Source organism: Glycine max, chromosome 1 (genome assembly GCF_000004515.6).
Source record: "Glycine max cultivar Williams 82 chromosome 1, Glycine_max_v4.0, whole genome shotgun sequence".
NCBI classification, from domain to species: Eukaryota; Viridiplantae; Streptophyta; class Magnoliopsida; order Fabales; family Fabaceae; genus Glycine; species Glycine max.
In genome coordinates this window covers 56,719,901-56,922,486 of record NC_016088.4, presented here as the reverse complement: position 1 = coordinate 56,922,486, position 202,586 = coordinate 56,719,901, and the positions used below count along the sequence as shown (strand labels likewise).

Below are 202,586 nucleotides of genomic sequence, written 5' to 3'. Positions count from 1 at the left end.
AAAAAAGTTGTGAAATAAAGTAGATTATCCTTATCGCTATATACTAATAGAAGAAATACATAAAGCCTTGATTTGATTAAGAAAAAAGAAGAATTAACGAAGAGCAGAACGTCAATATGCACGGAGGGAAACAGCTGTTAAGAAACATGTTCAACACTGACTATAAATTAATGTGAGAATAGTTAATTTTAATTGATAACAAAATTGCATCATAAACATAAACGACATTATTTACCTTTTGACCGAATCTGATTGGGCAATGAAGCACTCGCCGGTGGTCACACGGAGGATCTTGTGGGGCCCAGTGCTGGAAATGGCGGTGTTGGTCTTGGACAGGAGTCTCACAAGGATTTGACGGACAAGGTTTAATTTCTTCTTCATGTTGGTCTTTTTCCTCATCCCTAAAATCAGCTCCTAAGATAACCAGGAAACTAAATTTGAAGCTTCTAACAAATTTTTGTTATATTTTCATCAATTTTTTCTTAATTCATTTTTCATTACTTATAATAAATTGTTATTATAGAGATTACTATTAAATTTGGATATAGGTGAAGAAAATATTATTGAGATTTTAGATTTACATATACAACATTACTACTAGTTCATTTTTTAAAGAAAAAGACTAAAATACAATGAATATTAAACGAAATTAGAAATAGTAATACTGCTGTCTCACTTCACCTCACCCTCTTATCCATTGTCTCTTTCAAATTCAATCACTCACACCCAACTTTTTCTTACTGCGCGTGGAGGCCATTGGCATTGTGATCATCACCATTGTTTTCTTTCAACTTTCATATATTTGCGGATATCATCAAACAGTGAGGTGGAGCTGTGAGGACGATTCAACTTGCTTGGTACCTATATGGGTAATACGTGAAATAGTTTATTTACTGTACGTTTAATGTTTAATGATTTTTCTGCCAAATCCAGCCAAAATTTACCTCATCATGATCAGGTTGATTTAAGTTGAATCATGAGTTAAAGTATTATTCGATCTCAAATTTCAAAACCTGTTTAGAAAAATTTAAAGAATAACATGGCTTATGAGTTACCGGTATCTTAATTTTTTTAAAATAATAATTGTTATGAGTTTGTAACTCGAACTAAATGTGATCATATTTCATCAAGTTATATTTGAATGGAAAGAAGATTCAAACGTACAATTAAATTAGTGAGTTAAGTTTTTAAGTTTATATCAATTGAATGTGATCATATATCATCATTTACATAAAGGTATAAAATTGATAGGATGATTAAGGAAGAAAAAAATAAAAAGTAAGTTCCGGATTCCATCTCTCTTGTTAACCTAAAATTAATAAACTAATAATTAATATATCATCCTTACATTTTTTAAACCACAATAATTAGTTTTTTTAAACCACAATATATAGTTTTACAAAATTAATTTTTTTTTACCAAACTAATATTCAATTCGAGGCTTAATAATACTTACAACTTCTCACGTCTCTTCAAAATGTATACGCGGGAATTGAACATTCCTATATCTATTATATACATGTTGATGTTTTATTTTTGTGACTGTGATGAAGGTTTGCAAGGCTAGAATCTTCTTTATAGTTTGGGGTTGATATGTAGTCAACAAGACTTGAAGACATTGACTTTCATATATCTGATCCATTTTTTGTTTTTAGATTGTACTAAAGAATGGAAGAAGTAGTTACTGAAGAAAGAATAGCTGCGTGGTACAGTGCACAACAAAAAGAAGCCAAAATACACATCCCAAAGGTTTTAGTAAATAGTTACTTAGTTAGCACATGCAATAATGTGTGATATTAATGATGCACTTCTAGCAGCAGTATTAATTAGAACTAAGAAATATTGCTGAAAATGACCATGTTGTTGAAGATACTGATACTCCTCAGTGTCATTTTGTTGAATGGGATCGTGCAAAAGGATAGGAGAAAGAGGGGAATAGAAATTGCCCAATCATTATTGACGCTTCTCGAGTTCAGCTAGAACCAAATTAAGAGATCAAATTGAGGCATTTAACCAATAAATAAATAAAACTTCGCAAAAGGGCTTTTTTGTCTTTTGAATATATATTTAGCTTAATTAATTGCACGTTTTATCATTATCACCTAACTATCATCATTTCACAAAATCACTTAAATTTTTAATTTTTCAACATTTTATCACTTAAAGTTTTTTTTTTTGTTGTAAATTTTACCGCTTAAATTTTTAATTTTTTTATCATCTTATCATTATTTGGGTAACCAAACAACTCTGTTGTTTTGCAAAAATGATTTTTTTTTATTGACAGTAAAATATACAAATATTGCAATTTGAATTGTAAAATTGGTGAAAAAAATTTGGAATGACAAAATTCTCAAAATAATGAAAGTTAGATGATAAAATATATAATTAGTCCGATGTGTTTTTAATAAATCATAATGACCTTATATGCATTTAACTTAATTTCTTTAAATCAAACTGTAAACGGAATAAAAAAAGTTAATATAACAACGAAATTGTATTGTTAAATTTGGATGTATTGATCTTAATTTGATATATGGAGGTCAAAAGTGAAATTATAGTGATGTTCTAAGAGAGTAAAATAATTTCAACCCAAATTTTAAAATACTTTGTTGCTTCAAATAAGAGAAAACAAAAGGACAATGTATCGAAGGAAGGTAAAATAAAAGGTAGAAACAAAAGTAAAAAATTTCTCATCAAATTTACTCTTTTCTTTTTACCTTATTGTACCTTTGTATTTGCCAGAATCACAATGAAGTGACGAAAAAATAAAAAGAAAAAAGGAGAGTTACCACCCATATGTATTTGGAAAAATATTGATTTTTAAAAAAAGCCCTTGAAACCAAACTTTAGGGGATCAAGATTCGATAACGCTTATAAGAAAGTTACTAGTATTTTTGCAAATTCTGTCATAAATACAGTTATTTATAAATAAATATGCGAAGTTTGAATGACTTCAAAAATATTAAGTATACCCCTAAAAAGAAAATGACATTTTATATAATATATTATGAAGAAAATAACATTTTATCTTTTTAAATAAATATTTTATTTTTATTTTATATTTTTTTGGAGATAATTATATTATTTTCTTTTCAATAAAAAATATTTAAATATTATTATTTTTCTTTTGTCATTCGTTATTGATATTTTAAAACGTATAAATGATTACATTTACAAAATTTTATTAGTCTTCTACTTATACTGATTTGATTATAAATATTTTCTTTTTCCAGTCAATTCTTTCTACATATTTTTCTCTTCTCATATCTTTATTTTTATAGTATTGTTTACAAGGTTCTGACATATTTAACTTTGAGTGCATAGATCAAAATACCTTAATTTTGATGCGTTGGCCCCCTCTAACATCTATGTCGGGTCGATCCCTGAGGATGGTCTCTTACTCTTATGTATCTGCAAGTATAATGTTCATCCATACAATACATAATTTCTGCCATGTTTTTCTTTTATTTCTATGATTTCTATCTCTTTTCCTCTCATGTATTCTCATTGTATTGCACTTTTAATCTACCCCTCTACAAGTGTTAATCTATATGAATTTGAAAAGTAATTCTGAAATGTAACAGTTATCTCTAAAAGACGGTGTTCAATTCCGATTTAAGATTGGTTGAATTTAAGTTTAGGAGGAGTGTATTTTGTTATTGTTACAATGTAAGCAATTGGAAAATAAATAGTTTACTTTAGAGCAGTAAGTTTGATTAGGCTCCTAAAAGCCACCAACTTTGGACAGTATGGGCCTATCGATTAGTTTAAGTGATATGGGCTTCTCATATTTAACTTCCAATAATAATAAAAAAAGGAAAGATAAAAAACCGCTTCTTCACCCAAGTAAGAAAAGTGAAATAAAAATGCATTGAAACACTACGATAAGTGGTTATTGATTTTTTATTTATGGACAAACGATAATTATTATAATTTATTAATTTTTGTTAGTAAGAGAATTCCACACATAACTTGTCCCCAATTTTGTTCCAAATTTATCACCAAATCAACCTAACTTTATAACCACTGTGATTATATGATATATAAGATGAATGAGTGTTCACAGTAAAATCTTGAGATGTAATTCGTGACACTAGATCTAATTAAACAATGAAAAACACTAACAGATGACAAAAATAAGTCCTTCTATTTGATGATATGAAATAGAACACGTGTAACGTAACTTGACATGGGTTGTACGTAGTTTTTGGAACCAATTAAAGTCTTAACAAACATACCATAGTATAGTTTACAATTTAATTAATAGCACGTGATTGAATGGCATATAGTATGAATGACAGTGAATTCAAAGAGTGGTGTAGTAATATGAATATCCATGACTGGTTAATTGATTTTGCAAAAGGATAACAGCTGGATGTGGATATATATGGAGCCATGCAATGCCATGCTTTGAAAGTCCAACGACGACAAAGCAAACTTTTCATAAGATAGCGTAGCAGAGCCACCGTCCCAAACCGTACCTACGCGTATACACCGTCAGCAACCCCAATTGACCATTTTTAGAACAAATAAATAAATCAAAACTGCATGGTCCTATAGTTGCATCCAACCGGTATTTGTAGTGTTAAATATATTCTTAAAATAAATGGTAAATCTAGTCTCAGAAATTCATATGTTCGACTTTCCATACTCTAACCATTAACAGTAGAGTCTATGTAAGATATATACCAAGTGTGATGTGACACGTGCATGACTGAAAAATTAATATAACGAATGCATAAAAAGATAAAAGAAGAAAAATCAAATAACAAGACTCGTAATGTAAACTTTCAATGAGTTTCTATGCCTAAATTATTAATTTGCAATCTGTACGTGTACAGGTATTTTTCCCCCCTTCTATATAATCTTTTTCTTTTCTTTTCTCGTTGTCATTTTTATCTTATTCAAAACCTGATCAGAATTATCCATAAACGCGTGTTTTCCTATTTAAAATGAGGTACTGTTCTCTTCAACAAAGCCAGTCCCTATCCTTGTCTTATTTTTTTATCCTTTGCTTTATCTTTTAAATAATTTTGGACCCACGTTTTCTCGCTGATGTTTTCTTATATTCAAAATTTCTTCACCATCGACCATATTTCTTTTTTCTTTTCTTTGGGTACAATGTTTTAATTTTGTGCTTTAATGTTATTTAGTGAAAAAAGATTAATCTAACAGAAATATAAAACTTATGCCCAAGTCTTAAAAACGAGTTTTAACAGCTGTTATTGTTGGGAGGTAATGATTATCTGCTAATACTAATTCAGCGATTGACTATAACTTGGCAGTGAAAAAGTTTATATATTAATTCTAGAAGAAGAAATTAAAGTATAACCATAACCACCATGCATGTGGGTTTGGTGGTAGGTAAATATAGCAACCTGGCACCGGCATTTTACTTTTAGTGCAAATGTACATCATAATAAACAAAAATATTTTTTTTTTACTTGCTTGGTTTTGTATTCCTTTTATATATAAATATATAAACTTATTATTCATAATTTCAAATTTAAAAAGGAGATTATTAATTTCAGATAAGAGAAAAATGTGATGAAGTCACTTAATTTATTATATATAATATATTTTACAGTGAAAATGTGCATGCATGCTGGAATGTAAGCTGTTAATTTAAGCTTAAAACAAACGTACCTTAGATCAGACGAATAATATATATATTCTTAACTAGTGGATTTCTTTTATGAGTTGTTAACTATTGGATTATATAGAAGCTGAAGGGGATAATATGCCTGGATATCATAGGTCATTCAAACTCAACACAAGCAAAAAGGGCTATTAAAAACTAATTGAGTTTTATTGGGACCAGGCCGGGATAGCATCCGCAAAATTTCACTTAATAAGGTTAACATAATAAAAATTGCTTCCACCTTCATTTTGTAAGTCGAATTTTAATCTACTAGCTACCACCACTTACTTTTCTGTTTAGCTTCATTCACTTTATTTTTCTTCTTTTGTGCCACGTAGCCCATAACTTCATTTACACTCACCAACACTTTGATCAGCCTTTGACAACAAGCTTGGACTATACGATGTCCTTCTTTAAAAAAGAAAAGAAAAAACCTGCAAAGATGAAAAAAAATTAACGTCAATCACCATTTAAAAAAATAACAATAAGAAATTAAATACTACAATGGGAAACTAGAGAAGAATTTATTAATTAATGGCAACATTTAAATAAATCCTAGTCGTTGGCGTGACATCACAGAGATTCAATAATGCAAAAAAAAAAAAGGGTACAGTAGTAAACGTAGCGTGCCCCATTGCTCTCTCACTGACAGCATGTTCCCCACTTACGTGTAGCTACGACGAACCTTACCTCTTCTCCCTTTGATTTCTCGACCTTAGTCTTACACATACTATATAGTATCATCACATCACTCCCTCACTCTCACCAAACTCTCTTCATTCATTCTTTATGGATCAAGAAACAACAAGAAGAAACACCATGCAAGAATGTCATGTGATAGCCCCAACAACAACAACGGCAACATCATCGTATCGTGGAGTTCGTCAGCGAAAATGGGGCAAATGGGTGTCCGAAATCCGTGAGCCTGGAAAGAAGAGCAGAATATGGTTAGGGAGCTATGAGTCACCAGAGATGGCTGCAGCAGCATATGACGTGGCAGCGTTACACCTTCGGGGACGAGCTGCAAGACTCAATTTCCCCGAATTAGTTGAGACGCTGCCACGTCCAACGAGTTCGAAACCCGAAGATGTCCAAGTGGCAGCACAACAAGCGGCGGTGATGTTCAGAATATCACCAACAATGTCACCTATTAACAATCATCAAGGATGTGTCAATGACAATAACATTATTAAGGGTAGTGTGGTTCCTGTGAGAGTGGGACTCTCACCCACACAAATTCAGGCCATCAATGAGTCCCCATTGGACTCACCAAAGATGTGGATGGTGCAAATGGCAGAGGCACTCAGGTTTGGTTTCGATGATCACTCTATGATGATGCTGCCTTCTGATGATGATGATTATGCTTTGGAGTTGAGTGGATGGGAAGAAATACAGCATGAATCTTTATGGGACTCTCCAGAATATATGTAATTAATTACGTAACTATTAATTAATAATCAATGTACCCTTGATTTAGGGCATTATATATTACATATGATTAAAGAATCATGTGGTTTTAGTGAGACTGATTCAATGAAGCAAAAGGATTAATAAATTATATATTTGTAAATTGCGTACAGTATTTCATGACCCATTTGTTTCTCCAATTGATTTGTGTATGTTTCTTAATCATCCAGTTGTTTATTCATTAATGGTGATCCTTCTTCGTTTACTAGCAATACTCCTTTGTTAGCAGATTAAATTAACTCCTATCCGGCTATTCAGGATACGAAATTAATGCAGTGCATTATAAGACTGTTAGGTAAGAATTTTGTTGTCTTGTAAATATTAATGTATTTTCCAGAATGTTATTTTCATCTGACACATGTAGACCTTTGCATGGATGAAAATCTTAATTTGAGAGGCAAGGGAGAATACTATTTTTAAAATTGTTTAGCTGTAGCTTATTCCATGTGTGAAGAATTTGATGCATGAAATGTTCTTTATTATAGAATCTGTACTTTTTTTATATATATAGTCATTTTCATATTTTATTATCAATAAAATAATTTTTCATCAAATATTTTTTTTAAATTGTTCATGTGTATTTACAAATACGAATATAATAGACGCGCGTGATGTTTCAGCTCGTTTGGTAAAGTTTAATCCTTAAAAACAATTCCTTATTTTTTAAGAAGCTTTCTAAGTAAATTGGTTTTTCTAAAATAAGGTGAACTAAATATGTACTTAGTGCTTAATCTATTTAATTTCTTGAGCGCGTGATTAATTGAACATTGTTTGTTAGTAGTTTATAAAAATCTATTTTATGAAGAAAAAAACGGTAGAGAGAGCGAGAGGCAATTTTTTTTTTTAAAAATATTTTTATTTTTAAACAGATCACATGGAAAACAAATTTATGTACACTATGACTTCTAAGGTTAAAAAAAAATGAAAACCTAAAGGCATGACTTCTATGCTTAATGTACTATACTATGCCTCTTTTCTTTTTAAAAGCATCCAAAGGACTGTGTTTCAAATCGAATTTTGTTTATATGTTGATTGTCACACCGAGGCAATAGAAAAAAGTTGGCTTTTTACCTTCAACTTTTTCCCCCTCTATCTAAATTCCTGATTCCATTGACGTCGTCGTCTTTTTATTTATTTCTGCGTAACAAATTAAAGGAGGCTGTTTGTTCTAAAATGGAGATAAAGAGGAGAAGTATGATTATAATAATATGGCGATCATTTTCGTAAGCCGGCCGAATCTATAAGGCCCTAATAGGCATGACTTTCGTGTTAGGAATTTACCATTGACATTTGACTGCCACAACTCACGTTTCTAACCAACACCACCAAAGAAGGTGCTTTTCATTGGAATAATTAATAAGATTAACCACCTCCGTGTGAGTAGAGTGTGCCACCTACACGCATGACACAACACGTTTATTTATTACTTACAGATTATTACTATTGATAAGAGATTTTTTTATTTAAATTTGTGCATGTTTTGGGTAAAGAATAAGTTTTCGTGTCAGAAAGAACCGATTTCAGATAACTCGTTTTGTCCATCATTTATTAAAATTAGAATGGTCGCCAACTAGCTTAGTATACTGCGTGTTTAATTCCCCTTTCCCATGCTTCAAACAAAAAAAACAAAAAAAAACAAAAACAACGCAAAAATAGATTTGTAGGGAACGGAAGAGAATATAAAATACATACATGGTTTTTTTAGGAATCGTAGAAAATAATGTTAGAAACAAGTAATTATTATATGAATTTACTTTAGTATTAGGATGTAATGAAATGTGACGAAACTAAGATTTTTTTTATTTTACTGCATGACGAAACTAAGATAAAATGAAGTTTTAGTATTATTTTCAGCTGTACCAAAAAAAATATTTGTTATTTGTTTTGGATCCAACCCAAACAACCAAAGGATCCAACAAGACCCAACCAATCGTAGCCCAATAAGACCTAACAGGAGCTCAATAGTCAATATGCATGATAACTAAAAAGCTAGGCACAAGAAAATAAAAAACAATCAGCATGCAAGCTATCCCTTGAAAAGTAGGGATACAACTAAAGCTTATCATCCACAAACAGATGGTCTGGTCAGAGAGAGGTCCGCTGTTTGGAGGCATATCTTCACTGTTTTTCAAATACCAAACCTAAGCAGGGGTCGGAGTACTTAGCTTGGGCGGAATAATGGTTCAATACCAATTGCAGTTTTTTTTTTTTTATAGACAAATATTAGATTTTGTTGGTGGAAGAGATTCAAATCCACAACTTTTCTCTCCCTTAGTTCAATACCAATTATAATGCTTCTACTAAAATGTCAGCATATGGTCAAGATCCTCCTTTGCTATCGAAGGATACTACAATCCACTCAAGACCAAATGTAATAAGGAATGCAAGAGAGATTCGAGTGCTTTTGAAATGGCAGCAACTACCAGAATGTGAAAATAGTTGGGAATCAACAATTAGAGAAGCCTTTCCTCACTTCACCGCGAGGACAAAGAGAATCTTATAAAGGGAATTGATAGACAATGCTCTCCTATAAAGGTGGGCAATATTAAGAATAATACAGAGAATCACATATCCGGGCAATGAGCAAGTAGAGTTCGAGACAAGTTGTATTGGAGAGACAAGGAGAAGGGAATAAAAGGAGAGAAAAGGAAATAGTGGAGAATTCAAGTCTCTTGAGAACTTGAAAATTTCTCAGTTCAATAAAAATCGGTTTCTTCTTTATTTCTGATACAATTATGCCAAAATGACTAAAAAGCCTGTCATATATGGAACATCTTGCAGTTGAAAATATAGAATGCAAGAATATGATGAAGATTAAATAAATGTGCAAGATTCAGCCAAGGTCTCTTCAATACTGTTTATTATTCATACGATCCCTCCCGGTAACATATTCAGCTAAGCAAAACCAAAGTAAAACGAAAATGATGAATTCAGCTAAGCATAATAATGAACTGTGGTCCAATTAAATCAAATGCTGATAAGAATGTTTCAATTTTCAAGAGATATAGCCAATATTCGGCTGTTTTTTTTTCAGAAGCAATGCAAAATGAACAAAATAGCATTGCAGACCAATGTAGCCTACATTATTAGCCAAAGATACAGCACTTCCTGCATGACAGAACTAAATGACCGAAAATTAAATCTCCAGAAATTTGAAAGCACGCTGCAAAATTGAATGTATGAAAGTGCATAATCACTGTGCAGTGGATTCTTTCAGATATGCAATAAGATCAGCACGTTCCTGAGGCTTCTTAAGACCAGGAAATACCATCTTTGTCCCTGGAATATACTGCACAACAGCCCAACACAAAAGAAGGCGTGTCAGTGAGATAATGTGGCGGTGGAAAAAGATTTCTCAATGTCACAATGCAAGATTAGCTTACTACCGAACAATTCAACCCAGTAGAAAACATTAAATCCCAATGAAAAAAATATGTAGTGTGCACGTGATTACTATTTACGATTCATTCAGAAACAGGGACCGATCCAAAATACAAATGAGGGAAAAGCCAAAAATTAAATAAACTTTTAACATACATTATCAAGTTCTCAATGCATTGTACAGATACTTTTAAATTTAGATATAAATATCAAATTTAAAAGTATAAATTAAAAGATATATTAAAGAAAAAATATCACGTTGTCAAATAATTAATAAAGATCATAGTATGACAAAACATACCCTCATTACAAGAATAAACATTTTATTTTGTTATATAAGAATCAAAGATACAAGACATTTGACATTAAGAATTAAATTACTGAATGTGTGAAACAACTACTAAAATGATGTGTCAAAATTCTTGGCACAATTATAAAAAGTTTGGGTTAACAATTTAGAATTAACTAAATTTAAGTAATAATTTTTTTATAAAAAAAAAAAGACAAATGCTAAATATAAACAAAGTCATGTGACAATTTTGAGAAAGAAGTCCTCATTCTCAAATTAATAAGGATTAATATGTATTTTAAAAGAGATATTTTTGAGAGGGAGCCAGGCTCCACTCTTTCCCACTTCTCTATCCATCCAGTTCAGAGAGAACATTGGTGAAGCATATCTCACATTTGGATGATCAGTAATTAATAGCCATTCATACAGAAATACTAGTTTTTTGTACCTTTTTGGGGTTAAGCAAGTAATCGTATAGTGTCTTTTCTTCCCAAGTCACAGCCATGTTCTTGTTAGCTGAAGAGTAGGAATATCCGGGAGTTGTGCCAGATTGCCTTCCAAACAAACCATTCAGATTGGGTCCTGAGATTGTCAAAAGGGCAAATATTAGAATACATAAACATTATTTAAGAGGGTGATAGAAGCAACAGAAAAATAATTATATAACTGGTACAATAGATTGTCATCAATTGAGTGCCTACCAAATCGGGACAAGGAAGCAGCAATGTATACATTAGTGACCAAGTACGATTTGTTTCTTGAACACACTTCACACGAAACAGAATCTCAATACAATGAAAACTTTGGATTGTGCTAATACAACCAAAGGCATGTCTCAATGTCTTGTAATCTAGGAAGCACATACACTTCCAATGAATGTTGTGTCAATGTGTTGGACACATTTCCAACACCGACACTCCTCGGACACACAGCAAACACTGTGTGAGACACATTTTTGGGGTGTCCAATTTTTTATTTTATTTGTTGGGGCTTGGACATGCCGCGAACACTTCTCTGGACACACAACGGACACCTTTATTTTTTTTAATCAATTTTTTTAAAAATAAACCTAAAAGATTAGATTATAAAATTTTCTTTTTAAAATTAACCTATTTTGATAACCTTTTTCACATTACGTTCTACCTTCTTCTCTTCTATTCACGTTTGCAATTTGCTCCTTTTGCACGACACTATCCATTCACATTCTCAAGTACGCCAGTGCCACTGGTTATTTTCCATTCGTCATTGCCTCGTTGGCATCTGGTCGTCTTGCTTGGTTGACTTTGCATTCATGGTTTTTCTGTTCGTCACTTCATCTTGTTTTTCTTTTCTAGTTCACTGACTTTTCTCTCCTTTCGTGTGTTTCAAGTACACCCTTTGTTCGCCTTGATATAAATCTTAATTATCAATTTACATTTTTGTCACGTTGATTATATATATACACACACACACAAATATGCCATGTCCTATGTTTTAGATTTTAGCTATGTCCCAACGACGAAGTCCATGCTTCATAGGTTGTAATAGCCATTAAATTCTTAAATTGGTAAGATTTTCTCATTCTAAACCAACTTTGGATTGTGCTTCAAGGAAGGATAATTCTCTTTGTCCAATCATTATCACACAAAAGAACAAGACAAAAACAACAGGAAGATTCAGCTTCAATTCCTAAGCTTCATACATAGGTATCTCCCACAGATTTCTACAACAAGGGGGTATTATAGACGCAATCTATGTTCAAATCCACTAAATTCTTCTATCCACAAGCATTCAATCTTAAGCTTTAACTAGACCCGAATAATTACTTTTCAATTGAGGATTCAATGGAATTATCAAACGCTCTTAGTAGAATTTTAATATCATCGAACTGAAAGTGCTACGCACCAACGAGCAATCGGTTTCAAGCGCATATTGCTTTTGCACGGTTTCAGCTAACGTGTCCACAATTAGACCAAAAATTATGACACGAAGGCAGTTGACAAAATCAAACCGAATATTAACACAAACAACTAAATAGTATTTAGGCAGATCATTCATAAGAAATAAAGAATCTGTGCACGAACAAGGCACAATAACAATTACAAATTCCAGCACAAACAACATAGCGTATAAAAGTTTAACTAATCAATCAACAACCTGATTTCCAGATCTAGGCCTTATTACGCTTACATTCAGCAAAAAAAAAAAAAAAAAATAGAGATGCAAGCAATATTCATTCAAAAATTGAAAAATCAATAGTCTATTTAAAAAGTGCATTAATAAGGAGGAATGGCGAAGGCGAGAACTGACCTTGCTTGTGACCGGCACCTTTTTCGACGGTGTGGCACTGAGCGCACTTGGTCCTGAAGATTTTGTCACCGGATTTGACATCGCCGGGAGGTGCCTGATCGAACGACGCCATTCGCAGACAAAGGCGAAAAGGATTGGGGAAAACAAGAGGTGAAAGAGTTGTGCGGAAAACTTGCAATGAAGAATAGACTATTCAGAACACATGCATATATATATGAATGCGAGACGGCAGGGTGGGAAATTGGATCGCGTTGGCCACGGGCCTCCAAACCAAAGCCAGCCCTAACTTTTTTCGTTGACGTGGACCGTTTGTGGCGCACCAATTTTGAAGAAAAAGTAGCGTAATAGCGTTAACTTGAGGCCGAAGTCAAGTTTGCCATGTAATTTGCATGAAAGTTATCACGCGAGAATATGTCTCTGCCCAATATTGAAAAGCCAACACATGTATTGATTAATCTCGTCATTGAATTAAGGCCAAGTTTGTTAAAAAAAATAATACTTATTTTAATAAAATAAATAATTTTTTATTTTTAAATGTGTCTGTCTAAGTTGTTTTTGTTTTAAAAAATATTTATTTTGAGCAAATAAGTATTTTTTTAAAATTATTTATTTTTAAATTACTTATTCTAAGTTTAAATAAGCTGCCCTAAACCTGCTCCAATAGAACTGGACTTTTGTTCAAAGAATACTACATATTAACTTTGCCTTGATTCCAATTTATTCAAGTGGATGTACCGGATGTATTTTTTCTTAAATTGAATTTGATATATTTTTTTATATTACTTTTATTCCTTCTATAAAATATGTGAGTGGTAAAATTGTCGTAATCTTTGTTACATTGGCATTTTCTTTCAGATTATACCTGATATTTCTTCTTCTTTTATATTATTTTTATTCCTTTTCTTTTTATTAATGTTCTTATCGTAACATCTCTTTTAAATACTCAATAACAAATTATGAATAGATATTTCTTAAAGTAATAATAGTTTTTCTTTTAATATTTAACTCTTATTTTATTGTTACTAATACTTAAGTGAGACATTATATCAAACACTTAATCATTAAAAAATAAATGAAAGGCAAAAATTTCATTGAGTTATGAGCAACCTTCATCATGGACATCGGACAATTTCAATGTCCAAATATTTGTATCCGCATGAACAAAAGGATTAGAAGATGAATGTGGTGCTAAAATTTGTCTTATTTTTTAACTTCATCTGAGACAACCAAAAGAAATTTGTTCAACAATTAACCATAAAGTCGAGGGCTTTTGAAAAACTCCATTATATCTTATTTGCAGAAAGACAGGCACGACATGCCCATATATATATATATTATGAAGACATTAAATTTAATATACTGTAATAGTATCTTATTGTACATTCATATATGTATTTGTTTAAGGTTATTGTTATTAATAACCAATATTCATAAAAATGCAAGGAAATAGTGTCCATTTTTAAAAAAAGATTAGAAACAAAAAATAAAAATGTGTACAGTTAAAGGATAATTTAGTAAAAAAATAATAAAATTAGAAACCCAAATTTGGTATCATCTTTATTATTTTAGATAAAGTGAGAACTAAAATCACATCGCATTAACATTTCTTCCTAGATGCATAATTTTTTTTCTTAAGACATTCGTTAATAAACTTATAGTGAAGATGTTTTTATTAGGAAACAAAAAATTGTGATGCTCACCATTTTTTTCATGGCTTGCCTTTTCGGGAGTATTCCCTGCTTTAAACACCAGATGCCTAAACTTTACAACCAAGGATAACATTGATGGAGGCACTAACTTGGCTAGCTATGAGCGCAAATCTATGTCCAATCCCATCTTTCTCTCTGCTCATTACATTTGATAATAGTCTGAAATATTGTCGCTTCACCTACCCTCCTCCTCCATCAAAACATAGAGCCATACAAAATAATATTAAAACTAAAGGAATGCCAAAGTAAGAAATCCATCACCATCATCATCTCGCAGTGGTGGTCATTCTTGGTCTATCGAACACCAGATTCAAGGTTTTGAAAAGGCTGGCTTGCGTGGGCCAGGTATCTGCAAAATAATATTATCAAGAATCATACGAACCAAATACTAAGGGGTGCAATAATCAAATTAAATCTAAAACATCTATTTAAAGGTCAAGCACACCGTACAATGAGGACGGTTGTAAAGATATCAGCAAGAGAAATACCTCAATTTCATGAGGGCCTATTTGGTTACGAGAAATGAAGTTGACAATCAGAGTTGCAAATTCATCAGGTACATCTTCCTAAAAATATTAGGGTATAAATTGTTATATTACAAATTAGAGAAGAAAACCAGAAACAACATAATGAATGCAGAACGAGACATGACTAGTACAAACCTGAATAGCATGCCCTGTATGCCTTACAACTGCCATTTGAAACTTCCCTTGCATTTGACCAATTGTGTGACCTGTTACAGGAATAGTTAGAAAAAAATATCAGAACTACAATTGAACAATTCCATTTTCTCACAACCTTGAGAGTATGTTTGAATAGGATAATTTAACTAGGTAATGTATTTTTATAGGGAATTAATTTTTTTTATTGAAAGTAACCGTTTGAATATTTTAATAAAAGGAATTCAAAATTTTAGAATTTTAAAAGGAATTTTAGTTAGTTGAAAGAATAAAATTTCAAATTCTATCTTCTAGAGAGTGAATTTGAAAATTCAGTAACCTGACTCTTGAACACTTCCCTCTCTTTGGTTCGTCATTCTCCGCAGTAGTAGCAACCATTTGAAATCAGCCGCGGAAGCCACGACGGTGAGCCGGTCAGCCCCCCTTAGTGGCAATTATCTTCCTCTGTCTAATTTTGAAACAAACAATGAAACATTGAGTAACAATTCTATTGTGTGGAATGTTCTTCTTCTGATGAAAATGAAGTGTTTCTATTTCTCAAACGGAGAAGATGAGGATTTCGTTGGGGGAGGAGCGGCAGCGAGTTCGCACGGCGGCTCTACCTCACGCGTGTCATGGGCTTGTTCGCTGAGCCTAATGGACACGCGCAGCAACAGTCGCTCCCACTTCGACTCCGAGTCAACGGAGTTCTCCGACACGGTGGACTTCCACCACTTCTTGGCGCAGCGTTGTGCCAATGATCTCCATCTCTTCTCCTTTTCCGACCTGAAATCCGCCACACACGCCTTCAGTTGAGCCCTCCCTGTCAGCGAGGGAGGCTTCGGCTCCGTCTACCGCAGCTTCCTCGACCAAAATGACGTCGCGATCAAGTAGCTGAAATCTAGCTAGGGCTGTTATTTGATGGTAATTTTGTGATTGTTAAAGGGAAAGATTGTATCTAAACACAAAATTTTAAAAATAAAAAAATTTAAATTGAAGCATTTAAAATTCTCAAAATTTAAAATCCTTTAGAATTTTAAATTGTCTCATCCAAATATACTCTCAGAGAGAAACAATAGGAGAAACAAAATAACACAATATGCAGTGCTATATATGCTCAAATTATTCCTTTAAAAAGTTCATATCAGTGTCCCAATCATAAATTACCACCCTCATTTTAAAATTATATAAATCCTTCTTGTTCTCCTAAAATACATAAACTTACAATCTACATTTTGGTGCTGAGGGTGACCTAAATTTTAATTTAAACGAAGAACATAGATCAAATTTTCTTATTGCCATAAATTTTATTATGAATTCAAAATTATGTTCATAAATGCTTCCATTACATATTGTAACAAACGAACAGAGAAAAAGAAGAATCAGAGTGTGGGACATATTTTATGATGATACTAGTGCATGACAATCAACATACTGAGAAATACTGAATCCATGTTCCTTCATTGATCTATAGCAAGGAGAAAAAATAATCTTGAAAGATATTTAGACAGCTACCATTTACAAGATTATGTATTTGAGTTATAGAAATTAATTAAAAAACAACAACAAAAGTCTTATCCCACTAAGTGAAGTCAGCTACTTGATCACACAACACCGTTTCCAAATCTTTAGAGGTATTATTCACCATTAGATCTCTCTTAACGACTTCCTCGTTCCTCCAATGTCCTTCTTCGACTCTCTCCCCCTTTTCACAGGACTAACAACCATGCAATCTCCTCTCCTCACCTGTGCTTCCAACGGCCTATGTACATGTCCAATCAACTTTACCGATTTTCTGTTACCCTTTCATCAATTAGTGTCATACCAATATCTCGTCTTACACTGTATCTTATCCTTTCTTGTGTGACCACTCACCACACATCCAACTGGGCATTCTTGTTCCTGCTAATAACAACAGCTTTGGAACGGGACATGACAAAAATTTATCTGAGAGGCCTTCATACCTGTAAGAAAAATTATAAACTGTTTAATGGGATGATAAAGATACCATAAAAGTTATTTTCAATTCGATGACAAATTTAGCCTAGTTCTCTGTTTAGAATCAAGTAATCATGTTTTGCATTACAAGGAAGTATATCAACATACAATTATTAAACCAAAAAAACAAACTGTGGAAAGAAAGAGCCCATAGTCATTGTTTTATGTGATTGTTTCTGTATAAAGACCCATGGACAAAATCCATTTACATGCAGTGTGAGGCAATTATCCAAAAACAATCACAAGTGAAGCCCCAAACAGTCTACCTCTTACTTAGAACACATAGAAAGCCATTGGTTTCAAAGCAGCGAGCTTGAGAAAATAAGATAAAACATACCAGCCTTTCCAATATTGTTCAGTCTTTTCCAGCTCAGTTCGGTAAAGATAGCTGCAACATCAAGCATAAAACTAAAACTAAAAGTCTACGCAACCGGCTTGTTTAGAATGGATAAAGGAACAACTTTATAGTTTGAATTATTCTACCGATATTCTGAAAGGCTAAGAGTGGTACTAACCATTTCTTTGAATCATCATACTTTAACGTGGCAGGGATTGATACACGAGCAGAATCAATATTTCTTAAAGAGCCACCCCTGACACTCCATTCAATCTGCACGGAAGCATTTTCAACTCGAGTCAAAATTCACCAGAATAAATGAAACAACAATGAAGCATCACTTAAACCTATAGCATACTATCAAAAACTACATTACGTAGGTACATATGTTAAGACAGCCATATGACACGCAATAAATGCCTCCTCAACAAATTCTCAATTGATGTTTTTGCACTTATGGTATGCAATTGGCCGGTGCGTGGCAGAGACAGATCATATAAAATAAAATAAAATAAAGCAAAACCACTTGGCATGTACTAACGCAATAATGTTGGTAAATTTAAGCTATGGTTATAACAGCCAAAGGTACTCATTATCAGTTTCTACGTACTTTTTTTTTTCTAGTTCAAGACCTTCCACAAATGAACACTTTTGGTGTGCTTGGTTCTTGCCTCCAGGCACATGGCTCCTACACCATGGACAACCATGCACCTTGTGCACTAACTAGTACTATCTTGCCATGAAGCTGTTACATTATTATTTCTAGTTAAAAAATTGACAATTTACAGCAATCTGGCCTCTTTTATCATTAAAAATAATTATTATATTAAAATTTTGTTAAGATCTTTCAATAAAAAAATTTAAAGTTTCAAACATCAATTTCTGGGACACTTCTAAAACAGGACCCAATATTCAAGAAGTGTATAATAAATTAGGATTACGGTGACATGCAAAACTAAATATTTAAAGAATGTTTTAATAAATGACAACAAATGCAAAGAAAATAAATAAGATCGAAACCAAAAATAGCTGTCTAGACCAGGTTACACAAGACTTGAAATGCAGATGAAAGAAGGTATAGAGGCTAGAGCCAGAGCTTACAGCTTTTTCAATGCTTGAAAAATGTTGCATCCTGCTTGATAGGATTTTCTGCATATGAATTAGTGAAGTCATTGCTGTTCCCTGAAATTCTTCACACAATTAACATTTCTTTGCCAATGATGAATAAGTAACCATGGAAAGCAAAATGGAAATTAACTATAGAAACCAACCTCTACAACATCCACAACAAGCAACCCAGCCAAGGTGGACAATGATCTCCTTGCAGCAACATGCACAGCAATTGATCCTCCCATGCTTTGATGATGAAGCAAATTTTGATTAAAGATAGTTAATAATAGAAACAGAAAGTCAAATATAATTCATATAAGTGAAAATCTAGACAAGTTAGGTACACCAAATCCATAGGAATAAAAGTGAAAAATAGAGGACAACTGGTGCAAACACAGACAAAATAGAAAAAGAAACACGAATATCTGCAAGAGTAAATGCAGATGTGAAATCAAAGCAGTCATACCTTACAGCTATACAGAACATCCTTGCATTGAACTGAAGCTCACCAATCACATACAACGAAATCAAACATTTGCACAGTCATGCCTTACAGTTTTACAGCAAATGCAGCATGCTTATGAGTTATGAAGCACGATGCATGATGATTGAAGGATGATAACGGCAGTCAGATGCAGTGAAGCTGTGGTAAGGTTTTATGGTTGTTATTTTTTCCTTTTGTCATTTTATTTTACCTATTATTTTTTTTATCTGAACATTAGGGAGCTAAGTGGGTATACAAGAGATGTGAATGTACACATGAAATGCATAACATGTGTTGAGGTAAAAGATTCCTTAATTAACCATCAAAATGAACTAAATTAGGAGTAGTTTTATCAATTTATCATTTTGATTTATTTAATAATATGTCTAGGAGATTCTTTTATCATGTCACTCCTTCTTGTGAAGACAAACCTCCACAACAACGTCGTGGTTTCAACCCTGCACTCGATCTCCATCATTCTCACCCCTTCCCTTCCTTCTCAGATCTTCTTCAACCAAACACTTGGAATGTTCATCCTCGATCCCTCTTGTTTGCTTTCTTTTCCAATGGATTTCAGGTTTTGATAAAATCAAAGGAAAAAAAGTAAGGATCTGAATATTTGATTTGTTTGGTATCTAAATTGTGGTGTAACTAATTTGTTTGAGAATATGATTTTTTTTTACTCTCTAGATTTTGGCGGTCTATAACCGTCAAAAAAATATATAAATTTTAATTATAAGTTAAATTATGGTATTTTTTAACACAACCAAATTATGATAATTAAAAAAATTTCATAAATTGATTTTCCAAAATTACATTATTTATCATATATTAACAACTAACGACTTATGTAAAGAGAGATTATTATTATTTTTTAAATTGTGGGGAAAAAAAAATAATTTTCAATTTGAAAGACCAAAGATAAGATTGGTGTAAATTTAAGAGACTAAAAATATATCTAAACTTAAAGAAAACATTGTATATAAGATTAATAGAATAAAAATTCACAAAAATAATTCAGTTTTGCAAAAAGGAAAAATAAAAGGACTCAAACCCATAGAATTGTTGCATTTTCTGGACCCCATTAACAACAGAAAAAGCCCAATAGGCAAGATAGATTGATAGCACAGTAGATTATAGATGGGTAGTAGTACTAAACCCAAGGGTGCGACTGGGGTGCGTAGGTCGTAACCCTAAAATCAGAACCAGTGGCACTGACACAAAAAATATCTGTTCCTCTCGATCGAACTCACTCAGTCATTTCCCTCTCTGCGCGCGCGCTTCTCATTCACAGTCACAGTTCATGGCGGAGGAAGAAGTTGTGGCACCCGCTGCTAGCCCCGTTCCCTCTGATAACAAACGCAAGCTCGAAGATCTGCAACCCGAAAACACCGAATCTAATGCCAACTCCATCTCCATCTCCGACGCCGAGAACGCCGATGCCGCGGTTTCCGCCGAGACCGAGAACAAGCGCCTCCGCCTCGACGACCACCAGGATGGCCTCGGTACTGTTATTGTCCATCTCAACTATTCGTGTTTTTGCAATGCTCGCAATAATAATAATAATAATTTATTTTCTTCACTATTCTCGAGGATGATATAGGATTTAGGCGGGAAAGAGAAAGAAAGAGTAGAAATGGTTTGATATTACAATGACACTATGATAAATGCTAACAACACACCCTTGTTTAATGAATCTCACTCATTTTTTTCTTATAATATAAGTGCGTGTATTAGAAAGAGTATGTTGCTAGCATTCCTCATGGTACTTTATTGTAAAGAACTTTAGGTGTTAATCATGCTTTGGTTTTGGTGTCAACAGCTAATAATACAAATGGGCATCAAGATGAGCAGGTTGCTGAGCCAGGAAAAGAGACTGAGGAAAGATCCACTCTGGAGAATGTCACTCCCGAGCATGATAAAACTATATCCGTAGATCATTCAGAGGCAACTGCTAATGAACAAACTTCAGCTGAGAATAACGAGCCAGCTGATGCCAAAGAACCTCACGTAGAGGACTCTGGACAAGAAAATGCAGAGGAGCTTTCTAAAGAAACTCAACAACAATCTAAGGACTCAACTGAGCAAGATGCTTCTTCTGGAGACAAGCAACCTAATTCAGTTGACACTGCTTTGCACAATGTGGAAGTTCCCTATAATAAGGTGTTGATTATGATTCTGAATTTCTGTTGATCTAATAAGTGGGTTATTGTGTGAAGAATTCCTAGATATTTGAATAGCATATTTGTTCTTACCTATTTGTATATTACTCCAAAATATTATTTGTATGAATTTCTTGTACTTGCTTTCAGCAAGATACATCTTCTGGGCAAAAGCAACCTACATCTGGGGATGAAATAACTACACGGAAAATTGAGGTTCCTAACAACAAGGTATTTCAATTCTCTTAGATGCATGTTATTGGGCTCAAGTATGTTATATGTATATGTCAATACTAGATTTTATGGGTTCCACTGAACATTTATCTTTGTCAAACACAATGCATTTGAGAAATTTCCTTTGTCATGGTTTGTAGTTTTACTTCATCTTTTGTATAATGTTAGTATCAGTTATGTGTTGGGCATATGCTTGTATGGCTCTAACATGTTTTTAGAATTGGACTCAGTTTGAAAATGTTAGTCAAAATGTATATCAGTGTTTGAGCACTAAATGTATTATGTGTATTTCTTCTGTAATTAAACTTCATACTGTTAAGAGGCCTCACATTAGCTATAGGAATATAGCCAAAATACTCTTTTACAAAACCTGGGAATCCTCTTCCTCTTGAGCTATTTTTTGGGTCGAGTTAGGTTCAATTCATTTCTAATATGGTATCAAGCCTCAAGTTTATCCAGTCTTGATGTTGGGCCACTGTAGATGTCTATTTCTGTAAACTTCACACTTCAAATTTCCTGTTTTGGGCATGAGGGTGTGTGTGTTAAGGTGTTTCAAGGCTAAAAGTTTAAAATCCTGTTTAGCTGGTCCTCTATTGAACTTGTTTTGGTTCTGGGGTTTCTCTGCATACCATTCCCAGTTCTTTATCATATTATTGACTGGTCACAGTTTTGTTACATCTTCTCCAGAAGCTGTCTTATTTTCTAATCAATGTATAATGGAATTTCTATCTTGGATTGGGAGCAGTCCTTTAATGGATTTATTCTACTTATGCACAGGTTGGTGTACTTATTGGCAAGGCTGGAGATACTATACGATACCTGCAGTACAATTCAGGTGCAAAGATTCAGATCACGAGGGATGCTGATGCTGATCCTCTCTGTGCAACAAGGTCTGTGGAATTGATAGGAAGTTTGGAAAGTATTGATAAGGCAGAAAAACTAATGAATGCTGTGATTGCAGAGGTTTGATATCACATCCAATCTTTTTCTCATTCTTGCTGTTCCCTTTTTTCTTGCTTTTATTCTTACAATGTTGTTGTTTCATTTTGAGATTCTACAGGCTGATGCTGGGGGTTCTCCTTCACTTGTAGCTCGAGGCCTCTCCCCTGCTCAAGCTACCGTGGGATCTGAACAAATTCAGATACAAGTTCCAAATGAAAAGGTGATAAACTAATAATGTATTCTAGTTTCTTTTAAAGGTTATTTTTCATGTTTTATGTTTATGTATAAAACATTGAGTAACATTGGTTTCTTTTATGCAGGTTGGATTAATCATAGGGAGAGGTGGGGAAACAATTAAAAGCCTGCAGACCAAATCCGGGGCACGCATCCAGGTAGTTGTTATCGTTTACCTTGAACCTTTTTATTTTTATACTAAACATGTGTGGTTTAGGCAGGATCTAAATTGGAAAAGGATTAAGCTGCTAATATTGGTCTTTATATTGAAGCTTAAAAATTTAATAATAATGACAATATTTGATTCTCTGTGATGCTAAAATTAGAATATAATAATGAAGGGATTCCTGGTTTCCTTTGCATCCGGAAATCATTCTTATTTTTGAAATTTAAGTTTGTTCTGCTGAAGTGTTGCTCACACTTGTTTCTTGTGCATTGAGTTTCTTTTGAGCTTAGAGGCTTAAACTTATTTTATTGCTTGATGTCTGTTGTAATTGCTTTGTGTGTTTAGCTTGACACTGACTTTTGAATCCTGATTATGTATGTATTTAATTTTTGATATTTTTCTTTATTTTTTAGAATTTATGTACATGTATAATGAATTATATCAACCATCTTGCTAGCCTAGCAGTTTTGGGTGTGGCTGCTTTGTTTTACTATATGGAATTGATAACTCCCCTTTAATAATTTAATAATCTCTTCTATTTAATCTTAATTAAAACATTACAGAAGCGTTTGGCACTTGAGAGAGAGAGTTGATTGATGAGATTCTTGTATATTTTCTCCTTTCATTCTCCTCTTTTGAATTTAGCTTGTGTATTTTGACGATGTTCTTTTTTCATGTTTTAGTTGATACCTCAACATCTTCCAGAAGGGGATGATTCCAAAGAAAGGACTGTCCAAGTTACTGGTGATAAGAGGCAAATTGAAATTGCACAAGAATTGATAAAGGAGGTCATGAATCAGGTTTGTTTGACTATCCATGCTTATGCTGAGAAATTTCACAATTTTAAAGTTCAGATATCATTGGTGCTTATCTGTTTAGTATAGTTCTTATATTAATGCTCACAATTCTGCATTCTTTTGATATGTGTGTTGTGATTTTATGTCAAGATATTTGCATGCGTTGAATTTGGCTGAACAAATTGTAGTATTTTTTTTTCATGACCTGTGGTAGTCTGATTATCTTGTATTTCTGCATCCAGAACCATATTTTGTGCCAACTTCCAGTTCTTTTTTTGAATGGAAATCTAAGGTTTATGTCTTGTTTGCTGTGGAGTTATTGGGTAATACCACGACACATTGCTTGTAAAGTTTTGTTGTTCTGGATTAGCACTTATGGTGTTGATATGATACTAAGTACTATGTGGAAGGATGCCATGCTTTGCTCTTACTTGAAAGTATGCACCACCAGTTTGCCTAGATTTCATATTGGTGACTGATGTTGAATTTTTTTCTGTATAATTATGAGGTCTATCTACCACATCATTTGAAACTATCATGCAAAATAAACAAATTACTAAAAAATGATTAATTATATAATTATCCATGTAAAATCGGGATCTAGACATTTTCCATGTAGGGTGCATGTATATAATAGGGATCTAGACAAAACTTCATATTTTTTTATGTTTGTTCTATTTGGGTTCAGTGGTACTCCACAATTGTTTGTGAAAGCAATTGAAATCATGATTGTGTTCAAGGAAGTGTCCCATGTATTCAATGCCTGTATGATCCATTTTGGAAGTATTGTATCAATTGCTGCCATAGAAGTGAGATTGATCACCTGAAACAGTGTTCGTGAGTTTGGAAATTGATCAATAATCCATGCCAAGGTCAATTAAATCTTCTAGGAAGATCGTATATGTGAACCAAGATGTCAGTTGCAATGTTTTATTTTTCTTGAAGGTGCCAATTTCGAATTGGTTGGCTTTAAAAATGCAGATTTGGCTATTGCCTTTTCCCTGGGGTCAGCATTGCTTTCTTGATGTAGCATAGACAACATATTCACTTTCATCCACTGAAGAGAGGTGGCTGGCATTAAAACCTCAGATTGCAGGATGTTTAATGGTTGGTAAGATTGCTTCAAGACTTAAAAATCATGATTCAGTAAGACTAATGTTGTGCTGGCCTTGGTGCTCAAATAGAGCTGCTGTGTGATTTGCATGAGAGATTTTGGAAGGAAAGAGTCATACCTGGTGAAGTAATGGAGTCTGATGATTTTAACTGTGTTGGGGTTGTATTCTTTTGTTTCTTTATCTAGTTCTATACTAAGAAATATTTAATAAGCAATTCATGTCATCTGGTGATTATTGAGGTCGAGGAAATTGCAATTAAAGTAGTCGTATGATCAGGGGTCAGTGTCAGTATATGGTGTTCATTTGCATGCTCTCTAACATATTTAACCTAATGATACTCATGGTTTAAAGTGCTAGCATGTTAGATGAATGCTACATTGATGTTGTAAGTATTGAAAGGCAAGGAAACCTTGTTTGTTGATTCAAAAATGAATTTTGAATGTTGAAAACTTAGTGTGCTTTTGTGGATCTTCATAACAGAGTGGAAGGATATTGTGTTTGATCTTAGCATGCATTTTCATTACCTTTTGGCTGTACTTGTCTTTACTTTTATGACGGATTAGTGATTATAGGTAACATTGACTTATTCAATATCTAGTGACTGGTGGTCCCTTCTATATCGACTTGGTATTTCTTGTTTTCAGTTTTCACCTTATTCTGTTTTAAACATTTTTTAATAGAACACATTGATATGTTGTTAAGAGGCAGAATTTAAACCTCAATGTGTCATCTCTTGTAAGATTGGCTAGCTCTGGTTAGTTGTTGAATTGATAGGTTGAAATTTAGCTCATAGAGCATTATGAGTTTTGCTTTGTCATTGTCAGGCTCCTTCCTTTTCCCTCACTTGTTTGCTGATGTGAGATCTTTTTTCCCTGTGATAACATCAAGCATTTGGTGTGATTTTATTTTGTTAGTGTCTACTTGATTAACTACTGTGGTCGAGCTCCTGATGATGCGACAGGCTATGGATATTGCATTATTTTGACAGCCTACTGCATGCTATTCTGTTAGTTCCCAAGCAATTTTTTTATTTTTTTTACTTTTAGCTTTGAATATGACTAATCATGGCTATTAAATGTTTTCTCAAAATGGGTATGAAAAGTTACTTTGGCTTAGCTCTATGTATACTGATATTATTCTGTTTTAAGAAAATTTCCCTATTTACTTACTTTACCTTGTGTTTTGCTTGTATAGCCTGTCAGGCCATCATCTGGTGGCTTTGGTCAGCAGGCCTATCGCCCACCCCGTGGATCTGGTGGCCCACCCCAATGGGGTCAGCGGGGCTCTCATTTTGGCCAGCCAACAGCATATGATTACCAGCATCGTGGGCCGTATCCTTCTCACAATCAACCATATGCTCCTCCACCATATGGAAACTATCCTCAACATATGGCTCCAAGAAGCAGCTTTGGTTCTGGTTGGGAGCAAAGGCCTCACCACAGCTTTCAAGGGCCACCGCCACATAATGGTGGTTATGAGTATTATGGAGGACAAGGGGGTCATTTATCCGAAGCTCCACCATCCACACAGCTTCCCAGTTCAGCCCCCCCACATGGTGCGGGTCCTTCCCCTGTACCTTCTATGGTACCAACCCCAGCTCAGGTGAATTACAACTATGGACAGCCACAAGGCCAGGATTATGGTCATCAGACAGCTTATTCTCAGGCAGGACTTCCCCAACAAGGTTATGGACAGGGATATGATGAGTCAAAGTATGAAAATCGTGCTCCTACTCAACATTCTTATGGGGGACATGTAAATTCTCAATCAACCTATCCTCAGGCTGTTGCTCAACCTAATTACCCTGCACCGCAGCAGTATGGCAAGCCACCATTATATGGCATGCCATCACAGGGACAGCCTCCACAATCTTATGGTCCCCCTAGAGCTACTCAACCAGGGGATATGCCTTATCAAGGTTCAACTCCTGCCCAGTCATATGGCACGAATATGCCAACACAACAACCATACCCATATGCAGTATCTGGGCCATCACAAACAGCATATCCAAGTTATGGGTCTGCACCAGCTGCAGATGGCTACAGTCACCCACCGCCTGCATCTGGCCCACCTTATACCCAGCCTGGTGCACAACCCACTTATGGTCAGCCTGCTGCCCAGCCTGCAGCCAGTTATGCGCAGGTTGGTCCCACTGGTTATGGATCATATCCATCTTCACAGCCAAGTTACCCTGAGCAGCCGGCTCCCAACAACGCAGTTTATGGCTACCAAGCACCCCAAGATCCTGGTTATAGCACTGGTGCTGCACCAGCATATAGTACAGCCCAACCAAGTGGGCAGCCAGGTTATGTTCAACCCACTCCCACTCAAACTGGTTATGAACAGTCTAACACGCAACCAGCTGGTTATGCAGCTGTACCAGCAAGTGCTTCGGCTGTGTATGGCAAAACATTGTCCCCCCAGCCGGCTGCTTATCAATACGACTCCACCCAAGTTTATGGTGCTCCTCGATAATGTTTTTGTATGTTAACCACATCCTAGTATTAGCATACTCTAATTTGATGGCTCCTTCGGTGTAACCTGCTATTGATTTTCTTGTATTCTGTACTGCTTTAAATTATGAACATCAAAATATAATTTTTCTTAGCTCGAGTGCTCTGATGTTACGATTTCTTGAAAATCAAAGTTCACTTGGCCTGTTGTTTCCTCGAAGGATTCAAAAGAAAAATTAATTGAGATTATGATGCCTTACTTTCCCATTTGAGCCTTGCTGATACATGTTCCTTTACTTGTGATTTGACTAAACGTGAGTTTGAGTCCCTTGTACTAACGTGGTTTTGTATTTCATATATTAGTGTGCTAAAGTGTTTATTAAAGTTAATCATAAATTGCGGTTAAAAGTGGTTGCAGAATTCATTAACTTGCATGGGCCGCGTTAAATATCCATGTTAGTAAAGTGCAAGTTTAGTAATGCATTTGTAGAATAAATTTTGAATCAACATATTTTTATAGAATTGATTCAACATTAATGTGAGTTTGAACTAATGTGATTTTTTGTTTGAAAAATAGATATTATAAAATTAATTATGGTGTATAATATTCGAAAATTAGTAATCAAAATTGATTTTGGACGTGTAATTACCAAAATAAGTTTAATATCCATGTAAAAACATCTTTTGTATTGCCATTCATTACAAAATAGTTAAATTTATAATATTTTTACAAAAAAAATTAAGTAAAATATTTTTTTGTTTGTTTGTATGAGTTGTTGTATGTGCAGTATACGGGTAAGTGATATACTAGTTAACCGGACATAATAAAACTCATGTATAGAGATGCAAAAATTATGAGTTATATTATTGAAGGGATACATGGAACAAAAATTATGATTCCTCTTAGTATTAATAAAAAAAATAATAGAAATAGCTTGAATGAAACTTATGTCTTAAACTTGAAATCATGTTCATAACACAATACCAAATTATGTTTGACCAATCTTAAACTCAAGTTGAGATAATCCAAAAGTGGATTCGTACATACTCAGAAGTTTTTGAGAAATTGGTATTGGATATCAAAAACGGATCCATTGAATGGAGTCCTGTCCGACCCAAACACAAATGAATTCATTGGCTCTCTTAATCTATATGTTATGGGGAAATTCATGTGGGAAATATACATAATCAAACAAACGCAAGTCCACAGTAAGCAACTGATTTCTTTTATTAGACAAAAAAAAGGTAAGCATCTCAATTACTTATATCAATCGTTTTGACTTGATAAATTGCGAATATCTCACGCAGTGATAATTAATGACAAGCATTTAACCCTTAGTTGAAGGGTCAGAGTAATTAATTTTGAAGAAATGAAGCTGCAACGAAGATAACCCAGCAGTACCAGGGTTTCTAAGCTGATCAAGCTGTTTGTTGCCGCGGCCAAGTAAGTACTCAATGTAGAGAAAATTTTTGCGATCTACATCCTTCGCGTCACTGAATTCTCAAACTCACACGGATGAAAAGATAAACCGAACAATACTTTGAGGAACAATACCAATTTTTTGGAAGTATCATAGAATGACATGACTCAATAATTTTTATTCACATCTTTCAGAATTCCATATAATTTTTTTTAATCATTTTGGTTTCAATTTTTTTTTTTATTTTAGTCATAATAAGAAAATAACAAATAATGTGAAAGAAAGTAAAATAAAGAAAGACTAAAAACAAAATCTCCAATAATTGAAATACTAAAATAATATTTTATTCAAGTTTTAAAATGTATGTTTACATGAGACATCAAATTCCTTAATAACACAGAGTGTATGGATTAATTCATATGATATTATTTTATTTTAATCCATACCTCAATTCTCAAGTTTTAATTTTAAACATTTTAAATAATTTTTTTTATCTACGATAATTCTATTTAACTCCAATAAAATTGTTCATAAGATATTAATATCATGGTCTATAAAAAAATTAACAGTAAAAGTCAAATTTAAAAAACTTATGATAATAATATTTGTTTCCAATATTTTTTTTTTATAAATATTAAATGTTATTAGTTAATAATTAATTATATAATACTATTATTTTATCATTAAATATATTGAATTTTTATAAAATAAAAACTATAAATGAAAAGTGGCCACCTGCTCCAAAACAAACCAACTTGACTGGGTTCAGATATTGCAACTGGAATGCTCAGATTACTCCGAAGATAACGTCAAACCTTCAAGCCATAAATTTCTTTGCATCTTTTTTATTTCATTTTATTTTCCGGCATTGGTTCTTTTGTCTTTGGTTCTGTTCTCCGAGAATATGTTGTTTGCATTTGAACCGTGTGATACTTGTTTGTAACAGAAACAGCACAAGGCAATAGTAGCATGGATATTCACTCCGTTTTCCGCTCTATGCAAATTTCACTGTCATACAATCACGGTAACCCTCTTCTACGCATCCCTCGTGCAATTGTTACCCAATGTAGTAAAAAATCCAACTTTCTTAAGTTCCCCAATCGCTGGGTTCGAAACAAGGGTGTTAAAGAAGTGGGTTCAGAATTTGATAGCAAAAGCAAAACAATGCTTTTTAAGATTCCTGATATTGGGGAAAATGAAGAACTCTCCAGTAATTTGTGCAGCCAATTTATCTGTGAATGTTGCAAAGAAGGAGACTTGGACAGAGCTATGTCTCTTCTATCTCAAATGGAAGCTAAGGGGTTTCACCTCAGTTCCACAGCTTATGCTTGTCTTATTGAAGCCCTTGGAAATGTTGGAAGGACTTCAGAGGCTGATATGTTGTTCAAGGAAATGATTTGTGATGGCTATAAACCCAAACTGAATTTTTACACCAGTTTGCTTAGAGGGTTTTTGAAGAAAGGTCTGTTAGGACTTGCAAATGGGGTCTTGAAGGAAATGGATTACTCAGGCATATGGAGGAGTAAAGAGACATATCAGATCTTTCTGGATTACTATGTTGGTGCTGGAAGGTTGGAAGATACTTGGTCAACAATCAATGTGATGAAGCAAAAGGGGTTTCCACTTAACTCATTTGTGTATAGCAAGGTTGTTGGGATTTATAGGGACAATGGGATGTGGAAGAAAGCAATAGAGGTTTTGGAAGAGATTAGGGAGAGGGGGATTTCTTTAGACATTCATATTTGTAACAGTATTATTGATACCTTTGGCAAATATGGCGAATTAGACGAGGCGTTGAAATTGTTTAAGAAAATGCAAGAAGAAGGTGTGAGGCCAAACATAGTGACATGGAATTCACTCATTAAGTGGCACTGCAAAGAAGGTGATTTCATGAAATCCTTTCATTTGTTTACTGATATGCAAGAGCAAGGATTATATCCAGACCCTAAGATCTTTGTCACCATCATTAGCTGCATGGGGGAGCAGGGAAAGTGGGGCATAATAAAGAAATATTTTGAAAGCATGAAAATCAGGGGAAACAAAGAATATGGGGCTGTTTATGCTGTTTTGGTTGATATATATGGACAATATGGGAAATTTCAGAATGCCAGGGAGTGTGTACAAGCACTAAAGTCCGAAGGTGTGCTAGTTTCACCGAGCATTTTTTGTGTGTTAGCAAATGCTTATGCTCAGCAGGTATGTTAATTTTTCTTGTTCGTTTGTCCAACCTTCCCTTTAGATATAACTATTTATATAAGAAAATAAACTTCTAAAAGTTGATGTTCTGGTATCATATTTGTATAATAACCAACAATGTTAATGTTATAATGAAATAAATTTTGAAGAGTCACATTTTTGGACCATTTAGGAAGAGTAATTTTGCAATTTTTGGAATGCAGAGAATGATATATCATTAAATTTTTCTTTCTATTTTTTTCCCACTCTTTCTCTTGGCTACAGATTTAGTAATCTCTAACTGGTAAAAATAATATGATTGTTACATTTGTAGCTCAACAAAAAAAGAAAGAAAAAGAAAAAAAGCAAGATGCTTAATTGCTTTGCTTCTTTAAGATTGCAAGTATTCAGTAAGGCTGATTTGTTTTCTTGTCAGGGCTTGTGTGAGCAGGTCATTATGGTGCTGCAGATTATGGAAGCAGAGGGAATTGAACCAAACATTGTCATGCTCAATATGTTAATCAATGCATTTGGTAATGCTGGAAGATATATGGAAGCAATGTCTGTTTATCATCATATAAAAGAAAGTGTAAGCCTTACTAGTTGGCAGTGGAAATATCATCATTATGTTCTATTAATGCAATATTTTTTAAGTCCCTGATGCTATTGCTATAACTTTATGAAGGGTGTTAGCCCTGATGTGGTCACCTACACTACACTTATGAAGGCATTTATAAGGGCCAAAAAGTTCGATGAGGTAGTGTGAATTCTTCAATTATTTTATTGTCTTTTTTCTTCTGCAAAACAAAGTTGTTTTTATTGTTTTCTGATAATATGCAATTTTCTTTTTAGTAAAAGGAAGAAACTCAGGCTGTAAAATCTAGTTGCCTATTTCATGCTGATAAATTGATAATATTATGGTCAGGTTCCCATTATTTACAAGGAAATGGAGAATGATAGATGCACTCCTGATAGAAAAGCTAGACAGATGTTACAAGTTGCTTTAATGGTGCTTGAACGAATGAACTCATTACAAATATATTAACGGGGACTGTGGTAGCTGATCACTGGTTATCGATCATCTAAAAATTGATCAACTATTGATAAACCCATGGTGAGCTTTATACTGTTTATATTATTGGATTTGATGATATATACTGGTTTGCTGGAGAGCAGTTTGAAGAAAGGAAATTGAGGTTTTCTACAATGTCCTCCCTTTCCAATGAAAATAAGGATCCTTGTGTCTGCAGTTTTGGAAGGGCAGCAGTTCATGTTGATGTCATCTCTAGAAGCTTAAGGAGGTGAATCTCCATCATGGGTGTGGCAGTCTCCTTAAAGGGTGAAAGCTGCTTAAATGAAACAAGGATTGAGAAGGATGTTTTGGGGGTTTGTAAATAGGTGCTTATTTTATCCATTTATGATTCTAAGATGGTTTTTCAGCTCATTGATCATGATGAATTGATAATAAAGAGTAGAATGTTATTGGCTGCAAAAGATGCAATGATGTGCCAACTTTCGATTGAATATGGGATACTCAGACAAATTGGTTTGACAATTTCAAGAGCAAGGAAAGTCAAGTTAGCTCAGGATACCCCCAGAGATATTGATCGTCGTATTCATCAAGGAATCCGTTTTTGCTTTGCTATCCAAGGAATCTGTTGGCCCTATAAATGTGTGTAAGTAAAAATTAGGAACGTTAAAAAAATTCAGGAATTTGCCCTTTTTTTATCAGGGTGTTTCTCAGCAGAAAGCTAAGGACTAGAGTGAGTCAGGGATCGAACTGTTGATTACGTGTTTAAGAAATAAAATTATCTATCAATCATATTATATTTTGTTGGTAAGAATCTGTCTTTTAATTGTATATAGTTAGGATTAGGATCCCTAATATACCAGGATAGAAAATAGGAATCAGAATAATTCTGTAATTCTTAGTTGTAAATGGGAAATCTTTCCATAAAGAATTTTGTACTATTTTATCGAGATGAATTAAATCCAATGACATTCTTTCATGTTTTCAGGTAAAAAAAACCAAAGAGATGTAGAAACAGCTGTTAGTTGCTTTGAATTTAACGTGCACTTGATGATATGATATGTGTAACCAACTTTAATGTGCATTTAGATTCACAATCAAAATTTTGAACTTAAAACCAAATATGAAAATATTTATCTAAAATCACGTTATTAATATTTTAACATGATTTTAAATTGTGCAACCTTAATCAAAATATGTATCTTTTTTAAGGATCCAAATTTGTATTCTAAAGATTCCAGTCATTGACTAAACTAAAAAACATAAATGTTATTATGAAATATTTTTCATTAATTACTTGTTAATTGGATTATCGAACTAGTTTATTTAATATAAATTAAAGAAATTAACTTCTAACAAAAAATAAAATTTAAATATGATTAAAGAAGTACTGTAAGTGACACTGATAGGAATCCACCAAAAAGATTAGTATTAAGCCTGAGTCAACAGTCACCGATAAAACAACGACGTCTGCAAAACAAGGCATGATGGTACTTGGGGGTGCGAGCAACTTCTCTGCATTGATGTTATGCTCCAGAAAGCTTGTGCGTTATGTGTTTTTCAAACGTTGTTTTTTGCGGAATCTTTGTAGTTCAAGTGCAGAACCAGAAACCATAGCCACAAACATTGATGCTCAGATACGTGCTCTTTCCACACAAGGCAACATTGAAGAAGCTCTTTCACTTCTTTACACCCACTCTTCTCTGTCCCTTCAAACCTATGCCTCTCTTTTCCATGCATGTGCTCAGAAAAAGTGCCTCCAACATGGCATGACTCTGCACCATTACGTGCTTCACAAAGACCCCACAATACAAAATGACGTCTTTCTCACCAATCACATCATAAATATGTACTGCAAGTGCGGCCACTTAGCCTATGCCCGCTACGTATTTGATCAAATGTCACATAGGAATATTGTTTCTTGGACTGCTCTCATTTCGGGGCATGCCCAGTCTGGCCTAGTCAGAGAGTGTTTCTCCCTCTTCTCTGGCTTGCTGGCTCACTTTCGTCCCAACGAATTTGCTTTTGCAAGTTTGCTTAGCGCGTGTGAGGAGCATGACATTAAGTGTGGCATGCAGGTACATGCAGTTGCTTTGAAAATTTCTTTGGATGCCAATGTATATGTTGCAAATTCTCTTATTACAATGTATAGCAAGCGCTCTGGTTTTGGTGGAGGTTATGCTCAGACACCGGATGATGCATGGACCATGTTCAAGTCAATGGAGTTCCGTAATCTTGTATCTTGGAATTCAATGATAGCAGGTTTTCAACTTCGTGGACTTGGGGACAAAGCCATTTGCCTCTTTGCACATATGTACTGCAATGGAATTGGGTTTGATCGTGCCACACTACTTAGTGTCTTTTCTTCACTAAATGAATGTGGTGCTTTTGATGTCATTAACACATATCTCAGGAAATGTTTTCAATTGCACTGTCTCACTATTAAAAGTGGTCTTATTTCTGAAATTGAAGTGGTAACTGCATTGATAAAATCCTATGCAAATCTTGGAGGACACATTTCCGACTGTTATAGAATATTCCATGATACAAGTAGCCAACTGGATATTGTGTCATGGACTGCTCTTATTTCTGTATTTGCAGAACGGGATCCTGAGCAGGCTTTCCTCCTTTTTTGCCAACTTCACCGTCAAAGTTATTTGCCAGACTGGTATACATTCTCTATTGCTTTAAAAGCTTGCGCCTACTTTGTTACTGAGCAACATGCCATGGCTATTCACTCACAAGTAATTAAAAAAGGGTTTCAGGAAGATACTGTTCTTTGTAATGCCTTGATGCATGCTTATGCGAGGTGTGGCTCCTTAGCTTTGTCGGAACAAGTATTCAATGAAATGGGCTGCCATGATTTGGTTTCTTGGAATTCAATGCTCAAGTCTTATGCCATACATGGTCAAGCTAAAGATGCACTGGAGCTCTTCCAGCAAATGAATGTCTGTCCTGATTCTGCAACCTTTGTCGCGCTTCTCTCAGCTTGCAGTCATGTTGGACTTGTTGACGAAGGAGTGAAATTGTTTAACTCTATGTCTGATGATCATGGTGTTGTTCCTCAACTAGATCACTATTCCTGCATGGTTGACCTTTATGGACGAGCTGGGAAGATATTTGAGGCTGAGGAGTTGATACGTAAAATGCCAATGAAACCCGATTCTGTGATTTGGAGTTCATTACTTGGATCTTGCCGGAAGCATGGCGAGACTCGCTTGGCCAAATTAGCAGCTGATAAATTTAAAGAGTTAGAACCAAACAATTCATTGGGATATGTACAAATGTCAAACATATATTCCTCTGGCGGTAGTTTTACAAAAGCTGGCCTGATTAGGAATGAAATGAGTGACTTTAAAGTGAGAAAAGAGCCTGGGTTAAGCTGGGTTGAGATTGGGAAGCAGGTTCATGAATTTGGCTCTGGTGGTCAATATCATCCAAACAGAGGGGCAATATTAAGCCGGCTTGAGATAGTGATTGGACAATTGAAAGAGATGGGTTATGTGCCAGAGCTTAGCTTAGCCTTGTATGACACGGAAGTGGAGCACAAAGAAGACCAATTGTTTCATCACAGTGAGAAGATGGCATTGGTATTTGCCATAATGAACGAAGGTAGTTTGCCTTGTGGTGGGAATGTCATTAAAATAATGAAGAATATTCGTATTTGTGTGGATTGCCACAACTTCATGAAATTAGCATCATATCTATTTCAGAAGGAGATTGTTGTGAGAGATTCAAACCGTTTTCACCGCTTCAAATATGCAACATGCTCTTGTAATGACTATTGGTAGCGTACCACCTGCTTTCTCCCAATGGCTGGTATGACTATTGGTAGCACACTACCTTCATTCCTCAACTAGGTCAAACTATACCTGCTCGAGGATTCTTTTGGTCTAACTGCTTTAGTTGAGGAAGCACACAAATTCTTGTGAGCAGTGCAATGCAGTTGTATGGATATGTTGAACTTGGAGATAAGGTAGGAAAGCATCTAACAACGTTTCCTCATTCATTATATTGATAAGGGCAGAATAATTACAGAGTGATTATCCTGAGTTTTAAACTGAATAATCTCATAAATATCTTGATAGATTGATGTTTTGTTATGTATTTCTTATAACATCATAGATCTCAACAATTCATCCACATGGCATGTATATTTGCTTCTTCCTATTGTTCAAATGTAAATACTGTAATAGATTAAAAAAATGTAAATTTTGTAAAATGTCGGACTGTATTGATTGTTGGGGCATAACCGTCTATTTAACCGTATTGATTATTATTGAATGATTGCGTGTTGAATCTTATGTAAAATCTAATGGCAATAGTATAACAAGTACTGCAATGAAAAATGCCACAGAAACCTATATAAGTTATTTACGTAATTCTTACATGAACGCAAAAATGTCTTAACCTACTAGCTTTTGTTCTATAAGAATTCTTTTCAATGTTATGCCTGTACTATTAAAAGCTTTGGAGGTTTCTTGAATCTCAATTAGGACAAGGTACAGCGGTAACCTTCAATAACTTACCCACTGAGAGGCATAGCAATGATCCCCGCATTAACAAATTAGGTAATGTCATGGCATAAGTTTTTTCACTTGTCTTTCAAGAGTATAAAGGGTAAAGGTGACACTAAAATAAAAGGTAATGTGAACTAGGCATCAAACGCACTAAATTTTTCATGTACAACTACAACTAGCTATGTGATATTCCTCTAGCTTTCTCTAAAAGAGAATTAAAAAGGTAAAACTGAGAAAACGCGACCATCAGTATTATAGTATAACTACATTAACTAGGAGTGTGTAATTTAGAGTGAACCACAGGCCTCAGTCAAGTTTGCAACCCTTCAGATCATACACGGTCATTGTGCAGGGGGAGAATGGCAGCCGCATCACTGCTTAGAATCAGACTGCATTGTCTGAATTGGTGGAGCTGCAACTACAGCTAGCTTCAAGTCTGTGGCTTCACAATCCCCAGATCTTTCACGTATCTCACGGTACTCTTGACAGATGGCACAAGGATGACAGCAAAAATGGGTAACAAAATCCCCACAGGGTGCTTCCTACACAAGGCAAGAACATCATTATAGCATAGAATCATCACAACATTTGTTTTATGAGACATCCAAAATTTTAGATTGGGCAATTCACATAAAATACCCAAATTTGTCTACCATAGGCAAATTAAGAAGTATAGATTATTATGACACAAGGAACTGTTATGCAACTGGGAAAATACTTCAGGTGAATGCTCGTTTAGCGGTGTTTCACAGTACTAGAAGCGTTTCAAGAGAAACCTGCCTTCCTCAAAATCAAGAAACTTTCCTTTCACTATCTTTGAGTACTGTGAAATATGAATAAACAACTCAAAAGTATATTTAATTTATCTTTTAAATAGATGATTCCTTAATCAGAAAAGCACAGGCAAATGGACTTGAGGCATAACATCCTTCAAACTGCATTATAGATCTACCAGAAGGCAGAAATCTTATTAGTGAAAACAAAATCTCTTTTCTTTCATTTTTATCTCGTTTAAAATAAATGCATTTTAAATTCACTGGTCTCTAATTATGTTTTGGGGTTGCTACTTCTGTTTCAACTTTCAACGAACAGAAGAAAACTGGGGATTTCTTGTTCTTTCCCCATTAACACATCAAAAAAGTTTTTTTATCCATTAGAAAAACCAAGTGCCAGGAGTTGTATTTCAAATACACAGACTGATTAACCTGCAGTTAAGAACTATTTAATATTTCATTTAAATTTCATTAACTAGTCTCTTGAAAATCAACAATGCAATAGCTAAATACAAAGCTTGAATTCCAGGCACTGTGGCTGTACAGAATAGTCAAAAGTTTGGAACACTACAACAAAAATGAAAAATAGAAGGAAATTAATGTTATAAGAGTTAATGCAAAGCATAGTTGTAATAGCATTACCGGCAAATTATACTTTGACCTTAAAGCCTTGCGGTAGCCACAAGCATAACATGAAACAAGGCATCCCGGTAATCCCCAAAACAAGCCATCAGTTAATAAGCAGCAGGCTGTATTAACCACACTCCATAATATAAAATGGGTAACACATGATCCTAGGAAAGTTCCAGAACCCAGAAATTCTGCATTCTTCCCAAAGAGAAAGCAAGGACAAAGACAACCAATACAACCTGCATAGATGATAAAAGTTTGCAGCCAATCATTTTAGATGATACATAGCATACTATCATAAAAGAAAAAACAAGAGTTTTTGTAGCAAATTTAAATTTAAATGTTTGAAGTTTTGAACCAACATGCTCTTTACTAGAAAAAGTTCTTTACTAATTGTGGAGCTAAATGTTGGTGCATTTTGCTTACTCCATGCCCTTATTATTGTGTGTATATCAAATAACTGGCGTGAAATAGAACACAATACATTAAAAGATTTTTCTAGTCAGCAACCACAAATTCAATGAGTTGAGAGTTCACATAATTAATATTGTTAACATGGGCGAGACAACAAACACAATGTAAAGGCTAACATAATGCCTAAATAAAATAAAGAGCTTTTCCATCGTAATCTTCATTATTTCCCCTGCTGCTTTTTTTTTATTTCTCAGTTTGTTGCTATGATTTCCGTGATATAATCCCTCAACCTCATTAGCACCAACAGAAGCAAAGCAGCAAATAGTCTTAAACTTCTATCTTTTGCAATCCACAAACAAAAAAAAGATCATGAGTTGCCAATTAATTGTAACTGATCTCCTTATTGTTTTATCATAAAATATAGAGAATTTTCCACATTCAGAACCCTCATAACAAAAGTTGGACAAAGGGATGGCCTTGTGCACAAGCTTCTCACCAAGTGGGGTCATGGGAGGGTAGACGTACATAGCCTTACCCTCCCGAAAGCAGAATTTTTAGGATTTGAGCCAATGACTCATAGGTCATAAGGCAACAAACTTTACCATTGGGCCAAGGCTCACCCTCAAAAGTTGAACAAAGGATTTTAACAAAAATGAATATGACAAAAGTTAAAACCCAAAAAAAGAATTTTGAAACTCACTATGTTACAGTAAAGGCACAGCCATGATCCTTTTCTTTTGTTATAGAAAAAAGGGGCAGGATGTTGCTATGATGCTCCTGCTATTGTTTTGCCAGTGGCTGATTGCACAGCTCCAGCTTAAAACCTCGGGGTCACACAGCAACAATGGCAATTCCATTTTGATTTTGTCATATCATTAACAGGACACTCTAATATTTTAAAATAGAAGATACTTAACGTGATTAGGATCAAAGAAACAAGGACACAACACAACCAAATAAACATAGTAAAGAGGCACCTTTGTATTAAAATGAGGTCACAGAGTAAGGAAGTAGCATACAACTCTGCATATCATCGCAACAAGCACAGATGCCAGAAGACCACTGAGCCTGCATTTGGTTTGATCCATTGGTACTAAGCAGAGAGACATCCACTGCCTCTGAATCTGACTGCCCCAAAGGTATGTAAGCAGGTGGCACATAACCGTGTTGGTTCTTCATATTACTTATACAAAAAAAAAAAAAAAAAAAAACAATTAATCAAAATTCTTCCTCAAAGCATTTTATCAAACATAAATAGGACAAGACAACAACTTGAAACAGATAATAAATCCCAGCTTGTTCCCATTGAATCTTTGACGTAATGCTCCAAAATTTGATTAAACGTGAAATTTAACATCAACCCAGCCGAAATTCAAATTTTAATGATCTTTGCTAAACGGTCAACAGAAGGCGCCCTATTGTTTATCATGGCATACTTATAGCATAGTTTTCATCGTGTGAACAGTGATAATGAGAGAAAGGATTCAAAGCTGAGTTTCATCGTGATTTCGAAGAACGTGAGAAATCAAAAGCATAAAATTGTGCGAAATCAGATTTGACCCAAACATTGATTCTTAAAGAGAGAAAGGGAGAATCATAGACGAATATCGAAATAAGGTTTACCTTTCAAGGTTGAGAAACAGAAGAGTGCCTTCTCGGGATGGGATGAGTGTTAAGACAGAGACAGATTTCTCTACTCCCGCGTGTTACTCACTTCAGCCTTTGCGTTTCTATTTTCTCGGCCTTCAATTTTCTTTTTCCTTTTCTTGTTCAAAAAAACCTTATATTACAATATTAATTTTCGTATGATTCTTAATCTACAATTTTGTTCCTCTAGCTTTTATTTTTATCCCTCTTATAATTCTTAATATGTAATTATGATCTAATTTTTAATTTTTCGTACATTCATTTCTTTTATTTTTTTATATTTTAATTCATTGAATTATTTTTTATGATATATTAGATGAATATATTAAATTTACGGTTCAATTGAATTAAAATAAGAAAAATAAATATAAAATTAAAGATGATCCAAAATTACTAAATTTTTAAATTATGAAGATTAAAATTATGAAAATAAAAATAAAGGGATTAAAATAATCATGAATTAAGATTTACAAGAGAATTAAAATTATGATTTAGAAAGAAAAAAAAACTATAATGAAAATAATGTAGCAAGGGAATGGTAAATGGAAGGAGACATAAAAGTATATTACCCTGGAAAAAAAATATTACAGCAACTTTCACTTCTCCCGATAAAGTATTGTTTTTGTACAATGATTAAAAATTATTAAAATTTTCTTAACATTTTTTTCAAAAAAACTGTGGATCATGTTAAGCGTATAACATGTATGCTCGAAAAAAATGAGCCTATTAGGCCTCATTTTATAAATTATTAGAATTATAATATTTATAAAATATTTTTAATTCATTTTTTGTTATTAAATTAGGTCTAATGCCCTAACATAAGGTCATGTTAGGCCAATAAATTTGTAGCCTTAAATAAATTTGAAATGACTAGATGAGTTTGACCCGAGTGTCCCATTTTGCTAGTATTAGGTTTTATTCGTGTAAATTTTCAATGTGTAATGCTTACGTATTAAGAGATGTAGGATAAATTTCTTGAAGAAAAAAATTAAAAAAGTAAAATAGATTCAACTTTGTCATATATTAAAATCAATTTATACACCTTAACTTTTAAAGATGTTAAATGATTTTTATTTATTTATAAAAAATAATTGTATAAGCCATGAGTTTAATTTATCAATGAAAATCACTACTTTTTTATTTATTTATAAAAAAACAATTGTATAAGTCATTTTTATTTATTTATATACCTTAACACTTATTTGCTACCATAGTCACGTCTCAGTGTGTGTATTTACATGTTTTTGTTTCATCCTGTAAAAGCTAAATCCATGATGATTTCTTCCAGTCTCCTTCACTCACGCTCCTCTTTCAAATTCAATCCTTGGCTTAAACTGAATCATCCTTCTCATGCTGCAATTGGACTTAGACTCAGACTCAAACCCTACCCAACCAATTTCACCTGCAAGGCAGTTTTCTCCGACGATGCCCCCTTTGCCGCCGCAATCGGTGCTTGCATGTTCACTTCTTTGCTTTTACCAGTCTCTACTTCCTCCGAAGACGACGATGCCGACTCCGCCGTCACCACAACCGACGCAAGGCTCGCCGTCATGGGGATTCTCAGTTTCATCCCTTATTTCAATTGGCTCGTATGCTATTCTAAGTCCTAACTCTTGAATTTTAATTGCTTTGTTAGCCACACTAGCTACCAGCCATCATTCTCTTCCAATTTTGCAGACTTGGGTTTTCGCCTGGCTCGATACCGGCAAACGCCGTTATGCTGTCTACGCACTTGTTTATTTGGCTCCTTATCTCAGGTACTTACTTACCTTCACAAAGTTTAGATGATGTGGTAATTCTTTAACTGTTTTTCTTTGTTTGCCTGACATAACCTTCTATTCTTTCATCCTGTTTGTATAAACTTCTTTATAAGCACATATAGAAAATGTAAAAGAAAAAGGGTTAATGAATTTAACTTCTCTCCTAAGTTAAAATCAACTCAAAGAAGTCCAATTCATTTTCACCTCTTATAAGTGTTATGGAGAAGTTTACTCAAATAGGATCTTTGTGTTATTCATTTGACACATGGTGGAAGAATATTTTGTTACTCCTATGCAAAGCTTGACATGTACTTGACAATGATATGATATTTTATTTCATCAGGTCAAATCTATCTCTGTCGCCAGAAGAAAGTTGGCTGCCTATTGCTAGCATTCTGTTCTGCATTGTTCACATTCAGGTTCAAGCTGATCACGTTTTTCTTATACTTACATTTCCCATGCCATGCCCGTTTACAAGCCGTTGAGATTGCTACTATTTTTTAACCTTGATTAAGCTAAAATTATTGCACAACAGGCAAAAGTTAAGTGCATGTTTAGATTAAAATTTGCAAACTTAATGTTGAATGAACTTCATTTTGCAAAAGCAACCTTTATCTTCCTTCCATTTTAAACTGAGTTTTTTAAGGCAAAACTCAGTTCACAATCAGATCCAACCAAAAATCGAACCAGACTTTTTCAATTTTACTTTTTGAATGTACTTTTTGGACCTCCCAACTGAAAGCCAAACATGTCCTAAAACTTTCCAAGAGCTTAATGACTAGACTTGAAAATATATAGTGGCCTGGCTTAGACCAATGATTTTTAATATTTGTTTTAGCTGTTATTGTTTTCGTATTGATAGAATAATTCACATTGCAGCTGGAAGCAAGCATTAGAAATGGAGATATTCAGGGGTTTCAACTATTCAGGAATGTCGCAGATCAGCTATCATCAAATAATAGGAAGAAAGATCATTTAAATCTGCATCAAGAAATGTCTGAGGAGGTGTTCTTTCCTCTGTTAACATATATTAGTAGCATATTGAAAATAAGTTGTGGATTTTTCTCTAATGTGGTTTCCAATTGTTCTGAATCGTGATTAAGGGAATCAAGAAAGAAAAGAAGAACCTGCCACATGCCCAGGAACAATCAAGGGATATTGGAGGTTGGGAAGATTCACAGAGGCCTTTACAACCCCGGCAGCACTTGAATGAAGACTTAGATGATGACAAAGAAAGAAACAAGCACTAAACATGGAAAACTCACTCAAGTTTCATGCCCGATGCTGGTACCACTCAGCTGCATGATGATTAGTTTTGAATCGTTTTAATGGAACTATTGCGTTGTCTTAATGTTGCTCAGTTCCTATGTTACCATCTTGGATTCTTTTCATGGCTGGTGTTTATCTCATACTTGTTTACTAGATGATATTGAAGGTGCCATAGTATAAAAACAGAGATATGCATACACCTACTCTACGGTCTCTACCTCTACCTTTCTTCCACCTCATTTTTTTTCCTCTGTATCTTTTACTTCTCTTTTCCTTTCATTATATATCTGGTCATATCTTTTACTTCTGTCTTTTCCTATTTTTAGATAGGTGTATACACCAAGTGAGTGTATGAACAATTGAATATAGTTTTCTAGTATAAAAGGATAACACCAGGGCTGATAAATGGTTCCTTTATAATGTGATGAATACGGAATACTATGTCAGAAGATTACTTGATACATTATATGCTTTGGAAAAGCCATGTGCCTTTCTACTGCTGCAACTATACTCAACTGCTTTTAATTTGCGGTGTGCATTGGTTTGGATCAGTTGATTTAATTTTGTTTTTATGTTGAGATCCACATCCAAACTATATTAATAAATCCCAATCATTATTATTCCAGCGAGTTAAATTTCAATGGCCCATTATCTCGAGTGTACAGTTTATAGAGGTGTTGAGAAAATGAAAGGATGTGTATTATTCGATGGAAGTACAGGCTCCATATATAGATGGACTTGTTACAACTGAATGGGAAATGATAAGCTAAAAGATAAACTAAAGTTTAAACATAAACTAGCTACTGTTCCGTGCTTATCCAATGCAGTTAGTATTCAGTTCGCAATTCTTGCACAATGTTTCTTATCAAATGTTTTTGTTGTATTCATTTTAATCATTTCAAAGTGATAAAAAAAAAATATCACATAAAATTGTTACATAATTAATTAGGATGATCGTGAATCATCAATTATAAGCATTACAAGTTTATAGTTATTCTTTAAAATATTACAAGTAGAAAATACCTAACAGGAAACAGAATATATTTGTACTTTCCAAAAAGTAATAATGTTGTGTTCCAAGTTTTCTAACTAGCACGTGGCTAGAACTTAGAATTGATTAATTAAATTTTTAACATTAAAATCAAATTATATTAACTGACGTTTTTCAGTTTTAAGTGACAGTCAACATAATACTATTTTAACTTATTAAAAAGGCATAATAATCTTTTAATACTATTTGAAATTTTTCTCTCTCATTTAGTCATTTATGACATTAGTTAATATCAGGCTGAAATATCCCGTTAGCCTAGGTAAACGAATGGAAAACTAAAATGATAGAGGTCCACTAGCATTAAGAAAAGTCACAAGTAATAAACAACAAACTCATGCGAAGAAAATAGCATTATATTCCCTTTTCCAAAGTAATAAACAACAAACTCATGCGAAGAAAATAGCATTATATTCCCTTTTCCAAAGTAAATGTCTTGTTATCTTATAGGATAAATAATCATTTTTGTCCCTAAATATATAATTCATTTACAAATGCGTTTCTAAGAGATAAAAATACAAAAATTAACTCCCGAAAGTATAAAAAGTACAACAAATATATTCGACCGTTAATTATGTCTATTACCGTTAATAAAATAGCCTACGTAGCACAAAACAACAAATTTGTCACAAATGATTGCGAACATGACCATCTTTAATTGTTAATATAGGGACATATTTTTCATATAATATTTTCTTGACTTTTTATCTTCACACTCTCTAAAAATATGAATGGATAAATAACCACTTTTATCCTGAGTGTGTAATTCGTTGACAAATGCGAAAGATGAAAATACAAAATTTAGTTCCTGAAAATATAAAATAGTTAAGATTCGAAGAAGTGAAATATGAGATATATTTATCTTATATATAGTACATTGTAACTAATTATTATAATTTAGAAAAATCTGTAAAAATTGGTACATTGTTACAATGTTTATTTTGGGTAATTTTTATTGTGATAGACAAATTGTGGTTGATAATCAATATTATCATTATTATTTTGTTTATTTTAAATTATATTCGCCAATATATTTTTTTAAGTGATTATTATAATGTTTTGTTTGTAACAATAAAAAATGGTGAAAATTTATCCTAAAATTATATTTTACCCTTAAATGAAACTAAATTTCGAGTCTAACAAATTAGTCCAATAGAAATATACTAATATTTAGGTCCAATAAAAAAATTACTGGCATTTTCGTCCAATGGAATAAAATTGTTGACATTTTTCTCCAATAAAAAAATAAACATTTTTGTTCAACAAAAAATGACTCACATTTGCATCCAATAAATGTATTTTACTAACATTTTCATCCAATCTAGTGAGCTTGGTCATGTTGCAATCATTTCAATGATAAATTTGTCTCTTTATATCACGTAAACTATTTTATTAACGGTGAAAGACAAAACTTAATAAACATATATATTTGTCACAATTTTTACACTTTTGGAGGCTAAATTTTGTATTTTTCATCTTTTAAAGACACATTTGTCAGCAAATTACACATTTAAGGACAAAAGTGATTATTTATTCTATTTTATATTGACAAAGAAAAAATAATAAATAAATAAATAAAATGATAATTTTATAAAACTAACCTTTTTAGGTAAATGAAAGAGAATAATATTAATATTAGATTCAAAATTAAAATAAACTCTATTATGAATTATGAATATTGGTAAAAAAATAATTAATGTTATATTAAAAAGTTAAATGTAACAATTATTTTAATATAATTTTTTCCCTCAAATAGGATACTTATTTTGAAAAGAAAATAGTAATAAGTTAAGTACATTTATAGAAATTAAGAAAATAAAAATATTTTGATGAAACTATTTCTTAGTTTTCTTAATCCTTATAACAAGTTAAAGGGACCATCATTTATTACTTTTCAATGGTATTGAAATATAGAAACTATCTAAATATTTGTCATGTAATCCCGTTTTCTTCTCAAGAAAGTATCAGCTTGCGTGCAAACAATCCATGAACGATTTAGGAAGTGAATGCTAACTGCCAAAACAAAGATGGATATGACTATCTATTGTCTTTAAGACATTGATTAAAAAATTAAAAAATATATATATTTATTATAAAAATTATAGAAGAAATAAAAAAAATCACAAGGTAATTTTACGTTTCCAATAAAAGTATTTCGTCGTTTAATTCTTTAATGGTCCATATCACTTTGGGTTAAGGGTAATTAATAGAGCTAGCTAGGGTGATACTTAAAGTCGCAAGAAAACAAAAAGGGCAAGGAAGGAAGATAGGGAGCAGGGGCACAAGAAGATGAGCATGCATATAGTAGTATAAGCAGTAGTAGTAGCATAAGCATAATAATAATAATAAGTCTGACATAAAAGTTGTTGTATGAAAAGAGAAATACATGATGCATCATAAGGTAGTTCATGAGTAGCTAGCTGCTATGTACTAGAGGGGAGCATGCATGCATCACCAACCAACCAAGCAACCCTGCAGATGGAGTGAAGCTGAGGACTAAATAAGTATACACAGGGAAAGCTAAGCAACCACACCTGACACCACTTCCACTTGGTCACTAGTCACTACTACTGACTAGTGTTTATTTATTTAATTTTGTATAATATATATGATGTCCTAATTGAAAGAAAGAAAGGGGTTGTTAAGGAAGGGTGTGAGGCTTCTCGAAATCCTCGAGACTGGTGGGGCGAAACCAGGCCTTCTCCTCCAGGGCATCAGAAGTGGAAGTGGAAGTGGAAGTGGGAGCAGATGCAGCTTCGTCTCCTGCTCCTCCGGGGGGCCCAAATACCCCAGTCTGTGGGTGTGGGGCCCAGTATTTGCCGGATTGTGTTGCCTGGATCACATCGTCTGGGACCGCCCCAGAGTGGATCTGATCATCAGGGTTCTTGTCATACACTGACCCGCCGCTGCTACTGTAGGCAGCTGCTATTGCTCCCCTCCTGCATTCCAACAAATATTTTCATCCTTTCTAATCCAAAGCATTTTTGAAACAACCTAATTATATCTTAAACTAACTTTTTTGCGTAACATTTATTTTCACACAAAAAATATAATTAGATCAAGTCATAAGTCATGATGAAAGATAATTAATTAATATGCTATTTAAATAATATTCGAGTTTAATTTTCACAAAAATAATTTTTTATTAAATTATATTTATCATCTCATCGAATTTTAAATTAATCAAAAGTCTCCTCCCCTGGTTTAAAAAACAATACATCAAAGTGTTAAGTGACACGGGCTATACCCTCTCGACAGAGAGATCTATTCATAATCCACGAGGCACTACTGGCGTACATATGATGGTTAGGTGTCAAAACAAAAAGGTTGACCATCACGTGATGGTTATATATGAGCTTATCGGGATTTGGACCACCAACCGATCCAACTACTAATCGCAATTAAAGTATTCGGTACGCATTTTCCACGCCTTCTTCTGGTTCTGGGCCCATTGTTGATGGATGCAAACAAAACTTTAAAAACTTTTATTATATTATTTACTATAACATCACCATAATTTATTAAAATTTTAAAAAATATACTCTTAATATTCAAAAGATACTCGATGAATATATTGGTATTATTGATAAGGAAAAATAAATCTCAAATTTTACAAACTGGTATATAAAGAAAAAAAAAACGACACCAAATTCTTAAAAACACACTTTTCCAATTAATTTGACATTGCAATTTGCTATCGCTCGTAGGTTTGAAAATAGAAAATCATATTAAAATACTTCATAACCATCACACTATCATATAAGCCGATTATTCAACTCCAATATTAGAACTTGGCCAGGTTGACAATCACTGAAGAAAGACAATAATAACAGTAATAATAATAGTTTTTAGCAGCCAGTCCCATGGAAAAAATATACATAAATGTATTGAAAGCACGGAACTCGAGTCTGTTCTGAATGCTGAAAAGAACAGCTAACTGGGTCTGGCACTGTTAATGTTATTTGTTCAATATATTTGATATTTGGTATACGGGAACTCGGGAAGTGTCACTTCGCATTACCAAATACTCCTATTTGCACTATGGACGGACATTATGCAGCTAGTCTAGCTAATAATTCAATAATTGAATAGGTACACACAATGTGTTTATAAACGAAGTTCTAAAAGAAAGAAAAAGAAAAATCTCAATGTACTTTTATTTGGATTCGTAATAGTATAGTTGCATATCAGAATAAGTATCACCTTTAACTAACAAATATTAGCCATTCAATTGATATTATCAATTAAAAAACAGACTATATAGAAATTGCGCGTTTGTGTCAACATAAAGAAGGGTGACAGTGTGGAAATATCACCATTTGGGACACTGATACAGCAGAAATTAAAATAGTCGGATAAACTCATTTTCATATCATAACTTGACAGAAAAGGCCACAAATAACAAAGAAAGTCAAAGTCACATGAAATGTAAAGTCATACAAGTGATAACGAATACAGAAACTTTAAATCGTATAGAACCGGATCCGGATCTTCTACATTTTTAAAAGAAACTGCAAACCGTGCAGTTATAAATCTTACCATTAAAATTTAAATATTAATTTATTGTGTACGAAAATAAATTGAATACAGAGAATAAAAATCCGTATAGAGCCATAGATTTTTAATCTTAAGAGAATACTTAAAAATATTAATACGTAGTACGGATAGAAATGCCCACTACTTAAAAAGAAGTTCCTGGCCACTGTGGGCAGACAGAAACAAACCCAGCCAGACTCCTTTCTAATTAATTAATTAATAAAAAAAAAACTTGAGGACCCACCTACCAAAGGTTAGCCTGATCTTATCGTTTATATATTTTCCACGTCGATAGAAATTTTTTCATGCTTAAATTAGACCAAAATATCTATCTACAATAATTATTATCCATCTTGGTGACTATATGGGTAAAATAAACCACCAAATGCAAGTCATAGTTCTTTTAAAAATCAAAGTAATTAATTTATTATTTATTAACCACAATTGAAGATACGCATCATTCATCCTAAAGGATAGAGAAAGGCACAATTTATATTTCACAGATTGTAAGATTAAAAAGGGAAAAAAAGCATTAAAATTTATAACAGTAACAATAAAAAAAATGTTTGATAAACAACTAAAAAAATTATCGGTATAATAAGTAGATTTATAATATGATGGAAAGAAATAGATAAAAATGTTTAAAATAAATAAATGTACTTGTATCGTTGCTCGTAATAATAATAAAAGTTGGCATAATAATGTTGAAAAGTGAAAAGAAGCATGTTGATATAGTTTCCCAGGGTACAAACACTCACGGAAGGAGAAAGGTAAAGGGATGAGGATGATGAGTTGGAAAACAATTATCCTCATTCGCTTTTCTTTAGTTTGTCTTTCACCTCCAACCACGGACTTGATATTTTTCCCTTGTCAAATCATACGTTTCGTACACAACCAGAAAGATAAAGATAACAGCGACCAAGGAAGAAGATGCTTTTTTACTTTTAATTCATTTTAAATTATGCTCAATGTCCCGGAAGGGGAAACTTGAAAATAAAAATAAATAAATAAATAAATTAATACAGAGTGGCTTAATACAGGTATGGAGGCGCCAACTGAATCAACAAAGGGGATGGAAGATCATATCTTATTATTGCTACAGGACAATCCAAGATGGAAGGAGATACGGACATTCCACTACAATACAATATAAAAATGGCAGCACACAAACCCAGAAGGCTAGGCTACAATACTTTATGATGTCACCCAAAAAAGGTTAGAGGAATCAAATAAGGAACGGGAAAGATTATAACAGACCAAAGAGGAAAAAGTGGAAGGAGGTAAAGCATTTCTAGAGATTGGTATAAAAAATAACAGTTTTCAAACTGATCGATTCTTGTTTGCACAGTTCAATTCAGCAACCGCGTGTATAAGTTTTCCAGCAAAAGGGGAGAATTATGTATGTGGAGAACAAAATAGTCGCTTCATCGAGAGATTTCTAGAAAAATAAAATTATTCACTGTTTGGAATAAAGGCATCGGAATATTAGAAAACGACATAGTGATCTCCGAAAGATCATGAAATACTCCTCGCAATGAAGGGTGAAGCAATGGCTAATCGGTAATCACAAATTAGATAGCATCCACAGCTTAGAACACAAAAAAAGAAGAAAAAAAAAGAACTCATAAATGAAAGTCACAGTTTGATTAATTAGCAAGAGGACTTTGATGAATTAATTTCTAACTAAACCAACTAATACACAATAAGAATCATCATCTTAGTAGATAATACTAATTGGACAACAAATTTACAGAATAAGCTCCGGAAGCGAGAAACAATCATAACAGCAATTAAAAACGAAATAAAAAGAGGGAAAGCTAAGCGAAGAAGAAAAAGAGTGAATACCTGGAAGTGAGAGGAGCTGAGGGGGGGTTGGAAGTCCAGATCTGGTTGGCGACTCGCTTCCCCAAGGCGGTGATCCCTCGGCTACTCGAATTGGCGGCCATACAATGAGAGAGAGAGCGAAATAGTGTGTGCAGTAGTAGTAGTAGTTGTTTGGTTTGTGATGTGTTAGATGAAAATGGATATATTTATACACAAAAATAATGAGAAGAAGGGTGGAGGTAGACACCAGACAGATGGTGCAAATGACCCTTCGCTTTTCGTACCTAACACGTACGCACAACAACACTCCTTCTTAACTCCCCGTTCATTTCCTCACGCACGCCGTTACTCTCTCTCTCTCTCTTTTCTTTTTTTAAGACATGCACGCCCTTATCCCCAGTTTTAACTTTTAAGATACAGATTCTTCAAGGAATATTTCTATATCTTTCTATAACACTTTTCTATTAGTAATTTCTATTTCTTATCCATAATAAATATTAAATGTATTTTATATTTTTAACATATTAGTTTTTTTTACTTTTATGTAATATTTTTTAGGGAATGTTTGATAAAGAAAAAAAACTTAGTTTCTAAAAAATCTGAAGTTAGAAACGTGTGTTTTCCATACTTGATTCATTATTTAAAAAATAAGAATATTTCTATGTTCTTACCTAGATTTTAACAAAATTAGTGAATATTCTATATCAATATTATGAGTAAGAACATAGATCATGGTTTTTGAGTAATTATGATTCTCTATAAATCATGATCTTTGAGTATGCAAAAATCATGGTTTTTGAGTAAGAACATAAATCATGGTTTTTGAAGGAAGAACATATCAATATTTCTATGTTTTTACCTAGATTTTAACATAATTCTTGATGACATAAATCATGGTTTTTGAGTATGTAAAAATTTTCCTTTAAACAAACGCACGGTAATTGGAATATTTGTAAAGCAAATTACTAAAATATATAACATTGTTCTTTTATAAATATCTAAATTTGATAATTTTCCTATAGTACTAATATTATATAATTAAGAATAATCTTAAAATGAAAATTAAAGTAATCTTTATAATAAATAATAATTTTACCATTTAGTTGAATTAGTCATTCAATTTTTTTATCACTAGCAAAGTAGTCCGCGTAAAGACTAACATGGCCAATGGAGCAAATTTTTAGATATTATTTTGCCTCTAAAAATCTACAGGCACAAAATTGTTAGCACGTATATCTTTCAGGGACAGAAATGGGATTTACTCATTTATTTTTTGTAAATGTTAAATAAGTCTATCTGACAAATACTTGTAAAATTTTATGAAGAAGATGGATACATATTTTTAGCCCATTGATATTATGTAACTTTTAATATGAAAAGATTTGGAATAAATTGTAATTTGGCTCCGTCTTTTCCTTTTTATTCGGGATTTTGATTTTTCTATTTTTTTTTACAATTTATGTTGTCTGCCCTAGAAATTTGTAATATTTAATTTTATATGTTTTATTTTGTTTGTTTTGGTACAATTAAACCCTAAATCTAATATTAAAAAATAATTTAAACTATTAAAATGTAAAAAAAATATGTAAAATTAAGAATTAAACTAAAATTATACTTTTTAAAAAATAAAATAACAAAATCGTCAATAAAAAATTAGAGACAAAAATGTAATCTAGCTGTAGATTTATTCCTCTATTTGCTTACTTTATTTACTCATTTAACTTGTTAGCTTTCGCTATTTTGTTATCATATTTTTTTTCGAAGATAAAAATTTAAATTTTTATCTTTTAAAAGTAAATTTATCAATGTTATGGGTATTTAGCGATGAAAATGCTATTTACCCCCAGAAAAAAAGTATTACCCGTGTCCGGTTACTCGAGTGTTGCTACAGAGGAATAACGCGTCTCAGACACGGATCGTGGAAAGGAATAATGGAATATTCTGGTTTCAAATTTCTGGTCACTGGTGTTTTGTCTTTAGGTCTTACTAAACAGGTCATTAGTTACCAAAAAGGTTTTACTCTTCATTTTAATGTTATAAAATTAAAATTATCCAATAAATTTATAATATAATTATATAATTAAAAATAATTATAGAAAATTTTAAATGTAGAGGTGTGAGAGATAAATTCCCGATGTTTGGAAAGCGGGATTGAGAAAAACAAAGTCATTTCGCGAACTTGTAGGCCGCGGATTGGTGGTGACTGGCTCTATTCATACAAAGTGCATGACAAATGTCAAACGCTAGAATTAGAACGCAGTAGTTGCCTTCATTAGTTGAAATTTAATTCAGAATTTATTCCACAATACTTTAAATTATTTTATTATTTTTTTATTTAATTACTCATTTAATCCTTACCTTTCTAATTAATAAAATTAAAATATAAACTTTAAAGATTAAAAATTTCAGAAAGAAAATAAAAAAATTACTTAGAGACTAAAAAAAATAAGAACATAAGTAATTAAACTTTAATTTTTACATTCAATAGTATTTATAAACAGATCTAAAAAACTGAAAACCAAATAAATGAAAATTTGACCGAATGAAAATTGAAAATTTTTATTAGATTGAATCCTATTTGAATTTAATTTTAGAAATCAATTCAAAGTATATAATTTTATTCATAAATATATAATATCAATTATTTATATTACTTATCATGTGATTTATCTTTATTTCTCTTTATCCGTAATTCAAAATCATATTACTTATCATGTGTACATATATATATTTTTTCTCTTTCACCCTCACCATGTGTTGAATAGCATCTTAAGTATCTAAGTATATTTTTCTTTAATTCTATAAAGATACCATCAAACATTAAATGCATACATTTTTAATAAAAAAGTAAATATTGATTTATCATAGAGACTAATTTTTTTCCCAGACCCAACCTTCCTTGATTCTTTTGGTTTCAATACAATTAAAGTTAAACCTTTTTTTGCTATGTAAAAGTATGAGCTATTTTGATCTAGACATCAAGCTGGCAATAAAAAGAATGCTTGCACCAAATGATAAACAAACACACCGTCAGATGCAACTTTTAGCGTTGAGAGTAGGCCAAATTAAAGAAGCCAGTTTTGTACCCAATATCTTTAGACTGATAAATGCCAAAATGCAAAAAAATTCTTTCAAGTCCCATTCTTGAAGACTCCGTCTCCTCCTTTCTGTTGTTATTTGTGAGTTGGATGTAAACAATTTATGCAAGTCCAAAGGAAAGAAGACCATTCATTCCCGACTAATGACTCATTATAAGATCCATAAATCATTTGATAATGTCATTAATTCAAATAATTTGAGAGGAATTAACGGTCATATCATTTCTCAATTAACTATTAGACTCGTTTGGAATTCAAAGAGGATACGTGGTTAGCAGAAACTCAACGAAGAATTTTTGTTTTCCACTTTTATTCATTCAAACTAATCTTATATATAGAATAATTTATCTTAAACTTGGGACTTTTACGTTATTAGTATGACATTCTATTTAATTAAACTAATAAATTAATTATATTAAAAAATAATTAACATCATTATATATAATACTATAATTTATAATTTATATTCAATACACATATAAGTTTATATAATAAATTTTGTAACAATTAATTTTGATATAATAATATATTTTTTTACATATATAAATTTTTATTAATTCTATGATTTTTATTTAAAATTTATATATATAAAAAATAAATTATTATATTAAAATTAATTTTTATAAAATTTATTGTGTAAACTTATACGTATATTGAATATGGATTATAAATTCTAGTGTTATATATAATAATATTAATTATTTTTCTAATATAGTTCATCAATTAGTTTAATTAATTAAAATATTGTGTTAATAATCTAAAAGTGAAATAAGTAAAAAAAAAATAAGGTCAAATTTCAAACCATCGTAAGGCCCGCAGATTTTGGACACGGGCCTCAAGCCTAGAAGGGGATCTAATGATCTTTATACAGCCTCTTATTTAATATATAGTTTATCATATTACAAAGACTATTATTTTCTCCTAGACCCATCCTTCCTTGATTCTTTTGGTTTCAATACAATTAAAGTTATATATTTTTCCTATGCAAAAGTATAGGCCATTTTTATTCAGATATCAAGCTGGCAATGAATAGAATTCTTGCACCCAATGATAAACAAACACCGTGAGAGATGCAACAAAAAAATATACTGGTTAGCAGAAAGTCTACTTTTCATAAAAAATAATGATATACAAACATTCTCTTATTTTATATATAGTTTACATGGTCGACCACATGCGAGTTGTTTCTTCTTGTACCCCCATAATCTCAGCCTACACCTCTTGTACATTTAAGATTTTTTTATTAGTAGGAATTGAAGATAAGTATAAGAAAATTTGTTATAACTCACATATTTTACTCAACCAATTAAACTAAATCTTTGATTCTTATTTAAGCAACATTAGGTTAATAAATTCCTTTTTATAAAATACTTGTGGTCTAAAAAAAATCAAATACTAATAGAATAAATAACTTGTAAATGAATTATTACACACAAATTATGAAAAATGTGACAATAAACAAAAAAGTATCATATTTATAAAAAATTATTTCAAAACATTTAATAACTTGATGGTTATAAACATGTTATAATCACCTTAATTACTATAATTAAATATAATATTTTTTTTGTAAATTAAATACAAAAAATGATGAAACTTGAGAGGAAAAACAATAAATAAAGTTTGAAAATAGATAACTGATCAATTAAATGTTAATAAAATAATTATGTATTAAGGGTTTTTTTGTCTTAATCTTTCGATTTATTAAGAGAAATAGACCTTGATTAATTCGTAGTTCAACCAGGAAGTAAGTAGAACTTAACCAAGAATTGTTTATACCGATGATTGAATTTTGGTAATACCTAAATGATTCAATCTTAACTTAAACGCATTAATCACTTATGTCCAATCATTTGGTTATATTGTTATAATTAAGAAAGTCTTACTCAATTGATTGAATAGCATGTTTGAGTTGTTTTAAACCATATAAAAAAACCTAAATTCAATTAAAAAAACAATTACGTGTATTGATGGTACATTTATAATTTTATTATATTTTTTATGTAATATTTCTATTATATTAAATACTAACAGAATAATAAAATGAATAACTTAACATGTAAATGAATTATACGCATAAATTGTAAAAAATTGTGATGATAAACAACAAAAAAGTTATCACAATTATAAAGAAAATTAATAAAATGATGATTGATAATTGTTGTGTATAGGTATATTTTAAGATTAAATCATATAAGAATTGTTAATTTTTCTCTCTTATTTCTTTTGTTTTATGTGAATAATTGAAATTTTAACATTATTTAAGTTTTTGTGCAAAAAGTGTTCAAGTTCGTGAATTTATAGTGCTTGATGAATAATTATCACAGAAAAATAAAATAAAGCTTGAGAAAACAAATTGAAGATGCTTGCTTAGTGTGCCTTAGGCATTCAGCGTGACGTAGTTGCTCAATGGGTAGAACAAGCTTAGCGCAAGAAAGTATGGAGAAGTCTCATCTGTGAAGATGCACTAAGTGCATGTCACACACTGAGCATGTGAGTATCATCATTCTCGTTAAGCGTGACAATCGCGCTTAGCACGGAGGTTGCGTGAAATCCAAGCTGAATTACACCTATGAAAAGAGGAATAGGAGAAGAAGAAAAGAAACAAAAAATATTCAAGAGAATAAAATTTCTTATAGAAGGTAAAGATTAGAAGCAGGAGAATTAATCATTAGGAACCATTCATTCCCTTCATTCTCTTTCTTGTCTATTCCTTTCATTATCCATTACCCTCTTACAATTGTAAAATTTCTCATGACAATGAGAGGCTAAAATTCCTTTTGTTGTGAGCTTAATTAGCAGCCAACTATTTTTAATGTAATTACTCTTCCTATCTATTTAATATTATTTTAATTTCATTGTTTCTTTTCTCTGTTTAATTTCATTGTTTATGATTTGATTACCCGTATTCATGATAAGTTTTAGGGGTGGCATTGGAAAATGGTATTCTCTAAAAAAAATTGGAAAAGAGCATTTAAATAATTCATCTTTAGGGATAAAATAATTTTATTTAGCCTTTTATACATCTCTATTCTTAATGCAATTTAATTTAATTGTTTTACTTCTTAGAAGGATTTGGGAGAGAAAATAAATAAATTAAACCTTTTCGCATGAGAAATCATGGTAAGGATAAATGAGTAGATGTATATGATAATTAGAGCAATTTAAATAAAAAAATCTTTAGTATTACATCAAAAGTAGTTTTAGTAGGCTAAACCCCAACATTCTCTTGTTCTGAATTAATTTTTGCTTATAATATTAACTTCTCTCATTTTGTCAATTTTAATTAATTAATTTAATTTTATTGTTGTTTTTTTCTCTTATTTTAATTTAATTTTATGTCAATTTATTTTACTTTTCTTTTCACAACCTTTAAACCAATTTATTTATTGCCTGAAAATTTGTATATTCATCTAGTTAAATACAAACAAAGTCCATATGAAATCACACTCGAATTTCCGTTTTACTTTACTACTTATACAAATTGATGCACTTGTTAATCAATCAATAATTATTATTTATATAAAATGAAAATTCATTTTTGATTTAATGATTTAATCGATTAATTTAATTAGAATATATTTTATTTATAACATCCTTAATTACTATATAGTCACTATAACAAAATATAATAATGTATTTTTATAAATTAAAAAAATAGATGAAAATCAATGAAATATATATAGACAGGAAAATAAAGAATATAGTGGTGTAACATGACATTAATTAATTCCTACTTGACAAAATCTTCTATTATAAGATATAATGATAATGATAATTAATAGTAATTGATAATTCATTTGAAACTTAATTTTATAACTGAATATGTGGAAATAAATATTGATTACAGCTATGATATTTACACAGTAGTGGATTTGATATCCATTGATTATTTTGCTTTTTGCATACATATCCGGTGGATTGATGTAAGTGAGTCATTAGACCTACCACAGCATTTGTTAAGCCATCAACGCTAGGACAAGGCACGCACGCAACATCAAACGTTGATGAGTTGAGCCTTGAGCGCATATATAAAGCACGGAGCCTCGACAAAAATTCTTCATCAAACAAGCCTCCCGAATCTCGATCCTCTCGTTAATTAGTTAATTGTCTCACACATATATATAGATGACAATGGTCGTTTATCCCACTTCATTTCATCTTGCAACAATCATTTGTCTCATGCTTCTCCCTTTACATATCTCAGCCACTGAGGGATTCAGCGTTAACCTGATTCGAAAAAACTCTTCCCATGCCCATGTCCTCCCTCTACGTCGTCTAATGGAGTTATCAGCTATGGAAAAAACTCTTACTCCACAATCCCCAATATATGCTTACCTTGGTCACTATCTCATGGAGCTCTCTATTGGAACTCCACCATTCAAAATCTATGGCATTGCGGACACGGGCAGTGATCTCACATGGACCTCATGTGTGCCATGCAACAACTGCTACAAGCAACGTAACCCCATGTTCGATCCTCAAAAGTCCACCACGTATAGGAACATATCATGCGACTCAAAGCTATGCCATAAACTTGACACAGGCGTGTGTTCTCCTCAGAAGCGTTGCAATTACACCTATGCCTACGCATCTGCTGCTATAACACGAGGCGTTTTGGCGCAGGAAACAATCACACTCAGCTCAACCAAAGGGAAAAGTGTTCCTCTTAAGGGCATTGTGTTTGGTTGTGGACACAACAACACGGGTGGTTTCAATGATCATGAGATGGGTATCATAGGCCTAGGAGGAGGGCCAGTGTCACTCATTTCTCAAATGGGTTCTTCCTTTGGAGGGAAGAGGTTTTCACAATGCTTGGTCCCATTCCACACTGATGTTAGTGTTTCTAGCAAAATGAGTTTTGGTAAAGGGAGTAAAGTGTCAGGGAAAGGAGTGGTTTCTACACCTTTGGTTGCTAAGCAAGACAAGACCCCTTATTTTGTTACCTTACTTGGCATTAGTGTGGAAAATACGTATTTGCATTTTAACGGTTCTTCACAAAATGTTGAAAAAGGTAACATGTTCCTTGATTCAGGGACACCCCCAACTATTTTACCGACCCAATTGTATGATCAAGTGGTGGCTCAAGTGAGGAGCGAGGTTGCGATGAAACCCGTTACGGATGACCCGGATTTGGGTCCCCAGCTTTGTTATCGAACAAAGAATAATCTTCGTGGGCCTGTGCTCACGGCCCATTTTGAAGGTGCAGATGTAAAATTGTCGCCAACTCAAACCTTCATTTCTCCAAAAGATGGTGTTTTCTGCTTGGGGTTCACTAATACTAGTAGTGATGGGGGGGTTTATGGTAACTTTGCGCAATCAAATTACTTGATTGGGTTTGATCTAGATAGACAAGTGGTGTCTTTCAAGCCAAAAGATTGCACCAAACACAAATAGGGCCATGCCTAAGACCTTGTATCCGTATGAAAAGCATTTATGTTATGTTGTGTCATTTATCAGCATATTCATTGATGGATCAATTATGGCTTTTGCTTAAAGTGAAGATTTTCAAATGTTTCAATTTACTCTTAAGTTATGCATTTCATCTGGCTTGCTGTACCTTAACAAATAAATAACAGCTATAAAAAACGACACTTGTCTTTTTTTCTTTAGGAAATAAAATAATCAGGCACAAGGGCAAAACGGATATACACTCAAGATCGGGAATTTGTGTATGATTTCTTTATTTTATCAATGTTTTTCCAGTATATTTTCAACATTTAGCCCTTCTAATAGCGTTATCGTGGGCAAAGGAGATGCAATATAAGAAGGTGATTTTCGAAGCTGATTGTCAGAGGGTGGTAGCGGCTATCAACTCGAAGAAGATAGAGTTGAATGAATTTGGTAGCATAATAAGCAAGTGTAGATCTATGCTACGTACTGAATAAGACTTTAAGTTCTGTTTTATTATAAGACAAGCTAATCTTGTGATTTACCATTTGGCTAGGGCGTTTAGAGATTTTGCTAGTACTCATGTTTTCCACGATTATCCTAATTGTATGGCTGAGTCCTATTTCAATGATTTTATAAGATAAGCTTGTTCTTTTTAAAAAAAAAAACATTTCTTTTCTCATAAATGCAAATTTAAATGGCACAAAATTCACTCATGCGTTGCTATCTACTATCTGAATAAGAATTGGAGTTTCCCTCGAAGAGATTTAGATGAAACTCATTAGAGTTGCTGCATACAGTATTTATTTTTATAATATCATTTTTTTTACTACTTTAAGCAACTTAAATAATTTTTTCTCCAATCCAATAATTTTACAAATTACATAAATAGACCCCACAATCTAATCCTAAAAATTATTTCATATACAAGTGAGACCCGAAAATTGTAATTTGGTAGAGCAATCCATTATTTTCAGTTTCTCTCTAATGATGTATGAAACTATGAATTATTATATGAATGGCTACATTTGAAATAAAGAGAGAGTAATTGTGATACCTTTACTTCGATATACGTATTTATATAATAAAATATATAAAAATATGAAATTACGTAAAATAAGATTTTATTTTCTAAGTATAAAAGAGTTCACGTGGGTAAAAAGTTTACATTCACTTCACTGTTACCAAATAAAATTTATCAGAAATGTTTTCGGCTCAAAACAAGGTTGTTCAAGTTTAAAAAAGAACTCAAGTTAAGCAGCATAATAAAATAAAGTAAAATAACATGTTTGAAATATCATGCAATTAAAATAGAAATTCATGTCCCAATATCACATTCTATCAAAATATTGTATCCTGGTGTCCTTCAACACAAGGTTTCTTAAAATAATCCACCTAGTCATCTACTCTCACGAACAAAAGGTTCGAGATCATCACAGGATCTAAACACACATGGAGTGAGTTATCACATTTCTAACTAATAGAGAGAAACGAGACAACATAGATATACATATCATATAAATGAAATACATCTTTAACACATCTCATGTCATTTCACCACTTATCGCATAACATCACATCTTAACACTACACATCTCACACATTTTCACATCATTCACGTACTAAAGGATCAAAACACAATATCACTCAACCAATCAATATCAACACAAATGTTATGCAACAAATATACTAAGACTCAATCATATATGCAATGTGGTACCATGTCAGTGAAAACCTCGTTGGGCACCTAGAAGTACATGACAAGACAGACCACACACTAGTAAGTTAGGTCACTCTCATTAGGTAAAATCATAGGGAGACTAGTCATGATCACGTTATTTTGCGAGAATACTCCAACCATGTGGGATCGACACAGGCTTAAAGGAGCACTTAAACTGGGTGTATTTATCCCAAAGGCTTAGACTCTGAAGAGTCTGTTAGGGTTTCTCCCTCCTGATTCAGGTCCAACTCAGAAAATATTTTAGCGCGCAAACTCTATCTATAAACTGTACAAAACACACAACTCCTTAATTGTTCTCAAAATAATTTTAACTCGTTGCGACTCAAAGTGATTAAACTTATCGGGTTTCCACAGTGGATCTCATCACAATACTCATTGCACATTAACTCGTTACCCTTAAAGGATTTTACAGTCAGGTGATTGTACGGTTCATAGCTCACAACTCAATGCACACAACATCTCAATACATGTGTAATCTCACAATTTATCACATACTCAACTTTTCACTTAGACACAGTTCATCACACTTCTATAATCCCAAGACAACACGTTATCATGCCTCATGCATCATATACATGTCATACAATAATAATACTAATATGTTATGTTCATATGATTAAACCCCTAAAACAATTTCACATAATCATATCAAAATCACATGAATCAACATCATAGTTCAAAAACACAAAAACACTAAAAGCACTCAATTTTATCAACCAATTCACATCAGGGCATCAATTGACTCGTCAAACATAAGAATCTCATAATTATAATCGTAAAGGCAGATTTACAATACAATAAACATCTCAAAGTAAATCCTAATTTGATCTTCAAAGGATCCCTACATATATTGATTCTAACCTCAATTAAGATTCCTCAAGTTTTTCCTCTGGTTGCTTTGCTAGGGTTTTCAAGCATTAGAGAGAAGGAGAAGGGATTGAAACCTCCATTTCACTGTCTCCGTGCGAGGAACATTTCTCTCACCACAGACATTATTTTGCAAATCCCAACGGTGGGGATGTGCGAAGGTGAGCTCCGAACTCGGTGTTCCAATATTGAAACAATCCAACGGTTAAGAGTTCAAGATCATAATTTTAATGAGATGGGTTTGAGTGTATGAGGAAAGAAAGAGAACTATGTGCGGGGGATATTTCTCTCACTGCAGACATTACTTCGCAAATTCCAACGTTGTGGATATGAAAAAATGAGTTCTGAACATGGTGTTAAAATTTCATGACAATCCAACAGTTAATAAGTTTGAGATCATAATTTTACTGAGACATGCTTAAGTGTATGCGAAAAAAATAAATAGAGGGTTTTGAAAAAGTGAAAGTAAAAATGAATTTGAGAACAGGGAGAGAGTAGGAACATGTTGTATAATGTAAAAATTGACTTAGTATGTCTCTATTTATAGTTAAGATACTCTCAGTCTATTATTTACTCTTTTTTTTTTATTTTATAAAAAGAAATTTTATTTTACTTTCTATCAAATGAATAAATAAAACATTCTTTTTATTTTTTAAGAACATATATTTATTTTATTTACCTTAAAACCATTATTTTAATTAATAAAATTATTTCTCTTTATTTATTTAATTACAAAAATTTCATTGTTTTTTTAAAACTCTATTTATTTTTAAATAAGATCCTCTTTAATTTATTTTACAAAAAATGATATGTTAAGAGGATGCTTGTTTTAAGTTATGAAATTTTATTTTTAAGAATATTCTTCATTAGAATATATTTCTAAAAATTAATTATTTTTTACAACTTGTATTAAACATCAGAATGTGATATTTTTAGGTTCACATTTTTTAAAATCTTGCTCAATATCTTAAAACAAATGCCCCCTAATTATTGTTACATGAGTTTCACTGCGTTATCCTCTGGCTTGTGTATCGAAGTTTTCTTCAAAAACTTATAATCATGGTGATTAAATAAATCCACAAAACTTTTTCATGTGCAGATGCCTTGAAGAATTGTTGGCATGCAATACTTTCATCACTTGTGCTTGTAGCTTGGAGGTTTGGCAGAGTTGTGGTTTATGGAATAAGATTGATCCTTTCTTACTTAACAAAGATTCTGTCCAGGATTTGGTGTTGAAGCTTTATGATTCATTAAATGAGGATCAATTTAAATTATGTCATGATTTTATGGAGCTTTATGATTAATTGTGGAATTCGGGGGAGGAGCAAGCGGTTGGTGTGTTAAACCGTGCCCAACTTGTTCTAGCAGATTGGTGGGCTGCTGACGAGGTCAAGAATGATATAGACACTCATGCAACGTGGATGCTGCGTTCTTTAACGATGAAGGTGTAACAGCTTCAACTGTTAGAGAGGGCGAAGCTACTGCTCCTTCAATCATTGAGTTGGCTAATAAACCAGAATCTGTTCAATGACCGATTCCAACTTGATTGTTGATCAGATTATTAGCAATGAGGAAGATATTTCTGTGTGTGGTTTTATTCTTACTCAAAATTAGAGATATCTTGAGATTGTATCCTTCCTTTTCAATTCATTTTGTTAGGCGATAAGTTAATATTGTGCCTTAAATTTTAGATAAATACCATGTTTAATAAAATATAAAATATTACTATATCGGTATAAAAAAAATACCATATTTAATAAAACAATATATAAATATTTAATCATGTTTATTAAATATTTAACATGAAAGATGTGTAAAGTAGGACTCATTAAGAACCACAAGGTGAAAAATAATATTTTGAGATGGAAATGATCTTAGAAGCCTATGCAGATTTTTTATTTTTTTAAAGTTTCAAAAACAACGAAGGAAATATACCATTTTCTAACAAAAAAAATAATTAAAAAGAGGCAAGATTTCCTAAAAAACATAAACAGAATAGTTTTTTTTCATGCATAATAAAATGCTGTTTTGACTAAAATGAACGATTAGCTAAATTAGACTGTGTTTAGGCTACAACTGACTTTTACACAATGTTTGAGGCTTTGGTCTCAAGGAAAACAAAATCTCTTACGCAAAATCAACCTAAATGTCTTCTACTATTCTTTAAAAATAAAAAATATATATCAAACTCCACAAAATGAAGTAAACTAACTAGTTTTATTTAGTAAGGAGTTAATAAAACCAAACTATTTTAATTGGTATGAATTTTTTGTCACTCCAAATTCGAATCAAGCAACCCATGGAGACGCCTAGAACCTGTTTGGAAACGGGTTGAGAGCAATTGACATGCGTAAAGTTGAAGCAAATAATTCTTGTTTCTGCGTTATTTTAAGGTTTTTGATGCAAATTTGTATGGAAATGTGGATCTTGAACTCATATTCAAATATGTTATTGGAAGGAATTCACGTGCATGCAAATTTCAGCTAAGTTTGTTGAACCTTTTATCTCATTCGATTACGTCCAATGTCTTGTAGCTTTTAGTCACTCACGGACTTCGGTGGCTCGTAGAATGCATATCGTGTCGTAAAACGTCAAAAAAACATCTTGTCTCATGCATTTATTTGGTGTGTTGAACTTACCACTTTTCAAAAAGAGTCCAAATTTTCTAATCCTAAATCATAACAATAATTTTTTTTATATAAAAAAAAGCTAATCCTAATTGTAGTAAAAAAATTCAAAAAACACACGTTATGGAATAAAAAAAATCTATTTTTATAACATATTAAAAAGTGTACATGTTGATGAACTCTTGAAGTATAAAAATTCTTGAATAGTGTGAAGACTCTACGGTATTTACACTAAGAAAAAAATAAGAATAAAGAATATTGGAATCAATTGTTAAGGCTTTATTTATAGCACGTTAAAGATACCAAATTTAATTTCTGATCAAATCAAAATCATTATTGATAGTATCCTTTTTTAAACTATATTAATTTTTGTTACCTTTTATTACTAACCATTTAGCAATTAAAATTGAAATAATAATTGACCAAGTCAAACTTGTATCTAGTCGCCTTTTCAACCCAAATTTTAAATACATATTTGTTTCTCTTCTTTTATCAAATCTTTCATATTATTTATATTTTCACTGCTAGCAAAACTATTATAATATTCCACCTTTTTGAAATCATTTAATCATTTGATCATATTAAATTCTCTAATTTAATTAATCATCAAATATTAAAATAATTTCTTTAACAGAGATTAGAACACTCGTTTGTGTGTGACTCCGTAGGTTCAATACTAACTCGGTAATATATCAATCAAATTAATATACCAATCAAGATAGGCGTCTAGTAACACTCCTTAATGTCCGAATAGCATGCAGTAACATTTTATTTTCAAGAACCATTAGAAGAGTAGTGTAATAATTTTTTCCATCTTTACAACCCTGGGTTAACTCTAAGTATGATATTATTGTCAAACCCTTTTGAGTTAACTCATAATGACTTAAGAAACTCATTTCTTCTTTCATTTAATTTTCCTGGTCCGGATATAATTTTATTCATAGATTTCAAACTCATTATCAAGAGTTCATCAATTCTTTCTTGATTAATCATTAATTCTACAGGTATTTAATTATATCCAATATCCATTCAACAAGTGTTCTAAAACATTAGGTGTCCGGAATCAAAATACAACAAATAACCTCTTAATTACTATGACAATCTCATGTCAAAGAAAACTATTATACCTCTTGAGAATTTTCTATTTACAGTTTATGATAAATTTTAACCATTAGAAAATTTCAATTGAGTCAGTTCAATGATCATATCAACATGTGACTCATCTATATATGCAAATTAATAAATGAGATCTATTAATATTTATCCAGTAAATACTATCACATATATATTAATCTATTCGGATTATTAATATTTTATTTACAATAATCTTATGATCAAGAACGGTTTAGATTAAAATTAGAACAAATTTGTTTCTCATTATCATAATCTCTATTATAATAACAAGTCTTTAATTTTAATCAAGAACATTATCAAATGACTATTTGGTCAAATAGTAAAATATGACAATGAAAATAAAATAATATTTTATTATTAAAATTAGAATTCATTACATGATGAATTAGATCGAGGGCATACAAATTTATTCCCAACACTAATAATACATTTTTTTTTTACACAAATCCTAATAATACATAAAAACCATAGTTTCTTACTTCTTTTGTATCATTTGAATCTTTAAGGATTTAAATAAAGAAAAGAGGTGTAAACGGAGTGGGAATCATAAACCGTTCTTTTTTTATAATGAAAATCAAAGTAGATATGATATCTTCAGTTATATGACTAATAAAATGCAACCTTTTACAACAATAAAACCAAAATTCATGTCTACCAAGTTTGATTTATTGGAATGAATTGCATTCATATAGTTATCAGTTTGGCTAGTAGTCGCGTTCTTAGTCATAAACTCGGAATGGAAGGTATCACTTACACGAAATATAAAAATAAAAAAAAGAAAACAGAAAAAAGGAGAAGAGTAGTCGTGCCGGCGACACATTTTAGCTGTACATTTTTTGTTGGTTGTTGTTTTTGGTTTGGTTTGGTTGGTAACTTGGTGTATCTTAGTTTGACTTTATAATCCTCATGCCTATCCTTGTTTTTTATTTTCTATTACTTAGTAATTAATACTAGTCTCTTAGCAGTCTGTGTGGCATTTTCTCAGCTTTTTCAACTGAATATATATAAGTTATTGCAAGTTGAAAATCTTTGAATGCAAATGCGCATGCAGAATCAAAGAAGGTATATATCAACATGGCTGATTACAAACTTATTTAACAGTGCCACTTCCTTTTGGCCAACTACATGGTGCCATTCATGATGTCCCCGTTGTGTTGTAGCTTTCTCCAGGTTCTCTGGGTAGTGTTGGGTCTTGAACCCTTTGCTTATCCTTAAAAAAAAAAAGAAAAAAAGAGAAAATTAAGTAGTAGGGACCAGGGAGCAAAATAGTACTTTCTAGATCTCTTGTCACAGAAATCACTCACATGCTGCTACTGTCTACTTCTTGTGACTAACCGATACCAACTTCCCCACTCACATGTTGCGCTTATATATATATATATATATATATATATATATATGAAATAAACTCCTCTATTTTTTACCTGACTTTATCCCTTGCTAAACTTCATGGCCAACATTCTCTGCTTCCATCTGTACTTTTTTGTACTGTATACGTTCTTATGTCAAACACCAATGGGAGCTGACAACTCCGGGTTTACTATTCAACTAATCCGTCACAACTCCCCCAATTATTCTCCCTTCTACAAATCAGATGAACTTCATATGCATAGACTTGGCTCAAATGGTGTCTTCACTAGAGTGACGTCCAACAATGGCGACTATCTCATGAAACTCACATTGGGAACACCACCGGTTGACGTGTATGGTTTGGTTGACACAGGCAGTGATCTTGTGTGGGCACAATGCACACCTTGCCAGGGCTGTTACAGGCAGAAAAGTCCAATGTTTGAGCCTCTAAGGTCCAATACATACACTCCTATTCCATGTGATTCAGAGGAGTGTAATTCACTCTTTGGTCATTCTTGCTCTCCTCAAAAACTGTGCGCTTATAGTTATGCTTATGCTGATTCTTCAGTAACAAAAGGGGTGCTTGCAAGGGAAACTGTCACATTTAGTTCCACTGATGGAGAACCTGTTGTTGTTGGAGACATTGTATTTGGGTGTGGGCACAGCAACTCAGGAACTTTCAATGAAAACGACATGGGAATCATTGGACTAGGTGGGGGCCCTCTCTCACTTGTTTCACAATTTGGTAACCTTTATGGGAGCAAAAGGTTCTCTCAGTGCCTAGTTCCTTTTCATGCAGACCCTCACACTTTAGGTACCATTAGTTTTGGTGATGCCAGTGATGTTTCAGGTGAAGGAGTAGCCGCAACTCCTTTGGTCTCTGAAGAAGGTCAGACTCCTTATCTTGTCACATTGGAAGGCATAAGTGTTGGAGACACATTTGTGTCCTTTAATTCTTCTGAAATGCTTTCCAAGGGGAATATAATGATTGATTCAGGTACACCAGCAACATATTTACCACAAGAATTTTATGACCGACTAGTGAAGGAATTGAAGGTGCAGAGTAACATGTTGCCCATAGATGATGACCCTGATTTGGGCACACAACTTTGTTACAGAAGCGAGACAAATTTGGAAGGGCCAATCTTGATTGCTCATTTTGAGGGGGCAGATGTGCAATTGATGCCTATTCAAACCTTCATCCCACCAAAAGATGGGGTATTTTGCTTTGCAATGGCTGGCACTACTGATGGAGAATATATATTTGGCAATTTTGCTCAATCAAATGTTTTGATTGGATTTGATTTAGATAGAAAGACTGTTTCCTTTAAGGCAACTGATTGCAGTAATCAGTAGAGATCATTTTAATGTAAATTTGAGGTTGAGATCAAGAGAAAGATTAGAGATGTAACATCTTCATACAGTGTTCTAAATAAAGTATGATTCACTAAGCCTTTCCGTATGATGAAATGGAAGTTTTCTTTGGCTCATTAATTTATGTCCTGTGGAGGAGGCGCAATGCAAGTCGAATCTCTTTTGTTGATGCGGTGGAGAAAGCGTGGAATACTGGCCATAGTTATAGTTATTCTTTGGCTATTAAAGATTTTGGCTTGCATCTCGGGTGGAGGGAGAAATTAGCTTATTACAGGATTTCTCTTAATCATGGTGAGATAGCTCTAAATTGTGATGGGTCTGTTATTCGAGATGAAAATGGAATTTTTATAACAAGTTTTGCAGCTCTAAATTGTGGTTGTTCGATGTTGGCGGCGGAGTATGGGGAATTTCCCATGGTTTGAAGTTGGCTTGGATTGGCAAACAGCGATAAGGTTACTGTCTGTTGGTTGCAGTAATTTACTTCCTTATTTTATTATGGTAAAAGAGATAGTAATTCATCAAAATCACGATTAGGTGCGTTGGTTTATGTCATGCGAGAGTCCGATGAAGTTGTTGATGCCTTAGCTAAGTATGGGCAAGATCATCTTTTTTCAAGATAGTATATATGTTCGTTAGTACCTAATTGTATTGCTCATGCCATTGATGGCCGATTTAGCTTGTATTAGCTTTCCTAAAGGCTTTTAACCATTTATTAAATGTTTGATTCACAAAAAAAAAAAAAAAAAGCTAATGGAATGGTTGAGTTGAGGGAGGGGTTTACATGTTTGGCTTTCATCCAAAATGCAAGATCAAACAAAATTCAATCTGCACACAGTTACCCTTACTGTGAATTGGAATGGTATGGGACATCATAGAGGGCCTACAAGAAGGGAAGAACCTTGGGTTCCTAGCATATGCCTGGGTTGGTAGGCATCGTATCCCTAGTCGTCTGTTTTGATATATATGAATTGATCAAGATTAAAAATTAATTAGTGATGAAATGATCATTAAAAGGATCGTGTGTATTTTTCGTTAAAATTTTAATTATTCAAATATGATATAATGATAATTTTTAGTTTACTAACATACATCCACCTATATTCTAGAAAATGTATTTTAACAAGTTATGACATCCATCTTCTTAAAATATACTCTAGGTGTAACTTTGTTAAAATACTCCTAAAAAGCAAGTATGTATACATGGTGTGTTGGCGTAGAGATAGATATCATATAGAAAAATTGCATACTATGGCTTTTGCAGTTGGGAACCTTTTCTCTAACATCTGCAAGTTCAAGTGTCTACTAGCGAAAAAATAGAAGTTCAAGAAAGCTCAATTCATGGAGTAAAAAATGCCGCATGGAATTAGCTCTTCACAGAAAGGCCAAATCATGTACAAATCATAATCAGTAGACAGAGCTAAAAGTTCCCTTCCCACATTCTCCAACTGAGATTTGGAGTATTTCTTTGCCAGCTTGGCTTTGTCGGCAACAGAGACGTCGTGGAACCTAGGACAACCAAACAGTGGAATCAAGAAATGTCATCAAGATTGAAAACTGATAATATCATCATATAAAATGCTTAAGTGCTATATATAAAACATACCAGATGCCAATTCTTGCTCAAATGTTGCACTGCTACCTGGATCTCTCCCACATTGTGCAGAGGGGGGAAGTGAGGAAAGCATAAAATTCTCTTTTTGAAATCATCTTTATCTCTACCCCGAACATATGAACCCCAAGAAGCATTACCCTCTCTTCTAGTATCTTTCAAGAAGAATCGAGTGGGCCCTTTACAAACAGATTTGTATGGTTCCCTGGCATCAAAATCAAATTCATTCGTTTGACTAATACCATTCCAAGCAGAGTATGTCCTTTCAGAGCGCTCCAGTTCTTGAGGAAAAACAATGTTAGGCAGGACTTGAACAACATAACCAAGTGACACTGAAAATGTTAGATGCCGTGCGTGGTCGTAACATATTGAACGCTGCAAAAAGCTTTTGGGATCGGCTTTCATGGCATTTGTAAAAAGTTTCAGGCTGTCCAAAGAGCTCAGGCCAGGATAAAAGGGATTAACAGCTTCAACATGATGAATTGATACAAATGGTGCTATTGGGTGAGAGGATAGAAGACCATGAGCGTCACCTCTTATATCCCACTGAAAGATTAAATGAAAAATTAATCCTAATCATTTACATATTCTGAATGAGAAAAACAGTAATAGCTGGACGATAATCAATCATAATAATCATCTCACAAAATATTCCTTCTCTTAGAATGGAAAGAAAATAAAAATTGAAAAGAATAAAAGATGTGGTCAAAATAAAATGGATCAACAAAATACCTGATGAAAACCATGCTCCCATGTCAGTGGAATGCCAAGTTCAGTGATGCAGGCATGCAGTCGATCATCACTACCATAAAGCTTGGGATATCGCTCAATGCATTCGTCAAGTATCTCAGAGAGAGCCTTTGCAAGTGAATGACTTATTGCAATCCCACCACCGCCAAAGGCCATTGAATGACTAAAATAGGTATTTGCCGAATGGCTCTCTGAGGGGCTACCTATGTAAATCATTTCAGAAGAATTATACTTGCTGAGAACATCAACTAGATTATTCACATTGAAGATGGTATCATCATCACAGAGGACAAACCAGCGCACATCAGAGAGGCCAAGGCAAAAGCTCTCTCTGACAATGCGAGAAATCCGGAGGCCAGAAGGGTGACCAATGGGATTAGTGTAGCGGAAATATGAGATGTCTTCAGAAATCATGATAGGGGGCAATAAATCATCTCCAGGTTCTTCAAGCACTTGTTCCTCTAACCACACATGGCCACGCATGTCATTAGGACGCCACCACAATTTGACATACTCCTTCCTCCGTTTCCAAAGCTGAGATGATCCTGCTATGCCAAAAACAATATGTTTAAGTGACAAGCCTTCCTGTTCAACAGTCCTGCTACCATTATGAAGATGAGCATTCACGGTCTCATATTGGAGAGCTGGTGGAGGTGTTACTTTTGCAAGACGATGAGAGATGCACTTCTTCCAATTGAAAAAGTGGGGGCTACTTTCCCAATCCTTTAAGTGATGAAAGCAACAGGTAGTTGCATCAGAGAAGACAAGGGAAAGCCAAGCAGTGGTAGATATGAGAAGTGCTGCTATGGCTACAGCGAAGGTTCCAATGCGGCATTGGCGCCACTGACGGCTTCTGGATTGACTGATAGGCAAAGGACATAAACGGGAATTCTTGCCATAGTCATGATAGGATGACATAATGGTCTTCAATGCTCGAGTCATCATCACCATCATTCCAATGTGCATGTCTGCCTCTCACCAACAGGAGAGACACAGTGAAATGGCAAAAGGATAAAATTATATAGAGGTGTTTCCTCAGCAGCAATAGTTACACACACCCGAACGAAACTTGTTACACCCTACAATAAGACAAAATAAACATGAAAATGTTACAATTAAGTGCATCATTAGGATTCATTTGTTTGAGTGGAAAATTATAGGTTTTTCCAGAAAAAAAATTACACCCCCACCCAAAAACAGATAAAAGGTTGTCTTTTAGATAAGTATTTTATTGCTTGTTTCCTTTGAAGTATTTTCCTCGTAATAAATAAAACCAAAAAAAAAATGGGACAAGAGAAAGGGAGTAATCATTTCAAAATAACATTGGTTGCAAATACATCAATCAAATAGAGAATGTTCATAAAGAATGCTCATAGTAACACATAACCTAGAATCACAAATCTTTTATTGCTGCTAGAAATCATTCAAATTTCCAACATTTGATGCAGTCATTTCATCCCTTATACTAGATCACAGAGCATTCTCATTTCTAATTTTTGTTGTTGTCATCTACTCTCTTTAATGGATATATGATATGATAACACCTGTAACAAAATTATCAATTATAGAGCATGCAACAATGTCTACTATGTTTACTTGAATGTCAAATAGAAAATTGGTTAAGCATCACAAAATGGGAATCTTCTTTGACTGAGGATGAGTGGCAGTTGTCAAACAAGTAATGTGACAAGTTTACACAATATGGCACTTATAAGTTTAAGTTGACCTTACCATAAATTAGATCCAAATTAATGAGTAATGACCAAAACAGTTAGGTCCCATTGATGAGTCTGCATATGGGCAGGAGAATAAACCCTTTTTTTTTTTTTATCTCAATTCACCACCCACTCTTCCCCCCCAAAATATCTAGCCGTATATATAAATCAAATGTATTTCCAATAACACAAGAATCCACATCTGCATAACCAGCAAGCCTGTAACTTCAAATAACAACTCTAGGCCATTAAGAAAGTGTTTTCAACTGTAATTAGATGAATCCTAAAGTTCAATTGTTATAAACATGTCGATTAAGAAAAATGATTACAGAATATTACACTACTTCAAAACAAACTAAAAATATGAAAAGCAAGTCTTAAAACAGGCTTTGTAAGCATATTTGTAAGAAGAACAAACATAATAACATCACCACCTAGTTATGTAGTTGCTAATAATTTCCACATTTAGAAAAACTTCAGTTCGAAATTGAACATCCAAAAGCCACACAATAATTGTACATGGCCTAGTAAGTAGTAACCCACCTTACGCATAGCTTTGCAATCAAAAGGGACAGGGGAAAAGTTGAAGAGTACAAGGAGATAATCAAGTTTGGGCTATATATTACACCCTTAGTTTTCATGATTATGGTATTAATACATCTATTTATTTTATACTATCCGTAAACACTTTCTAGCTTAATAACTATGAAATGCCAGCAATCAATTCCTAAGCAGAAAAACTACAGGCCTTTTTCACTTTTAAATAACCTAGCATCACAAATCTTTTATTGCTGCTAGAAATCGTTCAAATTTCCAACATTTGATGCAGTCATTTCATCCCTTATACTAGATCACAGAGCATTCTCATTTCTAATTTTTGTTGTTGTCATCTACTCTCTTTAATACATATATGATATGATAACACCCGTAACAAAATTATCAATTATAGAGCATGCAACAATTCCTAAGCACTTTCTAGCTTAATAACTATGAAATGCCAGCAATCAATTCCTAAGCAGAAAAACTACAGGCCTTTTTCACTTTTAACTACAAAATTCCTATTTTCAAAGGTTTGCACTGAATGAGGTGCTAGTAAGTGAACACAGCAAATGGAAATGAAAATAGATGTAAACAAGTCCTTAAAGCACAGAATGAGGTGGAGCAAGATACAAAATTATACTTGAAGACATATAGGGGTGGCTATATTAATTCCTAAATCAGGAACCCAAGGATCATCACATCAGAAACCCCAGGGCAATATGGGTTTTTAACATTAGGGAATTTCTTCGAACACGCAAGGAGCAACAAAGCAAAGGGGTGGTGAAACAGCCAAATAGCGTGTAACTTAACAAAACTCATTTCAAGAAATTGCAGAGAGAGAGAGAGAGAGAGAGGGAATTACCTGAGTGAGAAACTGTGGAGTGTGGGGGTTCCTGTTCCTAAAATGCTGAAAGTGCAGTGTTGGTGTTGTTGGGTATTTAGAAAGAAACAGTTAGTTAAGTAACCATTTGCATGCCCCATCTCTTCATCGTAGTATTGTTTTGGAACACAGAGATCAGATGCAAGCACCAAATCATGCCAAAATCAATAATTGCACTGTTCTGCTCCCATGTTTTTGAATTTCAAGGAAATGTCTGGCGTAATCATCACCAATACGTTAACTTGTGTATTTTATTGCATTGTATTAATTGGTAGTGATAATCTCTACACGCGATTCGTCTTAGACATTAAAATATTATTTATGATACATTTCAGTTCGGCAGTTTTTCTTTTGGGATTTCGTTAATGTAATATATTTTTAAATTTTAATTTTAATTATAATTCTTAAATTATTATATTGGTTCAACATATATATATAATTATTATTTTTTTGCAGGGAAAGGGATGACTACAGGAGATGAGCCACATTCGACCAAATGCAGGATCGTATCTTGCAACTCTTTCCAGTTATTGGGTCAACATATTGATCTTCACTAAAAAAAATTGTATGATATTTATATATCACTAAAAAATCTGAGTTCAATTCAACTATTTTACATGTTATTATTGTATTTTGAATAAATAGTATATGTATTGGTAGTGTAAATATTTTTTAAATTCTACTCCTTCTGTTCCCCATTATATGATATTTAAGGTTATAATTAATTTTATTGAATTTTAAAGAAAATACCACGTAACTTTTTAATATATCATTTATTATTTTAATTAATGATTAATTTATTCTTTTGATACACTATTCTCACTAAATATTGATTAGAGGTAATCTTGAAAATAAATGTAACACTAATTTTGTAAAATGACGTATTTTGGAACATTTTTTTTCCTAAAACATTGCATAGTATTTTTTTACAAAGAGAATGACAAATTGTTAAGTATTGTAAATTTTCTTGACTTTTATAAAAAAATGCTACTAACAATATATATTAATTAAACTGTTTTGTTTTTATATTGTTTTTCAAAAGTAGACAGTTTTTAATTTTGCATGAAGAATTTAATGATTCCAAACTATAAGACAGTATTCAAAATAAAATCATTAGAAAAAAAACTTAAATAAATGAAAATTATAATATTATTACAATACTCCCTGATGCCGAAGGAAATAATAGCGTTTCACAAATTTGCATGTTGTAAGATTTTTAAAATCATTGAAGAAACTGTAAAGGGACAAAATAACCCCTCCTCCCTTACCTACACATATTCCCTTTCCCCTCCTTCCTCACATTTGACTTTCAGTTGCAATAGAATTGTAATTATGTTTTGTGGTTGACATAGACAAGAATGGAATCACATTTTTGTTGCAGTATAAAGATGGTAAAAAAATCAAATCAGAAATATGTTTTCATTTTAATATAATAAAAACATATTTTTATTATAGCGAAGGAGGTATGAAAAAAAAAAACAAAATGGAAATATATTTTCATTGTTCAAAGTATACAACAAATACATATTTTTATTTCATTTTTTTCCACCCTTATACTGCAACAAAAATTTATTTCCGTTGTATATTTTATACAATAAAATGTATTTCCAATGAAAGGATATTTTGTAAAAACAAAATTTAAAGCGCATGGGGTGAGAATATCAAAATTTAGGGTGTAAATAGTAATTTCCAACAACTACATCCCATTTTTTTGTGAGTTAGACTCCCTTCAAATTATCTCTTACATTAATTTTTTTTATTAAAATATCCTTAATTATTTTATAAATCTATAAATAATAAATGTTGTAAATTATTAAAAGCATAAATATTTACTTTGGTCCTTAACAGTGTAAGTCCCTAAAATATGAAAAAGTAAAATTTAATTGCTAAATATGAAAAAAAAATGATAAATTTGTTGTAACCATAAGTCCCCACGTATTGCAGTTATCCCCACCCACCCTAAAAAAAAAGTAGTAGTTTGAAATTTATTTTGAATCTCATATAGAAAGCTTCATTCAACTTTGACATGAGCATCCAAGGAGTTTTTCTGAGACACAAGCTCCAATATTGGACAACTTTGGAGGACAGAAAATAAACAAAATTAACATGTCGTGGAATTAATAAAATGTTACTGAAGACCATAAACAAGCAAAGCTCCAACTGCCCCTACACCAGCCAGGAGTCCAATAATAACTCCAATTGGAGGCAAGCCCCCACCAATAGCTTTTCCAGTGTTAACATCATAACGAGCAAACCTCTTCTTTGGTGCTTGACATTGAGGACACCCGTATGTGTCCGGCTGCACATGATAAAACAAATTGGCAATCAAAAAAACCAATCAACACGTTGATAAATGATAATTCAACTTCAACAAATACTATCTCAAGAAGATAAACTTTCCGGGAACATGACTTGCAATTTAAACATAGATCATTTTATAAATTTTTGGTTCAAGTTTTTGAAGCACAGACCTTATGGTTATCATCAAATCACTCAGTATAATGGCAAGTTGCCAAGCACAAAAGAATATAGTAATCAACACAGAAGGTCTATCAAGCAGATGATGCCTGAATATTGCAGAGAGCAACACTAAAGAAATGAGAATAAGCAAAATTATAGGAAAATTGATGAATGCCGATACCGTTACTACTTACTACTACAACAACAACAATAAAGTTTTGGTGAGGTTGACTACATAGACTACATGACACTGCTGGATTTGGTTAAAAACTGAATCATGAGGAATATTATTCACTATGAAATCCCTTTTAATAACCACCATGAAAATTGCTGATGCCAATATCATAACAAATTAACATAGAAGGCGTTCCATCTTTTCAAAAACCATGGGCACCTGAAGGAAAGAATCGAGGAAGAGCTTAGAAGTAAGTTTTTATATGCTGGACGTACCTGCTCATCAAAAGGTTTCTGTAAGGTGTATATGTATCCACAATCAAGGCAGATGTGAGTAGCTCTCGCCTGCATGGAAGTGCCCTTAATCAACAATTGATTGTAAAATGGACATAATATCATCTTTAACCTAGACAACAAATAATTAGGAGGAAGAACAAGCATGTCAATCCAAAATGAATCTTGCCTTTTGAGTCTCGGTCAGTTTTCTTCCAAATCGAGGAGGAGCAGGTCGCTTTGTGAGCTTTTTAACGTCTACTTCAGCACCCCTTAATAACAAAAGATGAAGATATGTAAGTTGTTAAGTCATTGCAGCTGTTAGGTAAATACTAGAAGGAATGACTGAATGACATTATGATCACATGAACATTAGAGAGACTTGACTCTATGCGTTTTATATCATTGAAACAAAAAGATGAACATATTAAGTGCCACAATAGTTTTCATGGAGTTGCAGAATGAACTTATAAATTATTTCTTCAGTTTTTTTTTTTTATCTCATTTTCCCTATGCTAAAAATAAAAGTCGTACCCCAATCAATTGATTGGGGTGTTGGCTACTGAAGCCATACCCAAATAATAATAAGAATAACCTACGTCAGCAACAAATTTACTAGAGAATTGATGCAATTAAGAAGATAGAATGGAACAAAGATGGATTAGAGAACCTGCTGACAACAAAGTAGACAGAGTCCGGCTTTGCTTGGATGGCGGTTTTAGTAAATCCAAGCTTATCCGCAGGCCACAATTCATCCCCAAAGAAACTGCTAGTGTAAAGGACTTGGTCCCCTGCCTTTAACCCTGCTCTTGCTGCATTCCCACCACCATCAACAGCCTATAGAAGACAACAAGCATTGCATAAACAATCCTCATTCACAAATAGGAAATCATTCAATTGAATAGACGGGTGCTAGATACTCACAGTGATGACAACACCACCACCAGACTTTTGGCCTAAGGTGAGGCCAAGTGGCTTGTCAACCTCCACCTCAATTGTCTTTGAAGCCCCAGCAGTTCGTGCTGTGATCTCAAGTCTCCTTCCAGCAATGGAGGAACCATTGTTGTTCTCAACTAGGAAGGATTCTGAAACACCCCTTTTGGCTTCATGAAGTGAGAGCCCTTGTAAAGATGTTTTCTGCAGATACAAGAGCAAAATGAATTCTATTTCTTAATCAATAGCAATGGATAAATTATTACGTGGTCCCAAATAATCATGTGTCCATGGTGCTTACTTAAAAATCTTCACGCAACATATATTCGAGATTTTCAATTTATAAGAAAAAGTTAATAACGTTCAATTACGTGATCTCAAATTATGTAACAATTTCTTGTAATAAGCAAAGTATAGTAAGTAGTAGAACCTGGCATTGAGGTGAAGTGAGTGCCTTGGAATGAGAGAGTTGAGAGTTTTTTAAGGAGGGGCTCCTTATGGGGGTGAAGGTGGCAGAGAATGAAGAGGAGGAACCAGCAACCACCGCTGACATGTTTCCGGTGAGACGTGTGGATAGGAATTCACCACCGAACAAACGAACACACGTTCCTTCTGAATAATGAGAGGAAAAAGCTTCTCCTTTTCTTTTTTATTTTTTTTATGGTGTTCAAAGAAAATTATTTTATTTTGAAAATATAGATAATATTTGACTGGTGGTGGAGATGAAGACACCAAACAACCCTCACTGTATGGCCTCAAGCCATTCAACTTCAAGGACTGTAAACAAACAGCTGATGCAATGCAACTCCACAATTAAACATCAAAAGTGTGCATTGAATGCCTCTTGTCTTTGCTCTTACTTCATATGGATTAATATAATCTTGTCCTACACATACACTTCTAATCTTTTAAAAAATTAAAATAAAAATTATCACATAATGAAATTAAAATTAAATAGGCCCTTTTTAGTAAATAGCTGAAAAACAGACCCTTTTTGGCAAATACTAGTTAAAATGCAAGAACTTTTGTTTGAAGTAAAACCCTAGATCTGTTGGTTGTTCCTTGCGTGGTACCTACAGAAGTTATTATAGTAGAGGGTAGAAAGAAGAGAAAGGAAGCGGGAAAAAGCGTAGCACACCAAATTGATGCTCTTAGGTTCGGAACCGAAGCGGTTAAGAGTGACTTTGTGGCTTTGCTTGCTTCCCACACTCTCCAATCTGCCCGTGAATCTGTATTCACTTTCTCTCAGCTTCCTGCGTTAGGTTTTTTCACTTTGTTTTTTTTTTTTTTGTATTTTGTAATTTTCAAGTGTGAATCTTGCTGGGCACAGCATCAACATTTGTAGCTATTTTCCCTTTTCATTAGAACCCCTTTTATTGAAAACAGACAAACAAGCAAACAAACTAGTTTTTGTGATTTTGAAGAAATTATTAAAATTTGATCTTCATGAAGCTGATTTTTTTTTTATTCGAAATGTTTTGGAGTCAAATTCAGGTCTGTTTTCTGCTCTACCCTGCAACAATTTTGCATTTCTTTGTTATTTTTAGGCAAGCAGGAGAAATGAAGTGATGAAGAGGCAATGTATATGGTAAATTAAATTTGTATGGAACTGCTTTTCTGCTGAAGATAGACCTTGACAAGCAAATACTATCTCGGTATTATACTCCCCTGTGTATTTGGAATAATCTAGATTCTTCTAACTGTTTTGATTTTTGAAACTATCTTAGACTCTTGGTCATAGTGGCATTGGTGCATGGTATCTCCTTGAATGATGCAATGGGCTTGTATTTAGTAGTATTTCTGAACCTAGTTACACTTGTGTGATAAAAATTTGAGGCACATGCAATTGATATATGCATAAACAATAAGTATAAGTATATAGGACAATTTCACAGAGGGATATGTGCTAAAATGTGCAATTTCACATAAGTATAAGTATATAAACAATATGAAAACAGCTATGAACATGCAAGAAGAGTAGTTACGGTCCCCATCTTTGGTTAATTCATGTGGTTTGGTAGGCCGAACTTACTCTTGGTAGAGATCTTCTGGTGTTGTAGCGTTCATTTAAATTCTTCTAACTTCTTTAGTAATTGGAAGAAAAAAATCCAATTGTTATCAAAGTATGGACAAGAATTCACCAAAAATAATCAAATAAATACATCATTAAAAACTGTTATTTCTAGGAGAATAATGTTTATTTGCTTCTTAATTATTGTAATTTGATTTAACTTGTTTTAGCTTTGAAGAGGGACATTGAGCTGTAAAAAGTCATCTGGTGTGTATGGTATTTAAATATAATTCATATTTAATATTTTTCAAAGATAAGAGCTAAGGTAAAGTGATCCCCAAATTACAATAGAAGAGAAGAAGCATCTCCCAAACCCGAAAATGGACGACAGAGTCAAATCTGAAAAGAGAAGCAGAGATCGACACTTGGAACGTGACGACAAATACCATCGCGATTCTGATGATCACCGCCGTCATCGATCAGACAGGAATCACAAGCGTGACCACAAATCAAGGGATAGGGATAGGACTTATGACAGAGAAGGAAGCAGGGATAGGGATTACGAAAGAGAGGGTAGCAAAGATAGGTTGAAGGTGAACCGTGATGAGGGGAGGGAAGATTTGGTGGAGCCACGACTCTCCTCACATTCTCATAAGCGGAAAGAGAGGGAGCACAGTGAGGACAGGGACTATGAGGATAAGAAAATTAGGGTTTCTGAGGAGAGGAAGGAAGGGAGGAGGGAACGGAGGAAATTTGGGGATAAAGTCAAGAAGGAGGAAGAAGAAGAAGATGGTAATGATAATATTAGAGGCATTCATGAGGCCAAGGTCAAGGAGGAAGTCGCTGATGGTGCCCATGGCTCAGCTTCTTCCAATGACACTGCGTTTATCCAAAATGTGAGTTTCTTTCTTTTAACATTCTGTTTTAAAATTTTGACGATACCCAGCATTTGTTTTCTATTTTTTTGGTTATAATTGAATTGTAATATGTTTACTTCCGTAGTGTTCCTCATACACGAGTGCTGGTTTAGAATATCATGTCAAATTTTAGGGTTGTTTACTTTCAGTTACTACGTACTGAAAGTAAAGTAGAATGTGATTGCTAATTAACTTGAGTAACTATGAGACAATCCTTCTAGTTCATCCATTAATGTGTAATTTGATTGATTCTCTTAACCTTATTGATAAGTCAGTTTGCAAGAGAGATGGTTTGTTATCTTATGCATCCATTATTGCAATTTTTGTTTCTGTTCAACTTGATTACATGTTCACCTATCTCAGTTCTTTGTTTCCGAATTCCTTCTCTTCTATTATTCCTCTTGGAACACTTGAAGAGGGACACCACTCACTGGTATTTTATCCTTGTTCTTCCAGGGTGCCTTGGGATCACCTGCTGTGGCGCCCATGAGTGTGCCTGAGACATCTTTGGCTCCTCCTTCTTGCTTTCCTATCAAGGTATCTTCGAATTCTACCACAAATGAAAATAAGGGCGTTAGTATTATCAGGTCTCATGAGGTTACTGGAAAATCTAGTACAGATGGGTCATCTTCAGCTGCTGGAAAAACTGGGAGCCTCTCTATTGATGCCCTAGCTAAGGCTAAGAAAGCTTTACAAATGCAGAAAGAGTTGTCAGAAAAGCTAAAGAAAATTCCTCAGGTAATTTGGGCATTTTATTGTAACTGTACATGTTACTCTGAATGCATTAATCACTGCGCCTTTGGTTTTGGTTGTGCAGTTGAATAAGAGTTCTAGCCAAAATTCACAAGGAAGCTCGAACTTGGGTTCAATGAATGAATCTGCAGTACCCTCTTCTGCTGCTGGAGTGGCATTAAAAAGTTCCACCTCAGCTTCTTTGGGCCATGTTGCAAATATGTCAATGTTCCCCTCAACTGCTTTTGCTGCTTCTGCTAATACTCCAGTAATTGGCACTAGTGCTGTTGGTATTCCAAATGCAACTCTGCCCAACTTGGAAGCTGTCAGGCGTGCTCAGGAGCTTGCTGCCAGGATGGGATTTCGTCAAGATCCACAATTTGCTCCTCTGATAAATATGTTTCCTGGTCAGATGGTAACAGATGTTGCTCTCCTGCAGAAACCCACAAAGGCCCCTGTTCTTCGTCTTGATGCTCAGGGACGGGAAATAGATGAGCAGGGAAATGTTATTAATGTGACTAAGCCCATCAACCTTAGCACATTAAAGGTGTGATGCTTTCTTATTTGTCTCTTTTTATGAATTACTTTTTTTTCTGTTTGGGATTCCTTTCTTAAGGCTAGAATCTGTGTCTGAACATTCCAGGTCAACATTAACAAACAAAAGAAAGAAGCATTTGAAATACTACAGCCTGTATTGGATGTCGATCCTGAATCTAATCCTCATTTTGATGCAAGCATGGGTATCAACAAAACAAAGCTCCTGCGGCCCAAGAGGATGAATTTCCAATTTGTGGAGGAAGGAAAATGGTCAAAAGATGCTGAAACAATAAAATTGAAGGTATTTTTATCCATCCATCCCCTTCTCCCACTTTCTGGTGACTTTCCCTTTTACTTAATTCTTTTCAATTGCCTTCTATGTGCTTTGTTATTATTATTTGACAGAGTAAATTTGGAGAAGCTCAAGCAAAAGAGCACAAGGCCAAACAAGCACAGTTGGCAAAGGCAAAGGCTGCTCCTGATATAAATCCTAACTTAATAGAAATAACAGAGAGAGTTGTAATTAAAGAAAAGCCCAAGGACCAAATTCCAGAGATTGAGTGGTGGTAATTTTATTACTACCTGGACTACTTCCCTTTTATAAGTTGTGTATGCAGAAGTGCATGGATTGTTTTAAGGGTGTTATTTGAATGTCACAAATTTTGCAATTCAGAATTTCAGATTTAGCAAGTATACTGTACATGCATGTTTCGGTATTTATGACTTTCCGTTCTTCCTTTCTGTTGTTTGTAATGATAAGTATAATCACATTAGAAGAAGATTCAAGTGACAAACAACCTGGAATAAACCAGCTTGGCTGTTTTTAAAAAAGACCGCTAGAATACTAGTTGAATAGAAAGTGTGAAAACCCCATTATAGTTGGTAAATTGTAGTGACAATGATTGAACAATTTGACATGATTATCTAGTTTGAATCTGGTATTGCCTATCTTGGGGGAACTTCTATTTTGTTTTTTAAATACTTGAAAAGTAGAAGCAGAAAATATTATCAAAATAATTGTCTTATACCATGGTTTGTATGTAAACATATTTATTCACTTAGATATTTGAATTTAACAGGGATGTGCCTCTTCTGCATTCTGGAAATTATGGTGATGTTGATAATGGAATCATAGGCGAAGATAAACTGAAAATAGAAAAAATCAATTTTTATGTGGAGCATCCTCGTCCAATTGAGCCACCTGCTGAGCCTGCTCCCCCACCTCCTCAACCACTCAAGCTAACTAAGCAAGAGCAGAAGAAACTCCGGACGCAAAGACGTATAGCTAAGGAGAAAGAGCGACAGGAGATGATAAGACAGGGTGTCATAGAACCACCAAAACCAAAGGTCAAGATTAGCAATTTAATGAAAGTACTTGGCTCTGAAGCAACTCAAGATCCTACTCGGCTCGAAAAAGAAATACGTACCGCAGCTGCAGAGCGTGAGCAGGCTCACATAGATAGGAACATTGCACGCAAGCTTACTCCTGCCGAGCTGCGGGAGAAGAAGGAGAGGAAGCTGTTTGATGACCCAAATACACTGGAGACACTTGTCTCTCTTTACAGGATAAATGACCTCTCACATCCGAAGGCCCGATTCAGAGTTGATGTTAATGCTCAAGAGAACCGTTTGACTGGATGTGCTGTGATTTGTGATGGTATTAGTGTTGTTGTTGTTGAAGGTGGAAGCAAGTCAATTAAGAGGTATGGGAAACTTATGCTTAGACGTATTAATTGGAGTGAAGTTTCAAAAGAGAAAGAAGAAAATGAAGATTCAGATGATGACAAGCCTGCCAATAAGTGTGTTCTGGTGTGGCAAGGAAGTGTTGCCAAACCCAGCTTCTATAGGTTCAGTGTCCATGATTGCATCACCGAAGCAGCTGCCCGAAAAGTTTTTGTGGATGCTGGTGTTCCTCATTATTGGGACCAAGCCGTGAACTACAAAGAAGATGAAGCTGTTTAACTTGTCTTCTTGTGTTTTTTGTTCTTCTTTATTGGCCTGCATTGACCAAAGTCTTGTGGTGAGTGAGCAGATTTACAATTTGCATCAAGCAGCGTTTTAAACAAAATAATAAACAAGATAGCTGTTAAGTGTTCCCATGTTTCCTATGATCAATGATATCTACAATCATTATGAATTTGATAGAACAGGTAATGGTGTAAATTAAACTGTCAAATCGATTTGCATAGCATCCAATCAAAGATGCTAATGATTGTATGCGATATACATTTGGTTAAAGTTTAGGGTTGAACATAAAGGTAGTTATCGCCCTTTGTGTTAGAGTATGCAATATTTTCAACGAAAAAGGTAGTTATCACCCTTTGTGTTAGAGTATGCAATATTTTCAACGAAAAAGGTAGTTATCACCCTTACAAAATTAAGTATAAAATATACTCCATTCGGATTCAAATAAAAAAATAATCTTGTATGTTAGATTTAAATATAAATAAATCTATTTAATTTTGTAATTTAATGTTATCATTACTAAGACATTCTTCATTTAATTTTAATTATATTTTTAATTATTCTTTTTTATTCATGATAATAAATTCCATTGAAAGATATTTTAGAAATAATCATAGTTTTTACTTAAAATTAGTAAAATTAAATGATGTGCACTAATTTTTTTAATTAGTGTGAAAATAATTATTTTTACTTATATGAGTTCAAAGGAAGTAGTTTACCCATTATATTAGTCATATTGAAACATATAAAATATAAGTGAAAAATTAAAAATATATAATTTCGTCTTAAATTTTTGTCCAATAAAAAAAATCATACCCACTTCCAAACTTATTCCCATTGAGCAAGTTTTTGTCCTACTAAAATGGTAAAAGGATTTTCTTTATTTTTGAAATTTATTTCTGAAGATTAGGTAAAAGAAAACAGTCAAAAATATTTTTATTTTTAATTTAAATCTGAATTCTTAATATTAGATATTATAAAAAAGGTCAAAAATATTTTTCTTTTTAATTTAAATCTGATTTCTTAATATTAGATATTGGATAAATAAAAAATAAAAAAAGATTCCTTTCCTTTTATCTTGAATTTGTTTTCTTCTTCATGATTAGATAAACTTTTTATCACTGTTTCGTCATGAATTTAATCTTCCCTTAGTTTAATTTTAATTGAAAATAATAAATTGAACATAACAAAGAGATTTTGTTTGAGTAATAATATAATATAAATACCCTGTTAATGGGCGGTGAAGATGAGTTTTTGGTTGGAGGGTGAGCTGCAGTACTAAACAAAACTCTTGTGGAGTTGAAATTGAGGGGCTTACATGTCAAAACTCCTTTTTCCTCTGTTCATCTTACCTCGCTTCAAATCCTGCATTTGGAAGCTGTTATTTTCTCAGAGTATAGACTTCTTGGGGAGCTTCTTTTTGGCTACCCAAATCTTGAGGATTTGACAATCACGCTGCCACATTTTTTAAGCAATAAGATTGAACCAGAGTTTAAACAACTGCCCAAGTTGGTCAGAGCCGTTATAGATAAACATGACTTTCCATTGGAATTTGTCAACAGTGTTCAGTTCCTGCGCATAAATTGGGTACTGAGTACTTCACTTCCTTTGTTTTTTGTTGTTTTTTTTTTATCATTTTTAAGAAAATTGATGATTTATGATATTTTGTTGTTGCAGATGGATGATGGTGGAGAAGGCATTGAAAGCTGGATTCCTGAATTTCACAATTTATCCCATATTGAATTACACTATGTGGATTTTACTGATGAGAACAGGCTGCAGGTGTCCCAAACTTCAAAATCTTGTCATTGATCACGTTTCCTGACTTTAAAGTGCCAAATATGTTTCCTTTTTAATATTTACTAATTATATTTCATGTGCGTTGTTAACAGCAATATTCAGCCCATTTCTCATTAGCCGAATCCACCTTTTAGGATGGAAGGAGAAGAGATTGGCAAAATCCACTATGTGTTCCTAAATGCATCTCATCGAACCTTAAGCATGTCGTATTAATGGGAATGGTGGCACTGAGAGAGAGTTGGAATTTGCAAAATATATCATGCAGAATGCAAGACTGTTTACAGGACATGGCAATCAGCTTTTGCACCACGGCAGAAGATTAGCAAAAGCTTCACATGATAAAACAGTTATCATTGTGCACAAGGCTTTCTTCAACTTGTCAACTTTCGTTAAATTGATAAAAAGATTTGAGTGGCTGGTTGCAAGTAGTTCTGGTTCTGTGATGTTTCCAATTAATAGGTTGATGTTCTGATTGTCATGTAAAGCTTGAAGCCTTAAAACAGTTATCTATTCAATTCTTAAGATCCCCAATGTTTGTGAAGAGATATTTTGGTTTCAAATTTTGTGGTTCTGTTAGATTTCTTTTTTCATGTAGACCTTGGATAACAGAACAAAAGAGTAATAGAATGCAATTTTTAATTCATAGTAATGAGGGCAATGCCAGGATGACCTTTTTGAATTCATACTAATGAAGTTGTCATAGTCAAAACACTACAGTAACAAGAGAAGAGAAATGTCAGCCAGAAGGGAAGAAACAAATGGGGAATATATATACAAACAACCACACCACAAACATACTTATAAGCAATTAACCACATCATAAAATTTTCACTTTAGCATGAGAAGGTATTATTCTAGATACACAAGTTGCAGTGACAATTTGCTTTATTGCATACAGTACACTTCTAAAGCACTTCTAAATCCAATTTTAATACTTGTGGTAAGAAACACAGTATAATTAATTAGAACCCACCCTAAGCATTCTCCACATTAAGTGATGCTAATGCAGGAATATTCACCTGGAAATGTTTGCATGAATGCCCTTTAACAGGAGTCTTGATCCGTGCAAAGCTGTTTTGCACAGATAAAACACAAGACCATCAACTTTTTATTCAAAAACAACATTAAGAAAAGAGAAGGACAATCATAAAAACAAAATGCTACTGATAAAATAAAATAAAAAATTCAAAAAATGATAGTTAATGGCTTAATGCTAAAAATCAATGTTAAAATTTTAAATTACGAGAATTGTCTGAAACTGTAGTTAACAACTTATATGTCCAATTAGATTGTCCCTCGCAGAAGGCATATGTGAAAGTACACAAACAAACTAACAATTATCAAACAAGGGGAATCATATCAGGAAGGACCAACCATCAAGCATCCACCAGTGAATCATTGGTTTTTATAATTTATTAACATGTTAAAAGTCCATTTTATCCTAAGGAAAAAAAAAATTACTTCTGCATTCATCTTCTATTCTCCGCCGCCCCACCAACGGCCGTCTCGACGCACACAGCTAGATTAGTAGATTCACGGCGACATAAGTTGTGGCATCCAGGAGACGCTGGATCTACGCCCGTCGTCGTCGAGAATCTCCATTGTAGCCTAGCCTCCAAGACAAGCTCTACCACCTGGGAGAAGCTCCACGACGAGAAGGAACAACCCACAAGATGACAGAGTCGTCGCAGATCTAGCACACAGAGAGGGAAAGGATCCACAATGATAATGGTTGCACAATAAAAGATTGGAATTTTTTTTCAAAATTGATAATTGATATGCTATGATTTTTTTACTACTCAAGATTGATTTTTTTTTCATTGATAATTGATTGTTGTGATTAAAATCGGTGGTGGTTGTGGTATTTTTGTGCGATTAAAATCTGTTGAGATGGTTTCATATTTTGTTCAGTTGAGGTATTGAAGTTTGGGTGTAGTGTTTTTGTATGAGCGGATTTTTTTTCCTTAGAACACTTGCCAGTTTCCATGGGGTGTGATGCGGTCCCAGTTGTTTGTGCATGTGTTAAACACTTAAATCTGATTTTCCTTTATCATAGCCAAAAGGGTGAGTTTAGAGCATAACGACCGGTGAAGAGTGATAACCAATTTGAAGTGCATTTGAAGGACGATTTGCATCCAAAGGGTTAAAAAACGGTCTACTCACAATATAATTAATAACCAATTTTTTTATATATCAAATTAATATCTGATTGTCCCTCCCAAATCTCAACCATCCAATCAATTATTTGTATATCCAACGATTACTAATGAAAGTAAAATTGATATTTCCTTTTCCAAAATCACGGATCCACGGGTGAACCACCTATCTCGCAACAAGTACAACATATAAATTACGCCCCCCCCCCCTTTGAGTTTCTCCTTTGTTTTATCTTGATAATTTTCGGTTTGCATCTTCCATTCTAACTGAGAGTGTCAAAACTATATTTAAAAAAATGGTGGCACAACTGAAACAGCAAGAAGAGCGATATACGTGGTTCGTCACTTGTGTCTGTGTGACTACGTCCACGGGAAAAGTGTTGTTTTTTCCACTGATGGTATGTTACAATAATGTACATGGAAGTCTCATAAATTTCACCTCTCCTACAGTAATTGCTTTACTTGACACAGTTTATGGCCCCTCTTTGTTTTGTGATTATATTGGATACAACAAACCATTCCAGATGCCAGCAAAACGTAATTAACTGTATTGTAGATGTATGTAGTAAAGTGCCATCCATCGCCGTCAAGTGCTTGCAGTGGCAACAAATACTGCTTCCTTATCGTATACGATTCACATTTGAAAATGGCTCGGCTCTGGCTTTCGGTGCAGCCTTAGATGCTGCTTCCGGAGCTCCAAACACATTCCAAAACCTCAGTGTTTCATCTGCCGCTGCTGATGCTACTGTGCAACCATCCGGACTCTGAAAGGAAGTTTGGCATTGCACTAATCAGAAAAAAGCCTCAAAATAGACAATCTAATCAGGTTTCTGCTCAACAAAATCCAAAAATAAATTACCTGGGCCATGAAAAGAACTCTGGAGGTATGACCAGTGAGCTCAGCCATCTTCACCATTGAGGGGTATTTCCAAAGTGTTAACTGATTCTGGGTAAAACCATGAGAGCTGAGTAACTCCCTCTCGTTCTTGTTCCACAGCAGGGAACATACCTGAGACCCAGTGTCAATTGAGTTCAAGCATGCACCTGTGTGGGTATTCCAAAACTTGATGCAACGGTCACCACTCCCTCCACCGGAAGCCAACAAATTCCCTTGGAAGGGGCACCAAGCGAGGGCTTTTACAGCAGATGTGTGATCTTCAAGTCTGTGAAGCCACTGCGTTGCCGAATTAGAAGATGCTGTAGCTCTATCCCAGATGTAAAGTAGATTATCATTCCCTCCACTGGCTAATTGTGAACCTGAAGCTGACCATTTCAGCCCGCAAACCTCTTGCTCATGCCCGCTGTAGGTTTCAACAACATGCGATCTAATTCTTACATCGTTGTTGACAATTCTACCGTCCATCCCTCCAGTTGTGAGTATGTGGTTGTTCCATGCCAAAGATCCAACTCGTTGCCTGTGCCCACCTCTCAAAGTTCTCAACTGCAAAAACAACCGTGAATAACATTATCAGTAAAGGATAAATGAATACCAAGTAATTTATTAGAGTTTTTTTAAAAGATAAAGATATACCTGTCTATTTGAAGTTGTATCCCATAGTTGCACTTCAGAGTTGTTCAAACCAACTGCAATATGCCGTCCATCAGGAGCCCAGCTAAGGGATGTCACAGGGCCATCTTCATCATCAACTGTAACAAGTTCTGAAGTAGAACCATTTGTTGCATCCCACAAGTACACTGTGCTTCCAAGTGCTATTGCAAGAACATTCGCGCTTCCCCAGTCCAGCAAATTGAGATAATAGTCATCCACAAGATCCGGAGCATCCAAAGTCTTCTCAGAAGTCTGATGATGACCACAAGAAATACAAATTAGCAAACAATTTTAAAATAATGGTTTACCACACAAACCCACTTAAATTGAAAAAATCCCACTTCGACGTACTAGAGAAAATCATATCCTAGCTCACAAACTGAGGAATAAAACTAATTGATTAACAGATCTTAGTAGTGCACCTGAGGAATAAATCGTTTGGGCTTGGCTGGTTTATTATCGTGGGTATGAGTGGACATCTCGTGAGGGATTAAGTCAACTGGTGCAGGTGGCTTGTTCTTGAAAGCAAGAATTCGGGTACGGTTCATGTTTAAGGATTCTGCAAGCTGCTTCCTGTAAGCTTCTCTAGAGGGGGAACACACATCTGGGTTTTCCTTACCTTTATTCCCCTCGGTAAGCATATAGTGAGCATAATCAAAGTCCATTGCCGATCGATTTGGTATGAATCTATCCAGCTGTACAGTGATTAAAAAAAACAAATAAACACAGACGAATCAAAAACTTGCTTTCCACAAACAAATTCAAAAAGGGAAATGAAGATTCATCATGTGTAGTTTCGAATCCCATCATTCAGATCCCACTTCCGTATAATTGGAATCTTGAGTTATTTAACTATCGAACAATTTACACCAAATGGATTGTCATTAAAAACACAATTTAAATTTTAAACCCTAATAAAAAAACGTTTGCAGAAACATTGTGAAAGTTGCACACAAATTAAAATCAGGAAGAAAAAATTTTCTTACATTTTCTTTGGAACTCTTTCTTTGAATAAATTGCTCTTGAAGAGGGTAGCGTGATCGTGTTTTGAGGGTTCCGGAAGAACTCAAAGATCCTGCATCCATAGTTAGGGGAAGAAAGAAAAAACCAAAAATAGAGAAGAACAGGAAACGATATGGAAAATGGCACAAACGAAAAGAAGAAGAAAAATATAAAGCACAAAGCAAAACCCTGCAAAAACAGATTATTAGACAAAATGAAACCAATCGAATCAAAGTGATTAGTTACAAAAATCAATCGAGACTATTAGAGAGCCTTTGATGAATGTTCGAATGCCGTGAAAATGGAGGGAGAGAAAGAGATTTGTATGGTGAAAGGAAAAATGTTGGATTGTATATATAGTAGAGATGGTGACGGAGGAAATGAGAATTAGGGTTTAGCAAAGTTCTCGAGATTGAATTGTAAGGGCGGCAACGGCTATTTTGATTCGTTTTTGGAAATAGCCGTTATAACTCGTATTGACCAAATTGCCCTTTTTCTCGCATGAGTCGCATCGCCATTGCCAACACCCAACAGGCTCTTTTACGGACCTCAGCACTCAGTAATCAGTAGTAGGTTAGAATTAATAAATCATAATAATATTTGAAATTGTCAATACTGTCAATTTTTTTCACACTTTTTTTTTGAAGATTTTTCACACTTTTTTAGTCATAGAGTTTTCAAAATAAAATATAATTGGTATATCATTCGTGTTTATACGGTAAAAATAAATTAATGATGTAAAATATATTAAATTTTAATTTTAAATTTAATGAAGAATTATTATAAAAAATTTGATGAAATATAAGATAAAAATATATCTGTAATGAAAAATAATTTATCTAAAAATAACTATAAATTTTTTAATAAATTGTAAGAATATTAATACATTCGGATGGACATTTCACATGTTTTAACATAAAAAAATTGTAACCTGATATTTAAATCTTTATTATAAATGGAATTTAAGTGATTTTTATTTATGTTATCGACAAAGTTTAATAGTATCCATTGTCTAATACATCAAGTATATAGGTTAAGAACATAAAGCACCGTTTTATTGAAAAATATTAAATATTTATTTGTAAGTAATTAAAAATATTCAAGTTTATGTATTATGATAAGTGGGTTAGATCGAGCCACATTGACTATCATATGAGTGATTTATTGGTTTGTTAGATAAAAAAAATAGAATTAATTGATACATCTTTTAATAATTAATGGTGTTGATCTCTTTCAATAATTATTTCTTCATATATAGTGACCAGAAATCAAACACATGTTACATACTTAATGCTAGCAACCCAAACATAACATCATTCACATTAAGTCTCCACCAATCAACATTCTTCTTTTGTAATTACCTATGATATTCCCACTTGCCAAAATAGCACAAGTCCCTATAGTGAAAGAAGAAGTGGAAGTTATCATAACCATGCATCTTCACGTGGATAATAGCCTAGGCAATCAATAAATGTAGACTGCACCCAAAATTCAATGATCTTTATCCAACCAACAACCAAATTAAATTATCAAACATAGAATGAGCCTTGCGTGCCAATAAGATAGGGAGACGCACACCATCAATCACTAAACACGAAACTGCAACTTGTGGGTCTGGTTATATCACAAAATTTGCTTTCACATGGGTTTGAATGTTTCAATTGCCATTAAGTGAAGGTCCCAACCTCAACAGCCATGAGACTTGTCAACCAAAATCAAGCAAAAAACATGATATCTTGTATCAACTTTTGTCTTTCTAAATTTTTTCTCTTTAAAAAAACAGAAATTACGTTCTTTCCAAATATTCCATGTGATTGACGCCCAAATGACCATTCTCACCTGACCAGTTCTATATGAGGTGTGGCTACCCCAATGTTTCAGAAAATGCAACTCAGGGGATGAAGGTAGCAATGTTGATTCATCAAGCCAAAGAGAGCAAAGAGACCAAAATTCCTCAGTACAGGGACATAAAAAGAATATGTGCTCAATGGTTTCAATGTCTAGATTACAGAAAGGGCAAGATAGTGAAGATGATTGGATTCCTCTCTTCTCTAAGTATTTCTTGCAAGCCACTCTATCATTACCAACCTCCAAATGAAGTATTTCACTTTAGGTGGGATGTGCATGCTCCAAAATTTAGGGAAGATGTCTTGTGCATGATTGTCCTCAACAGGTTCATATATAGCCCAATATGTTGAATTTGCCGTATATGTGCCATTGGGTTTAGGGGATCAAATCCATGAATCATGAGATAAAATTAGGGTAGCAATAACAAGCTTTCTATCAAGATCTGCACAAACTTTCTCCTCCCATGCAAGGTGGGGTCTTCTCCATGTTCGTAGACCAAATTGTTTTCTTTAATCATTTTTACATTAATTTATATGAATTTTGTATAAAAAAATCAAGTCAAATAGGGTTGATAATCCAAACTTACATTCCACTAATCTAACTTGGGCAATTACCTAACACACCTATTTTTTGCTTAGTGCACCCCCAAAAATTGTAAAGTCTCCATCTTACCCTTTTCATCTCGGTCAGTCTTTTCTTCTATCCATCTTACTCTTCATCACGACACCATCATCAAACATAACATGTCCTATGAGAGCATCAACATTGGACTTAGTAGAAGCGCAAAAGGAAGTAATTATGTCTCAACACACACGGTGAGAACACGTGACCCATGTTTGTTTTCGGCAATGTCCTCGGCTTCGCTAAGAATTGTGGAGGTTTACTGTTGACTTAAGTCCAAGAAGCTTGCAGAGGTAGTGGTTGTTAACAGTTTGGCAAGTGTACTAAATATCCAAGTAGTAAAGACTCAAAAGTTCGAGTGTCGATTTTCACATGAACTTTATTTTGTAATTGTGTTGGATAATTTCTAATTTATAAGAGAAAATATGAGATAAGGTAAAAGAAAGATGAGTTTAAAAAAACAAGAACTAAAATATTATATATTAACAAGAGACAGAAGATATAAAAAGGAATTCAATGAGATGAAAATGTTAGGACCTAGCATATCTTATTTGCCTAAAATGTATTATTTTTTATTTTTTTTATCAATCAAGTGAATTTATCATACCCACATCTATTAGATTACTTGCCCCTGATGTCTCATAATCACAAACCTATTTTATCTATCTATCTCTAAAATGTCTTTGCAAAAGTTCAATAGATAAAATGCATGAAGTTCTAATTCTAGATGTCTGCTTTGATGCATGGACATAATGTAATTACTCCATGTCTAGCAATAGTTTTATTAAGATATCCCTTCCTTTTAGTTATATTAGAAATTATCCTCTGTCGAGCGACTAATTCCTAAAACTGATGCATGCAAAATCTTCCTTGCATTCCTATTAAATATTATTCTCTGTTGAACACCTAACCCCTAAAACAATGTAAGGATGAATGATGCATGAAATTAAAAGTAAGAAAGGATAATAGAAAATAAAACACATGTTGCATTAATAAATATGAAGTATACAATATATCTCTTGACTTTTTAGGCTTGTCAGACCATAACTAAGGGTTTAGCCCTCTCATAACCATAAGGGGTCTTACACTTGAAAAATGATTTAAAAATTGATGAAAGAGAAGGGATGGATAAAGGGAATATAAAGTGATGAAAAAGAAGAAAGAATTCCCTAAGTGAGAGTTGTAAGACTTTAGGTGTGTATTAGAGTGCTCTGAGAGATATCTTTTCTCCTTGGCTTGACTCTCTTTTTATAGTTGTTGGACTTGACCTGGGCCTGCGTGCTCGCTCTTAGCACGTTCTGCTTGCTTAGTGCGAGTGTCTGTGTTCGCGCGCTTAACGCGCCTCTTCCTTATCTAGACTGAACCTTTTTTTAAAATATATGCTATTTTCTGCATCTTTTTGACTTTTAATCCCTCATTTTCATATATGGAAGTCATGAATAGAAAAAACATCAGTTGTTATTATTTAAGCATGAATAACTACTACATAATCATTTTTAAAGATATTTTCACTCTATTTTCATCATAAAAAATAACTCATATTTAATCGTTATCATTGGTCAAAATTAGAAACGATATTGAATGTTTATTATTAATTGCTCAATCCATAATTGTAGTACATTTGTTCATATTACATATTACATCTGTTTGTTGCATAGCTTTTTAAGTACTATTGTTTAAAAAAATATTCTACTAATTTAAATTCACTTGAAAGCAAGCTGCCACATTTAACTAAGTTAATTAATAAAAGTCACGCGTTACGTGTGCACATACATTCAACACAAGAGTGCACGAGCACGACCCACATATGCATGTGGCTTAACCTATTGAAAAGCAAATGCTTCTAGAAGATTCAGATTTTTAATTAAGCAAAGTCAAAATTGAAAACCCTAAAAATGAAATTTCCCAAATCTGAATGGAATCCTGTGCCCTAACCCACATCACACTTATCGTCGTCCGTTCACCGTCTTTCTTCGCCGGCGGCTGAGGCACCGCATCCATCTATTAATCTCGAGAGAGCGAAAGAAAAAGAGAGAAAAACTGGGGAAGCGAAAGAGACCGAAAGCGAAAGGTAGAGTGAGGGAGATGGAGAGTTCGGGGTTAGGTCCAGTGGATTGCGACGTTGGATCGATTGTTTGGGTTCGAAGAAGGAACGGTTCGTGGTGGCCGGGTCAAATACTTGGCCCCGATCACCTTTCTGCTTCTCATCTTACTTCTCCTCGTTCAGGAACTCCCGTTAAGCTTCTCGGAAGGGAAGATGCCAGCGTGTAATTTCTTTTTTTTCTTCTTTCCTTTTATTACATTCACTATTCTTATTCAATAATTCATATCACGCTTTCTTGATTGATTATAGTGCTGCTTAGTTTTAGTTTAGCCACTGGCAATTAAGTTAAAGTTTATGTGGTTGTGATTGTGCGTGTGAGTATATACTTGTTGAATGGTTTCAACTCTATGTGAGTCAGAAAGTTATGGAGACTTGTTCTTATGACATCCAGTGTGCTGATGCATGTCATTAGTATTTTTTTGATTTTCCTCCTGTGGGTTGGTATTATTTTTAACAGAGATTGGTACAATTTGGAGAAATCCAAGCGCGTGAAGGCATTCCGATGTGGTGAATTTGATGGATGTATTGAAAGGGCGGAGTCCGCCCAGGGTATGCCATTAAAGAAAAGAGAGAAATATGCACGCAGAGAAGATGCCATTCTTCATGCTCTTGATCTCGAGAGGCAAATGTTAAAGACGCAAGAAAAAATAGGTGTTGCTTCTGACTAGATCAATTTTGGATCATATAATATACTGTTAAGAAAGGCGTAGTCATGTATCCAGACATTAAGGAATGACAATGAAAAAACAAAATCATATGCAACATCTTGGTAAAGAGGTTTGGGCCCAATATTGCCTTTTGAGATGCCCGTTCTCATTTTCTGATGATCCAAATGTTTATTAGAAACTAATAGTTGATGGTAGTGCTCTGACTCTAACAAGTGATGGGTCTTTGCATAGGAAGTACAATTCAGGTTAATGGTCAACTTATTATTTAGATGGAAGAAAAAGTAGATGTCAGATAGAGCAAAAAATGTTTAATGTGGGTAATTTTTTGTTTTCAGGATTGGGGCAAGTTGGTGTAGCACACCAAGTAAAGAGGAGGAAATTTGTTTATCTGCCAGAAGAGTCTAGTGATTCTATGGATTACAAGGAGATTCCTGTCAATGTTGCCATGTCAGCTTCCCAATTTGGAGGGGAGTATGCTTATTGCAGCTCTTTGGCTGAAGAGAGTGAATCTGCTTTTATGGATGTTGTTGAATCTGATTCTCTTGAAACTGGTTCTGCTAATGCTGATTCTGATTCCTCTGAAATGGAACTTGACAAGGATGATGAGATGACTACTCTTTCAGGTTTAGTTTCTATCATGCATATCTTTTGTATAATTATAATCTAATGGTCACAACTTGAAAATACTAAAAAATAAAAAGGCATTTGATTGTTGGTTCCAGTGGTCTATTTATTTTTCCCAATATCTGTTTATTTGAGGTAATTTACTTCCCATACACTTCATTATATTTCTTGTGCTGAAACTAGGATTAGTTTTTCTTGTTACATTATTGCATGGATGGTGAATAATATCTTTGAGATTTGGTTTTTAACTGAGCCCAATGACATGTAATCCATGTACATGACATCACCTAGTGGGATAAGTCTATTATTGTTGTTGTTGTTGTATTGAAACAAATTCTGTGTGTCAAAGTTTTAATGCTTCTTCTACATTCTTGCATCTTTCCTTCTCCTTTTCCTTAAAAATAACTTTGGATGGTGACTGTATCCCAGCAAATGCCTTATTAGCTATGTACAATATGATGATTCTGCTGCCCACACTCGTCCCTATCTCTTATAATGAAATCAACAACTGGTTTCGCTGCTTATATTTATTATAAAGGTTTTAAAACTTCAGAACATTTTGCAGATTGGCGAATGTACTGTGGAATATAATTATAAGATTTTTAATATCCTTTCTCCTTGGGGAACTACTGTTTACAATATATATGTATAAGTGCTCAACACCTGAAGAAAAAAAAGTCATGATAGATCAAATTTACTGTATGAACATTGAGCAACCTGCTTTGCTGCAGCCTAGGACATTAAACTGAGATCAGAAGGAATTGTCACTAGCATGTATCTCTTAATTTTGACTGGATGATAGTGCATGTATGTCAAAACCCTTAGGGTATGATTTTTCTTAATGTGTGAGTTATGTTGTCAAGTGAGAATTCTTCTTATTTGTGAGAGTTGAGAGCTATAAATCTAGGGCATACAATCATACATAGATGGTTGAGATTAAAAGTTAGTTAGTGATCATATGATCACTTATAAAAGTCATGCATTTTTCTTTTAATTTTGACCATTGAAATATGTTCTAATGGTTTATATTTGTAGTTCTCATTTCTCAAAATAAGAAGAGTTCTTATTTGATATGCTTTCTATATATATATATATTGTAATTTGTGCTGTGCAATTAATCTAAAATAATATTTAGATTTCCCCATCTCTCTTTCAAGTGTAACCAAGTGGCGGAGATGCTCTGTTTTGCTGACAATTTCTTGTAGGCAAATTGCTATTCTCCTTCCATTCTTAAGTAAAGGAGGATTATAGATAAAGAAACTAAGTACAGAGCTGGAACTGGAAGCATACAATAAAGAAATATAATAAAAACAAATTAACTCAGTAAAGCAATCCAGTGCATTAAAAAGACCATTTGAATATCAGAGCTGGACACTGCCTTAAAAAGTTGTGTTATTATTTATTGTGAATTATGCATGAAAGCTAAGCCAATTATATATGTCAGTTTGAAAGTCATACTGGTTTCTGTTATGTTGTGGCACTACCTGCCTCTCAGAGAGAGAGAGAGGATACTTTTTGATGTGAATTTCTGTGACTCTAACTTTATCATTAGAAATTTGTATTAAATCAATTTTAAGTTCGTATGTAATTATTATCTGTTTCTCCTCCCTCTCATTTTTAACCACTATTCAGAATGCCTTAGATACGGGTTTCTCATTATTTTTTTACTCCTAGTGAGTATTGCTGTCTTGAACTTATTCTGAGTTTTGTGTTAGACTGTTGGTTTTAGTTCTATTTCAAATAATTCTTTTTCACTCTTCTGATGTAATTGCAGAAACTGGTTGCGATACTGAAGAACAAGAAAGCACTAGCAGTGAGGAACTTGATGAGTTGGCAATTTCTAGAGACATGCCTCACCTCTATCCTCGTCCGCATATATCATGCAATGAAGCTGTATCCAAATGGAAGTTAAAAGGAAAAAGGAATAATCGTAATCTTGTAAAAAGGTCTGTTGGTGCTGCTGATGGGAAAGGTGTTGTTTTATATGAAACAGATGTTGAAGGATTAAGAAGCCGTTTAAATCACAAGAGGTTGGTGCCTAGTATGCATTATTATGGGAATGGTATTAGTGATGTTTTTGCTGACACCGATCAAATGTTTGGGTTTGAAGATGAATATTCTCCAACTTCCAAAGCACTAGCAAAAGGTCAAAATAAAATTGGTCATGGTGTTGATTGTGATGAATGGGCTTGGGAGGATCAGACTGCTTTTAAAGGATATTGGGAAAATAAAGGGTTTGCTCGATTATATAGTGATAGTTATCATTTTGATGGAAGGATGAGGTCAATGCTGGTAGATGTGGACTTGAAGGTTCAAGCAAGCTATCGGAAAGCACCTGTCCCCATTGTTTCTATCACTAGTAAGTTAGATGGGAAGTCAATAATAGGGCACCCAATCCAAATTGAATCCCTTAAGGATGGTTCATCGGATAAACTTTTTTCTGCAATTGATGACTTTAGTAACGATGGGAATGGCTTTGAGGGAAGTAGTGTACTTCCACCAGCCTGGAGGACTGCAAGGAGAACAGCAAATTTTCGTGTTCCTCGTCCCCGTGTATTGTCATCTAATGGTGCTGATAGTGATGCGGATTTCTGCATTGGTCAAGAAAGAAATATTGAGTATAAGAAATTAAATGGTGGAAGTTCCAGTCATAAGGCAAGCCTTTCCAGGAAGAGTGGCCTTAACAGTCCTGTGCATTCGGTAGACAAGAAGTCCTCAAAAAAGATGCCAAAGAAAGTGAGCTTGTCATCTAGTCAGAAAACTAGAACTCTATCCTCATTATCTATTGAAAATAATCATGGTAAAAAGCAATTACATGATATAAGTTTTTATCAAACAAATAGGTTGACTAAACCAGAGGTCTCTGGGCTCACTACTGTTGCTTGCATACCAGTCAAATTAGTATTTAGTAGATTACTTGAGAAGATTAATAGGCCACCTTTAAAAGCAGCTAGTAATGCGGCCTTGTCAAATACTGGTGTGGAGAGAAAATAATAGGTTACATGTACATTATTATATATGAGAACAATAATTTTAGTGGTGGCACAACAATTGTTGGGTATGTCTTGTTTCCAACGAAAGAGAAATCTTATGAGATTTGTTATTAGTTATTTTTTATGATGAATTTGGAGTATAGACCCCAATTCATCCTGTTACTAGATAAATATAAGCTGCATGAGGTGCGTGCTTGAATCATTTTATTTTAAATATTTGTTTTTCTTGACCACATTTTTGAGATTGCTTTAGAAAACAAGGTTTTTTTTTTTGTCTCTCTAAAAAATAATCGTATACTAAACATTCACTAAAAGTTACCATTTTAGTATGTTTGACTTGTGCTGGTCTATTGGTGGCAGATTGATCGAGTTAGTCCATGGTACTAGGTTTTTTCACCTCATTTTCTGCATCTATATTGTAGGCACTCAAGGTATGCAGACGGATTCCAATGTATAAAGAACAAGACTGAATGAGATTTCATTCGACAGAAAATGTACTATTGCAGAAACTCAATGTTATGATATTTATATATTTTTTTTACTAAAAAATTACATAAATTCCATCGAAATTCATCCTATAAAAATAATTCATCAAAATTTACATACTTTTTAATACCAATTTTTTTTATAAGTTGTAAAAAAATATTAATTGAATATTACCGTATTATATCATCTGTAAACAAAATTGATAATCTTAAATTATATTTGTGACTCGTGTGCGTTGCACGGGAATGGAAATAAATTAATATTTGAATATTTTTATTTGAATGTGATTTTATAACTAATGTAAGATGTCCAAGGTTGAATATAAATATAGATGCTTATAACATTCAATGTATTTAGCCAAATAATATAACACGAAAAAATCACTTTCATAACACAAATTTTACATATATTTTGCTTTTTATTTAACAATTATTAAAAATAATTTTTATTTCTTTATCAATTGGTTATAGACTTCCCATAATACAAACATTATCAAGACCCGAACATTTTCATTCTTTCTTAATTGAACTAAGAAAAAAAAAAAGGAAAGAAGAAAATACCTTGCAAAATAAAATGTTTCGATTTGGGTAGAAGATTTGAAAACGCAAAACTATTTTATGCAGGTAAGAGGATTTGAAAATACAAAAGAAAATAATTTGGGGAAGATATAATCAATCTAATATATATCAAATTTGAAAGTGAAATTTATGTCAATTTTTTTTTTTAAAGTGAAACAAAAAGAAATTGAATTCAAAAGATCTATGTTACCAGATTTAGACAGAATATAACCTACTAGGGTAGATGCAATTTAAATATACCAATATCTAAATCAATTTTTGAATAATATTTTTTTTTCAAACAAAAAGCTTATGATATAGATTGTTTCCTTTTAAAAAAAAATGGTAAATTAAGATTAGATTTCGCAAAATAGGAGTTAAAATCAGTCATTTTAAAAATATTTTGAATTCTTAATACTCCCTCAGTATAAACTTATACTTTTGTGATTATTATTGAAAAAAATTAAAGTATATTTAGATTTATAATACTATTTTTCTTATTATTACATTCTTTTAAATTTTTTTTGAAGAGTATTTAATTGTATTAGCTGCAACAATGAAAATCTGTCAAATAATCACCGTTTCTCAGATGTTTTATTTGCGACACTGAAAGCACATAGCAGTTCCGTTTTGGTTTGTCCGTCGCCGCTGCGAGAGAGTGCCCTAGCTACCTCTTGAGCTTGTCATCTTCGCGACTGAGAAATCCATTTGTTTTTCTCTAGCCTTCCGATTTTGAAACAGCGTCGCAAGGTTCACACTTCTATCTCCTTTCAATACTATGCTTTTCTGTTTCCCTTGCTCTCTTGATTTGTTTGCATTTCGGTTGCAATTAATTTTCGCGTTTTACTGTGTTCGTGTGAATTCAAATCCCTCGTTTACGGTTTAAAATACCTGATACGCTCTGTTTCTGCTTGATGCCATGCCGTGTTTTTCAAATTCCAGATTTGTATTGATGCGACGAAATGTTCTTATTGTATATTCTTATCCTTTCTTATAAATTATTTGTTGGGCTTAATTGCTTTGAAACACACTATCCTTACATTTGAGTATGCATCACTGTGCTTCTTGAATGAATTTGTCTCCTAGGGTTTGGAAATACTGTGTGTTTTCAGTATGTTACCATTACTAACGCATGGGTATGAATTTATAGGAGAAAGCTATGGATGAGGGAAAGCATAAATCGAGGAAAGAAAATCATGAGGTGAAAGATGGGGATTCTAAGAGGAGTCACCGTGACCGTGATAGAACTGGAGAAAGGGGTAAGGATAAAAACGATGGGAGGCACAGAGATAGGGAGAAGAGGGATCGTGAGTCCCGAAGACCTGAGAGAGAGAGGAGTACTGATTCTGAAGACAGGTATGATAGAGACAGGGAGAAGCGCAAAGATAAAGATAAGGATGTGGACCGAGAAAGAAGTCGAGATAAGAAAAGGGAAAGGGATAGGACAGACAGAGTAAGGGAGAAAGAAAGAGAGAGGGAAAGAAAAGAAGATAAGGAGAGGATCAGAGAGAGGGAAAGGGAAAGGGAAAGGAGGGATCATGAGAGAGAGAAGGAAAAGGAAAGAGAAAGGGGGAGGAGAGTACGAGGGAGGGAGAAGCGTAGGGAAGTTGATAGTGATTGCAGTGATGGTGAATCTAAGGAGCAGGACAGAAAGCGGCATAGGAAAGAGGATGGTGATTACAAGAGAGAGAGGGAAAGGAGTGTCAGCAAGCCAAGCAGGAAATCTGAGGAACATGAAGGAAGCCCAAGAAAAAAGAGTGGCGAAGATGATTCAGATACCAAAGATGAAGAGAAAAAACCTACCCGTGAAGAGGAGATGGAGGATGAACAAAAGAGGTTGGATGAAGAAATGGAAAAGCGGAGGAGGAGAGTTCAAGAGTGGCAAGAGCTAAGGAGGAAGAAGGAAGAAGCAGAAAGAGAAAAACAAGGTGAAGCAAGTGCTAATGAACCTGAGTCTGGAAAGACCTGGACACTTGAAGGGGAATCTGATGATGAAGAAGGACTGGGTACTGGGAAGCAGACAGGTATGGATGTAGATGAAGATGACAAACCTGCTGATGAGGAGCCTAAGGATGTGATGGTGGTAGATACTGATAATGGGACAATTGCATCTGATTTACAGGATGGAACTGCTGGTGCTCCTGAAGATGAGGAAATAGATCCATTGGATGCTTTCATGAATTCTATGGTTCTACCTGAAGTTGAAAAGCTAAACAATGCTGTGACATCGTCACTTTCTGATAAAGCCATTGATGTAAAACCCAAGGATAAAGGGAATGGGCAAAATCGTGGTGCACAGTCAAGGAAAGGTTCAAATAAGTCTATTGGCAGAATAATTCCTGGTGAAGAGTCTGACTCAGATTATGCAGATGATGAAGTTGAGAAGGATCCATTGGATGAAGATGATGATGAGTTCATGAAAAGAGTGAAGAAGACAAAAGCCGAGAAGCTTTCTTTAGTTGACCACTCAAAGATCGACTATGAACCATTCAAGAAAAACTTTTATATTGAAGTGAAGGAGATCTCAAAGATGACTCCTGAAGAAGCTGCAGTATACAGGAAGCAGTTGGAGTTGAAGATACATGGAAAGGATGTGCCAAAGCCAATAAAATCATGGCACCAGACTGGACTTCCTAGCAAAATTTTGGAGACCATAAAGAAGATGAACTTTGAAATGCCGATGCCTATTCAAGCTCAGGCGCTCCCTGTAATCATGAGTGGTCGAGATTGCATAGGGATTGCTAAAACTGGGTCAGGCAAAACACTTGCTTTTGTTCTGCCAATGCTGAGGCATATCAAGGATCAGCCACCAGTTGTTGCCGGAGATGGACCTATTGGGCTCATTATGGCCCCTACAAGGGAACTTGTGCAACAGATTCACAGTGATATAAAGAAATTTGCCAAGGTACTGGGTCTCAGGTGTGTGCCTGTGTATGGAGGATCTGGTGTTGCTCAACAAATTAGTGAGTTGAAACGTGGTGCTGAGATAGTGGTTTGTACTCCAGGTAGGATGATTGACATACTATGCACCAGTAGTGGAAAAATAACTAACTTGCGTAGAGTCACTTATCTGGTAATGGATGAGGCTGATCGAATGTTTGACATGGGTTTTGAACCTCAAATCACACGAATTGTTCAGAATATTCGTCCAGATCGTCAAACAGTTCTGTTCTCTGCGACTTTCCCCCGTCAGGTTGAAATCCTGGCTCGTAAGGTCTTGAATAAACCTGTTGAAATACAAGTTGGTGGGAGGAGCGTTGTGAACAAAGACATAACACAGCTAGTTGAGGTGAGGCCAGATAATGAAAGGTTCCTTAGACTCTTAGAAATATTGGGGGAATGGTATGAGAAAGGAAAGATTTTGATATTTGTTCACTCACAGGAGAAATGTGATAGTTTGTTCAAAGATCTGCTCAGGCATGGTTATCCATGCCTTTCTCTTCACGGGGCTAAGGACCAGACAGACCGTGAATCCACAATATCTGATTTTAAAAGCAATGTCTGCAATTTGTTGGTTGCAACCAGTATTGCTGCCAGGGGATTAGATGTTAAGGAGCTCGAATTGGTGATCAATTTTGATGTTCCTAACCACTATGAAGATTATGTACATCGTGTTGGGCGCACCGGACGAGCTGGCCGAAAGGGTTGTGCCATTACATTTATTTCTGAGGAAGAGGCAAGATATGCACCTGATCTGCTGAAAGCCTTGGAACTATCTGAGCAGATTGTTCCGAATGATCTGAAAGCTCTTGCTGGTAGCTTTATGGCAAAAGTGAATCAAGGACTGGAGCAAGCTCATGGGACTGGTTATGGAGGCAGTGGCTTTAAATTTAATGAAGAGGAAGATGAGGTGAGGAAAGCAGCAAAGAAAGCACAAGCCAAGGAGTATGGGTTTGAAGAAGAAAAGTCAGATTCTGAAGATGAAGATGAAGGTATTAGGAAGGCAGGAGGTGATATCTCACAGCATTCTGCTTTTGCCCAGATTATTGCTGCCACTAAAGGGAATGCTCCTGCATTGCCTACTCCAATACTCCTACCATCCTTGCAAGTCTTGCCTGGGACAGGGCTACCTCTTCCTGCAAACGATGGGGCAGCTCGAGCAGCAGCAATAGCTGCTCTAAACTTGCAGGACAAGTTAGATAAAATACGATCAGAAGCATTACCAGAGCATTATGAGGCTGAGTTGGAAATAAATGATTTCCCCCAGAATGCTCGCTGGAAGGTTACACACAAGGAAACTTTGGGCCCTATTTCTGAATGGAGTGGAGCTGCCATTACCACTAGGGGGCAGTTTTTCCCACCTGGCAAAATCCCAGGACCTGGGGAACGCAAACTCTACTTGTTCATTGAAGGTCCTACTGAGCACTCCGTTAAGTCAGCTAAAGCAGACTTGAAGCGTGTTTTGGAAGACATCACAAATCAGGCTTTGCAACTTCCTGGTGGAACTCAACCGGGCAAATACTCTGTTGTGTAAAGGGTAAGATCCTATTATATTTGATCCTACTGTTGCTAATTTTGTTATAATGGCTGCTGTTAATAAGCTTTATGGTACAGCTTTGTTGTTATTTTTTTGTGAGATCTAATTGGATTGAGAGGTTTTCTCATCCATCCTCTTTGGGTGGACTTTCTTTTGGTTCAGAACTGATATAGAAACTGTTTTTCGGGGTTTAAGTTGGAAATAAAATTGATTTAGTTTATAATCAGGATTCGGATCTCTTAGCAATTTGGTGATATTTGTTTAGTGACGTTTTTGTTTAGTTATTATTTTTTAAAAGGTTCTGCATCCTAAGTAAATCTACTTTTGGTAGTCAACGTGAAGGCATAATGGGACTCTGTTAAACACTCTTGTCTCGCGCCCCAATCTGGGACAAGTTGCACATATTGTCTGCCTTTCACTTTTGCCATACAGGTATGAGTATTATTGTGGAAAGTCCGGTTCATCGTTTACCTTTTATGTTCCGTGTGTTTGCATGTATGGAACTCCTAATATCTTTATCGCATACCAGCTAAGATGTTTTGCTTTTTAATTTTTAATTGCAGAAAATCTCTATCCTTTTAATTGTTACCTTGTTAACCATTCAGTATTGGTGCAGGTGGGTCTTTTGAACCTATGATTGCATGTTCCATTCCATTCATCGTGCTTGCAGCGTGACTGTCTAAGGTGCTGATCGTGGTGCGACTTTTATTTTATCTAGGTTCTGTTTGATTTGATGCAATGCAACCAACTCTAAACTCAGATATTTTGCTGTGATATCCCATGTACGAGTTGTAGAATTTATGATGCTATTATTTATCTGATTATACGCGTGTATCTTTCAGGTTTTGATTCGCTGTCCTTTTGTAAGGGAAACAAGATTTGATGGAGAGTTTCAGTTATTAATGCATTTGCCTTACCACCACTATTTCAGTACATGTACCATAGTAGAATATCTTTCGAATAAGTTTACTTTATAATACATACGCTTAACATGGCATCTAAATCGTAGGTTTAGGATCGTAGCTCACATAAAATCATTGCAATTGTATTGTTTCGTGAAAACTAATCAATTCTCTTTTGTGTTGAAATTCTTAGGAATATTGTAAAATTTTATTCGGTTGGCTTAAAGCATTTTTAGGAATTATTGACGAAAAATTCTTACTTATTGAATTACTGAAATTATGTGGAGCCTGGAGCTATATTTATATGTACTCGTTCTGACTTCAGTGATTTAGTTTTGCAACAATGCAAGAGCAGTGTCTTTTTTAGAATACAACCATCTTGTTATACGTATTTTATATTCAGGGTTCACTTTTAATTTTTTTATAATTGATACAGTACTGTGAGATTAATATGAAATTATTATATTCACAAAATATTATATTATAAAATATAGCTCTACTAAATTGAAAGTGACAGAAAAACATTGTTAATAATTGGACTTGATATTAATTTTCAATTGGTGTTATAATATTAAAAGATGATACAAACTAAGGGTTTGTGTTTTTATTTTCTGAAAACTGTTTTCATTTTTAAAAGATTAGAATTTTGAAAATATGTTTGGTTTTGTTTTTAAAAGTAAATATATTTTTAGATTTGTTTAAAATTATATTTCTTGTCATCATGTTTTTATTTTATCCAAAATGAAATTTTTGATATCAACGGAAAATAAAAACATAAATTGAATCAAACATATTTGCATAACTATTTTTTATTTCCAGTGAAAATGAAAATAAAAAATAATTAAACCAAACACTTTCTAAATTACCAAATTTCAACTTGAAAAATGAATAAAATAAATCAAATTTCTCTTTCAAGAGATATAAGATAGGATTAATTTTCAGTCAATCAAATAGATATGATTTCATGTATGATTTTTAAAATAATCATAAAAATAATAAATTTATCATACTTGATTGGATGAGTGTATCCAAAATATTTTCTTGTTAATGTATTTTAATTTATCTAAATATCTTGTTATACAATAAAGGCAAAATTTGTTAAGCATAAGAGAAAAATGATTATATGTATTGATAGTAATAATATAAAATATTTTGCATAGTGACCTAATTTCATAATTCTTATATATTTGATAATTTTTAAAATAATTATTTTAAATTGTAATTTGTAATTAATCATGATAAAATTATTTTAGATTATCTTACATAAACATTAAATTCATCCTAAACAATTTTTAAAACTATTTTCTTTCTTTTAATTTTTAAACACCATCTTATTATACATACAATATCAAATTTAATTTTTCATTCAAGAATTGGTCTTGAATAATCATTTACATTAAAATAAAAATAAAAATATAATAATTCTAGAAGCCCAAATCACCAACCATATTCCCTCCCCCGTGTCCGTGGGCCTCCTCTTTGCCGCCGCAAGAAAGAAAGAAAAACTTAAAAAGTTAGCACGCGACCACGCATGATTCCCTCTTCTCTCCCCACACACTTCACTCCAATCCAATGCACTCGTATATAACAATCAATCATTCTTTCTCCTTCTCATTCCAAACGCCAATGCAAGGTTCTCATAACTTCTTTTGCTCTGTTTCTTAATTCCTTTGAAAAGCGCTTTGCTTTTCTATCCTCAACTTGCTTCCGAATTCTGATTCGCTTCAATATTCCGCACTTAATTCCATTCATGTCGTTTTGTTTTGTTTTATGCTTATTTTATTTCCATCATTGTGATTGCGAATGCTTGCTTGGGCTTCCTCTTCCCCGTTAATAGCGGTATCACATCCAAGCTCAATAGTAATAGCGGCTTCTCGCCGACACCGTTAATAACGGCGGTTCTGAGCATTGGGAACCGACACCATTGCTTTCTGTTTCAATTTAGTTGAATTGATTTGTGCCTTCTTTGGTGATACCAGCTTCTCCGTCCTCGGCAAGGTAACCCCTGCCTACTCTTGCATGTTATGTGAGTAGTGTGTGTGATTTTCAGAATCAGAGAGAAACAAATTCTCTTTTTAATTGAGTGTGCCTAAATGTGACTGGCTTGTTAGGTTTGTTTGTTTCTCTCTCAAGTTTGCATTCGAAGCTGTGATATACTTGGCTTCTCATCCTTCTACAACTGATTTTCCTTCTTTGGGGCCTTCACTCATGATTTTATCTACTTCCAAAATTTTGAACACATCACTAATTATTTCATGCTCTATGGCTTTATTATTATTATTATTATTATTTTTATTAATGGAAGATGTCTTTGTTCTGTTTGATGAATTGCCTGAAAAATAATGAGGATGAATTAGAGTATGTCCCGCGCTGACAATTGCTTGATTTCTATGATATTTTACTATTGTCTTTTACTTCTGAATAAATGGTTAAGTACGTGCAGCTTGCATTATGCAGAAGAGCACACCAACAAAAAGATTTTTTTTAATATAGAAGACTTATATTTCATTTGGAACTTTGGATTTTATTCTGCACGTGTTGTTTTTGCCAGAAATTTTATGGTAGAGCTTATCAATGAACTGATGTTACTAGTTTTCTTTTGAGCTATTTGGTTTTGATCTTTTATGTCACTTTTTCTCTTTGTTCCTTTTTCATATTGTGCCAAGGTAGGTGTCCGTGGCTGAAGATTCAAGGAAAGGCACATTGGAGGCTTTGGAGAGAAGAATAGCTTTTGCTAAAGTTGAAGTTCTCCAAAAAGAAAAGAAAAACAAAAAGGCTGTAAATGAAGATGGGAAACCACCTATTCCTGCAGATTCTACTTCTAATGATCGTTCCCCACATTTGTTGCATTCATCATCAATCACACCCAAGAAAGGTAATTCAATTTTCAATTTTGTAGATTTTACTTATTTCCTTATTCAGAGCCAGTAAATAAGTTAAAAGAGTGTAGGATGTTTCACTCACCCATTATTTTTCTTTAGTATCATAATTACTTAATGTCTACCTTCAGAAGTATTTTGTCTTCATGCCTTGATTCTTATGGTATTCATTTGTATCCTGTCTGTCTGCCTGTCATAAAAGAGTGTTAAGTTTGATTTTTTATTGCTAATTTAAGAATTCTGCATTACAATACATACACATCTGTAAATATCTTGTTTGATGTTTAGCTGATAATTTTCATTTCCTCCTTCAGGGAATTTCAGTTTCTCCAGTCATACCACTTTGCAAGGTACTAGACAGTCAATTTAGTACTACCCTTTTTTTTATATATAAGTTCTGTCTTTAATATTTTCTTTTTAGTTTTGATGGTTTTATGCAAATTATATATTAAATTTACAACTCCAATATATATGGACAAAATGAAACTAATATTTTTTTACAGACATTGAAGATGGTCCAGCATATGCCCAATTTTCTGTGACTGTAAATGAAAATCTGCTCACAACTAATGAGAAGGTATTTCTTTGCTTGGAACTCATCTCATGACCAAGAATAGTAAAAAGCCTAATTCAAGCATTTTGTGATCTATTTTTCCATTATAATTAATCTCCTCTGAAGTCTGAACTCCAAAAACAAACACTGATGCAAGACGTAATTCATGGATCTAAAAATCAATATTTTAACCTTTTGACAATCATGGAAAACTGCAATATAAAGGTCTGTGCTCCCGATCTAACTGAAATGTGGAAGCTTCTTTATTTTCAGTTTTGAAAGATGCATGTTTTTCCATTACAAGCATTACAAGATAAGATAGTTGATCTTTCTTTATTCTTTGATTTCAATGATAAATTGGTGGAAATATGTATTTGTTCGCTGTTATTGGCCATATATTTTGCAGTTTTCTGCTGAAAGAGGACGTTCAATTGATGGCATATTGCACGAGCTTCTTCAGAAGGGAGATGCAGCACAAAAGTACATGCAAGGATCTAGAAACATGAAAATTGACAATTGGATCCTTCTTGATAATTATGTGCACGGACGGGTGCTTTCTTCTGGTTCTCAAACTAGGGCTTTGCAACTTCATTCAAAACGCTCTAAGAAACACATGTCTATGAAACGGCATAAGAAGTATGGATCATTAGAACTTCCTCAAGAGTTCCAGAAGTAAGTTAAAAATACACTTCTTGAGTATGTTGATGTCGATCTCTATTGATATTGTGGGTAATGTATACTGTTGTGAGGAATCTTTTATTTCAGCTTTTGTTCAAGTTTTTTTAGTTTCATGCCATGTACAAATAATGTTTTGTACAGCATGTTTTATTCTAGTTGGTTATATTTTTCTACAAAGATGTTTTTTTGTCCCCTAATAGTTGTTTACTCTGATTGCAGATTCGATATTTTCAAGCCAATGCATGAAATGTGGAAAGATTATATAATGCTGCTTCTTAAATCCACTGGGTACATATTTTGTATCATTTCTGTTGAGTTGATAAATTTCAGTTTCTTGTCTTCAAATTGTCCAGCAAAGAGGGGGAAAAAATTCCTGGTCATTTAATCTGTTTTCCTCTTAAAACTTTTATGACCATGAACTTGTTTAATATTGCAGGAAAAATCAATTGGCTCAATGTCTCCTTGGTGCAGATCCACATGGTGCTTTTATTTTAGGTTTGAGCACACTCTTTTACTTTTGAATGAGTTAAGAACACCTACGATAATCTTACTATACAAATTGCTAAAGCATAGTCAATATATTACTACATTTTAGTACATTGGCTACAAGGACAGTTAGTTATTTTCTATTTTGATTTTTTCCCCAAAGATAATTATGTTTTAATGTGTAATTCTTTTTTGTGCATTGAAAGGTGTGTTAAAACTGCTTTTACTGCTGTACTATAATTGTCAAAGACTATTTTTGTTGTTCTTAGAAAGAGTTAATGATTTTTGAGTAGAAGTAGTTGCAGGCAATCATTGTGTTTAAATTATGGCAATTAGTTCAATAGTAAAGATAAGCTGCCAGTTGGTTCAGGGCACAGAACAGTTGTTGGGTTTTCTTGTTCCAGAAAGATTCCCTGATCTGAACCCTCCCTTGCCTCTGAAATCCCCACTGGCCTGCATAACCTTTTTCATGGTCCTTCATTTAGAATTTTAAAAGAAAAAAAATACTTGATCTTTTCAATTTAGAATAAGAGTTGGTTTTCTGAGATGTCTATATAAAAAATTAATTATTTTAGCCTCTATCTCCTATATAATCATCTGCAAGTTATCACTGCTTATATGATGTCCATCTATGTTATGCAGTTGTGTAGTGTAAAAGAACCCATTTTACTGGAATTTGTGGCATCATGATTCGTGAAACTGCAGAAGCATTTGGGATAGTTACTGAAGATGATAAATTTCGAGGTAATCCTTCCACTATATAGAAACAGAGACTGGCATTACATTATCAAAAGCTGTTACTCCTGTATTTCATAAGAATTAATGCTTAATTGCTTATACAGGTTTTGTATGCTTTTCTTAAATTTACTAGAGATTGCTACACAATTGTGATAATTAATTAATTATAAGGAATTTGAATTTTGAACTCATGTTTTGAAACTTAGCACAAATGCACAATTTAACAAGGAAAGGCTTTTTTATTCAAATTAAAGAGACATAATGGCAAATATTCAATGTATTCAGTTTCTTTTGAAATGGAACTGGTAAGCTCAGAAAAGTGCAACTTTTGAGTTAGAATGACATGAGAAATTTTTGTTTGCTTAACTTTGAATGATGTTTTCTATGATGAGCATTAAACTTTCAATTTCAAGTTTCCACTTTCACAAGTACCAAGTTCATATCATAGTCATTTTCATAAAGTGTACCTTGGCTAAGATTCTTGTAAAGTCCTTTTAGATTGTCCCTTTAGGTTATATCCTTAGTATCCTGTAGGAAACCCTGAAAGTTTTACCTTCTGGAAACAGGATTTGCTGCTGATACGCTTAGATTTGAAGCTGTTTTAAAGTATGTTTCTTTTTTTCTAGTTTATTTGAGAAAATTGGCTTTTGAATTTTTTCTAACAACACCCATCCAAAATATTTCACTCACAGCAGTTTCTAAATTACATTCCGAGGAGAATGTCAACCTTCAGACCTTTTGTGTGGGGGGTAGAATTCTCCAGAGTTTTAGTGGGACCAAAACTCATTTCTACAAATTGCAACTTTTGCTAAGAAACTTAAATGGGTTTTGACTTACTTTCATCTGTACTCTGTCTCTGTGTGTCTTGTACTAAGATTTCCTTAATCCTTATAGGTTCATCTGTATCTCTTACAACATTGTGAATTAGTTGATTTTGAACTAGGAACCTTTACCGTTGCAAATTCTGGACTTTGTTCGCTAAAGTTGAAGTTGTGATGATTTATCTATTTTGGTATTTATTTCTCTGTTTCAAACTTGTGATGAATATTTACGCTCTATTTGGTAACTTGCAGTTGTTCCCAAAAAGTTTTCTGTGTTTGTATTCCTAGTTGATTGCTGGAAAGTCACTCTGCATGGAGATAAACTTAGTTCAAGAAAGGTTGGATTATGACATTGGTGACAATCCTTCAACTGTAGGTTACATCTTCATCCTACTGACGTCCCTTTTCTATCAGTTTTTGATGATGGTACTTCATCTTTTTATTGAGTTAACTTGTTATTATCATCTTGTGCTTTTCTTGCTATTGTAAATTATTTACAATGCTTTTCTTACTGTGAAAAACAGTTAACTTGTTATTATCATCTTGTGCTTTTCTTGCTATTGTAAATTATTTACAATGCTTTTCTTACTGTGAAAAATAGAATATCCGCTTAACACCTGTGCAATTTGAAAGTCCTAAGCTGGGAGAAAGGGAAATGTTTTATTGCTGATTTGTATCAGTAGAGAAGTTGGAGGTTGCTTAAGATTAGTTAATGACAGTTACCTTGACTTATAGGGGCATAGTGTGACACCCTTGTCCTTATGAAGTTAAACTTGCGCCAATCAATAGAAGTACTGGTTTTCTATGTTGGTTCTATAACTTATCTCGTTTTGGTACTGCAGGTGTTATACTAGAATGATACTACCATAGATAAGTCGTTATAGATTTTGGTACCGCTAACTACAAGATTGCTCTTTTTGTCTTGGGAATTGGACACTTAATTCCTTTTTTTATGATTCTTTCTTGCTTACAAATGAAATAGATTAGCTAGCATATGTGTACAAGAACTAGGACAAAACATTCTCTTATGAATTATATTTGCATAGATTGAACGGATGGAAATATTCTATTGAAGCACATCATTTCAGGATAAGAATAAATTCTTTGAATAAATTTCAAAGTTTTTCTAATATACGAACATTCCCATTTGATAAAAACAATATTTATTATAATTTGATGTCCAAGAAGCATCACGTTGCTTGGAAGCAGTTGTAATGTATGATGGACGTGTTGCTGCTAATATCAAAAGTGAAGATTACACGAGGGTGTGGAAAAAAAATACCTGCTAGAAAATAAAAAAAGACTTTTTTTTTTGTATAGTTTAAATTGGGTACGCGTCTCGTGTCAATTTCCGATGCCGTTTTTTATTAACAAGATTTATTTTGAAGATTTTACAATTATTAGGACACTAATTTGTACACTTAAACTTAAAAAAGACTGATTCTCACATAACTCAAATTTTAGGGGAACTGTGTAGATTTATCTTTTTTCCTTAATTTATTAATAATTTGATATTATGTGGTGAGTTTTTTCTTTTCTTTCGTTCACCTAAAACAAAGTAAAATCTTCACAAGCAAACTAAAATGATCGCAATGAACACATTTTGTATACCAAATGGAGAGAAGAATAATGCGAATGGTCATGATGGTATCATGGTTTTTTCTTGGTAAAATTGTACTTTTGGTCCCCACTCTAACTCCAATTTTGCATTTGGTCTCCTAGTAATTTAATTCACAAATTTGGTTCCCCTATTTTATAAAATCCTATAATGTTGGTCCCAGACGACGTTGACCGTTAAGTAGTGATGTTGATTATCACGTGTCACATTCTTATTGGATGATAATTACCACATGTCATGTTCTTATTGGATGATAACTGCCTCAATTGTTGTTTTCATTGACCAATCCGAACATGACACGTGACAGTTATCATCCAATAAGAACGTGACACATGACAGTCAACATCACTTGTTAACGGTTAATGTCCAATTGTGGTCGGAGGAACCAACATTGCACGATTTTACAAAATAGGGAGGCCCAATTCGTGAATTAAATTATTGGGGGACTAAATTCAAAATTGGAGATAAACTGGGATACCAAAAATGCAATTTTGCCTTTTTTCTTTAACTCCAAAGTTTCTCAGCTTGCCGTAATGTGCAAGTGCAATAGTCAACAATAAGTGGTTCTCATTGGAAGGATTTAGGGCAATGGATGCTTGTGCATGAAACCTTGCCGTAGCAACTTCTCTTGAAATATAATACAGATAATACTTGCCGGCATGCAAAATTCAATGTTGGGACTGTTTTCTTTATAGTGAACCATGCTTCGAGGGTTGTACAGTGGAAATGAATCCTAAGCCTATGTTTTGCTATAAATTTAATCTGTATCATACAAATATTTCTAATAATCAGATACACAGCATTTTCCCTGGCTTGGCCGCTCTTTCCAAGGATTCTTGATAAAATTATTGCAGCTTCAAATGATTTTAAAGTGCAGTGGTTTAATGCTTAATTCCAAATACAGTGAATAACCATAGTACCAAAAATTAGTAATAACCACACATACAGCCAACACAACAATAAAAAATATGATAGCACATGTGGTTATCCAACTTATTCTTGGAATCAAGTTTAAAGCCAGCACATTTAAAATTTTTGAAAGTACGTTATTCTACCAAGAATCCACGTCCCTAAATAAAATAAAAACTATTTCTATACCATCTACTTTAACCACATACGACCCATAAAGAATTATTTACATTTTTCTAAAGAATGATTTAAATTCTTACTTCAACTACATCGCCATCTCTGAGTTTTGTGTTGGGCAGTACTAACTGTCCATTAATCAAAACCAGCTTTCCCTCCAAACCAACTCTTTGAGCAGCATCAGTAGCAGTGCTACCCGCCTTTAACCTCAAAATTTCACCATGAGGCCAACATATAATTACCACTTCCCCAAGAGAACCATGAAGATCATAAAGCTTTGCATCATGCTTTGCTTGCATGAAACTTACTTCAGAGCGCAATTGCTCTTCCCAAGAGAGCATTGTTCTCAAAAGGTTCACCTAAAAGATGAATTATATACAGTCACAGAAACATTCATTGACATTTCATAAATCAATCTACTGGAATAACAGGGGGTCATAAAATATCAACTTTCACTTTGCATGGCGTGGCAGACAAACAATACTTTTCTACCTAAATTTTGGCCAACTCTGCAAATTGGACTTACTGATTTCTACCATCTTAACTGCATTTGAAATTTTGCAACTATAACTATTACCAAAAATATAAATGATCTGCAATAAAATATAGATTTGGCTTTGGGTCGAGCAAATTTCAGACAAGGGGATCAACAACTTTTTAGCATGCGAATGGTCAGTGACACTAACCAAATTAAGGGACAAGAAGAATCAAACTTAAAAACTATTCTCGTGGACCAGCAATCTAACTAGCATGATAGAAAGAAAAAATGCATCTATAATATTTGAATAGCAATGATTTTGAAACAAAGTTAAACAAAGATAAGCAATTTCCATTTGCACAATGCGTGTAAGAGATGATTTCCAAATACCTTGTTATTGATGCCAGCTTCTACAGAAGTTGATGCAACCAAGTCAAATTTTGACCGAGATGTTATCCAATCCACTTGCCTGCCCTCAAACACAGCAGATACAACAGCCCAATATTCAGATTCTTCTTGCTCAGTAAAATTGATAACCTGGATAAATGTTGGGAGTAGGCGCCCAAATTGGTCTTGCTGCGAATGATGCAAATAATAATATAAAGCTCTTCAGTAGAGCAGTATGATAATTTGCAAACCCATTATAGCTCTAAGAAAATAGAAAACCAGTAAAGAAAGCAGTCAACAGGATTTATAATGGATTAATTTTGACGCATTGTCAATATAAAATGGTTTTTTACATTGTCATCGAATGATGTGCCACCACTTCATTTAATGAGATTAATAACAAATAAAATAAAATTCTAAATAATATGCTCAAATTTCCCATCTTTCAAAAACAATCATTTTATCTATCATGTGGCATTCATAAAGTCATAGAGACTTACTGACATGAACCATTTATCTTTAAAATGAGAGAAAATGATATAGAATGTAATAAATGATGAAAATTTCAAAAAAATGACATTAATATGGATACAGAGAAGTAGCTAGATGTAATCATGACTTTATCGTATTATTTCAGTACAGGAATATAATGCTAGTTTTAATTCTAAAATATTCACTCTTCATCTGATTTGAATCTGATTTTTCTTCACCACCTGAGGACATAAACAATGTTTCCTAATTGAAGTATCTAATCCTTATATATTACTGCTAAATAACCCAAGAGAATAAGCTCACTTACAAAAATTTCCTGGATTACTTGGCACTTAATCAATGTTAAGCCTTCAAATATTGACTTAGCAAAAGACTCCCCAAAATGAACATAGTTTCTCTATAGTAAATACTACACTGCAGATACATTTCCAACACATGCTGATCACTAAGAACTAGAATACAGTTAGTGCGCAAAGGATAAATTAGCACATCTAAAAGAAATGAAATTTTTTCAGTGTATGTATGCATTGTGTCTACGTTGTTGATAAAAACTTCGTACCCCATTGCCCAGAGACTCTTCGCTATGCGAAGGTATGGGGGAGGGATGTTGTACGCAGCCTTACCCTTGCATATGCAAAGAGGCTGTCTACGTTGTTGATAAACAAAAATAATGAAAACTATAGTGTAGTGTGTAATTTTATATTCTCAACTGCTTAGAAAAACATACCTTATGATACATACCATCTCGACACAGTGTGTACTTCTCTAGACACGTAAACCAATCCCCATGCCCCGGTTCAAACCACCATTCATCAGACACCTGAAACAGGTCAACAGTAAGCAACCTACTAGGTAATTTAAAAATTAAAATACAATACAAAAGAAAAGATGACACAACAGCAGGATCTGGACACGGAGAGAGCAATACAGCACGTAGGAAGCTAGTTGGTAAGCTTAACTACCGCATATAGAGATCCATCAAGACATTTACTTCTCATTAAGTGTAATTATTAGTCAATCCATGCCCTTTCCATAAACCATTCATCACGAGCCATCTATACTCAAGTCACATCAATATTAATATGTGTTAATTTAAGCAGCAAACCTTTTTGTACAGTCGTGCATAAGCTTCCCATCGCTTAATCTGGAAAGATCTTCTGTCAGCTACTGCTTCAGAAGCTGCTAGCCCAAAGCTCACAGCAACTAGCAATTCTCTTTCATCATTTTCTACACTGAAAAGATAATGAACATGGGTGACAATCAGTATGGATAGCTTTATAACATAATATCCATTAGAAATGAAAGTGTTATGTACCTGATGATAATTGCAGCAAGTAAGTGACTTCCTTCTACTCTGAGGACTGGATGTCCAGCCTTCAATGACTTATATTTACTTAATAAAATATCTGAAGAATTTCCTTCCTCTAGATCTTTGGAGAAATAGGAGGATGCTTCAGTTTCAGGTTCATCCATGCTGTCTATGGATAAAAAAGGATTGCCAGTTTCCTTGTAAAGCCAATGTGCAGCAAGTCCTTGTTCAGCACACTCATGCATCCTCTATCAAGCAAAATAATAAATGAAAATATCAAGAACTAAAATATAAACAAGTAACCTCTGCAACACATGTGAAATAACTTAGCACCTGTGTCCTTATTTGTACTTCTAAAGGTGAGTTGTCAGGACCTTGGACTGCAGTGTGCAAGGACTGCAATTTAAACACATTAATACAATCACGAGCACAATTCTCAAGACTAGAAGAACAAGATCATTTTAATTTTGTTTCATGAAAATATGAACAGGAAAGCCAAACCTGATAGCCACTAGGCTTCGGATTAATGATGTAGTCATCAAATTCACCATCTATTGGAGTCCAAAGCCTGTTCAGTAAAATATAACACATGCATATCAATTAAGAGCCATTGTTCAGGGCCACTTGGGTTAATGAAGTAAAAAAGATCCCTATCTATACATCTAACCTTCCGCTCTTAAAGAATGAAGACAATGAGTACACAAGTTTATACCCACCTAACAGACAGTCCAAAATAACTGAAAAGGAAAAAAAGATGGAAATATAAAAGAGGCTATTTTAGTTGAAGGATTTTTTCAAGGTTTCCTTTCTAGAAGGATATCTCATCCTCCTCTGCTTCTTTGCTGCTTTATTTATTCTTTCTGGATTTCTTTCCTTGTAATTAAAAAAAAAAGGAAAATGCATTTTTGGTTACTGTACTTCAATCAAACTTGGTTTTGGTCTCCATACTTTTAAATTGATGAAATTAGTCCCTCCTCCAACTTCGTGGCAGTCAAAAACTGCCACTAAATGTTATGTTTAAAGATGAGAAGGGACTAAATTCACATATTTTCAAAAGTTGGAGGACTAAATCCAACAATTTGAAAGTACAATGACCAAAACCAAGTTTGATTGAAAGTATAGGGACTAAAAACACATTTTTTCCAAGAAAATTAAAATTAAGAATCTACCAATATGTTGAATGTAAAAAACGTCAACTAAGTTTATGTCTATCTTTATACAGTGATTATACATTGAATGACTTGTGCATAGGTTTTAAGATTGAAAAAAGAAATTTGATAAGTGTTTTTACCTGTGTACAATGTCAAGAAGACTATAACAACACTGAACTGCAGGACCATGTAAAGTTCCATTCTTGTCTCCCACAACTACTCTTAATGCACGTGCATCATATACTTTATCAATGCTTATATCCTTTCGTTTCATCTACACAACACAACATAACGCAATCATGCCTTTTACTATTCAATTAATTATTACAAAGTGATCTCATAAAATTTAAGATCCCTAGTGCTAACATTGCTCAGTTGAAAAAAAAAAGCATTTAAGGTTAGCTGGAGAAGAATATAGTAAAATAAAAGGAATATCAAAACTAATCATTAGAAACCTTGTCAAATTCATTTCCACACACTCATATTGCTTACATTTATTTCATTCTCAGTTGATACTTGAGACAGAATATTTTGAAAGTAGATCTTCCTGAAACCAAGGAATTGCAATGTTCTAGATCTTTATCAGAGATCTTCCTGAATCCATGGGAACCTTGGATAACTAACATACCACAGGGGAATCTGGATTGATATCTTATCCTTATAAGGGTAACACTTCCCCACTTTGTCTATTTACATAAGATATTACTTTCCTCATTTGAACATGATGCAACACTATATAAGGGGGTTTCTGATTATCCAACCCATTCACTCATTTTTATGCAACTGCTAAACTCCTAGTTCACTTAAGCATCGGAGTGTCTTTATTAGTACACCCTGCATCGCCCAGCACCATTGGCGTAGGCAGCAAACGCAAGAGTCACACTAAGAATCCAATATCACAGATTCCAGGTAAGATCATTCATAATATGCAAATCTTTGCCAAAGAGAAATTGATTCAATGTTTTCGTCACATTCACCAACACAAGAAAAAATAAATGAAGACAAACATTGAAAGCCTAGATGGTAGTTTGTGGGGGTAGTTTTGAGGGAGGGTATCCATTAATGAACATTGGAGACTAAATTGTTAGTAAATCCACAATCCTTCCAACAATATTTCTTGCTCGTACAATAAAGAAGTGGTTGGTGAGAATAAACTAAGACCACAAAGATTTACAACCACAAAAAATTTGAAGGGAACCATGTACAATTTTCTTTTTATGAACAAGGTTTCTAAAATAAACTTTCCACATATGCATCATTATTCACTAGCATCATGCTCCATTTAAACTATCCTAACCATTCATATAATGCCACAGTTCTTCACAATTGTAGAGTGAGTGTAGCTAAAACACATAAAGACGTATATTCTTATTTCAAAGGTCAAACATGAATTTGCCAATACCTTGCTATATAAACTATAGAGGCTTTTTAATCGGCTTGATAATGTAATTTCCATTCCCGGAACATAACTGCAAATACAGAAGGAAACCTTTAAAAACTATAAATTGATTATACCATAGTATTATAGTAGTCAGAAATAGATAGTGTTGCATAAAACACAAAAATATATTTCAGCATGCATTTATCATGGACAATATCAGAATGTAAAAGTGGTAAACCATAATGGTCAAAAAGAACATACGAAGCTGATATAATCATTTCTCGCTCAAGTGCTTCCTCGCAAATTACCATTGATGCCAAAGCTAACCCAGCATCTTGAACAACCTTTGGTTTCGTGCATGTCTCTAGATTATTCCCAATACTACTGAGATAGTTAGCCCGTTTTCTCCGATCCAACAATATATCAAATGGGACTACAGCTTCCAAAAGATCCTGAAACGTAAAATAAAAAAAGTAATGTAATTACAATGAAAAAATTGTTCTCACCCTTTCCCAAGACTTGTTGAAGCAATAAAGATGTAATATTGCCTCACTGCCTTGATAATTACTCACAACTATCAATCATGAATGTCTCGACAACAGGACAAGGGTTACCAAAGAGTTGTCACTTCAGACAGCCATCAAAGATATCTTTAGAAATTTTTTCACAACCATCAAATTCTTGGAACCAAATATATTTAATGATAAGGAAAAAAAAGTGTATTATCAGGCTTCTTTCTAACTTAAAACTTACTTTTTTTTATTAGCCGCATACAGTATATTAAGAACAAGTCAAGGTAACATCACTTCATAGTTCATATGCTTTCCAGTCTCACTTTAGTAGAAAACATTTGGAGCATCTTGATGTAAAAAAGACAAAATATATAAACAGTGTATAGTTATTGAATATTTTTACTCCTCCATATTTCATAGCCAGGCACAAAACAAGCATTTTGGTGTAAATTATTACAGTTTCAATAAGCACCAGTTTAACCCAGAAAGCAACTACCAAAGGAAACAATGCATCAGAATTTAATCAAATCTCATGATCATACATACAAACAAGTAGAATGAAGTAATGAACCCTTGCACTTAAAAATTCTTACCTTCATATTTACATCCTCATTGAATGTCAAGGATCCATTGCAGAAAGCAGTTGAACTGTTCTCATCCAAATGTATCAAGTTGCCTTTTATGGATAATCTTCTCGGGTTTCCTGTTCTGCTAGTAGGACTCCACATGGAAGCCAGATCAGCTCGCATCTTTTGAAATATTTGAGGCTGGTATCGAGGTACAAATACAAACACGGATGTGTAAGTGAAAATAATTATAATAATGCCAGTTATGCCATCTTGATAGTGCTAATTTTATTGCTGTTTATATCCAGAAGCAGGAATTTAATACTTTAACTTCTTATGATCATTCACTTTCATGTTTAAAAATATGAGATTTAATAATAAAGGTCCAGAAAATACTTCAAGTTATATTTTCAACACTTGAAAGTTTAAGTTATGCACAAAAAGCTTTAAAGTACTTTAGGACAAGATAGTCTTTTGGGTCATTCTTTGGTGAACAGCACAAAATTCCTTTGAGGTGAGTTGATGTTCATAGGGATTGGATGCCTTCACTGTCCCAATATTTTCATCTGTCTTCTCTGTGTCTACTTTTCTTACAACATTACATCAATATAATTGATCACTCTCAAAGCAAAAGAAACTATTAGAGGACCTGCAGAACAGCAAAGCATAAATCCTCCAGTTCAGCTTTCAATGCCCATAGGCCCAATCTTGAAGCAAGTGAACACCAAATGATTAAGGTCTCCTCTGCAACAGCTTGAGCTTTTTGCAATGGCAGAGCATAACTGCAAAGAGAGATTGTCACCCAATAAAATGACCCATGCAACATACCTAAAACTTATAATCTGTTTAGCCAAAAAGTCAAAAAGCACGGTATGGATTTAATTTGTTGGTTAAAGATGGCTTCTATAGCAAGATAGTAAGAATTCACTACCAAAAACCATGAAGGATTGAGAAACCTGTAAGAATAAAATAATTTTTCCCTCATCTTCAGAGAATAACAGATCTGAATTAAAGGACCAAAACAGGGAAAATAAGGAAGACCAACAATAATTGGGTGTAAAAGGAAAAAAATTTAAGAAGCTCATAGTAAGTACATTGTTCTCATGTTGTGAAGACGATCTGCAAGCTTGATGAGCACAACACGTGGATCATCAACCATTCCCAAAAGCATCACTCGTAAATTACTTGCCTACCAGATTAAGAATGTAGCATATCAGAAAAACTCTCTGCTGCTAATTCCACCACCAATATATCATGTTTTAAAAATCTCAGAATGCATATTTTTTAATATTATCGTGACCAACCACCAGATGCATTATATTCACAGATACAAAAAGTTGTTGCACCAACCTGTTTTGTGGAAGCTTATTGTCATAAAATTAAACAGACTGCATAAAATTAACCCAACCTCAAGCTTCTATAAGGAAAAGTACCGAATATCCATAATACAGAAAGAAGATGATATGATACATTCTTCTCTTCCCATATTAATCTTTGTATTGTTTAAACTGTGTTAGGCAGGCATTCCTTTCAGTATATTTTGGTACTGATTATTAGCATGATACCAAAGTATACTTAAAAATCTAAGTAGCTAATTGATACATATGTCAAATGCAAATTATGTACCTCTTCTTGGCCAAGGACACCCTGGTTTACACTTACCCTCCGATGTCTGCGTAATAGCTGCAAAAGAAGTTTATTATATACTAGGGTAATAAAAGAAAACAGTGATGCCCTCCAGAGTTGTTAGGAGAATTGAGTTTCAAGCATCTAATGTACAAATATGACGAAACAGCAGAATATTTCACTAAACTCTTAAGGTATTGCACCATAGTTATGCAATAATTATGAGATAAATGCTAGAGATTAACGTTCCTAAAAACTCAAGATATTAGGTGTATACTTGTATTAAAATTTATTTCAATCATGAAAAATGGGGCAACTAGGTAATAAAGGCTTTAATACCAGGTCAAGGACCAATACAAGCCAAAAGCTTAAGAATAAGTTTGTAAGATGAACGCATATAAATGTTTTTGTATCTTTATTTCAGCCAGGGTGTGTAGCAAATTGAATTCTAGCAACTACCAAGCAAACTATAATGCAACCCCCAATATATATATATATATATATATATGGGATTTGCTAACTTACACCCACTTGTTTTTTAGAAGGAGTAGGTTAGCAAATTATAACTATAAATTTCCTTAAAATACACCCAGGTGTAACTTGTTAACTTACTACTTCTAAAAAGTAAGTAAGTGTATGTTAGCAAATAGGGTTTGCTAACTTACACCCACTTATTTTTAGTAGGAGTAAGTTAGCAAGTTATAGCAAACCATATATATATATATATATATATATATATATATATATATAGAGAGAGAGAGAGAGAGAGAGAGAGAGAGAGAGAGAGAGAGAGAGAGAGAGAGAGAGAGAGAGAGAGAGAGAGAGAGAGAGAGAGAGAGAGAGAGAGATTCTATATTCTTTATTATGATACCTGATTAATATAGCTTAACCTTGAAACACTGGCTACCAACTTGACCACATCATCCCCAAACTCTGCCTCAATGTCTCGCAGACTTTGGCAAGTGTCGTCAACCACGTCATGTAATATACCAGCCACAACAGTGTCAACAGCCTGAAATAGAGTATGAAGATCACAAACAAAGGGAAAGTTGAATAGAAACATGTTTTTGATATGCGATGCATTTAGCTTAAAAATGCAAAAGACAATAATAGCATAAAAGTTAATGTGTTACATAAGTGTCATACTAAATGCAGTTCAGAGTAGTAAAGATTTAGTTTAGCTGTCTCAAAGGTTAAATCTGGTATGAAGCAAAATCAATATTTTCAGATAATTTTCAATCAATTTAGAAATTGAGCTGTGTAAAAAACATATGGGAGGCTTAGTGGAAACAGCAGACAAATTGAAAATATTTCCCCAGAAAAATATATCATATATTACCCAACAGTTTAAATATCAAAACTAAAATTATGGATGATTAAAATAAATGATATTGATATGTATGATTATAATTAATAATTATGTCAAGTTTAGTGTTTCACTAATATGTTTCTTCAGAATTGTTGTAGCATTATAAAAGAAGACCCTCCACCATATGTTTGTTAAAATTTATGGTGTAAGCACAAACTTGTGTTCTGATTAATATGAGACTGCTGAGTAAATTGGTGAGGAAGGATGGGGGAGGGATCTTCCAAGATGCTAACAATTTTGAAAATGAACAATCTGGGTCATGGAGTGCAGGAGGAAAAGGAGTCAGCCAATGCCTTGTTTGTTTTCCAGAAGGTAAAAGAAATATACAACACATAACACATTCAGTCACTTTTAATTGTAGCATTACTAGCTAGTCAGAGGAGTGCATACTCGTTTACCACTTGATGGAACCAATGCAGCCAAAATTCTTCCTGTGTGGATACAATGTGTTAAATAAGGGTCTCCTGTCTTCCGCATTTGGCCACGGTGGGCTTTTCTTGCAAAAGCTATAGCCTTCTGTACCTGCCTTCACACATAAGGTGTTTTAATGATGTAACAAGAGAACATACAAGTCCTAACACAAATTGAGATATTAATATTAAACCTTTGCATCGTTAAATATAGGATAGCCAGTAACATCTACTCCATCCTGCATCACAGTACCTGCATGTTAAATTTTGTTAATATAGGACATATGGAAGATGATGAATTTTGTTAATAAGAAAACTCACAGACCAACCCTATCATGTAATGACAGAAGCAGCAACAGAAAATTTCAAACGCATACAAAGAACCATCAATTGCATATCACATTTAATCTCAGCATTATTTGATGATACAACTTGACACTCCACCTCAAGCTTGTTTTGTTACAAATGAAAAACCCAAAACGGAAAAAGAAACACATCATAAACCAACTCTATCTATGATGCACAAATATGACACATCAGATACAATACCTATTCAATATGATGATATTGACTCTTGTAAAAATATGAAAGTAGATATGTATAAAAAATCATAGAATATAATAACAATTCTGCAAATTCTAATTAATAACATGAATTTTGGACATTGCTAAAAGCAAAATAAAAATAACAAATCATTGTCATCATAAATCACTCCCTATTTCTAGAAAACGGAATAGTATCAACCTAATTCATTCTTGAACATCATCCATAAAGAAAATAGTTTCCATTTGTGTTTTCATCAGAGGACAATGTTTCTATGCCTCAAATGTAAGTTGTATTAGATTTTCATGTGTTTTTTTCAAGACTTTGATACTAGTGAAGTTTGCAAGAGTATCGGTATTGGATACACTAAACAAATGCAAGTATGTGTGCTTCATAGTAGGACACTATCTACAGCAGAAGTCTTCAATCCGCAATGAAAACAAATCATAAGCGCTTAAGCGACGGTTTCATTTGGCATCAGAAATCATGTGTCAGCATATTAGCAACCTCTCAATAAATAAATAAAATAGAGAGGCAGAACAAACCTGATTGTTCCTGCAGTTTGGGCCAAAGGAAATCAAACTTGGTGGAAAGACAGGCGCCGGAAGCAATGGCGACAGCGGTGACGGCGACCTGTGTGATGGCGGAGGAGACGGCACTATGTACGGAGGCGGCTTTGGCGGCGGCGGCGATGACATTATCGGAGGTGAGAAGAGTGGGAGCAGAGATTTGGTCAAGCAAACAGCGAAATCGGGAACGGTGAGGTTTGAAGGATCGGAATCTGCGAAGAAATGGAGAATTGTTCTGAGCTGCTAACATAGTAGAACGTTGGCATGAGAGCACGCTCATGCTCATAGTGAAGTGAATAATAGCGATGATGGAAGAGGCAGTTATTTTTCCCGGGAAATGAGTGGTTGGAAGAGAAAAGAATCTCATTTTGTCCTTTAGTGCCACTATATTTTATTTGAATAATAAAAATAATAATTGTTTTTTTTTTATTTTACACTATTTAACAAGGGAATCATCTACCCAGGTAATCCTGTTTCGAACCCGATATAGTGCTCTTAATTTTTCTATTTGATAGTATTTAAATCTTTCTTGTTCATCATTTGAATGGCTAAATTTATAGTGCAATTTAAGTCACTCCAAAAAAAAAGTAATAATAATGTAAGATTATGTTGCATTTATATATATGAAAAATATTTATTTAGTGAGAAAATATATATTTAATTTTTCTTATGTGCAAAATTTGTTTGACCAGTAACAATCATAAACCATAAGTAAAAATAGTTTTCTAACTCAATAAGTTAAAAAATATAATCTCTTGTAAAAAGAAAAAATGTAATTTAGTGGTTGAAAAAGTAAGATACAAAGTATATATTTGTTTTTCAGTTGCAAACAATGTTTGAAGCAAAATGAAATTTGAAGAAATATTCAAATTCTTTCTTTTACAAACTTGAGATTTGTAAAAAAAAAAAAAAAAGATCATGTGATTTACAATGTTAACAGTGAATAGTACTAATACATAATCTGTTACATTTTTTAAATAAAATACTAAAAATAATATAGAAATTTTATGGTAATATAGAGAGTGGCCTTAAAAATCCATGGAATGCCTAATTTGATATGTGGTGAAAAGCAAGTGGATCAGAATTGAGCCACCAAGGCGCTGAGAATGTGGAGTAAAAATGAGCCACGAGAGAGAGAGAGAAGGTGATTCCAATGGAGGGGGGAGATGGGTGCCAAAAAGATGGTGATACAAAGGATAAGGGAGATATTTGTTTTCTTATTTTATTTTAAATATAAATCCATCTCAATCGTATAAATATTTACAAAAATTTAAAATGAGCTCACTTTACTCTTTAAATAAAACTCATTTGGAGACAAATTTCAAATTTATTGGTGCTTGCACTGAATATTTACATTCGGATAAAAAACACTCTAGTTTATTTTTTTATAAAAAATTGTCCTACTAAAAATAAAATCTCAATTCCTCAATTCCAAACCTAAATATATGCATGTAATATGATAATAACCCTATAATAGTTCATCCAATAAACTCTTGTATCATCTTATAATTTTTTAATATGAATTAAGTCAATGTCTAAAAAGTAACTTATAAAATAAGACTTATTTTTCATTTATATATTTTATTTTAATCATATCATATTATCTTTAGTGATATAAGATCTTCAACAGAATCATGATCAGGATACCATCCACCATTCTACCAAGTACAGACACTAACAGTCCAAGTCATCCAATTGATTGCACTACCTTTTTTCTACTATTAATAATTATCCATCTTTTTTCTAATATCAATAAAATTATCCTTGCGTGACTATGCCCCCCACAAATCTTGGAAGAAAGAGAATGAGGATAAGGACGAGAGCGAGGAAATGATGACACTTCCTGATAATTTTACGAAGTATTTAAAATTTTAAATCTTCCCTTTTTTTAGCAAATAAATAAATAAAATAAAATCTTTTTTTTAAATCTAGATAGTTCCTGTTTTAAGATGTTATATAAATAGTTATAATTTAGTACAAACTACAAGTATATTCTAGCCAAATGACATCCTATCATTTGAAAAATATTACTCTAATATCCCTATATATGCTACTAATATCTCTTAATTATTTAAAAAATATTACACTGTATTATTCTGTAAATGTTAAAGAAAAAGAGGTTGCATGTAATCTCCAAATTCTCAAAGAAAGTTAGTATTAATAAATTAAGATAAATAATCTCATCTTATTACACTTATCTTTGTTATCAAATGAGGCCTTAACAGCTAATCGAAAGACTTGATAAATCTAATCTCGTATGGTTAGGAATGATTTTTTTTTTCATTATGTGGATTGGTAAGAATGCTAAAATAACAAGGGTTAACAATATGCTTATTATTTTTTTACAGGTAGAAATCTAAATTTATTAGTACTATAAAATCACAAGGGACTCATATTAAATAAAAAGAATGAGACACAATTTTTTTTTTAATCTTTCGATAAATTTTACATAATAATAAAAATATTTTAATAACTTGTATTATCAATATAAAAACTTTTACACTAAATATCATCCTTAATATAATTATTAATAAAAAATTAATAAATTTAGCATACATATTACTTTATGATGATTTATTATCGAAGATAATATAAAATTATTTTGAGTAAACAGGTTATTTCATCTAATAAAAAATGTGTTCCCCAAAACAGTACATTTCAAACATTTATCGTAGTGAATTTTATAGAAACACAAAATACATTATGAGAAGAAAAACGAATAATTTAACGCAAGGAAAGTCACTTATCCTGAAATTTCGGAGAAAAGAAAAGAAGAAAAAGGTAATGGAATCAATGGAAAACAGAACACAGTGAAGGGAAGGGAAGGGAAGGGAAGAAGCAATAATTAAGAATTAAGAATGAATTAACACGCAAGTATGGGAACAAGTTCTTTCTTTCTTTTTCTCTGCATTATTATTGTGATTGATGATGATGATGGGTCTTGCGCGATCAAATATGAATATGAAGCAGCGATTGTTGAGACTTTGTTACTATTGCTTGTCTCTTATTCCGCAACTATTGCGTCTCCTCCAAAGGCTTCTCTTCAAATGTAACCTCTTTCCTTGGAATCGGAAAGGCATCACTCTCCCTCAAACCTTTTCTCTTCCCTCTCCGATTCCCCAATGGCCCCAAGGTTATTTCCCAACACACCCTTCTTCATACTCTTAACTATTTCATATCTTTTCATTATCATTTTACGTTGTCTTTCATTAAATCCTTATTCTTTTAGGAAATTAATTAATTGCCTGTTGTATATTATATTGACAAAACATAGATGCAGTTAGTTATGTGTTTTTAGTGTTGTTCTTCAATCAGAATTGAATTTCACCACGGGAAATGTTTTGACCGTGGTTTGAAATTGCCGTTGTGGTCAGTAAGAAAACCTTTACATTGCCAGCAATTGCGGCTGATGCGGCCGCAATTGCGGTCGTGATGCGGTTGCCGTGAGTCAAAATACCTTGACGTTGCGGTCCAATATATTTAAAACCATGGTATTGACTTTTAATTTGAACATTTATCATGGATTATCGAGATGAAACTTCAATTCTAATTAGAGATCAATACAGAGAGTATTTAAGGAACTGTATCTAAGTTTTGTGAATATGATGAACAATACAATGTTAGAACATGTTTTTGTAACTTGTGTCTCTAAATTAATTATTGATCCATGCTGTGATTTTGTGTATGTGATTACAGGACAAGGTTTTGCTTCTGTAATTGTAAACCTTGGGGGAATAGAAGTGTGCAAGGTCACTGGGTTTGAGTTTGTTTGGAACAGCAACATCGGAAAGCCTGTTGCATTCTATAAACCTGTGGGAATACCAGATGGGTTCCATATCCTTGGACACTATTGTCAGTCCAGCGACAAGCCGTTACGGGGTTTTGTGCTTGTTGTTAGGGAAGTGGAAACTGCTTCATCTGAGACAAGCAACCGTGACAAGTTAACAGCCTTGAAGAATCCCCTTGACTACATGTTAGTATGGTGTTCCAATGCAGGAAGTAAGGAATTGCCAATTGGTTCTGCTTATTTTTGGGTGCCCCAGCCTCCTGAAGGTTACAGTGCCCTCGGCTTTTTGGTTGCTAACATGCCTGACAAGCCCAATTTGGATGAAATGATTTGTGTTCGTGCTGACCTCACTGATAAATGTGAACCTTACCGGCTGATGCTTGATGCTGCTTCTGTAATTCCTGAGTTTCCATTTCAGGTGTGGAGTTTGAGACCTCGTGACCGTGGCATGCTGGGGAAAGGAGTTTCAGTAGGGACTTTTTTCTGCACTAGTTGTTGGAACAATGGAGATGAGCTATCTGTTGTGTGCTTGAAGAACCTAAATCCTGTGCTGCCAGCAATGCCACGCCTCCACTAAATACATGCACTTATAGAGCATTATGGTCCTACTGTTTTCTTTCATCCTGAGGAAGTTTACTTGCCTTCTTCTGTTGATTGGTTTTTCAATAATGGAGCCTTGTTGTACCGAAAGGGCGTGTCCACGGGAGAGGCCATTGATGCAGCTGGCTCAAATTTGCCAGGTGGGGGAAGAAATGATGGGGAGTTTTGGATAGATTTGCCAAGTGATGATAAAAGGGATTTTGTCAAACATGGGGACTTGAAGAGTGCTAAGCTTTATGTTCATGTGAAGCCTGCTCTTGGTGGAACTTTTACTGATATTGCTATGTGGGTGTTTTGCCCTTTCAATGGACCCTCCACCCTGAAAATTGGAATTACAAGTAGGGCTTTTAGTAAGGTTGGAGAGCATGTTGGTGACTGGGAGCATTTTACACTTCGTATATGCAACTTCTCCGGAGAATTGTGGAGTATATATTTCTCACAGCACAGTGGTGGTAAATGGGTGGATGCCTATGAATTGGAGTATATTGATGGCAATAAAGCTGTTGTCTACTCATCAAAAAATGGACATGCAAGTTACCCCCACCCTGGAACATATCTCCAAGGATCTTCAAAACTTGGGATTGGCATTAGGAATGATGCTACTCGTAGTAATTTGTATGTGGATTCTAGCGTTCAATACGAGCTTGTTGCAGCCGAGTATCTAGGAGATGTTGTCAGAGAGCCTCAATGGTTGCAGTTTATGAGAGAGTGGGGTCCAAAAATTGTTTATGATTCTAAAACTGAGCTTGATAAGATAATAAATGCTCTTCCTGGCGGGCTTCGCAATTCATTTGGTAGCTTGATTAAAAAGCTTCCGGTAGAGCTGTATGGTGAGGAAGGTCCTACAGGGCCAAAAGAGAAAAATAACTGGATAGGAGATGAAAGATGGTGAATTTATATATATGATACTTATACATATCACACGAATTAATTGGTCAAATCGGCAAGTTCTTTTTCTAGGCCAGAAATGTTGTAATAATATGTTGTATATTCATAGTGAGAGAAAAAGTTATATGCTTGTATTATAGTTTTGGGTGGTGCTTATGTATATTGTTTATTGGGTTTGGAATAGGGAGCAAGGTCAAATTTAGGATTTGTTGTCTGGGAATTAGTGTATTACATGAGAGTTCTTGTACTGTGTCTGATGTCCCAGTGTGATTTGTTATCCATGCCAAAAAATAATTTAGCATGAGTGTAAATGATTCAATGAAAGTTTTTCCACATTGCCTGTGTTTCGTCCATGCCAAAAAAAAGAGCACTACAATGAATCGAATTCCATACTAAAATATGAAAACTTTGCTTAATAAAAATGTGAGAATGACAATGATTCAATGGAAATTCTTGCACCTTGCTTGTGATCCTTAAGTGCAGGCCAAATAGTAAAAGTTAACACTGACAAATTATATCATAAAATATGAAAACTTTGCTCTCGTTGAGAGTCGAACTCAAGACCTCCCGCTTACTAAACGGGTGCTCTAACCAACTGAGCTACGAGAGCTGCTTATTGAAATCAATATTACTTTAGATAAAAACCTATACATTTGGTTTAGTGTGTGTTTAGATAACCTCCCAAATCATGATAGACTATGATGAGATAACTTTGATTTTGTCCCAATTTTGTATATTTGGATTGTTTCAAAGTCATGATAAAGTTGAAGTCAATAGCATAATTTCTACTTTTATTAAAATTAGTTCTACACTAAGCAATTATGTAAAATCAATTTCATTTTAAATTAATTTTGTCATTATCAAATCCAAACACACACTTAATATAGGTAGTGTCGCAATCAATCCAATCATTATATTGAACATAATAGATAATAAGAAAAAAAATTCAGGAAAAAGACGGTAAGGTAAGATTCATTTATGAAATTATTTCTAAAAAATAAAGAATTAGTTTGGTCTTCCAAAAATATAAATATTATCAAATTGATTCACTATTAATAAATATATCAAAATGATTACTTGGAATTAAAGGACTAAATTAGTGGATTCATTATTGAATGACTATTAAAAATGTGTTTCGTCCAATTTTGGAACAAAAATAAAAGGATGAATTTTAATTATAGATATAAAGAAAAAATATTCTTATTTTATGCTACATGATAACTGCTAAATATGAACTATTTTTTATAATAAAAATATGTTGAAAATATCTTTAAAAATATTTATTTAGCAGTTATTTTTGGCTTAAATGATAAGAATTGATATTTTTATTATTTATGACTTGCAGATATGAAAAGGATGGATTAAAAGAAAAAAAATTGAGAAAATATAAAAAATATGAAAAAGAAAGATTTTCAACATCAGGCTCAAGTCCACTCTAACAACTATAAGAAGGGAGTCAAGTCAAGAAAGAAAGGAAAAAGTCTCACAACCCACACACTGGGTCTATCCCTTAGGAGAAATCATCTTTCCTTATTATTAGTCATCTATCACTTTCTTCCATCCACCTCAACCCCACAAAGTGTAAAAGTCTCTCATGAAAATGAGAGAGGCTAACCCCGTTAATTGGGACCTAGCAGGCCTAAAAAGCCAATAAATGTATTGTAATATCTCACATCTATCAATGCAATTAGGTGTTTTCTTTCCTATTATCTTTTCTTATTTTAATTTCATGTATTATTTATCTTTGCATCATTTTTAAGGGTTAAGTGCTTGAGAGAGAATAATTCCTAATAGAAATACAATGAAAGTTTTGCATGCATCATTTCTAGGGATTAGTTGCTTGAGAGGATAATTTCTAATAGAACTAAAAGGAAGGGGTATCTTAATAAAATCATTGTTAGACATAGAGTGATTGCATTATGCTCATGCGTCAAAGCAAACATTTAGAATTAGAACTTCATGCATTTTATTTATTGAGTCTTTTGCAAATGAATTTGAGAGATAGACAAATAAAATAGGCTTCTCATCATGAGGAATCAGGGACAAGTAAATGAACAAATATGAGTAAAATAGAATCACCTAAATTGATAATAAAAAAAATCATAAACTCATACATCCTAAACAAACAAGGCATACCATGTCCCCACATTATCACATATTAAATTTTTCTTTTCATCTCTTTATGTTAATCTTTTCCTTTTTATATCTTATTTTTTATCTTTTATTTTTATCTTTAAATCTTTATCTTATCTACTATATTTTAAATTCTTTATTTATTGCTTTTAATTTGGGTTTGCATTAATTTAAGTAGAAACAAAATCCATGTGAATTCGAAACTCGGACTTCCGAATACTTTATTACTTTTGACAAATTTAATACACTTACCAATTAGTTAACACTACTTATCTTATTTTATTTAAAATATTTATATCATTTTATATGCATACTTTTCCCCCCTTCTTTTCCTTTCTTTTTCATCCTTATCAAATAACCTAAAAATTGTTTTACTTTCTACTCTTTTACTTTTCTATTTCTTTGTTTCCTTTTACTTTTTTTAAGAATCATTTTACGTTCTTTCCTTCATAAACCAAACATTCCTAACAATTAACATTGAGAGGTCAAGTTCGACAAGACTTGAATTATTGCCATAACAAAATTGCAAAATCAGTATAAGAATTATATATTGACCTTTCACGTCAGTAGAACCATATCTAGAAGTCGGACCATAAAACTAATGTATTAGATTAGTAAATATTTGTATAAGAACATATACTGTAAGAAAAATCATTTTGGAAGAGACAGTGATATACCATTTGATAATTTCACAAGCTTAATATTTATTTATTTTTTGACTGCCGCATGCTTAATATTTATATGACATCAAATAACCACCATTGTTTTGGACGCTACAACCACACATAATAAAGGAAAAAAGAGAAATGGGGTAGATCATGGGAAAATGAACCAAGAGATACAAATCCGCAATCAGGGGCATCAAAATACCAATAGAATTCGTGAGTCTCAAATTAGTTTTCATTTATCATGCTCAAACTTCTATACACTGCAAAGTCATATCTAAGCACCTTGAAAGTCAAAGCATCTATATAATTCATCAGCTATAGAGGTAACCTAATGCAACTCAAAAAAATTGATTACTTTTTTACAACATCCTTGAGTGAAACTGGCCAAACCCTGCACGTTCCTCAATGACAAAGGCTAAAATACCTGCATTATACAATACCCATAATGATGGAATGATAAACAGGAAGGTAACTCATGAACATTGAACAGTAAGATAGTTCAAACCTATATTAGAAGGATGAGGTTCCTATTGAAGAGTATCCAGCAGCTTTTCTTTCCTTCAGTGTTGAAGCCAACCAGTCCAGGCCCTCATAAAGACCATCTCCCTTAAGTGCACAAGTGCCTTGTATGTGCCATTTTCTATTCTTTAGATCAAAGAGACCTAGTCCTTCACACACTTCCATTGGCGTCATTGCCCCTCTCTACAAAAGAAAAAGAAAATGTTAACAATTATAACCACACTAGAGCACAATGCAAAACTCATTGTTTGAGGAGAATATTTTTTTCAAGAGGAAAAGTATGCTATATTAGTGGATATTAATAATTAGTAAATTTATATAGCACATAATAAACCAGCAGAGAACAAAACAATTCCAAAAGTTCGTCTTTGCCACCTGCTAGGTCTATATATCTTGAAAAAACATTTTATCAATTCCAGAAGTTAACTTCGGCTATCAGCTTGGTACATATCTAGTCTAGCAAAATATTTCCAACCCATTCATTCCCCATCAAGCAATCAATCTCTGTAGGTTAACAATTCGTGACTGTGCAGGGGCAAACACAAGCCTGCAATTTATCCAATTATCATTATCTGCTCATAATAGAGGAAAAAGAAAGAACAAAAATGGCTCCATATAGTAATCTAAAATGACAAGTTGAATTTTATACCATTATATGAGATGAAACTAGAAGTGTTGGTGATATTTGAATGGCACAAATTTGTCTAAATCTTTCACTAAGAAGGCAGGTTGGGTGGATAGAGTCAGACCCTTTGAAGAATGGTTCTGGAGGGCTATTTGGAGTATGGATGAAGAGAAGAAGGCTTTAAGAGTTAAGACCGTATGGTTTACTTCTGGTTATCTTTAGAGTTGTTGTCTTATGTCTCTAACAGATCCAGTTTTACTTTTACCATTTGCTGAAATTTAATTATGAAGAACGGGATCAGCATGGACCATATTTCTGACCAGTTGTTCTTAAGAGGCTTTGATACCATCATCCCAAGAGGTCTATGATCTTTAAAACTTAAGTTGTTAAGTGCAAACTAGCCCATGAAAAGTTTCATATTCTAACACAAGATTTAAAATAGCAGTAAATACAATTCAGAGACCTTCTAACTAATTTCGTATGATTTTCATTGTTTCAATGATTTGAGTAATATAAAACCTAAAAGTAATTGTATCATGTCTGAATTTCAGACATCCTCTTGGTATATTCAGTAAACAATGTCAACCAGTTACATGTGTTTGGCTCCTATGTGATATCCAGTCGTAGAGATAACCTTAATTTCAGGTAATGCAACTAAGAGAACACAGATAAAAAAAAAGTAACAAACACATACCAGGTCCTGTTTGTTGGCAAACACCAAGATGACACTATTGAGCATAAATGGGTCATTTATGATTGTCTGCAAGTAATCCATGAACCAATTCAAAATTTGTTTAGAATAACAAGCACACACATATGAAAGTGAATTTGATTTTGTCACCTGAAATTCCTGCTTTGCTTTACCAATTCTCTCACGGTCCAGGCTATCAACAACATAAATCTGCATAAGTGCACACGTCAACAAATATATCAACCTTGCTACCTTATGCATGTAGACCTTTCTTTCCAGGCCTCTACTGGACTGATTAATGATGGTGAAAGAAGGAAATTTTTTTTAATAAAAAAACAACCAGCTTAACATAACTTTTCTTTCACCGAGATAAAAGCATGAAAATTAATTCTCACCAGGCCATCTGTGTTGTCAAAGTAGTGCCTCCAAAGTGGCCTTAGTTTCTCTTGTCCTCCAACATCCCAGACTGTGAAAATAACATTCTTATACTGAACTTTCTCCACATTGAAACCTGCAAGGCAATATAAATTTAAAAACCTAGAGAAACATTATGTAGACTCATTTGCTGGCCAAAACTAACAAGCGGCGCCAATACCATATAGACATTCAACAACTATCACTAAAAGAAACATGTTCATCTTTAGAGTTTTACACAAAAATTTGAAAGTGCAGAGCAATTCTAAGACACGCTAGTCTTGTGAGTTGTGACTTTTAGCCTATGTCACTAAATCTGTTGAAACTCGAAACACGGTTGCATGAATACGTTTGTGCCAATTCACTTTTCATCACAACAAACTTATTCCTACAAAAACCAGCTTATCATAAAAAGGCTTCAACAGTCATTACGAAGTCAACAAAACAAAAATACAACTCTGCTAATCCTCGAATTTATGCAATCAAAGAAACAAAAATTAAAGAAGGATGAACAAATATGTTTTAGGAATTTGCAAAATTTTAAATAATAAGACCCACCAATTGTAGGAACGGTGGATAAAACTTCTCCAATGTGAAACTTGTAAAGTATAGTTGTTTTGCCAGCAGCATCAAGACCAAGCATCACAACCTGAACAAACAGATCAAGGAAATAATAAAGTTAATAATAAATTGAGTGTAAAAAATTAACGTTTAACAAGCAAGCAGAAAGTTACCCTCATCTCGGTGTTGCCGAAGAAGGTGTCAAAGAGCTTTCGAAAAGCTTGACCCATGCCGGTGCCGGGTCCGAGTATCAAAAATTGAAAGGTAAAAAATTTGGATTTTCCAAAAATTGAAAGATCAAAAAAATGAGCTGAGAATGAATGAATGAATGAGAAAGTTGCTCAACTTTGAACAATCAACTAACCTTCCTTTTGGCTTCTTCCTTCCTTCCAAGAACTTTCTCCCTATGTAAGCACCAACAAACAACAAAAACTCAATTTTGAATTGAATTGAAATTGAAAGAAACACAATAGTACACAATTTTATTTATATTTTAAGCTAAAAAAATATTTTTCATATAATATTACATTTATTTTTAATTTAGGATTTATCCTCACAGTACTTTTTTTGCTCAAATAGATTGTCTATACTTGGTTAAAATTTTTTTGCCTATAATGAAGGATAATCGAGATTGATACTAAAAGATTTTATGTCATTTATTGTCATTGTAATATCATGAATTATAATTCAGCAAAAATAAATCATGAATTATAAAATTACTGCAATATATATAAACCAAATTAAAAAGTGAATGCTACTTTTAAAGATCATAAATAATATCCAGTTTCAATTTAGTCTATAATAATAATATCAAACTGCGACACTTATGATTATTATAATATAAAAAAATTTAAAGATTTATATAAGAATCAATAAAAATTATACCACGTTTAAAATCAAAATTATTACTTAACTAATGAGTTTGAAGCCTATCCATCCATATCGAAGATAATTAATTTTGTAGTTATCTTTACTGGTCCCACGAAAGATTTATTTATATAATAATATATAGATATACAATATATAATAAATGGCGTAAGTAGGACAATATAAATATCGCTGAATAAGAAATATTAAGCATAATAAATTTTTGAAAATTCATTGTTTTCGTGTGACAGTAAGTAATTAAATGTAATTCCCGTGCCATTAAAAATTGACTGAATTAATAAAATTAACAGTAAAACACCATTTAAGTTGTACAACATTCTCAATTAATTTAATCTAAAATTCAAAAAAGTTACATGACTTAACCATAATATTAACATGTGACAGTAAGTAATTAAATGTGTGCTTGATTCTTCAATTAGGGAATATACAATTGACTTAATAGTCAAAAGAAAAAAAAAACAATCCAACAATCCCAAGTTTGAATCTCTCCCTAACAAAAAAAACTAACAATTAATACTTATCAATAAAAAAAATCTCCAAAAAACATTAAAATATCAATTAGCATGATTTTAAGTAAATTTTTATGTATTTAATTTTACATTAAAAAACTGATTTTAAAACATTAATTAATTCTAAACTAAAACAATTTTAGATAATTTTTGCATTAGATAACAGTTTTATACAGAATTTTATTATTAACTTATTTTAATTATTTAAATAGATTATATCACTTCGAAATCAAATTCTTTTTATTCATTGGAATAATAAAAGGATAGGAAAAAAAAATACGACTAAAGCTATTCCTTAACTAAAGGGTGTTTTCATTCCTATCAATCAACATAATAAAATATCATAAAAAGGATACATATTCCACAAGACATACCAGATGTCCCACTTTTGCTCATAAAAAATTCTATTGTTCCTCCGTCTCCCTATCCACCACAATGCTGAAGCAAAAACAAATACATGGTTAAAGCATTTGAAGTTGGGCTTAGAAATTGTGATTATAAAGGAAGTTGGGCTTAGAAAGAAATTGTGGTTGAATAGTTTCTTTTGCATGGGAGATTCCTTGGACAGGGGGTTTCTTGCACCCCATAAAAACCAAGCAACACCTTTACATGATTCGAGAAGTTTTAGCCGCAAACTATGAGAACAGGCTTGGCATGCAATTGAACTCGCGACGAGGCAATGAAACAGTGAAATTCGTAGCAAAGAATCATGCACCAACAACTAAACTAGAATGCGAATTTTCTCTGGTATTTGCAATTTCACTACCTAACTATGCAATTTTCTCGGGTCGTGATCAACGATTGGTACTAAGCTGCACAGCCACAACGACTATACAGAAAATAATACCCACAACGCATTAATCAATAAAGGACTAGAAATGCAATCCTCATACTCTACATGATACTAGGCAAATACTTTAATTACTGGAACGCAAGAAAAATTGGTAGTAAAATAAAAACTTTACCTAGCGAGGACGGGGGTGCGTGATCTACAGTAATACCACGAAAACCATATATTACTGCAATTATGGTACATCAATTCCCCTAAAATTAATTGGTGAAAAAAAATACAAAATATGAAACAAGGGTTTTTCTGCACAAACCGCGAGAGATTAGGTCACACCTAAGGAGTCATCCATCCTGTGATTCTATCGAAAGCTGCCTTGATGAATCCCACAAATGACTATTATCATCCTAAATTAGCAACTGAATAATCTACACTCACCAATAGACAAGGCACTATCACCAGCCGGCAAAACCTCTGAAATCATGAACCTATGCCAAACCAGTCCCAACATGATATATTGGGAAAAGCAGGGAAACTAAATTTTAAAGACGAAAATGATGCATGTGTTCCCAAACCATCTGGTATTTGATTGAATCAAGGCGCTTGTGACACAAGTCAAAATGCCCTTTGGTGTACTGTGTTTTCACCCATTTCATCTATGAGTCAACCATTTCATCTTGCAACTCGCTCGGGGCAACAAGTCCTGGAATAGAAAGCATTCTTTGTCGTTCCCTCTCTCTCTGAGCTGCAGCCTCTTCAGCATAAAGATCTTTGTTATCCTGCAGTAGAGGGGGACAATTAACAAACCATAGGTGCTGAAATACACTAAAAATATAAATTCCAACACATCATGCTACGTTTGTAATGTCAAATAATCTACAGAACAAAGCAAACCAAAGTAGTCAGCAGTCATGAATACATAGGACTACATTCAGGAATTAGAATACCAGGCATGTTGTGGAATCAACAAAGCTACTTTTTGAACACTGATTTTTCAGGTCATTGACCAAAGTATGAGTGCTTTGAGCGAGAAGTAAAGGATTTTTTCAGATAATATAAGCTGTTTTTTTAATAGGAAATACTTTTCAACAAAGAAAGTTTAAGAGAAGCCAAACTGGCACAAGGTTCTAAAAGGCAAAAAAAAAAAAAAAGACTATGAGAAATTTGAAGACAAAAATACCCATAACCTTGCAGAAAATATAAACAATCATCGTATGTAACAGCTTAGTTAGCACAAATATGATGCAATATTCTATTAGTGCTACTGCATAAAGCATTACCTGAGCTGAAAATTCTTTGGATTGTACAAGAAAATCTCGTATGTGGGTTTCAAATGTGGGGAGGTCATTGGTGGACTCAAAAAGGCCATTAACAAATTGAGTAACCTGAAAATATCTTGAAGTTGGTCATCTACTTGGGGGGGGGGGTAATATAGTAGTTGTTTCTCCTCAATTACCTCTGAAGCAGTCATGTTTGGAAATGAAGTGCTTAAAAGGTTTATCGTAAACTCGCGTACAAAAGCTGCATTACTTGGGTATGAATAAGGATTTGTAGCAGCATCCCAAAGAGGCTCAGTTAGGGCACCAGTTTCTGCCTGAAAAACCTCAGACTCCTCATTACAGCGATTTCTCACTGAATAATAAAACAAATAAAAGCATGATTTTGAAACTGTACCAGACAGAACAAATGTTGAAGCACCAAGACATGAAATTTGAACCCAGGCTTATGAAAAGTGTCTGTCAAGACAGCAAATATCTCTTGCTCAATTGTCAAAAAGTATGTTCGATAAAACTGATTACAGAACTCTGATTCCTGTTTAATATTACAAAGAGATTTAATGAGGGAAAACTTGAGGGAGGATCAGAAATCCTCCAAAACAGGAAAAGCTATGCACAATAAAAAACAAGAAAAACTGGCAAAGAAACTTTGAAGGTCAACAGTGAGTGTTATGAACAAAATAATATACAAAGACCACACCTGAAACTTCTTCAGCATCTCCAACAAGAGGTTCAGCCCAGTTTCAGCAATATTCCTTTCTGTATGCCGAAACGCCCATATTATTGAATCCATAACAAGTTTCAGTTGCTGAAACAGATTACAAACAACATCAGGCACAAGCTACACAAACTAAATTGGAAGAGCAGTCACAGTCAATATTAGGTAAAATCAAATAAACTTCCATGCAGTTGGTTTAGCATAGGAGGAGTGCGAGCAAGAAACACAACCTGACTTGACAAGCAGATCAAAGCAGGGAAACAATGAGTAGCTATGGCACGCAGTAAAGAGAAGAATTTTAGCCGATGCTCTGGGTAATCTTCAAAATTTTTTGTAATCATCTGTGTAACAGAATAAAAGAATAGATACAAATCAGTTGATATCTAGTTGCAAATATTCAATAATTATACATCGACACAATTGATAGAAAATAACTGATGATGAATAAAAAAACAGAACTTCAAAATGATTTCAAACCAGTTTCTGTAAATTTAAATCTTGATTAACAGAAACCACAAAGTTAGTCTACATTCTCCAAAAACAAGGCATGTAAATTTGTAAAAGCGGATTATTGAAAAATAAAAAGAAAGTGAATGAGGGCTGGCAAAGATGGAAGTCAATCTAAGGGTCATTATCAGAATGATGATTGAAGAGAGCATTAACATCCTAGCCAAATGACGTACTATACAATTACCTCCAGTGTACACTGGAATACAGCTTCAAATATTTGTGGGACATCTTCAACCATGGCAGCTTTATATCTGAAAGTATACAAAAGAGAAATATGAGTGATATATACTATAAGTAATTATAATAGAAAAAACTTAGCATACTCTTCCCACAAACAATTTTTGGCCACGGGTTGGGATCAGATACTATAGGAGAAATATAAATGTAGAATTTTGAGTGTTAAAGCTCCATATATTAATTAATAAAAATAAGCAAAACTGAGAAAAATTGACATACTTGTTTACAATTGTGGAAAAAAGTGACAAAACCTCTGATTCCCTCGCATCAGGCACATTTCTGGCATAATCTCCTAGAACAGGATCCATCATTGGTGGCACAAATTGTTTTCCAATTTGTGGTTGATCTTCAGCCTTGTCCAAGAATGTCTCAACTAGTTTAAGTGTTTCTCTCTTAACCGAACTGCATCAAGAACAACACTATCAACATACTAAACAGTAATTTGGTTAGTAGAAAACCAATGTAATATTAATTAATCTTACCGTAGAAGTTTCACATAGGATGTTCTAGATGCAAAAGGTCCCCCTTCTGCAATACTTTTTGATATAAGCTCACTAAACATTCTGTTGCAGGTAAAACACATTTAATATTTACTGGATAAAAAAAATTTAATCCAATGTAGACAAGTATCTATGCCAAAACGATATGAAGATGATTTAGTTAACAGAATATACCTGTACACATTCAACATGTCCAAAAAGATCAATGTGATCTGTGGCAGGAAATATGTTCCTAAAGAAGATGCAACACTCGTATTCGTCTGCAATTTAGAGGAGAGTTAAATAACAAATTTATTATCATGAATTTGGGGGGAAAACAAGCGAACTACAGACCTTGGACTCGACTACAGATCATAATGGTTAGAGATGTAATATATAACTATTCATGCATCTTCACCAAACAGTTTGAGCTTTTGGAATAATTAGTTTAGATATGGAATTAGAAGCCTACATTACTAAGAGGACAAGAGTTCAATTCTTCCTTCCCCATTCTTATAGTAAAAAATTGAATTTCAACAAAAGGTAAGAGAGCTTGTGCATTGTCCATGCTTCAAGAATCAAGGCCAAAGGGCTCTTGCGTGAAGGGACATATTAGAGATATAACACAAAACAATTAATGTGTCTTCGCTAAACAGCTTAAGCTTTTGGAATAATAGTAAATGTTTTACAATTTCACATCGAAGCTCGGAAGAAACCTAACAAATTAATCGAAGAACTTAGTAAAGGTGACAAGAAAGAAGAACAAGTCAAAATTAATTATAAAGATGAAGAAGAAAAAACAAATAATAAAAATATTATTTGATGCAATTAGAACTGATTTGAACGAAAAAACAATAGAGTATTTTCCATTTCAAAAGGTTTCCAAGCACATAAAAATATATACTCCCTCCGGTCTCAAATAAGCAAAAAAACTTGCACTTAATAAGAAAGTTGGTTAGAATCACTTTATTATACCAATTTCATTTATTAAAAGATAAACTCTTTTCCTAAATTACCCTTCCTTGGAACTTGATATCAAGAATAAATGAGTGTCATTGCCCTCAATTAAATGAAGGGCATTTTAGGAATGATCTCATTAAATATGGCAAACTTAGTTGAGATTTGCTTATATTTGAGACCAAAGGTTTTTTTTTTTGCTTATATTCAAGACCGGAGGGAGTACGGCAGAGTCACACAAAAATTACTATGATGTTATACCTGCAATATATTAAGCACATTTCGGATTACATCTTGATCCTTCAGAAAATCAGCATTTTGATGTGCCTTCCCTATAATTTCCATCCATCTCTGCAGAAGAAAATGAGTAGGATCTCTGGCATTATAACACTTTGCTTCCATAAAAAAAACATTAAAGAGATAAAGGAAATACTGCAGCTTCTCATGCAAACAGATAACCTGGTTTGGGAGCACCATCAACTTTTGAAGATATTCATCTCTCTTCTGGGCATCAGACTCTGCTTGAATCATGTTACCAACCTAGAATATTATAATATAACTTAAAAATATGCACATACAAATATAAACACATAACATAAGGCTAAAATCATCAATCAACAACTTAAGAGAAAAAATGGATACAGATTCATAGAACGTGTTTATTTGATGGGGTTCAAGATCTGCAATTGTATTTGGAAGGCCAGATAGAAGTTCAGAAACAAATGGCTCATTTTCTCCAACCTGACACAATAATGGTCATGTTTATTATTATTACTACTATTTCATCAGATATCAAGTACTGAATGCATACGGAAGAGAAAAGCTAGACTCTGCTTTTCGGAGGATGCAAAAGGAATGAAATTTTACCTGGGTGATTACAAATTTACGCTTGCACTTCTGGACTATTTTCAGAAATGTGTTGCAGGCCATATCCTAAAATAAGTTAAACATAAACAAAATTATGCGTGAATGAATTCCCAACAGCAAATATATTCTACAGTATCACACCTTGAGTTGGAATCAGTTTATAAAAGAAAGCAGAGAATTGGAGACTAACTTCATATTTTGTTCAAGCAACTTTATATATTTTTTTTATCGGCAAAGATAATATAGTATTTATATAAAATGAAGTACCAGAGGTGCTGATATACACATATAAGGTATACCTTACTGCTGGTTCCACAGTCAGAAAATCCTAGTCTAAAGGAGAACCAAAGTAAGGATATAATTGAAATATACATGTGTTGCCCTGCAAACTGTTCTAGCCTCTACTGATACAAAAAACCTTGACTAATACTACTTGACCATTGGCTAAAGTGGATTGTGAAATCTTTTTCAAAACCCCTTAGCCAAGTCCAGATGAGGAATGTAGCATCTTCAAGCAACTTTATATTAAAAATAAAGAATCTAATTCTGATTTTTAAGCAACTTTATATTTGTTTCTTGAAGATGGTTTATATACGTTACTAACTGCCGTGTTTCTTGAAGATTGTTTTCTAGTTATATGGACACTGAACACTTCTCTGCCAGGGCCTATGACTCTGGGACAGCAAATTCGGTTGTATTTTGTATATTCTGTGTGATTTAGTACTGCTCTTCTCCAATATATCAATTGATGTTCTATCAATCTCAACATTAAATCATTTGACATAAACCAAGCTCGTAACATTAAACAAGGACAGCCTAGGTTTATTCTAACAAGTCATGAAAATATCATCAGAGACAACAGACATCTGACGACTAACAAAATATCAAGGAAAAAAACAAAACCTGAACTCCAGGATGTGACTCATGCATAAACTCAAACAACTTGTTCACAACAGTTTTTAGAAACTTCCAATGAGCTCTTAAAAACCGGGGATACTGCCCCACAACATACCTGCCAACAGAAGCAACCAGGCATTATTCAACAAAGGAAACACACCATTTAACATAGTGTAAATGAATACACAAACATTCCTTACATGATATTACTTGCAATAACAGCTTTGTTATCTTTTCCCTTTGTGATTTCACATAGATTTAATAAATCACGAATGACCATAACCAAAAATCTATTTTCCTGCCACAGAAAAAGATGTGAGTTATAATTCTTTTCAAAAAATCACAACCAATAAAAGAATCAACAAGAAAAACACATGTAATATAATCCAATGGGCCTGCCTTCCAGGCTTGCATCTCTTGCATTGCATTTCACCCAGAACCCTTTCTCCCATAGCACATCTGTTTCTTCTATGTCAAGGGAGGTTCTTGCCTCCTTTTGTGCTCTATGTTATGTTCTTACCAAACCATCACCTATGTGACCTGATATATTCTTTTTTCAGCCATACTGTGACTTTTATTATATTCTTGGTTTTTCTGTTATTCGAAATAATAATATTTATACAACATTTACAAAATACTTAATACAATCAATAAAATGAATATTTAAATTTTTTTGGAATTTTATATGATATTATTATATTATTAGTTATTTATACTGTCACTTATCATGCTTTGTATTAATATTTATTTATATTTTTGGTAGGATGTTATGATCCTACTACGTCACATGGTCTTTCAACCCTCTCTCAATCATAGTAGGATCCTTTTTTTACAACATTGGGCACAGAACAATGCATATTGGGTTGTTGACAGTACCTGTTCTTCCACCATGGAACCAGATATAGATCCTATTGCCCAGCACAGTGTGTTCAAATTGTTCCATGTCCAGTCCTCACCACTAAGTTGTTTACTTAACTTTCTCAGCATCTGCACATTACAACATAAGAGTCCACTGCATCAAGGTGTGATATTTATGGAGGTACAAAAATGCACTAATTTCTTAATTGTCAGTCAGTATATCAAATCACCCATGAAAATAACATTTCCATACAACATTGGTAAATCCTTGGGTTAATGAAGTTCAGCTTTGTGTGTTTGTGTACAATAGCATATATTGAGGTTTGAACCTAAGACCTCATGCAAACTACCCAAACCCCTACCAATAGGCCAACCCTAGTGGGTTTTAAAGTTCAGCTTATTATCTTTCAAGCAACACCTAACATAAATTTCCATCCTGATTATACCCTTCAATGAAAAGAAAAAACCAGTTCATATTTGGAAAAAATAAAAGATATCAACATCCCCATAATAAAGTTTGAAATAGATAAGGGAATAATTTATCTCCCTTAAAAAATAGAACAGATCCACTGCTTTCTAATTCACATACCTGCTTTTCAGTATCATCATGGTCAAGATGTGACAAGTAAATAAGAGTCTCCCTCATAATCTGTATAATTGATTGAACTTTGACTAATTAGAAAATATGATGACAGAAATATCTCAAATTTATTAGTTTATCATCTGATAAAATACAGAGAATGTGGCTTCAAAATACATTGTATATCTATGTGTGAATATTAGAAATTAAAGTATGGCAAAGGTCAGATTTCACCTTATTACCTTGTATTGAACAAGAACATCATTGTCCTTCATTGTTTCACGGACTATATTACCATTTTCATCTTCAACTATGAGAACCTCTTCTGGTTTGGCCATACGACAGATCATAAGCATTCTCAACTTTGACATGGGACCGGCATAAAGCTGCCGGTGCTGAAGAAGCTGTGAACCAATGCCATCAATCATACCAGGCACCTGCTTGCCATTGAGAAACATACCATGACCTTAAATTATATCAAAATAACACGACAGACAAGGAAACTATTGGAAATTTAAAATTAAACAAAAATACACCTTTGAAAATGTTGTAAAAACTTCACAACATATTATTATTAATTAAAAACCATTTTCAAACAATGTATATTCCAAAATAATGGTTTTTGGTTTGTGACCAACTGATCCAAACTATATCTTGTAAATAAATATCTTAGATCTAATAACACAAAGACCTGTAGTAAGAATACCCTGTGTCAGTGCAAGTTAAAGAAAAAATCAAATAAAAACTTACTGAAGAAAGAGAAAGTAAAAGAGTGAGAATATAAAGGAAGAAATGCCATAGTTATTACAGATAATTTCACCAGATTTGATTTTATTCATTAGATTACATTTACAGCATTGTACTTAAATTAATTCATTAACAAGTATACTAATACATTAATTTTTTTGGGAAGATGGCATACAGAAAAGGAGCAGTATGAAAAGCAGAAATTGTTCTCTTAATTGTTTTTATAGTAGGAATTTATTGAGACTGAAAAGAAAATTAGAGGTAAAGGAGGATAAGAAATCCTCTTTAGAAAGAGAAAAGTATAGAAAAACAATTGAAAGATATCAATGTAGTAAACGATGGCCAAAATATGTAACAGGCACACAAAAAGGACAGGATTCTATTTTTCCACATGAAAGTTATTTGTGAGGGAAAAGAGAATCTCCAGCCCTTGATTTTAACAATCAAGACCAAGGTTATGAGCAAACATTAAAGAGACAGCACCTGAAGTCCTATCATGTTTGCTGCTGCAGGGTTTTCCAAGCTACGGTTTGGCTCAAACAATTCTGAAACCAAGACATTCCAGTAGTCCAAACAGACCTGATATTTTTCACAAAACAAATACAAATACAGATATTGTGCAATTCAGAACACTATGTTAGGACACTTTTGGGAATGGGGAGAAAGAGAGGTCGGTCTATCAGGCTAACTCAAGAATGAAAAACAAGTTTAGCAATCAGAACATAAGAAATATGTAAATGGAAGACATATATGTCAACATCATCATACCTTGAAAACCTCAGTATCATCCACATATGAGATATTAATAAGATATTCAAGACCCAATAGCAAAGCAGATATATTCTCTTGAGTGGATTCCAGAATTCGAACGTGAACCTGCATAAACAGAAGGGGATCACCACACCTCTAATAGAGACTTGAAACTCATCAAACACACCGAAAACCAATACAGGCCAAAAAACAAAGGAGAAAGATAAAAGGAGGAGGAAGAGGTGCTACACAGATGCAAAAAAAAAAAAGGAAGAAAATTTAGGCACAACAATTCAAGATACAAAAAGGTGAGTCCATTCTCAAATATGCCACAAGCAAGATATGATACACAAAGCATAAAAAATACCCAAACAAGGCCACATTCTTTCACCTGGTCTCATTACATTTCATGAATATAAACCTGCCTTGTAATCACAGACACAAAAACTGAGAAAATAAACCTGCCTTGTAAAATGAGGTGAAGAACAGTGCCAAATTCTGTATAAATGCCTAAACAGGGAAAAAAAAACTGTCAGATAGTTGCATCACAAGTAATTTATAATTTAGTAGTAAATCAGGCAGGTTTATTTACTTGTTCCTCACTTTGCCAAATTACAGAGACTTACTTGTTCCTCACTTGAACCATGTGAATATGCCTCGGGTATATTAGTAGTGGGCGGAAGTATGGTCTGCATTAAACATTACATTATCCCAAAATCAACCAAAGAAATTTCCACATAATCAAAATAGAACAAATGGATATAGGAATATGATAAAGCAAATAAACAAAATACAATGTGGAACAAAATGTTAAGTTATTCAAAGTTCAAACACACCTGCAACTGACCCATGAATATATTATACATCTTAATATGGGCATCATAGTAATTCCCAAATTGAAGGGCTGCTACCTGTGAACATGAAAAGTAAATAATAATGATCAAGAAAGTTTAAGGTAAAATCATAAGGACTTAGAAGATGGAGGATACCTCAGTTAAACATTGCAAAGTCAGGTTCCGATATGCAGGAATTGGGAAAAATTTTAGCAGTGTCTTGAGCTGTAATGAACATACAGCCAAAAGATTTCAGAATTCCTCCAAGGCAGTGTTACTTAAGCAGAAAACCGCACCTACCAATGGTGATTCAAATATATATCCCAAAGGAATCCATGATAGGAATGCATACAATGTAGACAGTGTTGCCCGTATGAGCTCAGTCCGTTGGGACGCTGATAGCACATATAAGCACAACTCATGTATGAGCTGAAATTCACTGCAAACAACCACATATAATTCTTAGCAATATATAGCCACTCCCTAATAACTTGTTAAATAAACAACTAGAGCCTGAAAATCAATAATTGATATCCAGCATTTAGACACCAGTTTCAGCTATAAAGAAAGATAAAGAAGATTGCCATCACCTGTAAAAGAGATATATGCCTTGATAAATGTAATTCCGTAATTATTTTCTATATTGTTTAGATGAGCATTGCTCTATATAGATGATCTGTAACAGAAGCTCATCAGTCTTCTGCATTTACTATACATTTCAGTAAACATTTCAATTTAGAATTCTCCCTTATTCAATTAATTTAATACACCCTTCCCGTGGTCAGGACCTACCTCAATGGTATGTCCTCCCTTGAACCAGAAAAAATGAAAGATCTCCAAAGTAAAGGAGAAATGAAATAGAACCCAAAAAACATTGTATTGTAAGTTTTTTATATTAACAAAGTCATTAACTGTTACCTACCTATTCAATGAGTGTTTAAGCTCTTTTATCTTCTGCTGAGTCATCTCTCCTCTTGAAAAATCAAAAACCTCTTCACTCAAGAGCTGAAAGAACATTTTTGTAACGTTACTAATTGATTAAAGGAACAAATGTAAATGAAAATTTGGATAAAGTTACCTTCAATATTGCCATACAATTCTCGCAAATTGTTTCACTAGTTTTAGCTGCTGAAACAAGGTCAGGAATGAAGCTTCTCCATCTCACTGGCCATTCATGCTTCAAAATCTGCACATGAAGGTTTTATTTGAGCACAAATTCATATGTAGTTAACCAAATATCAAAAGAATGCACTAAAATATTACAACAGTTTTATAAAATGAAAGGCAAAAGAAACCTACATATCCATTAGAAAAACAGAGAAATCCTATAGAGAATGTATCAATTTCAGCTAGATAAATAATACAGCTGGTTGAGAATAACATGAATCATCAATTTCAATAATATTAGGTAAATACAGCATTATAATATTATGTAAGTACAGTTCTATTTTTACCTGAACTAATATAATATTGAGTTTGTTGACATACAACCGGTCTGTTCGAAATGAGGCCTCATTACCAGAAAGCTATGCGAAAACAAAGGGTCAATAACAATACAAAAAATGCAGTAAGACTTTAAGAATCAACAAAACAACAAATCAAGTGTGGCTGATACCTGTACAATAACATCAGAGATGAAATTTTTCATTCCATCTCGCTGGTCAACAGGTAATGCATTCCATCTATATTTAATTACACCTTCTAGAACCTGTATATACAAGCACAGAAACATGTCTAAGAAAGCCATGTAAGAATAGAATTAACGTAACAAAGTGGATAACTTGTTTGACACCTAACAATGTTGCCTCCAAGACACTAAACTGTAAACCAGTCAAATGCAGAAATTAAGATGAAAAACCAACAAAGAAAACACACACACACTCACCCCAAAAAAGAAAATACACAAGTAAAAGAGTCAATAGTTCCATCCAACAAAATAACACCAAAAGATTAGTTTCCATGAGCCTTCATGGCAACTGGAGTATACAGGTTAAGATTTTCAGCAAATATAGTAATCTAGATTCAAGCCCTCTGGGAATACAATTATCGCTACAAATACTTCCACTCAAATATTGATTAATTTTAACTAAAACACCTAACTATATGTCCTTTAAAGTAATCATGCATCCTGGATTTCACTTGTCCTGAATATACAAAACAATGGATGAGGTTCCTTTATAAAACAAATGTAATCAGTCCTGAATATTCATTCGGACATCACCATATAATTTACGGTACTGTGTTCCTGGATTTCAATTGCAGAACAATTCTGTTGAGAGATGACTCCATGAAATGGTATAATAATTTAAAGTAAACTATCCAAAAATTTCTTTCACTTCTTAGATTACGTGTTACAGATGAAAAATAATCGACATTAATTATTTACCCCAAATGTAGCAGATCAACAAACAAACTAACCTGCAAGGCAAAGAACTTGGTATTTAGGCTTTGAGTGTTCTGCAAAATATGCATGACTTGAAGCCACGTGTCTGGATTATTTTTCAAATCGCGCAAAATCTGATCGGCAGCAGTTCTCTGCATTATTATAATACAAACAATGGTTACTTAAAAACACACAAAAAACAAGCATGCAAGCATAAAAAAAAATAGCATGTTTTCTACATTGACAATACTACCAAGACTTTTATTTCCCAAGTCTACTACCTTAGTGAACCAAGACAGTGCCTCGAGAAAGTATAATTATGGAAGGCGAAAACAATTTAATGGTGAAAAAAAATAAAAATAGCTCCGTATAGCTCGGAGAGTAGCAAACTCCAACTGAGCAAGTTAGTTCCGTATGGTTAAACTGTTTTTAGGCATTGGGAGAGACAAAAAGGCAGTGAAAGAGTACAAGTTTGGAGAAGCAGAATGGTGAGTGGAGGCGAAGAGAGTCGGTGAAGCAGAAATAGGCGAATTACGGAGAATGTTGAATCGCGGAGGCATAAGCGAAAAGAGAAAGAGAAAGAGTAAGAAAGGGAAAGGGAAAGGAGGCGCGACCTGTTCCTTGGATCCGGTGCCATAGAAGGCAGCGACAGTGGCATCGAGTAAAGGCACATCAATGGGTTGGCTTAAATCTCTGAGCTTCTCGGCGGCCATGGGAGTGATAAACCCTAGAAACTCAGAAAGAGAATGTTGTGAAAGATTTGATTAGAGTTTAGATGGAGGAGGATGAGAAAAGAAAAAGAAAGAGGGAGGGAGAGCAAGTTTGGAATTCCTACTTTATATATAGAGAGACAACATACATGGCAGCTTCAATTTGAAGCAGAGTTTGAAATTTCGGGAATTTATTAATTCATTATTCACTTTTTTTTTTTTATTTTCCTTCTCCCGTCACGACTGTACCCCATGGCCAGCGCGACCTTGTTAGACATTAGATGAACTGAACTCTCAACTTCTAAAAAACTGAATTCAACTAATAGTTTCGATGAATTGAACTGTATAATATACTCAATCAAATTGCTCCGAATTACTTCAAAATTATCTATAAAAATACTCTAAATTATTTGATTTGTTTTCAATAAACATTTTATTTTGAAGTAAATTTTCACATTTTTTAATCCCAGTCACTGTTCAATTCGGTTCAAGCATTTTGGAGCAGTTCACTAAACTATGTAACAGTTCACTTCAATTTTTTTAGCACAATTCAATTCAGTTTAGTTTTTTTTAATAGCCCTACCAGCTAATGCAAATATTAAATAAAAAACTTAAAATACAACGTGTTAAACAAAATTGAATTCAAATGATTTAAAATATTTTTAACTTAATTTTTCAAAATAAGAATAGTTTTATTTCAATTTTTAATTATAAGAAAAAAGTCCTACTAAAGACACTAGTTAGGGTTAATAAAAAAATTATTGTCAAAATTGCATTGAAAATTATAAAGAGGTGTATTTTTGTAATAAAAGCTTTCCACTTTTTATTTCTTAAACCAATATTTTTAGAGTATTGATTGGCATCTTTCTAACAAAAATAATTCATTCAGTTTCTTATTTTTTTCTTGAAAGACTAAAATGTTAATCAGTTACTGTCATTATTATTACTAGTGAAAAAACAAGTAACTGTGTATATCGCTGCACATCTTTTAGTAACTTTGTTAAAATCAAAAACTAAAGAGGAATGTATTACCTCAAATAAATATTTATTACACAAGTACTTAGGTAAAGAAAAATAAAGTTAAACTATTTTTATATAAACTATAAGTTATTTTTATAAACTTTCTTAAATAGCTTTTAAAATAATTTCAATATAATTTATGAATAAATGATAAGCCATTTCAATAATTTTCCTAGACACTTACACATGTAATTATGTATGTTATTAAATGGGTCAAATAAATTGTAAATAAGCTTTGGGCTTAGGCCCCTCTTTATACCAAAAAAAATTTGTAAATAAGCTCATTCAAAAACATACCCCAAGTTCAATATCGTATTAAGGGAGAAGACAAACCTCCATGTGTGATGTTAATAACAGCAAGAAGCCATGAAATAAAACATGAGATGTTTTTATTATGTAAAAGACAATTGAAGGTTTTCAGCACGTTATATTAAACAAAATGGTCAAATCAAATGGCATTGACTTCAATTAATCAACCTCTGTATTCCATCAAATCAATCAATGCTCATTCATTGTTATTGTCAATTCAACTACTTGAAGCGACAGTGACCCTTTCGGAAGAACGTGAAGAAAACGTAGAGACTGAACTCAAATTTTTATCAATAATGCCAACAAGTTGGCTCCAATTCATCCAAAATCCAACAGCGATGAAAAAACTAAAAGTTAATAATGTTAATTGTACACTTATGATCAACATAAAAAATAAGAACATATCATTTTTGGTTTCTTCTCTTTTAACCCCAAACCTGTGATGTCTGACTGCCTTATGATCCCCAGTGTAAGGAATGAAACCGTACAAATGCCTGCTATTGAGGCCAGAGTAATCTTTGTATCATGTCACTAGTTCTTTCGTTGGTGTGCAGATCCACTTGCAAAGTTTCCCAAACCTTTTTTGGGTTTACGATTTCATCAGGAATAACTTAAATTCTCCAATATGAACAGAAACAGGTTGCCAACTTGGTGTGCAGTCTTCACAATACGATACAATTCGATCCAGGATTTGAATCCCAATTCAACTACCATGGTTGAGACAACTTTACCTGTCTGATGTTTAAATCAATGAAACAAAGCAGTCACTTCTATCCTGATTACAATCACAACCCATCTGTGGCAATGATAGGTGTCTACGAAATGAAATTTGGCGGAGGCATGCCACTCAAACAATACTGCAGCCTATAGGACAAGAGATATCATGTAAGAAATGACTCCCCGAGCTATAAAACTTGCAATTTCTCTGCCTTCCTGAACCAGCATGTCCGTCATTTCTTCATGATACAGAAACTAAGGTGTTCCATGAAAATTTTTCAGATGTTTAAACTTTAGATTACCTTCCATCTGAAATATGTCATACAGGCTACATCAAAGAATTATAATAATACCCAGCACCTTAAAATGAATCAATTAACCATAGCCCACAGATATAGCATCTTTATTATGTGCTCTGCCGTAATGAAATGGTTGCCTCCACATATTTGTCAAAATAGCTTAATGAGAAAGTATTACGAGAAACAATAATCACTTCCTCAGTCACTTTCTATGTCCATCTCATCACGTCCCAAAGTATTATGAGCTGTTCTATTGCCAATCATAATATTTGCCAATTCTTGAATTGCATAGGAAGTGCTTTGCCTCATCTTAGCAGCCAGTATTTCAATGTGATCTATAAACCCTAAACCCAAAAGCCGATTCCTCAGCATCTCAACAGTAGTAACATATGGTGGTATTCCTTCATCAATCATCATTTCAAAATACTTACATGCCTCCTCTAGCTTTCCCTTCTTCTTACAAAAACCATGGATCATGACAGAATATGTTGAGACAGAAGGATAAAACTTTTTGTCCACCATGTTCTCCCAAACTTCAGTTACCTTATCAAACCTTCCTATCCTAATCAGCAATTTGAGCACCATGTTATATGTATGGCGATCAGGAAGACAGATATCTTTTTCCATTCTAAACATTAACCTCAGGGCTCTATTGACCTCACAATGATCACAATGGTAAGCTTGTATTGCATTATAACTCCAAGTGTCTGGTTTTACTCCTCTAGAAATCATTTCATCCAACAACTGATAAGCTTCTTCCACATGTTCATTCTTACAAAGTTGTTTTATAATACAATTGTATGTAAACACATTAGGCAAAAGGTTGTACCTTCTCATTTTATCAAGAACCCTGAAAGCTGATTGCACATCATCTGCATCACAATATGAGTGAATAAATATTGAATAAGTAAAAGCGTCTGGCTCGACTCTTTTTGACAACATATCATGAAAAATATTTTTAGCTTCATCCACACGACCTCCTTTGCAAAGAGCCTGTAACAAATTATTATATGCAAGCAAATCCACTGGACATCCTTGTTCAAGCATTGCTTGAAACAGGTCACAGGCTTTCTCTGAATCACCAATCTCACCCCATCCACTTATCAAAATGCTGTAAGTTTTAGCAGTTAACGAGAAACGATTCTTAGCTTGATGAAAAAGTTGTTGAGCCTGCTTGACATGCTTCCTTTTGCATAAAATGAACAAAAGCTTGTCCAAATCATGAATGGTTGGCTTAACTCCAAACTCATCCATTCTATTGAAAGACCGAATTGCACCATCTGGTAAATTAGCTTGGCTATATGCCCTGAAAATGAGCCAGAAAATTTCACTGTTGATTTCATAATGATGAGACTCTCTCATTTCTGTGAGAAAATCCCAGAGTATGGCAAATTGTTTACAACTTCCCAAGATTTCCACCAAAATGTGGAAGCTCATAACACTGTGCTGAAAACCTGGAATTGATTTAGCCCAAAGAAAGAATCTGTGGGCTGAGAAGCCGAGATTCTTGCACCTCTTCAAGACCTGTTCAACCAAATTTGTGGATAATTGTGCTGAAAATGGATTGAGAGAAAGTTCTAGATCATGGTGAGGGTATCGGTGATCACTGAGTAGACGAGATATCTCATTCACAAGGTCAGGTAATAATGTCCCTGAGACTTGTGAGGTTGGGAAAGAGTGGAAGTGATGGTAGCTGGGTTTGTGTTGGACAAGAGTGCAAAAGAAAGAAGGTAAGATTTTATACTTGGAAAAGAGTGACTGAAAAGCCATTTTGAACAATGTGGTAATGAGAGAGATTAATTCCAGCACCGGGAAGGATTCAACTTCATTAAAGCACCTTCAATCGAACATTTTCCATTGCTCAAAATCTTGGCTTCTAAAGATGTGAAAGTCATGGATGTAGTGGCCATAGCGCATACAACTTGTTTTCTCCCCTGTTTAGACATCAACATGAAATACATTATATTTTTTATCAGCTATCACAGAACAAATAACTAAGTTTTTACCTATATTCAACACCTAAAACACAAATGCCAGACATGGCACTTAGCAGTATTTGTGAGGCTTTTATTATCAATAACTTGAAGAAAATAAATAAGATTCTACTAGAAGTCGTACAACATTGCAAACACAAGAATCGAGCCTCAATATTAGGAGCTGTCAAATGGGTCAGCCACACAGCCCAGGACCATGTGGGCTAGGGGTAGGGGCCAAAAAACCCATAGGGCCAAGTAGCCCATGTGCCAGCCCATTATAAGAGACACAAATTCATTCACAAAACAACAAGCGAGAAAGAGAGAGGATCCAGTCTAAAATATTTTCTTACTAGCATAGATTGAACTGCTGAAAATTAATGTAAATCAAATTCTCGTAAATTAAATGGTTTTCAGCAAACTAGTAGCTCTACTCAGTGTTTATCAGTGCATTAAGAGGAAAAATAGGCTTCTTGATGCACACCAATTATAATGTGCATTTATCCAGTTCAATAGCATTTGACTTTTGATACGAAAACTTACAGAGAGTAAATCTTGCTCAAAGTGCCATCTTGCTATTAATCAATACTTATAGGAGCTAAAGTAGCGTCATCCTCACCTGTAAGCAGAAATTAACTATATATAAGCAATCATTTAATCAGGCATTGACAGAATGATAAATTAATACATCTGTACAAAGCTGAACCCCCAATGATAAGCTTTGTAGTGCTGTTTTTCCTGCTAGCTACCTATTAGCATCTTTCAAATATATAAAATAAAATGACTAGTCCTTAATGTAATATTTGTAATACATAAACAAAAAATCTCTACAGCCCTATCCTGAAAATTTAAATCCAATTATGATGTGACAGACAAATATTAAAAATAAAACTCACAGTGATTCAGTCTTCAATCCTCAAATCCTTTTGCTTTGATGAAAGGCGAGAATCAAGTTCTGAGGTTAGGTTAAAGCAAAAGAGTGTGGGAAAAAATGGGGCGGGTCGTAATCCTCTGAATCGCAGATTAAAGCGTTCAGAATAAGAAATTGCTTTGCTTGTGAGAGAGTGGCCACGCACGCCACCACGAGACGAGAGGGTTTAGCGAGAAATGCTTAATCCTCCGATCGAAAGAAGTTCCGACTCAATTAAAATTTATTTTAGTTTCCAAATCTACCCTTCTTTTGTTTTTTCAGCTTTGCACGCGCTACTTGAAGAAGCCGTCGTTTAGGCTATATATATAACAAGAATTAAAACTTAGGCAGAAGTTAACTGTATATAGTGTTAAATGAATTAAAACAGTGGTTAAGGGCCAGCTTAGTCCTTATGCCGGGCTGCTGGCCCCAAATTCAAGTAGGTATAGGATTAAGATTAACTATGCTCAAATTTTTTGAAGATATGTGTTGACACATTTTTTTTATGATTGTTAACAAGAATAAGTGTCTTTAAAAAAAGTAAAATTAACTTTTAAAAATAAAAATTTAATTTTTTTTTGTTTTTTTTCTTTCCTATCACTTTTCTTCTAATTTAAATTTTAAACTTTTATTTCCTTCTATCCTCCTTTTCCTTTCCATTAAACTAAGGAGTAGGAAATGAGAAAGCTCTTTTTTTTATTGCTACGGTACAACAACAACAACAACGCCTTATCCCACTAGGTGGGGTCGGCTACATGGATCAACTTCCGCCATAATGTTCTATCAAGTACCATACTTCTATCCAAATCATTAAGTTCGAGATCCTTTTTTATAACCTCTCTTATAGTCTTTTTGGGTCTTCCTCTGCCTCGAATTATTTGTCTTCTCTCCATCTGGTCTACTCTCCGCACTACAGAGTCTACCGGTCTTCTCTCTACATGCCCAAACCACCTAAGTCTATGTTCCACCATCTTCTCTACAATAGGCGTTACTCCAACCCTCTCTCTAATAGCTTCGTTTCTAATTTTATCCTGTCGAGTCTTACCACACATCCACCGCAACATCCTCATCTCCGCTACACCTACTTTATTCTCATGTTGGCTCTTGACCGCCCAACATTCTGTTCCGTACAAAATCGCCGGTCTTACCGCAGTCCGATAAAACTTTCCCTTTAGCTTGATCGGTACCTTTGCATCACATAACACCCCCGATGCTTTTCTCCATTTCATCCATCCTGCTTGAATGCGATGATTCACATCCCCTTCAATTTCCCCATCATCCTGTATTACAGACCCAAGATATTTAAACCGTGTGACTTGAGGGATAATATGGTCTCCTATTTTCACCTCTGAGTTAGAAACCCTCCTTCTTTTGTTGAACTTACATTCCATATACTCCGATTTGCTTCTGCTTAGGCGAAAGCCATGTGTTTCTAGAGCTCGTCTCCAAGTTTCCAACCTCTCATTCAACTCCTCCCTCGACTCTCCAAGGAGGACTATGTCATCTGCAAAAAGCATGCATCTCGGCGCTATCTCTTGGATTTGTTCCGTGAGGACATCCAGAATTAAGGTAAAAAGGTAGGGGCTAAGGGTTGACCCTTGATGCAAACCAATTGTGATGGGAAAATCGTCTGATTCTCCACCCTGTGTCCTAACACTAGTCGATACCCTATCATACATATCTTGGATAGCTCGAATATATGCAACCCTAACCCCTTTCTTCTCTAGAGCTTTCCACAAAATCTCTCTAGGCACTCTATCATACGCTTTCTCCAAGTCAATAAAAATCAAGTTCAAGTCTTGTTGGGCCATGCGATATTGCTCCATCACCCGCCGTAATAAATAAATCGCTTCCATGGTCGACCTTTCCGGCATGAAACCAAATTGATTCTCAGTAACTTGAGTCTCCTTTCTTAATCTCCGTTCGATCACTCTTTCCCATAATTTCATGGTATGACTCATGAGCTTGATTCCCCTATAATTTGCACAATTTTGTATATCCCCCTTGTTCTTATAGATTGGCACTAACGTGCTTCTCCTCCATTCCTCTGGCATGCGTTTTGACCTCATAATTTCGTTAAAGAGTTCGGTGAGCCACTCAAGACCTCTATCTCCAAGAGTTTTCCACACTTCAATAGGTATGTTGTATGGCCCCACCGCCTTACCGTTACTCATTCTTTTCAACGCTTCCTTTACTTCCTGTTTCTGAATCCGACGATAGTACTTATAGTTTCGGTCCTCTTCTCTTGTGTCTAGACTGCTAGAGTCATATCCATATCCATCATTAAATAAGTTGTGGAAATACGCCTTCCACCTTTCCTTGATATCTTTTTCATGCACTAAGACTTTGTCTTCTTCATCCTTAACACACTTTACTTGATCCAAATCTCTAGTCTTCCCCTCTCTACCCTTAGCAAGCCTATATATAGATCTTTCTCCGTCCCTGGTTCCTAGAGCTTGGTATAGTCCGTCAAAAGCTAGGGCTCTTGCCTCACTCGCCGCCTTTTTGGTTTCATTTCTAGCTATCTTATACTTATCCCAAGTTTCAGAATTTCTACACCTAGACCACTCCTTGAAACACTCCTTTTTTACTCTAACTTTGCTCTGAACATTTTCATTCCACCACCACGATTCTTTACCCCTAGGTCCAAAACCTCTAGATTCACCCAACGTCTCTTTAGCCACTTTAATAATCTCTTGGGACATCTTGTTCCACATATCATTTGCACTTCCTTGTGATTGTCCACACCATCCCTCCCATATCTTTTGTTGGAAGATTCCTTGTTTCTCACCCTTCAAGTGCCACCATTTGATCCTTGGTGCTACCATAGGACTTCTTCTCTTTGCCCTATCTCTAATTCTTACATCCATAACCAAAACTCTATGTTGGGTAGTCAAGCTCTCTCCCGGGATAACTTTACAGTTCAAGCAATACTTCCTATCAGACTTCCTGATAAGGAAGAAATCTATCTGAGAACATGTCCCTCCACTTTTGTAAGTGATAAGATGTTCCTCTCTTTTCTTAAACCATGTATTGACTATAGAAAGATCCAAAGCCTCCGAAAACTCCAAGATGGATTTACCCTCCCCATTCATCTCCCCTAGGCCAAAACCCCCATGCACCCCCTCAAAACCTCTAGTCACGCTACCTACATGTCCATTGAGATCCCCTCCTAAGAAAACTTTCTCTCCTTGGGGTATATCCTGAAGTACCCCTTCTAGATCCTCCCAAAATTTTACCTTAAAGTGTTATGCTAACCCAACCTGAGGTGCGTACCCACTAATAACATTAAAGGTGTCCTGTCCCACTACCAATTTTAAGGCTATGATACGATCTCCTACTCTTCTTACATCCACGACATCCTTCTTCCACTCCTTGTCCACAATAATCCCTACCCCATTTCTTGATCTGATTTTTCCCGTATACCATAGCTTAAATCCCGAGTTGTCTAATTCTTTCGCTTTTTCACCTGTCCACTTAGTTTCTTGTAGGCACATAAAATTGATCTTCCTCCTCACCATAACATCCACTATTTCCATAGATTTTCCAGTAAGTGTGTCTATATTCCATGTACCAAAGCGAATCCTCCTGTCATGAATTAGCTTCTTTACCCACACCCGTTCACGAAAATGTGGGAACCCTTGCTTACTTTTCACTACATCCGGGCGGCGATGCAGCGGCCCTTGCTCTTTTGACACTGTACTCGAGCCATACAGCGCGTTGCTTCCGGGCAACGACCTAGCATTCACATTATTACGTAATTGATCCATGTCATAGAGATTCGACAAAGTTTAACGTTGGCTGTCGAAAGCCTAACACAACCCTCTCCTTTTATCCGGGCTTGGGACCGGCTAAGAATAGCAAAGCTAACCTAGACAGGATTTTTTTATTGCTACGGTGCCAAAAGGAATTGATTCCCAATGCAAGTTTTCAGTATTCTATTGATTTTAATGGTTGCTCATGGGTTTAATTTTATGTTTCACTATTGGATCTCTTTTCATTGATAATAATTTGATTTTTTTTTCTAAAAACAATTAAAAAGAAAATAAATAATCAACCATGCTTGATTTCATGATGAAAATTTTTATTATGAGAGTATTCTTCTCTTTTACTCTTCCCCCCTCCTCTTTTTTGTGTGATCGATTGTCAGACAATTTAACGTAGATGTTGACATGTAATTGTTTCCTTGTCCCATTCTATTAGATTTCAAATAAGAACGAATTTTAATTGTCTGGAATAGTTTGAAACTGACTAATGAAGAAAAAAAGTATTGAAAGATGGAATGGTGTACCTGAACTGAAAATGAATAGGAAGTTGCGGTGTATAACTAATAACTTGCTTTTGTTAGTTTCTACTCATATCTTTCATTGCAAGCTATATCATTTGGTGGTGAGATATGTCTTTCCCCCCTCCCCCACTCATTTTGTAGTGTTAAATGTGTTATCCACGTAACAATATGTGGGATGCAAATAGAGTAAGATTGAACAAAAAAATACACCGGTTGTGGGAGAAGAAGGTCTAATGATATTGAAAATGTGTATTTATTGAAAGAGGGAATGGTATTCGAACTAAATGGATTCGGTAGTTGGTATAACTTTCTGTCTCGTTAGGCATATCTACTCGTATTTATCATTGTAAGCTGTATATCATTTGGTGGTATGTGCTTTTATCTCCACTCATTTTTCAGTATTGATTGTGTCATCCACGTAACAGTATATTGAATGCAAATAGAGTGAGATTGGAAACAAAACGTACCTTGATGGAATGGGGAAAAGGTTTGAATAGAAAGTGTATATATTTATTATCATATTGTGTTATTCAATCGTAAAAGGTGATCAATATATAAAAGGGGAGGCAAATTATTTTGTCAGTCTTGATATCATTTGTATTTTGCTGTACAGATGATATACACAAAAGTGAAGAATATTTACACTCAAATAGTGCACAAATATCCAAAGTAGAAAAGGAAACACACACGTACCCATTTGCATAAGAGAGAAGGCAACTTGTGTCAGTTGGCCACCCAGGGAGAAAAGTAAATCATGCGTCTTCGAATCTTTCTTACGGAGTCATAGGCAAAGACATCTTAGTGCCGACGCTTTTCGACTACGTAATTATATTTTCTCACTCTCACAAAGTTGAAAATGATAAATGTATTCTCATCCAGAGTCCAAATGCAAGACATATATACCAACTCTTGTTTTTTCAACTTACTACCCATTTTCAGTCCAAATAAACGGCGGCATAACCCAAATGATCGATAGTCAATTTGTCCTCATTTTTTTCGATTATTTAAAATCAAATATCGCTAGCAAACAAGGTTACATGCAATCTAAGATAAAATTTATAATAATAAAGATCATGAAAGAAAAAAAATCTAAAACAAATGCCTGTTATTGATAATTAGGCTAAAAAGCCACCAAACACGTATTATTATTTTAATATAAACGTACACAAACAAACTCTAAACGAGTTTTTTTTTTTTGGTGGTTGTTGTTGTTACAAACCCCAAGCAAGTTTGAAAAGTGGTACACAATAATGAAATAATATATGAGGCATCTCAGATGGCCACACTATGCAAAACAACAGTTTCAATGGTAAGTCCAGGTCCAAAACCGAACAACACACCCCATTCAAGTCCTTCACCTGTGGTTTTATGTCCATTTTCAGCAGATTTCCTCCTCATCTCATCCAAGATGAAAAGAACACAAGCACTTGACATGTTCCCATATTCACTAAGCACATCTCTAGTGGCCTTCATCTTCTCAGGTTTGAGACCCAACTTTTGCTCAACTTGGTCTAAAATCGCAGGCCCACCAGGGTGTGCAATCCAAAAGATGGAGTTGTAATCAGAGATGTTCAATGGGTTGAAAGCCTCAAAAAGTGCCTTATCAATGTTCTTTGAGACAATCCCGGGAACATCCTTGAGGAGGTGAAATGTGAGTCCAACTTCACGAAGGTGTCCATCAATAGCACCTTCACTGTCTGGAGCAATTGTTTGTGCAGTCCAAACAAGCTCATACAAAGGCTTCTCAACTTGTGGAATTGGGTCAGAACCAACAATGACTGCAGCAGCTCCATCTCCAAACAATGCTTGGCCCACAAGACTATCAAGGTGAGTGTCACTTGGCCCACGGAATGTGACTGCAGTGATCTCAGAGCAGACAACAAGCACACGTGCACCCTTGTTGTTCTCAGCCAAATCCTTGGCCAAACGAAGAACCGTGCCACCTGCAAAGCAACCTTGTTGGTACATCATGTACCTCTTCACATAAGGGCGAAGGCCCAATTGTTTGGTGAGTTGGTAATCAGCACCAGGCATGTCCACACCGCTAGTGGTGCAGAAGATCAAGTGGGTAATCTTTGACTTTGGCTGGCCCCACTCCTTTATGGCCTTTACTGCAGCCTCTTTCCCTAGCTTTGGTACCTCTACCACCACCATGTCTTGCCTAGCATCCAAAGAAGGTGCCATGTAAGCACACATGTTTGGATTCTCTTTCAAGATCTCTTCGTTTAGGTACATATATCTCGTCTTGATCATAGACTTGTCACCTGAAAATTAGTCATAAAGAAATAATAATGTAAACGATCTATATTGTATAATCAAGACAACAAACACCATAACGAATTATCACCTCTTTTTTTTTTTTTTTTGAAAGGGAGAGTTAAAAGACTAATAATCTCTAACTATACATAATGACTAGCTACTATTGAAATGCAAAAACCTATCAATTTAATTTTTAACTATTTAGACTAAGTAACTTATAAAAACCTTGATGCCATTTTAATATTTGCACCCAATTAGATTTATTTATTTATTTATTTCAAGAATGATTCGCAGATCGACGTGATAGATAATATAATGTAACGAGAAGACAGAATTAAGATGTGCCAAATTAACAAGTGTTATTTGTATAAATTAAAACGGATGTAGAAAAACAATTTTGTAGAAGTGAGAAATATGGAAAAATTAAGATGAGAGTATGGCAGTACATACACATGCGCTGAAATTTCTCTTTGAGCTCGGTCATGTGGTCACTGTTGGTGATTCTGAAGTAGTAATCAGGATAGGTGCTCTGATCAACACGGTTTGGTGGGTTTGCAGTTCCAATGGCAAGGATGGTTGCTGGGCCTTCTGCCCTTTGTGCCTGCCTGATCTCAGCTACGCTAACCATCTTTCCTGATTTCAGATACCAATGCGATTTGATTGAACTCAAAACAAGTCACAGCTAGCAGTAGTAGAGAGAATTAAGCTGTGGTTTGAAGTTGCTTAGGGAGATAGCATCTTATATATATGTAGGGAGAGAGTGGATGGGAGGGTAGGTGAGTATCACGTGCATGCACCATACACACGAACATATTTTCCACCGTTTACTATGACTGCTTGTTAGTATGTGACCTATGAGTTTGGTGGCATATGCCCGCATGTTTTTTCAACACCGCCTCTACCCCTATTTATTATTTTATTTTCAGGCAATAATTGGGGATATTTTATGCATCTCTATCTACCCCATGCATCAACTTGGGTATCCATAAAAAAAACCAAACATGTGGTTGACTTCTGACCAATTGGAATTTGCAAGTGTAACTGAATTATATGTCTACTATATGTTTTATTGGATGGAATTATTATTTTTTATATTCGATGGAATATTAGCTTCAGTACTTTAATCTTTTTTAAAAAAAAAAACTACATCATACATGTACTAATTATATTGGTAACTTATTCAATCACAGATGATTAAGTGTGATAAATTTATTGATTCTCTTAAAATTTATATTATAAATGTTTTTAATTGGTTAACACACAGTAAAAAACTTTACCTTAATAATAATGTATGCTCATTGAACTCCTTTATTTTTCGACGGTGTACTTTTATCTTTCTGTCTCTTAGGTCATTAATTATTTTTATAGTATTTAGGCCATTAATTATTATGCTTACAATAATTTATGATTACTTTTATTGAGATCGTTGTCGTCCGCTCGTGTTAACGCTACTTTTATTAATGTAATATTCACGAGTCATATAGGGATGTTTGAATTTTATTAATTTGGGGAAAAAAATAAAGAAATTTTAATTATAAACTAATCCTAAATACAGGTTAAACTGATATAAACACACTTTTTTTTATGTTATTTTCTAACGTACGTTTAATTTGAGTCAAACCGTGGTAGCGTGGCAAGATATGACACCACTTGGGTTGGTAGGTAGCCTGTTAAACAATATCAACGGCCACGATTAAATGTAATATAAAATCTACAGCTAGAGTTGCGCCACATCACCGGGTATTACTGTACCTCATTTTTTTTTTCTACTTTGATGGCCCGTGTGTCAAGCGAGACTTGACTGGATTCAAAACCAATAAAAAAATGTCACCACTGAATATCATCAAAAAATTAGATTCCAAAGTGAGTAGTTGATTCTTGAACGGTCAAGGGATTGGAGCTACCTACCCATTTCATACACCAAATAAGCATTTTTATTTTTTAATTTACTTGGTACTATATATATATATATATAAAAGAAAACTTAGTAGTATAAGAATAGAATAATAATATTTTTTTGACGAGGGAGAAAAAATAATAATATTTAAGTCTTCATCAAATGGTTGGTATACTTGCTCGGTTGGATAGTCATATACAAAGGATTTGATCCCATTGTAATTTTAGAATATGATATTCACTTCATATCAATATATAGCCGCCACCACCTTTGTTGATGAGTAGGAGCCACTTAGTATGAAGAAGATCAAGTTATATGGTGGCGGATGTTATGGTTTGCCACTGTTGCATAGAAAACTTTAGGGATTATTAATGTGTTAGCCATCAATCAGAGACCCTTTTATTTTAAATAGACACTTTTTCATTTTTTAAATTCTTTCACGAAATTGTAAAAAAAAAAATGTTTCTTTTAAATGTTTAAAACACATACTAAGTTTAAGATTATTATAACGTGTTAGGTCAGTCATAAAATGAACCCTATGGCAAGCTAAGTTATAAAGAGAATTGGTTATAAATGTAATAACGAACTCAAAGTGAAATTTTAGCATAAAGAAGTCTAGTTAGGCAAACTATAAGCTAGTGTGTGATTGGATGCCTAAAGAAATTACACTTTCAAGTTTATAAACGTAGAAGTGACAAGACACATGCTTTGAATTCAACCAACGTTTGAGGCCGATGAACTTTAAAACAAACACACATTAAGCTATGGACAAAATAACAAGTGAGCTTGAACCGGTTGTAATTTAGGAAAGAGAAATTATTAGCCTAACTAATTGCAAAAGGGTAAGCTAAATGCTTGGTGTTGGAGGACTGAACCTACAGGCAAATACTCTGTTAATTCAGTTTATCGAAACTTATATGATTGGAGAATTGGAGGAGATTTATATCCAATTTTGTCACAAATGTGAAAGATCAAAATTCCTCCTAAGATACCACATACTGTATGGAGGCCATGCTTAAAATTTGTTTTTACTTACCTTTCTCTTTAGTTTAATTTTTAACATTTTATAAATATTATTTTGATCACTTTTAACATTTTGTCTTGCACAGGTATAGATTATAGAGTGTAAATTTAACATTAAAAATCATAATAAAATAAAAACAAAGATAACAAATTTAACATCTGTTTAGTCCACGGATTTTTCTCTATTTTTTTTAATCTGTACATGCATGGTTACATTGATTAAGGTAATTATCAATATGATATTCTTGATTTGTTCATTCAAAGTGATAAAAATAAACATTAATTAATAATTTAAACTATATATATATAAGAATTGCTAACATATTTACGCGTTATAATATGTTATGTTAGCATATTATACCAAAATTTTTAGAAAAAAAAAAATTTCTCTTGTTTTACTAAAATTATTTTAAGGATATTATAGTAAATTCACATTTAAGCTAAAAAAATTAAAAACTCATTTCCCTCTCTTCCCTCGTTAATTTCTCCCATTAATTCTCTCTCCTCCCTCTTTTTTCTCCCAATGCAACCAACTCGCACACGGCAGAACCACCACTGTTTCATATTTCTTTGACACAGAATCACCATTGTTGTAGATTGGGATTACCTTTGTGAACTTCTCCTATGCTACCTCACTTTGAATCCCAGACACCCACAACAATATAATTAAAGATAAACTCACAAAATATGGATTAATTTGAAAAAAATGATGAATATAAATTTAATACATCTGTATGGCATGGAATGGAATAATTTTATAAATAATCATTTATAACATTTTAAAATAAAATTTAAGGGGTTAAATGATCTTTTCCATGACTTTTTCTTCCTCTTCCTCTGAAAGGTGCTCAATATTCTTTTACAGGTTGCAGATTTGACTGGAGAGCTAATGCGTTTAGCAATAGGTAGGATATATCAGATGGTGAACTTGAGTTTGCTGAGAAGATATGCAGATTTGTGCGTGATATATATACAGGGAGCTTACACTTGTAGTGCCACATCTGGATGTCAGTTCTGATATGAAAACAAAGATGGATATGATGCTCCAAAGTGTCATGAAAATAGAGAATGGTAATGCATTGGTTTTCAAAATTTTTTTGCTAGACTGAAAGTTTTATCTGTTATGTTTGATGCCTTAATACCTTATTACTGCAAGCACAAATAGAATAATCTACTGACTGATTGGAAAAATATTTCATATCGTTTTAATTTAATGAAATTGGTTTTCCATCCACTCATGAGATTCTTTTCTTAAATTCATTATTTTGGATCCTGCATATTTTATCTCCATTCTCTTCTTAGGTCTAAAGTCATTGTCACTCTTAAATGATGATGCTTGCTGCAGCTAATAGCTATTAGTGTTTGTATGATAACACCAGATCTTAAAAAACTATGGTATGTGGTTAGTTCATGACTTCTAGGCCAGCTGGTTCATGAATGATTGTTATGGTAATTCCTACCTGCATATACTGCTCAGATGATGTGTGGTGACACACTATATTTACCCAAACAGCAAATCGTTGCTACAGGCTACCACAATATGAAGTGTTTTCATTAGTATTGAAAAATCTTTTTCTCCCCTTCCCACCCAAATGAAGTGGGAGCGAAATATTGTTTAAGATCTTCCATGTACAACTTTTGCTTCAAACTCCTTAACATATGTTCTTTATGTAGCTTGCTTTGGTGTTCATGTGAAAGGGTCAGAGTATATTCCACTTCTTGGATCCAACGATCCAAGTTCTTTCTTAGTGGGAATTCCAGATATTGAACTATGAGGTATTGTATTCATTCCTCTCAGTCTTAGTTTATTCTGGGGTCTTTTTGCAATGTGTTCCTTTCTGTTGAAAGAAGGTTTCCTTATCTTACACCAGTTATCCATTGGACGCTTTGTGAGATCTATGTAAATGAGAGAATAGTCTGCTAGAAGGTTTTGGAGGTTGATATCACTGCAAGGACCAATCTCAACAATATTGTGTTTTCACATGATCATCGAAGGGGAAATTTAAGCCGATTCTTAGCAAAGATGAGAATGTACGCTTCTCATTTTATTTGAAAAGGTTGATAATTTTCACATGATGTTATGGAACTTATACTAAATCTTCTGAGATTACAGACAATTGACATAAAGTTTGAATTATGCTATCATATGAACATTTCAGTTTTCTCGTCAGTCTCTGTGGATCTAAATTGTATGGTATTCAGCAAAATTAAATCTTTAAATTGATTAACAAATAGTTACTCAACCAATTTTTTAAGATGTTCACAATGCTACATGAGAAAAAAAGAGAGGATATTTGATGGGTGTCTAACTAAATAATTGTTTATATATAAAACACTGAGTAAATTAATGAGTAGGGTTGAATTTAGATGAACTAATAAATTTAGAAATCAAAATTAATCAAATATATCAATAATATTACCGTGACACTTTCAAGTTATTAACGGGAAACTCTAATCAAGAGTTAATAGTTTAACTATGTTATAAAATAAATAATATTATTATATATAACACTAAATATTTTTAATATATATTTAATGTACATATAAATTTAAATAATAAATTTTATGATAATTAATTTTAATATAATTCATACAAATTATTTAATATGTAATATTTTTTATAAATAAAAAATATTACTATTAAAAAAATTAATTTATTAATTTTTTAAAAAAACTTACGGATCACGTAATTCATATAAAAACTCATACGAATTACGTGAAGTTATAGGAATTACGTAATTCATATGAATCATAAGTTGTATGGAAAATTGCAAAATTGATGGGTGTAGGTAGCAATGTCCTAAGTTTTATGGCCTCAAATCCATGCACTCTAGTGCATTTTGGAGATGCAGATTAAAGTGAGGTGTTTCTTCTATGAGGAATTGTTTCCCCCGCCCCCTCCTAGGAAGAACGATACAAGACAAAGACAACTCAAGAAACAACTTAAGCAACTGACTTGAATTGTGTACCTATCTATTTTTAAGCAAACATACTCTACCCAATACGTACAAGTTATATATAAACTTTCGATATCCGTTGGCTAAAATAGTAATTCTTCAGAAACATTTATTTTATCGGTGAAAAACTTCAGTTTGACTCTTCTAGAGTAAATCCCCACTTTAATAGAATAGGAAAACAATAGACCTCAAACATTGATGAGGAATTCCCACTTTAAAGGGTAAACAATAAGCCTCAAACAATAAATCCCCATTTTCTGATCAAAAGGTAACTTTTATAAAAGCTAATATATGCGTACAATCCACATGGAAACAAAAAAAAGGAAGCCAAAATAAATCATTTTTAAGGGGCACTATGCATTTACAAGATTAGTATCACGAATAACAGATGTCACATTAGAGCAATGCTGTGATTTCTGTATTTTCCTCTTCCTATATCTACATTAGGCAGTCTGCTCCTGGCATAAACCAGAAACAGCAGACTTTATGCTTTTCCATCTCGAATATCCTCACGATAACCATGACCAGATCCAGATGATGAGGAAATGACACTCTTGCCTCTGCTATCTGATGATGGCGTGCCCTCATCTACACTTCTATCAGCCTTTATCCTCTGCAGCATCTCGAGCTGATTTTGCAGAATCTGTAGGTTCTTCAAAATCATGAAAACTCAATCTTTACCAAACCATTTAATTACAGTGAATGAGACCATGCAACAAAAACATTGATGCAGTGCAAACTTATTTGTATGCATTCATTTGTTATGCATCAGTACTTATAAAAGCCTAATTAATTGTGATAGTTATTTATAATAATAATATCAGTTAATGTCCCTTTTTGGGGTGGCAGAATTTAGCATACATACAGGAGAAGGGAATATTCATTTGGTGGACATCATAATCATCAAATTTGACCTTTTATATTCAGGTAAAGTGACACACATCAGTCATCACTGACTGTGTGGGTAAAGAAAAAAGAGCACACATTACCTGAATCTGGCATTGAAGAAGTTTTCTATAAGCTTCAAGCTGAGAGTTTGGGATATTTGGATCATTTTCAAACCCCTCTCCATAATTCACAGGGGATGCATGTGCTTGGGAAGGTAGAAAATGGAAGTTTTGCATTGGAGGAAAGGATAGATTTGGTGGTCTACCAGCGATAAGAAACTGCCTTTGTGCTTCTTCACTGGAAGTTTGCTCTCCATTACGGTCCTTATCAGAAGATTCAGTCACAGCAAATGGTGAACTAAGAGAAAGAATAATGAGTAAAAATGTAATATGACAAATTTCATAGAACATAGTGTGAACACTTTATAGACTAATTTAGTATTATCAATTTTTTTTAACAAAGCTTGAATATGAGAGTAAGATCACAATATTGGTACTTTGCCATGTGAATCAGTCTTTCTAGCAAATGGTGAACTAAGAGAAAGAATAATGAGTAAAAATGTAATATGACAAATTTCATAGAACATAGTGTGATTATTAAACAAATCAGATCTGGAAATACAATTTCATGATACCATTGATGCAATATACGTTCAATCAGATTTAGTCAATAATTGTGCAGATCATACTTCTATATCAAAGCAGAAACTCATAGTTTTAGGAGTATATTTTCTGAAATCAGATCAATATTGAATTGGAATCAAGCCCAAATCCAGCCATTAAGGGCATGTTTGATGATCATTCTTGAAAACAGTTTTCTATTTTCATAACTGTGGGTGCGTATTTTTAGTCCAATTATTTGGAAAACCTGTTTTCCATAATGCTTTTAGAGTAGAAAATTGCCAACACATCTTCGTTATTTGTTTTCTTTAACTGGTTTTCATGGATTTTCTAAGTGGAATTAATTTACCTTCCAAGTTAATATGCAATTTAGTCCCTAAAAGTGACAACTTGTATTGATTTGATCCCAGAAAGTGTTTGTCCATACTAGGAGGAATAAACAATAACAAGAAGTCATTAATATGTTGAGTAAGTTACAAGTGTTTATACTGGGAGTTTAATAAGTTAGTAAAAATTGGTTTTATTTAGAGTTAATATGTGACTAGTGACTAATGAGTCAGTTACAAGAGGTTCCTTTTGGAGTTAAAAAGGAGAAAATTGTAAAGGAAAGCATCTTGGGAGAAATGTCATACCATACAAAAGAATTCATAGAGGGGTACACATAAGACTTCTCATATATTGAAGCTGCAGCAGCAGCAGCTTGGAGTCTAGCTTGATGTCGACTCAAACTATCAGTAGCCTCAGTCTGAGCAGTGCTTCCACTGCCTGTCCCAGTTGTTCCTGTGCCAGGTGAAAATAAAGCAATATTAAATAATACAGCAAACAAGCATATATGCCAAGTCATTTAAAACTACAAGTGTCAATATGCTTATTTAATCTAACAGATATTACATTCAAAATATTTTAAACAGTCTAATTGTATTGGACTCAGGCAAGCAACATAATCACCCAAAATTGAAAGAAAACAAGGTCTTAAAAGTTGACTAAAATGTGTAAGAAAATATATAATAGGATCTTTAAGAGCTTCATAATGAATGAGAAAATCTTCACATGAATAAAAAAGAAATTATGCAATACAAAATAAATAGAAAAATGAAAATGATTTAAAAAACACTGGTGGAAGGTACAGATAGCAAAGTGTTTGTCAGAGTCTAGCTTCCAACTCTATTTTTGTCTTTGTTTCCAAAGACCCTGTGTTTCTGGAAATAATATCAGTTCATTCCAGACATCATGTACATTAATAACATGTTCCATGAACACTATTTAACTCTAGTGAGTGATTATCATATGATTACCCTGTTGATGGGCATCTGACTGTGATCCTTGCTGCCCTGCAGCTGAAGTTGTCCCATTTTCTGGTGGTACAACCAAGGCTCTGCAGGTGGGGCAAGTGTGCTGCCGCTCCAGCCATGATCGGAGACAATGAACATGAAAAAGATGTCCACATACAAGTTTCTTGGCCGTCGTCATCTCTTCACGACAAATAATGCAGGTTGCATCACTTCTGCATAGTCATTTAAATATATATATTTAAAATGGATAAATAATAAATTAATGAGATACTACACCAGGATTAGAACTCACGCATTAAGTTCTTCAAGGGTTGCATCTGGAAACCGATCATTCATATTTGAAGTGATTTTACGATAACGTATGTAATCTGCAACACGGACTTTGAAGTTCCTAAACGTCTCATACAGCTCCCGTATAAGGTGCAAGGGAATACCATAGTTTCTGAAAGGTCAACTAAAGTTAGTATAGGTGAAAAATATAACCTGTGAATGTTAAACATACAATCTAACCAAAATAGCATGACAATGAAAAACAAATAAACCAGATGTGTACATGTTAATGAAACAGATAATAAAAGTGTCATTGTCAATTATGATTGAATATGTTTCTCAGTGCAGTCTAATGGCTAAATGACAAGTGTCAATGAGAGACATGTTAATGACTCATGTAGTGCATACATATGAAGGCTACCATAAAATGCATAAAAGAAGAGTTGACTGATCACTTACACAAAAATTACAAGAAAGAAGCACATATACATAGACAAGTGAAGCAGGTCCCTAACGAGTTCCAGGTAAAATGTGAAGACTGGTTTCTTTTCCCATTGTCCCTCCATAAGCATGTCACTGACATAGAAAAGATATTTTACAAAAATTGACACCGTTGTAGTTGCCAGTATCATGTACCTGAGATAGAAACAGATAATTTGTCAAATAAAATACTCTACTATTTATCATTTCCAAAGAATGATATATATGGCTGCTCACCAGACACCAATCCTTTAGTTATCATTTTCCAACAATAAATTTTGAGAGTTTAACCAAGATGTGAAATTTCATATACCAACATGGCCTAATTGGATATTAGGATTTATGCACTAAATCAAAATATCAAATAAAAGTCAAACAAGAAAAAACCAAACGGCATTCTCAATCTCATACAACCAGAAATTCAGCTGCATTACTATTCATAGTTTATAATTTACGAGTCATAACTCATTTGGGAGGAGAAAAAGGAGGAAGAAGGCTTACTCGAAACAAAAGAATAGTGAAACCGAAGCCTGCCAAGTTTCTATCAAATGCTTCATAGAACTGTATAAGAAAAGGCTATCAAGAAGAAGAAGGAAGCCCATAAAAGATACAATTCGAACATGGGACAACATGGGAACCGAAGGAGTGGTCTCAATGTACTCGACTCTCTTCTGAGCCAACCAATGCAAAGCCTTAATCAACAACAATGCTGTGACCATTGCAAGGAATGTGACAGAGAAGTCCTGCCTAAAAATGGTGATTGCAAAGAGGATTTCCATAACCTCCCTCCAGGATTGCTCGTTAAGCCTCTCAACCTCTGCCTCTCGGAGGGAACCCAGGAACACCTTCTTGGTTAATTGCCATAGAATACACATAAAGACCAAACCCATATTGAGAAGAAGCACCAAACTGATCTTGGAAGTTGACAGATACACCATTGCGGGATAAAACTGGCCCCTACTGTTAAACGCATGATATATAATAGCCAGAGTTGCAATGATACTAAGACCCGCATATGTCTTCAGCTTCATGATTTTTTTTTTCTCTGCATAAAGCCAATGCAATCATTGAATCAAAGTCTGAAAACATAATATATCAATTACACCGGTAATTAATCTGCCCTAGATATATGCATTTGAAATGATATTCCATAAAGACAAATCAAACAGAAGAAATACACGAACGATTTGCAGAGTGCATACACAAAATGAAAACCCCAAATACACGATATAAGCCCTAATAACTAGGAATCAGATCAAAGGCGGAACAAAAGAAAATTGAGAAAAATAATGAAACATGAAAAAGAAATAGATAGAAATAAGGTACGAGTTGGGATTGAAGGGTCTGAGTTCGTAGAAATGGAATCGTCGGTGGTCACCTCACCTCTCCTAATTTCTTTCGCTGTCGCCGTGGGATTTCCGAGTTTTGTCCTAAAAAATATTATATTCAAATTCATGAAACAAAATGATATAATGGTATCCAATCATATTTCGCCACGTACACTTGTTGGTGTTGACAAGGTAATTGTAACACGGTGAAGTATCAATACTCTCGGTGCATAAAAAACATAAAAAGAAATAAAAGCAATAAATTTTAATGAATTTATTTTTACCAGCTTCAGATACCTGAAAAGAGAAGAGCGAGATGGCGTCGGTGGTGAAGAACGTACTCAAATCCGTCAGAGAAAAGGGTTTCGGCGCTTTCCTCAGAGAGCTCAAGGATGAAGGCTACCTGTTTGTCCCTTTTCTTTCCTTCGCTCTTAAATTTCCCCCAACTAATCCATTCAATATTTTGCGAATCTTTTTGGTTTTTCACTTCGAATTCTTATTATTTAGTTCAATCTTCCTGTTATTCTACCTTTCTTATAATTTGCCCCTGCTTTTTTATTTCTCTTTCTCCGGAAAATGCAATTTAGGAGTTGAAATGAAACTCAGATTTGATTTAGTAGCTCTTTGCTCTTTGTTCATAAAATGTTGCGATTGATTTTTGCTGTGCATTATTCGGAGAAATGTTCGTGGAGATTATTGAGGGTTTCTTCATTCCATGAATAAAGTATATTTATATATTGATACTCGAGAGGGTTGTGCATTTGTGCTGTGCTGATATCTTTTACATTATTGTTTGAATTTTCAGGAGATGCCTTCCGGATGGAAATCTCTTGTAAGTTAATTGCTTTGCTTGATCTTTTCATTTTTTTTCCCTCAATTTATGTATATCCTTCTTTAAAAGCCAAATTATTAATTTCGATGCTTGATTGTCCCTTCACTGTGTTTTGGCTCATGGCCTTTCCTTATCGCTGTTGGAGGAATATGAGAAGGACAAAAATAAACATATATGACATTAGCTTTGTCACTTCAAATGGCCCTCTTAGAGATAAAAGAAAAGAGCTTTTAGAGATTTTGATTGTATATGGTTCATTGCAATTAGATTTAGATTATTTATTTTTCTTGGAACTGGTCTCTAGCTGCCAGAACAGAGATCGAGTTTATGAAAAGTTGATGAAGGGCTCAGTTTTTGTATAATTTTGTATCATTATTGGTATTTTACTGAAAGATCTTAACTCCTGTGATATACTAGTATTTTTCCTCTTAACAATCTAATTCTTTTCTGAATTTATGTAGGCAAACCAAGATCCACAATATTGGGGCAACGCTTGTTGGTGTTGATAAATTTGGTAACAAGTATTATGAGAAGCTTGGAGACACACAGTATGGTAAGTGCCCTGCTCTTTGTGTCTCAATCTGTATGTGCATGTTGTTTAGTCAATTAGTCTAAAAAATATGGCTAAAAACAACAAAACTAACCACTTAAGCCCAAGACTAGCCAAGGACTATGAAGGTGTTTACCATGCACATGGGCAGCAACCATTAACATCAAGCATTCCAATTATTGCACATGGATATCTCACTATGACATATTTAACAAGAAAAGGATGTGATGAAATGTTATGGCTTTTCAAATGCTTCCTCAAAACAGTTCCTACAGAGTAGAATAGAATGCTATAAATGATGATGTAAACAATCAAAAGACCATAGAAACAATCAGGATAAAAATTGACAATAGCTCTCTATCTGTGCAATTAGGTTGAGAGTAATGATCATGGAAGCCAAAATATTAATGAAAGAAACATAACAAATAGAACTAAAGTCAAATTGCGAGGATTGTGTGTGCGCACACAGTGAGGGGGAGGGATAGTCTTTGAAAACAGAAATATATTGAATTTTTTTTATTATAAGCTTCCTGTGGGATCTGATAAGCGGTAGAGAGTGGGTTATTGGGAATCAATAATATATTTTAAAATTCATAAGATCTTTGTCTCTTCTGTGATAAAGTACATAGTGCTAGTTCATAATCCTTTTCTTCTGTCAACAAAACACACTTTTTTTGAGAAAAATTCTCAGCTTTCTGCAGTTTCATTTTCCTTCCATTATACAATAACTTTCAGTCATCAACATTGTGCTGGTTTTTCTTCACTCTTTCTTTTGATATCTTTCTGCAATTTTTCCATCCAATAAATGGTGTTTTCAAATTTGGGTGAAGTGAATGGATGATTCAAGGGCTATGTCCGTAGAGTTGCTCAGTAAAAAGTCAGCGATGTCTTAGCAGCAAAACCTAACAAAGCATTAGCAACTGATGAATCTCTCCTCCATCAATGAAGGACATTGTTTCAAATTTTAATGATAATACTATGAAAAAAATTGTAATGAATTGCAATTTGTCAAATGGACATTCGAACATATTATTTTACCACTCAAACGAATTAAATTGATGTAACTATATTCCCTACATTTTAAATTCTAGAATGCTTTATCCAAACTTGAGGGTAAAACCCCCATGTTTGTCATGATAACAAATTTATAAATGTCATGATTTTCTTAATATTTGGCAGGAAGGCACAGGTGGATTGAATATGCAGAGAAGACTAGATATAATGCCTCCCAGGTTCCAGCTGAATGGCATGGTTGGCTCCACTTCATAACCGATCACACAGGAGATGAGGTAATTCTTTTCTTTCGTATTTACTTCCTTGGTAATGCCTTATGGTATGAAAATCTGAAGCCCCAAGATAATAATAAGAATAATGCAATGAAATGGTTGCAGCTTCTTTTACTGAAACCAAAAAGGTATGGTGTTGAACACAAAGAAAATTTGTCTGGGGAAGGTGAACAGTATATCTATCATTCCAAAGGACATGCACTTAATCCAGGGCAGAGAAACTGGACCAGGTACCAACCATGGGAGTCCAAGGCTTGAACTATGAATATGGTGCTGCTGAGTTGCAGATGTTCTGGATGCTTTTTTTTTTTAATCCTGAAAATTTGTTTTGCCTTCATTTAAGAGGTGTAAAGGAGTTTTTTTCTTCTTTTTAACTATAAAACGAATTAGTGGTGAAAGCAGATAAATTCGCTTTGACCTTCAAATCTCTTAAAATATACTGTCATTACTCTATGTATTATGGGATCGTGTTTAAAGGACTTGCACTTATTTACAATAATCTTTTATCTAATGTATTATTTTGTACGGGTATTTATGTATTTTAATTAAACTGACTGATCCAGAGTTTGTAATTATCAAACCTAACGGCTTATTTGAAAAATTATGCACACATCTTACTTTATGTCGAGAAGTATAGTCAAAACAAATTTATTTCTTTAAAACTATACCCCCCCTACACACAGAGTTTGTAACTAATAAAATAAAGTATAATTCTCAAAATGAGATAAATATAACGTATAATACATTCTAATCTTGGGATCCATGTGATTACTTAATTTCGGTACAGCTGCTGGGTTGGCCTTGGCTCTAAATCACTTTTTTGTGAGAAATATAAGGGCATTTTTTCAAACTGCTCATATGACTTATTATATTCAACATTTTATAGTTTTCACACTTTCTTATAATGATATTATCTTTATTACTTCAAGCAATTCAACTTATCATGGTGTAAAAAAAATTCAGTTAATCAATTCTAAAAAGTATTTTAAATGGACTGTACAATCTATCTCATTTTGTATATTTTATTATTTATCTTAATCTTAGTTAATATATTCTTATATCAATTTTTCAAATAAAACATATATAATAACTTTAATTACATAAAAAATCACTTCAAAATTAAAAAAAGAAAAGGAAAAAGATCGATTTAAAAAAAAATAAAAATGTACTATTTTTTAATTAAAATGTTGTAATACATGAATGTATATCTGTCATCTCACACCAAATTGAATGCTGTACGAGTGTACGACTGTACGCTAATCTATATCTGTCGTCTCACACACTTAAAGGAATGCAGTATTAGTTGTTTTTGACTTTTTGTATCTAATATATTCTACTAAATACTAATAATAGGTTTACAATTGTATTCACCAGCAATAAAATCAGCTTAAAGAATGTGCAAGTGATACATTATGATTTTGCATTTAAAAAGATACATCTTGAATTGAAATACAATATCAGAGATTGTCTTGAATCTTTCCATCTTTCGAAATTATCTCCTATACATACCCGAATGTTGAAGAGTTCTACAATACTCCAATATCGTTGCGGAGTTCTTTACCTGTTCCCATATCTTGGCTGAATTCTTTAACCATTCACGCTCTGACACTGGTCTCGTGAAAGAAGGTGACTTCATGGATAGAATCTGACAAACAGAAAAACATATCACGTGTCTTGAATTTTGTTGATTATTAAAACTAACTGTGGTCTACAAGAAAGGAAGCAATATAACAAGTAGCAACTAGCAAAGTAAAAAAACTTGACAAATCCGGCACAGTAGTGTTTGTGAGGCATTTGTTTGTGTGCGTGTAGAGAGAGAACCTGATCACGCAATTTCCATAGTGCAGAAACGTAACTTTCATGCTGAGCACTTGGATTTTCATCTTTTTTCTTGAGAGGGATCGCATAAAATTTTATCAAGTTAGAATCCATTTGACTGCCACGAACCAAAGAAGATGAAACATGCTCTTCAGGTTTGTTTTGTTCTCTCACAAAAGAGGATGGTCTGAAATACTGCATGAGTGCCTTCCTCAACTGCACAAAATTACTAGGAGTAAAGTCTTGATCTTGCAACCTACACAAGTCCAAAGAAAATACCGATGAGTGCTTCACTATGCAGCAACCTTATTCCAATAAAGGAAAGGAAGTGGATACAAGACAGAACTGTGACAAATGATAATATGATACAAATTTTTTAAATGGATAATCCGGGCCTCATATGCCTTTAGCCCTTTACTTTAAAGCCTCTTTTGCAATTCATTTTCTTTTTGCCTTTAGCCCTTCATCTTTGGTTCTTGATTTTCTTATATATTTTCAAACAGTCATTGACACATGGTAGGTGACATAGACCTTAATTTTAGAGGATATTTGAAAGAAATTTTATAGGAAAAAAAGAAAAGTCCAGCCAAGATGGAATTTGGCTAGTAGCAAGCAGCTAAGTTAACCATTCGTCAGTTCTCATTCACTAGTTACCTCCAGGTAGGCTGGGCTTGTCTTTTCAAGAATTCTCCTTTATTTAATTAATTAAACACAAAAGCCAAACAGTTCAGAATGATGTTTCTTACTTGGTGTGTACAAACACAGGAGTAGCCATGTATTCTTCATGTTCAGGAAGCTTATCTTTCTCAAGCCCTGAACTAGAGCTCTGTGACAGGGAAGAAGTCATCAAGGATGGGTCTGAGATGCCATGCTTCAACAAGTCAACCTACATGATACAAGTACAGCATGATCAGTCCTTTTCTGTTTTCAATATATCAATAGTCTTTACAGCGTAAAATTACAAAAGAATTAAGAATCTGCACATGATGTACAACAATTTTAAATTAAACAAGGAAGCCCAAAATACTGCAAAATCGCTATTGAGTGGCAACTATTCATCAAAATGATCATTGTAAACATAATGGATGTATCTCAAACCACTTGATTTTATTTAGTGAAGGCCACGCATTGCATCAAAGCCATTGATCTATCAACTCATCGCTTATAGCAAAAAGTTGAGCTAAGAAAAGACAAAAAAGATACCCACTGGATGCATTCAAATAAGCAATAACAGATGGAACCAGAGGCACAACTGTTTTTCAAATGACTACACAATTTGCATAACAGGAAATAGTCATCGAGCTATTAAACAGGATTTGAAGCATCATCAAATATAATAGACATACCGTCAACATCAAATGCCACAAACTATCATCATGGACTCCCTCTGACACCACCAGCAAAATATGACAAATGGATGCTAGAAGAACAGCAAGCTAGAGAGGTTCCTTGCAGCAACCCAACATAGTCAAGTTAATCAGATATAGTAACAGTTCCAGGAAAAAAAGGATCAATGATTATCAAGCTATAAAGTTAACAATATTTGTATTAAAAGGATATTGATCTCTACTTGGGAGTTACTGTTTACCTGAATACCTATAAGTTCATGAGCCAATTCAGCTGACAAGGTTTCTCCACTTAGCACTGAAATCGTTGAAGAACCATCTGGTCTCATCATCTCAGCTAAAACAGAAGCACTAAATACAGGCTACAGGGATAAAAAAAAAAAAGAGGCACAAATAAAACTCGAAATGCCACAAACCATAAGATAACAAAGAAGAACAGCAGAAGCAATAGAAAACAAACAAAGCCACAAATTAAGGAATGAAGATATTATTACCTGGGTATCGAGAAGAATAATACGTTCAGTAGAAATCCTTGGTTCAATGCCCGTGGAACAATGCCTTGCCATAGCTCTGGTTTCTTCAGACTGTATGGCAAAAGGTGGTAGCATCCCTGCAGGCTTAGACATCAAAGTCAAAATAAAATAAAATAAAAAATTAAGGAAGAAATTGATGTTCTGTTTGGATAAAATTACGCGTAAGCACGTAAAACTTTTATAGAATTATAGAAGTTCTCTAAAAACTGGGGTTCATGAGTTGATTTGAACTTGTAAGTAATTTACTTTCATATCTTCTTCTCCTATAAGTGCTTATGAATGAGTTGTTCAAAACAAGACTTAAATTGTCTGAATAAACTGACCAGGGGAACTTGAATCAAAGCCATAAAGTTCATTCATAATAGTGGACTTGCCAACTCCAGGTGGCCCAATCACTCCAATCACAGTAAAGTCCGTATTCTCAGTCAAAAACTGCCAACATTTTCAAAATCCAATGGCAATTAATTGTAAAACTAAAGCGTGACAAAGGGAAGGACAGAAAAGTAGAGTGAAGAGAGATTTACAGGGAGAAAGCGATCGATGTGGAAATCCCAGGAGTCGGAGAGAAGGTTGAGGGATGCCACAGACGGAAGACGAGAACGGAGCTGCGGGGAGTCGTCATCGCCGCCGCCTCCACGGCCGAATTTACCGGCGACGGGACCTCCGGTGACGAGTCCAGGCTTTGCTAGAAGGATTTTTGGAGAAGGCTCCGACCCCGCCATTGTTTCGTTTCTGGTTACTCACACAGACAGTAACCAGTAAAGTTGTGAACTCTGGAATAACGGGTCGGGTCGGGTCGTAGTTGAGCTGCAGTTGGGCTGAAACGAACAATTTGGTTTTGGACATTGCTATGCGCACCCAGCGAATCAACTTCATACGGATCAATCTGATTCATACGGATCAATCTAATCCGTATCCTTTTACGAAAGGGTAAAATGGAAAAAGTGTGAAATTGATAGATGTACCAGCAATTTTGCTAGATGCACATAAAACTATCCTTTGTTTTTTTTTTTTTTTTTTTAAAGATCACATAGGAGGCTATCTTGGAGGATCAAGGTCAAGCTCTTTTCAGTATTTAGCATGGTTTTAATTCAATATAATTGGATAAGCTGTATAGTTAAATTTAATGATTAAAATTAGTTATTTATTAGAATTATTAGATTTTAATAAAATAAATAAATAGTGAAGATGAAAAGTAATTTTTTTTAATTATTCTTGAAATCCTTCTTTCTCTCTTTATGAATAGGTACAACTCAAGATTATTTATTCAGATTTATACTATTAAATTATTTTTGTACTTATATATAAGGAAAAAAATTGTACTCAAATATAAGTAAATTTTAACTACTTTGACTATTTTTAATGATATCATTTCAGATTTTTGTTTGAAGGAACAGAGTTGTTAATATTTTTGTGTATCTTAATGTAGGTCTTGTTAATGATTTGAAGATATATATGTTTGATCTTGTCTAGGTTGTCAGATACAAGCGGTTGGTAAAACAAAAGTTGCTGCTGCTGTTGAAGAAATGAATGGTTGGTAAGTTCAGATGGGACTCTCTTTTAAGTATTTCTCTGTAATGTCTAAGTACATTTAGTCTTGTGACTAGTGCTTTGATTCAGTATAGATATTTCATGCCTCATAAGATTCACTACAGATTGATAGCTTTACAATTCAAAATCATATTCATGATGGTTTATTGTTTCTTTTATTCATGAATGTATTAATGGCTTATCCAATTTGTCTCTGAATCCAGTCAATGTAAGGAGACAATATTGTGGCAAATGCAATCAAATATGTATCCTGACTATGATGTCTTGGTTTCAGGAAAGTATGTTGGAAATCGGCCGATAAAACTACGCAAGAGTAAGTGGAAGGAGATGACGCATTATGAAGCACTGGAAAAACAGAAGGTCACAACTTTCTTTGTCAATGATTTGAAATTGCTCTCAATGTATGTCCAACTTAATTCTTCTATTGTTTAAATGACAGAATCACATTCAAAAGAAACCGAAACTGCCAAGGAAAGTGTGCTGCACAAGTGACAAAAGGCCAGAATCTGTGTAAATCAGATTACTATTTTAACTAAGCATAATACTATTTACAAAATGCTATTACTTTGTGTGACCAAAGAAATAGGCTTTCCCTTCAGATGCTTCTTTCCATGGAGCTGTTTGCAAAGGAGAGTTGAGTTTGGTCCTCCACAACTAACGCAAAAATTTGCCAATATATCAAACATGGAACTGTTGCAAAATACTATACTTGCTCTTTTAAAACGTGTGGTCAATACCAAAAAAATACTTATTTCTAACTTTTGCATTTCAGGAATTGGTGTTCATCATTTAAAATGGGATACATGTAGGTCGTGAATAATGAATTTTGCACTTCTGTGCTACTCGGAATTGAGTTATTTCTGAGAATGCCTGAGCTTTTTATAGCGATCGACTAACATAAGAATCTTGTACCTTGGGGAACAGTCCGAGTGATTTGTGCAATGCACTTGCCAGCCTGTAGCGTTGGATTTTACATGTCACAAACCATGTATTGGTTAAAACTAAAGGGAATAAAGTGGGTATATTCCATGGTGCAACAATTATTGCCTGCAGGTAAATGTTTTTTAGCCCGAGGAAGCCTAATCAAGCTTGTCTTCAGGAAAAAATTTCTATTCCGTAATTCTCCAATGTTGAATTTTTTTTCTAGAGTAAATTATAAAGTTTTGTGAAATTACACAATCTTTGCTATTATCTACTACACTGATTAATTCTCTTTAATTTCTGAAAAAAAAATACATTAACACTCCTTATTCATTACACTAACTCTTCTTAATGTATAGGCGTGGTCATATAATTCACATACAAGCAACGATTATAACAAATATGATTTTTTGATATATTTGTGTAAATTATTTTTCTTAAAAAAATATTATATTTTTTAAGAAGCAAATCTTATTTTTTTTTTAAAAAAAAAAAAAACAAACAGACTCATTGTATGCATTTCTGAATACTAAAGGCTTAATTTCAGAGACTCCTAAAAACTACTTCCAAAACAAGAAGACTAGTTACGAATAAGAACAACGTCCAAGGCGTCAGCTAACAAAAGGGAACTAATCTAGGGAGGACTTAGAGTCCCACTCCATAAGAAGTATTTGTAGTTGAGCCATGTTTCTTTCTATTAGCCCACCAATCTCCACATTGGTTTACCTTTCCTCAATGTCTGCTTAAGGGTGGATTTGATTGTGGTTGTGTGAAAGAGAGAAGAATATAAAAGAATTGAAAAAAAATATTTGAATTAATGCAGAGAAAAGAAGGCATACGATCCACACATAATTTTAAAATTTCTCTCTTTGTCTCCTATATCTTCACAATCAAATGACAGCCAATCTTTTATCTCCCAAAGTTTCACGAGTACTCATGAGACTAATGAATTTGGTTTCTCTATCATCCCTCTCTATGTTGTTCCTGTGTTGCCCTATCAAAATAATAATACATAACAACTGTATTAATATTTAATGGTGACATTTAATTTTAAAAATCATGAAAACTGTATGATTTTAAAAAGACAACACAAGAATAACATGAGAAGAAACAACATAGGAGTCAAATCCTGATTCTAATCTAATCACTCATTTAAGAGACTAAATATTAGAACTCCCCTGGTAGTTAAATATCTTTTTAATTCTAAAATACTGTTCTAGTAGATTTTCTGCTGAATTTTAAAGACAAAATCTTTAAAAGAATCACCCCTTAAAATCTATTATGCTAAGCACGAATAACAAAAATTTCCCACCATTATTTATATGGGCAGTTACTAGATAATAAACTGGATAGTTACTTAAGAGGTTTTTTCTTTCTTTATATACGGAATTAATGAAGTCGCATGTAGATTACAAATTCACAATACATTCTTCAGAAAAATACTGTATGCAAAATTGAAAAAAAAAATAATAAATGCCCTGGACTATGGGATCGGAAGATGGAAAAATGATTTCACTATTGAGCAATTAAAAGAATTTCACATTAACTATAATGAAAAATAAATGAGATAAAAATAATTTATATCTCATTCTCTATCACTAATCACTGATAGCCACTTTTGTACTGAGACCATCTTTGAAAGTCATCCTCACTGTCATCAGATTGCTCTGGACTAGGAACTGCTACAGAATCTTCCTGTTCTTTAACATCTGCATCCTCCTTTGTTGTTGCAACCTCCGCAACCTCTTCCTTCATTTAGATAAAACAATTTATGGAAATTAGCACGGCCAATTACGGAATAGAACATTAGAGAATCTGAGTTATGATGTCCGGAGCACTAATTTTTCATCTCTAATAAATATACTCTAATTTAATAATTTTTTAAAATAAACAAAATATAGTAATAGATTAACATAATAAATTTAATGTGTTGATATTTTATTTATTTTTACGATTATATAACTATCTTAATTTAAAAGTAAAGTATTTGCTCTCCCTTCCTTTTCCCTCTAAAATCTAACTACCAAATATACCCTTAGACGTCATAAGGTTACCAGTGTGTGGGCAAATTAAGGATATCCTCAATCAATCATTAAGAAGTGGAAGTTGTGACAATTATATTGTCTGTGTATGTTCGGATTAAAGCTTACAATTAACCGTTTGCCAAAACAATCTTACTTCTACAAAACTGAGTTTTCAGGTAAAAATTTAATGTGTAAACATACTTTTAAGCGTAACCAAACATGTCACAAAACTGAGTTTGGAGCAGCACCCCAAAAGGAAAACCCAAATATGGTCAAATCATACATACAGGCAGGATAGTGAAGTGGAATATGGTTCCTATATCCCTATGCTTCATGGACACAAAGGAAATCTCATGCCAAGCATATTGGTGTAACAAGTTTTCAGTTATATATCGATGTGCACAGCCCACAACCCACAATTGGTTCAGGGTGTTCCTCTGCGTACTCAATTATGTTTGCTTTCTGAGCTCCGTTTCTAAACCTGTTTTTCTTCTTTTTGCATTTGAATTAAAATCCCTTGGAGGATTTATGAACACTGCCAAATTTGCTAAATTGCACAAATAGAACTAAATTTGCTTTTCTTTAAAAAGAAAATAATCAAGGCAAGTTATCTATCACCCTTGCAGCAATATACTATAAGTAACTTGGCCATCTGAGCTTTAAAGCCAAAGATATCAGCATTGAACTAATGACTTAGGGTAGAAAAAGCTTTAAACCTCACAAACGCATTTAGGAAATGAAGGTCAGAACCAAGTAAAAATGTTAATTTTTGTAGATGGACCTACTATGTTCCACATCCCCACAGGCAAACATCATGCAATTAAGAATATTTCTCTGATAAATAAGCCGCCAGTGAAATCATCAATTATCTGCACTAAAAGAAGGGAGATATTAAAAGATAAACTGAACAGGCCAAAAGTGCATACATTAGTTCCAGCTGTTAGGTCCACAACCTCCTCCGCCATCACGAAATCTGAGGCATCTCTACAGGGGTCTTCTGCCTTGGCAGAAGCTAGTTGTAGTCGTTCAATAAACAACTTAGAATGAGGGTGATCTACAAGAAAGGAGTATAAATTTACTTTAGAATAACTATTTTGCACATCAAAGAGTAAATGAAAAGCAATGAAGTTAACCATTCTAAACTTATATATGCCATGATAAGTTAAACAAGTCATAGAAGTAATATTGAGGATCATTTCTGGATTGCTTAAACAATAAACACATTAGTCTGGCAGAGAACAGCACAAAACAGTAATTAAATGGCAAAACCTTTTGCACGGTTATTTACAGCATCAGTTAACTGTAAAGGCTGCTGCCGCTCTTCATTCTTGTACTTCAACTTAATTTGATGCCGTGATTTATTAGGGAAGAAAATCTCTTGTATCATAGAAAAATCTGTGCCCATCTCCCTAACAGCCTATATCAAAATAAAAATAAAGGAATTAGGTAATTTACTGTAATGTACAGCTCTTTGTTCCATCCCCCTCCTCCCAACCCCAAGAAAAAACCAAGTTACCATGCGAATAGTTGTGTTTAAGAGAGAAAAAAAATGCCAGACATCTTGTGAGAATTACACAAATACCTCATAAAACAGTTCAGTTTCTTGTTTTGACCATTTCCCCCTAGGTGTCTTTTCCCTGAAAGACTGGTAATTCAGTAAAACAGAAGTTGACGCAATCCCTTCATTGGCCTGATCATCATATGGGTCTCTACCATCTTCTGAACCTAAGAACTCCCCGTCATTATAAGCTCCATCATCATAAGCTCCCTCATTATAAGCCCCCTCATTATAAGCACCAGCCTCATGAAGAGAATCTCCACCACTGCAGATAAATATTATGCATACTGAAAATTATTTACTAGTCCACACGTGACTCAATGGAGATAGTAACAACAGTCAATGGATAATATGCAGTGACCTCATGAAGAGAATCTCCACCAATGCAAATAAATATTATGCAAACTGAAATTTATTTACTAGTCCACATGGCACTCAAAAAGAGACAGTAACAAGTAACAACAGCCATTGGATAATATGCAGTGCATTTTCTATATAATGTTTCACTTTTCCATTTTGTTCTCAAATACTAAAAAGTTAGCCAACAGCATGAAGTACCTTGATGAATACCATTATACCAAAAATATAAAGGATCTTACCCTCATTGCCCTAAACTTAATGGATTTAAATCACCTGTCCCGTTAGTGTGTCTCAATTCATGCCCCACCAATAAAAACATGCCATGTCATTTAAATATCCACCTAGACTTTTCTGTTTTTCCCACCTTGCCCTTAACAATTCCCCTTATCCCTCTCCTTAACCTAACCCAACTTTCCCTATCTCCAATTTCAAATTACACCTAGCAGCACCGCAAAAACCATGGCAGCCCATCCAACAGATAAAATGTTAGATTTTTTTACATCCAAACTTAGTCAACATCCAGAACCTCCTCCCATCATCATGGACTGGTGGAAGAAAAACCACTATCACATCTATCAACCTCCATGACTCATGCCCTCAGCCCAACAGTAGCCAACAAAAGTAGCAATTGAAATAGTGCAGTACGACAGAATGCCAATCCATTCAGTCAAAACCCATTAGGACAAATTGGTGAAGGAATTCATAGAATCATTGAAAGGGAGAAGATGCAATTTAAGCTATCAGATGGATTTTGTGCAGGGCACTCATATGCCTCCAAGGATAAAAAGGAACATGAAATTCCCTTTATTGAAAGTTTCTCCATTTTTTCGGATATCCCTTAATTCAATAGGATAATTCTGCTTAAGAATTACAGAGACATTGTAGTAAATAGGATGTTTACACCAGTATATTTTTCAAAATAAGTTGATTTTGCAATATAATTATATAGTTCATATTAGAAAAAGATAAATATTACCAGAAAATTAAATAAAATGTAAATGTAAACACTTACTAAAGCTAAGTACCTTTGATTGGTGGAAGAAATATTTGAAGTCATCGCCTCTTTTTTCTACATAGGAAAACAAATGGAACAGTTGGTGAAACTTTAAGCCATAGTGCCATACTATGAGAATAACAATTGTTAGGCATTGCAACAAAAGGATTAGAATAGAGTATACACACCGCCAGCCGCTCCCTATGTTCTTCAAGTAAAATAATATCTTTAATAGGTATTCTTAAACGATCAAGTTCATCCTCAGGAATTTCCAGTAGAGCCTTGTCCACTGGGAAAAGGAAACACTTCTGCATAAGTATATCACCAAAGATGAAAATTAAATAAACAGTCTAGTAAGTTCTACCGCATCTTTTTTTTCGTCGGGTTGAATGAGAGAACTTTTTGAGAGGTTCCTCAGTTTTTTCTAAATCTTCATAAGCCTTCTTAGGCTTTTGAGATGTTTTTCCACTTTTAGCCATAGATTTCTTCTGTGAACTTTTTGATACTCTTTTCTTCCTGGATGGATAATTGACTTCATAGTCGTCATCATTTTCTTGAAGTTCATCTCCATTAGAATTATAAGGAGGGTCAAGGTCATTATTATCTTCAACATCCTCATTGAATGAACTGTTTGCAGGTTTATGAGCTGCTTGTTTTCTCAGCTGCCTTGAGGTTTTAGCACCTTTATCCTCCTCACCAGCAATAAATCTTCTCTTCTTCCTTAGAGAACATGATGTTGAACCATCATTTTTTCTCTTATTAGAATCCTGACAAGAATGGTAAATGACATGAAAAGTTATATACAATCAGATTCTAAAATCAGAAAAATGAAAAAAGAAAAGAAAAGAAGTCACAGTAACTGATATTTACTTCTTTTTCCCTTGTAACATCTGCATGCAAAAAATCAGCCAATGTGGGACTATCTGCAGCATTTGTCAACTCTTCATGCACTGGAATTCCAGTTGGATCTTTGCCAGATTTCATGAATTGATAATCAATCACATCATCACCCGCGCAGGCAGGATTCAAGTCCACAATTTCCTGATACCAATAATAATCATGATCAACATTATTCAATAAAAATGCAATTAGTTATTTAGAACTAACATAAAATTATCATATCTTTGAATATAAACTTCACCTCTGTTTCCGACCTCCTATTGCTAGAGTGAGTATTATCCTCATTGAGGACTGCGGCTTCATTGAAGGTTAATGAATCTTGGGGGGTATGATACTCAGGACACCTTTGAGCTTGGGTAATATCACATTCCCCAAAAGAGTTAATAGAACTAGAAGCAGGTGTGACAAAATTTTCTTCTCCACTCTTCCCATTGAAAGAATGAAGGGCTGGTTTACCTACACACAAATTTTTTCCAATCACCACTGAAAAACCCATGGTCACATACTTACAAATTACAGTTGGCTGGGAGCCAGTCAACCATAACAGTGAGATTTAAAGGCAGCAGCACAATACAAGTGGTGCTCTTGAAACCTAAAATGAAGAAGTATGAAAAGAGTTGATGTAATTTGGTAAATCACAAGGAATATAGTAACTCACCTGTACCAGTGGCAGCTTGGGTGATAAAGTCATGAAGGGATTCCAGCCCAGAAAAAATGTCCGCAGCCTGTAAGTACAATGTTTAGCAAATTAATGGAATAGAATAACAACCGATATTAATTTTTCCATTACCTCTCCGGGTGATTTACGAAAACTAGAAGACCAATCTGTAGTTCCATTATGAACTGCATCCTCTGAAAGCATTACATTTGGGGAATCCAGCTGGGAAGGAATTGCAGCTGCCAAGCTCTTATTGTCTTCAGAAAATGGAATACTTGAGCTACTATCATCAAACTTCTTGGGTAATTCAGTTGTCCTAAGAATTTCTGATGTTGGCAAAGGTAAACTGGTTGATTGGTTTACTCCACCACTGCCATCACCACAAGACAGAAAAGATTGAAAGTTGTTTGTGCAAGATGTAGGCAACTCAACAGATTTTTCCATCCTAACATTAGATGAATCAGAAGCAATTGCTGGCACATTGCCTGCTCTAGGTCGTGGCTTAATCTTGGGTTTAAATTTATGAACTACAGTAAAAAAAAAATAAAAAATAATACAGATAGCTCCTCTTTTCAGTGATACAAAAAATATTAAATTATTTACAAATCATCAATATCACTAACCATTCCTAGCAACAGGATTAGGGAGGATGTTGCTGAAAGGATCCAATTCAAATTCTGCAGATACTCCCTGAAATGTATTCCCTCCATAAGTTGATCATGTCCATCTTAACCAGTAGAATTAAATGGAAACAAGACAGCAAATTAAAAAAATCCACCTCTTGTTTTTTACAAAAGTTTGACTTTAAATCAAAGTTGCTCTGAATTATTGCAATCTTATCATCTGAAGAACTTTTGAAGCCCAAATCCATTCCAACTAGGATTGAATTGTCAATAAGTTCCAAACATTTGTTGCTATCAAGAAATGAATCTTCCCCATTTTTAGGTTGTTCTTTCATCCTATCTATGGTTGAGCAAGTTGGAGATGGAGCAGCCACATTATTCAATTCATTTTCTACAGCATTAGCATGGTGAACTGGTTGTGTTGTGCCTAAATCACGTGAGAGATACAAAATTAATCAAACAAAATTTAATTGATGACTCACATTGTGACTTGTACAAGTCCAAGATGAAGAAGAGTGGTTTCTCACAGACAAGCAATGTGAGTGCGCATAACTTACCATTATTGACCCCCTCAAAGTCTACTGGATCTCCCTAAAATTGAAAACAATTTAAGGAAAAATAGGTTACAAATACATGTTAAGATTGAATCAATATAATCATCAATAAAAAATGACATTTACCTCAGTAACCTCACATGCTGGTTTTAAAAAGTTTATAGAATTCTGATTAGCATCAACTTCAGATGCTGTGATTGTGGAATCATCCACCAAGGCTGCAGTATCTCCTTTCACACTAGCTTGTTTAGAATTTGTGGAATCCCCCGAATTTGGAATTTCTACCTGTGTATGATGAATGAACCCCTTAGACTCTTCCGCTGAAGCAACTGCATTTTGACATTCATTCCCCAAAATTCCATCCTTAGATGAGGTGGCATGTTCTGACACCGGTATTTCCTTTCGAGGAAGCTGTTTCGATTTGGCCTTTGGAATAAACTTGGCACCCGGCCGAGCTACAGAAGAATATAATAAAACCACATGACATAAGCATGATGAAAAAAAAAGAAGCTTTCCCACTTCCAGTATCATTGGGGTCAAGGCACTTACTACGTGCGGTAGGAGCCACTGGTAGAATATCATCAAAAGGATCCATGAGGCAACTAATTAGGACGCATAGTTTCCCTTGTTTGCAACAAACCCAAATCTAGAACCAAACAAGAAAGTTGGACCTATCTATATAACAAACTTAGCAGACAGAAAGAGTATGAAATCAAAGCTAGCAACGTTGCTCCCAACAGAGAAGACAAGACAAAGAAGAGTAATAATTCTGTAATTAGAAAAAAAAAAAAAAATGTGTTCTTATATCTATGCGTCCGCATTAGTGCGTTCGTACCTGTCTGCTCGTGGCACCATCACGATGGAATTGGGCCCAGCAGGCCAGATCCCAAATAGGCCCATATTCACTACAAACGACGCCGTTGGGGGTATACGGATCACTCATGATTAGTTTAAGATAATGATTTAGTAGTTATAAAAAATATATTAAAAATATTGAAACTAAAATTATTATATATTTGATTTAGTAGTTATAAAAAAAATTGAAACCAAAGTTTAAAATATGATAAGATGGTTAGTTTAAGATAATGATTGAAATCAAATTTAACAATATATTAGTTATTACTAGAATTAAGATTAGAGTGCTAAAATTAAGATTAGATGGTTAAAATTAAGATTAAATTGGTGAAACAATTAATTTTCAATATTGTTATAAAAAATATGAAAATCAAAATTTAAGATATAATCATATTGTTAGTTTAAGATAATGATTTAGTAGTTATAAAAAATATATTAAAAATATGGAAACCAATATTGTTATATATTTGATTTTATAGTTATAAAAAATATTGAAACCAAAATTTAAAATTTAAAATATGATAAGATTGTTAGTTTAAAATAATGATTGAAATCAAATTTAAAAATATATTTGATTTTGTAGTTATGAAAAATATTGAAACTAAAATTTAAAATATAATAAGATTGTTAGTTTAAGATAATGATTGAAATTAAATTTAAAAATATATTAAATGGGTAGTTATAAAAGATATTGAAATCAAAATTTAAGATTTAAAATTTATTTATGAATCCATATGTTTTAATTTTTTTAAAATTATTTTTTTTTGATATTTTTTATTCATTTAATTTATTTACAAAATTTGATAATTAAACAAATTTGATATTTAATTGAATAATGTATTTAAATGTTTATTATAATGATTAAAAATTAAATAAATATGATATTTATTGAATGATGTATTTAGATATTTTTTATAGTAATTGATAATTAAATAAATTTGATATTTTTTACATATGTAAATATTTATTAAACCTATCATTTTTATTTATAATTTATATATATAAACAAATTAATTATTATAAAAAAAATAATCATCACAAAATTTATTATATAAATTTACATATACATTAAATATAAATTAAATATTTTAGTATTATAAATTGTTTATAACATAATTTATTATATAAATTAACTATTTGTTTATAACATAATTTGTTTATTAACTGAGTTGAATGTTATATTAATAATATAGGTGATACAAATTTAATTCTTTCTTAAATCATTAATTTAATTTAAATTATACTTTTAAAGAAAAAAAATCTTATGATCCATAGATTGGGAATCCGTAAGTCCAATATATATATTTTTTTTGTTACTTTTTTTCCGACGAAAGATCGATAAAAAATTATCATATACTCTTAATAAATACACGTACACCCCGGAAATCAAATGCTTTCAAACCACCCCACCCCTAACAAAATCAAATTACACTAAGTGACGGAAATTGTACGAGAAAAAAATGTCGCTGCAAAAATGGAAAAGTTCTACTGTATTTGTAACATTTGGTATTTTCCACATTTTGGAAAAATGCTAAGCAATTCTCAAGCCTGAAAGGTTCACAAGATCCAAAATTCAATCATCTCACGTACCGTCCCCTTTAAAGTGGGAAGGGGATGAGTATTTTCCCTCACTGTACCATTCAGCATTTCAGCTAATGACACGAAGTGAGCGTTGATCACCATTTTGATACATTAATGATTTCGTTTCTCCGTTCATTCGACGATTATTGCATCAAGCGATATCAAATCACCAATCAATCATTAAAGAAGAAATTAAGTAAAGACAAATCACTAATTAGCCACAAGTCTTCTTTACCTGCGGTGTGAGTTCGGGAGTTGCGGTGCTGCCGGCGACGGAACTCTCGTACCTTACGTCTCTTTCGCTTGAGCTTCGGTTCCATAATAATATTGGTTATTTATGAAAATAAAATTCTCGCCGTTTTTAATTATGAACCGGTTTACTGTTCCGGTCCGGTTCGGTTTTTAAAGCACGCTAAAACCTAAGCTTGCTCATGTCTTCTCTTTCTCTCTCGTACACGCAAACACTTGTTCCGGTGGTCCCTCTCTCTTTCGCTTCATCTTCAACATTAGGTCTTCTCTGACTCTGTAGTCGTCACTGCTCAACGTCTTTGGTGAGTGTTCATAGCCTTAATTTGTGGATTTTTTCATTCACCTCCTCGCTTTGGTGTTGATAACTAACATTTAGGGGAAGCTAATTTGTCAATTTTATTTTCCTCCTTTTCTCAATTATGGCTTCTTAAATTTCTCAGATTCGTTCTCTTATCGGATAACGCTTTTAAACAATTATTTGGACAGGTCTTATCAAAATTGTTTGTTTTTTGTTTATTATTCATACAACACTTGCTGTGCTATTTTTTATTCTTCTTATCGCTTGCTGTTGTAGAAATGCAACTTCTCACTATTTATACAGTTTCATTATATCAGTATGAATGAGTGTGGAACCAGTTAATGGATTATGTGCGCGTCTTATGTTAGCAATGTGGTGGATGCTAGATGATTTTCTCCTTTTACACCTTTTTTTACATTTTATCTCATGCTGATTTCTGATGCTGATGCTCGAAACTCGAATGGTTTGTGCAGAGAGTTCATACTGAGTAGTTTGGCTTTACGTCAACTCCTGTTCAATTGAATTCAGTTTCCCTTGGTAGGATTTATTGCCAGGCCTTGAGGTAAGCAACTTACCAACATGGGAACACAACCCCAGCAAACATTTTGGGAGGAAGAGGATGAGGAGATGCAAGGCCGTGGAACCACTATCTCAGGTCAATCAATGTCAACAAGCAGAAGTTTGGGGTCTCCATCCAGCCGGAGTGAACAGACAATGGCAACACCTGCTAGTGATAGCACTTTTCTTAGGTTAAACCATCTTGACATACATGGTGATGATGCTGGATCACAGGGTGCAGTTGCGTGAGTTCTCTATCCTTTGAGCTTGTGGTAAATGAATAATTATGCGATGTGCTATGATGCAGATGCTATTTGACTTATAAATTTTCTTTTGAAGGGTTTGACATTTTCCCATGAATATACCTTTCAAATAAACATTGTTTTGGGTCATTTGCTAACAAACAATTTATTAAATGTTTGCTGATATAATTTTGTAAAGATCAAATTAGAAAAGGAAAATAGTTAAAACACACTCATTTTCAGATCATCAAAATATCTTTTGAATTCCTGTGAAGGATACTAGTGTGACAAATGTTTCAAAGCTTTCTCTTTGTTAGCAGTCTTAAAATAAATAATCAGCTGGTCTTCTCTTATGCCCTTATAATTACTTCTGCTGCTTTCATTTTCCTAGAGAACCCACTTGGTGGAAATATTAGACCTATTAGATGTTCAGATAAAACAAAAGCATTATCATGTGATTTTTGCTTTTCCATTTGTATCTATGAATCCATTCAAAGACTTGTCTTCCTCTACAATTGCATTTTGAAGAACAAGCTCTCTCTGAGCTCAAGGCTTGTATCAGTGTATGTAAATGTATAATTGTGAAAACAGTTTTTTATATTGATTGTAAGGGCTGTTAGCTTTTGTTAACAACACCCATCTAGTGTTAGTCAGTAATTCAGGGAGTGTAAGGACTTTTCTAACTGCATCTTAATAGGATCAGTTAGTTAGAATTCAGTTAGGATTAGTTAGAATCAGTTATGGTTAGTTCAGCTGTGTAGAGGTCTATAAATACCTCAATTGTAACTAACTCCGACTAACTTTTCAGATCAATAATATCAGCTTTCTTCTTCTTCTTTTTCTCCTCTGTTCTCTCTCAGTTTATCGTAAAGCTTGCAGTAGTCTTTTAAATGTAAAAATGTGAGGAAATGTTCTGATATATGAAATTCTTAATTCTTGATGCATGTGATATCAGTCTGTAGTTTTGTGACACTCATAGTCAGATGGCCATCTTTTTTTTGTTTGTTTGTCTGTCAACCATTTGCCAAATATGATATGCCATAGAGTCACCCAAAACTGATTGAGGACTTGTATTGTTGATGCAATTTAGAATTTGTGGCAAAAATTTAATAGAAGGCTCTTTGAATATCTGCATGCATGCAGTAGAATAGTGAATATTGTTCGATGGTGATCCTGGCCTTTAAGAGTTTTTTTAAATTTGTGTTTGCTTATGTCTGGAGGGCGAGCCCTGGTGCAGCGGTAAAGTTGTGCCTTGGTGACTTGTTGGTCATGGGTTCGAATCCGGAAACAGCCTCTTTGCATATGCAAGGGTAAGGCTGCGTACAACATCCCTCCCCCATACCTTCGCATAGCGAAGAGCCTCTGGGCAATGGGGTACGAAGAAGTTTGCTTATGTCTCTTGATATGGGAGGTTTTTCTTTTTTGTCTTATACTCTTGAGAATCAGGGAAATCATCTGAGGCTTGTTTATAGTTATATAGAGGGATAGGAAAGTGTATTTATGCTTAACTTAGTTTTTTTTGGCAGTAAGAAATATTAACTTTAATTTTTGTACTTTCTTTTTTAAAATTATCTACTAAAAACTTTCTGTTAAGTTACATATATTGGCCATGAAAATCTATCTCTCTCTCTCTCTCTCTCTCTCTCTCTCTATATATATATATATATATATATATATATATATATATATATATATGCATACGGTTGATTCTTACCCATTATGAATTTTTAAACAGTAGCAAGAAGAAAAAGAGGGGCCAACGTGCTATTGGAGGTGATAAGAGTGGAAGAGGTCTCCGCCAATTTAGTATGAAAGGTCTTTCACCTATAACCCAATTTGATATTTTTGTTCTTTAAAGAAAAGGTTCACTGACTTCTCTAGTTAACGGCTTTGGCCTTTCAAAGTTGAATTAGCCTGCTGTGCAGATTAGGAGAAGCTAAGAAGCTAAGTATGTGCTTGGTTTAATTTATTTTGAAGGAATAACTGCTTTTTACCAGCTTTTTCAGAGAACTGTTTGCACAGAAATATTCTTTTACCAAACATGCACTAATGACAAAAAATCTGTGGTATTTAGTTGCTTGTGCTCCTTAGGTTGTCATTATTTTTGTGGAGGTCATGATGATATATTTCCTTACTGGCTTTATTTCCCATCTATTGGCTGTCCAGTGTGTGAGAAGGTAGAAAGCAAGGGAAGAACAACTTACAATGAGGTCAGTTAATCTAAGTCAGTTTGTGCTAAACTGAAATTAATTTTGGCTTCAGTTTTATAGGTTATATGCATGTAAAATGATTGTATATTATAGCTCCTGCATTTTTCAGTTAATTTCTTAACATATTTTTGTCAATGCGTGTGTGCATGCATGTTTCAAGTTCTAATATGTGTTGTATTTAATTTAAAATTGTGTGCACTGAATAAATTACTTTTGGATAAAAAGGAATTGTCCTCAGAATTCCCTGAGTTTATATTCATTTTATTTTATTCTTTATAATTTCTTGATCATCAAGCATAACCATCCCTGAGTCTATGAGTTGCAGCTCTTGACTTGTTAGATGCCTATAAAATGTTCTTGAGAATTCTTCAAGATCTACAATCTGTATATGGTGTTGAAGGGAAGCCTTTACATTGAGGATGTAATATAATTTCATAGAGGAACACATAGCATAATATAATTCCACAGAGAAGTTATCTTCTCATGATTGCTTTTTTATTGTTAAGATTTTCCAAGAGTTGTTACTTGTTAGTACTCAAGTCTTGGTACTTCTGAGAAAATACAGAGGCATATTGATGCTACACCAGGAAAATGATCCGCCTGATACTATTGTTGTAGATTGGGAGTAGATATGGCATGGGAACTATGTGCTATTTAGAACTATGTAGGTTAGGAACTGATGTTATATGTGCATCATACATCCTTACATGGTTTCATTTTCATATATTTTCTTGTAGGCTTTAGCAAATGAACACTACCTGTAAGATAATGCTTCAGTTGGGAAGCACCCAGCAGCTTCACTTTATATAATAATTCAGAGAGAGATTTCATGTAAGAGCAATAACCATAAAATGATAAAATGCAACGTCCTAGAATATTAACAGTTTCCAACAAGTTGTATTGTAAGGAAATGTTTTCTGAAGATAGATATTCTAAAACTGAAAAAAAAAAAAAACTGCTGAGAATGTGCGTTTCATGTCTTTCTTTGTAATTCAACTTGTCACAAAAATTCTGGTTTGAATTCCTCAAATATAGTACCTATTCCTAGTTTATTTTTTTAAAATTCAATGTGGATTGTGGTTATATTTAGGTAGCTGATGAACTTGTGGCTGAATTTGCTGATCCAATCAATGGTGTTTCAACTCCTGATCAGGTTTTTTCTTCGTATAAATTATTTAAGACTGAATGTCAAGTTAAATTTTATGGACTTATTTTTTAGGGGTTAACATTTGACAGCAACAATATGATGAGAAAAACATTCGTCGAAGGGTGTATGATGCTTTGAATGTTCTCATGGCAATGGATATTATTTCTAAGGATAAAAAGGAAATACAATGGAAGGGTCTCCCTCGTACTAGTCTAAGTGATATGGAAGAGCTAAAGGTTTGCAAACAGTATTAAGTTGTACTCTTTTTTGGCTGAGTTGCTTATTCTTTCCTTACAATGATGCTCTCGGCTATTCTAAAAATACAATAAAAGGATCATGTTAACTAATATTATCAATTCAACAGTCGGAGCGTCTTGGGCTAAGGAATAGAATTGAAAAGAAAGCAGCCTATTTGCAAGAGCTGGAGGAGCAAGTAAGGACTACTCTTTCTAGTGGATTTAATCTGGGATTGAACTCCTGTACCTACTAGTTTGCAAGCCCAAGGATTTTATTCTTTTTTGGGTTTTGAAATTTGCAATTGGTTTATAAGAAGGCCATATGATTTTTGTCCATAATGATTAGTTTCTGTTTTCTAACTTCTTGTATTAATTTATGTAGTACATAGGTCTTCAGAAACTTATACAACGAAATGAGCAACTATATAGCTCAGGAAATGCTCCCAATGGAGGTGTATCTTTGCCCTTCATTCTGGTGCAGGTATGCTATGATGTACTGTTTTTGGTTATTTTGTCCACTAGAAATTGTTTCTCATTTCCCGCCTTTGGATCTTCAATTTGTCAGATAATGCTTACATTATATTAGTCTTAAGTCTAATGTAACTAGTCAGCATTTACTTAATCAGTTGGCTTAAGCCTTAAAGTTTAGATTACATGCAATCAATTATTATCAGACAAGACCTCACTACTGCTTCTTTGGTAAATTAACTATGATCATTTTTTTTCCACCATTGTTATGGAGTATGGACATTGGTTAGAAATTGTCAACTGAAAATAAATGTAGTTATTATTATTATTATTACAGTCGAAGGATATTATTCATTTACACTGTTGAGCTCACTTTACTCAGGTTAAGTTGGTCATTATGCAGGGTTCCAAATTCGTTAATTTTATTTTTAGGAAGAACTTATCATAATATGTTGTTCATTTTGCTTATTTCAACAAGTTCATAGTCAAGCTTATGAATAAACTCCTATTTGATAAAAGCTTATGGAATAAGTATTTGATTGAGTTATTACTCAAACATGTTCTTAATAAAAATATCATTTCTGGCTTTTGGAAATTGTAGACACGCCCCCATGCAACTGTTGAAGTGGAAATATCAGAAGATATGCAGCTTGTGCATTTTGATTTCAATAGGTACTTGGCTTTCTTTTTGTAAGAGTAATGATGTTATCTTTCCCATATACTTTCTGAAAGTGATTCTAATTCTTTCGTATCATACATTCAAGCGTCAGTGATACTATTATGGTCAAACATCTGAACATGTGTCATTTTCATAGCATCTTTATTATTAGAACTTGTTATAATTCAAAATCTTTTTCCTTGTATGTTTACGTCTTCTTCTGTTTTTCTCTCTGTAGCACTCCCTTTGAGTTGCATGATGATAACTATGTTCTCAAGGCAATGAAACTTTGTGAGGGATCTCATAATGATAATACAACAGACAATCCTACAGATGGTGGTGAAGGTTCTAGCATATATGCACAGGTTCCTACTTCTGTTTCAAACCCTCCAAATAGGCCTCCTTCATCTCCACCACTCCCTGGAATATTGAAGGCAAGAGTTAAGAACGAGCATTGATATGCAATTTTGTACTGCATTGCCTTATTTAAGCATGTTTGTATATTTTGTAAAGTAATTTGTCAGTAATTAATTGTCCTTCATAATAGTTAATCAGTACAGCCAATTCACTCAGTAGGTTAGAAGCGAACCAGTATGCATGAGTCTATATTCTTCTGGGTTGATTTTGGCAAATTCTTTGCTAACCATATCCATATTTACTACCTTAAGACCTTAACTGATTTTTTCCCCACATTTTCTGTGTATTATTTGCCCTTTTGTACTTATAATAGAGAAATTGGTTTGTACTAGCCCATAGAGATCATGGAATGTTATACATCAGCGTAGGATTAATTTTGGATTTCACGGATATTTAGTGTAAATTATTCCGTCTTATGTGTAATATGAAAAGGATGGAACATGTGATTTTTGGTTGATGAATAATTTCTTTTAAAACTGAAAGTCGAGCCAAAAATGGATTTTAATTGCAAATGATGACTTTGTTTGCATAGCATTTTAGCTGTTTTGTTTTAATGACAAATTCCTATGATCGCAAATACCGCCTATGTACGGGTACATGACTACAGGGTTTAAAGCATAACTAGATTTGTTATTTTTTGGTAGGGAGATGAAAACTTTCAATGTTTTTGGTGAACCATGTATTGTACATGTATCATCTCTTGGAGATAATTTTGTTTAAAGTATTGTCAGATACTAAATTAAACACTTTTATTTAATGGTGATTCAGATCTCAGTTTGTTATATAGTGAGACTAACCTTTTTTGTTAGACGTTAAAGTTAAATATATATTTGCACTATTCCAAATGATAAAATTAGATTGTGGAGAGCAAAGTTTCTCATGCTTTTTATCCATTTGCAAATAAAAAATTATAAATTATCTACAATTCACAAATTTTATACAAGCTTGTGGTATACTTTAATCTCACTAAGGCATAGCATGAATATAATTACTCTTTGCAAGTGCATGTTTTAATTATCATAATCAACTATTGAACTTGACTATGCGTAAATAAAATGCCAAATTTATGAAAAAATATTGGCGTAACTGGCTGGTGAGATCAATTTTATATAAAATTCAGCTCAAAATAAGATTTTATTGTATGATTTTTTAATAATTATAAAAAAAAGTAAATAGACTAAAAAAAACAAGATACTTAGCAAATTAAGTAAAAAAAATACTGTGTCGGGGCAATTGCCCCACTGTGGATCCAATTGACGGTCAAACCAAAAAATTGAAAAATTAATATATTCTTTCCTAGATATTGTGTGATTCATTATGTGATTTTCACCAAGTTTATTGTCCTTCTTGATTCAAACGTCAATTTGATTATGTGGTTTTCATGTAAGTGAATTTTATAAGACAAGTTTCATGTATTAAATTTGTCAAAAAGGATCAAAATTATCTCCCAAAGTAAAAAATTATGATTGTTTTAGAAGAATCATTTTAACTACTTTAAAAATAAAAAAATTAAATTGAACTTTTTAAAATAAGAAACCAAACTAAATATTTATGAACTAAAAATATATTTTAGTTTATTTTGTATAAACTGTATGAAGAAAAATTTAAACTTAACACATTAAATATACAAGTTGCTTTAAATTACCTTAAAAATAGAACTACTAGAAAGAAATTATGCTTTGTTATAATTTTAAAACTTTTTAATTAGTTATTAGTTATAATAATCTGTAAGATAACAACGGCATCCTGAATGTGATCGTGAGTATCAGAATGGTGACATTTTATAATCTGCAAAACATCACATTTAAATATGTTCCGAAAAACATAATTTCCAACACAATACATTTAAATACATTACGAAACTAGTATTCTGGAATATTTTTTTTTTCAAATATATATTATATAATAGGCAATCCAGGAGCCTATTTGGAGTGATACATAGATATTCTAAAACACCAATTAGTATTCAGAATAGTCTATTCAGGACAAATAAAAACCTTTCATAATAATAGCTATTTCAGAAAGGCATTTTCAGAAGTATAGCTTTTGAAATGGCTTGGGTGAAATTTGGAGTTCTCTGAGTGGTTTGAGCGTTTGTGAAGGAACGCATCCCCTCCGCTAGTTATGGGAAAATTGTTTCCATTCTCTCAGACGATTATGGGTAATCATCATCATTGCCAACGGATGCTTCTCTTTCTTTCTTTTTTAATAATAATAGGCTTTACATTCAGTTTTAATTGGAGCCCAAGCAATTTTCCAGATCTATGCTACACTGTGAATATAGGATAAGAAATAAAAGAGACAAAAATTGCGGATTAATAATTGAACTGTTATTTAACTGTTTATAAGTTAGTACTAGTTTTAAAAGGGGACTTCTAACTTATTTTTAGAAGCTATTTCAACAAACTTTACAAGTCACTAGTTTTTTTTTTCTTTTCTTTCTATTTTTAATTTTTATCCTTGCTAATTTACTTTTTTTTTAAAAAAAATCAGCTGCTTGAGGAGGATTAAGCAAACTCATGAAATCATTTCCCAAAAATATCGTTTCACCAAACATGGAAAACTAGAAATTTATCATGTACCAAATGCCATTGTCGTGGGACAATTACCATATTTTTTTTTATATCGTTGATATAAATATATACTAGACTTGACTCAGGCCCTATTGGCCATTGTCGTGGGACAATTACCATAGGAACAAGAGATCCTGATTTTTTTTTTTAAAAAAAAAATCTTTGAGCCAATAAAAAAAAACCCTTCAAATAAGGTAATACTATATCTATTTGAATAATGAAGATTTTTAACCATATATATTTACGTAAAAAAAAACCATATATATTACATTGATACCAATTTCAATTGTAACTTATAATTCGAAAAAGTGTTTAGCAATAAGTTATTTTTTTAGAGAAGTATTTCAAGAATTGATTTATTTTTATGCAATAAAACATTCCTATTATACGCCAAAAAAAAATTTGCCACATTATTTAAAATTTTCAAAATTAGCAATAATTATCAAATTATTATCTTTTAATAGTAGTTAAATGCATAATCTCTCTCAAATTTATACAATATTTATCTTGACAGGTATATTAAATTCACACTCTTTTCAAATAAATTATCCAAATGAAATATGAACATTTTATTTGAGTTTATAAAGATGATAAAAAGGGATAGAAACTTGATATCATAAGAGGAAAATGATAGTAAAAAGAACATTATTTCCACACTATTGCATATGATAATCAATATTACAACAAAACTAACAACACTATATTATCAATTGTTCTAATAGAATGAAACACGACTAAAAGTAAATGGAAATCATTAAATTACACAACTTCAACAGTTGACTTTGCTGCAATTCTATTTGTGACACAAACCATTTCTAATCATCACTAATTAGAGTTTTGCCCTCTTTTGCGACTATATAAAGAGCTGGTTTCCAAATGTGTGTTATAAATAACATGAAATGCATGATTATTTCTAAAACTAATTCAGTAACAATTTTTTTTTTCAAAATATCATAGTAAATTATAGATGAATAAATACAAAAAAGAGGAATAACACAAAAAAAAAAGTGAATACTCAAAACCCAACCGTTGTTGAGATGAATAAGACAGAAAAAAAAATTATGTTAAATAACCCTGAACCCTATGAAAAAGAAGTAAAAATAACCAAAAAAAATAGAATACCTAAAATGCAACCTCTTTGAGAGGATTAAG

At 33.6% G+C, this 202,586-nt stretch overlaps 28 protein-coding genes, 1 long non-coding RNA gene, 1 other non-coding gene and 2 pseudogenes across 58 annotated transcripts; 16 read left to right on the top strand and 16 right to left on the bottom strand.

Moving 5' to 3' along the window:
• The first annotated feature begins 6,358 nt into the window (after positions 1–6,358).
• On the top strand, positions 6,359–7,211 carry LOC100788567 (ethylene-responsive transcription factor ERF022). The gene has a single exon (XM_003517492.4). It carries the CDS (start codon positions 6,431–6,433, stop codon positions 7,070–7,072), a length of 642 nt encoding a protein of 213 aa, XP_003517540.2. The 5' UTR covers positions 6,359–6,430; the 3' UTR covers positions 7,073–7,211.
• A 2,736-nt stretch (positions 7,212–9,947) lies between these two features.
• On the bottom strand, positions 9,948–13,246 carry LOC100305937 (uncharacterized). Its single transcript, NM_001248283.2, has 3 exons — positions 13,068–13,246; positions 11,227–11,360; positions 9,948–10,397 (listed from the first exon to the last, which is right to left on the bottom strand). The coding sequence occupies exons 1-3, from the start codon at positions 13,177–13,179 to the stop codon at positions 10,302–10,304; spliced, it is 342 nt and encodes a 113-aa protein (NP_001235212.1). The 5' UTR covers positions 13,180–13,246; the 3' UTR covers positions 9,948–10,301.
• A 1,484-nt stretch (positions 13,247–14,730) lies between these two features.
• Positions 14,731–19,279, bottom strand: LOC100800704 (protein phosphatase methylesterase 1). Its single transcript, XM_003516694.5, has 9 exons — positions 19,042–19,279; positions 18,872–18,952; positions 17,949–18,043; positions 17,771–17,821; positions 17,323–17,399; positions 17,102–17,104; positions 15,439–15,509; positions 15,265–15,342; positions 14,731–15,125 (listed from the first exon to the last, which is right to left on the bottom strand). Exons 1-9 carry the CDS (start codon positions 19,123–19,125, stop codon positions 15,087–15,089), a joined length of 579 nt encoding a protein of 192 aa, XP_003516742.1. The 5' UTR covers positions 19,126–19,279; the 3' UTR covers positions 14,731–15,086.
• Positions 19,280–20,515: 1,236 nt separating this feature from the next.
• On the top strand, positions 20,516–27,621 carry LOC100800173 (far upstream element-binding protein 2). 2 transcript variants are annotated; one of them, XM_014777307.3, is made up of 8 exons: positions 20,516–20,869; positions 21,187–21,527; positions 21,677–21,757; positions 22,538–22,723; positions 22,821–22,922; positions 23,023–23,094; positions 23,786–23,902; positions 26,209–27,621. In XM_014777307.3, exons 1-8 carry the CDS (start codon positions 20,668–20,670, stop codon positions 27,487–27,489), a joined length of 2,382 nt encoding a protein of 793 aa, XP_014632793.1. In that variant the 5' UTR covers positions 20,516–20,667; the 3' UTR covers positions 27,490–27,621. The 2 variants fall into 2 exon arrangements, with proteins under 2 accessions (XP_014632793.1, XP_014632792.1); XM_014777306.3 differs by having other exon boundaries at positions 23,023–23,097.
• A 958-nt stretch (positions 27,622–28,579) lies between these two features.
• LOC100799638 (pentatricopeptide repeat-containing protein At5g42310, chloroplastic) lies at positions 28,580–32,904 on the top strand. Of its 3 annotated transcripts, XM_006573776.4 has the most exons (6): positions 28,580–28,712; positions 28,807–28,911; positions 29,835–31,084; positions 31,500–31,652; positions 31,749–31,820; positions 31,989–32,904. In XM_006573776.4, exons 3-6 carry the CDS (start codon positions 29,858–29,860, stop codon positions 32,106–32,108), a joined length of 1,572 nt encoding a protein of 523 aa, XP_006573839.3. In that variant the 5' UTR covers positions 28,580–28,712; positions 28,807–28,911; positions 29,835–29,857; the 3' UTR covers positions 32,109–32,904. The 3 variants fall into 3 exon arrangements, 2 of the variants coding, with proteins under 2 accessions (XP_006573839.3, XP_006573838.3); XM_006573775.3 differs by lacking the exons at positions 28,580–28,712; positions 28,807–28,911 and adding an exon at positions 29,626–29,696; XR_412982.3 differs by lacking the exons at positions 28,580–28,712; positions 28,807–28,911 and having other exon boundaries at positions 29,649–31,084; positions 31,989–32,177; positions 32,314–32,904.
• A 545-nt stretch (positions 32,905–33,449) lies between these two features.
• On the top strand, positions 33,450–36,342 carry LOC100799117 (pentatricopeptide repeat-containing protein At1g71420). The gene has a single exon (XM_014777293.3). It carries the CDS (start codon positions 33,578–33,580, stop codon positions 35,882–35,884), a length of 2,307 nt encoding a protein of 768 aa, XP_014632779.2. The 5' UTR covers positions 33,450–33,577; the 3' UTR covers positions 35,885–36,342.
• A 299-nt stretch (positions 36,343–36,641) lies between these two features.
• Positions 36,642–40,202, bottom strand: LOC100788030 (protein PLANT CADMIUM RESISTANCE 10). Of its 2 annotated transcripts, none has more exons than XM_006573773.4 (4): positions 40,054–40,202; positions 39,450–39,613; positions 38,029–38,255; positions 36,642–37,155 (listed from the first exon to the last, which is right to left on the bottom strand). In XM_006573773.4, the coding sequence occupies exons 2-4, from the start codon at positions 39,607–39,609 to the stop codon at positions 36,985–36,987; spliced, it is 558 nt and encodes a 185-aa protein (XP_006573836.1). In that variant the 5' UTR covers positions 39,610–39,613; positions 40,054–40,202; the 3' UTR covers positions 36,642–36,984. The 2 variants fall into 2 exon arrangements, with proteins under 2 accessions (XP_006573836.1, XP_003517539.1); XM_003517491.4 differs by lacking the exon at positions 40,054–40,202 and adding an exon at positions 39,703–40,047.
• Positions 40,203–41,270: 1,068 nt separating this feature from the next.
• Positions 41,271–43,413, top strand: LOC100786959 (uncharacterized). Its single transcript, XM_003517489.5, has 5 exons — positions 41,271–41,666; positions 41,755–41,834; positions 42,181–42,256; positions 42,717–42,842; positions 42,941–43,413. The coding sequence occupies exons 1-5, from the start codon at positions 41,316–41,318 to the stop codon at positions 43,085–43,087; spliced, it is 780 nt and encodes a 259-aa protein (XP_003517537.1). The 5' UTR covers positions 41,271–41,315; the 3' UTR covers positions 43,088–43,413.
• Positions 43,414–46,473: 3,060 nt separating this feature from the next.
• LOC100786423 (uncharacterized) lies at positions 46,474–50,694 on the bottom strand. The gene is given in 2 exon segments (NM_001254666.2): positions 46,474–47,093; positions 50,536–50,694. Coding segments are annotated over 2 exon segments (399 nt in total). The 5' UTR covers positions 50,637–50,694; the 3' UTR covers positions 46,474–46,795.
• A 6,719-nt stretch (positions 50,695–57,413) lies between these two features.
• On the top strand, positions 57,414–59,133 carry LOC100798596 (aspartic proteinase CDR1). The gene has a single exon (XM_003516690.5). It carries the CDS (start codon positions 57,741–57,743, stop codon positions 59,007–59,009), a length of 1,269 nt encoding a protein of 422 aa, XP_003516738.2. The 5' UTR covers positions 57,414–57,740; the 3' UTR covers positions 59,010–59,133.
• A 7,655-nt stretch (positions 59,134–66,788) lies between these two features.
• On the top strand, positions 66,789–69,375 carry LOC100798064 (aspartic proteinase CDR1). The gene has a single exon (XM_003516689.5). The coding sequence runs from the start codon at positions 66,822–66,824 to the stop codon at positions 68,076–68,078; it is 1,257 nt and encodes a 418-aa protein (XP_003516737.2). The 5' UTR covers positions 66,789–66,821; the 3' UTR covers positions 68,079–69,375.
• A 60-nt stretch (positions 69,376–69,435) lies between these two features.
• Positions 69,436–73,909, bottom strand: LOC100785910 (uncharacterized). Its single transcript, XM_003517487.5, has 4 exons — positions 73,573–73,909; positions 70,438–71,534; positions 69,700–70,251; positions 69,436–69,602 (listed from the first exon to the last, which is right to left on the bottom strand). The coding sequence occupies exons 2-4, from the start codon at positions 71,419–71,421 to the stop codon at positions 69,501–69,503; spliced, it is 1,638 nt and encodes a 545-aa protein (XP_003517535.1). The 5' UTR covers positions 71,422–71,534; positions 73,573–73,909; the 3' UTR covers positions 69,436–69,500.
• A 1,655-nt stretch (positions 73,910–75,564) lies between these two features.
• On the bottom strand, positions 75,565–78,079 carry LOC100785369 (uncharacterized). The gene is made up of 6 exons (XM_003517486.3): positions 77,861–78,079; positions 77,422–77,634; positions 77,168–77,334; positions 76,688–76,769; positions 76,501–76,569; positions 75,565–75,889 (listed from the first exon to the last, which is right to left on the bottom strand). The coding sequence occupies exons 1-6, from the start codon at positions 77,981–77,983 to the stop codon at positions 75,719–75,721; spliced, it is 825 nt and encodes a 274-aa protein (XP_003517534.1). The 5' UTR covers positions 77,984–78,079; the 3' UTR covers positions 75,565–75,718.
• A 409-nt stretch (positions 78,080–78,488) lies between these two features.
• On the top strand, positions 78,489–83,771 carry LOC100797535 (protein RDM16). 4 transcript variants are annotated; one of them, XM_006573772.4, is made up of 9 exons: positions 78,502–78,661; positions 78,978–79,085; positions 79,672–79,708; positions 79,793–80,337; positions 80,815–81,096; positions 81,176–81,637; positions 81,734–81,928; positions 82,033–82,193; positions 82,707–83,771. In XM_006573772.4, exons 4-9 carry the CDS (start codon positions 79,822–79,824, stop codon positions 83,587–83,589), a joined length of 2,499 nt encoding a protein of 832 aa, XP_006573835.1. In that variant the 5' UTR covers positions 78,502–78,661; positions 78,978–79,085; positions 79,672–79,708; positions 79,793–79,821; the 3' UTR covers positions 83,590–83,771. The 4 variants fall into 4 exon arrangements, with proteins under 4 accessions (XP_006573832.1, XP_006573834.1, XP_006573835.1 ...); XM_006573769.4 differs by lacking the exon at positions 79,672–79,708 and having other exon boundaries at positions 78,489–78,661; positions 79,755–80,337; XM_006573771.4 differs by lacking the exon at positions 79,672–79,708 and having other exon boundaries at positions 78,493–78,661.
• Positions 83,772–84,838: 1,067 nt separating this feature from the next.
• On the top strand, positions 84,839–86,035 carry LOC106794707 (uncharacterized). Its single transcript, XR_005892410.1, has 2 exons — positions 84,839–85,374; positions 85,485–86,035. It is a non-coding gene; the product is annotated as an uncharacterized lncRNA (long non-coding RNA).
• A 1,796-nt stretch (positions 86,036–87,831) lies between these two features.
• LOC100784841 (cell division cycle 20.2, cofactor of APC complex) lies at positions 87,832–90,505 on the bottom strand. Its single transcript, XM_003517485.5, has 5 exons — positions 90,084–90,505; positions 89,520–89,792; positions 89,080–89,349; positions 88,408–88,989; positions 87,832–88,312 (listed from the first exon to the last, which is right to left on the bottom strand). The coding sequence occupies exons 1-5, from the start codon at positions 90,180–90,182 to the stop codon at positions 88,169–88,171; spliced, it is 1,368 nt and encodes a 455-aa protein (XP_003517533.1). The 5' UTR covers positions 90,183–90,505; the 3' UTR covers positions 87,832–88,168.
• A 3,918-nt stretch (positions 90,506–94,423) lies between these two features.
• LOC102666378 (uncharacterized protein At1g51745) lies at positions 94,424–99,025 on the top strand. The gene is made up of 4 exons (XM_006573768.4): positions 94,424–94,835; positions 95,130–95,323; positions 95,676–95,963; positions 97,739–99,025. Exons 1-4 carry the CDS (start codon positions 94,654–94,656, stop codon positions 98,956–98,958), a joined length of 1,884 nt encoding a protein of 627 aa, XP_006573831.1. The 5' UTR covers positions 94,424–94,653; the 3' UTR covers positions 98,959–99,025.
• A 1,506-nt stretch (positions 99,026–100,531) lies between these two features.
• Positions 100,532–105,565, top strand: LOC100784306 (DEAD-box ATP-dependent RNA helicase 42). 7 transcript variants are annotated; one of them, XR_412980.4, is made up of 5 exons: positions 100,532–100,750; positions 101,151–104,477; positions 104,809–104,909; positions 105,094–105,161; positions 105,320–105,565. XR_412980.4 is itself a non-coding variant. In XM_003517484.5 (3 exons), exon 2 carries the CDS (start codon positions 101,160–101,162, stop codon positions 104,472–104,474), a length of 3,315 nt encoding a protein of 1,104 aa, XP_003517532.1. In that variant the 5' UTR covers positions 100,558–100,750; positions 101,151–101,159; the 3' UTR covers positions 104,475–104,477; positions 105,094–105,565. The 7 variants fall into 7 exon arrangements, 1 of the variants encoding a protein (XP_003517532.1); XR_412979.4 differs by having other exon boundaries at positions 100,558–100,750; positions 105,094–105,173; XR_005892405.1 differs by having other exon boundaries at positions 100,558–100,750; positions 105,094–105,195.
• Positions 104,524–112,590, top strand: LOC100795942 (ribonuclease P protein subunit p29). The gene is given in 11 exon segments (XM_041015146.1): positions 104,524–104,548; positions 104,910–104,972; positions 105,083–105,093; positions 108,050–108,254; positions 108,573–108,608; positions 108,762–108,835; positions 109,218–109,483; positions 109,709–109,777; positions 109,926–109,984; positions 110,618–110,719; positions 111,787–112,590. Coding segments are annotated over 11 exon segments (1,008 nt in total). The 3' UTR covers positions 111,885–112,590.
• A 1,306-nt stretch (positions 112,591–113,896) lies between these two features.
• LOC100795418 (uncharacterized) lies at positions 113,897–125,357 on the bottom strand. Of its 3 annotated transcripts, XM_006573764.4 has the most exons (18): positions 125,008–125,357; positions 124,114–124,172; positions 123,900–124,031; positions 123,012–123,152; positions 122,141–122,197; positions 121,609–121,703; positions 121,164–121,296; positions 120,542–120,715; positions 119,698–119,888; positions 119,458–119,524; positions 118,196–118,329; positions 117,406–117,472; positions 117,238–117,300; positions 116,911–117,152; positions 116,701–116,827; positions 116,323–116,415; positions 115,107–115,292; positions 113,897–114,597 (listed from the first exon to the last, which is right to left on the bottom strand). In XM_006573764.4, exons 1-18 carry the CDS (start codon positions 125,315–125,317, stop codon positions 114,310–114,312), a joined length of 2,559 nt encoding a protein of 852 aa, XP_006573827.1. In that variant the 5' UTR covers positions 125,318–125,357; the 3' UTR covers positions 113,897–114,309. The 3 variants fall into 3 exon arrangements, with proteins under 3 accessions (XP_006573827.1, XP_006573828.1, XP_006573829.1); XM_006573765.4 differs by lacking the exon at positions 122,141–122,197; XM_006573766.3 differs by lacking the exon at positions 125,008–125,357 and having other exon boundaries at positions 123,900–124,035; positions 124,114–124,175.
• A 2,417-nt stretch (positions 125,358–127,774) lies between these two features.
• Positions 127,775–130,639, top strand: LOC100794885 (uncharacterized; annotated as a pseudogene).
• Positions 130,640–130,842: 203 nt separating this feature from the next.
• TRNAT-AGU (transfer RNA threonine (anticodon AGU)) lies at positions 130,843–130,916 on the bottom strand. The gene has a single exon. It is a non-coding gene; the product is annotated as a tRNA-Thr (tRNA).
• A 2,405-nt stretch (positions 130,917–133,321) lies between these two features.
• Positions 133,322–138,176, bottom strand: LOC100305554 (uncharacterized). 5 transcript variants are annotated; one of them, XM_014775985.2, is made up of 8 exons: positions 137,689–138,176; positions 136,282–136,321; positions 135,915–136,005; positions 135,338–135,453; positions 135,093–135,152; positions 134,946–135,011; positions 133,613–133,809; positions 133,322–133,531 (listed from the first exon to the last, which is right to left on the bottom strand). In XM_014775985.2, exons 1-7 carry the CDS (start codon positions 137,862–137,864, stop codon positions 133,618–133,620), a joined length of 741 nt encoding a protein of 246 aa, XP_014631471.2. In that variant the 5' UTR covers positions 137,865–138,176; the 3' UTR covers positions 133,322–133,531; positions 133,613–133,617. The 5 variants fall into 5 exon arrangements, 4 of the variants coding, with proteins under 4 accessions (XP_014631471.2, XP_006572792.1, XP_040872320.1 ...); NM_001250076.1 differs by lacking the exon at positions 137,689–138,176 and adding an exon at positions 136,091–136,137 and having other exon boundaries at positions 133,481–133,531; positions 136,282–136,344; XR_005892107.1 differs by lacking the exon at positions 137,689–138,176 and having other exon boundaries at positions 133,613–134,173; positions 136,091–136,500.
• Positions 138,177–138,312: 136 nt separating this feature from the next.
• Positions 138,313–151,198, bottom strand: LOC100783433 (protein EXPORTIN 1A). 5 transcript variants are annotated; one of them, XM_041017423.1, is made up of 33 exons: positions 151,030–151,196; positions 150,809–150,921; positions 150,230–150,346; positions 149,427–149,519; positions 149,266–149,337; positions 148,890–148,997; positions 148,734–148,816; positions 148,112–148,250; positions 147,968–148,036; positions 147,815–147,889; positions 147,605–147,667; positions 147,444–147,488; positions 146,997–147,104; positions 146,712–146,807; positions 145,724–145,918; positions 145,491–145,550; positions 144,920–145,030; positions 144,244–144,341; positions 144,050–144,158; positions 143,147–143,212; positions 142,922–143,020; positions 142,739–142,819; positions 142,541–142,630; positions 141,518–141,603; positions 141,326–141,406; positions 141,063–141,245; positions 140,791–140,857; positions 140,327–140,437; positions 140,079–140,186; positions 139,776–139,913; positions 139,558–139,695; positions 139,382–139,486; positions 138,313–138,880 (listed from the first exon to the last, which is right to left on the bottom strand). In XM_041017423.1, the coding sequence occupies exons 2-33, from the start codon at positions 150,905–150,907 to the stop codon at positions 138,758–138,760; spliced, it is 3,216 nt and encodes a 1,071-aa protein (XP_040873357.1). In that variant the 5' UTR covers positions 150,908–150,921; positions 151,030–151,196; the 3' UTR covers positions 138,313–138,757. The 5 variants fall into 5 exon arrangements, with proteins under 5 accessions (XP_040873357.1, XP_006573825.1, XP_040873355.1 ...); XM_006573762.4 differs by having other exon boundaries at positions 139,382–139,695; positions 151,030–151,198; XM_041017421.1 differs by having other exon boundaries at positions 139,382–139,695; positions 151,054–151,173.
• Positions 151,199–152,517: 1,319 nt separating this feature from the next.
• Positions 152,518–156,433, bottom strand: LOC100794364 (pentatricopeptide repeat-containing protein At1g52640, mitochondrial). Its single transcript, XM_003516684.5, has 3 exons — positions 156,119–156,433; positions 155,766–155,841; positions 152,518–155,183 (listed from the first exon to the last, which is right to left on the bottom strand). Exon 3 carries the CDS (start codon positions 155,017–155,019, stop codon positions 153,448–153,450), a length of 1,572 nt encoding a protein of 523 aa, XP_003516732.1. The 5' UTR covers positions 155,020–155,183; positions 155,766–155,841; positions 156,119–156,433; the 3' UTR covers positions 152,518–153,447.
• Positions 156,434–161,508: 5,075 nt separating this feature from the next.
• On the bottom strand, positions 161,509–163,480 carry CHS7 (chalcone synthase 7). Its single transcript, NM_001353380.1, has 2 exons — positions 163,130–163,480; positions 161,509–162,684 (listed from the first exon to the last, which is right to left on the bottom strand). The coding sequence occupies exons 1-2, from the start codon at positions 163,305–163,307 to the stop codon at positions 161,693–161,695; spliced, it is 1,170 nt and encodes a 389-aa protein (NP_001340309.1). The 5' UTR covers positions 163,308–163,480; the 3' UTR covers positions 161,509–161,692.
• A 2,587-nt stretch (positions 163,481–166,067) lies between these two features.
• LOC100793848 (uncharacterized) lies at positions 166,068–167,761 on the top strand (annotated as a pseudogene).
• Positions 167,762–168,879: 1,118 nt separating this feature from the next.
• On the bottom strand, positions 168,880–173,619 carry LOC100782356 (ERAD-associated E3 ubiquitin-protein ligase HRD1A). 4 transcript variants are annotated; one of them, XM_014777227.2, is made up of 8 exons: positions 173,433–173,577; positions 172,608–173,151; positions 172,086–172,262; positions 171,649–171,798; positions 171,360–171,568; positions 170,697–170,844; positions 169,546–169,801; positions 168,880–169,199 (listed from the first exon to the last, which is right to left on the bottom strand). In XM_014777227.2, exons 1-8 carry the CDS (start codon positions 173,560–173,562, stop codon positions 169,041–169,043), a joined length of 1,773 nt encoding a protein of 590 aa, XP_014632713.1. In that variant the 5' UTR covers positions 173,563–173,577; the 3' UTR covers positions 168,880–169,040. The 4 variants fall into 4 exon arrangements, with proteins under 4 accessions (XP_014632713.1, XP_025984862.1, XP_025984863.1 ...); XM_026129077.2 differs by lacking the exons at positions 168,880–169,199; positions 169,546–169,801 and having other exon boundaries at positions 169,899–170,844; positions 173,490–173,619; XM_026129078.2 differs by lacking the exons at positions 168,880–169,199; positions 169,546–169,801 and having other exon boundaries at positions 169,900–170,844; positions 173,485–173,513.
• A 123-nt stretch (positions 173,620–173,742) lies between these two features.
• Positions 173,743–176,597, top strand: LOC100500270 (uncharacterized). The gene is given in 5 exon segments (NM_001248687.2): positions 173,743–173,839; positions 174,240–174,266; positions 174,728–174,819; positions 175,996–176,105; positions 176,208–176,597. Coding segments are annotated over 5 exon segments (471 nt in total). The 5' UTR covers positions 173,743–173,750; the 3' UTR covers positions 176,361–176,597.
• An 887-nt stretch (positions 176,598–177,484) lies between these two features.
• Positions 177,485–180,550, bottom strand: LOC100793317 (protein SMG9). The gene is made up of 8 exons (XM_003516682.5): positions 180,324–180,550; positions 180,123–180,231; positions 179,761–179,876; positions 179,509–179,628; positions 179,267–179,356; positions 178,667–178,806; positions 177,924–178,176; positions 177,485–177,747 (listed from the first exon to the last, which is right to left on the bottom strand). Exons 1-8 carry the CDS (start codon positions 180,519–180,521, stop codon positions 177,595–177,597), a joined length of 1,179 nt encoding a protein of 392 aa, XP_003516730.1. The 5' UTR covers positions 180,522–180,550; the 3' UTR covers positions 177,485–177,594.
• Positions 180,551–183,678: 3,128 nt separating this feature from the next.
• LOC100792788 (uncharacterized) lies at positions 183,679–190,840 on the bottom strand. Of its 3 annotated transcripts, XM_006573758.3 has the most exons (17): positions 190,492–190,839; positions 190,069–190,397; positions 189,946–189,979; positions 189,544–189,815; positions 189,389–189,455; positions 188,898–189,292; positions 188,766–188,832; positions 188,349–188,563; positions 188,078–188,248; positions 187,572–187,974; positions 187,396–187,496; positions 187,239–187,282; positions 185,878–186,118; positions 185,565–185,712; positions 185,249–185,349; positions 185,081–185,164; positions 183,883–184,020 (listed from the first exon to the last, which is right to left on the bottom strand). In XM_006573758.3, the coding sequence occupies exons 1-16, from the start codon at positions 190,535–190,537 to the stop codon at positions 185,108–185,110; spliced, it is 2,691 nt and encodes an 896-aa protein (XP_006573821.1). In that variant the 5' UTR covers positions 190,538–190,839; the 3' UTR covers positions 183,883–184,020; positions 185,081–185,107. The 3 variants fall into 3 exon arrangements, with proteins under 3 accessions (XP_003516729.1, XP_006573821.1, XP_006573820.1); XM_003516681.4 differs by lacking the exon at positions 185,081–185,164 and having other exon boundaries at positions 183,679–184,020; positions 185,222–185,349; positions 190,492–190,833; XM_006573757.3 differs by having other exon boundaries at positions 185,081–185,349; positions 190,492–190,840.
• Positions 190,841–192,085: 1,245 nt separating this feature from the next.
• LOC100781272 (transcription factor-like protein DPB) lies at positions 192,086–199,192 on the top strand. The gene is made up of 10 exons (XM_003517478.5): positions 192,086–192,929; positions 193,399–193,728; positions 195,461–195,540; positions 195,892–195,935; positions 197,026–197,088; positions 197,172–197,318; positions 197,447–197,515; positions 197,701–197,799; positions 198,388–198,458; positions 198,683–199,192. The coding sequence occupies exons 2-10, from the start codon at positions 193,505–193,507 to the stop codon at positions 198,900–198,902; spliced, it is 1,017 nt and encodes a 338-aa protein (XP_003517526.1). The 5' UTR covers positions 192,086–192,929; positions 193,399–193,504; the 3' UTR covers positions 198,903–199,192.
• The last annotated feature ends 3,394 nt before the right edge of the window (positions 199,193–202,586 follow it).

Coding starts and splice junctions, on each gene's coding strand:
- LOC100788567 (XM_003517492.4), top strand. CDS start 6,431: ATGGATCAAGAAACAACAAGAAGAAACACCATGCAAGAATGTCATGTG.
- LOC100305937 (NM_001248283.2), bottom strand. CDS start 13,179: ATGGCGTCGTTCGATCAGGCACCTCCCGGCGATGTCAAATCCGGTGAC. Junction 11,361..13,067: donor AGGTGCCGGTCACAAGCAAG/GTCAGTTCTCGC, acceptor TGACAATCTCAG/GACCCAATCTGAATGGTTTG. Junction 10,398..11,226: donor ACTTGCTTAACCCCAAAAAG/GTACAAAAAACT, acceptor GCTGTTGTGCAG/TATATTCCAGGGACAAAGAT.
- LOC100800704 (XM_003516694.5), bottom strand. CDS start 19,125: ATGGGAGGATCAATTGCTGTGCATGTTGCTGCAAGGAGATCATTGTCC. Junction 18,953..19,041: donor TTGTTGTGGATGTTGTAGAG/GTTGGTTTCTAT, acceptor GAAGAATTTCAG/GGAACAGCAATGACTTCACT. Junction 17,400..17,770: donor GAACAATATTGGAAAGGCTG/GTATGTTTTATC, acceptor TTTTTCTTACAG/GTATGAAGGCCTCTCAGATA.
- LOC100800173 (XM_014777306.3), top strand. CDS start 20,668: ATGGCGGAGGAAGAAGTTGTGGCACCCGCTGCTAGCCCCGTTCCCTCT. Junction 21,758..22,537: donor TTGAGGTTCCTAACAACAAG/GTATTTCAATTC, acceptor ACTTATGCACAG/GTTGGTGTACTTATTGGCAA. Junction 22,923..23,022: donor TACAAGTTCCAAATGAAAAG/GTGATAAACTAA, acceptor TCTTTTATGCAG/GTTGGATTAATCATAGGGAG.
- LOC100799638 (XM_006573776.4), top strand. CDS start 29,858: ATGGATATTCACTCCGTTTTCCGCTCTATGCAAATTTCACTGTCATAC. Junction 31,085..31,499: donor CAAATGCTTATGCTCAGCAG/GTATGTTAATTT, acceptor TTTTCTTGTCAG/GGCTTGTGTGAGCAGGTCAT. Junction 31,821..31,988: donor GGGCCAAAAAGTTCGATGAG/GTAGTGTGAATT, acceptor TATTATGGTCAG/GTTCCCATTATTTACAAGGA.
- LOC100799117 (XM_014777293.3), top strand. CDS start 33,578: ATGATGGTACTTGGGGGTGCGAGCAACTTCTCTGCATTGATGTTATGC.
- LOC100788030 (XM_006573773.4), bottom strand. CDS start 39,609: ATGAAGAACCAACACGGTTATGTGCCACCTGCTTACATACCTTTGGGG. Junction 38,256..39,449: donor TTGCGATGATATGCAGAGTT/GTATGCTACTTC, acceptor TCATCTATGCAG/GTTGTATTGGTTGTCTTTGT. Junction 37,156..38,028: donor GGTCAAAGTATAATTTGCCG/GTAATGCTATTA, acceptor TGCCTTGTGTAG/GAAGCACCCTGTGGGGATTT.
- LOC100786959 (XM_003517489.5), top strand. CDS start 41,316: ATGTTTTTGTTTCATCCTGTAAAAGCTAAATCCATGATGATTTCTTCC. Junction 41,835..42,180: donor TATTTGGCTCCTTATCTCAG/GTACTTACTTAC, acceptor TTATTTCATCAG/GTCAAATCTATCTCTGTCGC. Junction 42,257..42,716: donor TCTGCATTGTTCACATTCAG/GTTCAAGCTGAT, acceptor TTCACATTGCAG/CTGGAAGCAAGCATTAGAAA.
- LOC100798596 (XM_003516690.5), top strand. CDS start 57,741: ATGACAATGGTCGTTTATCCCACTTCATTTCATCTTGCAACAATCATT.
- LOC100798064 (XM_003516689.5), top strand. CDS start 66,822: ATGGCCAACATTCTCTGCTTCCATCTGTACTTTTTTGTACTGTATACG.
- LOC100785910 (XM_003517487.5), bottom strand. CDS start 71,421: ATGCACATTGGAATGATGGTGATGATGACTCGAGCATTGAAGACCATT. Junction 70,252..70,437: donor GGGAGCATGGTTTTCATCAG/GTATTTTGTTGA, acceptor TTAATCTTTCAG/TGGGATATAAGAGGTGACGC. Junction 69,603..69,699: donor TGAGCAAGAATTGGCATCTG/GTATGTTTTATA, acceptor TGGTTGTCCTAG/GTTCCACGACGTCTCTGTTG.
- LOC100785369 (XM_003517486.3), bottom strand. CDS start 77,983: ATGTCAGCGGTGGTTGCTGGTTCCTCCTCTTCATTCTCTGCCACCTTC. Junction 77,335..77,421: donor GTGGTGGTGTTGTCATCACT/GTGAGTATCTAG, acceptor TGTCTTCTATAG/GCTGTTGATGGTGGTGGGAA. Junction 76,570..76,687: donor AACTGACCGAGACTCAAAAG/GCAAGATTCATT, acceptor ACTTCCATGCAG/GCGAGAGCTACTCACATCTG.
- LOC100797535 (XM_006573769.4), top strand. CDS start 79,822: ATGGACGACAGAGTCAAATCTGAAAAGAGAAGCAGAGATCGACACTTG. Junction 81,097..81,175: donor AGCTAAAGAAAATTCCTCAG/GTAATTTGGGCA, acceptor TTGGTTGTGCAG/TTGAATAAGAGTTCTAGCCA. Junction 82,194..82,706: donor ATTCCAGAGATTGAGTGGTG/GTAATTTTATTA, acceptor TGAATTTAACAG/GGATGTGCCTCTTCTGCATT.
- LOC100784841 (XM_003517485.5), bottom strand. CDS start 90,182: ATGGATGCAGGATCTTTGAGTTCTTCCGGAACCCTCAAAACACGATCA. Junction 89,793..90,083: donor GAAAGAGTTCCAAAGAAAAT/GTAAGAAAATTT, acceptor ATCACTGTACAG/CTGGATAGATTCATACCAAA. Junction 88,990..89,079: donor ATACAACTTCAAATAGACAG/GTATATCTTTAT, acceptor TTGTTTTTGCAG/TTGAGAACTTTGAGAGGTGG.
- LOC102666378 (XM_006573768.4), top strand. CDS start 94,654: ATGGAGAGTTCGGGGTTAGGTCCAGTGGATTGCGACGTTGGATCGATT. Junction 94,836..95,129: donor GGAAGGGAAGATGCCAGCGT/GTAATTTCTTTT, acceptor TATTTTTAACAG/AGATTGGTACAATTTGGAGA. Junction 95,324..95,675: donor AAAGACGCAAGAAAAAATAG/GTGTTGCTTCTG, acceptor TTTTGTTTTCAG/GATTGGGGCAAGTTGGTGTA.
- LOC100784306 (XM_003517484.5), top strand. CDS start 101,160: ATGGATGAGGGAAAGCATAAATCGAGGAAAGAAAATCATGAGGTGAAA.
- LOC100795418 (XM_006573764.4), bottom strand. CDS start 125,317: ATGAGCATGAGCGTGCTCTCATGCCAACGTTCTACTATGTTAGCAGCT. Junction 117,301..117,405: donor CGAAGCCTAGTGGCTATCAG/GTTTGGCTTTCC, acceptor TTTAAATTGCAG/TCCTTGCACACTGCAGTCCA. Junction 116,828..116,910: donor CTTGCTGCAATTATCATCAG/GTACATAACACT, acceptor TTATCTTTTCAG/TGTAGAAAATGATGAAAGAG.
- LOC100305554 (XM_014775985.2), bottom strand. CDS start 137,864: ATGCAAAAGAAACTATTCAACCACAATTTCTTTCTAAGCCCAACTTCC. Junction 136,322..137,688: donor GAGCAAAAGTGGGACATCTG/GTATGTCTTGTG, acceptor GTGCTTACATAG/GGAGAAAGTTCTTGGAAGGA. Junction 133,810..134,945: donor TTGCCAACAAACAGGACCTG/GTATGTGTTTGT, acceptor TTTCTTTTGTAG/AGAGGGGCAATGACGCCAAT.
- LOC100783433 (XM_006573762.4), bottom strand. CDS start 150,907: ATGGCCGCCGAGAAGCTCAGAGATTTAAGCCAACCCATTGATGTGCCT. Junction 140,438..140,790: donor TATTCCAGTGTACACTGGAG/GTAATTGTATAG, acceptor TCTGTTACACAG/ATGATTACAAAAAATTTTGA. Junction 139,696..139,775: donor TTCAACATTTGTTCTGTCTG/GTACAGTTTCAA, acceptor GAGGTTTTTCAG/GCAGAAACTGGTGCCCTAAC.
- LOC100794364 (XM_003516684.5), bottom strand. CDS start 155,019: ATGGCTTTTCAGTCACTCTTTTCCAAGTATAAAATCTTACCTTCTTTC.
- CHS7 (NM_001353380.1), bottom strand. CDS start 163,307: ATGGTTAGCGTAGCTGAGATCAGGCAGGCACAAAGGGCAGAAGGCCCA. Junction 162,685..163,129: donor AGAGAAATTTCAGCGCATGT/GTATGTACTGCC, acceptor ACTAATTTTCAG/GTGACAAGTCTATGATCAAG.
- LOC100782356 (XM_014777227.2), bottom strand. CDS start 173,562: ATGAATTTGAATATAATATTTTTTAGGACAAAACTCGGAAATCCCACG. Junction 173,152..173,432: donor AGACCCTTCAATCCCAACTC/GTACCTTATTTC, acceptor GGCTTTATGCAG/AGAAAAAAAAAATCATGAAG. Junction 169,802..170,696: donor TCTATGAATTCTTTTGTATG/GTATGACATTTC, acceptor TCTTTCTCTTAG/TTCACCATTTGCTGTGACTG.
- LOC100793317 (XM_003516682.5), bottom strand. CDS start 180,521: ATGGCGGGGTCGGAGCCTTCTCCAAAAATCCTTCTAGCAAAGCCTGGA. Junction 179,877..180,122: donor CTTTGATTCAAGTTCCCCTG/GTCAGTTTATTC, acceptor CTAAGCCTGCAG/GGATGCTACCACCTTTTGCC. Junction 178,177..178,666: donor CCTGTGTTTGTACACACCAA/GTAAGAAACATC, acceptor GGACTTGTGTAG/GTTGCAAGATCAAGACTTTA.
- LOC100792788 (XM_003516681.4), bottom strand. CDS start 190,537: ATGGATCCTTTTGATGATATTCTACCAGTGGCTCCTACCGCACGTA. Junction 189,293..189,388: donor TAATCCTGTTGCTAGGAATG/GTTAGTGATATT, acceptor TTTTTACTGTAG/TTCATAAATTTAAACCCAAG. Junction 188,249..188,348: donor ATAGGAGGTCGGAAACAGAG/GTGAAGTTTATA, acceptor TATTGGTATCAG/GAAATTGTGGACTTGAATCC.
- LOC100781272 (XM_003517478.5), top strand. CDS start 193,505: ATGGGAACACAACCCCAGCAAACATTTTGGGAGGAAGAGGATGAGGAG. Junction 197,089..197,171: donor GTGTTTCAACTCCTGATCAG/GTTTTTTCTTCG, acceptor AACATTTGACAG/CAACAATATGATGAGAAAAA. Junction 197,319..197,446: donor GTGATATGGAAGAGCTAAAG/GTTTGCAAACAG, acceptor TCAATTCAACAG/TCGGAGCGTCTTGGGCTAAG.